This window comes from Delphinapterus leucas, chromosome 19, assembly GCF_059928025.1.
Source record: "Delphinapterus leucas isolate spDelLeu-1000000601 "Yukka" chromosome 19, BTC_Dleu_Yukka2, whole genome shotgun sequence".
NCBI lineage: Eukaryota > Metazoa > Chordata > Mammalia > Artiodactyla > Monodontidae > Delphinapterus > Delphinapterus leucas.
In genome coordinates, this window is record NC_143147.1 from 55,947,652 (window position 1) to 56,232,732 (window position 285,081).

Here is a 285,081-nt window from a genome sequence, read left to right on the forward strand (position 1 = left end):
GCACCCCAATGTTCATTGCAGCACTATTTACAATAGCCAGGTCATGGAAGCAACCTAAATGCCCATCAACAGACAAATGGATAAAGAAGATGTGGTACATATATACAATGGAATATTACTCAGCCATAAAAAGGAACGAAAATGAGTCATTTGTTGAGACGTGGATGGATCTAGAGACTGTCATACAGAGTGAAGTAAGTCAGAAAGAGAAAAATGAATATCATATATTAACACATGTATGTGGAACCTAGAAAAATGGTACAGATGAACCGGCTTGCAGGGCAGAAGTTGAGACACAGATGTAGAGAACAAACGTATGGACACCGAGGGGAGAAAGCCGCAGGGGCGGAGTGGGGGGGTATGGTGGTGTGCTGAATTGGGCAATTGGGATTGACATGTATACAATGATGTGTATAAAATTGGTGACTAATGAGAACCTGCTGTATAAAAAAATAAATAAAATAAAATTCAAAAAAAACCCCTAATACTAAAAAAAAAAAAGAGTCAGAAATCCATGGCAACGACTGAGGGCCATCAAAAGTCATATACACCACTGATACTTCCTTTCTCTTTTTCCATTGTGTTCTCTCTTCCTCTTTTTCTATTCCATTTCCTTTTCCTTCCTCTACTTTCCCGTTTGTTTGTTTGTTTGTTGTTGTTGTTGTTCCCTAAGATTTGGGACTACTAGTAGGAGGACCAATTGTCCCAGTTTGCATTGAGCAGAGAGGTTCCTAAAACATGGGACTTTTGGCACTAAAATTGAGAAAGTCTCATGCAAACTGGCACGAACTGGTCACCCTAATACTGGTATCACTCAAAATGTTTCTCAGCTTTGCCGGGGCCTGAATTAAAGAAGTCACAAAGCCGTATCATTTTTGCTTATCCCAGAAGCCCAGGTCCTATAATTCTGAGGACTTGTGAAGCAAGGGCAAAGTGTAAGTCCTCTCAAATGTGTATAAAAGGACAAAACTCACCATATGTGTTTCAGCAATAATGATGGGAGGAATTCAGACTGATCATTTCAGGTTAAATTTAAAAGATTACATGGCATCAGAAAAACATTATTCCAAGGGGTCTAGGATTACTGGAGCTCTGCCTGTTGAACACTTTCTTCTGCAAATCTCACTAATCTTAACCTTGGGGAAGATTTTTTCACTAGAAAATAATTTTTAAACATTTGAAATTATGCATTCAGATGTAATATACAACATGGTGACTATAGTTAACACTGTACTGCATATTTGAAAGTTGCTAAGAGAATAGATCTTAAAAGTTCTCATCACAAGAAAAAATTTTTTATAACTATGTATGCTGATGGATATTAACTAGACTTACTGTGATGCTCATTTCTCAATATATACAAATATTAAATCATTATGTTGTATACCTGAAACTAATGTTTTATGCCAATTATACCTCAATTTAAAAATTTAAATTGCAGTAAAATATTCGTAACAAAATTTACCACTTTAAATGCACAGTTCAATAATAACTACATTCACATTGTTGTGGGGCTTCCCTGGTGGCACAGTGGTTGAGAGTCCGCCTGCCGATGCAGGGGACACGGGTTCGTGCCCCGTTCCGGAAAGATCCCACATGCCGCGGAGCGGCTGGGCCTGTGAGCCATGGCCACTGGGCCTGCGTGTCCGGAGCCTGTGCTCCGCAAAGGGAGAGGCCACAACAGTGAGAGGCCCGCGTACAGCAAAAAAAAACAAAAAACAAAACTACATTCACATTGTTGTGAATTACACAACAATTGTGTAATTCACAACAGAAACTCATTTTCATTTTGCAAAACTAAAAGTCTACCCGTTAAACAACTCCCCATTCCCCTTCCCCCCAGCCCCTGGTAACCAGCATTCTACTTTCTGTCTCTATGAATTTGACTACTCAAAGTACTTCACATGGGAGGAATCATCCAGTATTTGTCTTTTTGCTACTGGCTTATTAGAATTTTTTAAATTGACTGGTTAGAACTGGAAACAGAAAGTGTCGAAACTGGCCCAGGTCTCTCATCTCCTTTTGCCCCCTTTTACCAATACAATACCTGTGGACACGTGCGTTTCATCTTTGTGGTCCCAACTCAGTGATTCTCAGCCTTCTCACCTGGGGAGTTTTTAAAATGCTCTTGTCCGGATCCCATCCCAGATCCATTAAAGTCAGAATCTCAGGGAGTGAAGGCTACAGCAAACACCCCCGGCATTTCTAATTTACAGCCGAATTTGCCATCCAACGCCTAACTGGAGAGCTGAAAGGGAGATTAACAGTTGGCAAATCAAAGAGTTTAGGGTACATGGTCTTTAAGGTCTTTTTAAATTCAAAACTTTTGCAAAATCCACTAGCGTCTTCGTAATTCTCAACCAGCAGTGGTTGAGTTGATTCAGCTGCGCCCGCCCGGAAGGAGCTGAGTGGAAGCTCTCTGGAGTGTGGCTCCCTCTGCAGTCTACTGCTGGCATGACAACCCCACTTTAGAACCCTCTTATTAGTGGCTATAACACCTCTCTCTGCAGGCACTCCTCTACTGCCACATTCATTCAACACATACTTCTTAAGATGGCTCACTTTTCTTTCTTTTTTTTTTTTTTGCCACACCACACGCATGCGGAATCTTAGTTCCCCGACCAGGGATTGAACCCTTGTCCCCTGCAGTGGAAGCATGGAATCTTAACCGCTGGACCGCCAGGGAAGTCCCCTCACTTTCCTTTTAAAACACTTATTCAAGCCAATAGATAATAATATTTGTGCTTAATACATCAACTTCTAAAAGACCATGAGATATGCAAATAATTCTAAGGTCAAATGAGGGATATTACAGGGACATTGATTTCAGCTGAATGTAAGAAATACTTTGCTGAAATCAAAGGGGTTTAATAGAATAAATTACCTTGGGAAATAGTAATTCCCTTGACACCGGTGCTACACAAGTGAGTACCATCTGTGAGGGAGGCTATAGGGTAAGAATCCTAAATTAGAAGGAATTAGGATGACCTGTGAGGCCCTTCTAACTCCAAAACTCCATGATTTAAAAGTCAGACAAAAATGACCTAAGGCAGAGGAATGGTTTCTGAGTTAAGAAATGGAGCTCCAGGGTTCTGATTATTCCAACTTTCAACCACTCCCCAAGTTTACATTTACATTAGTTACTTGACGTAAAATATCCAAAATGAATACACGTGAGTCCCATTTTGAAGAAAATTCATTATGGCATGTAAAACTTTGGGCTTTTCAGGAAGATTTATTGATTATTCGCATTGTGAAAGAATTATTGACTTTGTAAAATCATGTTTGGATGATAGAGTTACTTTAAGCTTCTAACTATTAATTTACAGATCACTAGTTACTTAGCCAAGGTGCTTGGGTGACTAAAAACTTAACTCTAAAGCTGCCCTTTTAAGTTCGTTTGGAAATAAAAAAGAAAGAAACATCTGAGGTGCCATTAGGAAAACAGAATGTGATTCAATAACAAGTACTTAAACATTCCCTTGGAAAACACAGAGCACCCCACAATTCACTGCAAAACCAGCTGCAACTTCTTGAGTGCTGTGCTGTGTCAATCACTTCAGAAACCTCATTTCATTTAATCCTCACATACGCCTTGTAAGGCAATACACTATTATCTCCATTTTATCGGTGAGGAAACTGGGTCTCAGGGAGGTTAAGTAATTTCTTCCCGAACATAAGTTTAAGTCCAAGTCTTTCTGATTCTTTCCCTTATACCAAGTTATCCCAATCCACTCCTCTAAGAACAAATTGTCCACTGACAGCTTGAAGACCACGTGTTTGGGTTAACTTTTGCCCTTAAAGTGTTTTCAATAAGAACTAGTTGCCAATGTTTAAACATTAGATTTTACGTGAAAGGCTGGATGTCCTGTCTGTCTCGAAGAATCAAAAGGTCTGGCAACACTGCTCCTGCAGTCTTGACAAGGCCAATGGGCCCCATCCTTAGCTGGGGCCTGAGTTCTTTAGGTTGCTCTGGCCCTCACCCCTCTGTGCTGTATCCCTCACAAGCAGGCTGAGAGCTAGTTGCTATTTCTACCTTTACATGCAGCCCTTATTACTTATGTATGTACCTACCTGGCACCTGTTGGCGCTGAATTTGCAACCCTCAATTTAGAATCTCTCTTCCACATCCCTTGCCCCAATTCAGATCCCAAATGTTCTGGTTCTGTTTGTCCCAAAGCCATTTTTGCATTGTTCGCATTTCCCAAGGGTAGTTGGGCTGAACGTGTATTCACCTTAAAATTTCTGCACAAAGGTAGTTCTATGATTTCCTCACATGTTGGAGGCGTTTTCTGGACTTCCGTACTTAATAGCCTGTCTTGCTTTTATTTCTTCCCACCCTTGGGGGCTAGGTTTGGTCTTGTGGTTCTGGTGGCGGAGAGAGAAACGTCTCCAAGTACTTTGGGGGTGGGGTGAGGGGAGTGGTCCTGACCTATGAGTCCCCAGCAAACTGGGACTACTGACCTGGGGAATGGACTAGGTGTGTCACAGAGAGAAGGGGATGTGTCTGCTTCTTTCTAGCCCAGGAAGAACTGGGTCAATTATCGTTCAGCATCTGGGTTCCCATAGGGCCCAGAGGATCCCTGCAGTTTGTCTTCCCAACCCTCCCCTTGCTGTACTGCCCCGCTCCACCCCATAACAGAATGACACCTACTCAGACAATGTGATGCAACCTCGTTTTATTAGGAAAGGACGGTGGGCACTGGAGTGGCACTTTCCAGGGTCCGGGGAGGCACTGGGGAGGGGTAACAGAGATGCCCGGCAACTAGAAGGCACAGCTGCTCTCCACGAAGCGGCGACACTTCATGACCCGCAGGTACGTCTCAGCCTTGTGCAGGTCCTTCTTGAAGCAGGAGAGCAGCCCGTAGTTCTTGAGCAGCGCGTCATCACTGCGCATGTTTGTGTCAAATTTGTCGTAGGTCTGCTTGAGGATCTGCCCAGCCCGGGGGCTGCCATCTTCCAGCTCCTGCAAAAGGGAGGGAGAGACAGACAGGGAGCCCTTGGGAGCGGCTGCCTCCCGTCCCCTCCATTTGCCACCCTCCCCTCCAGGCTTGGAGAAGGGTGTGGAGGGAGGACTCACAAGGGGAAACAGGGAGAAGATTTCTCCTGGGTCAAGGCTGGACTGCCACAGAGAGAGCAGGCACCTCTCTCCCCCAGCCCACGGGAGCCCCCCATCCCTCGGCTAAGCCAGGAGAGGGCGGGCATGGGCCCAGCCTGGGGGACCCACTACGCCATCCCCACCTGCATCAGGGCCTGGATGCCCTCCTCCAGGTCCTTCAGCTTCTCATAGACGCGGTCCGAGGTGCCAAACACCAGGCTATTGGTGAAGACCCTGCTGAGGAACTGCACGGGCCCGAGCCACGACTGGATGAGCAGCAGCGAGAAGCGGAGCAGCTCCACGTCCTGCGGGCAGATGGGTGGGTGGTGGGCGGTGGGCGCCGTGAAGTCGGTGGCGGGGGCGGGGGAGGGGGGCAGCCGCGGGCCTCCCTCCGCCATCCGTCACCTTCCGCCACCAGCCACCACCCTGCAGCTCCTCGGGGAGAAGACAGCCCAAGGCCCGATGCCGAGAGATGGAGCAGCCTTCTTAGGATGAGGGAGGCCCCTGCTCCTCGGTCCGCGATGGCCACTCACCGATCTCTGCTGGGCCTCGTCCTTGCCTGTGGGGGCCGGGATGGTCTCCGAGAAGCAGAAGGCAGCCTGGGTGTTCTGGATGGAGTATCTCTGTCCCTCCGGGATGTAGGCGCGCTCCTGGGAGAAGGAACACACGCCCGGGTCTAGGCTGCTGCGCGGTTCTCCTCACTGCTTTATTAGGAACCCCCCTCCGTTTATGACAGCATCTTCACTCGGATAAAATACCTCTGAACTCCTTAGTTTCCTCCCACTACGTGGAGGGGGCACGGATTCAGCCCTTCCTGCCGCCCGCCACTAGTACGCGTCCCTGGGGAGCTTACAAACTCTTTGTAGGTGTCAGCCGCCAGTTGGTGCAGGTGCTGGGCCCGGAGCACAGCGTTGGCAAACAGGCTGGACAAGGGCATGGCTGGGAAGGCGCCCACCTCCTGAGTCCAGGGCAGGCAGAGCAGGGCGAAAGCCAGGAGCATGGAGGTCCGAGGGCCTAGAGAGAGACAAGGAGGGCCGGAGAGGGAGGGGTCCAGAGAACTCGAGGCCTGGTTCCCCTGCCAGTCCTCCACCGCCCCTCCCCACCGGGGTATGAGAACATTTCAAACCTGGTCACATGTCTGGGGGTAGATATCTGTGCTCACATCCAGAAGCCCCAAAGCCTGAGGTTAGTGCCCCCGTCCATCTGCAGGGCCCTCCCATCACCCTTCAGTACACACCGAGCCCGAGGGGATTTTAGGGGTGCTTACCTGCAGCCATCACAGCTGGTGAGCTGTCCACAGGACCCTGAGCTGTCTGGGGAGATGGGTCCTGGGGTCCTGGAATTGGTCCCTTGTGGGCCGTTTTTATACGCTGGCCTCTTCCCTCTCTCTGCCCCCACCTATTTTCTTTATACATTTATGCACGGGCCACCGGCAGGCCTGGGCTAATGGATAATTTAGAACCCCCACCCACTCATCCTGTTACCGCTCCTCCTCTGGGGTCATGTCCCCCAGGCTTGTCATCTTCCCCTCTCCACTGTCACCTGTCCCGAGGGCTGTACGCACAGAGTCTCAGCTTGAGAGACCACCCAATCCGTCCTCTTTTTAAGGGAGAGGTAGCAGAAGGGAGTAGCCCGAGTCCAGGCACACTGTGGCAGGGTGTCATTGTGGGGTTGTCCTCCAGGGTGAGGAGGGTCCAAGCTGGTCCCCTAAAGGGGGGCTATGTCAGGATGGATGTACCCTGAGAGCTATGTGGATGCTTCCTCACTCTCCACCTCTTTCCTCCTCCCTGAACAGCTCCCCTCCATCCACCAGAGAGAATGTGTGTTTGGGAGAAGGGGGCCAAGGATAGCAATAGATTCTGGGGTTCCTGGGCACAGATTCCTCCTTTGCCCCATCACCATCCTCCTGCCGCCTGATCCAGCCTGAGGTAGCTGGATGCAGGGCTAACCCTGACCGCTAGAGGGCTCCAGCCCCACACATTGCCCTCCCCTTTGCCGGAGCATAGGGACTCCCCCAGGTGGATAGGGCAAAGGACCAAAACTTGAGGCATTGTCCCTGCTCCTTGGATGTGCCACAGAGATCCCGGGAACAGACACTGCTTACAACTGCTTCCTCCCATAGCCCTGTCACCGTCAGTGAATCTCAAATTTGGAAGAGCCCTTGAGGACTTGAGTCCCACCCCCAGCACTGGAGCTCTGGGCACAGCACACAGAAAGATGCCCTCTCCAGTCATTGCAGCCTCCTCCCCGTCTTTCTTCTCCTCCTTTTAATATTTGTATAGAGCTTATCAGGTTGTGAAGAGCAAGCCCATGCAACCTCACATTAGACCCTCAGGACCATCTTGTGAAGGAAGTATTATCACCCCATTTTACAGAGGAGGAGACCAAGGCTCAGAGAGGCTTACTTACATGAGCTACCTCAGCCAAGGCAGCAGATCTCCAAATCCTTGCTCTTCCCACGTTGCATCATCCCAAGCCCTTTCTTCAAAGCGGACTGGGTGGGCGCCACTCTGTTTTTTAACTTTTAAATCCCTCTGATCACAAGCGTCCTGCCCCTAATCACAAGAGTCCCTTTGCCTCATTTTGTCCTCCCTTAAGAGTCAGCTTTTTGTCCGTCATTTTCCAGGTGAGACTGGCCCAGAGACATGGGGTGCATGGCGGAGACCTCATAGCAGGGCAAGGCCAGGGTCAGGAAGGCTAGGGCTGCAGGCTTGCCACCTCCTGGTGCCCAGAGTTGGGGCTATTTCAGCATCTGGAGGTCACCAGCGTCAAATAGTCCCCCAAGATAAGAGCAGGAAAGAACATATTGCCCTCCGTTTAAACCTTCCATCCCTTGAGTCTAAGAACATTTAGCACTTGACCCTGTGGGGAAACGAACGAATGAGCAAAACTTTCTAGAGGTGGTTGGTTATAGTGTTGCCAACCAATGCTGAAAAGTCACACCCCCATGGTCCAGAACCTGAGTGCTTGTGCCTTGCCATCTCCCCCTTTAAGACCAGAAGATAGAGCTCTCTTTTCTCTCATCGCTCCTGAACCATTGCCCGACCATGCCCCTGATTCTTTATCTGCTACGGAGGGCACAGGGACCTGTGGGAATTGTCCCCAGGCATGACCATAGGAGGACTAGAAGGGAGTGTCATTAAAGAAACAGGCTCTGAGGAAGATGGGGCCACAGGAAAGATGAGGACACCCCTTTCCTCTCCTTCCAGAGCCACCAAAGGGGAGGAGCCGGGCAGGAAGTGGAGGAGGGTCTCTAAGCCCCACACAGCCTCCTGTGTCCTCCGCCACTTCTTCCTTCTAGGTCACCTGGGGGAAGGGACACTGAAGTGGAACCTCTCATGACAGACTTCTAGCTAATACTGGGGGGACTAGTATGTGAACTGTGGACCACAGGAGAAGCTCAGGCCTCCCCTATGACTGAGGGTACAAGAGCCCTACTTGGGGACCACTCGAGATCCACACAAGGTGGGCACAGGTGAGGTGTGGCTGAGGCTCCCTGCCAGGCAGGTTACTGCCAAGAACAGGTGGGACCAGCCAGAGCAGGGGAGAGTCTCCTCTCACCAACCCACTTCCGGTTGGCCCACAGGATTCTGGGGACCCCCGGGATACACCTTTATTAAAGGTGACCACGGTGGCAGCCATCGGACCCAAAGAGGGAAGAACTGGAGGGTGGGGGGTGGATACTGGTGACCCTTCTCTCTAGTATAGAAAAGGTCTTTTTCAGGGTCTTTAGTGATGGAGACACATACATAATTCATTGCTAGTAAAAGATAAACTTTGAATTAGACTTGGGATTTTCATGCTCTTGCTAGGGAGTCACTCACCCCTTCTTGGGGCACGACCTGGGACCAGACCCTTGGCTTCTCCAGATTCAGAGGCTGCCCCACAATGGCCTCTGCACGGTGGCCAGTGAGGAGAGGCTGTGATCAGCATCTCCGGGGTCATCCTCAAAGGGTTCGGGATGAATCCCCCCATTATCTTGGAATCCATGAATTTCAGTGTGTTTGGAAGCCCTTCGTATTTTCAGATTTGACCATCTCTGGGGTTCTCTGTGCCTATTGTGGAAATTCAAAGATCTACTCTTGATCCGAAAGTGGCCTCTTTCAGGCTTCAGGAGCACTTCTGAAGTTCAAGTCCACGCGGCTCGGGGCCATCTCATTGTTTAGAGTCATGATTGCCCTGGTCTTAGGGAGAGCCACAGAGGGACTGGAGGCAGCTCTTTCCATTCTCCTCTGGTCACTTGAGGTCCATGCTTCCTACCTCTAGCTCTGTCCTGCTTTCCTTGAGGCCAGAGGTTGGGATTGCCCCCAGGATATGCTCCACTTTGTCTTTGATTCCAGCATGAGTCTGATGACCGCGTTGATCACAGCTCATTGGGTCAATGTTTTTAGAGAATATTATGTGGGGATTCCCAAGGGCTTCTCCAGGGGGAGGTGGAAAAGGAGACCAACATTTCTGAGTGCCTTCCATGTGCCAGGCACTGTATTGTGTGATGCGGAGAGGGTGAGGTGCATTCATACAAGGACATTCAGGCTCAAAGAGATAAGTAGTTTGCCAGGTGTCTCTCAGCTCCTAAAAGATGGCAGCCCAAGGCCCCAGTCTTCCCACCACAACGAGCTCTTTAGAAGCCTCATCTAGGAAAGACAGTGGCGCCGCTGGGCGTGGAAGCACTATCCTTACTGCAAAGCTAGCAGGGCCGGATCAAGTCCCAGCTCAGAGGATGTTCAATGAAGCTTGGGGGGAATTGAATGCAAGGAGCTTCAGCCCAGAGTGAGGTCCACAGACACCAAGAAAAGAGGCAGTAAAAAAACAACTCGATGGAGCCCGATTTAATGAACCAAGTCGCATCATCCTTCCCATTTGTGTTGCACATTTCAGTGTACATCACGTTTTCACTTCCTTTATCTCATCGGACCCTTGAGTTTGCCAGAGGGCTCAAGCATGGAGGAAGGGCCTTGGAGGGCTCTGGGGTGGGGGGGCAGGATGGGGGCAGGCACTCCTGTGGGTTGATGGGGATGTTGTTTACCGTAGGTGAGGATCTCTGAACAATCTAGAAGAGCAAAACAATCTACATCATGGGACCTACTAAGCAATTTCCACTTGGGGGCTTATTCCCCAGGGAGACAAGCCCATTGAAAAAGAAATATAATAATACCGGGGTGTGTCCAGCAGCTGTGGGAAGCCTGAGGTGCTTTCCTGATTGGTGCTGTCAGCTGGAAATAACTTCTGCCTCCTCCTACCTTATTCTGTGGTTGTTTGTGAACATCTTTTTCCCCTTAAGGGAATGTAAGCTCTTTGAGGCTGGGTTCATGCCTTTCGTCTCTTCACTCATTCACTCATTCTCTTTTTCCTGTATTAACTGATTCAGTAAGCAGTTGTTGTACCTTCCATGTGCCAGGTATTGTACCAGTTCATTATACCTACATGAACAAAGGACACAATCTTTTCTCTGCTGGAGTTTACAGTCTGCAGGAGAGACAACAGCGAACAAATAAATACAGAATGATAAAATTTATACAGAAATTTCACATTGTGAAAACTACCATGAAAGAAATAGCTAAGATATAGAGGTGAGAGCGTAGCTCTAGGGAGTGGGGGGACCTGGCAGCTGGCACCATCCCAGGCCTAGCAACTCACCAAGCGTCTGCTAAGTGGGTTGAATGGATGCAAGGGCAGTGCCAAGGAAAGAACTCAAATATTCCCCGCCCCTGGCCAGAAATGGCAAGGCAGCCCATTACTTGTCTTGATGTTCTCCTCGTAGCAGAATGAATTTAACATAACAAGTACAGAAAAAATGATAATACGGGATCTTGCCATGCACAGCAATACATACCTGAAGAAATTTAAATGCAAAAAGGAGACAGGGCGGCATGCGTATGCTGAGGGTGAGCACTCACAGATGTTCACACAGACCCACAACCTGCAGAACCTGAGCCCCAAACAGGACCTCACGAGGCATCTGGCCCGCCCACTCCTGCCATGTGAGAAAGTGGTCTTAGGGCCGAGAGAACGATGTCTTTTTTTTTTTTTTAATTAATTTGATCTGTGCATTAGGATCTGTCTAAATGTGTTTAAACAAACTACACTCTGAATTCAGGGTTTCAGTTTTGTTAAGTTTTGTTTTCTGTGGAGTCACCTAAGTTTCCTAGTAAAGGCTTTGGGGTGGGAGATGGCTGCTGAGGTGTCGCCAAGTGGCAGGTTTGTTGGTTTTGGGTTTTGTTTGTTCCTGAGTCAATAGCAGTTCCCGAGGACACCAACTAGGTCCAGCCTGGAGAGCAGATACAAATCCAGAAATCTCACAGGTGTGGGCTCTGAATCCAGCTGCTGAGGTTGCCTGCAGAGAGCAGAGCATGCGCGGACCAGAGTCCCTGGTCCCCCGGCTGGATGGCCTTTGAGGCCCTTTGCAGAAGATCCGGCCAGGCTGCACACCTGCTGGGGGTCCAGTGACACCCAAACAGCAGCAGCTTTCCGAGTTTTGTTTTGTTTTTCTCTAATCTCCAATTCTGCTGGAAAAACACCCAAACCCTTGGGTCAGAGCACCCCCGGCCTAGCAACACCTGCAGCCAGGGGGCCGGAAGTCAAGCTAGAACGGAGGAGGAACCAGCCTGTGCTTACCCCAGGCCCCGGGGGACAGGGCTGGATTCCCCCAGTGGGCAGCAGGGCATGTGCCCACCGAGGGCCCTCGGGGCTGCATTCTAAAGGAAGAGGGGCCCAGAGCCGGACTCCTGGAAGGATGGCCCAGTGACTCAATATCCTGGCCTATCAGGAAGGAGTGGGGCCTTCAGGGCTTTGCGACTTGTGAACAAGGGAGATGGCAGAGCTGTCCCAGGATTCTCTCCCTATGGCTCTCCTCCTGCTCTGGCTCAGGGTCCTTCGAGGGAGGCAGCTGTGATGTAGTAGAAAGAATGCTGAGTTTGGAGTCAGAAGATCTGTGTGTGTCTTTTGGCCAATTATGGTAATCATCTCCCTGGGCCTCGATTTCCACATTTTTAAAGTTGGGATGCAGATGTCCCCCTTCCAGGGTCACGGTGAGACAAGCTCACGTAAATGAATATGGAGGTGTTCAAGAAAATCTTACTGGCAGTTAAGAGATTCTCAATATATAAATATTTGGGGGACCCAGCAAAAGAGTCTGATTCATGTTCTGTAACTTGGTTGTGGTGGTGGTGGTGGTTATACAAAGCTGTAAATCTAAAATTCATGAAAGGAAAACGAAGTCAATTTTACTGTAGGGTAATTTTCTAAAAACCAGCATCTGGTTCAGCTCCTTTGGATAAGATTTATGATTCCCGTTTTGTAGATAAAGCAACCGAGATCTGAGACGTTCATCGCCCCCCACCAGCATCACCCAGCTTTGTTTCCGCTGCCTGTCAGTTCTGGGGGCCAGGGACCCATAAGTTGGACATGGGGACACCCGTAGTGTAAGCCTCTAAGACAGAAGAACGGACCAGGGAGTGCTTCTACATCATAACCATGAAGGCAGTGCCCTTGCGGGGTGGGTGTCTGGTGGTCGAGGCAGGCCTCCCTGCTCAGATGATTCTCTGCCAACAGTACTTCAAAGCATTAGAGAAACTCAGTTATTCAAAGATATTAAGTTGTCTTTCAAAAAAGCCAAGGCCTCCCCAGATTCAGGGCAGCCCCAAGCAGGGGGAAGACCCTGCTGTGCGGGGGGAGAAGTGAAGGCTCCGTCCCACCCCCAGCCGGCTGCCCAGGGTCCCTGGTGGAGGTCGAGGCCAGAATTAGCGCCACTATGCAAAGCAGCAGGAGAGGAAGGGCTGCAGCTCAGTGGAGACAGATGCCAAAACAAGCCAGTTTCCTCTGGCAGCCCGGACACCAGGGAGGGAGGAGGCCCTCCCCGGCTTGGCCCTGCCTGGCTCTGAGTGGACACCACTGAGCGACGCAGAGATGGACCTGAAACCCCAGGCTTGGGGGCCTTGGCCACCTGCCCCACCTGGAATGCCAGGGGGAGCTGCTCTCACTGGTCCCCCCATGCTGGCCTTGGTTCTCCAGTTAAACTGGCAGCTCCCTGAGGGCAGGGATTTCTCCCATCTGAATCCAGAGCATGCATGGCAAAGAGGTATTCTGGGCTCCCCCCCAGGTCAACAGGAAGTGGAGCTCAGCCTGGCTCTGCACACAGAGGTTAATTTCACTTCAGCTCCCAGCCCTGAGCTGCTCTCTGTCGCTCCCGCAGCTGGCAGGTTGGGGACCATTTTGCCTCTGATTTTGTGCTGGGAAAGCCTGAAGGGGTTACCTAAGGATGCCCAGATTTCACCACCACAGAGCTTCCCACTTTAGGAATCTCTCTTGCATAGCTCTGGGTCAAATTTAAAAAAGTATCCAGGCTTCGTAGGGGACAAGGGGGTGTGTGATGGAGTCAGGGGAAACCCTGCCCTCAGGGAGCTTCTAATTTAACGAGAACAAGGCCGGTATGGGCAGCACAAGGTAGTAGCTACGCCAGAGCTGGAGAGGCCAGGGTCCAAACAGGGATTAGGCAGGGACTGGGCACTCTGGGAGGGCTTCCTGTAGGTGGAGGGCCTTAAAGGACAAGAGGATTGGGGTGGGTGGGGGAGGGCAAACTCTTCTAGGGCTAAGACCTCTGCCCTACAGAGCAGGACTCAAGTGCTGCTTGTCGGCTGAAGGGAATGCAGGGTGAGGGTATCCCCGCCGAGAAGAAGGGCCAGTCCATTCAGCCCTTCTCCACTGCTCGGGGCCCCACTAGGGTCAGAGAGCAGGGGAAGAACGGGAGACAAGGCCACAGGTCCCAACTGGGCCGTCAGAGAGAAGCAGTGTGTGAGAACCAGAGAGGGCTCTGAGCCCCATGGCAGCCGTCCCTCCTCACACCCCATGGGTCCATGGGTGCCCAAATATTTGCGCCCAAACAGGTACTCTCATCCACCCCATAACCATAGATGTCACAAGCCTGTGTGTCATTTCTCAAGACACATTGTTTATTCCGTGGGAGAAAGGGCTCAAGGCCAGCAGCCCCCTGGCGTGGGGGAGGGCAGGAGAGAGCAGGAGAGGATGGGAGAGGGATGAAGCTCTCGGTGGCCCAGCTGCAGCCACGTGCGGGTGGGCCAGGGCCCTTCCCGGGCTCTACAGGAAGCCGGGCTGTTCTGAGTCCATTTGCAGGTTCCAGACAAGTCTCTGCCTTCCCCGTCCTGAATAGGGGATGGATCCCCGCATAGCACCCCCAGAAGGCTGGGTCCAGCCTAGCCCCAGAGAACTCCCTGCTCCAAATCACTGCCCTGTGGCCCTTCCGCTCCAGTCCCTTTGGCAAGAGATGGGGACCAAGGGCTGGAGGGGCAGGCGGACCTGGTGGGCCAGCTTTGGAGGCGGACAGGGGGTTCAGGGTAAAGGGGATGGGCTGGGAGCCGGGCGGCTCTGAAGCAGTCAGTGAGGGCCCAGCGGGCTATGCCCAGGGGCTTGGGGAGGGCCGGCCTCTCACTCCTGGCCTGGGTGTTCACCCACCGACCACTTCACCTCTCCTGTCCGCAGCGTCACTATATCCTCGTAAGTGGCTGTCTGGTCAATGTCCAGGCCCTGGGGACACGGAGCGGAGCTCAGGCCTTGGCCACTCCCTGAGCGCACACAGATGGGGCCTCTGAGCGCCCCCCCTGCCCCCCACGGCCCCGGGAGCTGCGGGGTCCACCCCACTCCTTACCTCATAGGTGTGATCTTCCTCCATCCCGGCCTTGCTGTCATCCTGGCGGGTGAGGGACGGAGAGAAGACTGTTAGCTTCCCCCACCCCATCCACTGCTGGGCCAGGCTGGGGAGGGCCAGGGAGATTGGCCCGGGGCGAGGGGTCAGGGGTCAGGGGTCAGGGGTGAGGCGCACTCTGCGAGAGCAGCTGTTGCATAAAGGAGTGATTGAATCGGTAAATCGATGGGCAGGCTCTGGGGCTGGGGAGATGGAGACCCTGCCCGTGCCCGGCCCGCCCCGTGGCTGCTTCCCCGGCCCCCAGGGTCACCTTGTCCAGCAGCAGGAAGATGGGCACGATGATGAACAGGATTATGAGCAGGGTCTGGATCAGGATGATGCCATCTTTCAGCGTGTTCCGCCGCTTCAGCTGCGCCAAGGTGCTGAACCCTGGGGGAAGGTGGGGCGGGGGCGGTGAGGCTGGGGCCCCCCCTTCGGGCCTGCGCCCCTCAGGACCTGCTTCTCAGTGGCTCTCCCAGGTGCTCGAGGGCCACAGTCACCGCCACGCTGTGGCCCCCCTACTGGTCCGGGCTGGGGTGGGGTGGGTGTGGACCGCTCCACGAGCACACCCGCTCTCCTCCCTGGCTGGGGGGCGGGCCCCGCACGCACCCATGACCCGAAGCTCGGTGCCACAGCCGCGCTCTGTCCTCGGGGGACTCTGCGAGCACTCCTGCTTGCAGAAGTAGATGCCGTTGTCCGGAAACTGGACGTCTTGGATGATGAGTGTGGCCTCGGTGCTGTTGTGGGTCTGGAGGATGCGGCCCTTTTCGGGGAGAAATAGCTTGGCCTCCGAGTCCGTCTCCTGCTTCCGGAGCCAGCTCACGTTGCCGGAGTCCCCCAGGTGGCACTTGATTTCCACCATGGAGCCCCGTTTCTTGGCCACGAAACGTGGGTGCTGCCAGATCCGGGAACACGAGCTTCCTGTGGGCGCCAAGGCTGGGCTTAAAATCCCGCTCCTTCTTCTTGACCGTCGGCCCGAACTCAGGCCCTCAGCCGTGGGCCCCCGTCCTGGGCAGCACTGACCCCCGGCTCAGCCCCCTTGTCTGTCCTTGCTTCTTGGGATGTGGGTCAGACATGAGGCAGAGGTGTGGGAGAGCCAGAGCCACGTGAGAAGCCACAGGCCAAGCCGCCGGACCCCGCCCCTTCCTGATGGCCCACACTTCCCGCCTGATTTTCCTTAAGAAGGGCCTGGAACCTTCTGATTCCTTTCCACGTCCATTACAGTAGCCCGATGCCGGCCTCACCCCATGAGGCCAGAAGGCCCATAGCACAGCCTCCGGCCTGGCCTGGTGCTCTCACCTCTCCCTGCCCTGGGCTACCCACACCAGCCCAAAATCCTCAGGGGCACCCCGCAAATCCTTAGCCTGGCAGTCAAGGCCTCCCACATCAATCCCCTGGCTGTCTCTCCTCCATCTCCTCCCTCCCCCCTTCCGTGTGGACCTGCTTCTCTTTTTATTCCTAAGCCTTCTTTCTTCAGTTTGCCATGATGTCCCCGCCCACCTGCTCCAAGAAGCCTCCCTCCTGCCTGGTTCCCAGTCAGTGGTCCCCTAGGAACCCCTGCGACCTGTCGGGGTCCCTGAGGTTACGGTCTCCTGCCGGGGCTAAGCCCAACTCCCCAGCCAGGGAGAACGGGCCTGAGTCCTCAGTGGGGTTCCCACTGGCCCCCACTCCAGCCCTGGGCTTGGCACTGCCCCAGATCGCTGGGACTGGAGCACTGATGTTTAATGAGGATGACAGTGGAGGAGGGGGGACTGGAGGTACTTCAGAGCCAGGTCTTACAGAGGGAGGCCGACCCTAAGGAGACCTGGGGATGGGAGTCCTGGGTGGGGAGACCCAGGGGGCACAAGGGCACAAGGACAACCATGAGACAGCACACAGGACAGTGACCGGCTTTGGACACAGACATACTTGTCCCCAGAATGGGCGGGGGAAGTTGCTGACCTTTGGGATCCCGGTAGAGCGCCTCTGTTTTGGCCTCCAGCACCGTCTCACCTGCTGGGTGGGAGGAAGTGGGCGGGCCGGTCACTGGGACTTGGTTGTCCCACCCCTGCGTTCCCAGACCCACTTCCTCCCCGCCCAGGACATCAGCATCAAGACCCCTCAACTCTCCCCCAGCCCTGCTCTCGAGAGACTAGAGCGGGGTGGGGTCACCAGAAGATCCGACTCCCAGCCCCCCTTCTGCCCTTGACCTTGAGCTGTGCCTGGATGAGACGGGAGGGAAGTTACAGCTGGAGGGCTCCACCGCCTTCCAGACCAGGGCACCACTTCTGGAACATGCTTGTCCCAGGTCTGCTTGGGGGCAGCTCTCCACTGCCCGCCCCCCACGCAGTGCCCTCCAAGGCCTGGGGGTGAACCACACTCTTCTTTCTCTCTCCTGGGCCTAGGTCTTCTGCGGTCAGAGCCTCAGGCCCAGCTCAGCCTGACACCCTCCGGGCGGGAGAGGGGCTGGGGCCGCGGAGCCCTGAGCCATCAGCATGGCTGATACCCACAGACCTGGTCCCCAGGGCTGTCAGAGGGAGACAGGAGGCAGAAAAGTGTGAGAGACAGAAGGAGGAGGACGAGAGAGCAGGAGACAGAACCAGTGGAAACAGCGGAACCAGCAGGCCTCTCGGCTCGGGCCGTACCTGAAAGGAGCAGCAGCAGAGGCACCAACCAGCTGCTGAGCCCGGGACACAGCGCCGGCCCCGCCATGCTCACCCCTCCGTCTCCTGCCCCAAGCCCGTGACAGCGGAGGCTCCTGGGGGGAAAACGTGTAACTGCCCAGGCTGCAGCCTGTCTCCTCCCCGCCTCTTCCCCACCAGGCCCCTTCCTGCCATGCAAATTGGGACCCAGGGGAGGCACCAGTTCTCCGGGGACCCTGGGGGAGGGCAGGCTCTTTTGTCAGCTGTGCTGCTAAGGCTCAAGGGTCACCCCAGCTCGGACACTACAGCGGTGGACGCCCCGGGTGGCGGCGGCCTCTGTGTCCCCACCCCATCCCCGTGCCCTGGGGCCCCCTAGCCTCCCACCTCACACTTAGCTGAATACACATGGGTCCTATGGATGAATGCGAGCGTGGCCTCTCCACCCTGGACCAGCCTACACCCTGTGGGAAGAGGGGCACCCAGGAAGGATGAGGCAGGGGTGCTGGCGGGCAGCTATGGGCCCAGAGCACAGCCTCTTGGCTGGAGTGCAGGTGGCCATGTTGGGGGTTGATGGAGATTTGACCCTGGGGAGGAAAGGAACCACAGTGGTTCTTGAGCAAAAACAGGCCAAGAGTAACAGCCGCTTGGGAGATTTGGTCCAGGACCTGGCGAGAGGGCCCCTCCCTCACTTGGTGGGAGAGTTTTCTGGGAGCTGCCAGAGAAGGTGGACTTAGATGTTGACAGCTTAGAGAAAACCCACCACTCAGCAGTCAGGGGACTCTCAGGGCACTGAAGTGTTATCCACAGCTCCAGGGGTCTCGGGCAGAGGACAGGAGGCTAGTATGGGGGAGTCTTCAGGTTCTGAAACAAAAAGGATCTCTGGCTTTGTCTCGCCAGTCAGCAGAGTGGTGGATGGAACCATAAGCCTAGGAGCTTGTCTAAGTTCAACTTTGTGCCCCTGCCCCTGGATCAGACACAACCCTCATCCCTTGGGGGCTCGGGGTGGGGGAGGTGCCCTTGTGCAGTGCACAACCTGCACAGCTGCACATGGCAGGCTTGCATCCCTCAGCCCCACAGCTGAGCCCACTCTTGAATTTTATGTTTTATGGAAGCTTCTTTACTCTCTCTTGGCCCCTCACTCTCTGTCTTCTTCCAACTGCCAGGAGGGGAAGGAAGATGCAAATCCTGTGTCCTCTGCCTACATATTCTCCTTACCACCTGCCAGTTTTCAAGCGGCCTGTGCTGCTGGCAGGTCTGTTTGGGTTCAGGGAGACATGGACCCACCTCCTAGGCCAGGGTTGGTGGTGAGGAAGACAGAGGTCTGAGTGCTGCCCCCTCAGTCCTGAGCATAAGCCTCACCTGGGATGGTGGGGTCCACCCCCCCACCCCCACCCCCGAGGAGTACGGGCCAGGACTGGAGCTGTGGAAAGCGGGGACAGGAGGGTTAATTTTCCCTCCAAGGAACAGCTCGTTCCTGGCAGTCCCAGATGTTCTTGTTGTTTCCAGATGTTCCAAATGAAAAAAAACAAAACAAAACACATTTCTCTGAAAAGGTGTCAGATGTTCAGTTCACAGAACAAACAGCCCAGGAATATAAACATCACCTGAGGTCAGCTTGGGGACCATGGGCCCCTGGTGGGGGAGGTTCGAGACTCCCCCAGAGGAATGGGGGAAAATCCAGGGGTCTCTTCCTTTAGCAAAGTACCCCCTGGTGATGGAAGCCTTGGTTAGCTTTGGGGCTAGCGTCCCCCAAAGTTGGGAGGAAGATGGAGAAGGCTTGGGATACACACGTGTGTGTGTGTGCATGTAGCTGCTGACACGGGTGTGCTCCCGGGCTGTGTGGTGTGGGACTGCTCAGGAGCTGGTCCTGCGGCCCAGGGTGACTCTAGGGGGCATGGAGGTTGGGGGCGCAGTAGGTGTCCTCCAAGCACACACCCATCTGCCTCTCCCGTGGGCAGGGATGCAGATGTGTCCTTTGGACTTCATTCCCATTCATGCCAGGAGTGGGTGGGGGCAATGGGGGCCCCACCGCCTGCAGGGTTATTTGTCACAGTTGGGGCCATGCTGTTCCCTCCCCAGTGACAACAGTACTGAGCTCTGTTCGGGGCTTGTGACGCCTTTTCTTTCCTGGAACAGGAGGCCTCGTAAGTCCACTCCTGCCTCTGCCCCCGGCTGCCCTGGGCTGTGCACCCCGACATCAGGCAGCCCTCACCCCACCTTTCCAGGAAGGCAGCATCAAAATAAGAGATGGGGGTGTAGGGAGAAGGGACATGGAGCTTGGGGGTTTGGGGAACAAGAGGACGGGGACCCCCAGTAACCCTGGGAGGGTGGTGGGAGAGGACAGAACCTCAGTTTGGAAAGAAGGGCTCTGACCTCTGCCGCTCCCCCCAGCCCTCGCCTACCGACTCTACTTGGCTTGTTGTTACCAGGGGAGACCTGCAGGCTCAGAAGGATTCGGATGTGAATCCTGACCCTGCAGGAGACCGGGAAGCCGCCTCAAGTCACCTGGGGCTTCTCAATGAAGGGTGGTCCTGCCCCACAAATGCTCCAGGGCCATTGCCAAGGTCAAATGACCAATGGACACCTCTGGCATTCATGGGCCAGGGGGCAGTGAAGACCCTGCCGTGGGAGGGGCAGCCTCCCACACAGCAGAATTTCCTTGTCTCACATGTCAACTGCACCCCTGTTAAGCAACACCCGTGCTTAACCTTTCAGAGACCAAGTTTCCTCATTTAGGTAAAACAGAAATAATTGTAATAATATCTTCTTCGTAGGGCGGTCGTGAGCCTTGAAGGGACTCAGATTCACCCTCAGGCAGGTGGTGCGTAGGACTGATAACTGGGGGAGGGTCTTGATTCCGAAATAGGAACTTTGGTTATCTATGTTTCTCACCCAGGATTTTGTCTTTTTTCTTTTACCATTCAAGGCTCAGGGGAAGGGTGGGTCAGGGCACCCTCAAGCTCTCCTGTCCTTGGGGCCAGAGAGGGACCTGGGCGAGGTTTGGAGAACTTTCATGTGAGAAGGAGCCCCTCTCCCACCTCTGGGAGGGAGGTCAGCACCCTGGTGGGGGGCTCAGGGAGCCCTGCGGGGATGTCAGACCCCTCCCCTGCAGGCAAAGACAACCACACTGTGGGAAGGGGCTCAAGGACATGGCTGAGGGATGTCGGGGTGGCCTGGGGGTTCCCCTCCCCAGCCCCCAAGGGTGCCATGTAACCTCAGGACCCAGGAAAAGGGGATACAGAAATCCTGAAAGGGACTAATACTCACTAGTTTGGAGGAATACAGTCTTGGCTATCAGAAAACAAAATTAAATCTGAAATTACATTTCACCCACTGGGATTGTGGCCTGAGCTCACTACATAACATTACTCTTTGTCGTAGGTCCATGGGACCCTGGGTTTTCTGGGGTCAGGGGTCAGAGGCAGCATCCTGGGGGAATTGTACCTCTGGGGAGAGGGAGGGGCCACACCGTGTACCCATAGGCACCTTAGGGCCTCTGAGGGGCAGAGAAGTTATGGGGGCTTCTGGAGAGGAGGGGCTGGGGACACGGGTCCCAACACCCGTTTCCTGGATGCTGTCGTGGGCAGGGAGACGCAGTGTGGTGCTGTCTGTTAGGGGAGTGAAGGGAGCAGGGCACGACTCGACCTCATCTGGCCTCTGGGATTCCAGCTGTGAGGCTGGAGTCCCAGTCTCCTTCTGGAGGGGGCAGGAGACGGCCAGACGGAGCCAGAGGAGGGAGCTGGGGCTTCCCCAATCCCTGGCAGCTCCCCAAGTCTTCCCCACTTGGCTCAATCCCCACCAGCCCTTCTTGCTGCCCTCAGCTCCCGTCGATGTCCGCACGCAGAAGCACAGAAGGAGAGAGCCCACATGTCAGAGGCACCGGGGAGGTTTATTATAAGAACTGTACAAAGGGGCCTGTCTACTGGCCTGGCTTGGGCCTGTTCCCACCCGGACAAGGTGCAATGGGTGTGGGTCTGCAGGGGAGGAGGCTGCAGGCAGGGGGAGGCCTGGACCCCGCTCAGCCACGCTGGCTCTGCAATCTGCACACGGTCCCGTGGAGAGTTCAGTCCAGCAGGGGCCGAGGCTCTTGGGGCCTCACTAGTCAGAGCCCCAACGAGGAGGGAAAGGCAGTGGGCGGAGTGCTGGTCAGAGAGGAGGCTGACCCCTACAGGATGAACTTCTGAAGAAAGAGCCAGAACTGCTGCAGGAAGAGATGGAAGGAGCAGGGGCCTCATTCCAGAGAGGACCCAGGCGGGGCCGGGAAGCGGGGCTGGGCGGTGGGTGTGAGGAAGAGAAGTGGAAGAGGGCAGAAGAGTGGACTCACGGGGCTGAGAAGGATGCCCAGGCAGGGTGGTGAGGGGGCCGGCGAGCGCGGCAGACGGAAGGGAAGGCTCCGGCCTCCGGGCGAGCACAGACGTAAACACACACGCACACACGGACACACGCACACGCGTGCATGCACACACATGCACACACGCACACTCACACACGCACACTCACACAGAGGTTGTTTTGGAGGTTTTGCTGCTTCCTGAGTTTTAATCAAACTGTTCGCGAGAAACAAGAAAAAGAAGAGGAACTAAGGGCAACGGGGGACTCGATGTGCAAACCTTACCACCTGTGTTCACACACACATACACACAGCACAGGGACACTCACACAGACAGGCCTACAGAGAAGACACACACACACACACACACACACCAGCCAGACACTGCGGGGCACACTGACACACATGTACACAAATATACCCATACACACATGCGTATGCAGGCTCTGAGGGACACGGTGGTTCACACACACACACACACACACACACAAACAGAGCTATACACAGAGGTATAACGCTGGCACACAGGCACACACACACCGATGAGCAAATCCAGTGACCCCTAAGCCTGCGTCTCACCCCCTCCTCCGAGCTCAGCCTCTGTCTGTTCTCGGCAGCCGGCGGAGGACCGGCACCGCCATGCCCAGGCCAGCAGTGCCAGCAGAAGTGCCGCCTGGCTTTCCGGACGGCAGGAAGTTGCAAGGTTGGGTCTGAGCCAGGTGAGCAGTGCCTGCCCCAGTGTGGAAATCTCGAACGTGGGCTCAGCTAGAACATTCTTAGGATCACTTTGAGGCGGGGAAAAGGATGAGGTGTGGTGGAGGATGGGGAGGAAACCTCTGGGGTTGGGGCGGCTGCCAGGAGCCCCAGTGGTGCTGATGCAGGAGGGAGGGAAGGGGGGAGGGAAGGGAACCTTCTTCCTGAGCACCAGGGTCCCCGACACCACCCGAGATCTGGGTGCTCCGGCCAAGAAAGCCCCCAGTGCAGCGATATGCTGGTGGGATCCAACCTGTGCTACCCATCCGTGCTTTCCAGAAAAAGACGATTCCCAAATGGAATCCTCCCTTCTGCTCTTCCCCCAGGGGCCAGCCAGGGAGCCAGGGGCCTGGGCAATGGACAAATCTGGAAAAGGTGTCAGGGGTCACACCGGCCCAATGAGTCAGGATCCAGTGGCCCATCAGGTTTGTGGAGCCATTTCTGGACCAGTGATGCTTTCCTTTTCCAGAGAATTCCTAAGCTGGCAGGGTGATGCTGCACCCAGAGTCAGGGGAGGGCTGGCGGGCCCTGGGGTCAGGTGTCTGCTCTCACTGAAGTTAAGACTTCCTTGTCCTGGAGGGAGCTGGGGGGGCCTGAGCCACTTCCTGGGGAGAGGTCAGTGGCCCTTAAGACTCTGGTGGCAGGAGGGCGGCCAATCCTTCCATCACAGGCCGGCTCCTCCCCAAGAGGGGAGCAGAGATTCTGATGTTCCAACCTCCCCCGGGGCCATGAGGAGGGCAGCAGGGCCCCCGAGGAGGTGAGAGCAACTTGAAGGTGAAATCACGGAGGCAGCAGCCTCGGGCTCAGAGTGGAGACTTCAGGTACAATTCCCGTTTGCCATGGCCTGGGTGACAGCCCACCACGGCCAAATCCTGTCCCCGACAGGGAGCTGGATCAGTCCCAGACGCAAAGCTCTAGCTCCCTCAGGGGCAGGCGCCACGGGGGAGCTTTGGGGCTGTGCCACCTCACCGCCACCTGCTAGACAAGAGACTCTTTGACCCCTGGGCACACCATCTGCCCCGGGGGTGGGGCGGGAGGGAGGGCTGTGTCTGTGGGTCTGATGGACAGGAGCCCCAGGGCAGGTCTGGGGTCCCATGTCGAGCCCCTCCACTCCCCCTTGCTCTGCAAACCGCTGTTCCCGTTCTCAGGGCCATACATCTTGCTCATGGTGTCAGCAATCAGCCCCTCCTTCTCGGGTGCTGCGTCCCCGCTGCTGTCCTGACTGTGGCGGTACATGTAGGAAGCCTGCTTCACGGAGCGCTGCAGCAGGTGCCGGCGGTAGGCCCTCTGGATCTTGACGGCGCACACTTCCTCGTGCTTCCTCTTGAGGGTGGTTGTGATGGGCTCGTAGGAGACCTTGGATGGGTTGGCAGCCATGAACTTCTCCTCCATGGTCTCCTTGAGGGCATCCATCTCCCCAGAGTCTCCCAGGACCTCTTTGGTCAGGGCAAAGAGGATGTCCAGGCAGTGGATCTTGTCCCCTGGCACCATGGGCAGGTCCAGTGTGATGAGCTTGATCTTGTTGGGCTTGGCGAGCCTCAGCGGCTCCTGCAGGGTGTCCACGAAGTCAGAGAGGCGGCTGTAGTCGATGAACTGCGTGGCGTCGGGGTCAAACTTCTCCCACGTCTCGTAGAACATCTCGAAGTCATCCTCCCCGAGAGGCTCGCTGCTCTCCTCCGTGGCCACGTTGAAGTTCTCCAGGATGATGGCGATGTACATGTTGACCACGATGAGGAAGGAGATGATGATGTAGCTGCAGAAGAAGCAGATGCCGATGGAGGGGTTGCCGCAGTCGCCCCTGATGCTGGTGCCCGGGTTCTCCAGCGTGGGGTCGCAGTCGGGGGGCCCGCTGTTGAGGATGGGGCTGAGAAGCCCGTCCCAGCCGGCTGACGTGCTGATCTCGAAGAGGCAAATGATACTGTTGCCGAAGGTCTCGAAGTTAAACATGTCGTCGATGCCCGACTCCTTCTTGACGTAAGCGAAGTTGGACATGCCGAAGATGGAGTAGATGAACATGACCAGGAAGAGGAGGAGGCCGATGTTGAAGAGGGCGGGCAGTGACATCATGAGAGCAAAGAGCAGCGTCCTGATGCCCTTGGCCCCTCGGATCAGCCGTAGGACGCGCCCGATCCGCGCCAGGCGGATGACACGGAACAGCGTGGGTGACACGAAGTATTTCTGGATCAGGTCAGAGAGTGCGAGGCCTGCAGGGAGGAAGCGGTGAGGACTGCTTTCCCCCTCAGGGTGGGCGGCTGGGTCGGGGAGCAGGGGGCATGCGCGGCTCAGGGGGGCCCAGCCCGCTGGGCTCTTCCCCAGAAAGGAGCAGTAGAAGCTCACCGCTCAGAGCGCAGCCCGAATGGCCTGACCCATTAGGCTCTCCCAGGGGTCTTGGGGCCTGGGCTCCATCTTTGCCCTGACACAGCTGCATGGAGGTGGGACGTGTCAAAGCGAATGGTGGTAGGCCTATCGCTAAGGCTGTTTGCAGATGCCATGGATGAGAGGGCGGGGGAGGACAGCTCTGGGTGTGTGACTTCAGGCATGTCACCTAATTGGTTTGTGACTCAGTTTCCTCGTCTGTAAAATGGAGGTGACAACAGTACCAGCCTCAGGCCATTTGCTGGGAACAATAGGTGAGCTAATGCCTGTGACGTGCGTAGCACAGTGTCAGGCAAATAGTATATGATTGATAAACGCTAGCTAGTTACTATCACAATGACACACAGCTCTCCTGTGTGAAGGACACTGGAACCCTCTTATGTTTTTCTCGAAGCACACGGGCACCACTGGACAAGTAAATGTTTCTCAGGTGTGGTCATGCATGTGAAGGCGACAGGTTGCCTGGGAGCCCACTGTACGTGCTTTTGCGCATTAAGCGTAGACACCAGGTGCACACGCGTGTGTGTATGTGTGAGTGTGAGCACGGCAGGTGCGTGAGCAGGTCTGTGTGTGGACACGAGGATGGGAGCGCCCGGCCTCCCTGAATGACTCAGACCAGCCCGGCCCTGCTCACCCACAATGGACAGGATGACGACCACAAAGTCGAAGATGTTCCAGCCGACGGTGAAGTAGTACTGGCGCAGGGCCAACAACTTGAGCGCGCACTCGCCAGTGAAGATGATGACGAAGACCGTGTTGGCACTGTAGAGGACGTCCACCTTGAGCTGGCTCTGGTCATCCGTCTCCACCATCATGGTGACCATGTTGAGGCAGATGAGGGTCATAATCGTGATGTCGAACGCCTGCTGCGTCACCAAGTCGTACACCGTGCCCTGGATCTTGTTCTGCAGCAGGGATGCGAGCGCGGGGATGCACGCCGAGGGGTGTGGGGGGCAGTGGTCAGGGCAGGACGTGGACCGGCAGAAGATGCAGGAGGACATGACAGCATGACAGGGAGAGAGACAGACAGAGAGGAGGTGTCAGGTCTTGTGGCAGAGTCGGCCAGGGCGGGGGCGGCGAGACCCTCCCATCAGAACAGGCCAATCTGTGGGGTCCGCGGGCATCTTTCCTCACTCTGGGACCTTTCCTCCCGTCAAGGTCCCCCAGCAGCCCCTCATCCTTCTCCTGAAGTCATTGCTCACTGGGGGGCTTTCTGGACATCCTCTTCCTCCCCGTTCCAGGGGCCCTTGCCCCAGAGGCCACCAGCTGAAGAGCTGACTGGACACTGGGGAGCTGAGCAGGCCCAGGCAAAGGGTAAACCAATGACCGGAGTTCATCAGGCAGCTGCTGGCGCCCCTCCCGGCAGGTGGACCCAGCCTCATGCCAGGGACATAGCCTGGTGGGCAGAGCGCAGGCTGCATTTTGCCCCCTGCCCGCCGTGGCCCCCTTAGGCAGGAGCCTCATACAGGCTGCAGGGGGAGGGGCCCGGAAGGCTGGTACCTGGGGCCGGGGAATTGGCTTCTGAGGCTTCTTGGAGCCAAGCTTCTTCATGGCGTTATAGTATTTCTTCTGTTCCTCCGTCATGAAGAGGTCTTTCCCTCCAAAGTATAGTGGGATGGGGCCCGTGAGGTTGCGGTGGGGGGTGTCCTCCTTCTCACTTTCCAGGACCTCCCCCTTCTCACCTTCTCAGGCACCACCCTTAAAGCCACCCGCACCCCAGCAGGGGAGCCGGTGGGACCTGCCTGGAGCAGCCAGAGATGGGGGTCGAGGGAGGCAGGGGAAGGGGGACTCAGGGGCCCAGAGAAGGGAGGGGAGGGGACTGGGCGACCGACAGAGGCAAGGGGTCAGCGCAGCCTCACTGCCCGCTTTGTGCCACCTTCCATCAATGTCTCATTGGGTCCTCAGAATGAGCCGGCATGGCAGGCGGCACGAACCTCATTCTGTACATAAGGAAACCAAGGTTCGAGGTGGCCACATCTCACTTGTCCAAGGTCGTCTGGTGGGATGTGAACCCAGCCTTGCTGAATCATGCCGCCAGCCAGCAAGAGCACAGCAGGTGCAGAGGCAGCATTTGTGAACATATGAAGGAAGGAGTGGACGGAGGGAGGGAGGAGGGAGCCCGGGGAGGGGAGGCCCCGGGGAAGGTCGGGCTGGATACTTATCTTCTTCTTCTGCTGGTTGAAGTTGTCGATGATGACGCCAATGAAGAGGTTGAGGGTGAAGAAGGAGCCGAAGATGATGAAGATGACGAAATAGAGGTACATGTAGATGTTCACCTCGTACTGGGGCTGTTCCTCCTTCTGCAGGGGCCACAGGATGGAATGGGCTGGGCTGGGTGGGCTGGGGGCACATGCTGCCTGCTCCCTGTTCCCCATCTCACTGTGGGCCCATCCACCCCCAGGCTGTGGGGTCTCGGGGGCTCCTGAGGAGGCAGCATGGGGTGGGGATGGATCTGAGTCCTCTCCCCTGGCTCACTCACCAGCTACGTCTCGAGGACCCCCACTCACCTCCCGGGAGTCCACAGCTGCATACATGATGTCCATCCAGCCCTTGAAGGTGGCCTGAGAGAGTGTGGTTGGGTGTGAGGGGAGGGGGCTGCCCCCTGCTTCCATCATCCTTGAGTTTCCCTCCCTGCCCCCGCCTGGTCCTCCCCAGAGGCTGCCTGCCCTGAGCTCCCCTGGGGAGGCATCCAATAGAGACCGGAGAGGTATAGACACTACCTCTGGGTCCCACAGCCCTAGAAGCAGGGTGGGCGGCCCCCTAACAAGGAGCGGCAGGGCGCTCAGGTACAATGAGAATGCGGGGGCACCTCCATCCCAGCCTTGGGCAGGGGCAGCGGGTCACACTCACCACCTGCAGGAGGGAGAGGTAGCCCAGACCCACGTTGTCGTAGTTGACCTTGACGTTGAGCCAGCGGACCTGGCCCGTGTGCATCAGGCTCTCGCACTCGGACTTGTTGTTGACCTCGGAGATGGCGAACCTCCCGGAGGTGGTGGTGTTCACGCAGTAGTAGAACTTGCCGGCAAACAGGTTGACTCCCATGATGCTGAAGATGAGCCAGAAGATCAGGCAGACGAGCAGCACATTCATGATGGAGGGGATGGCGCCCAGGAGGGCATTCACCACCACCTGGGGGCCAGGGAGGGGGTCACTTCCAGATCCTCTCCCAGGCAGGCGGGGACACCCAGTCTCTTCTGGGAGAGGGTTCCCACCCACAGTAACCAGGGGACCAGGCACAGTTGGGCCTTGTTGCGCAGGGAAGGCTTCCTGGAGGAGGGCCCATCTGAGCCAGGCCTGGGGGAGAAGTCTGCTGGGCTTTACTTGGGGGCGGGGGGATGGTAAGCAAGGAGTAGGGGTAGTGGGTTGCCGGCCTGGTGGCTGAAGAGGGCTCTCCGCTTGGCTGGAGCCATCAGCCCAGAGTGGAGGCTGGGCTTCTCTGGAAGCAGCCCGGCCACGGGTCACCGGGCAGGAGACAAACACTCTTTCCTTGGCCCCCATAGGAAACTCAGTCCCCGTGACCTGTTCCCCTGCTCATCTTCTCACAGGATTAGAGACACAGACCCAGAAAAGAAGCCAACAGAGTCTTTGAAGCAGCAGGACCCTTGGGAATGGCCTCCTGTGCACTGCCAGCGGTGGCCACCCAGGCCACCCTCATTATTTCAGGCTGAACTGAATCTGAGAACTATCTGTTTTCAGGGAGAAACTGTTCCATGACCTCCAGACAAAGTGGGTGGCGCAAGCCCGGTGATGCCCAGGGGAGCTCTACTCCTGGCTGGGGCACCAACCAGCTGCCAGGTCACTTTCTCTCTGGTGGGGAGGGGTCCCGGCTCCAGGGGTGGGACGGCCCAGTGCTGGCTGGCCTCTTGCATGACCAGGAGGGAGCCACCAGGCTCTGTGCACTGCTGACCTGCAACCAGCTGCTTCATGGAAGTTCGTCCCTCTAGCGTGGGTTTTGCTCCTAACAGACACCCCAACCCCCCACCCCCGCCCCTTGCCTGGGGAAGTCCCATTGGTCTTGCCCAAACCCTGTATTTACCTGTCACTTCCGCCCTCAAGGGCCTGAGGGAAGGGTGGGCAGGCTTGGAGTCCTGGGGGGCCCCAGTCTGAGGCTGGGGAGGGACACCTATAAACCCACAGACCTGCTTTCCTTCCTCTCCTCCTGCCTCGGTGCCCTCAGGCCCCTCCTGGGAGCTGCTACAGCCTCTGCTGCCCCCAGTGGTGGAAGAGATGAGCGAAGGAGGGGGCTGAGGGCGGGAATGGGCACTTGGGCTGGTGTGGGAGGATGCCTGGGGACCTCCGGACCTGGACCCCTGGTGGTGGCTGGAGTACAGACACCCGCAGCCCCCTTCCAAGCTGTGGCTGCTCCCCCAGTCCTTAGCCCTACTCAGAGTCCCCCTCGGCACCCACCCTCATGCCCTGGAATCTAGACAGTGCCCTCAGGGGACGCAGAGCCCTGAGTGTCCGCAGGGATTTGATGGGTCCCAGCTCCGAGTAGCCCAGCCAGTTGGCCACCAGGCTGATGATGGAGACCTGTAATGGGAGGGGAGGGTGGTCAGGGAGAGCAGGGCCTCAGCCACAAGGACCGCCTGGGATCTGACTGCGGGGCCGGGGGTGGGGCAGACTCACATCCACGATGAGGAAGTCGAGCCAGCACCAGGCGTTGGTGAAGTACACCTTGAAGCCATAGGCCACCCACTTGAGCAGCATCTCCATGATGAAGACGTAGGTGAAGACCTTGTCTGCGTATTCCAGGATGGTCCGGATGACTCGCCGCTGCTCGATGTAGATGTCCTCGAAGGCCTGGGGGCACCAGCAGGGCAGGGTGGTCAGGGCCCAAAGGAGGCCAGGGCAGCAGCCACGTCCCTACCTGCCTAAGGCTGCTGGTTCCCAGGGTTCTGGCACCGGGGCCAGGCGGGGGCAGACTCCCCGTGCCCATCATGCGGGTGAGCCAGTGAGTTCCCGGTGGGGAGAAGCCCCTCAGCTCCCCTTCCCCAGGCCTAATAATAGTAACCCTCACTGGTCTGTCAGGGGGGTTCACCTTGACACATCCTGCCCTCCCAACCCCCAATTCCCAAGGCCTTCCCCACCTGATCCCCGGCTGGGACCTGTCAGCTAAGGATGCACAGGGATTCAGAGCCCATCTGTCTCTTTAAGAAAATTAACACAGTCTATAACACATCCTGGAAGCACTGGTGAGTTCTTTAGGATTCTCTGGGTTCGGGGCTGCCCAGGTCTGGCCCCTGCCTCTGCCCAGTGCCCGGTCCCCAGGGCAGCGCCTACCAAGGCTCCACTGCTGAGCAGGATCATGAAGACGATGAAGGTCTCAAACCAGTTGTGCTCAACGATCTTGAAGCAGCCCCTGCGCAGGGTCCACCACATCTTCCCTCGGCCCTGGGAGATGTCCACGTAGAGGCAGGGAAAGCGCTGCACACAGGCTGGGGAGGGACGGCGGCAGGGGCACCGGTCACGGGCCTGGGGGCCACCTTAGGAGGCACAGTCCCGCCACCTTCCCAGGATCCGCCCCCACCCCCTACACACACACAACCACATGCAGAGACATTCCAGAGCACAGGGGTGCAGGCAGCCAGCACAGGTTGTACAGCCGTCAGGCTGTCCCCATCCTCCCCCACCTCGCCCAGGCAGCCTTCACTCTGCCACAGCCCAGGCCCTCCGGGCAAAAATGTTCCCGAGGGGCGAGGCAGGCCTCTCTCTGGCGGACGAAGCTGAGGAGGACAGTCTTAGAGCAGCCACAGCTGAGCGCCTGCTTCGTGCGGTGCCGGCCACACTCGGGGCTCCGTGGGGATTCTGCACAGCAGCCCTCGGGCTGATGCTACTGTCACCTACCGTCGACACTGCAGGGGTCAGAGGCTCAGGGACTGGGAGGCATCCCCAGCTCTGACACCCCTTCCCAGCATTCTATTCTCCTGGGGTGCCGCAGGGCAGGGCAGGAGAGCATCAGAGGAAGAAGGCCCTGCCTGCTTTTGGTGATGCGTGTGTCCCCGAGATGTCCCCAAGGGGGCAATGGGCTGGGGCTGCTGCCGGCCTCGGGCCCCTTACGGGGTCTGCCGGGCTGGGGGAGGCACCCAGGAGAGGTGGGGTCACACACGCGGGCTGGCCCTCACCCTCGGTGAAGCACTCCTCAGGCTGCTCCCCCTCAGGGCTCTCCTCGGCCTGTTCCTTGGGGTCCTCCTCGGGGGGCTTGTAGTCGGCAGTGCTGCAGACGGAGGAGTTCCCGTCGAGGGGCTGCAGCGGCTTCTGCAGAGGCCACAGGGTCACGTGACCCCGGGCCCTCCCACAAGGTGGGGCCGGGGAGGTCAAGATGGGAGACCAGAAGGGAGAAGGGAAAGAGAGGGTGGAGCAGACTCATTCATTCATTCATTCATTCAGCCCTGGATTATGCAGCCACCACTGGGGCCTATGCAGAAGAACGACAGGCCTTGGTCCTGCCCTTGGAGTGGGACAGGGATGAGGCCTGGGGAAGGAAGGGGATGAGCATGGAGCAAAGTCCGAGCCTTCCTATCCTCAGGGTCTGTTTGGCTGAGAAATCCAAAAAGGATGGAAATTTTTCTGCAGCCAAAGCTCCAGCCTGGGGCCAAGGGAACCTAACTGGGAGTGGGTCGGGTGGGACGGCTGGTGCTCCAGCCTGGCCAGGCCTCTCCCACCTCCTCCCGGTGCTGCATCTAGGCCGGCCTCCTGCCCCCAGCCTCCACTCCTCAAGGGGCCCCCTTCATGGCTGGGGGTGAGGCCCCTGAAGAGGAAGATGGAGAGGGTAACCTGGAGGGGCAGGGGGCGGCTGTCAGGACAGTGGCCAGAAAACCAGGGAGGGCCTTGTGCCCAGTCGACAGAAAGGGAAACCGAGGCACCAGGCGTTAGGTTGGGCACGACACCCAATGAGCCACTTGCCCTGCCCGTGCACCCCAACTCTCACAGCCCCCCGGGAGCCGTACTTGTTTCCCCGTGAGAGTCCCCAGAGCCTTGGCCCCGGCTGCTGTCCAGCCCTCCTCCACCCGCTCTCCTCATAGCGAAGTTACTGCCACATTTCCCTGGGTATTTATAGCTTGGCAGGCGCTCAGCTCCCTGGTAAGTCAGTGTGCCACGTATTTGGGGGAAACAAGGAGTCAAGAGCTTTCAGGGCAAAGTTTATTCAGGCTCCGGTGCCAGCGGGGCCCTCGCCGATAGGGTTGGGACGGGCAGGGGGCCCCGCCCGAGCTGCAGGGTGGGCGAGGGGGCTCAGCCTGAGCTTCTGGGGGCGACCACCAGGGCCTCCCCCACCCTCGCAGGGGAGGGGAACCTCAACCCAGCAGCAGGCCCCCTGCATGGGGGAGAGGGGGGGTAGCGGCTCCAGCTCCCGGCTCTCTGTTCCCCTTGAACCCAACCCTACTGGGCCCCTGACCCCTCTCCTCAGCCCAGACCTGGCACTTTGGCCCACACTCGGAGGTTGGGACCAGCCCTCCAGGTGGGGTCTAAACAGAAACAGATGATAATGGCAAGGACTTGGCAGGAGCTTCAAACCCAGAGGGGGTTTAAGAGAGGCCTCTTGGATTCCGGCCCTGGAGCTAGGGTGCCTCAGGTGAGAACATGCTGTCTCAGAGCGCCACCTGCTGGGGAGAGGGGACCCAGGTGGAGTTGTGGGGCAGGGGTGAAGGGAATGGCCTAGGGTATTAGGACAGGCAGGGCATGCCATAATAATTGTATTAATAGTAATAACAGTCACCGTTCACAGAGAGCTGACTGTGCTTTGCACACAGCATCTCATCTAATGCTCACAGTAATACCACAAGGTAGGTACCATTACCCCATTTTATAGATGGAGAAACTGAGGCTTGGAGAGGATTTGTGCCATGTTCAGGGTCACACAAAAATGTAGAGTCATGTCTGTCTGACTCCCGATCCCTCGATCCAGGCTCTGCGACAGGCTCACCTTGCCATCCTCAGGCTCCGAGAAGGTGTCCGTTTCCTCCTCTGTGGGCATCTCCAGGTCAGACTCCTCGGAGGCGATGGGCACGTGGATGGTCAGGTACGGGTTGTTGATGAAGTTGAGGTGGTCCAGCTCAATGCTGGGGGGAGGGCCGTCAGCCAGGCCCATGTGGTTCAGGATATGATTGTCCTTCTTGAGGTCCTTGTTTTCATCCTCCTCGGACGGTAGCTCCTTCTTCTCATCTTCTGAGACACTTTCCCCAGCCTCGCCGGCCTCGCCAGCCTCCCCAGTCCCCCCGAGGCTGAGCATGACAACCTTGGGGCTCAGGATCTTGCCATGCAGCAGCCCCACGAGGAAGGCTTTGGCGAAGCCGACACCCCACTTGATGCGCGTGATGGCGATCTGCAGGTTGTTCATCTCGCCATCCTCGTCCGAGGCCGCCAGGCTGTCGGCGCTGAAGGAGCTGAGCAGCAGGGCCAAGAAGAGGTTCAGGACCTGGGAAGCAGGGGGTGGGGGGAGCCTGAGCTCAGCCTCTAGGCCCCTGAGGGTGCCACCTTCAGCCAGCACGAGGGGCCTCGGGTCTCCAGATCAGACCCACCTCATGGTGGGCTGTTAAGAGGACGTCACCTTACGGAACCCTCACAACTGCTTGTGAAGGTGAGAAGTGCTACTGTCACGCCCCCTTTACAGATAGGGAAACTGAGTCTTACGCACATGATAGGACTCTGCTGACCAAGGCAGAGGCAGGTTTCGGGGAGGCCCACTGAGTGACAGGGACTCTTTCTATGACTCTGTCCTCCACCTCCACTGCCAGGGGATGTGGAACAAAAAACAGGACTCATGTCTCCAAGCTTCCAGGACTTCTTGGTAGGCTGAATCTTTTGAGCCTTCTTCTCTTGTCTGATAAATGGGACTTTTTTTTTTTTTTTTGCGGTACGTGGGCCTCTCACTGTTGTGGCCTCTCCCGTTGCGGAGCACAGGCTCCGGACGCGCAGGCTCAGCGGCCGTGGCTCACGGGCCCAGCCGCTCCACGGCATGTGGGATCTTCCTGGACCAGGGCACGAACCTGTGTCCCCTGCATCGGCAGGCGGACTCTCAACCACTGCGCCACCAGGGAAGCCCTAATTGGGACTTTTAATAGACACTGTGCTCCCGATACCCAGATGCATGTCCCCTGTTGCTGTAGAAGGGGCATCTCACCTACCACTGCTCACTGCCTTTTCTTCCTTTGGGGTTCCCTGCTCCACCTGGTTCTCTTCTCTTAGCCCCACTGAAAGGGACTTCAGAGGCTACTGGTCCACCCCCGTCAACTTTATTTTCCAGTGGACAGACATTTACTGAGCCCCTCCCACTGTGTGTAGAAGCAAGAGGTCTCAGTTTGCCCTCCGCCTAGAGACAGACATTTGATCAGACAAATACAATGCAGTGGGTATGCACAAAGCAGAGACTGGGGTGCACGGGTTTTGAAACCACGCTGCTTGGCTTTGAACCCCAGTTTCCTAGCCGTGTGTCCTGAGGCAAGTCCTATCACTGCTCTGTACCTCAGTTTCCTCATCTGTACAATGGCGATGGCTCCAATACCTACCTCCTCCCATTGTTGCGAGGATTAAAAGGTCAATACAAGTAGAGCACACAGTAGGCACTCAAAACTTGTTGGCTGTTATGTGTGTGATAATAGAAGACTCTGCAAGGTACAGGGAGGAGTGTGATTAACTCTGAGGCCAGCTAAGCATTTTATGACTGAGGAAACTGAGTCCCAGAGAGGTGGAGTGACTTGCCTGAGGACAAACAGCACAGTCAGAACTAGAACCCCGGTTTCCAATCATTGTACAACTTCAGAGGACATCATTTATTTGGACTACAGTGTGAATGGATACCCCAGAGGCTACACAATGCAGTGGCCCTGACTTCCACCAGCTTACTCCCACCCCAGGGCAGTGAGGAGGAAGGTACAGCCTGGCTGGGGTGGGGGTCCTGTCTCCTGTCAGCCAGAGGCAGGTATTACTCTGGGGGTCTCAGGGTGGGGCTGTATGAGTGGACATGTGGAAGTAGGGCCAACTGTACTACACCATTTTCTACAGGACTTGAGTATCCTCAGATTTTGGAATCTGCAGGGTGTCCTAGAACCGATCCCCTGAGATACCAAGGGAGGACTGTAATGTGAATCTCCCACCCTTGGCCATCTTCTCCATGCATCTCACTGTCTGGCCTTCACCAGTGTCCTCCAAAGTCTTTTTGTCATTGTCTTAACTATCATGTTGACATAATATCTTTAAAATATAGGGGCTTCCCTGGTGGCGCAGTGGTTGGGAGTCCGCCTGCCGATACAGGGGCGCGGGTTCGTGCCCCGGTCCGGGAAGATCCCACGTGCCGTGGAGCAACTAAACCCGTGCGCCACAACTACCGAGCCTGTGCTCTAGAGCCCACGAGCCACAACTACCAAAGCCCACGTGCCTAGAGCCCGTGCTCCACGACAAGAGAAGTCACTGCAATGAGAAGCCCACGCACCGCAATGAAGAGTAGCTCCTGCTCGCCGCAACCTCTCTCTGGGAGAATGTGCTGGGGGTATTTGTCTCCACTGCCATGCCTTCTAGCTACTTTTCTGCCTTTGCCCCCCACCCAAATTTACTGGTTTTTCTTTCCCTCTTTGGCGGGAGGTGTCCAGTTGCCAGAAGCACATCTGAGATGGGAATTAGCTGCTCTCTGGGTCAGCAGGGTTTGCACACGGCTCCTGCCTGGGACAGAAATAGCTACCTCAGGCAAGGCATGGGGGGTGGGTTGGAGGGAAGGGGGACTGACAGCAAGTTCCCCTGGGGGGCTCTGAGGGGGGGTTCCCCATGCCCTGGTCATTTCCTCTTCTTCACAGTAGCCCCGAGGAAGTGCCTGAGTGCCATGGACGCAGGGGACCTGGGTCCCCACACACCCTGGTGGGGTGCTCCGGTGCCCTCTGGCAGACACTTGCTTCCATGAGGCCTGGGAGGGTGGTGGGCAGGGACAGTGCCCAAGGAGCTGGCAGTGCCGCCCCCCTTGGTCACTCCGCTTCCTCTGAGCAAAGTGGGAGAGCCACAGAGCTGGGCCGGAGAAGGGCATCAGGGTGGGTAGGTGTGTGTGTCTGTGTGTGTGTGCACGCGTGTGCATGTGTGTGTGATGGGAGGGTGCGTGTGGCACACACACAGAGGCAGTGCATTGCAGTGGTTCCAGACTCTGGGGCAAGACTGCTTGGGTTCCAATCCTGCACAGGTTACTAATCAACCTCCCTGAGACTTTGCTCGATAAAACAGCACGGCCCTCATAGGGGGTGGTGAGCATTAAGAGATCAATACCAGGAAAGTGCTCAGAATGCTGAAGAAATATGAGTAGCCGTCAAGCTGTCATTGCTGGTACTGCTGACGCTAACCTCATCATTGGTACCATTGCTGCTGGTATTGACGCTATTGCTATTGGAGTTACACAGACCCAGGTTCTAGTCCAGGCTCCGTTTCACACTAGCTGTGTGGTTCTGGGCTGTGCCTCCTGGATGCACAGAGCCAACATTACCTGCCGTGCAGGGTCGTCAAGAGCATTAGGGATAATACACGTAAAGCCCCTGGCACAGGAACCGGCACGTGGCAGAGCCCAACACCAGGAGTGTGATGCTGGTTGGTGATAGGTACTGTACCCGCCACTGCTCCCCCGACGCCTGTAACATTTGGACTCCCCTGGCCTCTTGGGCCAAGTGCTTTGCTAAGCACTTGACATGTGTCATGTAATCCTTACGACCACCCAGTGGAGTAGGTCACCACTCCCATCATCCCCATTTTCCAGTTGAGAAAAACTGAGCCCAGAGAGAAATAACTTGCTCAAGGTTTCCCAGTCATCAGGTGGCAAAGTAGGGGCCTGAAATGTTTTTGAGTTTACACACACACAGACAGAAACCCCCTGCAGACCCTTTTAGTCACCTGCAGGCCCTTAAACTCGCCCTCACAAACTTCTACTGAGAGCCTGCTCCCACGCACCCATCCCGAATCCGGCCCCAAAGTTCTGCTGGGACATCTGCCCTCACTCTCCCCACTCCCTAAGACCCCCCTCCCAGGAGCCACCAGCCTGGGTTCTGCTGTCTGGCTGTCCCTGGGGGCTTGGGACCCCCTCCCACGGTCCCCTCCTCAGTCAAGGTGACATCCCCCACCGCCAGTCCGTCCCTGCCCCCAGCCGGAGCTCAGCCGTATCTGAGAAGCGCTGACCCAGCAGCTCAAGGATTCCACAGGCCTTTGCGGAACATGGGGACGTGTGTCTTCCCACCCCCTGTTGCCCGGGGCAGAGTTGGCCACCACAGGGGGCAGCTGGGCACAGCTCTCCTCGCAGGAGTGACCCCACCCCAAGAAGGGGAGGAGCAGAGTCGGCAGGGTGAGAGGAGATGCCTCCCCCGGCCCCAGCCACAGAAATTCTGGTTAGCTGGGCCATGGCCTCACACCCCGTTTCTCATGGGCCCCTGCACCTCCTTCCCTGCACCAGCCCCGCATACAGAAAGTGGCAGGATGGATGCAGCCCATGCCATCTCCAGATCCTCCCAATGCCCATGGCCTAGTTCCTGGTAACAGAGGGTGAGAGGGTAGGAGGACAAAAGGGCCAGGAGTTCCTGGTACCAACCCCACACTGTGCCTTCTTCGGTCACAGTCAATCCTCCCGGCCACCCCCTGAGGGGCCTACCATTTTTCTTCCACGTGAAGTTAGAGAACTCAGCCAACCAGAGAGCAGTGATTCGTTCAAGGTCACATAGACAGCGGAGGAGCCGGGACTGCAACATGGGTCAGTCTGACTCCAGTTATCATGTTACTTTACCCAAAACACTAGGTCTCAACAGTACTACTCTCAGTGTGGTCCCTGTACCAGAGGCAGTGACATCACCCAGAGCTCATTAGAGATGCCGGTTCCTGGGCCACGGCTCAGAGCTGCTGCGTCTGACTCTGGGGCATGGGGCCAGGAATCTACGTTTTGAGAAACTCCCAGGTGATTCCTAAGCAGGTTAAAATTTGAGAGCCACTGAGTTAAACCATACAAAACTGCCATTTGGGGCTGGGGTTAGGTAGAAAACAAGCATCGGCGGTGTCACACAGTGTAACCTCATGGGAAGAGGGCCCTTCAGCAACAGCCTGATTTAAAGGAAATAAAGGCATGGACACATGTTGGACACTTGGATGTCCTGGGCGAGGGTGGGGGAGCCACCCAGCCGACCTCACTCACCACCAGGTTGCCGATGACCATGACCATGAGGAAGACGGTGAGGCACATGGCCTGGCCGGCCACCTCCATGCAGTCCCACATGGTCTCGATCCACTCCCCGCACAGGATGCGGAAGACGATGAGGAAGGAGTGGAAGAAGTCGTGCATGTGCCACCGGGGCAGGCTGCAGTCCGCGGCGATCTTGCACACGCACTCCTTGTAGCTCTTGCCGAACAGCTGCATGCCCACCACGGCGAAGATGAACACGATGATGGCCAGCACCAGCGTCAGGTTGCCCAGCGCCCCCACCGAGTTGCCGATGATCTTGATGAGCATGTTCAACGTTGGCCACGACTTGGCCAGCTTGAAGACCCGCAGCTGCCGGGCAGGGGGAGGGCAGGGGCCGGTGAGGCCCGGGGACCCCTGGCCCAGCCCCAAGAAAGCCCCATCCTTATAGGAGAAAGAGTAGTTCCCTGACCAGGGATTGAACCCAGGCCCTCCGCAGCGAGAGTGTAGAGTCCTAACCACTGGACCACCAGGGAATTCCCAGAAAGAACTCTTTTGAACAGCTCAACTCCCACCCACTGAGGGATGCAAGGCCTCAGTTTACCTCTCTGTGAAATGGGAATGCTCACATCCTACCACCTAATCCTCTTCGAGTGATCAAAAGAAAGAGTCCTTATCTCTTAAATATACAGGTTAAAGTATTTGCAAGTGAAATGAAATCTCGGGATTTGCTTTAAGATACTCCCCACAGAAAAATTGGGGGGACAGATAAAACAAGAACTATAGAATGTTGACAGCTGTTGGAGCTGGGTGAAAGGTACACAGAGGTGTAGCTCACCTTCTCTATACTTCTGTGGATGCATGAGAGGTCCCTATGGGGTAGTGGAAAGGATGCTAAGTCGGAGTCCCAATTCCACTACTGATGTACTTCCTGAGCCTCAGCTTCCAGCTCTGCAATATGGGTTGAAGTCCCCACCCCACTGCCACCCAAGGTCACTTAGGAGTCAAGCCCAAATGTCAGCTCCTGGGCTGTCATTTTGGTCCCCCAGCAGCTCTGTGTGATAAGGGGGAGGGCGCCTTTCTCCTTTTTTCCAGTAAGAAAGGTTCTAAGAGGCAGAGTGGTGACCAAAGGGCAGAGGGGGCCTTACTTCCAGCCCTCTGGCTTCTTGGCGGCTTCTCCTCCTTTCCCCCAGGCATCCTCACCACACCCTTCCCCCGCCCGGGTGCCAGGGCCTCACGCACCAGACGGAAGGAGCGGAGCACCGACAGCCCCTGCACGTTGGCCAGGCCCAGTTCCACCAGGCTGAGGGTGACGATGATACTGTCGAAGATGTTCCAGCCCTGCTGGAAGTACTCATAGGGGTCCATGGCGATGAGCTTCAGCACCATCTCTGCTGTGAAGATGCCCGTGAAGACCTGCAGGGTGGGGTGCAGCCCCCGTCACAGAGCCTCAGGGGCACAGAACCTCGGGAGTCTCCAACCCCACTCCCACCTCCAGGGCTCGAGGGGAGGGCGACAGAGCCCTGGGGGCGCAGGCAGTGGTACCCACGGCCCACAGGTGTGTGTACGTGAGTGAGTGAGGAGCGGAACGACCATGCCACAGGGCAGAGTGGGAACCACTCAGACACCGGGGCCCGTCCATTCCTGGCCTTGTGACGGTTGGCCTGTCACGTGACTTCCTGGGGCCTCAGCCCAATCATAATAATATTCGACACTCATACAGCACGCTGTCGTTCACATTATGACCTTATCGGTATCCCAACCTCTGTGAGGTTTTGAGGAATGATCGTGCTCATCCCAGAGATGAGAAATTGAGGCTCAGAGAGGTCAGCAGTAAGCGGTCGGTCACACTGCCCACATAGAAGCACGTCTCAAACCAGGTCTTGGGGTCCCTACGCCCCACAGCCTCTCTACCCTGGTTGGCTGGGGTCCCTACGCCCCACAGCCTCTCTACCCTGGTTGGCTGGGGTCCCTACGCCCCACAGCCTCTCTACCCCGGTTGGCTGGGGTTCCCTACGCCCTACAGCCTCTCTACCCTGGTTGGCTGGGGTCCCAGGACCCAGAAAATCTTGGTGGCTTTGGAAGTCTAAGGCAGGGCCCCAAAGAGGATGACGCAGAGGATCAGTGAGAAGCCAGAGCTGAGCCCCCAGAGCCCTGGACTTGTCTGAGAGCTGCAGAACCTCTAAAAGCTCCCTGGGCACGGTCCCCCTCCTGCCAGGCACCAGCTGCCCCGGGTCCATAGCCTGCCCGGGCACACGCTGAGCCCCGCCCAGGAGCTGTCCCTGCCCGTAGCAGGTGCCCAGACAGCAGCAGAGCGTGGGCAGGGGGTGGGCAGGCGGCGGGCCGGGCCCATCACACACACCCCAGCAGCTGCACCGCGGGTCCAGAGCACACCCTTGCTCCTCCAGTCCGGCCTGGCCATGGCCGCCTCGGGCATCTCCGTGGGGTGGACGTGCCTGCCTCGCGGGCTGGGGAGTCCAGGGTCTGATTCCTGTGCCGCCCACCCAGTCCTCGTCCTGCCCCAGGCCCCAAATCTGACTCTTCCTGGGCTCCCCACGCCTCAGGAGAGGGGGAGCATCTTGCCCATTCGCCATCCTGGAAATGTTGCAAAGGCAATTGGGAAGGGTGGGGCTGGACTGGAGAAGGAGGCAGCTTTTTCCCTTTGTCAGGCTCCACAGGGGCTGGCAACAAGGTGATAATGCTCCTAATGGGCAGGGATAAGCAGGCGGATCAGTGTGTGTCAACAATAGCAGAGCAGAAAGGGCTGGAGAGGGGAGCTGGCCTGGCCATGCCGGAGAAATGGCAGCGGGCAGGGGGGCTCAGGGCTGGGGGACTATGCCCTGGGGTCTCCAGAGTGAGCTGGGGCCTCTTGAGCCTGGGTGCCCATGGCTCTATACCCCCACTTCCAGGTCCCTTGGTCCCTCTTAGGCCCACAACAACCTCTGAAAGTGGAGAGACTTGCCATCCAGCCACCCCCATACCTCTGTGCTCTCACTCCCCCATCTCTGCCTCCAGGGCATGGCCTGGACCCCAAAGCCCCCAAAATCCTGATCATAAGAAGTCAAGCACCTCATCCCCGGTCTATCTGCCCCCAAGTACCCTAAAACCCAAATTCCACGTTCCATGGATCACCCCATGTACATCCCTGGTACATCAACTCATGCCCCCATATACCCATATGCTGGGAAAATAACCCCAGCCTGTCCCCTTATGCCCCCTAGTCGTGCTCCATATTTCCACACAGCCCGTCGGGCCCTGTGGCCCCTCTCCTGTCCTGCACAGGAAGGACAGCCTCTCCCTCGTCCGCTCCCTACCAGGTTGCCCACGTTGAGCACTCTGTCAAATTGCTCCGTCATGGGGTAATGCTCCATGGCCATGAAGAGGGTGTTGAGCACAATGCAGATGGTGATGCCCAGGTCCACGAAGGGGTCCATGACAATCAAGTGGACGATGTTCTTGAACTTCATCCACGGGGTGCAGCAGTTCCATATGAGCACTTTCTGGGAACACTTGTACCACCATGGTGGGCACTTCTGGTGGGCCTCTTCCAGCTCTGGGAGTAGGGTGGAAACAGATACCTGATGAGGATCCCCCCTCACGTGCTCCTTCCTCCACCTAGGTCTTTGGTCCCACCTTCCAAGCCCCACCCCCTGGAGCATCACACCTCAAGCCCCGCCCCCTCAGGGAGGCCTACTCCAAGCCCCGCCTCTCAGTGGGTCACCCTCAAGATCCATCCCTCTAGACGCCGCCCACATGGCCCCACCCCTCAGTGCCCCGCCCCCCAACACGCTGTCCCTTAGCTGACCCTCAAAAAGCCACACCCTCAGCAGCCTTACCCCAAGCTCCTCTCTCCCAGTGTTCTACTTCAGCTCCGCCTTCCTGGAGCTCCCCACCCCCCAACGCGATGGGGTGACTCCCATCCTCTGCCTATGGCCCAGGGCTGCGATCTCGGCTGGGGAGGGGCCCGAGGGCCCCCAGGGAGAGGCGGGAGGCCACTGCAGGGGGTTGGGTCCCAGTTCCACCTGCTGCTGGCCAGCACCACTCAGGAGCAAACCATGGTTCCCCCCAAGGGCTCACCCTCTCACTGCCAGTATGCCGGCCCCTCCAGACTGTCCCCAGCCAGTCCTTCCTTTCCCACCAGGGTAGCTTTCTGGAAACATCCCCTGTTCTTGCCACTCCAGCTCTAAACCCCTGGGGCTCCATAAGGCCCATGGGTGACGCTGCTTCTCCTCCTGGTCTTCCAGGCCTCTGCTGCCCATGGGGCTTCTCAGCCTGGGCGTGCTCTCATTTAATTACCACCGGAAATAGATGAGGTAAGTATATTAGTGCCCCCACGTCATAGATGAGGAAAGAGGACTCCCAGGGCAGCCCCATAGACACCTGGGTTTGAGTGCGTGATTGGGACACCCCAGAGTTTGGGGGCGGCTGAGCCGCACCCCCACCCAAGAATTAGTAAACCAGGCTGCAGATTCTGCTCTGGCAGCAACACCCTTACCCCCAACCCGGGTGCTACTGAAGGCGCCCCAAACTGTGTCTGAGGCCCCAAACTTCCCACCACAGTCCCAGCAAGGACGGCGTTGAGTGACCTCCTCGGCCAGCCCTGCCCAGCGTTCCCTGGGGCATTCTCTGGCAGGGCACACAGACACCTGGATGCCCGTCACACAAGGTCAGCTGGGATGGGGCCCTCTAGAGGTTTGCAAAGTCCTCCAAGTCCTTCCTGGCACAAGGCGAGACACCTGGGGAGGGGCCCGATCCCTTCTATGTCAGATTTCCTTGCATCTCCCTCCCTTGCTTCCCCCTTTCCTCCTCCTCCCTCCCTCCCTCTCATCCATCCACACACCCATGCCTCTTCCCATTCATTAATCTTTCAGCCCACCCACCCAACCATCCATCCGTCTGTATGTCTATCCACCCTCTCCTCGTTACCTAATCCTAGTGTCCCACTGAGGCCTGGGGGGCAGCACAGGGATTTGGGGGAGTCTGTGACTCTATCTGGGCAGAGGGACCTTTGATGTTTAACTTTTACCCAGAAGATATTTGAGGAACAGGATCTCCAGTTTCCGGAACATTGGGCCTTCCTGGTTCGTATTATTATCCTGTCCTTCCCCATTGCCTTGGCAGCCCCCAAGGCCTCCCGGAAGCCCCCAGTTCCCGCCACAGCCTGGCCTTGCAGCCAGAATTGGGCCAGGGTAAGCCAGGACTATATTTATCACAGCCATTTCTTCGATGCCAATATTAAGTTACTGTCCTGAAGCTGGGCCCAGCCAGGCCCTCCCGGCCCCCACCCCGGGAGCGCAAGTGGCCTGATGGGCAGGACAGGTAGAGTAGGATGGGTATGGGGATGCCAGGCACTCACCTTCCATAGCATCTGAGATGCCGCTGTCTGCGCTGCAGCTGGGTCTTGGGGGCCCCTTCTCCCCCGCCGATGTGTCCAGGCTGCCGTTGCAGTCTTTGCCGTGGGCTGGGTCCTCGTCTGCCTCCCTACCTTCCATCGCCTGAGCGGCCTTGGCCTGTGGACCAGAAAGGGTGATGGACATAAAGTCCATTGCTGAGCCATGGGGATGGACTAATGGACGCTCAGAGCTTCTTCCTGAGTCTTTCAGGCTGGGGGCCCCTCTTTTTGGCCTGCACCCAGCTTACTGTGGGCAGGGGCGGCAACCTCGGTGGTGGTGGGGTGACAGGGTAGGGACCAAAGTGACTGAGGACACACATCCTGAAGACCCTTCACTCTCTGAAGCCTTGACTGACCCTGCACTTCATGAGATGATGGGTAAATGTACAGCTGCTCCCTGGGGCCTCATCAGGACCCACCTCTCCCTCAGCCTGGACCCGTACGCTGCCCATAAAGAATCATAAAACCGTAGGAATTTGAGCTGGAAGCCTACGTCAGGTTTAACTACTCCAGATTCCTTGTTATATACGGGGAAACTGAGGCACTGAACTGAGAAATACTCTTTCTACTGCTTGCATGCCTCCCACCCCACCAAAGCTCTAGCCTGAGCCTTCTGTTCCCCATCCTCTGCCTCGCAGGCCCTACCCCATGCCTCCCCCGACCCCCCTCAGCCTGCCCAGGAGCACCCAGGCTGAGGGGCAGGGAGATCCCTGGGTCCTCGGCCTCCTCTCCCTGAGTCCAGACCTTCCCCAGCTCTTCCTGCTGCTTTTTGAATTTCTCCAGCATCTGCTGAAACTCTTCTTCTTTCTCCTGATTCTCGGCCAAGGTGGCCTCGTTCTGCTCAGCGTATGCCATGGCCACCACCGCCAGGATCAGGTTGATGAGGTAGAAGGAGCCCAGGAAAATGATGACCACGAAGAAGATCATGTAGGTCTTGCCGGCTGCTCGAAGGGTCTGGGAGTGGGGGAGGGAGAGAAAGCGTCACATGGCACCCCCCTGCTTTCACCCACACCCATCTCCATACATCCATCACCCAGATAGGTAAACAGAGAGGGTCCTTCACAGAGCCAGGCAGTTTGAGGGCTTTTGAGGCAAGGTATAGCCACCCTTGGCAGGCTAAGCCACATTCTGGGGTGCTTCAAAATACATACTCAGGACCCAGACCTTCCTGGTCTCCTGGCTCAGAAAGCCCAGAGGACCTCAGCCAGACATCTTGAGATCAGAGAACCAGGATAAAAATTGGTGAACATGGGCTTTGGGATCAGCTTGAGTCCTAGCTTTCCCATAGCGCTTGGCATCTAGTAAGAGCTCAGCAAATAGTAGCTATTATTATTATTATTATTACTAAATATTATTATTAACATCATCATGTTAGAAACATCACCAGGAACCAGCAGGCACTGTTGCTCCAGACCCAACCTGCCCACCTGCAAACAGTGGAAGGTAAATAATTGTGTATGGGCAGAGTTGGAGTCTAAGCTGCCCTACCAGTTACTGTGAGGCCTGGGAGTCTGTGCCCAGCTCAGATCTCAGCTCTTAAGGCAAATGAGGAAAAGGAAGAAGGGGCTGAGGCTCCGATCTGGGCACGTACCTAGCGTCAGAGGGCTCTGAGAACCCGTATGTAGGGGCATTTAGGGGGTACCACAGAGGGGACAGCCTTGTTAGGGGCCCCACCAAGCCCAGAGGAGGCCGTGGAGATGGAGGGAGGTAGCCATGGGGCTGAGGGGCAGGGCGGGGGGCCGCTGTACCAGCTGGAAGAGGTTCTCCCAATAGTCCTGTGTCATGAGGCGGAACAGAGCCAGGAAGGCCCAGCTGAAGGTGTCATAGCTGGTGTAGCCATAGTTGGGGTTCCGCCCGGCCTTGATGCACTCGTAACCTTCAGGGCAGCGCCTGGGGATAGGATGGGGGCTGGCTTTAGGGAGAAAGGAGAGCTCCAGCCGGGAGATAGATGGGAGGATCCCAAGAGAAAACTATCCTTCCGTCTTGTCTGCATCCCCCAAAATGGAAAGTGTTCCCCCCATGCCCATGAATTTTCTTTAGGTTTCCATCCACCCCAGGTTCTCATCCCTAATCATCCCCCATCTTCTGACAACCCTGGGACATCTGCCCTCCACCACCCCCCACCACCCCCGCCAGTGTCACTCACCCAGCGTCGCTGCTGTTCCCACAGAGCAGGGCGTCATTGGAGCCTTCCAGGAAATAGAAGTTCCCTTTGGGAGTCAGAGGCCACAAAGGAAACATGTCACCACATGGACACTGTGGGCACAGTACCCACTGTGCACCTGTGGACACATCTGTGTGGACCACACGCTCTCTGGGTGCCCCTTCCCTCTCCTTTAAGGGCAGCTCCAAGTTCCAAGGTCTCTGGGTAGATACATTTTGCTGTCAGCTCAGTGCCTAGTGTGGGGTGCCGCAGGGGCACAGAAGGATACGGGGTGGGGGACATGCATGTGTGTGGATGGGGCTACCATGTGCCTGTGCAGGACCCTCAACTGAAGGGGGGGATGCGGCTAGAATCCAGGATGCCAGGTTGAAGAAGGGGTACCATTTTCTCAGCTGCCAGGAGGCACAGTGTGAAGTAATAGTGGCTTTGTGAGAATGTTGCCTCGTGCGTGTGAGGCTATGAAGTCTGGGTATGTGAATAGGATGCGGGGGCCTGGTGGTGGCCCAGCCAGGGTGCGAGCATGTGGTGTGATGGAGAACAAGGAGTACGTAGGTTAGGGACTATGCACTGCTGCTTTTTATAGCCAAAGTTTTAGGATTTTCAAAGCAATTTGGCATTTGTTGTCGCACAAACCCTTTGAGAAAGGTATTGTTGTCTCCATCTTATAGGTAAAGATTCTGAGGGAGGGGGAGATGAAGTGACTTGTCAGAGGTTACCCCAGCTGGTAAGTGATGGATTCACACTCAGGTCTTCTCCATGCTCTTTGTCTCACAAGGGGCTGCGACCGGGGCTGGGAAAGACCCCACTGGCCCCCCGACCCTCCGTTCTTACCTTCGTCATTGATGTAGGCATCCCAGTCAAAGGTAGAGTTGCTGGCCCAGCTCTCCTGGCCGTCCCAGGAGTCATTGCCGTACCACGTGGTGTCGGTGTCATTGAAGGGCGGGGGCCAGCGCACACACTTCTGCCGCAGGTTTCCCATGAAGAGCTGCAGCCCCACCAGGGCAAAGACACTCAGGCAGAAGACGGTGAGTATCATCACATCTGACAGCTTTTTCACCGACTGGATCAGGGCTCCCACGATGGTCTTCAGCCCTGATCACAGGGAGGGTGAGAGTTGGGGCTGGGCAGGGCAGGGGGTAACTCACCCACTCAGCCCCTCCGAGCCTCTGCCTACTCCACCTCCTTCAAGCCCTGATTTACTTGGGGCACTGCTTGCCCGAAGCCTTCCCAAATTAGCCCCATCCTTCTCTGGTTACAACCCCCATCTGGAGCCTTGAATGGCCACCGAATCTCAGCCACTAGACAAGGGACTACGAAGACTTCACAGTGTGTTGCCCTAACTCGGAGAGCAACACCCAGTCACACAGTGGAGCTTAATACATGTCGCTAAGTCAGCACTCCTGAGGTGTGTTCCTTAGAACGCTCATCTCGCAAGCTGTGCCCTTAACAAAAGGGGTTCAATCACGTTTGGGGAAGGCTGAGCTCTGGAGCGCCCTCTTGGAGGGTCCTTGTGTAGATTAGCCTATCAAAGGCTCGGAAAAGTCCTACAGAAACAAAAACTTTAATGCCAGGTTTCACATTATTTGACACAGAACCCTTTCTCTCTCTCTTTTTTTTTCTTTAATAAATTTATTTATTTTTGGCTCCATTGGGTCTTCGTTGCTACGCGCGGGCTTGCGGCCTTCTCACGGCGGCAGCTTCTCTTGTTGCGGAGCACAGGCTCTAGGCGCACTGGCTTCAGTAGTTGTGGCTCGCAGACTGTAGAGCGCAGGCTCAGTAGTTGTGGCGCACGGGCTTAGTTGCTCCGCGGCATGTGGGATCTTCCCGGACCAGGGCTCAAATCCATGTCCCCTGCATTGGCAGGTGGATTCTCAACCACTGCGCCACCAGGGAAGCCCCCTTTCTCTTTTAGTGACTGTTAACACCCAAGGAACAGCAGGGTTCACTCTGAGAAGCTCTAGGCTGACTTTGCAATATCGCATTCCACTCCTCTGGACTGTCAAAGGCATAGCCAAATCGTATGGAATTCCACGCTCAGATTCCATCGTTTATAGGAGAACCATAACTTCTTCCTTGGGCCTAATCAGTGTGTCTCTTGCTTCAGTATGAGTTTATTTCTTTTTCTTATCCTGGTATGAAAACAGATGCTCAGCAGCCTCCTTATAAAAGCCCTCTGAGCTCTGAGGATGCTGGAAGCATGGCACCGAGGGAAGGTATTGTGGCCTTGACTCAGGGGCCAATGTGCCGTGTGGCCTTCAGTAAGCTCTTCCCTCCCGGGGTCCTCCTTCCTCAACTGCAATTCACGAGGGCTTTGGACTAGAGGAGAACTAACGTATTTTCTAGCACTATGACTTCACAATTTCCCCTCCTCCCAGAGTCTGTTCTCCATGCCTTTTCAGATCATCTTTCTCTCCTTTAATGAACCTTCTCCAGTTTCTCCACATGCTTTTTTGAGGGTCCGGATGATCCAGATTCTAGTTATTTCATGCTTCTTGATGCATTACTTTGGAATTGCCCTGGCCTGATTGCTCAGTGGGTATGTGGCGTGTTCATTATTGAGCCCACAGGGCTGGGACTTTCTATCACTGATTCTCTGTGTCTCTCTCAGGTGGAGGTCTCTGCTCTGCCCAGTCTGTTTATTTTATTGAATACACATACCCTTTGTTAGGCATTGTTCTAAGCACCTTATTGCTATCAAGGCTTTGAATTCTCATAACAACCAGATGAGTGGTACTGTTATTATCCACATTTCACAGATACGGAAATTGAGGCAGACAGGGAAGGCACTTACCCAAGGTCAAAATTAGGAAGTGGTGGAGGTGGGAATTGAACCCAGGCTCCAGAATCTGTGCTCTAACCACCTTGCTATGCTGCCTCTTAAAACTCATCCTCCCACCTGGGGCCCCTTCTCCTCTCTGGCCACAGGGGCCCCTCTGTGTCCAGGCTTTGGTGTAGGTCCTACACCACCTGGGAGGGCTGTGACCCTGAGTCACAGAACTTGAGTGCCTGGTTCCAGGCCTGGGGGAGGGGGGAGGCCTGATGGCCTGGGCAGAGGGTCCCTGCTCCTCCCCAGTACCTGGGATGACTGTGATGGTTTTCAGGGCCCGCAGCACCCGGAAGGTTCTCAGGGCTGAGATGTTGCCCAAGTCCACAAACTCCGTCAGGTACCTGGGTGGGGAGGTTGGGGCGAGGGCTGTGTCAGAGCCGAGGGTGGGCGGTAGGGCAGAAGTCACAGGTTCTCCAGGCCCAGAAGGAGGATTCCCAAGGAATCCTTGTAGTTGGGGTTACCGTGGAGTTGCGGGGGGACAGGTCAGGCACAGCAAGTTTCCTGTCGGGGCCTGAGAGGTGGGGAAGACAGCGCAGCAGCTTTGCTGAGGAGTGGGGTTAGCAAGGGTAGCCCAGCTCTCCCGGGTGGGGACCCGTGGGACTAGGGCTCAGGGCTGCTGTGTGTGGTCATATGTGCTATGTGTAGGGGCACCAGGACAGACTCCCAGCCAGACCCCGGGAATGGCAGCTCCTAGAACTGTGCAGCCCGCTATCTGCAAGCTGGACCCACAGCCCTGCGGTCCACCCTCTGAGGCCTGGCCCCCTCCCCTCCCCCTCATCAGCCTCAGGACGCCCTCGGGGCCCTGCTCACGCCATCATGATGACGCTGAAGTCCAGCCAGTTCCAGGGGTCCCGGAGGAATGTGAAGTCTTCGATGCAAAAGCCTCGGGCCAGGATCTTGATGAGGGACTCAAAGGTGTAGATCCCTGTGAAGGTGTACCTGGCAGGGAGAGGGCCGGCCAGGGCCAGCCATGTCACGCCGGGGCCGGGGTGTGGGTGGCAGTGATGGGCCTCCTGGGAAGGAGGGCACAGAAGTGACATATGCCACCCAGGGGCTGAGGACATTGGTGAGAGTGACAGTGTGTGCCATTCCGGGGACTTAAGGTGTTTGTTGATGGGGGTGGAAGTGACAGTGTTTGTCTCCCTGGAAGACAAGAGCAGTTTCACTCTGGGCATCCTCGGAGTGCACACCTGGGACCGGCAGACACCTGGGACCGGGGGACCGGGGGAGGGGGAGACTTACTCCACATGCTTAGACCAGGAAGGCGGGTCGCTCATGGTCATGAACACGCAGTTGGTCAAGATGGTGATCATGATGAACATACTGAACAGCGTTGGGGGGAGAGTCAAGGAAAGTGAGGGAGCAGGTGGGAGGGGAGGTGGAAAGAGGGCCTCCTGCCCACCCCCGAGCCCTCCCTGCCTTTCCCCGCCCCTGCGCTCGCCCCACTCGGGCAGGATATGAGTGGATGAGCACCTTGATGGCGCAGCGTCTGAGGGTGCTAAAGGGGCTCAGCACGTAGAGAGCAGGTGTGGCAGAGAAGCGGAAGATGGCCTTGCCCTTGTTGAGCACGATGAAGGTCTGCGGCGGGGAGAGAGCTGTGAGGCCTGGGACAGGCAGACAGCTTGACAATGGACAGACGGGTGGAGGGAAGCCTCCCAGGCCCGGACCTTCTTGTCACTGTAGTAGGGATCCAGTTCCTCCAGGGGGATGCCAATGACCTCCGGTGGGGGGTCCCCATAGATAAGGGGCAGGCTCTTGCCAGCCTCCAGGTCACTGCACGGCTTCTGTTCGGGCTCCTCAATCCCCGTCTGCTTGTTCCGCTGCTGCCGGGCCTCCTCCTCCATCACCCGCTGTTCTATGGCTGCCTGGGACTCCCGGGTGAAGGGGCGCAGGCTCTCAGGGCCCAGAGGCACCACCGTGGGCAGAGATGAGGTGGCCATCCTCGCATCCTGGGCTCAGGGGCCAGCAGGGCGGCAGGCAGCTGGGACGGCTGCAGCGTGCAGCCCCCGGGGTGCTGGGCGGCCACCCCGCCCTGGGCCTGCTGTCCGCTACTCACCTCCTGCCTGACCAGGGGCCAGGGCGGGGAGGTCGGCGTACAGGCCCTTTTGGGGCTGGGAGGTGTGCCTGCCGGGCCCAGGTCCTGCTGCACAGGTGCTGGACACAAGAGCATCCCCCCCAAGCCCCGCACCACACTCTCCCCAGCAAGGGCTTGGCTGCACTCTGGACTGACAGCAAACCAACCAGATCCTCTTCCGCCTTCGAGACTTGGGGCCAATGCCCCAGTGCCTTCAACCGCCTCCTGGTCCCAAGTTCTGGGGACTGTGTGGCTTCAGCCTATGGGGACAGAGAAAACCACAGCTGGCTATGCCCATGTGACCTCTATCCAGCAGTGAGGCAGAAAGGAATCAGATGTGAAATGTGAGGGTGGGTTGAGGATGGGCCGAGGTGAGAGGCCTGATGGGGTCAGCCTAAAGCAGGAATGGCAAATGGATTACATCCTGAGGGCTGACTTGGATCAGCTGCTATTGGCTGCATTGGAGATGTGGGCAGACTATCAAGATTGCAGCCTGAAAAAAAAAAAAAAAAGATTGCAGCCAGACTCAGTGCAAAAAGACTGCTGTGATTGATTAGTGATGTCTGCCAGGGGCATGAGAAAGGAGAATGTGGTACACCTGCCTGTACTCACCGTATCTGGCCTGGAGGGAAGAGAAAAGGAAGATGTGGGAATGTGGAGTGCCCTGTCCTGAGCTTTGGGGAGGTGTGATGTTGGTCGGGGAGAGGGAAGAAGGAAGGTTCCCGGGCACTGCCAAGGATCCCACCAGCTCCCTCCCCCAGGACCCATGGGACCTAACCCATGGGCAGGCAGGGGGAGCTGGAGTGGGAAAATGCAGGGTGTGTGTGTCGGGGGGGTCATGTCAGGAGAGCCTGAGGATGCTAACGTGGAAGAGAAGGACACACAGGAAAGGTCCTGGAGACAAGGAGACGGAGAGTTTCAATGGTGGGGGCAGGGCTAGAGCTCCCAGGGACTGCTTTTGGCTGGTGGTCCCTGTATGAACTGGGCTGATAGAGGGGTCCCCACCAGGAGCTGCAGAGGCCTGTGAGAGCTGCGCAGCCCTCCTGAGCCTGTTCCCTGTGGAAGCAAGGTGGTAGGTCACTTATGGCAAAGGCCCTGGGGAATGACCCGCAGCAGCAGGTGGGCACAGGGACACCACAGCAGCCTGGTCACACACACAGCCATCACTAGGCCCGCACGGACAGATGCCCCGGAGCCACCCCTCCACCAAAGGGCCTCAGACAGAGCCCCCAGAGACATCCAGGGCTACACCGGAGGGTAGCCCTGTCACAGCGGGCCCAGAAGCCTGAGCAGTGCCCCTGCCCTGGCCAGTGCAGGCACTTGCTCAGACTTGGTCAACAGGTGGGGAGGGCGGCCCAGGGAGTGGCCGGAGCCATTGGGCAGAGCTGGCCACGCCCCCTGCCTGGCTGCCCAGCTGCTCCCTCCCTGGGAGTCGTGTTTCCACGGGGATGACTCTGCTCATTCCTGCTGACCCCGTCCCTCAGCTGCTCATTGGCCCCATCGTGTGCGTGGGAGTGTGTGTGCACGAACACACACGTGTACACACGAGCGCAGACACACGAGAGCGCACGCCCAGCCTGAAACCACCCCTCACGCTGACCTCACAGTTGCACCTACCACTTGCCACATATCTTTGCTCCTTCTTCCCCATCACTGGCCTCACGTACATGCCCAAACAGAAGACACTGACGTGCCAGGAGGCCCTGGCGGGACCACGGCCACTCGGCGGCCTCCCAGTTCACTTGCCCCGCTTGGCAACAATCCTCTGGCCTGATGCTGCCCCCTCTCTCCCTTGCAGGCGCCCAAGTGGAACCACAGATAACCAGGGATGAACAGTCTGGCTCGGGCCCCAGCACCCATGGAAACTGCGCTCACCAGAGGCACCAGAGGCCCCGATCAGTCAGACCCAGTGGTTTCTGTGCAGCCGACCCTCCCTCGCACATCTCACGGCCACGGCCTCTCTTCTCAGGAGGAAAGCGTGGCCTCCCCGTCCGGCCACTCTCTCTACATCTGCTCTGTGAGCCCCTCCTTCCTGCCCCTGGAAGACGCTGCTTCTCCAGGGCCTGGTCTGCAGCCCTGTTTGCCTTTCACAGCAGGCACCTCTCCCGTGCCCTTCTCTGCCACGGGAATAACCACCATCCACCTCCTTTCCGTGGTTTCTGTTCCCACTTCCCTGACGGCCCCAGACCCGTCAAGTCACGGGTCCCCTTCATGTGCAGCCACAACATTGGCAGCTCTCAGGTCAATGGTGATTCACGCCCTCCTTGTGCGATTATCTGTGGTCTGTCTCCCCCCACCAGACTCCTCACAGGCCTGGGCTTGGGGTCACCCCTGAACCAGTGCCTGGCACATTGGCATGGGAGCACCAGATGGCACAGCCAGCCTGGCACCTCCTCCTGCTGGCCCCCAGCGGGCCTCCAATGGAGTCCTCATCTCTCCCTTTGAAATCTGCACTTCACTGTAAATTCCTCTCCTCCTACCCTCTTCACCAGCCCTGAAGCCACTTCACATCTGGATGTCTTGTTATGTGAGTGGGTAAATGCCCTCCTTGGCTAGGCCAGTTGAGGCAATGGTTTTGGTTGCTGGTGGCTGAAAGCACCCTGGTGGCACATCTGGTCAGTTCCCAAGCCATGCTGAGGCTCCTTCCCAGCACCCACATGTCTCTCCATCCTCCAGGCTACTGCTGCTTCGTCACCCCTCACCTGCTCTATTCAAATAGCCTCCCACCTGCATCCCTACCTCCTGCCTGGCTCCCCTCCAAGCCACCATCCCCATTTCTAAAATCACAAATCTGATCATGTCACCTTCTGCTTAATCCTTCGGTGGCTTCCCACTGCTTAATAATGTGTCCACACTCCTCCACGTGGGTCCCAAGGCCCTGCACGATCCGATCCCTGCCTCATGGCCCATCACTTCACCACACACACCCATCCTCTGGCCATGCTACCTCCATTTTCACAAAAGGGCCAAACTGTTTTCCACCGAAGCCCGTGCCTTTGCTTATGGTCTGCTTGCCTCCTGGAGCACTCCTTCTTTTTGGCATCCCGGAGAGCTTTAATTCGTCCTTCCAGACTCAACCTACACAAGAACCACCACCTCCAGGAAGCCCTCCCTGGGCACCCTGGCTGAGCGGATTGCTCCTTTGTACCACCAGTGTGCCTAACAGTGGATAAAAGGTTATCAAATGAATGAATGGATGAGAGGACCCTTCCACCTTAGCCCATTTCTCCTTTGAGCCCACCCTGAACTTAAATCATAACCAGAAACTGGATCTCTGATATCGCCACTCACACATTCCCCTCCCCCACCTCCTACTGCTTAGCTCAAGGGCCCTGTTGTGTAATCCTTGGGCTTCTTCTTACACTCAGTCCTTGACCCTGAGATTTCTCCCTCTCCGTCAGCCCCTCAGACTTCACCTCCCTCCTCTTCCAGCCTCCGTTACAAGATCCATCATCGTAATCCCTCCCTCGAAAATACGCTTAACTGCAGCCTTCTCTCTCCTTCCACCCGCCTCACCTGGGGAAACCTCAGCCTGCCTGGCCTGGCTGTGCTCTTCCTGAGGCAGCCCTGAGGTGCTGGATGCTGTTGCAGCCAAGGCAGGACTTCGCTGGGTTCACGCTGTCTCTGTGGTTATAAACTCCGGGTTTGCCCTCAGTGTCGCCCTCTAAGTGTAGGTTTCTCTGTGAGTCTCGCTTTTCCACTTTTTGAGATCAACTACTTCGTGCCTTCTCTTCTTTCCTCAACACCCCCATAGTCTTCCCCATGATGCTCCCAGCTGGTGACTCTGTCTCAGTCTTCACTGAGAAAACAGGATCCGTCACACACAAACCAACAGAACTATTCTCATTGCCCGCCCCTTCCTCCTCTGTCCTGATAACAAAAGAAGACTCAAGACCAGGACTTCCACTTGGTCTCAAGCCCCTGACCCCGCCTGCCTTCCTGAGGGCCTCCTTCTCTACTTACCTTCTCCCTCTCCCACCACCAGCCCCGCCCCTTCTATGACCAGGTGCTGCCATCTTCAGAATTATGGCAGTGGTGACAAAAACCACCCTCCCGGCCCCATGCCTCCCTTCACGCTTACTCTAATTTTCTGTTCCTCTTCATGGACACACTTCTTGGAAAGTGTCTACACCAGCTGTTTTTCCTTACCTTTGCTCCCTCTCCAACCCATTCCAACCTGGCGTACATTCCCCCCACTCCACGGAAGTGGCTTTTGTCAAGTCACTAGCACCCTCCCTGCTGCCAAGTCTGCTGAACACGTTTCTGTCTTCACTTCCCTCAACCTCATAGAAACATTCAATCCAGTTGGCTGCAGTCCCCTTCTGGACAGGATCTCTCCTCTCAGCCTCCACGACAGCTCACCCATAGTTTACCTCCTGCCTCTCCGGCTGTTCCTTCTCAATCTCAGGGCTCTGTCTGGGTCTGGGTGGCATCATTCCTATGACTGTAAGTAGTGTTATAGGAGTATGTTAAACCCCTCCTCTGAACTCCAGACCGATATATTTAACTGGCTATTGGACCCCACCATGTGGATAGCTAACAGGCATCCAGTCGACAGCATCTGGAATGAAACATTTGTCAAGGACCTATCATATAGCACAGGAAACTGTGCTCAATATTATGTAACAACCTAAATAGGAAAAGAATTTGAAAAAGAATAGATGCATGTATATGTATAACTGAATCACTTTGCTGTACACCTGAAATTAACACAACATTGTTAATCAACTATACTCCAATATAAAATAAAAAGTAAAAAAAAAAGAAATATATTCTCAAAAAGCAAACAACCCAATCAAAAAATGGGCAGAAGATCTAAACAGACATTTCTCCAAAGAAGACACACAGATGGCCAACAGGTACATGAAAAAGTGCGCCACATCGCTAATTATTAGAGAAATGCAAATCAAAATGACAAAGAAGTCTCACCTTACTCTGGTCAGAATGGCCATCATCAAAAAGTCTACAGATAATAAATGCTGGAGAGAGTGTGAAGAAAAAGGAACCCTCCTACACTGTTGGTGGGAATGTAAATTGGTACAACTATTATGGAGAACAGGCTGTGCTCCCATAAAGGGTTACAGCCAACTATGAAGCTTGAGGACACAGTCCACCCAAGACCGGTCTCATTTCTGATATCAGTTGCAAGGTCAGGGGTCCTCAATACCACTGTTTAACCAACGTCTTCCTCAATCCAGGAAATGGTACCACCATCCAGCCAAGTCCAAATTTGCTCAAGTCAAAAACGGAGGTGTCGGGCTTCCCTGGTGGCCCAGTGGTTAAGAATCCGCCTGCCCGTGCAGGGGACACGGGTTCGAGCCCTGATCCAGGAAGATCCCACAGGCCACGGAGCAACTACGCCAGTGCGCCACAACTACTGAGTCTGCGCTCTAGAGGCCGCGAGCCACAACTACTGAGCCCACGTGCCACAACTACTGAAGCCCTCGTGCCTAGAGCCTGTGCTCTGCAACAAGAGAAGCCATCATAATGAGAAGCCTGCGCACCGCAACGAAGAGTAGTCCCTGCTCGCCACAACTAGAGAAAGCCCGCTCGCAGCAACGAAGACCCAACGCAGCGAAAAATAAAATAAATAAAATAAATTTATTTTTAAAAAGGAGGTGTCTTTGTGAATTCTCCTTTTCCCTCACCTCTACATTCAGCCTGTCCAAAGTTCTGTTAATACCATCTCCAAAACATACCTAACCTCTCCTTTTTCCCCTGGTCCATTTCACAACAATTTCTTACAATAGCTACCTGCTTTTGCCCCTGGCCTCTCCAAACCAGTCCGAGGAAGCAGCAGGTGCTGTTTTAAAAACAAGAAACTAGGGGCTTCCCTGGTGGCACACTGGTTAAGAATCCACCTGCCAATGCAGGAGACACGGGTTCCAGCCCTGATCAGGGAAGATCCCACATGCCGTGGAGCAACTAAGCCCGTGTGCCACAACTACTGAAGCCTGTGCGCTTAGAGCCCGTGCTCCGCAGCAAGAAAAGCCCCCGTTTGACATAACTAGAGAAAACCCACGCACGGCAATGAAGACCCAATGCAGCCATAAATAAATAAATAAATAAATAAAATAAAAATAAAAACAAGAAACTAATCATGTTGTTTCTCCTGCTTAAATTTCTCTAGTCACATCCTGTTGCGCTTAGAATAAAACCTAAGGCCCTGGTGATCCAGTCCCGATCTACCTCTTCGCCTCTGTCTGCTGATCTGGCCTCCTGGCCTCCTTCCAGCTCCTTGACCACCAGACTCATGCCTGCCTTTGGGCCTTTGCTCTCCCTGGAGCTCTTGTCTCCCCGCTCTTCACATGGTCTAGGCTCTAATGTCCTAGACATTACTCCCCGGTCTAGGCTCTAATGTCCCTTCTCCAAGAGGATTTCTCCTCCTCAACTCTCTATTACAGTCCCTTGTATTTTCCTTGACATCATTTATCATAGTTTGTAATCGCTTGTCTATTGGCCTAATTCATTCTTCTGTCTCCTCCACCAGACGTTAAATGCCAAGAGAGCAGGAACCATGTCTTGTCTAGGTCACCATGGCCAATCCCAGTGCTGAGCACACAGCAGACACTCAGTGAGTGGATGAGGCCTTGGATACAGATCTTTCTGGGAATAGAATGGATTCTGATACATTTCACCCATTCATTCATTCATTCATTCATCCATCCATCCACCCATCCATTCATTCTGTTCATAAGTCAGAACCTGAGCTAGCCCTGAGTAGGTAACAAAGATGCATCTGCTGGGCATCCTGCCTTCCAACAGCTGATAGCTGGGGAGAGGGTGGACATGGGCACACGAAGCTATGGTACAAGGAAAAAGAATTGCCCTCCCTAAAGAAGGGAGTTGATTGTGCTGTGGGAGTTCAGGTGGATGAGTGGTGACTTCCAGGCTGGGGGCAGGAAAGATGTGTCTTTTCAGTTGGGTCTCAAAGGATGAGTAAGTTGTGAGCACAGGGAAATGGAGAGGAAGGACACTCCAGGGAAAGGGAACAGCCCGAGCAAAGGCAGATTCAGGACACAGGGAACTACACTGTGTCAGTCTTTGGGGGGCATGGAATCTGTTTAGGGTTTTGGGGGAGGTGGGTTGGGCAGCTAGGCCAGAGCCTTGAAGACCATGTCTGGGGGGTCTGGATTTCATCCTGCAGCTTTGGAGAGCCCCTCCCAGGGGTGGTGGGCCTGGGTGGGGCCACACTGGCCAGCATGTATATGCTTCCTGCTCACCCTTACGATGTGTCTAGGATAGAGGGACAAGCTGTGTTGTTTGCAGTGGTGCCAGTGGAAAATGAAAGGACATCTGGGGTGTACGCATGGTGACTTTCTGGCAGAGACAAGCGCTGATAATGCCCCATGTAACTGGCTGGGTGACTTGCTGGCAGATCTCCACGTGGCCCCTCAAGTTACAACCCAGAGTAAAGAGAGCCACATGACAGCTTGACCCCTCCTTCCACCAGCCACAGATCAGTCTCTGGCCTCCACCCCAGCCTGTTCCTGAGATGTGGTGGCTGAGGGCCTGAGGGAACCTCTTCCCACTGAATTTAAGAATGTTAGATACAAATAACAAATGCTGGAGAGGGTGTGGAGAAAAGGGAACCCTCCTACACTGTTGGTGGGAATGTAAGTTGGTGTAGTCACTATGGAAAACAGTATGGAGGTTCCTCAGAAAACTAAAAATAGAACTACCATATGATCCAGCAATCCCACTCCTGGGCATATACCCTGACAAAACTATAATTCAAAAAGATATTGATACATGCACCGTTACGTTCATTGCAGCACTATTCACAATAGCCAAGACATGGAAACAACTTAAATGTCCATCGACAGATGAATGGATAAAGAAGATGTGGTATATATATATAATGGAATACTATTCAGCCATAAAAAAGAATGAAATGATGCCATTTGCAGCAACATGGATGCAACTAGAGATTATCACACTAATTGAAGTAAGTCAGAAAGAGAAAGACAAATATGATATGATATCACTTATATGTGGACTCTAAAATATGGCACAAATGAACCTATCTACAAAATAAAAAAAGACTCACGGTCATAGAGAACAGACTTGTGGTTGCCAAGAGGGAGGGGAGGAGGGAGAGGGATGGACTGGGAGTCTGGGGTTAGTAGATGCAAACTATTACATCTATTTTTATTTTATTTTATTTTATTTATTTAGGCTGCACCGGGTCTTTGTTGCTGCATGCGGGATCTTTAGTTGTGGCATGCAGTCTTCTTAGTTGCGGCATGTGGGCTTCTTAGTTGCAGCACGTTTGCGGGATCTAGTTCCCCGACCAGGGATCGAACCTGGGCCTCCTGCATTGGGAGCGTGGAGTCTTACTCACTGGACCACCAGGGAAGTCCCCAAACTATTACATTTAGGATGGATAAACAACAAGGTCCTACTGCATAGCACAGGGAACTATGTCCAGTCTCCTGGGATAAACCGGAAAAGAACATAAAAAAAGAATGTATATATGTGTATAACTGAGTCACTTTGCTGTACAGCAGAGATTGCCCAACATTGTAAATCAACTACACTTCAATAAAAAAACAGAGAATAGGGCTTCCCTGGTGGCGCGGTGGTTGAGAGTCCGCTTGCCAATGCAGGGGATACGGGTTCGTGTCCCGGTCCGGGAGGATCCCGCGTGCCGCGGAGCGGCTGGGCTTGTGAGCCGTGGCCGCTGAGCCTGTGCGTCCGGAGCCTGTGCTCCGCAACGGGAGAGGCCACAACAGTGAGAGGCCCGCGTACAGCAAAAAAAAAAAAAAAACAGAGAGTAAAAGAATGTTAGCGTTGCAAGGACCCAAGAGATCGAGTCCAACTCCCTCATTTTATAGATGAGGAAACTAAGGCCCAGAGAAGAGTAGTGACTCCCCCAGATCACACATTTATTCATTCAACAAACATCTCCTGAGCATCTGTTCTATGCCGGGCTCTGTTTTGGGAGCCAGGGATACAGGAGTGGCAAAGGCCCTGTCCTCACTGAGCTTGCATTCCCGAGAGAGGAGGCAGATAATAAATAGGGAAGCAAATAAGATAATTTTAGAGAATGATAAATGAAAAGTTGAGCCAGGACTAAAACACTGCTCCTTGGGTGCCAGGGCCCATTTAGTAAGTGAGAAGCTCCATCGGAAACTGCGTCAAAATGGAAGTTTGGGCAGAAGTGGTGGGTAAAGTCTTGGGGGCCTAGAGGCAAGGGGTGGGAAAGGAAGCGTCTGGAGTCAGGGAGCCAGGCTGGGGCCAGCTGTCCACAGGCAGGGAGCCGAGGGGGAGGACACTGGAGGGTGAGGCAGCTCTTCTCTGGAGCAGGTCCAGCCCTGCATTGTCTCCCTCTGTGAGGCTGCCAGATCGGAACACCCAATTCCAGATATAGTCTGACCACAGAGAGAGGCGTTTTTTCCTTGGCCTAGATGCCCATTGAATTCATTGATCCCAAGATGGCATTTACTTTTTCAGCAGCCCACTTACAAGGTGACTTTACAGTCACCCCTGGAGCTTTTCGTCATGAGCTATGGCCATGTTAGATCTTCCCTGTCCTATAATTGTGCAGTTGATTTTTCCCTTTTAAATACAGGTGGACCTCAACAAAATATTAGCAAATCAAACCCAACAGTATATGAAAAGAACTATACAACCAAATGGGATTTATGCCAGGTATGCAAGGCAGGTTCAATATTAGAAATCACTTAATGTTAATCTGTCACATCAACAGGCTGAAGAAAAATCATCTGATCATATCAATGAATGCAGAAAAAGGATTTGACAAAATCCAACCCATTCATGATAAAAACTCTCAGCAAACTAGGAATAGAGGGGAACTTCCTCAACCTGATAGAGAACATTTAAAAAGATCCTATAGCTAACATAGTACTTGATGGTGAGAAACTAGAAGTTTTCCCACTAAGTTCAGAAAAAAGGCAAGGATGTTGCCTCTCTCCACTCCTTTTCAATATCATACTGGAAGTCCTAGCTAATGCAATAAGACAATAAAAGAAAAGAAAACGTATACAGATTGGGAAGGAAAAAACAAAATTGTCTTCGTTCACAGATGACATGATTGTCTTTGTACAAAGTCCAAAAGAGTCAACCAAAAAACCCCCTCCTGGAACTAATAATGATCATAGCTAGGATGCAAGGTTAATATAAATCCAGGTGTAGGATTTTCCATCTACTTCTACTTAAATTCCCCTCCTTCATTGCACCTCTTCACCTGCAGTCTTTTGTGAAGGTTTGTTGAATCTTGATTCTGCCTCTCCGTTCAAGGCCAGTCCCTCACAGCTGAGTGTCTGTGATCCAGATTGTCCCAAATTATTGGCCAAACAAGGCTCAGGACAGACACCCCACCACCACCACCTCTTGCCACTATATGCTTCTAGAACCTTCTCTCCCTGGGACACCAAGCTTTCAGGGAAGGTCCTTCAACCCACCTAGCTGCACTTCATTGGCTTGAAACCCTCCCCTGCCTTCCCCTCCCACTACCCCCGACCCCCAGGAGCCTCAGCCATGCCCCGCCAGCCTGAGATATAAAAGCTGCTGTGAGAAACTCCCAGAAGATTGAGAATGGATGTGACCTTCCCCTCACAGCCTTCCCGTTCACTCTAGGGCACATGCCCCAGGATGCAGAGATGGTGGATAGCTTGCTGGCCTTGCTCAGGCTCCAGTCACCATCCCTCTTGCCAACCAAGCATACCCTTCCTCTCCGGTAAAGCTGCAGTCCAGGCTCAGGCTGTTTTTCTCTGTGGATTAGGAGCAAAATTACCCAGAGCTGCAGCCAGCCAGTGGCGGCCCCTCCTCAAGCTTCACCTGCAGTGAGGGCTCAGACTCAGAACTTTCTGAGAGACCGAAACAGATCAAACTTTTTCTGTCCTGGCCAAGGATAGCACCGTACATCCTGGTGGCCTACTTCCCAACTTCCTGCATTTCCACTGTGGCCCAGCTCCAAGAATGCAAAATGGAGCCCTATGTCTCCCTAGTTGTAAATCTCAAGTCACAGCTTTTTCTAAGCTGGGGCAGGCTGAAGGGTAGGCATGGGAAGGGGGTAGCTGTGTTGTTTCTCTCCCAGTACTTAGGACCCCGGCCTTGGCAGGCCAGGGGCCTGGAGGAGGTCACCCCAGGTGGCCCTCCCCTCCTGGTCTAACTCTCTCTGCAGAGGAAATCTGCTCCAAGAGGTCTTGGAGGGCAGCCTGGAGCCCAGTGCAGAAACCTCCGGACACTCAGGAACTCTGAGAGTTCCGGAGACCATCAGGGTCACACGGCGGGGGTGGGGGTGGGGTACCCTGGGCAAGGGCTGGGCTGGTGCTGACTGCATTTTCCAGGTGGGGTTCACTGGGTCAAAACAAGCCTCCCTTTTTCAGGCACCTGATTCAACCAGCCTGATGATCTGTCCTCCCTATGGGGAAAGAATGCGTGATTGTAGAGGCCACATTTATTTTGCCCTTACTGTATGGAAAAGTTGGCTTCCTGTTCAGGGTATTTTGTCTGCCCCTCTCCCCTCAATCATCTCTGGCTCTGCCAATCCCCAAAGGCTCTCTAAGAACATCCTCTAGTTTTTCCCCAGCCTGCCTCCTCCGCCCAAAGCTGACTCTTTTCCTCCACCCAGAGCGCTTCTGGTCAGCTAGGGGCCTGATGAAATAAAAACCCCAAAATGGGCTGTGTTGGGTTTTGTGAACCGCGCCCCTTCCCGCTAAACCCTCCCAGCTCATCAGTCGGCCCTGGAAGCCTTTTCTCCCCAGAAGCAAAGGCCAGAGAGTGGGTTTCTCCTCCCAAGACTGAGCCTTAAATCAAAGGAGTTTATCTCATCTCAAGATGTAGAATTCCAGGCCTCGGTCAGCGTCAGCTCAGGAAAGAGTCTATTTGGAGCGGGGGGGTGTTGGTTCCTCTGTTCCCCAAACCTCAGTGCATTCGCCTGTCATCCCGATGTGTGTGGGCCCGAGAGGTGAAGGCGTAAGAATTATTTCTTGATGCCGAGCAGTCGTCTGTATGTTCATTGGGTGTTTATCGCGTGCCAGGCACCGCTCCAACTGCTTCACATTCATCATCCCAGCTAACAAGTGGCAGAGCCAGGATTCGAATGCAGCTCTCTGATGCCAAATCCACATGCCTCTTACTACGGCCTCCCTCTCGCCCGCCCAGTGGGGAACAGGGCTGGGCATGGCTGCCCTCCCCCAGCACGGGGCACGCCCAGGTTGAGGTCCCATCCAGTTGCCCCCTGGGCTGGCCTGATCCTCACCTGTCTGTCCTCTTCAAAGGACAGACCAGAGTCCTTGGGCCAAGTCCCTGAAAGGCATGGGCTGTGGTGGGCGTCTGGCAGGCCTTGGCAGGCCCAGGGCTCAGGCTTCCTGGGGCCTCGTGTTGGGAGTTGTGAGTGGTGGGGACTAGAGGTCCCCACCTGCAGTTTGGTAAAGAGCCTTTGTTGAGGTTTGGTTTTTCACTTGCACCGATCGACCCTCATATACCCCCCAACCCCTCTGCAGCTCACTCCTACACACACACACACACACACACACACACACACTCCCTCACTCTTGCTTCTATGAGTCATTTCCCAGCTGCTCCAAGGGGTGGGGAGGCTGATTAGTTCCACCCAAGCCTGGGGCTTCCTGCCCTCCGCTGGCTCGGCTCTTTCGAAGGTACCTCAAACATGGTGACCAGGGCTCCATGGATGCCCCCCTCCAACTTGTGTACATACCCCCTCGTATACACACATTTCTAGGCCCACTTCACCCACCCTCAGGCAGACCCACCCCCTGCCCGCAGGGCTGCTTCCCCTCACCCTGCCTGCTTCTACGTACGATCTCCCCCTGGAGCTGCCGGCCTCTGTTGGCTTCTCTCTACCACGCACCCTCCCCACTCCCAGACCATGGCTGACAGGCCTTTTTCCTGCCTGAGGTCCACCCAGAGGGCAAGAAGAGGACCGTTCAAAACTGATCCTGAGCCTGGAGAATTCCAAGGCCGACCTCGCTCCCCATTCCCTCCATCAATCTCTAACCATTTGGGGAGGGTGAGTTTTGAGCCCTTCCCACTCGGGCCTCAGGCCCCTGTGGGGCCCTGGGAGTTGCACAAGGCAGTAGGATGAGCGGGCTGCAGGACCCAAGCCTATAACCTGAAACCCCCAAAGGGGGTTGATGAAAGGCTGATGGACTCTCCCGCCTCGCAGCCAGCTTGGCTTTGCCACTCGCTCCGAGAACTTTGTTCAACCCCAGAAACTGCTCCAGTGATGTTTTCTCACCAACTACCCTGGTGGAAGATCCTTCTCCAAAATTAGGCCAATCAAGAACTTAAAAAGCCTCAAAAAAGACGAGTCACTTGCAGCTCTTACTAAAATGTGAGCCCGGGGTGGGGGGCTCTGCTTAGTGCTTTCACAGCCCTTAAGGCAACATTTGCAAACCACAGACCCTCATAAAATGGGCTCTGCTGTCCATATGATAAAAGGATCTCCCGATAGGAAAACCACGCCCTCCTCCCAGCTATGCAGGGTACCCAGAGCTGGATAGGGTTGTCCTACCTTCTGTCCTGCTTCCCCACCTTATAGCTCCTTCTCCCCTTCTGTCACCGCCCCCCCCTCAAGGAGACATTTATTTCAGAGTCACAGCCTGCTAACAAGCATAAAAATGAATTACTAGTTAACACTTAAGTGCTTACCAAGCACTGTCCTGGGCACCTCACATGTCAAGAGCTCATGTAATCCTTACCGTGACCCTATTGTTATCACTCCATTTGACAGATGAGGAAACGGAGGCACAGAGAAGGTAAGGAAGTTGCCAAGTGTTATTTATGTAGTAAACTGAGGCTGGAAGCCCTGCTCTCGAAAGAGACCTTGGCTCTTAACCACTAAGGTATCATCACCCCAGTCTAAACTGGACGGTGACCTTGTAGCACCTGTGGGGCAGGGGAGGGGTAGACAGGCACCTGGTTTCACAAACCAGTTCAGAAGCAGTGGGGTCTGGTAGCTCTTGTGGTTTTGCACTGTCCGTTTATGCTAGGGCTCCTGGCAGAGGACAGGGAGGCCTTGGTGGGGGGCAGCCCGTCCTTTGAGGGGCACAGCGGCTCCCCTGCCACCCTCGCTTCCTGTGGGCTCCTCGAGCCCCTCCCATTCCTCCTGCCGCCCCATCTCCCCCCCCCCCCGCCACAAGGGCTGTTGACTGAAAACTGCAGGGACTAAAAATAGCCACTGCTGATGGGGCAGAATGGGGGCCAGGGCACACGGAAGGCCCGGGTAGGGGCGGTGGAGGTGGACGGACCCTGCGATTCCCCAGCCCCATGAGCACCTTCTGATGGAGCCCTGGGGAGCCCAGGCCTGTTTCTGCCACTGCAGAGCTGGAGACCCCTAGGGCTGCCCGCGGGAACCCACTGCTCCCTGTGTCCCAGGAGCGAACTCTGCCCCACGACCCAGCCCTGCACCGGCGTGAGTTCCTTCCCAGCGAGCGGGGGCCTTGGCCGCTGTGGACAGAGCCCTGGCCCCTCATCAGCCGTGTGACCTGGGTGACAGGACCCGCTGAGCCTGAGCCTTCCCTGTAAAAGGAGTCAAGGGACAGAAGGTTTGTGTAACCTGGACTGGGGTTGTTGACGTCCTTCCCCTTCCCTGCTCTCTGAGGCCCCTGGGCTCAGATATTTTATTTCTCTTCCATGCATCTCTCTCCTGTCACCTGGAGAGAGAGAGCCTTCCCACTCCTCTCTGTAAGGTCCAATCCCTTCTCTCCTCTCTAGCTCTGCCTCTCCCAGGAGCCTTCTCTAAACCCCACCCGTCCCTGCCATTACACTTTTCTCTGTTCTGGTGGCCAGAGTTGCCCCCAAAGGCAGGGACTTTGTCAGGACTACCCCCAACATCTGGCCAGGAGTTCAATGCCTTTGGCTTCAACCTCAGGGCTTCCCCTTGGTCTGGGTCTGGGGTCGGGGCAGGGAAACCGGCTGGGCAGACCTTGACACTCAGGCCAGCTTAGAGCTGGAGGTGACCTTGAGTCCTGAGCTCCCACCCTGTGCAGGTGCCAACCAGAAATGTCAAGGAAGGCCAGGCTGGGATGGGACCACCTAGGAAGGACCCCTAAGTACCTTTCCCAAACCCTGAGAAAATCCCAGCCAATCCCTTGAGAGATGCCTGGGATGGAGATGCGGGTGGACCCTTGGGTTATGTCTGGGCCCCTGCATCGTCCTGCACAGGTGACAAGCCTCCAAATACTAGTGCAATGGCCACAGCTGTCCACACCGCTGGCCACGGGCAGGGCACTGGGGATGACCCCGGGAGAATCTGGAGGGTCCTGAGAGAACCAGCCCTCTGTGCCCCCAACCCCAGCCCTGCACACCTGGGTTCAGTCAATGCCACCCGTGGGGTCACAGATGAGTGACAACAATGCTCACCCGTGGCTCCGCCCCACTTGTCTGTCAGCCCCCTCCCCTCTCCAGACACCCCTAGCCAGACACCCAAAACTTGTCTCTAGCTACTCTCCCCCAGCTGGCTCATGCTCAGGGGCTGAATTAAATGGCCTTCAAGGATCCCTTGGGCTCTAACCTTCGGGGCTCTGGGGTGACTGATTTCTGGGCAGGCCCCCGCGGCAGGCGGTGTGGATGGGAGGGGGACCTGTCTAGTCTCTACCTGGAGGGCTGCCTCCCCACAGTGGGGTGCCACGAGCTCTCATCATGACCTGGCCCCCTGCCCTGACCCCATGCACTGAGCAGGGTGAGGGGCAGCAGGACACAGTACTTAACTGGGTGGAGTGGGAAGGGGCTCAGGCCCTCCCTCCCCCATCAGTGCATTCTTGGAAAGCCTCGAGCAGACCCACCGGCCCCCGTCCGAGCCTTCTAGACGGGGCATCCCAAATCTTTTGAACAAATTCCCCTCACACACACACACACACACACACACACACACACACAGCCCTGAAAGCACACCTCCCTCCAGCCCCACACGCCGCCAAAATACCTTCTCTGTCTCTGCTGGGCCCATTTGGCCTTCTCCGCTAGCCACTGCCCGCCCTCCCTCCCAGTGTCCTGGGCTCCCTGCTCTGCCTGCAGGGAGCGGGCAGGGGGCTGCACTCTGCCCTGGCACCACACCCCTGCCCCCTCACCCCGGCCCTGAGGCTCCTTCTGAGTCCCCCAGAGCCCCCTCGGCGCGGTGGCCCCCCTCACACCAGACTGTCTGGCTCCCTGTTCCCACACCCCCTCCACCACGAGGGGCTTCTCCAGGAAACGAGCCTGAGGGCGCCCCGGGCGGGGAGAGGCCGGGGCGGGGGGCGGAGGGCAGAGTCCGGCTGGCCTCGCAGCCTGAGATGTGTCCTCTGCTGGCATCTCGCAGATTCCTGTCTCAGCAGAGCAAAGGAGCCGCCCGCCCGCCCCGGCCTCCTGCTCCCCTCCCCCCGCACCCCTGCCTTCTAGGCCACCGCACCCGGGCCCACCAAGTCGCTGTTCTGGCTCTTTCACCCTCCTCTCCTGAAGACACCAGCCCAGTCTCTGTCCCTCGGGTCACTCCAAGGAGTCGAGCCTTAACCCCTGGGCCACTGGTGACCAGGGTGAGGACCCCTGCTGAGGGCAGGGACGGCACCCGGGCAGGGGCACAGGGAGCAGGTGACGGGGCAGCGAGAGGCAAGCGTGGGGACTGAGGGTCACGGCCCGAGGAGCTTGGGCAGGGACAGCCTCGGAGCAGGGCCCGGTGTGGGCAGGAGGACAGCGGTGCCCGGAGCAAAGTGGTGACTTCCTCGGAGCCAGGCCGGGCTGGGGGCCAGGGTGCCCGGCCCCTCCGGGTGGCCTGCCCTCGGGGCGCCCGGCCCGGGCGGGGCGTGGAGGGGCGCAGTACTCACTGTTGGACGGGAGCGGAGTGCTCGCTGCCGAGCGCGGAGCGGCGTGCCCACCTCGGGCTGGGGCTGGGACTCTGGGGGACTTGGCCGGGGGGCCGGGCCGGCGGGGACAGCTGCTGCCGCTGATGTCACAGGGTCATGAGTGAAACCTGAGGACTGGGCCAATCTTCAGGTGGGAGCCTGGGCCGCGCTTCCCTCACGGGGGTGTGCTGGGCCCGGCCGGGACCGCCTGGGCCGGGGGCCCCGCTGACCCGGAGTGGGACGCACGTGGCACGCTCGCCCACCCACACGCACACGCACGCGCACGCTCACTGGGGCACGCGTCTGAGCCCGCACACGCGGTTCTCTCCCTCCCTTGACGTACTAACGCAGGCTCATTCTCACACGTGAATCTCCTTTCACGCTCGTTCCCAGAAGCACTCCCGGGAGACAGGCTGGCTAGCACACTCACACACTCTGTGCACACTCATGGCTGTGCTCCCCCGTCACACTCACACACGCTCAGCCATACACGTAAACCACCACCACCCTTCATACAGTCACACAAACGCTTCCACTGCGTGTCACACCCATTCACACACAGGCCTGCGGCTCACACGTACAGACTCGCTCCCACGCTCACGTCAGGCTCGTGCACATATGTGTATTATTACACGCATATAGCCATACGCGCTCTCCTGCCCAGATGAGCACAGATGCCGCGTATCACAGACATTATACTTGTATCAAGTGTGTACACACACCACAGTCACGCCCATGCATTCTTGCATTTCATGCTTGTTACTTGCATCCATGCGGTTGTCTGTGCCCATGTAACATGCTCCCATTCACATGTACACAGGGCCACCTATATGTACCTATGGTCACTAGATTTTTATCAAGTAGATGCCTACCTATATACCCACACCCACATCTCACACACACACACCCATCCCCCCCCCCACAGCTGTTCAGCTGTACCACACAGCAGTCTTAAGGGTCATTTCTCCACCACCACTCCCCCACCCCTCTGGCTAGACATCTGTCCCTCAGAGGCTGGGGAAGGGGGTGTGGTAGGGGGAGGGATGAGGTTATTTAGCCCCCTCCCCCACCTTCCACTCTGGGACTGGGGTGACCCCTAGTGGAGGTGTTGAGAAATGACGCATCTCTGCTCGCTCACCAGCGCCTGCCCCGGCAGACGAGAGAATCCCTGGGTGAATCCAGAGTAACTGTCCCCCAAAGATTCCCCCAGTCTCCCATACCCATCACTGTCACCATCTTTTCTGGCAGCCAGAGCTCTGTCTGAGCCGAGCCCAGCCCGGAGTGACCTCTGAGAGGGGCACAGGGAAGCCCTGGGGAGTGGTCACCCTCCATCCTGGGAGTGGGCCCGATGGCGCCTCTCCTCCCAGTAGCTCTCTGTGGATCCAGCCTCAGCATTGTCGAGCCCTTCCTTGTGGGCCAGGCCTGGCTGTGGTCTGAGAAGTTCCTGCTGTGCCCGGACTTCGCCCACCTCCACCCAGTGAATCACTCACACCCTCAGAGGCATGTCTTCTAGACCAACGTGGGAGCCTTGGTGTTTTCTCTGCAAGGTTGTTTATCCTGCTTTGCTCACTGACCTGACAGACATTTTCCACGTAGTTGTATTGCTAATGTAATCCAGTGTCTGCTGGCCCCTGTCTCTTCTTTGCTTCTTCTGGCATTCAGAGAAAAGCAAACCTTTTATCTCATATCCTTCCCAAGTTGTCTCCCTAAAGCTGTTCCCCAGGGTCCCTCTCATCACTCCCAGCCCTGCTGCAGCTCCAGTTTGCTTTGCTGCTGGCTGTAAGGTCGGATCTTAACAAACGGCACCGCGAAACAGAGGAAAGCTTCAAGTGAGCTTTATTAGGGAGCGCTCCCGGGCGAGGTTCACTGGTCCGAGAGAAAGGGGCCAGAGAAGTCGCACCCGGGCGAGGGTTGGGCAAGATTTTATAGGGGAAGAAGGGAAACGGGTGTGGTGAATCTGGGAGGGCGCAGGGTATTCCTTATTTGGTGGTCTTTTCGGGTATCCTGGGGGACCGTTAGTCCCGCCCCTCGAAAGGCGGGAAGGCTGGGCTGGGTTCAAAGTCCCCAGGTCAGTTCCTGGAACTGGGTGGTCCGGAATGTCTCCAGGGCAGTTTCTGGAACTGGGTGGTCCGGAGAATTTCGGTCTGATGCAACCTGTGAATCTGATTGTGTTCCCCTGCCTCGGGCCAGTTGGCCTTACACTGGCCACTGTCTGGAATTCCTGGTCAGTGTTCCCTGGATAGCACACGGCTCCCTGTCTGTGGGCACTGGAGGGGAGACGGTGGGATGCAGCTGTCATTCCCAATTATGGCTCTGCCCTTTCAGTCACTGCCTTGCCCCTGCCCAAAGCTCTATGGAGTAAGACTTTCTTTAATGAGGAATTGAAGTTATTGAAGGGAATTATAGTATATGAGGGGGCAGGGCTGCTGCATTTGGTTGTATGAGTTGTGCACTGCACAATTCTGGGCACCAATCCCATTTGTAGTCATTGTAGATTAGTATATTTAAGATGATAATTTTCTAGCAGATGGTAGCAAATTATCTAGAGGAAGGGGCTAATTTTTCTAATTTGCACAAGGTGCCATTTGGATTAAGGATGGGGATGATGGGAAAACAAAAGCTGTGTGTTAAATACGACTTTTAACCACAACCCGAGTGGAATGAATATCTCTCTCTTGATAACGATATTCCTCCTTGCTTTGGGGAACTGCTTCCCTACTCCAAATATGTGATTCTGGTGGGGCTCCTGATTACAGGACAGCCACCTTGCCCCAGCCACGGAGATGGACATTGTCACCTAGGTGTGGCCAATCCTCTTGGCCACAGTGGTTGGTCCAAAAGCTGGATATGTGACTCAAGTGGGGCCAATCACAGTCCTTCCTGGGGATTTCTATGTATTGATTCAAAAGAAAGATCATCTCTCTCTCTGTGGGATTCTCTAAGTTTGTCTAGAGTAACTGAAGTACATCTGAAGGTGCCTGCGGTGTGTCTCCCATGAGTGGAAAAGTCTGTCTGTAGGAAGAGGGAACACCATGCAGAAAGGGGGAGATGAAGGAGAGGGAGAGAAGGATGGAGAGAGAGAGACCTGAAGACACCTGAGTCAGTTAAACTATAAACCAACTCCATCACTGTCCTCCCTTCCCCCAAAAGTCCCTTTTCTTTAAGCTGGTTTAGGTTGAATTTTGGTCACCCACAAGCCAAAGAATCCTGCAAAATAAAATCACATTTCAGAAAATCTCATCCTGACCCACAGGAATTGGCCTGTCCCAGCCCCACCCGCTGGCCTGAGCAGTCAGTTTCTTCCCTGAGTCATTCAGTCCAGCGTGACTTTCTGGGAGCTTCAGCCAGGAGGGGAGGGTTCTGGACTCCATCCCATAGCTCCATTCTGATGGGGTGGGACCTTGAAACTGGGTCCCCACCACACGGCATCCCATTGGTGTGATCTATGTGTTTATAAGTCCCCAAAGTACCACCAGGGACCTTTTGGATAAAACTCCACACACACATCTCACAAGGATAACCATGATTTGTAGAAACAGTATAGTCAGAGCCTCCAAGCAGAAAAATGGAATTTCTTTATTGTTATAATTTCAAGGATTCTCCCCACAAATCCAGTTAGTCATGAAATTCTGCAAAGCAGTATTTAGCGCCTCTCTTTCAACCCTCATATTCTAACTCCTTCCAATTTGTGCCTTTTTAGGAAATGGGTCAAAAAAAAAGAGACTGCTACTGGGTCAGTCTCTCTCCGCTCAGCACTTCCTCATCTGTACCACACAGACATTTCCCCTGAATTCTTTTTTTTTTTTTTTTTAACTACTTATTTATTTGGCTGTGCTGGCTCTTAGTTGCAGCAAGCAGGATCTTCGTTGTGGCATGTGGGATCTTTTAGTTGAATCTTTAGTTGTGGCATGCAGGCTCTTAGTTGTGGCATGCGGGCTCTAGTTCCCTGACCAGGGATTGAACCCAGGCTCCCTGCACTGGGAGCGTGGAGTCTTAACCGCTGGACCACCAGGGAAGTCCCTCCCCTTGAATTCTTAGAAGGACTCTTTTCTCTGCATTTCCATCTAAGGAGGAGAGGAGGGAGCCCTTTTTCCCCTTCCATGGTTTTTAATGCCTGCAAACTCTTCCTTGGAGTGAATTACCTCCATTTACATAACCATTTCCCTATTATGGGACATTGGGTAACGTTCAGCTTTCAACTCTTAAAAGTAACACTGGAACGAACACATACGAGTAGAAATCTTTTCCCATGTCTAGTTTATTTCCAGGAATAGATTTACCAAGGCAACAGGGAGGATTTTCGGTACATATTGTTTTGGGACATTAAAACAAACAAACAAAAAACCCAAAACAAAAAATTGAAGATGCAAATGAGTCCCCACTGAGAAGAATGGAAAGAGATTAGGTGGAGTGTTCAACACCCCAAAGAAAATAATAGTAGGCAGGACAAGTAGCCAGAAAGGCACCTCCTCCACTGTTGGACTGAAGCTAGATCTGTAAGCAAAATAGCGCTGCCAGATAATTGTGTGGTTTTCCCATTATTCAAAGGACAAATGCTTCAATTTCCTTTGGCACCTCTAATTGGGTACCAGAAGGCAGGTAGTTTTTATCTCAACCCTGTCTTCCAAAATACAAGTAAGTCTCATGTAAGGTTAACATGCAATCTTATATCTGAGGTATTGAAATGATCACCTCTTCCTGCCTCTTTCCTACAGCCACCTCCAGCCTGCTCTGAGCTTCCTTTACAGGGAAGGAAGGTGGCCTCTTTGCTGGCCTCCCTGCCTCCAGCTTTGCCTCAGTTCAATCCATGGACCATTATACTCCCAGGCGAATGTACTTCAGTGTCGACTTTGGTATTTCATGTCATTGAACACAAATTTATCAGAGAGCTGCTAGAATAGCTTTTCCCAGGAGTTAGCAGCAGCCTGGGCAGCAGAAATGGTGAAAGTGGGAGACTCGTGTCTTAAGTTTGGATTCCCCCAAAAGTAGAGCCTGAGACAAGGATTTGGCAGCAAGAAGTTTATTTGGCAGGAGATCCCAGGAAGCACTGTGAAGGTGTGGAGAAGAAGTGGGGAGGCTGGCGGGTATGGGCAGCCCTGACAGCTTCTCTATAATTGCCCCTCTCTCTCCCTCCCTCCCTCCCTCCTTCCCTCTCTTTCTCCCCCGCCCCCCAGAGATGCACATAAATACATATAATTTTTAAGACAAAAATAAGATGTTACTATGCTTTCTGATTGTTTTGCTTGGCTCTCTTGGACATCATTCCACATCAGATTTGTTCTATACCAAAATTGTCAATGGTGGAATAGTATTCCATTGGGAGGACACATCCCATCAGACATTTGTTCTTTCTAATTCTGGTTGACATAAACAAAGATATGACAACCAAGATAAATCTTTCCAAAATGTGGCTGTGCACACATTGTCCCCTTATTTCTCTCCTGCTCAAAACCCACCAAGAGCTTCCCAGTACCCACATGGCAAAGCCTCACTTCTATAACTTGGCCTTTGAGTCTGTCCTGTGTCTGCCTGGAACTTCCCTCGGCCCAGATCCCCTACCCTAGCCAGGCAGTTTGAGCCACTGGATCTCTACAGGCCCTGTCCATTCCCGCATCTGCACCTTTGCTCTGGCTGTGTTCCCAGCCTGGGCTCCCCTCTCCCTCTCACACTGCTTGGCCCCATCCCAAGGATCTCTACCTCCTTCAGAACTCCACCCTTCAGTGACCGAGTTTTCTCTTTTTCATGATCCCTTCTTGTATGGTTCACTCAGAGGGCACTTTGCACAGTCTTGCATCTTTGCTCTCCTTTCAGGGGAGTTTTTCACTTCCCCAACAACGCTGGAACCAGCGAGGATACACTATTGTGTCTACAGTGCTCAGAAGGGCACCTCGCACACACAGGCACCTCCTGGGTCAAAGTTTGCTGATGGTGAGCATAAGGGTTGGTTTCATCTTTCTCCCTGGAATGAGGGTGGAGATGGAAAGACGCGCCTGTGTCCTTCCCACTCACTGCGGGCCTGTGACCACAGTGCCCGATCTCAGCTTGATGACGGCTGTCAAGGCCATAAGACCCACGGGGACAGCTAATGCCCACAGTCCCCATCTCCTGGAGACAGGGGTGAAGGTACAAAGGAGGAGGTGGGAATGGTCTTTATGGCTCTAGACACCAGGGCTTCTGGGAAGGGGAGCTGAACAGGAGTGGAGGGTGGGGGAAGGCAACTCTGGGGTGCTAATCCCAGCTTCCTGTCTGGATTTTCTTCGACGGCTGCTCAGGGCCTATCTTAGGATGGTCACAGCTGCCGAAATAGATCTCTCCCTTCACCTGTTCTTAAGCAAAGAAGACCTCGATAACTTCCTGTTGAAAGAACGCAAGCGTTGGTCATTTTTCCGGGATGAAGGGCACTGATGTTAAACTCCCCAGACTTTGCCACCTCTTTGGAGCAGTGGCTCCCCTTGACCAGGAACCAGGGAGCAAACAGGGGCCAGCCTTTTCCGTGAACTTGGTTGGTGTTTCCTTCCTTGGTGGCCTCCAGAAACCACTCTTGGCCCGCAGGACAGCCCACTGATTCAGAGCGACAGGGAGCAAATCCTTTGCCCTCCTCACTCACCAGCCCCTTGCCCCCAAGCCTGTTCCAACAGAATTCTCTACTCCTAACTCATCACCCTAGTCAGTTGGGCACTGGGCCCCAAAAACCAAGTGTCCGAGTTGGGGCGGGCCTCCCCAGCCACTCACGCATTCACTCAACAAACTCGGCCCCCCAGGCTCCGTGCCGGGGATGCCCAAGGGTGCGAGGTACAGCGAGGGATGAGCCGCGATGCCCAGGCAGCCACGGCGCGGGGGTTTGGATGTGGACATCTGGGAGAGAGTTGGGCCTCCGGGGGTGGGGATGAGGGTCCTCGGGACCCGTCGTCCCTAGAGGTGGAGAGAGAAGAGCAGGAGGCGGCGACAAAGGGCGAACGCCCCAGGCACCGGAACGCTGGCGGGACCTGCGCATGCGTAGGAGGAGACTTTGGCGTCGCCCAGCGTCGTCAAGGTAACCCTGATCCGCAGCAGCTGGCCATGGCCTCGGGGACTGGAGGGAGCTGGGGTCATCACCCAGCACAGACTGCAGCCCCGACGGTGAAGGCTGAGTCGGGGACCAGAGCCTGCCTTTACCTGGAAGGCCTTGGGGGCGGGGTGGAGGGGTGGGCTGACTTGGGGAGCTGTCCCTGGAGGGTCCGAACCCTGGAGGAGTGGGGGTGGGTGAGGAGAGCGACCCCAGCCAGAGAGGAAGAGACTTGACAGGGAGGCCATGGGGACGCGGAGGGGAGAAGCTCCTGCGAGGTTAGGGAAGCGACTCAACGGCGTGGGGAGCGATGAGGGGGTCCCCATCCCTTCCCCACCTAGTCTGACTGAGTCTCCCCCTCCCCCCAGCCCTGGGTGACCATTCCGCAGCCCCTCCTGTGGGCCATCCCACCTCCGTCCCCACGGCCGGGCCGCGTGAAGGAAGGTGAGACTCCGGGATCTCCCCACTTTGTACCCCCCTCTGCCCGGCACATTCTCTGGGCGTCCTTGCTGCACCCATCCTTCCCCCGCCCTCCCCCCCGAAGCTGGAGTTGGGGAAAAGGCCCTGGGGTCGGGGCAAGAGCAGGGGGGGTTCCGGCGCGGGCCTGCTGAACTCCCGTCCCCTAGACCTGCTGGAACTGATGCTGCTGCAGAACGCGCAGATGCACCAGCTGCTTCTGAGTGGCCAGGTGGCCGCGGTGCTCAACCAGGGGCTTGCCTGGTCCGGCCCGCAGGTGCGTGGGCTGGAAGTGGGGGAGTGGGGGTGGGCTACCAGGGCTGCCCACCTGCAGGGCCAGAGGCGGGCATCCATTTAGGGTTCCCCCCACCTTGAGAAAAAGGATCAGGTAACAGGGGAGCCAGAAGCCAGCCCTCATCTATCTGGCTAGGTCTGTTTGGCATCTGTTATGTGCCAGGCCCCCGTGTCAGCCTCCATGGAGTGGAGGTAGCGGGTCCCCAAATCCAGACCACTCAGGTCTTGTTTTCAAGGTTTCCCTGCAGTGACTCCCCCACTGGACTGCAGACCCAGGAGGGCAGGCACCATCGTACCCTGGGCCTGCAGTGTGCCTGATACTTATTAGGGGTTCAATGGCTATTTGTTGAACAAGTGAATGAATAAATGAATGACTATGAATACAAGGCAACTTTGGCTGTGACTGCCACAAAGTGTGAGGGCCACCTGGTTGGGGCATGAGGAGCATCTCCTTGGAGGAGCAAGTGGCCTTAGAACCAGCCCTTGAAAGCTAGGCAGGATTCTGATGTTTGGAGGAGGTGAGGGGTGTGTCCACCATCTAGGTGGGCAGGGGCAGAATCAGGAGACAGAATGGAGGAAACCCTGTGTATATGTGGGGGGAGGGGGGGAGGGGGGAGGGGATGGGTGCATGGGAGGGGAGGACCTCTAAGGCTGAGCCTTATTCAGCCAGCAGTGGGCAGCCTGAGAGGTCTGGAGGGGTGACAGCCGGGTGGTGAGAGGATGCCTGTCAGCTTGGAGGGAGCGGACAGAGATTCACGGAGGGGCCGGTCAGAGGAGTCGAGGCAGAGGGAGACCCTGAGGAGCTGCTGCCACCCCTTCACCCCCAAGCCCTCAGGGGGCCCTTGGGAGGAGCGCCCTACCTCAACAAGTGGGGCACAAGTGGGTCCAGGGACTGGGGCTTGAGACAGGCTGGGACCTGGGACCCTTTGCTGCAGTGCTGCAGTGCTTGCACCTGGACAAACGTCTCTTCAAGCCGCAGAATACAAAGGAAATGAGACTAAAAATAATGGCACGCATGCGCAGGTGGGGCAATTATGAACAATAAGATACAAAAAGGCCACCAATCAGCTGCCATTTCTGAGGTGCAAAAGTAGGGTACTGAGCATGATTCCTGCACACAGCACCACCAAGAGGGTGGGCGGACCACCTAAGCCTCCCCTCCAGCCCAGCCCACCAATCAGTCCCTCCCCTCTCCCCATTTAAGGAACCAGCCCACTCTCCTTGGGGAGCGAGCGGGGGCACCTCTCTCTTGTTCTCACTGCCTCCTGCAGCATGAGTCCCAGTGAATTCCCAGCCTGAATTCCTTGGCTGGCTTCTTATCAATTTCTATTGATGAAAGAGTCCAAGAACCCTGTCCGTAACCCTGTATCCTGAGGCAAGGGGCAGCTTGCTGGACTCCTGGCCCCAGCTCTGGAGTCATACCTGGATTCCTCCAGTCCCTGCTTGGCCTTATTAGCTGGGTGACCTTAGAAAAGTTACTTAACCTCCAAGCCTCAGTTTTTCCCATCCGCAAAATAAGGAATAAATGTCTCCAAAGAGCCTTGCTTGTGTGTAGTAAATGCCCAATAAACAGTAGCTATTTTGTGCTGGGTATCTGGAGAAATAATTTAGAGGAATGGAGGAGTGGTGGCAGGGAGAGCGTGATCCTGTATCATCTCCCCTCCCCTCTTGTACAATCCCCAGGTCTACCTGGAGGGTCAACAGGAGGCAGCGTATGAAGAGGAGGAGGAGACCGAAGCCCAGGAGGAGGGGCCTTTGGTGTTCCACCACCACTACCTGCCCTGCCTGATGCCTGCTCTGGGCCCCCTGCTCTCCTGGCCGGCCCCTCTCCTTTCCCCTCCCCTACCTCAGCCCTGCTTGCAGCACTTGGCCAGGGTTCAGCACTACCCTTCTACCTCTGGGAAAAGGGGGACGTAAGTGAGGCCAGGGGGCTGGGTGCTGCCTGGGCCCTGCTCTGGGGCTGGGCTGGAAGAGCTGGCCAGGGGTCAGGCTGGAGTGGGGAAACTTGTGGGTGAAATTCCAGAGGCTAGCCTGGGGCCTCTGACGGGGCTCTTTCTTTTCTCTCCCTGTCCCAGGAGAGCCGTGCCCCCGCCTCCACCCCCCAGCGCCACAGGGACTGTGGGTGTGGATGTACCCCCAGCTTCAGGTAGGGACCAGGTGGGTGGGCAGTGGGGCCCAGGCCTGGTGGTGGATCAGAAGGCCAGGAAGGCCATGCGCCCTGTGGGGCTGAGGGCCCCTACTGTCATGGCCGCAGACAACCGGCCTATCCCGTTCCAGTTTCCTCCTTGGGCTCCACTGAGGCAGGAGGGAGTCACGATGAGGGTGCTGTCTCCCCCCAGATTACTATGATGCCGAGAGCCTACCGTGAGGACAGACATCAGCCCCAGGACCCATGCCAGCTTCATTGCAGAGCTGGAAATAGCCCTGGAGCCCCTGTGTGCCCCGCTAGTGCTTTTCTAACCCTGAACCTATGCCTGGCAGCCCTTCTTACCCCCTCAGCCCCAACTAGGCCCTCTCCCCGAGGTCAGTCAGTCCCTTCTCTACCCCACGGAGACCTTGCACCAGCCTGATCTCTGCTTCAGGGTGAGAGCCCCTTAGAGCAGTGTCCAGGCCCTGGCGGTCACATAACAGCCCAACCCTGTCCCAGTGATTGCTGCCTGGGCTGGCAGAGGCCTGGGAACCAGAGCCCTCCCTCGACCTCCACTCCCTCACCCCCCACCCCAGGGATGGCCAGCGCTGCGGCGTCTCGGGTTGGCCCAATAACCGAGCAGGAGGTAAGAGGCGAGGACAGCTTTTGTTGTCCGTGGCTCTCTGCAGGCCCAGAGTGATGGGGGAGGCCTGGCTGAGGAGATCCTGAAGCTGAGCCCTTGGGGCCCCCATGCTTACCCCTGGAAGCTGGCTCTGTTGACAGAAAGTAAAGGTCAGAGCCATGCCCTGCTCTGACACAGAGGGCCTGCAGTCCCAGAGGGCCACGTGGGAACAGAGTGTCTCTCTGCCCCTCTGGGTGCATCTCCCCACCCACCCTCAGTAGGAATGAGTCGCTCAGTGTCCGATGAGGGTGGGCGTCTGGTGCCTGGGCTGGTCAGCATGGGGGTGCCCCAGGGCCTGGGCTCCCCGGGACTCTGGAAGTCCCCCGTGAAGGAGAGGGTGGAGGGAGGCTGAGGGGACATTTGGAGACCGAAGTCCAGCCGGGCCTGGTGGCTCCCCTTCCTGACCATTCCCAGGAGGAGACACTGAGGCACAGGGTTAAGTCCAGGTGTTTGTATTCAGACTAGGAAAGGGAGGGTCCCTGACGTCCTCTGCTGCTTGTCGTGGTCCTTCAGCCAGGGCTGAACCACAGCCCTAAGGAGCCATGCTGAGTCCCAGTGGCCGCCGTGCTGGTGGCCACGCCGCTCACGTAGGCTATGCCCGGTAGACCCACCTCAGCCTCCTCCAAGCAGCTTGCACCCCATAGGTACCTGTCCGCCTCTGGTGCCACTGCTGCCCAAAGACAAAGCACAGCAGGACAGATGTCACAAACAAGAAGAGTAGCACTGACACGACCGTGATGATGGCCACCACCTGGTTGTCTTGTGCGGGCTCTGGGGAGGGAGAGGGCAGTGGTCTTAGAAGTCCTCTGGCCCCAGGTCCACCCATCACCCACCCACCCACCCCTCGTCATTCTGCAGTCACCCTGTGTTGCAGAGGTGAGTGGCAACTGGTATATCAACTAGAGGGAAGGGGGGCCGGGGTCCAGGCCACCAGCTGGGCCTCTGTGAGACCGTGAGGGCGGATGTCCCCCTGCCGCCAGCTCCTGGCACCAGCACGTGGTTGCTGGACACCACAGCCTGGACAGTGGCGTGGTCCAGGCCGAGCCCCTCCTTGGGCAGAGCTGAGGGAGCTTCTACCAAACTCTCAGAAGACAGAGAACATCTAGGTCATCTAGAGCCACAGAACAGCAGGGCTCCAGGGGATCCTAAGGGTCAGTCAGGCTACATTTGTCATTGCAGAGAGGGGCCAAGGCCAGAGAGAGGAGCTTGACTTGGTTAAGGTCACCCAGCTTGTTAATGGCCAAGCAGCTAGCTGGGGTCCAAGCTGGCAACTTGGAGAGAGCTCCAGGGAACTCCTGGGATCAAGCTCCTGGGTGCCTCCCCCTGAGCTGGCAGAGAGTGGGGCAGAGGCGTTTTCCTCCCACGAGGGGCTGAAAGTGAATGCCCTCTCCTTCCCTCCTCCTCCGGGGGCTCCCCCTCACCATAGACGTCGAGCGCCTGGGGATCTGAGACGCTGTGAACGAGGTCCCCGCCGCGAGAGCGCAGGTCCATCTCGGCCCGGCAGGAGAAGTTGTGGCGGTCGTCTTCCCTGTGAGCCGTGGTGTTGTGGGTGACCATGGCCTCTTGGGGGGAAAGTGTTGTCCCCACAAAGGTCTGGCTGTATACGATCTCACTGCCATGGAGCAGGGTGACAGTGAGACCTTCGAGGGGTGCCACAGAGGGCACCCTGCACTGGATGGTGAATGATCTCCCTACAGCCACTAAAGTGGGCCATAACTTCAGCAGCACTTGCTTTGGAGGGTCTGAAGGAAAGAAGGAAGCAAGGTCTGGTCAGGATGGGGGTGCAGTTCCAGCAGGCTCCACCCAGCCAGGACCATCCCCATCACCACAGTGTTCTCAGGAAGTGGGCTGGGGCCTGGCTGCTCTAAAGTGTAAAAAGAGGAAGGAGGAAGCAGTTCAGGGTGAAGGATGTACTGGGTGGTTGTTTTATGGACATGAATTCTAGAATGGACAAGAATGGAGGTAGCCTGGTGTCTACAAAGAAAAGGTCCAGAATCTGTATAGTCAACTAGAAAGATATAAAAGTTTTGGACCTGTCTCCTTCCTCTCCAAAAATTAAATACAAATTTCAAAAATTAAATGGTTGGATAATTATGCTGAGAGAGACTTAGAAGGGAGTACTCATTGGAACTGGATCATGAGTTGTGAGATTCTTCACTTCAGAGGTGGAGGCCAGAGTCAGACCTGCCTTGGTTCTTCTTCTGAGCTACCTCTAGCCCTTAGCTATTAAACTCGGTGGTACCCTGGGTTCCTTTTTGAACTAGAATGCCTTGCCCCCATTACCCCAGGATAATATGTTAGATATAGGACATCTTTCTATTCATCTGATCCACTGATGACAGTTTCGAGCGGTACCCTTGGTGCCAAGCTGTTGAGAGAATCCCAGTCTATCCAAGGTCTCCATGGCCTGTGGGCAGGTATGTGGGTGATGGTCACACATTTGCCAAGGGCCCTCAGGGGGAGATAAAACCACGCCTCAGCCTTCTCTCTGGGAGGCCAGTGGGCTACTGCAGAGTGTGCCAGCCCACCTGATGGGGGCCCCACTGCTTGTCATGGGGTGCAGGGTGTTCTGGTGATGGGGTGCTACCAAGCTAGGAGGAGACTGTAGCACGGCATGGGAAACAGCTTTTAGATTTGTCTAAACCTTGCTTGAATTGTCCTCCTCTGAGCAAACCTCAAAACCAGGGTTGCCAACAGGCTCAAGGAGGCCAGGGGAGGGTGTGAGAAGATTCTGAGCCCATGGACTGGGTCCAGGAGCCCAGGGAAGTGGGAGCCATAACGAGAGCACCCAGCAGCAGTAACAGAGCAGCTCTGCGTGCGTTCGGTAGACGCAGGCTCTGGCCTAGGGGAGCAGGGCCCTGCGGTGCCGCACTCACGGAACACACTGATGTTCAGACTCTTGGACTCCTGCTTCCCGGAGCAGGTGAAATGGCAAATGACATCTGTGTCCTGGGAGATGTTGAAGACCTCATACAGCTTCCACTGATCCTGTTCCTCCAGGAGAGTCTTGTGTAGGGTGGTCTCCAGACCACCGGTGTTGGGCTGGGTACAGGTGGTACTACAGTTAATCACCCGAGACTCCCCGGACTCCACCATCAGCTGCCCTGGCCACATGCGTACCTCGAACGCCTCCTCACCAGACCCTGGAAGACCAGAAACACTAGGCAGGAGAAGTCCCTGCTGCCCTGCCCAGTGGAGCTGCCCGCAGCGGGCAGTCTGATAAGGGGTAGAGGTCCCCTCTGCTCCTCTCCCCTTGTTCAGACCTTATCGCCTTGGGTCTAGACCACAGAGACTGTGACCCCCCTGCAGCTGTCTCCCTGCCTCTGGTTGCTGTTCCTCCAGCTCATCGCCTCCAGGTTAGTCTTTCTCATGCACGTCTTCTATCTCCATGGAGAGGGATCTTATTCGACCTACGAGGCCCAGCCCAAATGTCCCCTCCTTCACGAAGGCCTCTCTGAAATGGAGGTGGACTGTGTCCTCTGAGCCCCCATGGCCATGGGTTCAACTCTTCCCTCCCTCCTTTCCTCTCTTCTTTGCAAATCCTTTTTGAACACCAGCTGTGTGCCAGGCACTGTTCTAGGCTCTGGGGATCCAGCAGGGACCAAAGCAGACCAAACCCTGCCCTTGCGGCGCTCACATTGCAGCGAAGGAGACAGACAATAATAAAAAGTGAACTAGCCAGCTTGTCAGTTGGTGGTAAATGCCTAGGAAAGGACAGAGGGAGTGGGGCGGGGTTGCTGTGTTAAACAGTGCAGTCAGCACAGGCCTCACGGAAACACCGACATTTGAGCAAAGAATGAAGGAGGTCGGGGTGGTGGTGGTGGGGAGCCCGGCAGGCAGGCATCTGTGGGGGGAGGGAACCACCAGCGCAGAGACCCTGGGTGGGGAGGAGACCAGATGGCTGGAGCTCAGCGAGGAGGAAGGAGGGGGAGGCGAGGTCAGGAAGGTAATGGGACCACCTTGCAAATGACTCATATTCATGCTGACTCTCCCTTGGACATTTTGGAGCTCCTAGAAGGCAAGGCCCAGATTTCGCATGTTTCCCTTTGTGCTCAGCACAATACCCTGTGTGTGGCGCAGAGCCAAGAAGTGTTTCAGGCACGAAGCATTTCAGGCCTTCGGCGCTCACCTCCCACTCGGTGAAGACCAGAAGGTCCTTGATCCCAGCCAGCTGGGCCCGTCCTGTGTCCTGTGCTCCTGCCACACCCATAGACCCCCCCACTTAGCCCTCAGCTAGTGGCATATAATGAAGGGGCAAAAGAGGGGCTTTGCAGGGAGAGAGAGCTGGATTTGAAACCTGAGTTTGCCAGGTACCAGCTGTGTGGCCTTGGGCAAAGCGCTTTCTCTCTCTGAGCCCCAGTTTCTCCATCTGTCAAATGGGCTAGTAATCCCTTTCCTGCAAGGTTGTCGTGAAAGCACCTGGCAGGTTGTCCAAAACAGAGTGCTCAGCACACGGAGGCATTTCCCTTCACGGTCCCCTGGACCTCCTGGAAGGGGCTTCGTTTTCACTTTCATGGTCGCCACAAGGTGATGCCCTCTGCTGCCCTCTGCTGACCCCTGGGCCACCTCTGAAGACTAGCTGGGGCGTGTCCTCACCTGCCCTTGAATCCCAGCCTCCCTTCACCTCTCCATCTAGTCTCCACAGGCTGCCACATCCATACACCATGAAGTTATGGGGTCTGGTTCCCAAAAGGCCAGGACCCCTAACCGCTGCCCAGGGTCATGGGGAAGCCAGGCTGGCACAGCATCCTGTACCCATGGCGGACGGCCTCTGTTTTCAAAGCCTCAGCGACTTCAGGACCGGGACCCCGTTCCCTGTCTGAAGGGGAGGGGGTCCTGGCTGGCACGTGCCCCGTCAGGAACCCCAGGCTCACCTGTGCAGCAGAGCAGGGCGAGGAAGGCCGAGAGCAGTCCCCAGCCATCAAAAGGGGACATCTCGAGTGGCGTCCACGGGCTCACAGGGAGCAGCCGAGAACCGCCTGGAGAGAGATGGAGGGAGCAGGTCAGGGAGTGGTGGCCTGGAGCCGCAGCCGGAACCCCCAGCCTTCTGTGAGCTGATGACCACATTTCCTCTCGTTATCTGAGTGGTCTTGGGGAGGCCACGTGGAAGGCCGGCTCCCAGGGTCCCAGGTCTATAAGAAGTCAAGCAGAGGAAGCTGGGAAGCAGCTGATAAGCCAGGCAGATGGGGGGAGCGCCGGGGGCACACGTGTGTGTGAGTGATGTGTGTGCACACGGGATTCCCGTGCGCTGTGTGTACACATAGGACAGCGCTGCCTACAAGCCTCAGATCTGGGGAGCCCCAAATCCCACAGGACACACTGTGGGAGTCCCCTCTGCGTAGGGATTTTCCAAGTTGGAAATAGGGTTTGGGAGGCAATAGCTGGATGTTCACCTCCTTCCTCTGCCCCCTACCCTCCCCTGTCCCTGGGCACTTTCTTCTCTTTTTTTTCTCAGCTAAACGTGATTTCAGATTACTAAGAGAAGGAGGAAGGAAAAGGAAACTAGCATTTAATTGACACCTATTCTTTTCTAGGGACTAAGTTAAGGCTTTAAGACACTATCTCATTTAATTATCACACCAAATCTACAAATTTTGATTGTGCATCTGAGGAAATTGGGGCTCAGGTGAATTAGGTGATAGAACTGAGGTGAGGATTTAGGAATGATGAGTATTTGGTTGGATGATCAGTGGTTGTCAGGGATTAAAGGGAGGGAGGGATGAACAAGCAGAGCACAGAGGATCTTTAGGACAGGGAAACTACTCTGTATGATACTACAGTGGTGCATGTGTGTCATTATACATTTGTCCAAACCCATAGAGTGTACAACACCAAGAGTGAACCCTAATGTAAACTATGGACTGTGGGCGATAGTGATGTGTCCATACAGGTTCATCAGTCATAACAAATGTCCCACTCTGGTGGGGGGGTGGGGGGGCGTTGGTCATGGGGGAGGCTGTGTGTGCGTGGGGACAGGAGGTTTGTGGGAAATCTCTACCTTCCCCTAAGTTTTGCTGTGAACCTAAAACTGCTCTTAGGAAAAACAAAGTCTACCAAAAAAAAAAAAAAAAGGCAGCTCAAACACACTACCTTGAAGGCAACCTTCTGGGTTAGAGTTCTTACCGACTATGCATTGTTGTTCAAAATGCAGGCTCTTAAACTCAGTTCTTAGCAGGGTTTAGTGGAAGTCATATACTCAGTCATTCCTAAATTCTCATCTCAGATTCAATTTTAAAGCTATTTAAACAGAAAACCCAGTTCCACATTGTTTACAAGACACATGTAATGATTAAGAGTATGGAATGGTTGAAAGTCAAAGAATGGAAAAAGATATACCAGGCAAAAGCTAACCAAAAGAAAGCCAGAAAAGGTCTATTCATATCAGACAAAGAGGACTTTTAAGACAAAAATATTGATATTTATTAGGGATAGAGTGAGTACCTAGATTAAAGGGTCAATTCATCAGGAAATTACAATAGTTCTAAACTTGTAAGCACTTAGTTTGAAGGAACTACAAAGAGATAAAACCATCATCACAGCAAGAAATTTTAATACAATGTCTCTCAATTATGAATAATGAAGCAGACAAAAAAATCAATAAATGAATGGAAAAGCTGAAACATACAATGTAAAAGCCTGATCTGCACCTATAGAGAATACAAATTCATCAAAAAGATAAGTTTTAAGACCCCTATATATTTGGTAATTTAAAAACATACTCATCCATGGGTCAAAGAAAAAATCATAAATGACACATTTTAAAATTCTTAGATTTGAGTGATAATGAAAATAGATTGCAATTTGTTGGATGCATCAAAAGTGGTACTTAAAGGGAAATTTATAGTCTTGAATGCTTGTATTAGAAAAGTGTATGAAATAAGTATCCAATTTAAGTAAGAAGTCAAGAAGCTGTAAAAAGAACAACAAAGTAAACCCAAAAGTAAACTCAGAAGAGAATAATAAAGAACAGAAATCAATAAAATAGAAAACAAAGATATGGTAGACAGGATCAATAAAACCAAAAGTTAGTTCCTTGAAAAAAACAGTAGAACAGGCAAATCTCTGCTGAAATTTACTTATAAACAAAGGAAAGCACAAATAAACATTATTAGGAATAAAAATAACTACATAACTACAAGATTAAAAAGAAGACTATACAAATGAACAATCTAACCTTACACCTAAAGGAACTAGAAAAAGAAGAACAAAACCCAAAGTTAGTAGAAGGTAAGAAATAATAAAGATCAGAGTAGAAATAAATGAAATAGAGACTAAAAGCAAACAAACAAAAAACAATAGGAAAGATCAGTGAAACTAAGAGCTGGTTCTTCAAAAAGATAAACAAAATTGATAAACCTTTAGCCAAACTCATCAGAACCAAAAGAGAAGTTACAAAAACACCACAGACATAAAAAGGGTCATAAAAGATTACTGTGAACAATTATAAACCAATACAATGGACAACCTAGAAGAAATGGATAAATTCCTAGAAACGTTCAATCTCCCAAGACTGAATCAGGAAGAAATAGAAAATATGAACAGACTTATTACCAGTAATGTAACTGAACCAGTAATAATAATTTTTAAAATCCCAATAAACAAAACCATAAAATTCCTAGAAGAAAACATAGGTGGCATGCTCTTTGGCATCGGTCTTAGCAATAATTTCTGGATATGTCTCCTCAGGCAAGGGAAGCAAAAATAAACAAATACATCAAACTAAAAAGCTTTTTGCACAATGAAGGAAACTATCAACAAAACAAAAAGGCAGCCTGCTAAATGGGAGAAGATACTTGCAGATGTTATATCCAATTAGGGGTTAATAGCCAAAATATACAAAGAATCATACAACTCAACATAAAAAAAAAAACCTTATTAAAAAATGGGCAGAGGGGACTTCCCTGGTGGTCCAGTGGTTGAGACTCCACACTCCCAATGCAGGGGGCCCAGGTTCAATCCCTGATCAGGGAACTAGATCCCACATGCCGCAACTAAAGATCCTGCATGCTGCAACTGTGACCTGGCGCAACCAAATAAATAAATTAATTTTTTAAAAAAATGGGCAGAGAACCTGAAGAGACATTTTTCCAAAGAAGATATACAGATGGCCAACAGACATGAAAAGATGCTCAACATCACTAATCATCAGGGAAATGCAAATCAAAAACACAATGAGATATCACCTCACACCTGTCAGAATGGCTGTCATCAAAAAGACAACAAATAAAAAGCATTGGCAAGGATATGGAGAAAAGAGAACTCTTGTGTACTGTTGGTGGTGTTCACTGATAGATGCATGGATAAAGATGTGGTTGGTATATCTATACAATGGAGTATTATTCAGCCATAAAAAATGAAACCTTGCCATTAGCAACAACATGGATGGATCTAGAGGGTATTATGCTAAATGAAGTGAGTCAGACAGAGAAAGACAAATACTGTATGATCTCACTTATATGTGGAATCTAAAAAAAAACCAAATGGAAATTCCCTGGCAGTCCAGTGGTTAGGGTTCTGAGCTTTCACTGCCGAGGGTGTGGGTTCAGTCCCTGGTTGGGGAACTAAGATCCTGCAAGCTGCGTGGCATGGCAAATAAAAAACAAAAATTACATCAACATAATAAAGGCCATATATGACAAACCCACAGCAAGCATCATACTCAATGGTGAAAAACTGAAAGCATTTCCACTAGGATCAGGAACAAGACAAGGACGTCCACTCTTGCAACTCTTATTCAACATAGTTTTGGAAGTCCTAGCCACAGCAATCAGAGAAGAAAAGAAATAAAAGGAATACAAATTGGAAAAGAAGTAAAACTGTCACTCTTTGCAGATGACATGATACTATACATAGAAAATCCTAAAGATGCCACCAGAACACTACTAGAACTAATCAATGAGTTTGGTAAGGTTGCAGGATACAAAATTAATGAACAGAAATCTCTGGCATTCCTATACACCAACAACGAAATATCAGAAAGAGAAATTAGGGAAACACTCCCATTTACCACTGCAACAAAAAGAATAAAATACCTAGGAATAAACTTGCCTAAGGAGGCAAAACACTTATACTCAGAAAACTATAAAACACTGATGAAAGAAATCAAAGATGACATAAACAGATGAAGAAATATACCATGTTCTTGGATTGGAAGAATCAATATTGTGAAAATGACTATACTACACAAAGCAATCTACAGATTCAATGCAATCCCTTTCAAACTACCAATGGCATTCTTCACAGAATTAGAACAAAAAATCTTAAAATTTGTATGGAAACACAAAAGACCCTGAATAGCCAAAACAATCTTGAGAAAGAAAAACGGAGTTGGAGGAATCAGACTCTCTGACTACAAACTATACCACAAAGCTACAGTAATCAAGACAGTATGGTACTGGCACAAAAACAGAAATATAGATCAATGGTACAGGATAGAATGCCCAGAGATAAACCCACACACCTATGGGCACCTAATTTACGACAAAGGAGGCAAGAACATACAATGGAGAAAAGACAGCCTCTTCAATAAGTGGTGCTGGGAAAACTGGACAGCTACATGTAAAAGAATGAAATTAGAACACTACTTAACACTCTACACAAAAATAAACTCCAAATGGATTAAAGACTTAAATGTAAGACCAGACACTGTAAAACTTTGAAAGGAAAACATAGGAAAGACACTCTTTGACATAAACCACAAGATCTTTTTTGACCGACCTCCTAGAGGAACAGAAATAAAAACAAAAATAAACAAATGGGACTTAATTAAACTTAAAAAGTTTTGCTTTTAAGCAAAAAGCAAAGGAAACCATAAACAAGACAAAAAGACAACTCTCAGAATGGGAGAAAATATTTGCAAATGAAACAACAGACAAAGGATTAATCTCCAAAATATACAAACAGCTCATAGAGCTCAATATCAAAAGCACAAACAATCCAGTTAAAAAATGGGCAGAAGACCTAAATAGACATTTCACTGAGGAAGACATACAGATGGCCAAGAGGCACATGAAAATATGCTCTACATCACTAATTATTAGAGCAATGCAAATCAAAACTACAATGAGGTATCACCTCACGCCGGTCAGAATGGCCATTATCAAAAAAGCTAAAAACAATAAGTACTGGAAAGGGTGGGGTGAAAAGGGAACCCTCCTACACTGTTGGTGGGAATGTAAATTGATACAACCACTATGCAAAACAGTATGGAGGTTCCTTAAAAAACTTAAAATAGAACTACCATATGACCCAGCAATCCCACTACTGGGCATATACCCTGAGAAAACCATAATTCAGAAAGAGACATGCACCACAGTGTTCATTGCAGCATTATTTACAGTAGCCAGGACATGGAACCAACCTAGATGTCCATCAACAGATGAATGGATGAAGAAGATGTGGCACATATATACAATGGAATATTACTCAGCCATATAAAGAAACGAAATTGAGTTATTTGTAGTGAGGTGGATGGACCTAGAGTCTGTCATACAGAGTGAAGTAAGTCAGAAGGAGAAAAACAAATACCGTATGCTAACACATATATATGGAATCTAAAAAAATGGTACTGATGAACCTAGTTGCAGGGCAGGAATAAAGAGGTAGACATAGAGAATGGACTTGATGACATGGGGTGGGAGGGCGAAGCTGGGGTGAAGTGAGAGTAGCATCGACATATATACGCTACCGAATATAAAATAGTTGGCTGGTGGGAAGCAGCAGCATAGCACAAGGAGATCAGCTTGGTGCTCTGCGACCACCTGGAGGGGTGGGATAGGGAGGATGGGAGGGAGGCTCAAGAGGGAGGGGATATGGGGACATGTGTATGCATACGGCTGATTCACTTCGTTGTGCAACAGAAACTAACACGGTATTGTGAAGCGATTATACTCCAATAAAGATCTATTAAAAAATTAAAAAATAAAATAAAAAACAGAACAAATAAAACCAAACAAAAAACAGGCTCATAGATACAGAGAACAAATGGGTGGTTAGCAGAGAGAAAGGGGTGGAGAGGGGTACAAAATAGGTGAATGGGATTAAGAGGTACAAAACTCCAGTTATAAAATGAGCCACAGGGATATAACACACACTATAAGGAACACGGCCAATAATGTTGTAATAACTCCATATGGGGACACATGATTAACAGATTTATCGTGATTATTTCATAATGTATGCAAATGCCAAACCACTACGTAGAACACCCGAAGCTTACATAATACTGTACATTATACTTCAATTTAAAAAATTAAAATAATGTTATCTTATAATTCAAAAAAGAAGAAGCCTATACAAATTCATAGAAACAGGGCTTCCCTGGTGGCGCAGTGGTTGAGAGTCCGCCTGCCGATGCAGGGGACACGGGTTCGTGCCCTGGTCCGGGAAGATCCCACATGCCGTGGAGCGGCTGGGCCCGTGAGCCATGGCCCCTGAGCCTGCGCGTCCAGAGCCTGTGCTCCGCAACGGGAGAGGCCCCCGAACCACAAAAAAAAAAAAAAAAAAAAAAATTCATAGAAACGAAGTAGGACTGTGGTTGCCAGGGCCTGGGGGCAGGAGGAAATGGTGAGTTGTTTGTTTAATGGGTATAGAGTTTCAGTTTTGCAAGATAAAAAGTTTTCGAGATTTGTTGCAAAACAGTGTAAATGTAACACAACCATCTTTAAAACAGTACATTTAAAACCAGTTAAATGGTGAATTTTATGTTATGTGTATTTTACCATAATTGAAAATTTTATTAATACAACATTATAAATCAACTATACTTCAATAAAGTTAAAATTAAAAAGACTATAAATCAAAAAAAAAGACTATAAATCATTTATGTCAAGAAATATGAAACAAAGTAGACCAAATCTTAGAAAAAATAGAACTTACCTAACTTGATTTAAGAAGAAATAAAAAGCCTGAATGGTTCTACAGCTATTAAAGAAATCAAATCCATGCCACAGCTAGAGGAAGCCCGCACACCACAAAGTAGAGCCCGCGAGCCACAACGAAAGATCCCACGTGCCGCAACGCATGCTGCAACGCATGCCGCAACTAAGCCCCGATGCAGCCAAATAAATAAATAAATAAATATTTTTTAAAAAAAAGATGAAATCTTGCCATTTTTGACAACATGGATGGACCTTGGGGGCATTACGCTAAGTGAAATAAGTCAGATGGAAAAAGACAAATACCATATGATTTAATTTATATGTAGAATATTAAAAACAAACTAAAAACAAAATTAAATCCATAATTTGAAATCTTCCCACAAAGGAAATACCAAGTCTAGATAGTGTTCCAGAAGTTTAAGTAGAGATAATTCTAATTTTATAAAAACTCTTTCTGAGAATGCAAATCGCAGGAACACACTCTTAACTCTTTCTATGAGGCCAGTGTAACCTTAATACCAAAATGAGACAAGAATAGGATGAAAAAGGAAAATTAGAAGCCAGTCTCACTCATGAATATAAATGCAACAGTAAGAAAAATACAAACAAACCAAATCTAGCAGTATATTAAAAATACTAGACATCATATCCAAGTTGGGCTTATCTCAGCTATGCAAAGGTAGTCTAACAACAGAAGAGAAATCTACATATGTCATTTATTATTGTTGGTAATAGTAAGCTTCGGTGCTCTATGTCACATTACTTCTGCCCTCCTCTGACATCCACTGTATTTACAGCACATAATTTCCTGCAAGCTTAGACTCACCTTATGCTCTAGTGTCTCACCTCAAGCTTATATCATGTTGCTTTTTGCGTTTTGCCTCAGGGTCTTCTTCAACGGCTTTAGGAGTCACTTATTTGCCTGCTAGTGTTTCCCAGAAGCATAGGAGAGTTAAGTTCTCTAAGATTAAACCCTTTCATCCCTAAGATGAAACAGGAGCTGGTGGATACATGCTCCAGTCTCCTTCTTTTGGGGAAGGCAATTCTGGGCAGCATCCTGTAGACTTATCAGAGGTCCCCACAGATTTGAACTTCCTTTGCCTACAGCTGCAACAGCAGTTATGCATCGTTAATTGGCTTTTTCTCCTTCCCTGTTTCAGTCTCTTTGCTCCTTCGCTCCCTGCTTCCTGGCATCACCTCTCAAATAATCTACCCGAACTGAGGTCCTTGTTCCAGGCTGTATTTTTGAAGGAGCCCAAACTAAAAACTTACATTAATAGATTTAAGAAGAAAAAAAAACTATGATCATCTTAGTAGATCTAGAAAAAAAAATGATGATATTCAACATCTTTCATGACAAAAGCTCTTAGCAAACTAGAAGGAAACTTCCTGGATGGCCTGGGCCCACGTGGCCCATGGCAGGGAGGCAGCCCCATACCTCTAAGTTGGTTGTGTGGTTGACAGAGCAGGGGAGGGAAGAGAAAGGACAAAAACAGGAAACAACCGCGAAAACCATAGGCCAACAATGGACCGAGAGAGACACAGACGTGAGCTCCTCAGAGCAGGGACCGTCTGGCCGCAGGGAGCTCTGTGCGTCTCCAGCCCCTGGGCTTGAGGGAGGCCGGGGAGGGGTGGGGAGGCCCAGGGAGGGGAAAGGACAAGAACTCAAGTCTTGATTGACAGTCCATCCCAAGCCCTTTCCACTCTGCCACAAGGGAAACGAGGAGGAGCAAGGAATGTGAACTTACCTGTCATCTGCTAAAGGGCGTGGCTGCGATGGGGAAGGAGGGTGGCCAGGGGTCCAGCTTCCAGATGCCGCTTGTGGCAGGGCTGCAACCCGTTCAGCAAGTATAATCAGGCTTTGGCCCAAACTCCCCTCTCAGGAGTCACGTGCTTCCTGTCCCAGCTGTGACTCCAGACTAACCTCACTTTCAGTCCGTTACCTCTTGTTTTAAACTCTGTTAAAATATACACCCTGTAAAATTGACCATTTTAACCATCTTTAGTGTCCAGCTCTGTGGCATTAAGTCCACTCACACTGCTGTGTAGCTATCACCACCACCACCCCTCTCCAGAACCGCCGTCCCTCACCTTCATCCCAAACTGAAACCCCTCTCTTTTCAGCACTGACTCCCCCTCCCCCCAGCCCCTGGCAGCCACTGTTCTACTTTCTGTTTCTCAGCTGGACTGCTCTAGGGACCTGACACGAGTGGAATCACACGGTATTTGTCTTTTTGTGACTGGCTTATTTCGCTGGGCATGATGTCCTCAAGGCTCATCCATGTCATAGCATGTGTTAGAATTTCCTTCTCGGGGCTTCCCTGGTGGCGCAGTGGTTAAGAATCTGCCTGCCAGTGCAGGGGACACGGGTTCGAGCCCTGGTCCGGGAAGATCCCACATGCCGCGGAGCAGCTAAGCCCGTGCACCACAACTACTGAGCTTGCGCTCTAGAGCCCGCGAGCCACAACTACTGACGCCTGTGTGCCTAGAGCCCGTGCTCCGCAACGAGAGAAGCCACTGCAATGAGAAACCCGCACACCACAACGAACGGTAGCCCCCGCTCATCGCAACTAGAGAAAGCCCGCGTGCAGCAACGAAGACCCAACGCATCCAAAAATAAATAAATAAATTTATGAAAAAAAATTTCCTTCCTTTTTAAGGCTGAATAACACCACCTTGTACGAATACACTCCATTTTGTTTATCCAGTTATCAGTCAACAGACACGTGGGATGCTTCCTCCTTTTGGCTCTTGTGAATAATTCTGCTGTGATCATGGGTGTACAAACATGCCTTTGAGTCCCTGCTTTGAGGCAACTCAAACTCTTGGAGGCAAATATCCAGAATTGGAATTGCTGGATCATATGGTAGTTCTACGTTGAATTTTTTTTTTTTTTTCTTTTGGCTTGCAGGATCTTAGTTCCCCGACCAGGGATTGAACCTGGGCCACGGCAGTGCAAGTGCCAAGCCCTAACCACGGGACCACCAGGGAAGTCCCTCTCCAGTCTCTCTTCTGATGTGTGGTTTCTGCACTCCTGGGAGCCTTTGATGAATGAGACAGTTCCAGGATGAGTTGCCCTCTGAACCCCTGCAGGAGGCTTGTCAACATCACAGAGCTGGGTCTTCCTTGTATTTGACGTGCCCTGCCACCAAAAACATCTTCTTAACAACCAAGAACTATCGTGTTCTCAGATCTTTTCACACCGGCCGCCTCGCCTAGCAATTTACAAACCTACCCTGGCAGAGTAGCTTCGTACCAATAGGCAAAAAGTATCAAAGCTGGGAGCACAGGTGGGTGCTGGGCTCACCCACAAGCAGAGGTTTTGCTCCCACAGCTCCACCCCTCATAACTACCACTGAAACTCCCGGCTCAGCAAAAACACAAATTAGATCACGTCAGGGACCAACAGGACAGTCGAGGCCACGAACGCTGAAGGTCTGCTGGCTTTGAAGCGACCCCTCTTGGTACGTTTGTGCCTTGATTTCTTCATGGAAGTTCTTTTGAAATATTCCTGTCATACTGCTGGTCAAACAAAGCCAACGTAGAATGCTGGGTGGGGACGTCATGGCAAGGCTTTGAGGGGCCCTTGTGACTTTACAGTTTGGATAGCATCTGTCGTAGACACAAATTAGGGTGCGTGTCTCATTCATCTTTTCCCCAGGAGTTATGTCTGGACTTATCTTTTTTTCAGGGGAAGCCCTCCTTTCTCTATTTTTGACAGGTTTTCTGGGGCACTTCTGTCTTCCTACTTCATCCCACCTTCCTGGTCAAATGATTTCCGAGGTTGGCATAATGGTACCCAACCTTCAGGTCTTCCCTTGATTTTGTTTTGTTTTTTTTTTTTTTTTGTGGTACACGGGCCTCTCACTGTTGTGGCCTCTCCCGTTGCGGAGCACAGGCTCCGGACGCGCAGGCTCAACGGCCATGGCTCACGGGCCCAGCCTCTCCGCGGCATGTGGGATCTTCCCGGACCGGGGCACGAACCCGCGTCCCCTGCATCGGCAGGCGGACTGTCAACCACTGCGCCACCAGGGAAGGCCCGACAACAGCATTTTAATTCTTAGTTGTTGAAAGCCAAACTGCAGAGCAATGAGGAAAATATGAATACAAATGTGTACGTAGTTCACCGCAGATTGCTGTGCCTGATGCATTGCTCCTTCACAATTCAGACTTCGGGGTTTTTTAAATAAAGAAATGAATACATTTTATTAGAACTTGTTATAAATATTTTTTATTCTCAGAGCTGAAATGCTAAGCCATTAAATTTTATCTCCATTTTTTAATTAGTTATCTATTCTATACGTATTAGTGTATATATGTCAATCCCAATCTCAGACTTTGTTTTGTCAGAGATAGCATCTCGCTGCACTTGGGCACTCCTCGGTCCAGGGGAGTAGAGAGAGAACCGCCCGGAAAGAGATTGTGGGTGCTTGAGGCCACGTGGCAGGAGCCCCAACAGAGCCTCCCAGCAGCTCACTTGGCATCAGGTCCCATAACCACTAATCAGAGCTGGGTCTGTAATAAACTGGAGAGGGGGGTGGGGGGGAGGCCCGTGAGACCTCCCTGCTGGCTAAGCACATCCTGCCTTTGGAGATGGGGGCACAAAGAGCGAAAGGGCCCAGGAAGTGGGCTTGAGCCTGGACTCCCAGTGGATCTCACTGACCAGTCCCCTGTCCGAGGGCTCTAGACCCAGTAGTCACCATCACCATTTCTGACTCTGCTAAAATACAGGGCACCCAGTTAAATAAAAAATTTCAGATAAGTAATTTTTAGTATGTCTCAAATATTGTACATTGCAAGGGTTACATACTGCGTGTGTACAGACGTACACATGTATACGTATGTATGTGTATATGTTGGTTTCTTAAGCTCTCCAGGTGATTCCAATGTGCACAGTGCTGAGAACCAGCAGTTAGGGTGGAAGAGCAGACAGCTGGGTGAGATCTCACACAGGAACCTGGGGGCCGGCACAGAGGTGTGGACAACTTTGGTGTTGGGGATGACAGGGGTTAGAGGGCAGAGGGCACAGAGGGCACACGAGGGGCAGTAGACACCTGCAAACCCCCGACACTCAGTGTGCGGGAGGGAAACACTGGCGGGGGGGGGGGTCCATCTTCAGAAGGGAAGGTGTTGTCTTTCATGTTACAAACAGTGTTATGCTCCCCCTGGACGCCGAAGCCTGATAGAAGCTGGGCTGTGAAGCCCCCGAAGCTCTTTCCACTAGGGCAGGGTTCCCATTCTTGACAGCAAAGCAGAACCACCTATGCAGCTTTTCGCAGTGCAGCTTCTGGGTCCACCCCAGAACCGTCCAACTATAACCCCATGTGCCCGCTTTAAAAGCTATACAGGGACTTCCCTCGTGGTCCAGTGGTTAAGGCTCTGCGTTTCCAATGCAGGGGGACTGAGATCCCACATGCTGCGTGGTGTAGCAAAAGAAAAAAAAAAAGCTACAGGCAGTTCTGCTGCATCATTTGGGCCAGTACCCCCTCCTCAACTCCCCTCTCCTCCTCTACCCATTTTGTGGCTTCTGAGCAAATCACTTTTCACGTCTGTTTATATCCTTCCCTTCTCTGCTAAGTTTCTGGTGCCTTCCCCTTTGAACCACCAAGAACAGGTACAATAAATGTTAATTAGACTTAAGCTAGTGGCTTGGTTTTATGAGAGACATGTTTCACAGCAAATGTTCTCAAACTTTAGCTTATATCAGCATCACTGCAGGGCCCCAGCCCCAGAGATTTTCTTCGGGGTGAGGCTTGAGAATTTGCATTCCTGACAAGTTCCCAGGTGATGCTGCTGGTTCTGGTCCTGGGACCACACTGTTTTTGTAAGAATGAAAAGGTGTTCTCAATTTAAATAAAGTCAAGGTAATCACAACTACAAGTAGAAACTAGAGATTTGGAGTAGAAATGCTGGCCAGGGCCATGTAAGGCCAGTGCTTCCTAGAGCAGGCTGTAGGCTCACTGGCCTGTAGACTGAATGACGGAGATTGCGGGGTCAGTCTAGCAGAGTGGAGTTACAAGGAACCGTGTATGAATCTCTGCTCAGCCCATGCTGGCTGTGTGACCTTGGGCAAGTTGCTTAACTTCTCTGAGCTTCAGTTTGCTCATCTGTAAAATGGGGTCGTGCTTCTTATGTATGCATATACGCATGGTAATTGAGTAGGCATTCAGCAGCAAGAGATTCAAGTCCAGGCCATTGGGATCTCACAACCAAGCTCTAAGGCCATTTCGCCCACCTCACAGCCCCCTTCAAAGGCTTTTATAATGATTTACAAAACATTGGGTCAGAGCCTGGCACACGGTGAGCACTCAACCAAGATTGTGGTGGTTGTTACAGCTCGTGCCTGGACACGTACTTTTCTCTGTCCTTATAGGCTATGCTCAAGGACAGCCTAGTACGTGGCTTGACTACTGCATGGGTCTACAGAGTGTCAGATCCCAAGATCACCCCCATACAGGGAGGGGCCCGACATATGATGTTATGTTATACAGGTTACGTTTAGTCCTCGAGTGAGAAAAGTTTGTGAATATGTATTACTTAGAAACCTACTGGCTCATGAAGGACTTGAGTTGTTTCTAAAGCCAGGCCCTCTGGTCTTCTTTTTGGAGCCCAGCCCCCTCTCATGGGAAGCCACCCTGCAGAGTGGGAAGGAGGAGCCAGTAGCCGTGGCAGGTGACCTGCTGAACTAAGATGCTGGGGTGCCAGGAGGAACAGTGACTGCATATGACGCCATCTAGTGCCCACAGTGAGCAAGTGTCCTGCCACCCAGTCTAAAATGTCTGACCATTAGATCAGCTGTAGGTGATATTCCTCTACAATCACAGGGAGGTCTGAAATGAGCTGGGATCCTGAGAGAATATTTTTAAAGGGGGTGATCTATGTAGATGCAGCAAGTTTACCCATAAACATCAAACAGCCAAAGAGCTGAGGGAGGGCAAGCCTGAGAGGGTCTCTCATAGAAGGGAGAGAACCTTCTCTCTGGAAAGCATGGATGTCAGGGTAGCCAGCTGCCCTTTTCTTCCTTTAACCGTAACTACAAGGGGGAGAATAAACTGAGATGCTTTACTAGGAACTCAGATGGGAAACTGAATGCTTTCCTTAGGAAATATGCCCAAGACAGCTCCTTGGCTTGTTAGAGAGAGCAAAGGCAAAAATTCAAGAAACATACTCTTGTTTTTTTACTGTGAGGCTGTTTTCTTTTGGGGACTGAGTATTAGCTTAAAAAATATTTGAGTATAGTCAAAGATCACTTTTAAAAAATCAATTAGAGGGCTTCCCTGGTGGCGCAGTGGTTGAGAGTCTGCCTGCCCATGCAGGGGACACAGGTTCGTGCCCTGGTCCGGGAAGATCCCACATGACGCGGAGCGGCTGGGCCCGTGAGCCATGGCTGCTGAGCCTGCGCGTCCGGAGCCTGTGCTCCGCAACGGGAGAGGCCACAGCAGTGAGAGGCCCGCGTACCGCAAAAAAAACAAAAAAAAAAGAAAGAAAAATCAATTAGAGCACAGGGAACTATATTCAATATTTTGTAATAACCTATTAGGGAAAAGAATCTGATAAAGAATATATATATGTATATATACATAAATATGTATATATACAAATATATACATATATATATATAACTGAATCACTGTGATGTACACCTGAAACAAAAAAGATATTGTAAATCAACTACACTTCAATTAAAAAATTTTTAGTTAAAAAAATCAATTAGATATTACCAGGTGTTTATGGTTTTTAACCATTAGAGTATGTGTCCAGGGTCAGGGGTGACAGCCATGGGGTCTGGGCCCAGTGGCAGCAATGGGACCTTGTTGGGCTAGTTCAGGGGCTTGAACCTGGCCTCCCTTTCCCCCAGCTCTGGGTAAGCTCTGCAGCCGTAATGAGGCCACCCAGCCACAGTCAGGTGCTGTCACAACAACAGAGAACCACCTCGGTTCCTCTTGTAAATAAAAGGGCTTCAGGCATTGGTGAGGTCAAGGGCCCAGCAACCTCCTGGGGCTTCTGAGCCACTTCCCATAATGATCCAATCAGAACTGGAGGGTGAGTTAATCCACCCACGTGCAGAGTCCTGGGCCTCCTCAGGTATAAGCTGCTGGGTTCCCACCAGCTCCTGAACTTTCACCCATTTCCAGATCAGTGCTCCCCTTCCCTCAAAGTCTCCCCGTTTGCCCCCTGAAATGTGTTTTACTGGAGAGAAATTTGCCCACATCCCACCCCTGCACAGACCCTCCCTTTGTTTTCTTGCCCTGACTGGAGCCGGGCCCCCTGTGAGGATGCCTCTTCCCCCATTCCTCGTATCTCGGGGCTGGGCGGGCATTGGGTACTGGCTGGCCCCACATGGCTTCAGCGTTCTGGAAGCAAGCCCTCCCTCATGTGCCAGTTCTGCATCTCAAGGCCATTTCCCCTACCTGGAGTTCATAGCCGTTCCTCCTACCTGGGGTTCATGGAGGACGTTGGCTCTTCCTGTTTCCCCCTACCTCCCCCACCCCTGACTCCTGCTGTCACCCTGGGCAACCACTGTGTCTACCAGAAGGCCCACCTGAGCGCCAACATCTGCTTCGTTCCTCAACTACAAGTCTTTACCTCCATCCTACCACCCACCCCTTCAGTCACATCTTACTTTGTCACCATGCAATACTGCTTCCCTCCATATTCTTCATCTCCAGAATCTTCTCCGACCACATCCCTGTCTTCCTCCATCAGTCTGGACCCCAAGGCCAACCACTCTCCCATCCATGCCCCCAGTGTCCCCTCTTTGCTCCTGCTGTGCCCATATGGTATCCCCCATCCCCAAACAGACAAGGTTTCCTCTGCAGGCTGCAGCTCTAGCCAAGGTTGCCTCCACCTACAGTTATGCATGAGTGAGATGTAGCTAAGGAGGGCAGATTTACCCAATGGAACCAGAGAGAGGCTTCAACTTGGAGACTCAGGGAAGGAGGGTGGAGGTTGGGAGTGACATGTGGGAACTGGATTTAACCAGAAGTTGGTTCATAGAACATTTGACCCTTCCTCCCTACCCCTGATGTAGAGGGGCAGACAGCAGTAGCCAATCCCGAGGCCAACGATCAGAAGACTCTTCTCCAAAGACACTTAAGAACCCCAGAGCAAAGACCTCTGCAAGCTGGCATTTAAGGGTTCCCATACGGTTACCTAAAAACAGAGCTCATCAGTTGACAAGGTCTACCCACCAACATGGGGCCTCAATCACATTTTCATGGCCTCATTTTTAAGTGTGTGTAACCTATCAAGGATCACCAGACCTTTAAGAAAATCTGCAACTTGGGAAAGATCAAGATAAACAAAAATGATCTCAAAGGATACAGAGATAATACAGGGAACTGAAAAACACACACAAAAAGTCTATTTGTTTTACTCAAATACTAATTTCCCTGTAAGAAAGGGACAGGGATCAAGAACCCTTGGAGATTAAAAATGATTGCTGAGGGACTTCCCCGGTGGTTAAGAATCCACCTGCCAATGCAGGGGACACGGGTTCGAGCCCTGGTTGGGGAAGATCCCACATGCCGCAGAGCACCTAAGCCCGCATGCCACAACTACTGAGCCCGCATGCCACAACTACTGAGCCCGTGCTCTAGAGCCCACGAGGCACAACTACTGAGCCTGCATGCCACAACTACTGAAGCCCGTGTGCCTAGATCCCGTGCTCTGTAACGAGAAGCCACCGCAATGAGAAGCCCTTGCACTGCAACAAAGAGTAGCCCCCGCTTGCCGCAACTAGAGAAGGCCCGCACACAGCAACAAAGACCCAACGCAGCCAAAAATAAATAAATAAATAGATTAAAACTCTTATTAAAAAAAAAAGATGGCTGAGGGATTTCCCTGGTGGTCCAGTGGTTAGGACTCGGTGCTGTCACTGCCGTGGCCCTGGGTTCAATCCCTGGTCGGGGAACGAAGATCCCGCAATCTGGGGGGTCATTAAAAAAAAAAAAAAAAAAAGGATTGTTGAAACTAACAAAAGCGTCACAGAAAACTTGGAAAATTTCCAAGAGGCACAAAAATCAACAAATGGAATATAAGAAATAAAAGATAAGTGACATGGAGGGTTAAACCCAGAGTCCCAACATTCTACTGTTAAAAGTTCCAGAAAATAAAAACAGAGAAAACGGAGGGGAGACAACTGTTTAAAAAATACAGAAGCACATTTTTCTTAGGGGAAGCACACAAGCCTTTAGGTTAAAAGGGCTCCCCCCTGTGCCCCGCACCCAGACTTCAGTGCAAACAAGCATCAGGAGACCGTCGCAAAGGTTTCCACGGATCACACCCTGCTGACACGGCAGGGGGCTGGGGGAGGGTCCTGGGGGGTCCCTGACTGAGGCCTTGGCCTCATTCTTTCAAACCAGATGAGCCGGCACTCCGCCCCTGCTTCAGTAAGACAACTCACCCCGCTGTGGAACTGGATGACCAGCTACCTCTCAGTCCCTGGCACTGGCTTGTGGAAACCAGGATTTTTTTAAAAAGTATATCCAGTATCATTCAAATTGGAACTTTAAAACTGATATATATTCATTTTTAACAGGTGAAAGTCACACCACAGCATTCAAGATGATCATCTTGTGAAACTTCTTTCTATAATAAGCATCACCGGGAGGTTAAAGAATGCAGAGGCCCTGGCTTGTTGAAGCAGGATAGGGCCTGGGCATGTGTATGTTTACCAAGTTCCTCAGACCATGGCTCTGATACCGTCAAAGTTTGAAAACCACCGGCTTAGCTAAAAACGTTTGAACAGTTGAAAAACGGCACTGGGCTTTGTCAAGGTCTGGTTACAGCAAATCCGACATAAGAGGGCTTCCTTTTCAACCAACACTTTCTCCACTCTCTGCCTGCCCTCCCGGCCCCTGTGACAGCCACCAGCCACCTGGAGTGACACACCATGGCTCACAGGCTGCCAGGGGAAGAGCAGCTTTGCTAAGCAACAGCTGTGGTTTTATTGTGTTTTTCAGCATTGTGGTTTTATTGTGCTTTTCCTGTTTCTTCCTTCTGCAGCACGAGAGAAAGAAGGTGGGCTTCTGAGCCTCCCAGAACGGAAGTCAGACCTCAACTCCACACTTCGTGGGGCCGAGGGTAAGTTACCCACCTTCTGACCCTTTGTCCCCCCTTCGCTCCCCCTAAAATTGTTCTGGGTGCTGAGGAGAATGTATCTCCTCTCCATCTTCACCCTCCACCCCCTCGCTTCCAACCTGGCCATCCCAGCCCCTGGGAAAAGACCACAACAAACCCTGCAGCCTTGTGCCAAGGAAGGGCAGTGGGGGATGCGCTATTCCCTGCCCCACCCACCTCCCCTAGTTGCGTTCAGCCTACATCGCATCAGGTGTTGCCCCAGCACGGTAACCATCCAGGTAAGCCAGTCCAGGTAACCATCAGGGCCAAACATGTTATTTGTTGGTGGGGAAAGTCAGAGCAGCAGGTAGAGAATCCCTCTTCTCCGCGCCCTTGCGTCATCTGAGAGCACCCGCTTTCGATCCTGCTAAAGGCAGACAGTCCAGCATCGGCCTCACAGTTCCTGGGCATATGTAGTGGCCTTTTCCCTGGACCTGTACCAACTGTCTGAGTCAGGAGGGCTCAGCTCAGCCGCGGTGATGAACCCAGACATTTCTGTGGCCGAGCGCAAGGGTTTCTTGTTTCGCTGATGAGAAGTCTGTTCTGAGTCAGGCGACTCTGTGATTCACGTGGCTTCCGTTTTGTGCCTCCATGATGGCCCATCACTGAGTCGAACGGAGAGCCCTGGAGTGTCGAGCTGGCTCTTAAATGGACCAGTGGCCGGAATTAGTCACATGTCCTAAGCTAACTTCAAGGGAGTCTGGGACTGCTGTCTTCCTGGGTATCCGGAAAGAGGAAAATAAGATCTGATGAAAATATAGCATTATTTCTGTCACTCCAAACACCCGTCCTTCTTTTCTTTTTTTTTTTTTAATTAAAGGCAAAAATTGGAGATAAGGGTATATTCCCTCTAGGAGAATATCCCGTTATCATGTAAAAGGCCTCTGAATGGTATTACAGTGAATAGGGAATCTATTTAATTCAGCATTTCCTGAACTTATTTGGTCATTGAGCCCTTTTTTTCTAAGTTTAATCTCCGTTGGAACTAGTATTCTAAGCTACAAACTTTGGGAAATTGTCCTCGATGCGTCAGCTGTGGCCCTTGGTTCTCTCACCTGGTACCAGCCACCTCTCAGTGCACCTCATCTGGAGCAGGGGACGCCCCTGGAGAATCCTGGAGCATGGCTACCCCACCCCACCCCATCGTGCACAGTTCTTTCTGGGTGCCTCCCCTCCCCACTTCCTGTGATTCACATCCACTGTGCAGCCCTTTTCCAGGAACTCATAAAAGGGAGGGGTGGGCCTCAGGCACAGATGCTTATTTGGAAGGGACCCGAGTTCAACCTCTGACCCAAAGAAGAATTCCCCTCGTCTGTTCAGGGTGAGGCCCTTCCCCTCTGTTGGATTCCTCCACTCGCTCACTTGCAACCCTCCTTTGGCCCTGCTGGGCGGCTCAAGCTGTTAGGCAGCTCTCTCTCCGGGAGCCGGGATCTGCTGTCGGGGACCCTGCTCCCCCTCTTCCAGCTCAGACTCCCTGGAGCAAGACAACAAAGCCTGCTCATCACACGACAGACATTTGAGCGCCCACCAGCTGCCCCCACGTCTCTCTCGGCCAAACTCCTGTGTCTTCAAATGTCTGTGACAGGGACTTCCCTGTCAGTCCAGAGGTTAAGACTTTGCCTTCCAATGCAGGGGGTGCGGGTTCGATTCCTGGTAGGGGAACTAAGATCCCACATGCCTCGGGGCCAAAAAACGAAAACATTAAAAAAAACAAACAGAAGCAATACTCTTAGCAAATTCAATAAAGACTTGAAAAATGGTCCACGTCAAAAAAAATCTTTAAAAAAAAAAAAGTCTGCAACAGTTTCCAGGCCCCTCATGGCCTGCCCTCCACCCCCAGCCCCATCATCAATGGCAAGGTCTGACGCATTTCCCATCACCTTTCTTTGGGCTCAGCATTCCGGTTTCCCGATATCTTCTGGACTCCTAACTGGGTCATGTATCGTCTTGGTGATTAGTTACTCTTTCTAGCTTTGTGTTGCCTGCTAGCAAACTTGCTGTGGCTTCTGTAGCTCTGAGGCGGGCTGGGCAGGGGAAGGTGGATTTGGAGAGGCTCAGGGAGGAGGGGGCAGGGAAGAGTACTTATTGGGCTCACCTGCCAGCCCTCTCAGAGGCCAAGTTTATTTACACAGTTGCTCTCTTGCCTGCCCTGCCCCTCCTGTTTCAGGAAACTTCCCCCGGGAACCTCTGCTGTCTTCCAACATGGTTTCCCAGGGGCTGCCATGGTCTCACCAGCCCTGCTCCTCTGCCCACAATTCATTGGCCCAGACACGGGCTCATGACCTGATTTATGGCCTTGGCGAAGGGTCTAGGCAGCCTCTCACCAAAGTGAAGGATGTTAAATGTTCTTTGTTTTGATGATATTAAGCCGCATGAGCCGTTTGTAAATTTTGGAGACTAATCCCTTGTCGGTCGCATCATTTTCAAGTATTTTCTCCCAATCTGTGGGTTGTCTTTTCGTTTTGTTTATGGTTTCCTTTGCTGTGCAAAAGCTTTTCAGTTTCATTAGGTCCCATCTGTTTATTTTTGTTTTTATCTAGTATCTCCCAGAGTAATGGACTGAAAAAGATCTTGCTGTGATTTATGTCAGGGAGTGTTCTGCCCATGTTTTCCTCTGTGAGTTTTACAGTATCTGGCCTTACATTTAGGTCTTCAATCCATTTTGAGCTTGTTTTTTGTGTATGGTGTTAAAGAATGCTCTAATTTCATTTAAATGTTCTTGATCTTGGGGAAATACTGGTCTGCAGGGAGAAGAGAATGAGGCCCACCAGCCACTGGGGCACAGACGCCCCAGTGCAGTGCCCAGCCCTGCGGGAAGCGCAAGCAGGCTGGGCTGTGATGTTGGCTTTTACGGTCTCGTGAAGCTATGGCATGGGTCTAGCACACACGAGAGAGATGGGACAAACATAGAAAGATAGTCAAATAGGTGCATTCACTGATGGAATACAGTTGGGTATATCTGCACATATATTTAATAACAAAAACACTCAGAAAAAAAATCCTCTTCCCAGCCCTACCCTGACTCAGCATGAAAGCGACACACCCTACCTCAGTGCCCTGAGACTGTGGCCCTGGCCTGACCACCTGCTGGCCTCCCTCCTGAGGGCCCACACCTCTCCCTGTCCTCAGCGGCAGCTGAGGGTGCTACCAGCCAGTCCAGGACACGATCCCAGCCCTGGCTTAACAGCTCTGCGGGGAACCCAAGCAACAGGAAGCAGCCAGCAGGTGCCAACAGGGTCTTGAAGCCCCGCGTGCTCCCTTGGATTTGGCTGCATCCAAGGACCAGTGCTTCGGACAGAGGGTGTGTCCATGGCTCTCAGGTGCACTCCTGGTGCCCACTGGGTGGGGGTGGGGAATGGGGGGATGGGACGCTGGTTGGCAGACCAGAGGGAGCCAGCCTCCACGCAAAGCCTCTGCTACGCTGTCCTGGGGCCGGTGGGCCCTCGGGGTCCTCCTGTGAGCAGCTCCTTCCTGGTGGTGCAAGAGAAAGCAGAGCCTCCTCTGATTTCACCAGAGCGGATGGGGTAAGAGAAGGTGAACGCAGGTTGCCAGGATCCTAAAATCCAACAGACCGGCTGCTGAGCTCATTCCTTGGCGTCTGGGCAGATGTCTTATGTGCTTCTGACACGCACAGGTCGTGGCTTTCCCGTAGCTGTGCTGGCTGAGTTACCTCCCTGGTGTTTTTCCCCTTGTGGATTTCCTGGTCCTATAACCTATTTACACCTGCCCCAAACCCTGCCTCATCAGGAGGCATGTCTGTCCCAACACGGCCACCTTCCTGGAATTCAGCCCAAATCAATACTTTGGGGGACTTCCTGCAGTGTTTCAAGGAAGCTTTGCCCACAGAAACTAAGGAGGACTCTCCAGCCCCCAGACCCCGCCATGAACACCAGCAAGTAAACAAACACACCTCTCCCGTCCATCCTCCCACCCGCTAAGCCCACTGCTCCGGCTCCACCAGCCAGACTCCTACCCAGGAAGACAGCCAAGAACGACCCCTGGTCTGAGAGTGGTGGTCAAGTCTCTAAGGAGATGGAGCTGGCTTCCAAATCTAAAACTACTTTTATTTGTGGTTGGTTCAACATAACGTGCCATTATCAATCAGCAGAATTATAAAACTGTACAGGAGGTACAAAAATAGGCCGTTTAACTTAGATACCCTCACGTCATCAAGCTTTAAAAATACACATAAAAACTGTACAACCTGGCAGTTTATAAAATACAAAGCTAAAAAGAGGATTTTAGGTTCCACAGAGGATTGTATCACACAATTAACACAGACCCATCCAACAATTAACTGTCCACAGAGAAGACACAATGGCACAGAATTTAAAAAAAAAAAAAAAATCACTTAAAAATTAACATCTTTACCCCAACCAAATTATTTATCCTTTAATGACAAAACTACTATAAGGCGTCCATCCTGTGGAAGGATACAGTATAACTTTTCCGATTCCAGTTTTAAAATGGTCAGGGGTGTTGTCCAAAGCAAATCTGATGTGCTTTACGCAAGTGCAATTGTCACTGGATACACTTCAGAGTAAAAATTAAATAAATATAAATAGGTTAAATAAATAGGTCATTGCAAAAAGAACACTACCTAAGGTTTGCATCTGAGAATGCTGCGGAGTTGACTGGTAATGCTTTCTAGGTAAGCGGGGACTCCCCCGTCACAGCTTCTGGGACACTGAAAAGGAATACGGTACCCGCCAGACACTCAAGAGCACGGGGTGAGGCGGGTGGGGTGGGGACTTTGGCTGGAAGTGTTGGTTAAGGCTGCTCTAGGGGGGAGGCTCATCGCAGATACTGTCTTTGTGGTTTTCCAATGAATACAGAGAGGATTTAAGTGCCGATAAAAAAATCAGAACCTGTTACTCGTGGAAATCACTGTTTCATAAAGAAAACCAAGTACAAGGAAGAGTAGACACTTTGGTTTAAAGGATACCGGGTCCAACACCGGAAGGCGGAATTCTGGCTCATCCGTACAGGACACCTGGCAACTTTCTTCCAGGCAAGGCCAATGCGCCAGAGCACAGTTAACTGAAACAACTACTCCGGGATGGTGAAGGGTGGCCAAGGAAAAGAAACACTGGAAAATACGAGGAAGAGGGATTTCAGAAGCTAAATGAGCAGAGAGAAAGCTAAAGAGAATTTAAAGAGGCTCCTTACAGGCGTGCTGTGCTCTGTCTTCCAGCACAGAAGGCTGTGAAAACGGAACCAGCCACCTTCCTGGAGGACTTCAAGGCTGAGGATCCGATGAACAGAGATGCACAATGAGAACAGTCCCGGGAAATCCAAGCCTGGCCACAGTCTAACTTCAGAGAAGAAAGTGGCCAAGAGGACAAAGCCCTGCAACCCAAAGGCCCCCCCACACCTTCGAGGTCAGATCAACCACCAGTTCATCTCTTTCACTGCGGTGATAAATGAATCGCGTTCACACAAAACCTCCCCCAAAGCATCAGGGCGAGCTCTGATAAGGACCCTTCTTCTCCAGTTGGTGGGAAGGAAGCACTTTGCTGGACCCACTAACCTGTGGCTCTTCCACTGAAATATACGTAATGGGTCGGAATAACGTCTCCCTGGGAAGAGCCTATGATGACTCTTGCACTGAGTGAGGGGGAGATGGGAGGGGACCTTTGCATCTGGGATTTTATACATCAGCCACCAGGTGGTTTAGTGACTTATCATGTAACACCAATGATTCCCAAGAGTGCAGACGCTCTGGTGCCCAGTGACAGGTGGAGCTCTCTAAAAATTGAAGTTAAAAGGACTCAATAAGCAACATGAGAATTCTGGCAGGTGTGCCAAAGACAGATTCGATACAAGGGTCAACACAAGATTTAAATAGATTATGGTGTCCTTGGGATCCCTAACAGATGCAAATAAATTCTGTCTTAAAGATGAAGATGGTGTACTTGTAAAAAGTCAAACAGCCTTCAAAGAATCATACTAAAGATCAAACAGCTCAGCAGTGACAGGACACGCGGCAGGTGCAGAACCCTCTTTTCGAGAAAGGAAGACACCTTCCCGCTGCGCCGAGCACAACAGGAAACCAGAATTCTAGAGACCAGGATGGGATAAACCAGATGGTGCCCACAAGAGACCTTTTCGAGCGGCCTGGAGGACTGACGGGTGACTGGGTTCCCAAAGGTGATGGAGAGAAGATGGACAGAAGGCAATCTGACCCCGGATCTGATGGGTGAAAACCCCAAACGCACGCCCTTCCCCACGTCCGCATCTTCTTGGCAGCACTGATATTTACTCACTGCCGTCTATCACTGGCTCATATGAAAGCCAAGGTTTTGCCTATTTTGTTCACCTGTGTCCCTAGCATGCGATATCCTGCCCAGCTCATACAGTAAGTGCTCAAATAAAATACACTGAATAAATGAGTTTGAGAAAGTTGGGTAGTTAAAAACTAGTATTGCAAGCAGAAAAGGAATTTTAAAAAAAGCTGTCCTGGAGGCAAGCTGGGCCAAAATAGAGAGATGACATAAACCCTGGGCTGCTGAGAATGACCTGGCTACTCCCCAGAGAGAACATTCAGCAGCGACCACGAGGCAAGGCAGCTGCCTCGCCAACAGCCCCCCCCGCCACTGCCCCCAACACAGGAAGCTGACGGTCCTTTAAATTGCTCATGGCACCTTCTCCACTTCGTACTGTCTCACCATCAGGCCCGGAGGCAAAGCGACCTGCAGAGCTGCCACAGAACAGCGCGGGAGGGCGCTGGCTCAGGAGCATCAGAGCGGGGAGAAGAAAACCGTCCGGCTGTGTTCCTGAAAAACGGACAGCGTGGTACAAGACACCACGATGCTGACCAAGGATGCCGGGGTTCCCAGGTCTAAATGAGGTAACTGATGAGGTTTAAAGATGTAGGATAATATTAAAAGGAGAAAAGAAAAAAAAGTGACATTAGGCATTAGGAAAGGAAGGGAACTGAATTCTCTGAAGGCAGAATGAGCGCTTTTGACGAGTGGCCCTCATTCAAATTCACCACCAGAAAACGTCTTACAAGGAGAAGAAACAGCGATTTCTCTGTTAGTTAGTAAAACTAGACAGTAACATTCTTCCTGCTGAGAGGAGTCTCTGGGTTCACTAGGACCGAACTGCAACGATCCATTCCCCTGGCTGGAGAAAGTACATGCAAAACGCTTCCTTACGTGGTACCCTGACTGCATTTAACCTCTAAGGCTCTCGGTAGAGAAAAGACAGAGGAGTTTTTGACTAAAACTAAAGTTAAAAATTATATTAATTTTAGGGGGAAAAAACCCCATGGTATTGACATAATTTAGAGAATATTACTTTCATACATGTATATAGTGTTGCTATAACGTTTTACTCTTCAGCATTAGAGAATGTTCAACATATGAACACTCTTTCTGGAGGGGATGGGACTTTGGGTACCTTACAAAATAGAAGATGTATTCTATATTTTGCATTACTTCCTCACAAGCTTCAAGTTAAGTTCAGCTCACGCTAATGTAGCATTCTACAGTATGATCAAAATATAAAGTTATTAAAATCTGCCAAGAGAAACATAAAAGCCTGCCCGAAAGTGTGCGGTGACCCTGGCCTTGGCCCTCTAACCCCTGGCCCGTCCTGCCGGCCCCAGGGACAGAGCAGCCTCATCGCCTACCTGCTGGCCAGGGCTCTCCCCGGGTGGCCATGAGTGTCCCATTTGGCCTGCTCCCCTCTGGTCCCAAAGGCCTGTCCCTGCCTGGGTTGGAGCTGCTTTCCTTCATAGCCAGGGGACTTATCACCTCCTGCCCCCAAATGCTCCTAAACATCCCCAAGCACCCCAGGGCACGACTCCACCAAAGCCCACCATTCAGGCCACCGGTGCCCTGGGCCACAGCTGTCTCAGAACGCAGCATCCTCTTTGTTTCTGAGAGACCCGTAGACACAGACTCACCTTCCAGAGTTCCAGGCTGGCCTCTCCCCACACCGCGTCCCCACCCTCAAGGCTCTCGCCACCCCCGAGGAAACACTGGTTACAATGACCTGGGAACCTGTGGGCGCGTCTGTGATCAGTGAGGCATCTCCGATCCCTGGGGGTGGCGCCCTCTGAAGGTCCTCCTCCTCCTGGGCACCCTCTCCTCCGGAGCCCTGCTTCTAGGGGAGGCTGCACTTAGTGCACCTCGGCCCGGCTGGTCCAAGAGAGAGATGCTCCCGGTCCCAGCACGTAGGCACCACTGAGGGTTCCCTCAGCTCTCTTCCTTAAGGGCCCACACAGTGGCATCTCACAGGAAGTTTTAAAAGAAACGGAAGTCTGAAGCGAGTTTATCCAGGAGAAGGCAGAGGGTGCTCCCCTCTGCCTCTGGGAATGGCCCTCCTTCGCAGCCGTCCCCCGATGGTCAAGCTTTCACGGCCAATGTCTTCCCAGCTCCCTCGTGGGTCGGGAGGGGGGGCGGGGTCACGCCTCCCACTTCCCGGGGTCAGCATCCTCCCCTGCTGGCTGCAGAGCAGGCAGCTCGAGGCACTTGGCTTTGCAGCCTGGTCTCCCTGCTCGGCAGGAGACGCCAGGCTGTGGCTTGTAGAGACCAGGCCCTTGGTCCCAGCGGGGCCGCCGGCACGGAGGCCGCCTGGCTCAGAGGGCGTCTGGAGTCACTGGGGGCCGGGGCTCGGGGGGCTCGTGGTAGTAGGGCTGGAAGGGCCTCTCGCGGCGGCACAGCTCCATGGCACGGTAGGTGTGGGAGAGGAGGTGAGGGAAGCGCGAGGTGAAGTAGCGCACGAAGCCGTCGGGAAGGGGGCCTAGCGTCTCCCGCACCTCCTCGGGCAGCTCCCGGTAGTGGTGCTTCTGTAGACGGGAGGGGGGGCGACACAGACCCACGGTCAGCAGAGAGGAGCCCGCGGGACCCGGCAAGACCCTCGCTCAAGAAACACCGACCGTTAGGCCGCGTAAAGGAACCACCCACCAGCTCCTGGCGCCGCTTCCCCTCCTTCCGGGGAGGCCTCGGAGCCGAGCGAGGCCTGCGCGGGGAGGGCGGGGCGAGGCCGGTGAGGGGAGGGCGGGGCCCGCCCCGGGGCGGGAAGGGCCCCCGTCAGAAGGAGTTTATTTGTGCACATCCAGGCACCGAACAAGTCAGCAAAGGATGTAGCACCCGGGAGCCCGCTTCTAGCAGAGGCTGCACTGTGACCTGTATCCCCGCCTCAACATCCCTGGAGAGAAAGTTCATTCAGGGGAAGAAACAGCCTCTAGTGTTTCCTGTGCAGCCAAGGCCTCCCAGCCTCTGTGAGGTCCTCATCCAGAGGGGCTGGAGGACCCCCAGAGAAGGGATATGAGCAGGGGGGGCTGCGCTGCGGCCCCGCCCGGACCGCCGTGTGCTCATAGCCCTCACCTTATTTCTCATGGCCCGGAGGAGATCTCGGACAGAGCCGCCTTTATAGGTTCTGAATTTACGCAGATCTAGGAAAAAAACAAGGAAGGCAATGTAACAGACAAACAGATTTCGAAAGAAAACAATTCCTGGGGCTCCTGGGGATCAAGCAATCGGACCAAATCATGACCTAACTCCATTCTTGTCACTGACAGGCGCACTTCCCCAGACTGAACCCCAGGGCGGCAGTGTTAGTCTGAATTCCACCTCCCTTTCTCACCTGCGATCAGAAATGACCGCTGAGGGCATGACACCTGTCACTGACCTGTCACTCTGAGAGACAACTGGGACACACGTCAGAGCAATGGTGTGACCTGTATCCAAACCACAGGAAGCCTCAATCCCAGAAGCGGTATTTGGAGCCCCAAACGGCCTGGAGTTGCCGTTTCCACGTCTGCTTCTCAGAAACAGCTGCTGTTTTTGCACCGCTTCCACCAACACTGACCCCGGGGGCACCGCGAGGTCACCTGTCTGGAGGGGGACAGTGATGTTCTCCCTCCAGTCCATCTTCACGACAGCCCGCCCGCCGCGCTCCAGCTGCTTCACTATCGGGCCGTCTAGGGACTCCTTCTCTATCCGGTCACTCACGTCCTGGGAGGGGGACAGGGCAACAGGTAACAGTCAGTGTGCAGAGGCTCTGAGAGCCAGAGGACGGACACTCTGAGTGCCGGGACGGCCACCCCTGCCTGAGCCTCAGCCCAGAGCCGGGCAGCAAGCGTCCTGCCTTCTCCCCTGTCCATCACCTCTTCCCTGGGAGCAGCCCCGTCTGCCACTCGCTGAGGAGAGGCCGACACGGACCATCTCCACCTCAGACCTACAGTGCCTCGCCCGTGTTTCGCACATACAGGGTCACGTGTGCAATCCATATTCATCGATGAACCAAAAAAAAAAAAAAAGGTCCATTTTGATTCGCATCCTGTGACTTTTGTGTACCCACTGGAACAGGACATGCTCAGAGCCATGACTGATGCAGGGTTGTCACTCCTCATTCAAACAATTAGGAAAGACAGACGAAGCCAAGACTTCTTTCAGAGGAGAAAAGCTGGTGACAAGAGTGTGGGCTCTGGAGGCCCCGGCCCTGGATCTAAATCCTGCTCGGGGTCCGAGGTATGCACCTGAGCACGGACCTCTCTGAGCCCCGGCCAGTGAGACAGGTCCACCAAGCAGCCTCATGGGGCTCACGGGCCCAGCCACTCCACAGCACATGGGGTCTTCCCGGACCAGGGCACGAACCCGCATCCCCCGCATCGGCAGGCGGACTCTCAACCACTGCGCCACCAGGGAAGCCCTGGCTTTTCTTTCTTTGATGAAGATGAAGTCAGACTGGCTGACCGTCTAACTTGCAGTTGCAGGAAGAAAGCCTTGGTGGGGGGGGATTGATGGTCAACTCGGGTACACGGGGGGCACATGGTGCTGAGCCGCAAAGTCGGTACAGCTAGTGACGTGGATGGAAGCTGGGGGTGTTCGCAAGACACGTGACTTGGAGATACTGAGAGTTTACATCCTAACCCTGGTGGGGTGAAGGTCCCTTTGTGTGAGCTTCATTCCTGCTCTATATCTTGTGATCATCAAAGTGACCTGGATAGGGACCTCCCTGGTGGTCCAGTGGCTAAGACTCTGCGCTCCCAATGCAGGAGGCCCGGGTTCGATCCCTGGTCGGGGAACTAGATCCCACATGTATGCCGGAACTAAGAGTTCACATGCCGCAACTAAAGAACCCACATGCTAAGACTAGGGAACCCGCGTGCCAAACTAAGCCCTGGTGCAGCCAAATAAATAAATAAATAAATAAAAAGAAGGACATTAATCAAAAAATGTTAATAATATTTAAAAAAAACACACATACAACAAAGTGACCTGGCTAGTGTGAAGGTCCCTGGAAGACACCTGACCTCAGACGTAATGTTATCGCACACTTAGAGTACAGTATAGTGTAAACATGAACTCTTATATGCACCGGGAAACCAAAACGTTCATGTGGCTCACGTTATTGCGATATTTGCTTTATCAGGGTGGTCTGGAGCCAAACCCGGTCTGCCCGTATGGAGAAAATATATTAAAATGTCAACTGTGGTTATCTCTCGGTTATGGAATTACGGGGTCATTTGTTTTATTCTTTGTCCTTTGCTGTAGTTTCTGGAAAAAAAACTGGAAAGGTTACATGAAAATTTTTGATAAAGGAAACAAATGTCTCCACCTGGAAGAACTGGAGCTGCTTTTCTAGGCTCCAGAAGAACGGGTGTTTCAGCACATGCTTCGCTGACGGGCGCTTCTGAGGATCCATTGCAATCATCTTCTCTATTAACTCCCGGGCAATAACGTCTTCTACAAAGGAGGAAAATAAACATGCAACTTGTTATTACCAGCCTATTACCTACCTGTGCTTATTACCACAAGCAAATACCCAAAACCCTGACAGTCTGCATGCCCTGTGACTCAAGGTTCTACGGACAGGAACTCAATCCAATAACATAAGAGCTTGCACAAGACTTCAGCTAAGGAGTCCTCACTGCGCGGTTAGTGAAAAAGAGTGATTGGAAATACTCGATACCAGAGGCTCGGGTGACACCATTGTGCCTCCACGCGCTGGACTGTGGGCCACCAGGATGACGTGCTGGCTGAATGCGGACGGACGCAGAGAGAGTCAAGATGAAGTTTAAAAACGAGCGTGCTGCAAAATACTATGCACTATTTAACCCCATTTTTATAAAAATATGCATGCATGTCTAGATAGATGATCAGAATAATAGATACAAAGGTATTAGTAGCAGTCATTCATCACTGTATAATGGGATTCTAGCCTTTATGCTAATCTGTTTTGTCTCCAGGGAATAAGGAAAATTAATCCATGGGCAAAACAGTAAGATGGTTTAAATTTTTTCAAAAGGCAACAGTGGGGTGTCACGGGCCAATTATAATGCGGGAAACCCTGAAGTCAGGCAGAAAGACTTGCCACCTGCGTGCCTGGAGAGCGAGGACCCAGCCCGTCTGTCCTCAGCCCAGGCCGCATGCGCTGACCACTGGCCCACACATGAGAGCCCAGTGTATGCAGCATGGCCTTTCCGTCTCCCCAAACGTCAGGGCAGGAAGGGACCTCAGATTATTTAACCCTCAAGAGTCACAAGCTGGAAAACAGAGGTCCCCCAAGGGGGCCTTACCCAGGTCACACAGGTCATCGTGTGACCTGAAGGAACCTGGGAGCTGCTTGGCTTTAGAAGGTGGCACTTCGAGGACACCCTACCCAGCCCTCCACCAGCTCTGGACCCAGTCGTCAGTTCACTGAGGCCCACAGGGCGAGCAGCTGGAAAGAAGGGCCTCCGGGGAGTCAGAGCCGGCCCCACCCCCGCCCACAGGGGCCGCTCCCGAGGCCCCCCAGCCCTGCTGCCCGCTTACCATGCTTCTCAGGGTGCAGGCAGTCCAGGCTGCAGGCGCCCAGGAGGATGTTGGCCTGCCGCTGCAGGGACTTGCCAAAAGGGTGGCTGCCCTCAGATATCACGTAGTAAAAGACACAGCCCGCAGAGAAGATGTCCACCGTGTAGGTCTGAAAAGAAACTCGGGGCATCAGAGGGCTTCAGGGGAGAATTCTCATTCTAAGTCAGCAGCAGAGGAGGGGGTGTTGCTGCTGATTCTTCCACCTAGAAGGTGCCTTAGGAGAGCCGGCTGAAAGTTCTGACGGCCTCAGAGCGGTGCTGGGTGCCCCGCAGGTCCCACACGAGTGCTGGAGGTCCCAGTGGAGAACTGGGCTCTGGACCCAATGCCTGCGATGCCTGCTGGCTCTGCCACTGGCCCTCGGAAGCCCCTTGGTCACTCTGCACCTCAGCATCCATGACCATGAAACGAGGAGGACCCCATGGGGCTGTTGTGAAGATCAGACGCACACGTTTAGTGTGGAAACGGTGGCTCAAACCAGTGCTTGGCCCACAGGACGCTCTCTCCCTGCGGGTAGTTATTCCTCACCCAACCAGCATGCAACTCCTCGTGGGCAGGAATTTCTGTGCGTTTGCTTCCCTGTTGTACCCCCAGGGACTTCCAAGGTGCCCACATATGACAGGTCTTAACACTGGGTTAATAAACGAAATAAAACCAGTTTTTGGTGGGAATACCTTGGTGGTCCAGTGGTTAGGACTTCGCACTTTCACTGCCGAGGGCGCGGGTTTGATCCCTGGTCAGGGAACTAAGATCCCGCAAGCCACGTGGCGTGGCCAAAAAAAAAGAGTTTTTGGTTCAAAAACAGTCCCAGAGAACATATGTATATGTATAACTGATTCACTTTGTTATACAGCAGAAACTAACACACCATTGTAAAGCAATTATACCCCAATAAAGATGTTAAAAAATAAATAAATAAAATAAAATAGACAAAAAAAACCCAAAACAGTCCCAGAAAAAGATTAGTTAACAAATTTCCAGTGAGCTCACTTTGATGTTATCTAATAACACGTCTCACTTATCCCGTGAAACCATTCCATGCCTACAGATGAAATGTGTGTGTATGACGCCTAGCATGTCTACATGGGGTGTTACACTGGGATGGCTCCCGAGCACGGCGTGGGTCCCTCACGTCAGGCCCCACCACTCGGATTCTCCACCAGACAACGTGAGGCTCTAGCGAGAGAAAGCCAGGAGCTCATCACCTTCCTCACTGGAGAAAACACACCCTTCACAAGAGCCCTGTGAGGTGAGCAGAGCAAATGTCACCATCCCCAGATGAAGACACGGACAGAAAGGCTCAATGACAAGCCCAGGGTCACTGCTGGATAGCGACAAACCAGGACAAGATGCAGGTCTTATTCCTGAGCCCAGTCATCTTTGTTCTACTTCACCAGAATGTTCCTTAGGTGGGTGACAGATTCAGGACAGGAGGAACAAGTCCACCACCACTGAAGCGCTCACCTGGTGGCCACTTCTCACCTACTGACTGTGTCGTTAATGCTCTCCGTGTTCCGTTTTCTGCAGCTCAGGCTGCCTGACTCTCCAGCATCCTTACCACTCATGCTGCCCCCTGGGGGCTTGCGTCCCACATGCTGGGTCCCTCTGCCCCCAACTCTATGGGCTCATCTCTAGGCTCAGTTATGTTCTTTCCCAAACTCATTTCTGCCACTTATCCTTGTAGTTTAAATACTCCATAAGCTGAAAAAATACACGGGCCGCCAAGTTTGAGGTAAGCTGAATCTTTGGAAAGACTCAATGCGAGGGAGTTGCTACAAAAACTGCTGTGGAATTAGGTGTGGGAGACTCAACTGTAAGCGACAGGACATAAATAGCTGAAAGCTGGGATTCTGCTTCCAAATCGCTTAGGAGGCGTCTGAAATGTCTAAGTCTCGATCGAGAAGTCACCGAAGGCATGTGAGTGTGCTGCACGCAAGCGAGGAAACGAACAAGTCCATTCAGTTGGACCCAAGTCAAAAAAAAGATCTTGTCTTACATCAAAGACTTCCTTAAAGAGTCACATTACTTACTTTAAGTTAAAATAAAATGTTTAAGGTGTGTATGTATTTCCTTATGCTTTTTCATCGTAACTGACCTTTTTGATTAACTGACCAGCTGCAGTCCCCAGTGAGTAGGATAAGAGGCTCCACTGAATCTAATCTATTTTAGGATGGCTGATCCCATCCAGATCTGGTCGGGGAGCGTCAGATAATCCTCCAATGTCTTGCTGGGCTAGAAAGCAAGGTGCTCAAACACGACTGGGCTCTCAGCAAAAGGATGCAGGAGCCAGCGCGAAGGGGCTCCTGTTGGCCAAACTGGAACAATTTGAGTACCAAAAGGAATAGGAACAAAAACAAACAAAAATGAATAAGGACTACAATGGACTATACTGCTATTTTTTTTAAAATCCATGAGTCCACAGAGAGAGAGAGAGAAAAGGAATATAAATAAAGTTCTTCTTTACAGAAAAATGTCAGCTAATAAATGTAGACTTTCTACTGAATGCAGTGATTCAGGCAAGGATTGCCCATGGATGCTGAACCATCAGGTGAGTGACTGTTGGTAATGCGATATTCACGCTCTGCCAGAGTATCGCCCCACACAGTCCTAACAAAGGGGAGATGCCAGTGTCACCGCCCGCACCAGCTGCTTCAACTCGGCATCACCATTAGGGATGCAGTAATGGTACAACCCGACTGGGACTGTTCTTACCAAAAACACTTAACTTGAATCTAGTCAAGCCCTTAGACCTATGTCTAGTTCACAGGAATACAAGGAACAGGCAAGTTAAATACCACCAAGAGGAAATGAGTGAGCGAATCCCGAGTGAGGCATGCTACAGAGAAGTGCCCCGACTCTGCAAAGAGCCACCGTCGTGGGACAAGAAAGCTGGGAGAACTGTGTTGAGGAAAGGAGATAGTTGAAGCGTCATGTAACATACACACCTAATTGGGTCCTGCTTTACAGAAACCAGCTCTATAAGAGACATTTGGTGAACAACTGGGGAAACTTGAATATGCATTGAACACTAGGTATCAATGGAAACAGTATTAATGGCTGAGGTGTGAGCATGGGTAGGTGGTCAGGAGGTAGAATGTACCTGTCCTTGGGAGACGTGTGCTGAGTTGTTTAAGGTAAAGGGCTGGGAGGCCTGCCACTCGTATTCGAATGGTTGCAGGAACAGACAGAAAGTGAAAAATACGGACGAATGTTGAATCTGGGTACAGGTACAGAGGTATTCACTGCTCTCAATTTTCTGTATGTCTAAAAATTCTCAAAATAGAAAGCTGGAAAAACAAAAACAAATTAAAAACAGAATGAAAACTGGAAGTTTGCTCACCTTACGCAAGTCCTGATTTTCCAGTTGCCCAAAATAGGGGGGGAAAGGATTGGAAGAGTACGGGGGAAAAAAACAGACAACTGCCTACATTCACCCCTTTCATTCCTCTGGACAGAAGACAGTGTTAGAGTGCCGGCAGAGTGCTGCTGGGGGAGAAGCTCTCCGCTACAGAAACGTCCCTCTCTGGCAGTGAGCGCTCCAGCCCACCCCCCTGGGCCTGGAGGCTCTGAATCCCCCGGGAACAAGAGGCTGCTTCTGCAGTTTTCACAGAGCCACGCCTACACTCACGGGGTTCTCCTTGCAGTCTTCGCTCAGCATCTCCGGGGCGATCCAGCCTTCTGTGCCGGGCACCCCTGAGCGGCGGCTGAAGCTGTGTCTGCCCACTGCCAGCTTCTTACAGAGGCCGAAGTCGGAGATCATGGCCTTGATCCTGCCGTGTGCGCTGGGCATGGAGAGGAGGATGTTGTGTGGCTTCAGGTCTCTGTGAACTAACACAAAACTCCAGGTTAGTCCTGTGCTTGGACTCCTTCTGCGATGGGGATGGGCCCTCCTCAGATTCTCAACAGACCCGCTGCTGCCTGTAAAGGTTCTGGCTCTCAAATGTGTTAAGTCCTCTCTTTCTTCAACAACAGGGACCCGGTGAGGCAGCAAAGAGCTTCGACAGAGGCAAGGCCCACCTGAGCAAGTTGTCCCCCCGCCTGATAAGGGGAGGCTTCTCACCGATGTTGAGGGAGTGCAGGTGGGCCAGGCCCGAGGTGGTCTGCTGCAGCAAGGTGATGGGCTCCAGGCCGAGGTGGGCAAAGTCTTTCTGCTCCACGTACTGCAAGAGACACGAAGGCTGGGTCACGGCACAGGGCCCTCAGGACTTCGCTCCTCAGCATACCTTCTCTCTCTCTTTTTTTTTTTTTTGCGGTACGCGGGCCTCTCACTGTTGTGGCCTCTCCCGTTGCAGAGCACAGGCTCCGGACGCGCAGGCCCAGTGGCGATGGCCCACGGGCCATGGCCCACGGGCCTAGCCACTGCGCAGCATGTGGGATCCTCCTGGACCGGGGCACGAACCCGTGCCCCCTGCATCGGCAGGCGGACTCTCAACCACTGCGCCAGCAGGGAAGCCCTCTCTCTCTTTTTTTAAGTGATTCAATTTTATTTAGAAAAATTCGGCCCGAAGGTTTTTGCTTTAATAAACATTTGGTATTGGGTCAGCTCGTTTTCTTTGATCATATTTTAACAAACAAATGGGAAGTTTTATTGACAATATTCTCCGTTCAAATCCGTATTTTCCAGCAGACTTTCTTTTCCCCTGAAAGACTGACTTAAAACAAGCAAACAAACAAAGCTCCAGCTTACTAGTTTATAATGAGATGACGAGAGGGTAAGAAACCCAAGTTCATTGCCTCCTACAGGTAAGCCTGCAATGAAGCCAAATGATACTGAAATATCACAGTTGCACAGCCTGGAAACTGCGCAAAAGGGGTTCAATGGATTATCTTAATGACTCAAGTCATCAACTAGCATCCCCCTAGCCCACACCAGCCCTGACCGGCGATGGGAGGAAGGATCAACCAGGTTTCCTGGAGGCCAAGAGGGAGAGAGGTACCAACTGCAAAAGCACAGACTGCCCCGGGCAGCCAAGGGGACCACACAACTAAATCTGGGGAGAGGGAAGTGCTCTACATTTCCACTGTTGGCGGTTAAAATGGGTACATACCCTTGTCAGCATGCATCAAACCGTACATTGAAAACGAATACCTTGTATTGTAACCTCAATAAAGTTACTAAAAAGAAATTTAAAAAATAAGTAAACTGGCAGTCCCTAAAACTGCACCCGAGCTGCCGGGAGAAGGGAGCCGACGGTGGCGCTGGCAGAGCCGTCGGTGACCTGGGGCCACCCACCTCCTGCAGGGTGGCCGCGCACAGCTCGATGGCGATGTACTGGAACTGCCGGTCCCTCTCGGTGCAGAAGTAACGGATCACGTTTGGGTGCTCGTCTGACTCTCGCAGCAGCTGGACCTCACGGTCTGCGAAACTAAAACACTCGGGGAGGATCCTCTTGACGGCCACGTCGCGGTTGTCAAACATGCCACTGCAGGACGAGGAGCGGGGTTGGCTGTGGAAACGCCAGGAGAACCCTGGGCCTGCGGGACTCCTTCCACCTGATGCAGCGTCTGCCTCGAAGGCCTCACAGCCTGGGGGTCCCTGACCAACCGCCCAGCGGCCCCGTGGCCATCACTTCCCTCTGTGGGGAACTCTTCCATCTGGTCACTGTGATGACCCCACTGTGCCCCTGGAGCCGATGGGAGCTTGCACGTGAGGTGGTGAAGGCTCAGGGCTCTCCAGGCCACTCACCGGTACACAATTGTGCCCTCGGCTCCGTGGCCCAGGACGTCCTTCGGACAGAATGAGATTTTCCCAACTATCACCATGCTGGTTTCCTCATCTGGGACAGAACAGAAAAAAGGACAAACATAACCTAACAACCTTGAGGCTAGAGTGGCTACAAGCTTCCTGAGCTCAGACTGAGGGGCCCTGGAGAGCAGGAGCTGCTGGGCCCCCTCCCCAGTCACGCCCAGGGCCGACTCCTCGCCTGCCCCTGCCCTCTGTTCCAGCTTTTACTTTCACTACTGTGAGGACAGAAGCCTGAAGACAGGGCTTCTCTACAGATCCACCCAAAGGTCTGCACCGGAAACATGCAGGTAGTGCCGGGGGATGCGTGAGATGGAGAGACCAGTAGCAGTGTCCAGCCTGAGACTCAGGACTCTGAGGTCTTCTGCACTGGTTCCACATCAATCCCCTCAGACTATCGGCCCTGACCACCGGCCTGAGCCTCCCCTCCCGCATGAAAGCAGACCAACAGCTGCACCTTTGCACGTGGCCACCGGCCGGCCTCAGGGGTGCTCTCGAACCAGAGGGCCAGTGCACCTCTGGTCAGCAGCGACTCTCAGCCCTCTGTGCAGCAAGATGGAGGGAGGGCCACGGTGGCTCCCTCTGCGGGTCAGAGGCCTCGGGATGGGGCAGAAGCCCCGCCCCCGGAGTGGGGGGGGGGAGGGGAGGTGAGACCTCGGTGAACCCTTGGGAACAGCACTTCGTAATCCCGTGGAGACCCCCAGGAAGGGCATGGGGCTTTACGGTCCTCAGGTCGTGCTCCCGCGAAAGAGAAGGCGGCACCAAAATGGCAACTCGCTTTACCCTCGTCATCCTGCTCCGGGAAGGGGCTGGTGGCGGCCCTGGAGGTGGAGCCGCTGGAGTGGAGCGAGTGGTTGGAGACTCTGGGGGACGTGCTGGGGCTGCTGGTGGCCGAGCTCTCCGAGTACTGTCCGCACGAGTCCAGGAGGTCGGTGTCCTGGGCTGCGACGTCTCCAGGTGGGTGGAAGGGCAGTTGCTGCTGTTGCAGGAGCTGGATCTTCTCCAGTTCCTTCTGAAACCGCTGGTGCTGGAGCTGCCGCTGCTGACGTCTGCTCTGGGAAGAGAAACCCACACCCCGGCCAGTGCAGCCCGGCGCCCAGCGCGCAAGCGGGCGGGGACGGGGCAGGCTCCTGCGGCGGAGGAAGAGGGGACGCTTGAGGTGACCCCACGGGGCAGCACGAGACCAGTGAGAAGGCCGCGGGGGGCAGAGCGATCAGAGCTCTTCCTGCCAGTTAGACTTCCCAGTACAGCCTATCCCCCAACTGGAGGGGCCCTTCAGGGGCAGCAGAGGAGGGATTCCACTGGAGGTGGAGGGCTGGGCCAGATGGAGGGGGTTCCAGTCAACTCTACAATTCTGGGACTTTTCTGAAAGTCTGGGGGACTTCCCTGGCGGTCAAGTGGTTAGGACTCCACACTTTCACTGCCAAGGGTGCGGGTTCAACCCCTGGTCGGGGAGCTAAGACCCTGCCTGCCCCAACGTGCGGCCAAAAAAAAAAAAAAAATCCACAAAGTCTGGGAATTGTTGCAAGAGCGAAACCAAACAGGAAGAATGGGTACCAGGTGGCTGAGAGTGTGGTGGACACAGGGAAGACCCAGGCTTGCTGTCTACCATTGCCGTGCACATTACAGAGGTTGGTGCACAGATCACCAGCAGTGCAGAGGCGGGGACGCCACTGGGACTCAGGGCCACCTGGCCATCTGCCCACAGCTGCACAGCCAGGATGTGGCAGAGCGGGGCTGAAACACAGGGAGCCTGGCCGAGGTCCCACTCCCATTTCATCATGCTGCCTTCCCCACACCCCACACTCTTCTCATTTAGTCTGTACAGTTCATTCCATCATACTTTGAAGTGGCAGCGACCTGTGATTATTAATTACTACCCCATGCGTGGGAAGGTGGCTGCAGGGATGGGTGTGTAGCCAACACCCGCCTGGGAGTTTTCTAGAGATCTCGCTCTCTTTCTTTCAACTTGGGTTGTAATCCTGGAAATTCCATCTACTAGCTGAGTTACCTTGGGAAAGTTATTTAACTTCCCAGAGTCAAGTTTCTTTATTTGTGGGTAGGGGATAGGTAAGAATAAGAACTGGGTGAGGCTAAAAAAAAAAAAACAATGCAGGTGGACACATTTTGACAAATGGAAAATGCCACAAAGGGCTTGTCATCCTCATTCCTCCACGGGGATGTGAGCTTTTGGAGCACTTGTGTTCTGAGGTGGTAAGGTTTCAATGCTCCAAGCATCTTGATGAAAGAATGTTTCTCCAGGGAATTCCCTGGTGGTGCGGTGGCTAGGACTCTGTGCTCTCACTGCCGAAGACCCAGGTTCAATCCCTGGTCGGGGAACTAAGATACTGTTAGCTTTAGCTGTGTGGTGAGGCAAAAAAAGAAAGAAAGAAAGAAAGAATATTCCTCCAGAATATTTTATCCAACCCACAACCTACTCAACTATGTAATTTTAGCCACTTATTTCCAACTAGAAAGTTGAAGGAATAACCGTGCCGCCTTTCTCACTCTATCTGATATCTCTAACAGGCAGGTTTCTCTTTTTTTTTAAGATTTTTAAAATTTTTAATGTGGACCATTTTTAAAGTCTTTATTGAATTTGTTACTATATTGCTTTTGTTTTTATGTTTCGGTTTTTTTGGCTGTGAGGCATGTGGGATCTTAGCTCCCTGACCATGGATCAAACCCTCACCCCCTGCACTGGAAGGCAAAGTCTTAACCACTGGACCGCCAGGGAAGTCCCTAAACAGACAGTTTTTAAGGGAGGAAAGTTTAATAACAGATTTTCATGTATTATGTGTAGTCTTAAAAAAAGAAAATACAGTTTTTAAAATGATTTGCAAGCAAGGTTTCCAAATCAGTTTTTACAGTCAAACTATAAGATGTAGGTACAAAATTGTCCTTTCCTGAGAAGTGAGTGTCTCTTTAATTACAATGTTTTTGAAGATAAGCCAATATTGACTTTTAAGTGGGAAAAGAAATGTATTTGCTTCTTTGCCGCCTTTGTCTGGACCTCACTAACATCGGGTGATGGGCAAAGGTTCAGAAACACGTGGGAGGGGAAAGGGAAGGAGTGGAGCTTTACCAGGGGGTAGGTGATGATGAAGGCCACCCAGCCAATGAGCAGGAAGGTGCTCAGGATGATGGTGGCCATGTCCTTGAGCATGGAGTCCACGGGGGCCTCGGGCCTGGGTGGGGCATGAGCGAACTTCTCTTCCACATCTGGAGAAACTGCGGTGGGTGCGTTTTCTGAAGTCTGGTCAACCAGGTCGATAACCTTGCATGGGAGAGAGTGGCGACATCACTGCAAAATTTCTAGTCAGATATAAATGAGCCAAACAACAAAGAGAGGCAATGACTATTTACGAGTCATTTACAATGACTATTTACGAGGAATGACTATGCTGTGAAACATGTTGGATTTTTTTAAAGCCCACCCAAAGACCACAAAACCAGATAATTGTTGCCTTTTTCAAAGCAACTGCCTTGGGAGGCTATGCACTCTTGCAGTGATAGTATCATTACTCAAAAACGGTTTTTAGAGAAACACTTTTGAAAGTGCCTTCAGATACTATATTCTTTTGAAAATCCTTATTAAAGGCAAAAACATCCTTTCATGGTAGATCTGATGTTTGGGGGAACTCTGAAATCATAGGTAACAAGTCTGGCGGAAGGTTGGTAGTCAATTTGGTAACAGCATTTCACATTAAAAAGGAAAACCGCACACACACACACGCACATGCGCGCACACACAGCTATAAAGTAATAAAGCAGCTTTCTTATGTTGTTTGTAAACTTTCAGTGCAACTCCAAACACAAAATCACATATTCAAACAGTCCACTATTTTTCAAAGTTTTTAAAAAGCATCAGAACCCTCTGTTAGAGCCCAAAATTAACTCAGGTAAAGTGGAGCTTCTGCCGAAGCACCTCAGAATCTCTAGGACTTCAAGAAAAATGCATTGATTTGTTCTCAAACATCTACTGTTCCAGGTGTGCCATTATCACTTGCCTGGTGAAATGGACACACAGCCTCCTTGGCATCCCACACGCTCACAATTCTCACCGCCCAGACTAACGCAGTGCCCTGCCTCCCTCTCCTGCAGCCCCTCCCACAGGGCGTTGCGGGGGGGGGGGGGGGGGGGGGGAGGGGGGGCGTGGCTGGTGGCAGCTGAGGAATGTTTGCTGAGCACGTGACCAGAGACAACACTCATTTAGTTACATTTGCTCACGTGTGTTTGTTTTAAAAAGTTAGTCTTATTACCAGATAAATGCACCTCAGAGTATTTTCACGGACTTTTAAAGGACTCTGTTCAAAATTAAACGATTAAACAGGAAAATCTCAACTACAGCCATCTCTGGGTGTTCGGTTACGGGTATTGTTTAATTTTCTTCTTTAAACTTTTATTACTTTCTAAGTGTTCAATAACAAATATGCTTGGCTTTAATCAGATCAAAATCAGATCAAGATTTTAGGGCGCCAGTGCTATCTCCAACCTGGCTCCCTCCAGAGATGAGGGACAACTCAGCGCACCCGGGAATCTTAAACATCCATGTGATCTTCTTCTCCTTTCTCTCTGGATAAAATCTAAGTCTCTAATGCGAATCTGACGCCATCACAGCCCTCACATCAGCCAGCCGCTCCCCTGCTCCTCTGACCCTGCCCACGGCCCCTTCTCAGGTCGGGACCACACAGCAGGGCTGCAGGAGCCGCCAAGCCCGAATGGTCGGACCCCCAACCCGGCTCCCACAGCCACCCTCCAGCCTCCCCACCTGCTCCGTGCCCCAGAAGGCTGCCCACCTGGGCAAAGCGATGGGCTCCCTGCCCCCAGTTTCCGGCAAGGACACCAGCAGATGAGACAGAGCTGGAGTTCTGTGGGGCTGCCGCGCGTCTCATTTGAAGCTCCAGGCTCCTGGTCTGGGGCCCGATCCACTCCCTCCCCACACGCTTCAGGCCCAAGTACGCTCAGAGAACCCCAGAACTGCCCACAGTGTGAACGAAAACTCCCCTCAAATCATGCTAGCCTGGCTGGCCGTCTGCCTCCAGCTGAGACCCTGACAGCAGGCTGTCTCCCGGGGCTCAGGAGGGCGGCCTGGGCCAGGGCCTCCCCGCTACTCCACACCCATTCTGTGGGTGCCCTGGGTCCCCGCCAAGCAGGCCACTTTCAACAGGCCATGCCTGGCTTCAGAAAACCTCAGTCTCCCCACCTGCTCTCTTCGTCAGCTCTTCGCTTGCTGCCCGGCTTGGAATACGGTTCCTCTGTAGCCGTGTGATCCCATCCCCTGCCCCCTGTTCCCCACTGGACATCCTTGGATGCAGTCAGGCTGTCTCCTCAGCCCCAGAGCTGGACATGCAGGGTTAGCCCCCCTCCAGGCCTTTACCTCTGCATGCTCCCCTCCAGTGCCCCCTGCCTCTCCCACAGCCTCCGGGAAACCCCCTTCCTCCCCGTCAGTCCTCAGCACTTTGTTTGCTGTAGATTCCCGTGTACCACTCTCCCCTCCTGAGTGGACTGCAGGCTCTAAAGGCAGGACAGGGCTTCCCTGGTGGTCAGTGGTTAAGAATCCACCTGCCAATGCAGGGGACACAGGTTCGAGCCCTGGTCCGGGAAGATCCCACGTGCCACGGAGCAATGAAGCCTGTGCGCCACAACTACTGAGCCTGCGCTCTAGAGCCCGCGAGCCACAACTACTGAAGCCTGCATGCCTAGAGCCCGTGCTCCACAACAAGAGAAGCCACCGCGATGAGAAGCCCGCACACCGCAACGAAGAGTAGCCCCTACTCGCCGCAACTAGAGAAAGCCCGCACGCAGCAACAAAGACCCAACGCAGCCAAAAATAAATAAATAATAAATAAATTTATAAAGGCAGGACAAATGCCTTATCCCCCAGCACCTGACACGAGGGGCCACCAATTGACTGTCCACTTCCCCACTCACCTCCTCAAAGCTCTTCTTCTCTGAGTCAGCAGGAATCACATTTTCCCGGTGTTTGGGCAGATTGTTGGGGAATCGCTCCAGCATCTTGGTAGATGCAGACAGTGGGGTCTCGTGGTGTCCTGTGAGAGGAAGCACAACCTCTCATGAGAACAGTTTCTCCACACAGTGGTTGCGCTTGACCCACTAAGCTTAAGCAAACATCACTCCCCAGTGAGGGGCCCACGATGCAGACGCTCACATTTGTAAAGTGAGAGAGAGCGGGAGGCAGTGACAAGAGAAATTCCGTCAAGACAGAACTTTTATTCCTCAATGGCATTAGTGCAGTATTCTGAATCTCACAACAAGGAGCAAAGAAGTGTCCTTGTCGCGAGAGGGATCGGGATGTCCAGGACACGTTCAGAGCAAGGCTCGTGTGGATAATCCCTAATCAAGGCCGTACACTGTGAGGCACTATGAAGCTTCATCAAAAGCTCAAGGAGGGGCTTCCCTGGTGGCACAGTGGTTAAGAATCCGCCTGCCAATGCAGGGGACACGGGTTCAAGCCCTGGTCCGGCAAGATCCCACATGCCGCGGGGAAACTAAGCCTGTGTGCCACAACTACTGAGTCCTCATGCCACAACTACTGAAGTCCATGTGCCTAGAGCCTGTGCTCCACAAGAGAAGCCACCGCAGTGAGAAACCCGTGCACCGCAACGAAGAGTAGCCCGCGCTCACTGCAACTAGAGAAAGCCTGCATGCAGCAACAACGACCCAACGCAGCCAAAAATAAATAAATAAATAAATAAAATAAATTTATCAAAAAACATATTGCCCCAAAAAAAAAAAAAAAAAAGCTCAAGGAGTTCTCCCTTCAACGCTGACCCCTGTCACATCACTCCACTAAGGGTACCAAGTCCCCATCTTGGTGTTTAAATCGCACAGGTGGAGTTCTATTCCCACTACCTAAACACGAGCTTCCCTCCTGGGAAGTGAATTATTCAGAAGACAGCACGTTTGCTGGATGGATTGGGGATCCCGGGTCCCTGTTTGTTCCTTCACTGTTCCCCACACAACTATTTCAAGGCTGCCTAGCAGTCATTCATTACACGTTTATTGAGCATCTACTGTGTGCGAGGGACAGAGCTAAATAAAATAAAAGCAACGACATTTGATATGGCTGGACGATCTCTTCAGTTCTGAAGTTAAACGACTCCACACACCGCCCAGAAGAGCCAGTCACTCTCTCAAGCTGGGCTCTCAGCACCCTGACTGCTTTCTTCTCTGTTCTCTCACAGCAATCAGATCTCACCTCAATTCCAGTCTCACCTCTGTCCTCTGTTCTCCCAAACCTATCAAAGATCGTATGGTATGTATTTCCAAGACAAAAACAAACAAGAACTAGTCCAAGCTACATACATTTCTCATCTGGAGAAAGCCCCTTGAACTCTCTCTCTTTGGGTCAGTTCTCTATCTGTACCATAACACTGTTCGCTAACGCAAGCCTAAATTTGTTTTGAGCCACCACCAAGTTCCCCTTGTCTTCCAAGGAATGCTGAGACGGCGGGATATCCTGAACTGGTTGCCCGCTTCAGACCTCTGAATCGCACTTGCTGGTGGGGCCCAGGGATCTGACCAGGAGTCTCTCCAGGTACCTCTGAGGCTCACTAACAGGAGACCGTCTCGCTAAGAGCAATGAGGGGTCCCCTCCACACACCACCTTGCACTGCAGCGCCTGCTGCTCTAAGAGCTCCAAGTCCCACCCCTTGGCAGGGCACCTCCCAACACACTGCACCAGAAGGGGTTAGCCCGAATCCCCTCTTCGTCCTGTAGTCTTTGTAAGCAGGCCTCCCCTGTAGTGGGGCCTTTAGCAATATCTTGGAGCGCACCCTGAACCGGCTGTGCTATAAATGTAATCGTGAGCTCCTGAAACACTTCTGTACAAACAGAACCTGGTCTTAGTGATGTATCTATCACCATCCAATAATGTCCAGGCTCCAGAGCTGAAAGCACAGGCCCTGCCCTGAACCTCCTGGATCAGGAGCTCCAGGGGTCATGCGTGTCTATCTGACGTACGTCCCAGGTGGAGCCGAGAGCACCCCAGGTTAGGGCCACTGCTCTGGGGTAACCCACAGACCACACCACTCAAGCCTGGAGAACTCGTCTTATTTTCAAGATTAAGGCGAATGTGAGGATCCTTAATGTCGTCCACAATCACCAAATCAGAGGACATATTTGGACATAAACGAGCATATCCTTTTACCCGTGGCCCTCAGTCTACACAAAATTATCACTCAGTCCCACTACCTTATTTAGAAATGACCAGCTTTGAAGTTTCTCAAAAGGGCTTTCCGAACTGTGGGGTACATCCCTAATTACTTTTTTATACCTTGTCGGGTTTCTCAGTTTTCTTACTTGGAAAACCTTTCCATTTTAAAAGGATTTCATTTCGGGACTTCCCTGGCAAATGAGTGGTTAAGACTCTGCGCTTCCACTGCAGGGGGCACAGGTTCAATTCCTGGTTGGGGAACGAAAGATCCTGCATGCCGCAAGGTGCAGCCAAAATAAATAAATAAAATAAAAGGATATCATTTTGCAACTGAGCCATGAAGACTTTTTCTGGATTTTTTTTGGTCTCACACATTTCCTTAGTTTCCAAAATTTTTTCACTTCTTAATCACTGGTAGACAATGTATCCCTTAGCTGCTTTGTAAAACTAAGCGGCCCTGTGATTTTAATGGCCTCTGCCCATCAGTTCTTTTTTTCTCCACTTTGGGCCCATTCACCCACACTTTCCGAACTAATTCTGTTCAAAAAAGGGTAGAAGTATTTTGTTACCTCCTCTGCCCATTATTTGGTAAAAATAATAACCAGAAAAAAAACAGCTGTAAGGAGTCAGGATGAACAAAAGACAACAAGGCCTGGACGACTACAAAGCAACCGATCGGGGCTCCAGGACATCCAGTTTCCTTCCTCCCTGTGATGCCCAGTTACACACCCCCATCCAGATGCCACCGCCTGGCTGCCTCCTGGCCCTGCAGTCTCCCAGGCGGCTCCACACCCCTTTCCCGGCGCCCCCAGGCCTGACCTCTCTCTGCCCTGGTCCCAGTGGTTGCGCCGAGCAACCACCAAGCACCACGGAACACCACCGAGCACCACCGCACCGGGAGAGAATGGGGAGGACAAAGCTCATTAGCGCCTGCGTGCTTCAGCAACACCTCGGGGCTGCATCCCCACCTCTCCCCACCTCTGGCGCTGGGAGACGGCAGAATTGGGGAGGGGGCTGCCATACTGGAAAGGCAAATCCGGTCAAGAAAACTCCGTCCTGCTCTAATTACTGGGGACACTTGCCAGACACACAGCTCCTGTCACCTCTGCCTGCATCGGTCACACTCGCTGCCTTCCGGTGTCATCTCAACTTATCACTGATGGTGGCAGAAACGGAAGAGAAGGAAAAAGGGACCACCCCAGGGGACTTCCCTGCTGGTCCAGTGGATAAGACTCCACACACCCAACGCAGGGGGCACAGGTTCAATCCCTGGTCAGGGAACCAGATCCCACATGCATGCCGCAACTAAGAGTTCACATGCCGCAACTAAGATCCCACGTGCTGAAACTAAGACCCAGCACAGCCAAATAAATATTTTTTAAAAAAAAGGGACCACCCCACACACCCGGGACTTCTGCACCCAAGTCCAGCCTCCAACCCTTCACCACCCTCAATCCGTCCCGGGTCTTCCACCCTTTCCTTCCCCAGCCCCTCCTGCCCACGCCCACACCAACTCCCAAGTGACTCCTTCCACAGAAACTGCCTGTTTTCTTAACTCTACGTGGATATACCAAGGGTGCTGACCTTGCACAGGGTCACTGTGAGAAATAAGGAAATATCCTAGAATGCTGACTGCCAGTGCCCGGCACGCCCCAGACATCCAACATGTGTCAGGTCACTGCACAAAGTTTACACTATTTAGTACTGGAGTTTTGGAACATTAGACAAATGATTTTTGAGAACTGACTTGGTAACACAGCTAGCCTGTTTATTTTCCTTGGGGGTGAAATATTCCAAGGTCTGAAAGACCAACTTGGACATGAACTGAGCACAGAGCTGAGGACTGTTAACTAGCAATGTCGGCTCTTGGCCACCAGGAGGCAGCACGGCGGCACCACGGCCACGAGGAGCCAGCTCTTACCGATGAGCAGCCAGTAGTTGTGCAGGTAGTTGAGCTTGCTCTTCCCCTTGAGCCCAGGGTCGAACTTCAGGTCCGTGCTGGGTGTGATCACACACTCCCCTTTGTCCCCGATGGTGACACCGTCGGTCTGGGGTCCTTCCAGCAAAGGAAGGGTGCTGCCTCGGGGCTGGGAAGACAGACTGGAGTGAGGCTGGGGGTGCCCATGTGGACAGCAGTGTGCCTGCAACTGTCCTAAGCACGCGGTCCTATTGTGGGGCTGGTCAGGAAGGCAGAGCAGGACTCCAAGGCCCCAAGACTGGGCAGGAGCAGCCCCTCCCTCAGGACGTGACAACGCTGAACTGAAAATTCGGGGTACTTCCCTGGTGGTCCAGTGGTTAAGACTCCGAGCTCCCAATGCAGGGGGCTTAGGTTCGATCCCTGGTCAGGGAACTAGATCTCGCATGCTGCAACTAAAACCTGGCACAGCCAAATAAATAAATAAATATTTTAAAAAATAAATACATAAATAAAATAAAATTCCGATGTCTTTTATTTATGTATTTATTTTGGCCACACCGCGCAGCACGCAGGATCTTAGTTTCCCGACCAGGGATTGAACCTGTGCCCCTTGCAGTGGAAGTGCGGAGTCCTAACCACTGGACAACCAGGGAAGTCCCTCGGACGTCTTTTTAAACGTGGACATCTCTTTAAATGTGGGAACTGGGAATCAGGAAGGGTGTGTGTGGAATTCCAAGAGGCTACTGTGAGAAGCAGATATAAGTGAAGGAGTTACACGATACAAGTGACCAGGGTGGGAAAGCTCCAGCCACGAGCCCGGTGCTGGCTCGGGCACCGCTGGACCCAGGCAGGTGCTGCCCTGACACGGGAGCAGAGGACTGACTCACTGTGAAGACAGGAGATGCCAACCAAACAGTTCAAACGTCATAAGGACCAAAATGGCGGCCGGGACTGTGATGCCTCAGACACTCAGAGACTGAGCGCCTGAGGCAACCTGGCGAGGTCCCAGGAGGCTGGACCAGTCACGAAAGGATGGACAGGATTTGAAGAGGAAAAAAGGAACACGGGAGAGCATCTGAGGTGTGAGGCGCAGCCGGAACAAGGGAACTCTTGGAACTCAGGGAGAGGATGGACGGTGCAGCCCCACAGAGACACTAGCCGTGTGGCAGTGGATGGGTGTCCGGGGCTGGCCTGAGGGGAGCGTGAGCCCCAGCTGGGGAGTCTAGACTTGAACCTGAAAAGCCAAGGGGAGTAACCGGGGCTTCCTAGGCTTAGGAGGCTGCTTTAGTCAGGTGCATCTCTTCTCATGAGGTCCTGACAGACATGGTACACGTAGGAACTGTTTCTGAGGGTGTTAAGATCTGCGTCCTGCATCGTCAGCTAACAGGATGTTCATATGTAATTCATTCGTTCGTTGCTAAAATGGCACAGGACTGTTTCGGAGGCTGCATTTATGAGCCCCCCGCCCCACACAGTGGACTCACCACAACGGCGACCCCCTCGTGTACCATTGAGGGGGAGGCGTAGAGGCTGGTAGAGTATTTCCCCACATACAGGGTGGGCCTAGGAGACAAACAGATACATGCATTCCACTGTCATTTAATTTCTGGACCCCACAAAAGGGGGCTCTTTGGAGAGAAGAATCACAGCCCCAAATCCCACTCCTAGTAGGAAGCACATTAACCCCCGAGGCTCTCTGGGCCATGGGGGTGTAAAGACAGGGTACTGCCCTGGGAACCAGGAAAGCGGGACTGCGGGGCCCGCTGGCACTGATGCCTTCGAAGCGTGCACAGGCCACCTGCCTGCCAGCCGGGGTTTCCTCATTTGCAAATGGCGGGGCTGCGCTAGCTCACTCCCGCGACAGCCTGAGGAAAGGACCACGAGCAACGATCACCCGGGAGAGACTGGAGGCTTGTAACCATGGCACAGCCTCCAAGACGGCCCGACCAGGGTGCTTTGACAACTGAGCTGCCACCAGAATCCCCACTGTAGTGTCTTGTGGTTCCTAAAGATTCTAGAGGTTTTACAGAAGCCCTGAGAGAGTCAACTGCTCTTATCCAGGGGACGCACAGGAAATCCCAAACCCGGCGAGACTTCCAGCGGGTCCCTGTTAGGGGCATCGAGGAGGGGAGGGGATCTGGCTTTGTCCGTGGTTGTCATCAGCGTGACAACGCGAGGCTGCACATCCAGACCCTGCTGGTTACTATCAGTAGCCAGTCTGGGCTGGGTCACCTGCTGAATTCTCTAAACCTCTCTCTGCAAACCACCTTACATTTGAACGGTGCCGTAAATTCAGAGAACATTTCACACTCACCCGATCTCCTCCACGGCTCGGCAAAGTGGGCAGCTGAGGCCCAGCAAGGCTAAGTGACCGAGTTACAGGCTATTCACAGGTGGGGATGGAGAACACGAGCCTGCTGAGTCTTAGACACACCCCCTAACACTTTGGTCTTGATTTTTAAAGCAAACACGACTTACAGTAAAATTTTAGAAAATAACAGAAAGTTAAAAAATAAATACGTCTCTCATATTCCCACCACCTGAGATAGATCCAGATTGTACTACAGGTAGACAAGGCAGTCTCTCTCCTATTCCCACCCATAATTTTAATTTATTTACTATTGGAGAATCTGAAGCATCCAGGGGTGTCCAGTTCTTAGATTCTGAGGTTTCAGAACAAGCCGTTCTTGCCTCTTTATGTTCCTCACAGCTTCAGGGACGCCGGCCCCGAGCCCTGGTCCTCAGGTCATGGTACGGCTCACTGCTGCTACAGCACCAGAACACCAGGGCCACAGCCGCCCCCTTCTGCCCTGAGTCCCCGACTCACATCAGCTTGCTCTTGGCCTCCGTCTCCTTGGGGAACGGGTACTTCCACTTGGTGATGCGCCCCACCTCCCCCGACATGAAGGTCAGGTAGCGCAGGGTCTCCACAGCGACGTTGATGTGCATCACCTTCCGCAGGCCCTCCCGCTGCCAGATGTAAAAAGCCACCACGGGGGAAGCGTAGTTTTGGATCCACAGGACGTCCCCAGATTCACTGTCCACGGTCACCACCAGCCCATCGCCATTGGACACAAAGTGGGACATTTCTGTACAGATCAGATAAACATAGCGTGTCGAGTCTCACCCAGCTTGCGACCACATCCTCTACTCCCCTGGCAAGCTGCAGCCACTCAGCTAGAGGAAACAAGCCTTCTGGAGTGTTCTCAGATCGCCTCCAGACAGCTCCGCTGGCTTCCAGCGAACTCTCTCAGGCCCTACGATAGCAAGACACTGAGAGCTGCCGGGTTTATAAATATAAGACAGGGTCACTCTCTCACGTGGTAATGTTCTTTCTTCACTTGGTAATAGCATTCGATTCAATTAGTGGGATTCAACTGCTGAGAAGAAAGGAAGCAATGGAGAGCCTATGAATCTGGCATCTGACAGCAATCATTTCAAACTACCGAGCAAGCTGAAAGTCCGGGCTGACCACTGCCACTGCCCACGTGTGACCGCAGAGGAGGTCTGTCAGACTTTCGGGTACCAGTGTTAAGATGGGAAAACTGGCTTTTATGTCACAAGCTGATGTTTAATTCTGCTTCTGCTTCCCATGGGCTTGTAGTTACTTCCTTCTGGGACACGGAGGGACTCAACAAAGTGTGCCCTCCCTCCTCTCGGGCTAAACTCGCCATCATTTTACCTGGGTTCCCTCCACACTTCTCGCCCAGGCCCCTGCCTTCAACACTGACTACTGAAGTATTTACTACGAGTCCATGGAAGTCCAGAACCTGGTGACCAAGAGTGTCTAAAAAGAAAATGCAGCTTTCTGGAGCCCTCGTTTCCCCACAGGTCACAAATACCCACCCGACCTCACCAAGCCACCGAGGTGCTGGGGGAACTTACTATATTCCACGTCGTCCTCGGGCAGCGCAGCTGCGTAGTCGAAGTAGGTGGCGTTCCACCGGAGCTCGCGGGTTTTGGTGTCATACATGGTGATGGTGTACTCTGGGGAACACACACCAGCCTGTTACCTGGAGGGGCCACGGCACCTGCGGAGGTGCTGACCTCATCTAAATTATAACAGACGAATCCTCCCTAAATGGTGTGTAAGAAAACCCAGGCCATCCACGTGGAGAGAGACGGGCCACGTGGAGGAAGACTGGAGTCCCAGACGCAGGAGCGAACCTGGCCGACAGCAGGTGGAGCACAGACAGGCCGCCCACGCTGTGCCCTTGAACTCGAGACTCACAGGGTCATGAGCGATGTCTTGGTGTTGTCTTAAGCCACTTAAGTTTCCGGGTGGTTTATTATACAGTATAGCAACAGACAGCTGAGGTTCGAAATCGTTACCCAGATGTGCGATGGTGCCCTAACAAAAACCTGTAACGTGTAGCATTGACCTTGGGACCGGGTGGCAGATGGAGGCTAGAAGAGCAGTAAGGAAACTGCTGCTGGAAGCTGAAAACGATGGTCCAGGTTAGGTAGTGGCGACACAATTAGTAGAACTACTTCTTGCAGTAACTTGGAAAACAGAAGGAAAGTACCTAATAAACTCGTGGATCTGTCTAAGGAGATTTCCAGGCGGAATGCAGAACACACCAAGTGGTTTCTCTTAACTGCGTATGGTACGACGCAAGGCAGATAAGCTAAAGAAGAAACCATTCAGTTTTCAAGCTGGATCTAGAGGAACAATACAGGGTCCAGGACTGATGCCCTAGCTGGAAAAGATTCTCAATGTGAAAAATGGCCTTAGGGCAAAGATCAGGTTCAGGTGCTACCAATAAAAAATGGCTCTGGGGTCAAGATCAAATCAAAGATGAGGCTGTAAGGCCCTCCTTTGAGGCCTCAGAAAGATTTAAGGTGGTCCTACATAGACCCTCTGCTAGGTAAGAGGGTTCTAAGAACCGTAAGAGTGCTGTCCCATACCTCAAAGTAGAGAGATTTGTGGGTATGGCTTTATATCTAATGGAGTAGACTATAATTTGACACATGGGAAGCCCACGAAGATTTTTAAGGGAGTGATACCAGCATGGACCCAAAAAAACAGACAGTCAAAAATGGGGGGAAAAAAAAAGTCCTCTTTATCCCCAACTTTCAATGGACAAGGAACAGATTGAGAAAGCTACAAAACCCTCACTGTTTCTTAAGGAAAAGAAAGGACTTCTCAGAGGGAAGGACCAGGCTGCTGAAAACAATGTATTGGGGAACCAATTCCAGAGGGCAAGACTGGGCCCTAATCAAGGAATCTTCCCTGCCTTCAGAGTAGGGGAACCTGAAAACATGTGCCTGGCTGGATTCCAGAGTCACTAAGCACCAGTGACGGCTGTGTGTCCATCCTTCCCTCCCTTGTTGAAGGGGAGTATCCAGTGCAACTCTCCTATCTGTGTCTATGTTGGAGGGGAGATAATGTGTCTCCTTTGATTCACAGGTCTCCAGATCAGAAGCCTCGCCCACTTCCAAACCAGATACAGATCACAAGCTGCTGGATTTTGAGCCCCATGCTGTGGCTGGACTTGGGGAGTCTTGGGAAGGGGTGAGTATATTCTGCATGTAGGAGGGTTGTGAATTATTGCAACCAGAGGGGAGCCTGTGGTGGAAGGTCTGAAAAGATCACCACCATCAATACTCCCCCATCCCTGTACCTTACGTGACAGTCTTCCCACTATGAGGCTGAGTCTATTTCCCTACCCCTTGGTTCTGGGCTGGCCCCGTGACTTGCTTTGACCAACAGGCTGCAGTGGAAGTGAAATTCCAGGACTTCTGAGCCCAGACCTTAGAGGCATTGTAACGTCCACTTTTTTTTTTTTTTTGGCCGTCCCTCACCGCTTATGGGATCTTAGTTCCCAGACCAGGGATTGAACCCAGGCCCTCAGCAGTGAAAGCGCAGAGTCCTAGCCACTGGACCGCCAGGGAATTCCCGCAACGTCCACGTTTACTCAAGAGGAGAACCCAGCTGCCATGTAAAGAAGTCCAGGCTATCTGCATGGAGCTGAACCAAGGTCCCAGACATCTGAGTGAGCCCAGCCAGTAGCCTGTGGAGTGGAGGCCATCCATCCCTGCTGAGCCCATGGACTTGTGAGCAGTAAAATGTTGGTGTTGGAAGCCACTAAGTTAGGGCGGTCTGTTATGCAGAGACAGATAATGGAAACAACAGATAGCATTACACGCCCACACACACACACACCCACACACACACGCCACCGGACGCCAGAGAATAGCCCGATTCCCTCAGACACCGCAATTCTACCTGAGAACCAAGCAATGTTTATTCCTGGGTGAAGGCGGGACCACTGTAAGGCTTTACTTGATGGACACAGTAAACCAACCAACAAACCCTAAGTGGCCACTACAGTTGGAATACTTGATAGTTATGGGGGTTGGGGGTGAGTGGAGAGTCCTGCAGTTTCACAGAGACCCTCCCTTGTGATTACAGGAGAGCTCAGCCAGCCTCTAGGGCCCAAGATTATTAGTCTCACTCATTTTTAGAAAAGCACTGTTTTCCACAGCACCTGAAGGAAGGTTCTCTCTTTTTTTTAAGGCCTTGGCTACCTGAATGCTTAGACCTAAGTTTAGTGCTCAGTTGTAATGACTGCATCTTAGGTTTTGGGTATAATCTTTCCATTCCAAATGTTTTCTGGCTCGCTTCCCCTTTTAGCTCTATTTTAGCCGTCCATGCCACAGTTTTTATGGAGTAGTGGTATAGGTCAGGGGCTGCACACGTGAAATGAGTAAGGCAGATCCCTGGAGGAAAAGGCCCCCACCCATTCACTCGCTGCAGCCTCTGAACACCTGCTACGTGCCAGCAACACGCCAGGTGTGGAGACTCGGCAGGCGAACAAAACCAAGTCCTGCCCTCAGGAAGCCGACAGTCTAGCAGGGGAGGCAGAAAATACGCACATATGATTTAGAAACACGTAGTGATGAGTGCTGAGAAGGAAGGGGCTCTGCAGGGAGGAGGTGGGAAATGGTGCCGAGGAGGAGGGCGCTGCCGATGCCTGGAAAGGGCCGCCGATGGGCGGTGTGAACGGCTGTGCGTGCCGGACACGGAGAGCTGTGGTCCCCGGGCAGTGGGGGAGCTGCGAGGCGGGGAAAGGCTTCACGGAGAGGGAGCCTTCTGAGCAGCGCTGGGAAGGAAGAATGGACGCCGGCCACACAGGCAAGAACGTGTGTACCTGGTAGAGACGGACCCCACTACTCCAAGTTTAAAAAAAATAGCGCCGCTTATTCTGGGACCTGATTGGAAATGTTTAAGTGAGGGAAATGCAGCGGGGGAAGAGGCAAAAGAGGTCGCGGAGGCATCAAGGGGGCTTTGCGGGCTACGGTGCAGTTTAGACTGGAACCCTCAGGGCTGGGGGGCGGCCCTTATAAAGGGGAATGACATGGTAAATCTGTGTGTGGACTAGACAGTTCTGGCCCGCTTCTAGAGAATGAAGCCCGGAGGCAGAGACCCACGGGGAGGCTACTTCAGGTCCTTTTTTTGCAGACAGGCAGGTTGTACATGATAAAAGGTTCCTTCTTACCTGTTCGCCCAAGATACAGAAGAGAGGCTGAGGGGCAGAGACTATCCGCAAAGGCCGATGACAAAGTCTGCTGTTTCTCCCCGGTCAGGAGGTCAATGACATACCAGATGTCCTGCTTTTTACCTGCAAGGTCACAAGGACACGCTGTGATTTACACTCGCCCAATGTGGAAAAAACACATCCCTGCCAAACTAGCAGCCCAAGATGTTCTCTGCACTGACAGACAGGCCTGAAATTCTTACGATGTCAAACACATTTCTCTGTTGCTCCAAGGGTGACAAGGTTAATGGTAATGTGGAGATAATAAAACTTCTTGGACCACTGGGTCTTATAACAACTTAATAACCTAGTCATGGTATAAAAATTTCTCCAAGCCTAATAATGTAATAACTCACAGATTTTATTGCTCTGATGAGTGGCTTTAAATATGAAAAATCTGGCCTGTAAAGGCAATCCTTTTCCCATAGACTAGGATCTATATAAATCCAGAAATGTACCCAGGGGTTTGTCTCCCTGGTAACCATCATTCATATATCTCAATGTCCCTACTAATGAGCCCTCATGTAAAGAGGATCTACAGTTACTGTTTATAACTCTAATTAGCTGGTACCTGTGACCGGGCAGTAGAGTTGGTGGCAACCTGGTGCTAATGAGGCCAAAGTTATCTCGACCGTGACCCCAGCCAGTAAGTGACTCCCCAGCCACACGCTATACTCCTCCCCTCATTCAGCTGATTAAAAGTTATAAACAGGTGGACAGCATAACCAAACAACACGATGAGGAAAGCTCAAAGCATATGTATCAATACTTATGGTTATATACACCAGACCATCCTAGTAAGTTCCTGAGAAAGCTGCTTTATAAATACAGGATACTATTACCACGGCGATTTCAAGATAAATACAGCTCCCACCTGAAGGTCAATGCCTTCACCGTGATGCGCACGTCTCTGTTTTGTAAGGCTTGCTTTGTAAGACAAGCCTTGTCTCTTGTGTCTTCCTACCTTATTAGCCAAGTTTCCTATTTCAAGGGACTCTTGGAAGCACAGTACCAAGATGCCAGGAAGATCACAGGGCATCAGAATTTGCTAAAGCTACACTTAGTTCTAACAGAGGTAGCACACGTCTGAAACTTGTCTGTGGATCGCAACTTCCCGTTCTCAAAGACAAATCTTAATATGAAAAAGATCTGAAGACAGAGAGAAAACATCACCAAACAGCTGTGACCAGGATCCCTTTCCATCTGGCTTGGCACCCTTCGGGTTACTTCAAGGACCATCACAGCCTGCATAACTCAGCTACCACTTGAGTGGACGGATCGGCCAACTGCCACAACTTTAAATGCACCCTAAGTGATGAACTGCTGGTCAGAGCTGGAAGACCAGGCAGAAAACAGTGACACAGAGGGTGAGAAGATGTTCAGAGGGGCCCGGGGCATGGCCCAGAAGACAGAGGAAGCCTGTGCCGATCACTTCCTCTGAATCCCCAGGCTGGGGGCTTCCTCATTCTGAAGGTGTGCAAGGAAGCAAGAGCCCCGGTCTCCTTAGGCAAAAACTTAAAATCCAGCTTGGGCCTGCGCTCGAGGCCCACAAACACACATAAAGCTCCCGAGGCATGAATAGGCAATAAGCACTTTAAGTTCCTCAGAAAGAAAGCTGCTTTATAAATACAGGATATTATTACTACTACGCTTTCAAGACAAACACAGCTCTCATTTGTGTTACAAATGCATTTTTATTGACATTTTGGCAGTAACATGGTAAAAGGAAAGCAGCTGATCTGATGCTTTGAAGATGTGACCCCTGTAGGTATGAAGGCAGCTTATCTAAGCAAGCTGTTATGTGCTGTTTTTAATCCAATATCCTGATAGCAGGAAATACTAAGAAAGCCCTATAATTAATAGGCAGAGCCTGGCTTCCCTTTCTTGGCTCAGACGATGGTATTCACTTTAAATTTCATCCAGTTGCTTCTGGGTACGTTGCAAGTTGCAATCTGTAAATCGCAAGGGTAGGTCAACACAGCAGCTAAAAGCTTGTTAAATGAGTAACCTAATGGTGTCAAGTCTGCTCCCAAGTGGGGGGAACCCTTTCTTAATAGGTCAGCTGATCCTGGCGTGAACCAGCACAACCGAGGCAAGAAAGACCTTTCCCAGAAGGGCCAGTGGGGGAGCGACTCTACACCTCTCTCTCAGACACGCCACTTTCCCAGATTCTGGGGTTCATTTCCAAAAGGGATCAAAGTTTCAGGAACCCTTACCCATGTAGAGAATTCCATCCGAACTTCGGCACGGGGATGCCTGCACCAACTCTGGGATCGTAAAGGGAAGTTTCTTTAAAAAAAAAAAAAAAAAAAAAGGAAAAGATAACCAAGTCTTGTGCAATTATTACAATTTCACTGCACAGTTTCTGTTACCCAATTCTGCTAAAAGGGAGGAGCACTGTTGATGGTAGATGGGAGTTTTCCTAACTGGAAACCAGGGAGAAGGGGCACCCCAGGCTCCCCTATCCACTTTGGACAAGCCCTCAGCTCCCAGGTTCTGGGCATTATAAACAAGAATTCTTTTACTTGACAAGCCCCTCAAAGTCTCTTGTCCAGAGCGCTCCTGGGGATGACACAAACCTTCTCCGAAAAGACATACAAATATGGAGGGTTATACAATCTTTGAAATTCTAAGGGGGCGGGCAGGAAGAATTGTCCTGTCTTGGAAAATTGTCCCAGAGCCGGCTTGACTGAATAGAAAATGCTCCTCAGAGAGGGAGTGAGCCATGAGACTATTCTGAAGAGAAGCAGCCTCGGTGCCCAGCTGAAGCCTTGAGGGAAAGGAGAAGTCATCACTCATGGGCAACACAGGGGTTTGAGGCAGGAAAAGAAGTTTTGGTGTTTTCTCTAGCAAATAATTCTCTACTGAAAAACAGAAGAGAATTGGGTCTTTTGGTATTAAAAGGAAGTTATGGTAGGTGCCAGGAAAAGAAACTCAGAGCAATCCACATGTTTCAACTGCATTTCATCATAAAACCGATTCTTCTGAGTCTACAGCTGACATCTGACAAGTTCTTTTGGTTAACGTTTGTTTCAGAATACTTTATTTTTGGAACATTCTGTGTTCTTGAAACCGTTCCACAGATACCTGCTTCTACGATGCTGTCACCTTTCTCTCCAAGAAAGCAAAGATTTCTCTTGAGCTTTAGTAAACAGAACTTTAAATAACCAATAATGTGGATTTCCCCATCATCCCGGTGTTTAAACTAAGCCTTAGCAAAGGAAAAATGCCACGGAGAGGCAGTAACGACTAGGTTTCCCCCAGATGTTTCTGAGGATCAGAAAGTCGTTGCAAGGTTTCCAGTCTGGAGCCTGGCGGTGTCTGCTGAGCACCTCCTGAGTGCTGGCTGAGCCATGAGAACCTGCTGGTCCAGATCAACGTTTCTGAACTCTGAGCTGTACATTTAAAAGCTCACTGAGGAAGCTGTGAAAAGATACTGATGCCCAGGCCCCAATCCAGACCACCTGATTCAGAATCCCCAGAAATTTTTTTTTTTAAGCTCTCAGGTGATCTCAACGCACAGCTAAATTGAAGGTCAGTGGTCTAGAGCCTCCGGAGTAGAAAGCAGCTAAATACACTCACCGTCAGGCCTTCATTATTCTTGCCCCCAAGCGTATACAGGCTGCCATCGTTGGGATCTGGGAGGAATGCAGGCCTAGAAGTTAAGCAATAAGTATCAGTGAAAGATTATAGCCCAGGGCACAGAGTAAAATACCAAAGCCATGATTGGTGAGGTGGGGGGAGTGGGGTGTGTGTGTGTGTGTGTGTGTGTGTGTAAAACAATTCCATCCACTGCTCTTTCATTTTACCCACAGATAATTTTACCCGCAGATAATAAAATATCCTTCTGGTGCTCTATACTATACTAGAGTGAAAAAAAAGCAACCTACAAAGGAAAACCAGTACAAAACCACAGAAGACTAAATCATCATTCCGTCAAAGCGTCCTGGATGAAGGTAAAGTAAGTGAAAAGGACCCAGCAAGTCTGCTTTTCAGTTTCCCAGTCAGCTGCATATAGAACTTCAACAATTAATATTTAATAGCATGGCATGGTACGTAAACAGGGAGAACAAATCTGCCTTTGGTGTTCCACAAACATTCATTTTTAGGAGGCAGTAAAAGCAGACTCTGAAAGCTTGACATGAGAAAGAACCTGCCAAGGGGATGGGTCAAGGTTTCATCAGTAGCTTGCCAGGAAGCAGGTTCAAGGTGCTCTTTTGTAAAGTTAACCTGCTAACGACTGAACTACGACGCAGTCACTCAGAAACCCCTTGCTGAATCTTTCCTCTAATGTGTTTATAGCATCATTTGAGGCTCTTGGAGGTGCTATCCAACTTTTACTCCAAAACACACACTCTAGTAGCAGGTCACGTTCCTGTCTCCTCTCCACAGTTAAGCACAGTGAAGAGGGAGAGATCTAAAGACCCCTGGGCCCTCCTGAGGACTTGGGAAGCTTAAGATCAAAACTTGACTTAAGTTACATCTCAAATAAGCCTTTTTAATACCATTGCCTTCCCACCCCGCCTCCCAGGGAACTGACCATCCTCTCCCCAACACAGACTTCTTTCTTTCAAAGCACCTGTAAGACTTCCTATGTCTCAGTCACTCTCATTCTACCTTAAATTTATGCATACGTGTACTCCCAGCAACTAGCTTCGTAAACACTGATTGAATAAAATAGAAAATGAATTAAAGGGAAGTGCTGCAGCAAATCAGAAAACTTACTCTTCCACGTGTGTTGGAACCTGCAGGACTGGATCTGTGCAAAAGAACAACAACAAAGGCACCGTCAGACAGACTCTAAAATATCAAGATTCCTAGAGTTCCCAGGACTAGCTCACAAGAAGGACCGATAAATTTATCTACATAACGTATGTGAAGGCACTTTAGAAAACTCACACACAGAAACACAAATGTAAGCTCTTACAACTGTCGCCGAGATTGGAGAGAGGCCTGAGAGCAGAAGGGAACTGCTGTCAGGAAACGTGCCTCTAACTTGGGGGACGGGCATAGAAGGAAACACTGGTGACAACCCGCAGTGGACAGTGGGTCACAATGTCACTATCTGACACGTCAAGGACTTCTAAAACCTAAATCATCCCTTGGTCAGATGCCTGTCCTGCTGCTAGATACTCCCACTGGGAAAAGCAAAACTGTGACTTAAGAAGCAATTTGGCTGTTGATGAGAATTTGACTGGATGGTAAATGGTAAGTACACGCCTTTGGGGCAGGAATATGACAATTATAGAGCCTTGAGTGTCCATTCTTCTTGATTCCCTTCGATCCATTAATTCCATTTCTAGAAAATCTAGTTTTAAAACAACACAAAATGTGGAAAATGCTTTCAGTACAAAGATCCTCACAGCAGCATCACAAATGACCTAACTATTTAGTGATATGGTTAAATTATGGACTGTCCACTTGGTAGAAAATTAAGGCTTCTGAAAGGGCTTATAAAGTTTAAAAAACTGTATAAATCTTTATACTGTTATGTTCAGGAGAAAAGATAACATTGTACCTAGAGTATTAATGTAGCTGAGGATAAAAACCTTCAATATGCATTAAAAAAAAAAAAACTACATGGAAAGGCCAAAAAAAAGAGTGGGAACTGTAAGTTATCTTTGTTGGAAATAGAAATGACTCCCCCACCCTTTCTATATTGCCCCAAATTTCTACTAAAGTAGGCATTACTTTTGAAATCAGAAAAAAAGTTTTTTCTCCAAGTCAGTTTTAATATTTGCAATAGTCTAAGTGGCAGAATTTCTCCCTCCCTAGATTCTCCTGGGCACAAATCAAGAGGATGCTCCCGATTCCATGGGGTGGATGGAGGTGGGAGAGAGAGGCCACTGACACTGCTGTAACAGAGCTAAATCCCCAGGCACAAGACCGCACAGCAATGAGGCATTTCCAGCCATCAAGACCCCACAGGCTATAGGCCACGCTGCCCACAAGTACAAAGCTGGGGGCGAGGACGGCAAATACTGTGATATGATTTTGGACACCGGCTCTGCTGATGGTGACAGGCAGCTGTCTAATTCCCTGGGTCAGCCTGGATTCTCAGATGAAGGAAAACTCTTTCAAGCCTTATCAGCTGTTGATTTTGCTTTACAAGCCCGGCTCTGACACAAAGGCATATGGGTGTTCACAACAACAGAAGCGCAGGCACCACGTGTGGTCTGTGGGCAGCGAACAAACAATTCATTAAAACCAAAAGCATTTCGGGAAACAGCAGGAACTTTCAGTCAGAAAGCACATGTTTATTGTTCCCACTAATCACCTCTCGGTATACTCTCACAAACAGACTGATGCAAGAGACAGGAAACGAGGGCACACAGCACTCACCCTACTGAAACAGTCAGGGAGCCATTATAACCCAGCTCCTCCAGCGCAGCCCAGAAGCCGTGCACGCCAGGGACAGCAAGAAGGCATATTCCAAAGCAAACACAGCAGGCAAGAGGGCATCGGTTTTGCTCACTTCAGCCACTTAAAGGTATCGCAGATCAACCCAGATGAGGAGGACACTACCGAATCCCAGCCATTCACCAGAAACAAGCCGTGGAGACCAACGGGATTTCGACTCCTGTTCCTGAGCTTATCTTTGCTGGACAGTGTTTGCTCACTCTCAGGGTCTCGTCCTCTGGTGCAGACTTTCCTGGTTTTCTAGAGCTTATTCACTGCTCACCTGACACGGAGGCCTCAGGTCCCAAAGTGTGCCCTGCACCAGAAAGGTTCCAGTTAAGACACAGGCCACCAGCAGAAGCCAGAGAAGGATGGGTAGACACCTACGTGGGTGTTGAAGAGCCATGCTTCCTCCTAGGCTTGAGGGGACATGAACTCCAGCAGGGGTACCTTCTCATCCATTCATAATATAGGGCCCCTGGAATAAACTTCAGCAGAGCTGCAGGCCACGTCACAGCATGACTGCTAACACAGCTCCGATACACGCAAGCAAATGCGTAACTGTGACCTATTCCACTCATGTTTTTCCCTTAAAGAATCATTTGAACCTGAGCTTTGCTTTAAACTACTACAGGAAAAAAGAAACATCATATGGGAAGGGGGCAGATAAGACAAAAAACGGCAGCCTGTTGACAAATGTTCAAAGATAGAATTGACAACACTGGCCTGTCCTTTTACTCTTCTCTCTACATATGCTTGAAATTTTCCATAACAGAAAAGGTTAAAAGATAAAAATATTTGAAAAGCCAGCAAAAGGCACCATCTGAAAACGTGCACTGAAAGCCTAACACGAAAAAGGAGTTGTTTTGGATTTAATAATGAGAACTGGTATCAGGCAAGATTCTTGCTCTTAAAAAAAAAAAAAAAAAATCACCCATGTGAAAAGGAACGGTGGCCTAACCCTAAGGCTATAAACAAACACTGGTACAAAATAAGCCTCTCTACCTATAGGGGACTGATAAGGATAAAAGCCATCTCACAAAGCTGCTTTACTTTCAGAAGGAATAAAAAAAAAAAAAGGGTTACTTTACAAGTATAAAAATGGGTGTTATTCAAGGTAAAGGTAAAGATATCAGAAGAGGAAAATAAAGCTGAAATCAGTATTTGGTCTCCAAGATTAAGACAGAAACAGATCTGCCCACTGCTCCCCTGGGAGCAGCTACTGTACTCGGTTCCCCTCCAGGGTCCATCCAGCTCAGACCTGAAACGGCACAACCTTTACTCTTGGAGAAACCTGGGTGAGGTCAGGTGACACTCAGGGCTCCTGTTTTGTGCGGATCGAATCCTCCTTTTCAATCTGAGGCAGAAATGACTTAAAATAAATGTAAACATCCTGTATCTACAAAAGAAGTGAGTTTTCGTCTTTCCAAGAATACCTTTCTCGCCTTCATCCTCAATCCCATCCTCTCTCAAACCTCACACCTTCTCCCTCTGCGCTGGACCCCAACCGTACTCTTCACCCTGCTCCCTTCTTGAGCTCTCAGTCCATCAGCAACAGCAGCTCTGCCCTTCACCCCGCGGGCTATCCCACGTGCCTGCTGCCCCAGCCCACGGGCTTCATCCCTCCCCTCCTTGAGACTCTCCACCTCCTGGCCTCTGTGGCCCTTGCACTGCACTGATTTTTCACTCACCTCTCCCTCTCTCTCTCTCCCACCCACTCCTCTCCCCTCTCCTCCCCACTCCCTACTCCAACAGGGAGGAACTTTTCTAGGTTCTCCCCTCAGTTCTCTCCGAGAGCACATCCACCTCTGTAGCTTCAACCATAACCACAGTGGGGAAATTCTAGGTCCCCATCTCTCGAGCTCTTCTTTCTGGACTGACTGGACATTTCCACTATCTCCTGCCAGCACCTTGACCACCACTTGTCCAAATCACACCCTCCATCTTTCTCTCCAGACTGGTCTGACTACCCGATTTTGTTAACGCCATTCTCCTAGAAGGCGGGCAAGCCTCAAACCGTTCTGTTGACGCTCATTTCTCCGCCAGCACCTGCCATCAGAAGCCAAACTCCGTGGTCTATTCCATTATCCTGTTTCCTACTCACAGCATCCCTTCAACATCATTGGAACCCCTTGTCTTTCAAGCGCTCCCTTTTCTCCTAGTCTGTGTGCCCTCTGGGATCAGAAAGACCTATGCTTAAATCTTACTCTGCCAAATCTCTCTGAGCCTCAACTTCCTCATCAGTGAAGAGAAAAAAAGAAATAGAGATAATAACACCAAACTCATGCAGCATCTCCGTGTGGATTAAAGAAGGTTAAATATGTGTTAAGACTGTAAGTCAGTGCCTTGAGAGAGAAGAGTGATCCTTCTAAAGACGCAAATCAGATTATGCTTCCCTGCCACTCACAATCCTTTGATGGGTCCCATCTCACTCAGTAGAGGCCAATGTTCACACAGTGGCCTACAAATCCCACACAATCCCACCCTGCCACACCCACCCTGGCACTCTCCGATTATCTCCTCCTCACTCTGTTCTGGTGAGGAGGAATGCTGGAATGCCATGCTGGAATACAGGGTATTCCTCCGAGTACTGCCAAGCCTGCCCCTGCCTCGGGGCCTTTGCATTTACTGTTCCCTGTGCTGAGGTCTTCGATCAGATGTCACCATCTCAGAGAGGTCTTCCACGACCATCTCCTACCCCCCAGGATTCCCTACCCCTCTTCCCTGCTTAATTTTTCTCCATGACACTGACCACCTCCAAAGTACTGTGTATTTTGCTTATTTTTTTAACGTCTGACTCGGGCCACTGGAAGATCCAAGGGGGCTGGGATTTATCTTTCGCTGCCTGCTATACCCTCAACACCTAAAACAGTGCCTGGCGCACAGGAGCTGCTCGGTATATTTACTGAATGGGGCAATCGATAAATGTTAGTTTCCTTCCCACTTCCACTCCTGCCCTGCCTGGATATCCATTGCTGATCACTTCTGCAATCCAGCAGCTATGCTCTATCAACCCTCAACCCAGAATCCACCTAGCAATCCCCTTTCCTCTGCCCAGGCTTCTGAGCACTGCCGAAGAAAACACTATAATCACGTGTGTGATACCAAAATACATGTATGGCCAGCTGGGCCCCATGTCATAGGAGATATGTTTATCTACTTCCTGGTTGGCCTCTGTTCCCCGTTCCTCACAGCTGGTGTTTCAGACCTTCACCCCTTGCCTCAAGGCTCTTTCCTCTCCGCACATGACTCCCCTCTGTGGCACAGGGGAAGTGAGGGGGGCAGAGCGGGTTCTCAGAAACTTCCTACCCCTCACCCTCCAGGTTTGCCCAACCCCACCCTTCCCTTCACATCTCTATAAAAGGACGTTTTCACCTTCATGTTCACAGATATTTCACACTCACACATCTAAAGCCCCCAGACGGTATCCTGTCTCCAAGGATCTTCAAATCCTTCTGGCTAACTCCTTCCCCTCTGCCTACAAACACGCCAAACCTCTGGGGTCCCCTTGCCTCCTTTGTACATGCTCCCCGTTCTCTCCTAAATGCATCCACTTTAAGTGTACAGTTTGATGAGTCTTTTTTTGGCCATGCTGCACGGCTTGTGGGATTTTAGTTCCCCGACCAGTAATCGAACCTGGGCCCTCGGCAGTGAGGGCACAGAGTCCTAACTACTGGACCACCAGGGAATTCCCTCGATGAGTCTTGAAAAACATGCACATCCACGTAGCTACCCTCACGATTAAGATACAGGATATTTCCATCACCCTGAAACATCTTCCCTAATCCCCTTAGATTCAATACCCTAACCCCCACCCCAGACACCACTGACAGATCTGTTATGTTTGTTCTAAAATTTCACAAATGGAATTCATACAGGAGGTTCTCTTTTCTGTCTGGCTTCTTTCTCTCTGCATCATGTTTCTGAAATTCACCCATAATGCTGAGTCTATCAGTTTGTTCTTTTTTGGTGCTGAAAAGTACTCCACTGTATGGGCGTACCATCAATTGTTTATCTGTGGATGAATGTTTGGGTTATTTCCAATTTGGGGCTGGAAAAACGTGAATAAAGCTGCTAGGAACATTTGCGTACACGTCTTTGGACCTATATTTTCATCTCTCTTGGGAAAATACCTGGGAGTAGAATGACTGAGCCATACTGTTTACATCTGACTTGACAAGAAACAGTCCTCCAAAGGGGCCGTACGATTTTGCATTCCCGCCAGCAATGTGTACGTTGTCTAGAGTTTTTTATCTTAAAAAAAAATTTTTAACACACAAAAATCAATTGATAAACACGTTGACATCAAAATTAAAAACACAGTATCATATACAGTTCTTAAAAAAATACTTAGATGTAAATCAAACAAAAGAGAGACAAGACTTATATGTTGAAAACTTCAAAATGCTGATGAGAGAAATAAAAGATCTAAAATGCAGAGACATACCATGTTCATAGTATAGAAGATTCAACATAGAAAAGATACCAATTCTTCCCAAACTGATATACAAGTATAATGCAATTCCTACCAAAATTCCAGAAAGTTTTTTTTTAAACATCTTTATTGGAGTATGATCGCTTTACAATGGTGTATTAGTTTCTGCTGTGTAACAAAGTGAATCAGCTATACATATACATATATCCCCATATCTCCTCCCTCTTACCCTCCCTAACCCACCCCCCTAGGTGGTCACAAAGCACCGAGCTGATCTCCCTGTGCTATGCGGCTGCTTCCCACTAGCTATCTGTTTTACATTTGGTAGTGTATATGTGTCCATGACACTCTCTTCGTCCATCCCAGCTTACCCTTCCCAGTCCCCGTGTCCTCAAGTCCATTCTCTACATCTGCGTCTTTATTTCCGTCCCGCCCCTAGGTTCTTCAGAACCACTTTTTTTGCCTATAGTTTTAAAAATGTTGATTCCTAGGTCTTTCCCCCAGGAAGTTGATTCTGTAGGTAGAGCCAGGGAATGTGAATTTTTAACACATGTGAGGTAATTCTGACGCTGAGCCATACTGGGAAACTAATGCTCCGGATCCTCTGTTTCACCCTCTCACTTTCCATACCTTTCTCAAGGCACTGCTCTCTGGCCCCTACCCTCAGGATAAGGTCAAAACTGCCAGTGTCAAGTTCCAGTGGCTGAGTCTAATAAACACTGACAAATCCTTCTCCCACGTGACATCTGGCAACATTCTCCAGTAGAGCCCCTGACCCAGTCCCACTTCCAACTGCTTATGGAGTCTCTCAGCCCCAGAACCCGTCATCCATCCTGAACCTGCTCCTCCTTTTGCATACCCCAGATCGGTTCGTTGACCCCACTTCCACCCGGTCACACAATCTGGAACCTCTGAGTTCTCCTGACTCCCCCCACCTTCTCTTAATTCTAACCCTCTCCCATTTAATTAGATCCTGAGTTTTATAAGATTAGACCTACCAAACATTTCTCAAAAATCTATGTCCTCCTTTTCCTCTCCTTCACCAAAATGTGGCAGTCACCACTTCCCACTGGCTCTACAGCAGCCTCCTAACCGAGCTCCCTGTCTCGGATCTCTGCCCTTCAGACATGCACTCCACCCACCGCCCGAGGGCTGACAAAGGCAAATCTGTTCTTGTCTTTCCTCCACATAAAATCCTACAATGGCTCCCCTCTGCCGACTGAATACCTTCCATCTCTGTGGCTCAGGTCAGAGGTTCCCAAACTTTCTGGGTTCACAGCACCCTTAGTGTCTCGGTAATTTCTTCACAAGGTCCGAGGCCAAAAGAAATATCTAATGGTTCCATTTATTCAGTGGTTAGGTCCAAACGACTTAAGTATTTAGGGCCTCGCAACTTAGAGGCCACGTGGAAAAAAATACTACTACACGTAAACTGAAAGAGAAATGCTTATTTCATTCTTAACTATAATTACTCACTAGTGGGGTGTGTGTACCTGTTGGGCGCTGCACATATTCCAAATCTTATACTCTTGTTAGACACAGCCACTCTCATTACCATGCCATGTTGATTTTCATGTGGTATTTGAATTGTATCACAGCGACAGCCCAAAACTGAGCTGTGCAAAGACACATCCTTGAAAGGCAAGTAGCGCGATCTAATACTGAAAGTACTAACTACCTCAGGCGTGGTGTTTGACACTGTGGAGTGCTGCTGTATTTCTCTTAAAAGTTTAAAACTAGCTGCAGTGCCTCGAGAGCTTGCTGGGGCTCCCAGGGCCCCTCAGCACACAAAGGAACCACAGGCCTTAGGCATTCAAGGCTCTGTAAAACCTGGGCCCAATTCTTCTTCATCACATCTCTTCCCCAAACTCAGCCCATGCTGTCATGTCAGTCTCTGTGCTCACCATGACCTGCCACAACTCCATCCATCTACCTCTGCTTGTCCTTCAAATGCCCCTTTCTCCAGGAAATCAGAAACTGAACGCCTACTGCACTTGGTATGTTCTTTTTTCCTTTTGGCTGCCACGCCGCTTTGTGGGATCTCAGTTCCCCGACCAGGGATCAAACCTGGGCCTCCTGCAGGGGAAGTGCGGAGTCCTAACTACTGGACCGCCAGGGGATTAATTCCCTTGGTAAGTTCTTATGATGCACTTACCACATTTCTCAGGTGACAGGCACTTAATTGCATGTGGCCTCTCTGGTTCTCAAAAATCTGGGGGCTGGATTGAATTTTAAGCACTCTGTAGGGCAGGGACTATCTATTTTGTTTCTTGTGAAATACACACAGGCAACTGCCTGGGGCTTATGACAGTTCAGTGAATAATCACAGCGTGAACTCCTGTGTAACTGCTGCCCGGGTCTTTGCTCCCCTCATACTTAGCAGGTAATCCTGTCTGCAGAATGAAAGGAAGTCGATAATTTAAGATATCCAATACTGCACGTGGGATATAATCATTCTGATAAGTTTATCCTAACGAGAAGGACTTTTCCACACAGAAACCTACATGATAAAAGCTAAAAAGAACTGCCCAGGTGTAGCTCTGTTTGTTCACTCACATTTAAAAATTACTTAAATTTATGGGAAAAAATGATACGGCATTTGCTTCAAAATGATGGAGGAGGGGGAGGGGGACGTCATGTGTGGACCATCACTGAAGCTGGGTGGCTGGGTGCATGCGGCTTTCTTCCTATTCTCCTTACTTTTGTGTGTGTTGAAGTTTTTCTAAAATGAAAAAAAATTTTTAAGAAGAGAAGCTAAAAAAAAAAAAGAAGCTATTTAAGGAATACCTTTGCAGGGGGTTGAAAAGAAAGGCCTGTTCTTCCTGCCCGCCCTCAGCTGTAGTATAAATCTTGAGAGCCTGATCCTACAATGTCACAGGGTTGGAAGAGAGAAGAGAAACCCAGGGAACGAGCAAGAAGGACCCGGTCAGCACTGTTTCAGGCTTCCCTAAACACAGAAAAATGCCTCTGATGAAGTCAACCACAATTTAAATAATTGTCTCAAAGCGCAATTTGGGACCGACAGCCCCTCTCTGGAGGAGACTCTGGGCAGACTTACTTTCACGTAGGAAGGGGTAAGATCGCTTTGATTACAGAAGCTGCCAGAACAGGCTGCCCATCTGACTGGAGCTCAAGGAGCCCTACGAGATCATTCTCTTCCCTTCCCTAGATGAGCATCGATATTTCTGGAACACACTGCTCCTCCGGAGGAATCTAGATGGGCACTGGCTTTACCGCCCTGCTCCTCCTAACCTCTTCTTTCTAAAGCGCGACCGCCCAGCTGGCCCCGACACACCTGGCATTTAAAACCAGCTCCCTCTCTGACTGGGAGGCCTCTCCAGGTACGAGTAAGATGTCGTGACACAGCTAGAAACTCTGCAAACCAGATCCTTCTAAGTGCACCTCCAGCAGTGACCAGAAATGTTTTGGGTTGGCCCTCCTGAAAGGTATTTAAGGACCAAAAGACCACAAATGAAGTCCCAACTGCTTTTATGCTCCCTTTAAGCATCCCCGTAGGCCAAATATTTGAGAGGCTCGTTCCTTCTCCGAGCAAAACAAGAAAGGTGGTTGCATGGTAGGGGGTGAGACCTTGGAGAAGAAAGGGGTGGAAACTTTGGGAGGTGGTGTGGTGGGCACTAAGGAGGGAGCAGCTGGAGGCTTCTGAGAAGAAGAGAAACGTGGTACAAGTCTCTGAAGGAAGGTGAGACAGGCAGGCACCAGGGGACACAGTAGATGAGACAGAGAAGAAGAAGCAATCACAAAGGGTAGTGAGGAAAGCAATGCCATAACCCCAGTAAGAAGGTCTGAGCCAGTGGGGGCAGGGGAGGGTGGGCAGGGAGGGTGGTGGTCAGGAACCAAACAGGAGGGGAAGAAGAATGTCAACAGGACTTTGTCCTGATCAGAAAAATGAAGTGCAGGAAAGGAATGAGTTAACGAGGACATGGAGATTTTGACCCTAGCTGATGGTGAAACTAGATCGGTTAGTCTGAAGGCAAAAGCTGCCACTTCCTCAAGAAAATGCTTAAGGGTTGAATACTGTTTTCTTATAAAATTTATTGGTAGAAACAAGGCCATTCACACACACACACACACACACACACACACACACACACACCCTTAACTCAAAACTTAAGTCTCCCCAATATGGTTCATGCACTCAAGTGAACCAATCAGGGAATCCTCATTTCCTCCCTCCAGAGGGAAGGAACTTTGGTTACCTGCGCCTTGAACTCCCCTTAAAGTTGTTAGGTCCAAGTTGAAAGGTGGCAAGTCTCAAATGTTCCTCGAAGTTCAGCTTTCTTGAGGACAGCATTTTAAAATAAGACATCTAGCTCTCTGGGCTTGGACCTAGGTTATGGCGACATGGCTAAATGCACCAAGAAGGTCGGAATCGTGGGTAAATATGGGACCCCTTACGGTGCCTCCCCCAGGAAAATGGTGAAGAAAATTGAAATCAGCCAGCACGCCAAGTACACTTGTTCCTTCCGTGGCAAAACCAAGATGAAGAGACGAGCTATGGGCATTTGGCACTGTGGTTCCTGCATGAAAACGGTAGCTGGCAGTGCCTGGACCTACAATACCACCTGCCATCACAGTAAGGTCTGTCATCAGAAGACTGAAGGAATTGAAGGACCAGTAGAAGCGCCACCATTTGAAATGCTGCTAGCCTATGATGCATAGGTTAATTTATGTAACAAAAATAAATAAAATAAAATGGACATCTAATCAGAAGCTCCTAAAATCCACAGTGAAATTCCAAATCTCATCAGAACTGGGGCAAGATACTATGAGTTTTCTTGCAGGGTAATCTCTGTAAGTCACCAAATGTCATGTGTGACAAAGACGATCCTGTAGAAGTACCAACGTCATCTGAAAAACCACCCTTACCAAAGGCTGTCGAACTCTATGGTCTTACTCATCCTCACCTCAGCAGAAGTAACTCAGACCTGAAAAAGCACACTGCATGCTATAACCAGCTGTGAAGGAATTACAACTATAACCAAGCGTGAAGGAGGATAAGACAATTTAATGCTTGGGACTAGGCCCCAGTGCCTCTCAGGGTGTCACTAACTTCAAAGAGTTCATTCCTAAGCCATGGGAGTGTTCATCCAATAGAGGAGCGAGAGAACAGTAACTAAGTCACAGCCCACACTGGCCTTTTATTGTGTGCTTCAACATTCACAGCCGTATTCCGATGCACTGCAAGCAACACTGCAGAGGACATCCGCTGGGGCGGAAACCTATGCTACTGTGCGCGATGACTGCTATTTATAAGGCCCTCCGGACGGTGAGACGTATTGTTCTGAAGCAAATCCCAGGTGTGTGGGAGGGACGTGAATGGGGGTACAGAGAAACGAGACTGGGTACCAGCTGGTGCTTACTGAAGCTGAGTAATGGGCACAAGAGGTTTCATTATATAATTATCTCGATGTTTGTATATGTTTAGAATCGTTTGTCATAAAATATGAAACACAAAAAAGAGAAAGAGAGAAAATACTTTTTCAAGAGACTCAAACGCAGAAACAGGCCTCCCTCACAGCCCCTCTCGAAAACTTAATTTTCAGTCCTCTGAAACAATGGAGAACAAATAAACACCTTTTTTGTGCTTAAGCAATGAGGGAGAAAGGTAGTGATGCGTATCTTAAGCCTAGAAAATTCCTTAAGAGAAAACAGATGAGAACTACTAATGAAAAGTCATCCCTTTCACAACCTCCCCTTCTCATGTTTCCCTCACACCTCTGAGGGCACATCTTGGACTCTTCAGGGGAACGTGCGCACCGCCTGAAGGACAGGACAGAAAACCAACTGCAGAAAGTCACAACAAGCCATGTGCAACTCAAGATCAGGAACTGGAACCTTCCATGACAGTACATCCTGAGGAGGCAAAGCCCAGCTTCACCTGTTTCTCCGGGTTACCTGGGACCTGAGTCAGTGCTGGGTGTCTCAGAAGTTTACTAGAGCATCCCTCGCTGTCCAGAGACCCCACCCTCAAGGAATTAGAAGTCCAGTTGGAAGACAAATGTAAAAAAAATTCACAGCAAACAGGAAGTGTCATAAGAGAGGCTTCAATGAAGTGCCCCCGGAGCTCGATGAGGGAGGCTCTCACCCCGCAGGAGTCCAGGAGGTAAGATGTGAAGGGGGTCTTAATGGATAAACAGCGGCCTGCCCAACACTGCAGGCTGCTGGCAGGGAAGGGACATAAGCAAAGGCCCGATGTCTCCGAGACCTGGAGAGGATATCGTGGCTGCAACAAGCAGCTGAGGCTGGAGAGGGGGGTGAGAGCCCGACTGGGAAGGGCCTTGCACATGTGCTAAGGAGCTCAGACTCCACCCCGGGGTCCAGTGCTTCGCAAACTAACTGTGGTGAAGGGCCAGCTGTTGAAAATTCCAACCCACCATGGATGAGGCTAACGCTCCCTTTTTGTACTTCTCGTGGCCAAGGAACAGGGGTGGGAAGACCACACACGGAGTAGCACTGCTCCAGACAACACCAAGCGCATTTCAGCAGGGGGTGCAGCACGGTCCAAGTAATCTTTCTAGAGGGTATGTCCAAGGGCTGCGTGCTGGGTGAATGGGAGCATAAGGCAGGCAGCAGGGATGGCGGTCAGGAAACTGTTACGTGGATCCAGGAGGTGGATGTCGAGAGCGGGGCTGAGACACTGGCAAGGGGGACAGGGAGAAGTAGTCAGATCTGGGAGACCCTTCATGAGTCCAGGGGACAGGACATGGTGACCAAGGGGCAGAGCATCACTCTTTTCTAGCCTGGGTGCACCATGACTGTCAGCACAAGTAGGAATTATGAAAAGAGGCACATGGTTTTAGAAAGTCATGCGGGAAGATTTTCTTCAAGTTTCAAATAACTAATTTTGTTTTAATCCTTCCCTCATAAGAAATCTCCAATATTAACCATTCAGGGGACATCTCAGGAGTCTAGACCTGTCTGGCTGGGAGAGCAGCATATTTTTATAGTTAGTAAAGAATGGTTCTAAATTAGACCCAGTCCGAGACTTCCCTGGCCGTCCAGTGGTTAAGATTCCGGTTTCCAATGCAGGGGTCACGGGTTTGATCCCTGGTCGGGGAACTGAGATCCCACATGCCACGCGACGCAGCCAAAAAAATAAGTAAGTAAATAACTAACTAAATAAATTAGGCCCAGTCCTCCATACCTACCATTACTGGAAAGGAGATTGAAGGAAATGGGAGTGGGGTTGCTACAGAATAAGCCGCAATTTGATGAAGATTTGAGAGTCAAACTTAGCATTAACTGGTATTCCAAGGGGAGTGTAAGAAGCCCTAAACTGGCCGTGGCAATACCGAAGAAAGTCCTTTAACTCCACCAAGCCAAGGCAAGCTTTGTAAAATGAATCTAACACAAAACATGACAGCAACATTCTCAGTTTGTATTTGGGCTGGGAGTGCAGCAATGAAACACACTCAGCCATGTTCACTGGTGACATTTCAGAGACAGACAGTGGTGCTGCTACAGTTACAAAATCACAGCTTACAAGGATCACACCTAAGGTAAAATGCCAGGACTCAAATTAGTTTCTGAAAACAAATAAAACTCATTTTCTGTACTAAGTGTAGTCTGCTGCTGTGGTGTGAGAAATCTCCATTTCTGGGAACAGCGACACATGTTTGGTTGAGGAACAAAAGCACCTGCCAAAAACACTCCCAGTCTGTTGGCCCCTGAAAAAAGTAAACAGTTAGGAAACCACGAAGTGGAGTAACAGGTATATATTCTACAGAACCCCAGTTTGATGACTTAAAGGGGTCTGTTAGCATCGGCAAGTTTCTTCCATTTGACTCCCCACTGCCACTCAGGGCCAAGCCCACGTCCTCCCTTGCCTGGACCAGTGCAGTAGCCTCCACCTGGCCCTGTCAGTTCAGCCTCAACACAGCACCTGCTGATCCTGTAAAGTAGAGGCCAGGTGTCTTAGCCCAGGCTGCCATAACAAAATACCATGGCCTGGGTGGCTTCAACAACAGACATTTATTTCTCACAGCTCTGGAGGCTACAGGTCCAAGATCAGGGTGTCGGCATGGCTGAGTTATGGTGAGAGCCCTCTTCCTGGCTTGCAGACAGCTGTCTTCTCACTGTGTCCTCATGTGGTGGAGGGAGAGTGAGCTCTGGTCTCTTCTTCTTCTTATAAGGGCACTGATCTCATTATGGGGGCACCACCCTCATGACCTCATCTAAACTCAATCACCTCCCAAAGGCTCCACCTCCAAATACCATCACACTGAGGGGGGTTAAGGCTTCAACATATGAATGTGGGGAGGACACAAACACTCAGTCCATAACACCAGGGTATATCACTCTTCTGCTCAGATTCCTCCAATGGCTTTGAAAAAAACAACATCCTTAACACCCGTTACCAGGCCCTATACCTGTGGTCTCCTTGGGGAGGGCACTGCTCGACAGGCACTGCTCAGGAAATCTGTGAGGGCATTTCTTGGTGGTCTCAGAGACTGGGCCCTCCTGGTGGGGACCAGGAATCCTAGGTAGCCCTGCAGAGCTGAAAACTGCCCCATATCTGCAGGCTGTTCTTATGTCCTGCCAGACACTCACGTGGGCCAAAAACCTTTAATAATTATCTGGGTGTACAACCTACACTGCTTTATATAGGAGCACAAAAGCACTTTTTGCACAAGTTTACACAATGAATCTTCTCAAAATGTGACTACTGTATAAATCAAGTAGGGAGGTACTTCTTTTGTTTGGAATATTATGAGAATTGTTCACCATCTTGGTAATCCAGCCACCATCCTAGTCTGCATTTTTCTTAGTCGGTATTAACAGGCACAGCATTCAATCACAGGGGGAGTGTCGGTATGTATCAGTATGTGTCTGAGCCTTTACATGTTAAATTACATACATGTAATTAAAAACTACTTTCTTATTATTTCAGATTACCAGTTGGGTAATATATTTCTTTTTAAAACTGTGTGCATATGTAGGTTATTGTCTATAAATTGTGGTCCAGGCAGTGGTGGGGACAATAAATATTCTGAGGGGACAGGTAGGCCGGGGGAGGGACAAATTAGGAGTATGGGATTAATAGATACAAACTACTATACATAAAATAGATAAGCAACAAGGATATACTGTATAGCACAGGGAATTACACCCAGTATCTTATAATAACCTATAGTGGAATATAATCTGCAAAAAAAACTGAATCACTATGTTGTACACCTGAAACTAACACAACACTGTAAGTCAACTGTACTTCACACACACACACACACACACACACACACATATTAAGGGAGCACTGCACCCCTAACATGACTGGCCTCCCAGTTCCTCTCTTACTTCTCTCCTTCCTCTCCTCACTGTATTCCAGCCACTCCTACTTCTCTGCCCTTCTTCTCCCTGCCAACCGCACCCACCTTTGCCCCCCGAAACCCATGCCTTCTGCCTAAAGACTCCCCTGCCCCCTAGGGTTCTTGCTCAATGGCACCTTCTCAGTGCGGGTACCAGTTTTAAACTGCATCCCCGCCCACCCCACCTCAGCCCAGCTACCTGGCACTCCCTGTTCCACTTCCCTGCTTTCCTTTCCTCCACAGCTCTTATCACCACTATGTACTTTTGTTTTAAAACATCTTTACTGGAGTATAATTGCTTTACAATGGTGTGTTAGCTTCTGCTTTATAACAAAGTGAATCAGCTGTACATATACATATATCCCCATATCCCCTCCCTCTTGCTTTGTCTCCCTCCCACCCTCCCTATCCCACCCCTCTAGGTGGTCACAAAGCACCGAGCTGATCTCCCTGTGCTATGCGGCTGCTTCCCACTAGCTATCTGACATTTGGTAGTGTATATATGTCCATGCCACTCTCTCACTTCGTCCCAGCTTACTCTTCCCCCTCCCCTTGTCCTCAAGTCCATTCTCTGTCTGCGTCTTTACTCCTGTCCTGCCCCTAGGTTCTTCAGAACCTTTTTTTTTTAAGATTCCATATGTATGTGTTAGCGTACAGTATCTGTTTGTCTCTTTCTGACTTACTTCACTCTGTATGACAGACTCTAGGTCCATCCACCTCACTACAAATAACTCAATTTCGTTCCTTTTTACAGCTGAGTAATATTCCATTGTATATATGTGCCACATCTTCTTTATCCATTCATCTGTCCATGCACACTTAGGTTGCTTCCATGTCCTGGCTATTGTAAATAGTGCTGCAATGAACATTGTGGTACATGACTCTTTTTGAATTATGATTTTCTCGGGGTATATGCCCAGTAGTGGGATTGCTGGGTCATATGGTAGTTCTATATTTAGTTTTATAAGGAACCTCCATACTGTTCTCCATAGTGGCTGCATCAATTTACATTCCCACCAACAGTGCAAGAGGGTTCCCTTTTGTCCACACCCTCCCCAGCATTTATTGTTTGTAGATCTCTTGATGATGGCCATTCTGACCAGTGTGAGGTGATACCTCATTGTAGTTTTGATTTGCATTTCTCTAATGATTAGTGATGTTGAGCATCCTTTCATGTGTTTATTGGCAATCTGTATATCTTCTTTGGAAAAATGTCTATTTAGGTCTTCTGCCCATTTTTGGATTGGGTCGTTTGTTTTCTTTATATTGAGCTGCATGAGCTGCTTGTATATTTTGGAGATTAATCCTTTGTCAGTTACCACTATGTACTTTATCTCTGTATCTGTTCGCCCCATAGAATGAAGGCTCTATGAGGGCAAGTATTTTGCTGTATCCTCAGGGTCTACAACAGTATCTGGATATCTTAATAATCTACTTACGTATTAATGGTTTAGAAATACCAATTTTGAAATCTTCAGTTATAATTGCAAGATTAAAATTAAATTGAAAACTCAGGGTCTCTATATATGTTACCATCTTTAATCTTTGTATAGAAACAGAGACAGAGCGGCTACCCGGGGCTGAATTTAGCTAAAATAAGCCAATTTATTCTCAGAAAAACAGTGAGACTTAGAACATATTGAAATTTCACTGAATTGAATTTCATTACTTGAAATTACTAGGCCTTAATCGGTTTTCTCTAATTCTGCCTTTAAGCGTCTTTTATCTCCTCCTTGCTCTGCCTACCTAACCAGTTGCTGGATTCTCCTGATTCTATTGCTGGCACGCCTCTCATCCTCCCCACCTCTTCCCTTCCCGCTGCCCCTCTTTCTCAGGTCTGTCTCACGTCTCTAGTCACCCCATGCACTGCTGCTGGATTAATCTGGAAGCAGAGCACCTGCTGAGTCACTCACCTGCTCAGCCGCTTCAATGGCTCCCAACTTCCTGTTCACTCAAGTACAAATGGCTCAGAGCTACCACAGGGCTCAATATTCCCCCTGCCTCCCTCCCTCCACCTCCATCCCTAAGCTCCTCCCAAACCGGACCAGTGCCCACACCCCAGACCTGGTGCCTCCTTTGCCCCTTGCCAGGCCTCACTCCCGACTGAAAGTCAATGTATCCACCAAGGCTCAGCTCCAATGCTTGGAGCCTTTCCTGCCCCCGCAGCTGGACACGGGCTCACAGCAGTTCCTAGCACTCTCTTTGGCGGTTACAAGGCTGCTCCCGGTTGAAGTTCTATGTACTTGTCATCTCTCCCTCCCGACTATGGGCTCCCTGAGGGCAGGGGCTGTCTTTTTCTTTTTTGTGCCCCATACAGTATCTTTCACAGACTAAGTTCTCTAAACATTAAAAGGAGGCAAATTCTTTAAGCTCTAAGTTACAGAACAGAACAGATTGATTTTTAAAAACAATTTTTTAAATTTATTTGGTTGCATTAGGTCTTAGCTGAGGCAGGAGGGCTCCTTAGTTGTGGCAGGCGAACTCTTAGTTGTGGCATGCATGTGGGATCTAGTTCCCAGATCAGGAATCGAACCCGGGCTCCCTGCACTGGGAGCAAGCAGTCTTAACCACTACGCCACCAGGGAAGTCCCCAGATTAATTCTTATGTTTGGCTAAGTAACAAACGAGGCAGGACACAGTTTTGCTGGACAGAGCAGAGGCTACTTGCAGAAATTAAGACTTGGAGATCAATTTAAAACAATACATGTAGGGGAAAGCAAAACAGAAGAATGAAGTGGCTTGGGGGCAAAAATGCCCTGCCTGGGAATACTGAAACTGAGGGAACAGCCCTACCATTTAACAGTGAAAATGTTTATCTCAATCCTTTTGTGACTTGTTGATTTTCATCTCTGGACAAAGTCAGAAATTCTGAAATATAAAGAACTCTGCATAAACACGAGGAGAAAGAGCACAGATAATATTCTGGGAGACTGTAAGGCACTGCCAAAACTGGGCTCTCCCATCTTCTTGTGGCCCCTCACTTCTGAGAGACCTGGTCCTTTCCATCACTTAAAGTCCTTGCTGATCCAAGCAGGCCCAGCAGGTGAGGGAGGGCAGTCTGTGGTACCCCAGCTGCCAGCATCTATGGATGGTAATGTTTGCTGCTGAATTGACAAGATGATGTGTGACCTTCTGATATACACCAATATTTTTCCATGTAAAATACTGTTTTGGAACATTTTATTAATGAAGGGAAAACACTTGTTGTGCTCATGAGAATAATGAGTCACAGATTAGTGACGAAAGAGAACATACCGGTCAGACCTGAATTTAGGGACAAAGGAGAATTATGACAGGACTGAATAATAGAGATGACTCTGAAGCCCCCAATCCTGGGATTTGCCTGGCTTTTATCAGGGAGGATTAGTTTGGGAATTGAATATAATTTCCCAGCTGTTGGGACTCCACGCTGCCAACCATCACCAGGAAGACAAGATCATAAAATGGAAGCACGGTAGATTAAATGAGAGACAAGCTTAGTCCTCTACTTCCCCTGATGTAAAGAGCCAATAAAGTGACTAACTTGGATGAATGTCAACTCTCACAGCCCTCAGTTATTTCAGCCTCTATAAAAACAAATCAGTAATTTGAGGTTAGAGAAGATACCTTCTTGTAATTATGATTACAAGATTCTAATCATTAGAACTCAAAAAAAAATTTAAAGCAGCATGTCTTCCTAAAGACCAACTAGCCAGAACTATTAATAGAAAAGCCTAGAGCCATTTAGACATGAAATCCAGACAGAAGCAAAATAATAATAATAAGAAGAAAGATATAGCTTGTCTCAACTGATACACTTAGCAGATAATCACAACTCAAGCTGTAAACATACCCTTTGAGTGCAACCCCTCTCTTCTCCTTGACTCCATTATCCTTTTTAATTTTATTAAATAATGTATAACTGTTTTTCTCTTTTTCTGGAATGTTTCCTTGGAAGCAGCTGAGCAAATGTCCATGTTACCCAAGGACTAAATCTAAATTACCTTCTTTCAAAGTCCATTTGATTGAGCCTGTCCTCTTGCTGACGGCATGCAAACTTCCGTCCAGGGTTGATACAAACAACAAGGTTTCAGGAAGTGTCACAGTGCTGGGACTTCCAAAAATCTGCAATGAGAGGTAGAAGAATCTACGTGGTCAATATGAGTCCTCACCTTGGGCATGTACAATCACAGACAGGCCCCTCCCTTACCCCAAAAGTTATCCTTCTAAAATCCACCACCTTACAGATGAAGAAACCGAGGCTGGCGAGCCTAAGTTCCCATCAAGGTTTGCTGCTGAACTGACAAGACGGACAACATCTTGGACAACAGCTGGGTCAGGACTAGAACCAGGTTGCCTTATTCTATCTGAGCAGCAATCCTTCCTGCACACGGGCTTATGACCTAACACGTCAGGGATGGGGATTCTGAAAGAATCCAAGGCCAGCCTCCATTGAAACAGAGAAAGTATGCTCAGCTTTCAAACTGACTTCCTTCTCTTGGTTATACTTTACCTTCTAAAACCTGGTTATCTTGCAAGACTCCATCTTGCAAGAACGCCAGCACACCTACACACACCCACACGCACTTAACGAAATTTTAAAAGGCAGGGAATTGGGGGGAAACATTTAAAGCAAAATAGGAAAAACAGTTCTCATAAACTCATAAAGAGTTTATATAATAATAAAACACCAAGATTTTGAGAGAGACATGTTATAAAAGAAAATGTATAAAAAACATAATCCAAATTATTCTTTACTTATAATCAAAATATAATTTAAATCAAAATGTTCTTATGCTTAATGAATTAAAAAAAATATTTTACAGAAAATAGCCAAAGGTAGTGAAATTCACTTTCTCATCCATCGTTGACTGGCAATGAAAATGATAAGTTAGCGCAACCTTTCTGGAAAGCATAAAAGTACTCATATTTCTCATCCTGTAGTTCCACTTCTACATCCTAAAGAAATAACTCTGGATGTGGAAAAAGCTCTTTGCACAACGTTACTCATTATAGCCCATTTAAAAACACAAAAAACAGGAAAGACCTCAATTTTTTTTTTTTAAGACCTGAACTTCTAAATGGTTGAAACAAATTATGGCAAAGTCAATGGAATATTATGTAATTATTAAAATAGCACTTGAAGGAATCTATAATATAGAAAAATGCTTGCATATGTTATCATGTGAAAAATATAGAATCCAAAATTTAATGTGCACTGTGGTTATAATTATACTGGACAGATATTTTTTTTTTGCCTGCCCGTCCTCTAGCTTTGCTAGGAACAGTACACTCATCCACATGGTTTCCATGGGAGCAGCTGTGGGTGTGTGTGTGTGTGTGCGTGTACACACACATGAGCAGGTGATAGCTGGTACAGTTTCCTAGGACAACACCCTTTTGAGGTCTGGGCCCACTCAGCAATGCTACCTTGTAATGAGATTTTTCTCTTTCTTTGTCACTATACTGTCCCACCAATCAGCTGGTTCCTGTAGGTCTTGAATTAAAAATAGGTCAAGGTGGGGCTTCCCTGGTGGCGCAGTGGTTGAGAGTCCGCCTGCCCATGCAAGGGACACGGGTTCGTGCCCCGGTCCGGGAAGATCCCACATGCCGCGGAGTGGCTGGGCCCGTGAGCCATGGCCGCTGAGCCTGCGCGTCTGGAGCCTGTGCTCTGCAACGGGAGAGGCCACAACAGTGAGAGGCCTGCGTACCACAAAAAAAAAAAATAATAATAATAGGTCAATGCAACTTGCTTACACTGCGACAGTTTGAATTTTGTTACAAATGCTATTTTTAAAATATAGGAGTATGGCTGGCTTTTAGCACAGAACATAGAGACTGGAGGGTTACTTCTGCATGGAAGCCTGATCCCAAAATACCTGGTCACTCTTGGTAAAAGCCAGGATGACACTAGTTAATCCTTCAAAAGGGAAAGTTCAATTAATGGCTCTCTCCAGGGCAGCCTGAGGTGGCAGGACAAACACTCCAGTCCTTGCATTCCTTTTCCAAAGTGGAAACCCCCTGACAAGGGGGCGAAGCGGCTGCCAGAACTTCCTCTCACCTCTTGCACGTGTCTGGCCTAGAGGGGAAGAAGCTCCGCCCTCCACTTTGCCCAGGGCCAGGGCTCCTCACCTGGAATGAGGGAAACAACAGCAAGCCTTACCCCTACCCGCTGAGTCTACTCTCCATGTAAAGCCTTAAGGATGAAGAAGAAGAGTCTGCTTTTAACGTCACCTTTGCAACGAGGAAATCAGTCTCAGTGCAACCTGGCTAGGAAAACGGAAGCCCCAAGGGTAGCATCTGCCCTAGGCAGAATCCAAAGGTCTTATACACCAACTATTTTGGGGGTTTTAAAATTATTTTAGTTCACAGGGTATTGATGGTGACAAGCCTCATCTGGACCTGCTCATACCTGAACCAGAGGAACACACATCACCCGGAGCACCTGGCCTGGAGAACAGTGACCCTATGACGATCACTGAGGACTGGAGCCAAATGGGACTTGGAGGGGTGGGCAGGCTGCCTCTCACTGAGAAAGGAGAATGGTCTGCAGCTTGATGTGGGGTGCCGCATGAAGTCAGGTGGGGGCAGTGGAAGACTGAATAAATGAAAAGGGAAGATATATGCATATCTGGGTGCCAACAGGTAGAAATCTCCTCCACCTGTCACATAGTTACCCTAGGAACAACCTTTTTTTTTTTTTTTTTTTTTGCAGTACGCGGGCCTCTCACTGCTGTGGCCTCTCCCGTTGCGGAGCACAGGCTCCGGACGCGCAGGCTCAGCAGCCATGGCTCACGGGCCCAGCCGCTCCGCGGCATGTGGGATCTTCCTGGATCGGGGCACGAACCCGTGTCTCCTGCATCCGCAGGCGGACTCTCAACCACTGCGCCACCAGGGAAGCCCGGAACAACCATTTTTAAGGTCTTGGGAATCACACCAGAGTTGGGTTGAACAATCTGGGTGGCTGAAGTACTAAGCAATTAAACTTGGGAGATTTCTGCGGATACGTTTTCCGCCATGTGGAAAAAGCTGGATGAGAGGGAGGAAGGGAGGAAGGAAGGGAAAGAAAGAAAGGGGGGAGGGAGGGAAGAAAGAGAGAGAAAGAAAGGAAGGAAGGAAGAAAGAAAGAGAGAGAGAGAGAAGGAGGGAGGGAGGGAGGAAGGAAGGAAGAGGCCTGAGAAGAAACATGGCTGAAAGGCTGGGAGAGGGGCCCTGGCCTCCACTGCTCCTCAGGCCTGGCCAAGCTCCTGTCCTTGGGCCCATGGACACCTAATCCTTGCAATCAATTCCCCTCTTAAACTCATTGGAACTAGGTTTCTGTCCCTTGAGACTGAAACAGTCCTAACCACCCCCACCACCACACACACACACACACACACAGCTATTTTTTAATATATCTATAGAAAAAAAAAAGATGAAGAAAATATTGTAAAATTAAAGCCATAGTTTTTCTCCTCTATTTTCAAAATTTTCTATAATATGATCATGTAATATGCAATGAAGTTTTCATAAAATATAAAGGAGATGGACAAGTTAGCAGGTGGAAGACAAACTGGGATTTAAAGGAGCTTCAGCGAGCCCCTAAGTTCCAGAAGCACTTTCCACCTCAGGATATTAGGCAACCTGATCACCTTTGATCATTGATATCCACCAAACAAGGGACAAAAGTTTAGAAACACAGAGGTCTCCCAGTCAGAGAGTGTGTGTCCAGAATAGAAAAGTTTTGCTGTTATTAAAGCCTACAGTACAACTATAATTAACTAAATGCCTCCAATACATCTTATCACAGTACTGATATTATTAAAAGGGGCCAATAGTTACTAAAACATATCAGCGCTGCTCCACTACCAGTGTGGAAACAAAAGCCACCTGCCTTGTTTGAGCATCTTGGAAACCACAGGAAGAGCAATTGTCTATGGTTGGTTGGTGACTCGAAATAAAACACTAATCACATAACTAATACAGTCTTCTAAAAAATCTCAAAAAGACCAGGTTTGGCTAGGAGTTGAATTTAGCAACTGAGAGCGCTGAATGAATCACAATGTCCGCAGTCACGTCACAAACCCTATCAACCCGACAGATTTTTCTCTTCTTTGAAGGTCTTGACATTTTCAAATTAGAACGAGCCACTCTGAACAGCGTTATTCTCTCATCAGGCAAATTAATATTACAAAATTTCTGCCTTTTTCCCCCAGCGTTTTTTAAAGCATGAAAATGTTTGCTTTCAGATATAGCTGCTATAACTCACGTGACTTCAATAAGCTTCTAGATGCAATGTGCGATATTGAGCACAGCTGAGAACTATTTGTACCTAAACATCTAAAAACACTGCTTCACAATAATGACCTTGCATATCACCTTCACCCTGTCGGTGCTCCCTTTTCCCTGCAATGGATGAATTAGCAGCAGGCCCTAGGGTTATGCAAACTAGTTTCCAGAGAGCCTGAAAGCAGAAAGAAAAGGCTGATCCTGCAGATCTGTTTCAAGTTGATTACCTGGAATCTGACTCATTTTTCAAACAAGTGGGTTATACACTCCTGGCTTCGACAGTGACTTCTAAAAAAGTAATTGCAGTGACATTGTAGAGGTAAGTGGCAGGGAATCTAGTCCAGCCTAAAACGAGACATCCATTAGCTAATTGGTCCTCATGGAAGTCTGGCCACATACGTCCTCTCACACGAGGTGACCCTGACATAACAATTCTGGAAATGCCCCATCTGAGGACCATGGAGCCTGGCAATTCGGACCAGATGATGCCAGGGAAGTGGGTGTCTGTAAAACCAGCTTATTTCACTTATGTTGATTCCGTGGTAAAAACAGTCCTCACTGCCGCCCTGCTCAGCCAGAACTCCCTCCCGTGAAAACATAATTCCGGGGCTGGATCCTCATGTTCAATGTTCTGATTATGAAGCAAGGTTTCCCAAAGTCCAGCAGATACACCACTGCATAAAATGCACCACTTGCTCTGCATTTCCCACAAAGACATGAAAGCAGCTACCAACTGCTCATACAGAGACGATTAAAAGGTAGTAGTCGCTGACAATTTCATTCTCTAATATTCTAAACTCAGCTAATTGTCAGTTGCTCCTGCATTAATGACCTCAACTGCTTGTATTTCAGGTAAGAAAAAAAGCCTTCTAAAACAAGTTCTGAGATAACTTTGTTTAGAAAAAAGTCTTCAGTAAAGAGCACTATGGACACAAGGGACAGATATGTGTTTAGGTAGCACAAAAACAAATGAAACAAGCCTCTAACACAAACCCACCAATTTCTGAACTAGTACTTGGGGTGGGTCAGGCCAGAGGTGGCTCACCACCAGCAGCTGGAGGAGAAGAGTCAGCAAGGCCGGGGCTCGGTTCCAGCTGCCAGGCTATCACTGAAGTGGCTGCTCCCTTGCACCCACCCTCTGGCACCTGAGGAAGAACAGCAGGAAGCAGGCTGCATGCTGCTCTAAGAGTCAGAACACAGGGCAGCCCTGTGCTCCCCATCAAGGTTTCTCAAAAGGCTGCATTTTCCAAAGAAACATTGGAATTCTTAAATTTCAGATAGGTATTTCAAGAACCAGCCCACAGGTTAACGGACTACCTAATAACAAGGGTCAGAAATAAGATTAATAAACTTTGCACAGACCTTTCATCTCAGAGGCAGGGGGAAAAAGTGGGCCACGCACACACATGTCTCATATCCAGCTTTCCAAAGTGATCTACACTTGATGAGTACCGCAGTATCGTTTCTATTTCCCAAACTAGTGTGTTCTACCCCCACACAAAAGTTGTGCACACACAGAGAAGACCCACACTGTGAACAAGAGAGCCATGCACTTCTCAGGTGGTGTGCAAACTGATCAGGTCTAACCCAAGTGTCCATCTCCAAAAGCTCAATTTATATGGCAGCACTAGCAGAGTAGACATAAAAACAGTAAAAATGATTAGAATAAAAATCTTTCCCGGGAAACTTCTCCCTTTCTTACCTCCATTCCAACAGACCAAAACATTTATAATAATTCTAGAATACGATAATCTGGCTAACAACAAAATAACATATATATTTTTTCTTTTAGGAGTACCACACTGATTTCCAGGATTAGCTGAGAGGCTGGGGGTTTTGGGGTTGTTGGTATTTTGTTTTATTTTTTTTAACTAATCTTTCTTCAGTGTTCATTGGATTATGCAATGTTATATTGCATAAGCCTCACTTTAGTTTTATTTACTTAAGGTTAAGAAAACCATTCCTCCAAACTATAAATACCCTACTTGTGTAAGTCTAGCATGGATATTAGCATGTTTCCAATAGAATATCCTTACACAACGTAGGGTGCACCTAAATCCCTGGAACCTACAACCTGCCACCAACAACCAGTCTGCCTTGTGCAGTGCGGGGCTCCCTGCCACAGCTCAAAGCCACCGGACAGCGGGCCACAGAGGTAAAGCGAAAGTAAGGGGACTTCTGGTTGGTTGATGAATACACATGATGGTATCATAGGTAAGACTTAAAACAGGTACGCAAGTGAGGGAAGGATTATATCAGAAAGATTTCCAAGCTATTTTGTTTTGCTACTTAGGACACGCAAAATCTTGAAAACAATTAAAATTGCATGTCACGAAATGTAGAGTAATAAATTGCAAATGGATTAGAATGTGCTAGGGAATCAGAGCTTATAATTATTAACCTTAGCAATAATGCTCAGAGGTGAGAAGGGCATTCACTGCCGGGGGACGTACCAATGGCAAAGGACCTTAAAGGGGGAGAGAAAGTAAGACTGCACGTGTGCGTGTGTGCACGTGGTGAGGGAGGTTTCTGATGGATACGAAAGCAGAGGTGAGGGCTAATGGCAAATAGACTGGATCCTTCTGCTGGCTATAATCAGCTGAAAGCCTCAGGATGGGTGAGCTGATTTTGAGAGGTATGGGTAAGACACTTCCTGGCGTGCCATAACGGATGCCAGTCCTAAAGGGCTTCTCTCCAAAAATAAAAAAAAGGAAACCTGTGCAATTCAGCACGAAGTTCCTCAAAATAGTATTATGTAACACAGTCCCTCGGTAGGCACTAAACGACATTCAGAAAACGGACATCTGTGTCTACAATTCTATTTGCAGCCATATCATCTACTTCAGGCTATAAACTCCAGCAAAACCTGGCCATTTGCAATTCTGGTTGCATCACAAAACTACCAAGCATTCTAATGCCACGTGGCCACATGGTAGAAGACTGCGCTCAGTGATGGCCAAAAAACTACCAAGAATTCACCAAAGCAGCGTCAGATTGAAATCCGTACCCAGTAAATGCCAGCACACACCCATTACATAATGGTCCCTTGTTGAAAAATACAGCCTACATGAGTATACGCCTCTTAATGACCAGGACAGCAGGCTAAACTAGCAGCTCCCAAAGGCCTTCCTTTGAAGGTATCTTAGGTAAAGGCCTGATTAGACAAAGATTTTTATTCTAATCAAACCCTGCTCCCCACTCCCCGTCTCATTTACACACCTGATCCAAGAGTAAAGCACTCCGCTCCAAACGTGGAGATTTCTGTATAGTCATCTGTACAGAGTGACACAGAAACCTCATTGGGTTTATCCCAATTCAGTGGACTAAAGATTAAGAACAGAATTAAAACACTGGTGCTATTAAGAGACTTAATTGTGTCTACGTCTTAACGATTTCAATCTATTACAAAATCATTCCAAATCCTGTTACACTTTGTTTACCTGTGTGTAGGTCAGCAATAATCTATCAACCATATAGTTCCTTTTAATCAGCCCATCGGCTGCTGTGTTTCCTGATACTAGGTCAATAAAGGTAACCATGACATTTGCTTTGGATGGGAGTCAGGTATCTGGTTGGGATGCAGTAAAGGTCAGGGCCTAACTGAACAGCACTGTGTGGTTTCCAAACTAAGCAGCTGAGAGAGTTAAACTAGTATTTGTGGCAATTCTCGCATGTGGTGTAATCCACCACCACCCAAGACAGCTAACAATTCTTCAGTGGTTCAGGCTACTCCTTTAATGGGTCTGATAAAAGGTTCCTCAGACAGTCCACTCTATTCCTGAGAGCAAAGGTATGCTAATTTCACAACAGGTGAAGATACTTTCCCCAACTGGTTCTGGGGCCCCAGGCTAAGAGTCTAAGTTCAAGCAGCTGGCAGTTCCATTTGTCTTCACGGTCTCTCTGCCATCAACTTATATCGACACCAAGGGAGGAGGAAATACACTTGGGCATGAAAGGCGCTACAGGAGACCTTTCACCACAAGGAACCAAGCCCTCGTTCTTAGGGTGGCATCAAATCCCTAAGGTCCTCAAGCATTTTATTTTATTATTATTTTTTTAATTTTTAAAATTATTTATTTATTTATTTATTTATGGCTGTGTTGGGTCTTCGTTTCTGCACGAGGGCTTTCTCCATTTGCGGCAAGTGGGGGCCACTCTTCATTGCGGTGTGCGGGCCTCTCACTATCGCGGCCTCTCTTGTCGCGGAGCACAGGCTCCAGACGCACAGGCTCAGTAATCGTGGCTCACGGGCCTAGTTGCTCCGTGGCATGTGGGATCTTCCCGGACCAGGGCTCGAACCCGTGTCCCCTGCATTGGCAGGCAGACTCTCAACCACTGCGCCACCAGGGAAGCCCCCTCAAGCATTTTATAATATTAAAACTAAAACCCAGGGACTTCCCTAGTGGCACAGTGGTTGAGAGTCTGCCTGCCAATGCATGGGACACGGGTTCGAGCCCTGGTCCGGGAAGATCCCACATGCCGCGGAGCAGCTAAGCCCGTGAGTCACAACTACTGAGCCTGCACTCTAGAACCCATGAGGCACAACTACTGAACCTGTATGTCACAACTACTGAAGCCCATGGGTCTAGAGCCTGTGCTCCACAACAAGAGAAGCCACCGCAATAAGAAGCCCGTGCACAGCAACGAGGGGTAGCCCCTGCTCACCACAACTAGAGAAAGCCTGTGTGCAGCAATGAAGATCCAACACAGCCAAAAATAAAATTAATTAATTAATTAATTAATAATTTAAAAAAAACTAAACCCCAAGGTTTCACCATCATTTAGTGGTTGAATTTTTTTTTTTTTTTTTTTGGCCATGCCATGCAGCAAGTGGGATCTTAGTTCCCTGACCAGGGATTGAACCTGTGACCCCTGCAATGGAGGCATGGAGTCTTAACCACTGGACCACCAGGGAAGCCCTGAGGTTGCGATTTAGAATGCACGTCTTGCCACTATTATTTTGTTGTCTTCATTGCAGGGAAACAGCAGCAATTCAGGCCTTGTAAAAACTGAGAAACCTATTAGGCTCACTTACCTTAATGGAGTAGCATCGTAAACAAACTAAACTAATAAAGGTCTAACTTAGACGGTAAATTCATAAAGGGACTACCTGCCTTACAAAAAGCCAGATTTGATACATTTGAGCATGTATATTCAACTGCAGTTAAACCTATTATCAGGAAGTCTTCATACAAAAACCCCAAGGGGAAGAAAAAAAGACTCAATTAGATACCAAATTTTTCAGTCCTGATAATAGCAACTAATGTGAAACTGTCAATTTTGCTCTTTACACTTGGTGAGAGATTTCTTTTGGGGGGATGGGGAATGGAAGGGGTTGAGTAGAAAGTGGATAAATGCTCTAGTTAAATAAAAATTATCTACAAACAACTGTATTTGTGACATAATTGCCACCTATGCTTGCCAGATGCTGCCGAGCTTTATAATGGGAGTCAAACACTATGAAATATGGCTGAAGTTGAGCTACCTGGCCAGACTGACTCGCCCTAGCCAGAATCCCCACTGTCTGAAGTACATCTGAAGATTACCCACTGCCCTGCTGGCCCAGTCCACCATGCCACCTGCCCCAGATCAAACAGGAAGGGCTGTTTACAGCTTCGGGGATACGTAACTTCAGAGATGAAAATAACTGAAGATCACCTTACCCAAACCTCTCAGTTCACAGAGGAGGAAGTCAAGGTCCAGAGAGGTGAAGTGACTATCCCAAGGCACCACGGACACTTAACTTTAGACACAGGACTGGAGCCACGGTCTCCGCTTCCCCTTCTGGACCTCTGCCCACTACACCACACTATAATTTCACTGTTTTAAATCATGGTTCTCTGAGAAACATAAGCTTCAATTACTTGAGGCCTGGAGCTCAACCCTGCTGAGCTGTCCTGCGGGGGCAGATGGAGATCACACTCTCCTCTGATATGGGGGTAGGATCTTTTGGATGAGACACCAAATTGGTAATTTGTAGATTCTACATAGACACCCAATATGCCAAAAGGCACTGAGAATTATACAGGGTGGGGTCTTTAAAAAAATGCTCTGGATAAAAATTCCTGAGATCTCACTGTAGATCTAAGTGGGCGGGGATAACATCACAGAGAGTCAAAGGTCACAGACTTAGCCACCATAAAAAAAAATTCCTGCAATACATTTATCCAGCCCAGTTCTAGAGGCTTAAAAAAAGTGCTCTTTGATGATAATGATGATACAGTGGCCACTGCCCACTCCTTTGATGAAGCTCTCTAGTTGCAGCGAGCAGGGTCTACTCTTTGCTGCAGTCTTCTCATTGCGGTGGCTTCTCTCGTTGCGGAGCACGGGCTCTAGCCACGCAGGCTTCAGCAGTTGTGATGCACGTGCTTATAATTGCTCTGCAGCATGTGGGATCTTCCCGGACCAGGGCTCGAACCCGTGTCCCCCGCATTGGCAGGCGGATTCTTAACCACTGCACCACCAGGGAAGTCCCTCAGCATAGGTTTCTATTTTCCAAGCTCCTCTGAGAGGCAAATGTAAACATCTCAATGCAACTTTCACACACTTGGACAGAGACAGGAAAGCGTCAGAAACTGCTTGGAAGACTGTTGGCACAACCAAACCTATGGAGTTGTGGTGTGAAAACTGAGGACTGAGAAACTGGCTGAGATGGAAGGATGCTGCTTCCTCCAGCTCACCAAGGGTAGGAAGGAAACAGGAGCAGGAAAGAATTACCAGCAAGGAGATACCACGCCTTTGGGTTCAAGGAAGAATCCCTTCCAGACACCAAGGAGGACAGAACTCCCTCTGGAGAAAGGAAAAAAGGCTGTCCAGGGCCAGGAGAGGGGAGGGGACAGGCTTCAACAGGACATGCCCTACCGCCAACAGGCTCCATTCGCCCAGGGACCTCTCTTCGTAAAGTCGCCGTCCCTGTCAGTCTTCTGCCTCATCTGGAGGTCACCCAATCTCAATGCCAACTTCTCCAGGTCAGAAGACTGGCTTCCGTGGGTATCTGAACTGTGGGGCAAGGTGGCTAAGCTTCCAAATCTTTTTTTTTTTTTTTTTGAAAACTAAGGAACAGCAATATCCCTTTGAATGCTTGGAAAGAAAAATAAATATTAAGAATGTCAAAGACAAGAGTTATGTAAATATTAGGGAAGATCATTTCATTAAAAAAATTGGTGCTGGCCAAAGATACCATCAGAAAGTAAACAAAACTCAAAACCTGATTAACCACTCTGCCCCAGACCTCAATTGTTCCCCATCTCTTACTCTGGTGGGCAGACAGGGATAGTGTAAGAGCTGGTGCTGACAATCTAGAATAATTAAGACAAGGTTAAAATAGGTTTGGCTTGTGGTGCTTAAGAAGGAAGAAGAGTGTAACTGCTGAAAGGGTTTTCACCAAATGGTACTACGTTACAAGTTCTAGGACTGTATTTGAATTACCTGGAAACTCACTTACGTAGTAGCCCTCATTTTCTGAAGATGCTGAACAATTCAACATATATTTGTTAAGCTTCATTTTTAGTGCCTGGGCAATATAATGTGGCTGCTAGAAGGGCAGTCACTTACCTCCCTGTGCCTTGGTTTTCTCACCTGTAAAATGGGGGACAACAATAATACCGACTTCAAAGGAGTGTTGAGTTAATATGCGTAATGAGTTAATATATGTAAAGCTCTTAGTGTACAGTGAGCATCACATAAGTGTCAGTTCTTGTGATGCTGATTAATCAAGAGCTGTGTAAGACCCTAGGATCTAATCACAACAGTGATCTGATTCTTGCCCTCATGGAGCTTATACTCTAATAAGGGATCACAGCAGTAAAAATGTCACACAAACAGAATAGCAAATTGCAGTAAGTGCTATGAAAGAGACCATAAGAGAATAAAAGGAGAAGCCAATCTGGTCTCATATGAGGGGGTGTGGATCACAGTGTCAACGGTTTTTCTGAAGGAGTGACATCTGAGTTAAGATCTACAGGAACGGGAGAAGGAAGGGAAGAATTTCCTGGGCAGAGGAAACAGCCTATGTGAAAGCCCTGAGACTGAAAATAATTTGCTGTGTTCGAGGACCTATCAGACCAGTGCTGCTGGAGAGAGAAAGCAGAGCGGGGAATGGGACAAGGAGGGGCTGGGGAAGCAGACAGAAGGCCGAGTGTGTGTGGAATTCCCTGGCGGTCCAGTGGTTAGGACTTCATGCTTCCACTACAGGGGACACAGGTTCGCTCCCCGGTCAGGGAACTAAGATACTGAAAGCCGCACCATGTGGCAAAAAAAAAAAAAAAGAAGGCCGAGTGTGTACTTGTATGGAGTGGGCCACGAAATCCATGTTTTATTTGTTTCCTATGCAGCTCACAGAAAGAGCAGGAGGGCATGCTGTTCATACAGGTGTAAAAGCAGATCCAGAGGGAAAAACGCTCCTCAAAGCCGAAGTGTTAGATATACCAGTCTGTGTTCACACCCCAGGTGAGTCTTTTCTGGTGTTTTCATTGATACTAACGTCAGACTAGTGTTGCTTAGCCGGTTTACAGCTGAACAGGAGCATAACACGCTGAAACTTTGTGGGGGAGTTTAACAATGCTGGGTGTTTTTTTTTTGCGGTACACGGGCCTCTCACTGTTGTGGCCTCTCCTGTTGCGGAGCACAGGCTCCGGACGCACAGGCTCAGTGGCCATGGCTCACGGGCCTAACCGCTCCACGGCATGTGGGATCTTCCTGGACCGGGGCACGAACCCGTGTCCCCTGCGTCTCAACCACTGTGCCACCAGGGAGGCCCAACAATGCTGGTTTTGTGGTGAAATGTGGCCTACAGAACAACCTCCAACGCAAGGTCTCTTGCTTTCGAGACCCCTCCTCTGAGCGACTTCTCTGTCCAGACACCATGCACGGGATCACAAAGTCCCCTCGGAAGGAGTGAAGCAGGCCCCCTCCTCTCTTTTTCCTCTCCGGGGGGCTCCCTCTCTGCAGTACCTGCAGTCACTTCCAGGGCTAGTTTTGCTACAGGCGGCAGAAATCCAGTGGGCACTAACCTCAGGGATCAATGTTTAGTCCCGGATCACAGGCTCACGTTCCTCAGGCAGGTTGGCAAGGACATGCAGTATTTATCAGTCTCTTCCAGGCACTCCCTGGTTCACACTTCTTCCTGTTGACTGACTCTTCTACATCCAACTAACTTGCTGGTTCACCTATTTCAACCCCACCCCACACTGGACTCTTTTCTCCTACAGATACACAGAAAGAAGGGTCCCGTTTTGCATGAGGTGCTGGAGCCTCAAGGCCTATAAGACTCCTGCCTTCAAGGAGTTTACCATCTAGCAGAGAAACAGCGTAATACCAGGGGAGAGACGGCAGGTTCCATGACTGTGCCTTCCAGAAGCTGACCTGGCAGCAAGCCCGGGCCGTGCCCAGAGCAGTTCCTTAAGATTCTGAGCCCACGCTTCCCTGCTCAGGCCTTCTGCTCACTCCTTGGCCTATCCTATGTTCATGCAACCCCAAAACCTGCTAATCATCCTTTAAACTCCAAGTTAAGGGAATTCTCTGGAGGTCCAGTGGTTAGGACTCTGCGCTTTCACCGTTGAGGGCGCGGGTTTGTTCCCTGGTTGGTGAACTAAAAATCCCACATGCTGCGTGGCACAGCCAAAAAAAAACAAAAAAACTTAAACTCCAAGTAAAAAAACCCCAAGGTATCCCCACGAGCCTGGCACATGCTCAACAGATGTTTTTTGGACCAGGGAAGCTGAAAGACAATGAGACAGGCCACAGGAATATGTGTCCTGGTTTGGGCTCTGAGCAAGTCATTAAACTTCTCTGGGCATCAGCTTCTGATTCTATAAAGTAAGAAGACTGGGTTAGGGACTTCCCTGGTGGCGCAGTGGTTAAGAATCCGCCTGCCAATGCAGGGGACACGGGTTCGAGCCCTGGTCCAGGAAGATCCCACATGCTGCGGAGCAACTAAGCCCGTGCGCCACAACTACTGAGCCTGCACTCTAGAGCCCGTGAGCCACAACTACTGAGCCCACGTGCCACAACTACTGAAGCCCGTGCGCCTAGAAGCCCGTGCTCTACAACAAGAGAAGCCACCGCGATGAGAAGCCCGTGCACCGCAACGAAGAGTAGCCCACGCTCGCCGCAACTAGAGAACGCTGGCGTGTAGCAATGAAGACCCAATGCAGCCAAAAATAAATAAATAAATAAATTTATTAAAAAAAAAAAAAAGAAGACTGGGTTGGATGTGCCCTGTAGCTCAGAGGCATGACGATCCATGGCTTAGCAGGCCCTCACCTCTCCTCACGCTTTACTGTAGATTCTTCCGGCCCCCAACCAATCAAAACATGCTCAAAACCCACATGAGAATGAGAGTTTAGAAGTCTTGATGCCTTTGAACACAGTCATGCCTGATCCTGGTCTTTCAACATCCCAGTGTCCCAACTTATCTTTAACTATTGCAACACTGGAAATTAGTCATAATCTGATTCACTTTAAGGTTCAGGGTGGGGGAAAAGAAACACCATAGAAATCGACTAATGTTATTCAGGAGGACGTGGGTGACTCTCAAGTACATGTACTTGCCATAGACTCTAAAGCCAACCACCTCCTAAACCAAAAGGGAGATCTCTGTTCTTCTCCAAACCACAAATCGGGTAAGTGATTGAACTCCCCCCACCCCACCCCCCTCACCAGAAGCCCCAGAGACTTCCAAATACTGAACCATCAGATAAGCATGACATAGGGTTGGTTTTAGAAGCAGCTGTGGTTTGGTCCCCCGTTCGAGTACCAAAACTACAGATAAACTTGTTCTTAATCTCTCTGTGTAAAGAAAACCGTTTTCTTCTTCGCAAAACCAGACCACAGCAAGTGGAAAATGAACTCTAACAGAATGACTGGATGAGGTCACTGGATTGTTCAGAGGGAGGTGGTGCCTTCGAGGTCAGATTCCCTAAACCTGGCTTTATGCCTTTCTTGCAGTATTTGAATTTATCTGGAGATCTTATAAATACTTCCACAATAGAAAAAAAACTATTTAATTTTGTTTGTAAAAATTTTATATATATATATATATATATATATATATATATATATGTATATAAGTACTTCCCTGGTAGTCCAGTGGTTAAGAATCTGCCTTGCAATACAGGGGACGCGGGTTTGATCCCTGGTCGGGGAACTAAGATCCCACAAGCCGTGTGGGGCGGCCAAAGAAAGAGGCTGACTTCAAAGGGTGACCTTCCAATTCTACGGACCTTTGTCAACATGGTTCCAGCAGAGTTTAGATCTGGTCCAGCCCAGTCCACATAAGTTTTAGAAGTGAGTTTCCTCTTTTTTGTAAACCAGCTCTTAGGATTCTTTTGAGTCATAACCGAGGTGCAGCGGCTGAGACGGGGACCGGCCGTCTCCTGCAGGGCCTTCTGCGGTGCGGCCTTCCAACGGTGCACCTGCAGTAAAAACCCTTCAGGCTGTGAGGCCGGTGACCGTCCAGATACCCAGGTCTCACACAGAAAGGGGAAGGAGAGCATCACAAGCTGGACCCTCCGGTGACCTGCTTCCAACGTACATATTCTCATCCTGATAAGAAATCCCCTTTTTGTTTATATGCTTCGTTCTTGTACTTTAACTGTCCAACTTACTCCTTCCACAAATTTCTCCCATACCCACTCCCCTTAGCTACTTCACTCTGGCTAGAGAAGGCTCCTTGCAAACTTGAAGGATGATTTGACCCACCAGGGTATGTGAAGGAAACTGGAAAAAGTATTGCTTGGATTCCTTAGGCCTCCTAATGCATGGAGAAGGCAAAAATAATAAATAAGCGTAAGTGGAACTTTAAATAATTCCAAACATCTTATAATTCAGTAACTAAGTGTATTTGAATTTAAGGTCAGTTATCAGTTAAGGCTGATTTTTTTAAAAAGCAAATTCAGTAGTTAGTACTCAAAAACACATACATATCCATCTGTCTGGAATTACTTGTTCTTTAAAAGTTGGGCAACATAGTATACTAGAAGACACATAATGCTAGGTTCTCTATTTCTAGTTCTGCCACTAACTAGAAGAATGTATCCGTCCTAACTTCTCCAGAAAAAAAGCCAAAGGCTGGCTCTGGTTTCGTCTAGGGCTCTGTGACATCACAGGGCACAGGTGGACACAATGGCTGTGTCCAGGACAAAGGAATAGGACTTACTTGATGGCCTCAACCTGGCTGCATGTTAGAAACACCTGGCGTTTAAAAAAATTTTTTTCTCTTTTAAAGAAAGGATGCCGACCTCCACTCCTAGAGATTCTGATTTCATTCAGCTGAGGTGGGACCTTGGCATAGGGTATTTTAAAAGGTCCCAGGTGACTCAGTCAGCCGGGGTGGAGAAGCACCGCCTCAAGTAACACATTCCCAGTTGCAGCTGTGGCCTCCCAGACAGGTGTTTCTCTCTCTCCTGGAGGCCCCTCAGGAATCACGGGTCATTTGCTTTAAGAGGAAGGAGATCTGACTTAGTTTGGTCAACAAAGTCCTCTGACCCAACCGGAGATCAATGACAATGTCAGGTTCGAGGGATCTGACGGCACTATTTGTTCAGATAATGTACGAAAAAAATCCGGTTTCCATGACAAACATTGCCGCAGCCTGGACAAAAACAATGATTCCCTCATCTGAAATAGAGAGGGAAAATAATCCACTGAGGGAAGGGGTGGTTTTGAATGATAATTATAAATTAGTCTACTAACTAGGGAAATCATGTTTAATACAGAAGAGGACAACCCTGGATCAAGGTTCATTTTTTAATAGTGAAACATCATGCTGAGTAAAAAATGAAGCTGACTTGGAATAATCACAGACCATTTATCTCCTGGGGTTTGGCGGTGGGAAAATTAATCTCATGACTGATATGAGGAGCCTATCAAGAGAGCACCACACACCGGGGGTCATGTCCACCCAAGCAAGTATCTTGGAAACCCTCTCATTGTGTAGAAAGAAACGCTGTTGATAAGATCTCACTAAAGAATACAGATTGCAGCTAAAGCAACATTTTCCTTATCCCCCCGCAAATCCACAGCCCACATCGCCTGATGGTAAAAGAGCTCCTTGTCTTATTGGTCTTCAAGAGCCTCAAAGAGAAATTCAATCAATACTTGCTGAGTGCCCACTACAGGGGGTATGACCGACTCACCGTGCTAAATGCCAGAGAGGATGCAAAGGTAAGCAAAACACAGTCCCTGCCCTCTAGGACAAACCAGCAAGAAAAGTGCACCATCCCCATGCAGGGCACTTTCCTGGCCTCCTTCTCTCTCCCTCACTACCCTCTCCTGAGACCCACCTGAGCTAACTGAGGTCCCTCTATTGTGGCCCAAGGGCCAAGGCTACTCTCTCTCCTGTCATCATATACCCACTTCCTGGTGCCAGCACTTGGTGGGAGGTGGGGCCTCTGCAAAGGCGAACACCCCAAACCCGGCCTGATCATTAAAGAGTTCTACCTTTTCAGGATCCCTTGCCGAAGGCTGTTGACTGCAGTATAGAAAAGAAACTTTGGTTAAAGGCTTCGAAGACATGAACTTTCGGTTTTACTATTCCAGAAACATTTCGGGGCAAGATCTTACTGAAAAACATGCACCTGCTTGGATATTATTAGACCTCAAGCAAAGAAAAGAGCTTAAACTGAGAACTTGGTGTAAGGGCCTCTTAACCTGCATTCTCCCCGTGACTGCCGGATTCAGTTGATATCCCTGATGGAGATGCTCAGGGTAAAGCAGTATTTCCATCCCAAATCTGCATCTTTCTCTGACTGGAACAAAGGGTAAGAGGCTGCGACTCTCCTGGAAGGAACAATGCTCGTCTGAGCATTTCCCCAAGCTTACAGGAAAGCCTACTTTCTTCTCTTCTGGTCCTCCTCTAGATCCCATCTCTCCCTGTAACATGGCTTGGCCACCGCCTCAGGTGTGACTGGGGTATCTGGACTTATTCGTTCTAACAGATGTACCAGGACATAAGCACTGCAGGGGCTGCTCTTCAAAGGGAAGCGGAAGGATCAGATTCAGGGCTCAGTTCTGCCACTGGTGCGTGACCATGGACAGGTCACCGGCCCTGTCTGGCCTCAGCTTCCTCATCTGTGTGCTCTGGGAACACAGCAGAGCAGTGACTGTTCAACTTGGGAGGGCAGGGTGATGCCTGAGTGAGGGTGGTACGTGCTCCAAAATACCACCTTTGAAGGTTCTAACCTGCTCGCACTGTGGTCACGCATCCCATTCCTTACGTGGGGGTGGGGTGGGGAAAATATTAAGACTTATTGGTCTAAACCAGCAAGATCCCTTCTAAAAGTCTAACGTACTCTGACGGGAAGCTAAACATTTATCCATACATGTTCCCACTGCTCACAATACATCTGGAATGTTTTGGAAATTACCTTCAAAGAACATACTTTTGAATCCTCTAAGTGGTAGAAAGTCTCTCACTGGTTTTTAGAAACAACCAAGAATCCAAGTGTCCTCGATAAATTGTGCAATCAAGCTGGGTAATAACAGTATTGATCAAAACTTCAGTGTGGACCACGTCAAAGTTATATTCAAGCAGCGGCCAGAAGGAATTGTGTAAGGATAATAGGCTTAATAGTAAATATTTGCCTTTTTAGGGCTCTTTTTTTCATTTTAAAGTTGAATTATTAAATGAAGTTTAAAAAAAAGTTAAAAAAAAAAAAGACTAATTTGTCTGACATGAACATTGACCCTGAAGGGGTTATTATTTTGAAAGAGACAACATTCTTTTGGATGAGTAAGTCCAGGTACGTTTGTGGGAAAAACAAAACAAGATGCCAACAAATATTTTACTTTATTGTCAAGTGGTATGTTCATTTTGCTAGGAAAAACAGCTGTATGGACAAGCTATATGTTTTAAGAACTATGGCTTCCAAAAGAGACAAACAATGCATCAACTTTTGATTTATGAACAGTCTTGAGTCAAAATTTTAAATGGCCTCATAACCAACTATCAAAAGAATCTTGGGAATTCCCTGGCAGTCCAGTGGTCAGGACTCAGTGCTTTCACTGCCGTGGTCCAGGTTCAGCCCCTCGTCAGGGAACTAAGATCCTGCAACCTGCGTGGCACGGCCAAAATAATAATAATAATAATAATCTTTTCTGCAGGGGGTGGGCTACCCTTAAAACCAAACACAGAATTATCCCAAGGTATTTCGGAGTGCTCATGGGAGCCACATCTGCTAGAAAGCTGATCTGAAACCACTGCAGACCAAAGGACCCTGCATGCAAACAAGCTATTAACAAATCAGAATAAAACATTTTCTCAATAGCTTTTAGGTACATAGGGTGTCATAAAGAAACTGCTGTGGTTATTCAGGTCTTCAAAATATAAGCAAAATAAAACCTAAACATTCCATTTTCAGACTTAAAATCCACCCTGCTAAAAGAAAACAGCTTACTTTAAAGTGGCTATCATGAAACCAATTTAAGGTTAGTTCTGTGCTTTTTAAAACATCTAATATTGCTTGGGGGCTGGAGGAGGGGACTGTAAAAGAGTACATATGACAAGCAAATTCCAGTTCTAGGAATTTATCCCAAGGAAATAATTAAGCAGTTAAGATGGGCTCAAGAGTTTAGCAGTAAGGTTTATCACAATTGTTTATAGTAATGAAAATTAAAAACAGCCTCAATATTTAAATGGTTGAATGGTCAAATTACAGTATACTCTTTCACGGAAGTATCACACAGCCAGTGAGAATAATGTTGTAGAATTAAATTTACTGACACAGAAAGATCCATGTTATATTCCAGTTTGGGGAAGAAAAACATTATCTCTGCAAATATGTGCACATAAAAATTGTCTAGAAGGACATATATCAAGATATGAGGGCTTCCCTGGTGGCTCAGCGGTTAAGAATCCGCCTGCCAATGCAGGGGACGCGGGTTTGAGCCCTGGTCGGGGAAGATCCCACATGCCGCAGAGCAACTAAGCCCTTGTGCCACAACTACTGAGCCTGTGCTCTAGCGCCCGTGTTCTGCAACAAGAGAAGCCACCGCAATAAGAAGCCCGCTCGCCGCAATGAAGAGTAGCCCTCCCTGGCCACAACTAGAGAAAGCCCGCGCGCAGCAACGAAGACCCAACGCAGCCAAGAATAAAAAAAAAAAAAAAAGATACGAGTAGACTAGTCATCAGAGAAATGCAAACCAAAACTAAGGAGTTACAACTTCACCACCACTAGGATAACTATAATAAAAAAGACAGATAATATCAAGCGCTGGGCATCTTTATGTCAGAGCTAAGATTTATATGTTAGACTGTTACAAGACAATAAAACTAACTTGACTTAAAAAATATATATATCAAGTGTTGGGGAGGATGCAGAGAAATTGGAACCCTCCTACACTGCAGGTGGGAATGTAAAATAGTGCAGCTGCTTTGGAAAACAGTTTGCTAGTTCCTCAAAAGGTTAGGCAGAGGGTTACTGCATGACCCAGAAATCCCACTCTTGGGTATATACCCAAGAAAAATGAAAATCCATGGCCATTCAAAAATCTGTACCCAAATGTTCACAGCAGCATTATTCATAACAGCCAAAAAGGGGAAACTCTAATGTCCATCAAATGAAGAACGGATGAACAAAATGTGGTATATCCACATAAGGGAATATTTATTCATCAATAAAAAGGAACAAAGCACCGATACAGGCTACAACATGGATGAACCTTGAAAACATTACGCTAAGTGAAAGAAGCCAGACACGGAAGACCACATGTAGCACGATTCCATTTATATGTAATGTCCAGAACAGGCAAATCTACAGAGACAAATGTAGATCAGTGGTTACCAGGGGCTGGGAGGTTTGTGGGAAATGGGGAGTGACAGCTAATGGGTATGGAGCTTCTTTTGGGGATGACGAAAATATCATAAAATTGATAGTGGTGGTGGTTGCACAATTCTGTGAATATACTAAAAGTCATTGAACTGTGTATTTTAAATGGGTGAATTGTATGCTATGTGAATTATAGCTCAATAAAGCTGTTAAAATGTTAATAGAGGTAATGTTTGGGTAACAGAATTATAGATATGTTGTGCGTTTTAAAAAAATTTAGACTATCTATGCTTTCTTTTTTCTTTATTACGACAAATATGATAATACTCTGAGAGATTTATTTTCAAATCTTCCCACGTTATCATACAGAAAGCATCAAACACACAAAAGATTGGAAGAAAAGGAAATCACCTTTCTTAGAATAGTGGAAAAATTGGAAAGAACCCATATGACCCCAGTAGGGTGATCACCAGGCAAAGCATGGCTTATTACCACATCAACCCTGCTCAGCTAGGACCCCAGTCCCTAACCTGGGGCTGGGCACAGAAGGCTCAAATGCTTTCTGAGTGGATGATGGTTTACTAAGGTGCTACTGAAAGTGACAAATGCAATGGTGCACTCAGAACATTTCCTAACAGGTCACAGGAGACATTCTGTGAAAAAAAAAAAACTGAACAAAAATACAGAACACAGGGACTTCCCTAGTGGCGCAGTGGTTAAGAATCTGCCTGCCAATGCAGGGGACATGGGTTCGAGCCCTAGCCCGGGAAGATCCCATGTGCCACGCAGCAACTAAGCCCCCGTGCGCCACAACTACTGAGCCTGTGCTCTAGAGCCCGTGAGCCACAGCTACTGAGCCCGCGAGCCACAGCTACTGAGCCCACGTGCCACAACTACTGAAGCCCGTGTGCCACAACTACTGAAGCCCACCGCGCCTAGAGCCCGGGCTCCACAACAAGAGAAGCCACCGCAGTGAGAAGCCTGCGTGCAGCAACAAAGAGTAGCCCCCGCTCCCCGCAACTAGAGAAAGCCCGCACACAGCAACGAAGACCCAACACAGACAAAAAATTTTTTTAAATAAATAAATAAATAAATAAAATATATACAGAACACATTTTTACACTGTTCGACTTGCTGTGTCTTTGTACATGAAGATCATAAGATAATCAGAAGTGATGCAGAGACTGTGTAAAAGGAACTTAAAATTTTTAAAAGTCATGTAAGCAAGGACCTTGGGATTTTTTGTTTGTTTTTGTATGGTATCTAGTGGGGGGGGGGCGCATTTTAAGTTCTACTTTTCGCAGTCCGTATGTGGTCTGGTGCACTCACTCATTTAAATATCTCTGAGCATGTGTTGCTCTGAGGCAGCAAAGTCTGAAACCAAACATGGGAAATAGGTAAAGATAAAGATAGGAAAAAAAAAATCCCCAGCCCCTGGGAAATATAGCCAACCAGCATGTTTATTATTCACAGACTATGATTCACTGTCCCTATTTTTTAAGCCAGCCTCATACTCTAATCATATTGCTAGGTTACAGGCCCCGAGTTATGCGTGCATAATGAAAACAGAATCCATCAAAATGATACATTAGGCTTTTCTCCCCTATATCATCTCTTTAGGGAGAACATCTGATCATTATAAAACATACACAATATTAAGCCTAAGGATTACTGTGGATTCCCCAAACCAAAGAGGTTTCCAATGAAAATGAAATAGTTATCCAATGATTCTTCAACCTGAAGACTGGAGACGCCATTGGAGGCATGCAAATAACTATAACCCCCAGGCCCATGCAGATGGCACTGCTCTGTTCAGACGTGAAGAAACCTTTACATAGCTCACTGGCTTTATATTCGGGAATATGGTCTACCGTCGAACGTTCTCAAGAATCACTCTCATACACATTTTCTCTTGTGCTCTTAGAAGCCACATGACTGCGGAGAGCCTCCTGGGCAGGCAAGTTAATGAAACAAAACAAACACACGTGCACAACTACAGTCTAATTTCAGGATCAGCAGTCCTGAGAACATGAGCTTCATGAATCACCCTCCTCACTCTCCTCGTGGCAGCAGTATTAATACTCGATACCTCCTATGAGGACAATTCATGCAGGTGATAACTATCAGAATAAATGATAAGCAAGGCCATTTCTAGTTAAGACTCATGTCTCCGTGTGTTTTTGTGCACATGTGATCTGCAATTCTCCGTGAAGTTGTTTATCCCCCTCTAAAACCAAAACATCGGCTGAATAAAAGAAATGGCATATCCTCTCGCTGAAGAAAGTACCCTGCCTCACGTGCCACAGATCTCTTTGGTACTTGAGAGAAGTGACACCCAAACACTGTACAATGAGGACCACAGGGCAGCAATGATGCAACACAAACCAACATCAGGCACAAGATCCAGGTCTAGGAAGGAGGCGAAAAACTCACTGACTGAATAAGCACCTTCTGGATTAAAAAAAGACACAGCCCTGAGTGCTTAGTAACACCGTTATAACTGCATTTTGGATCCGGTAGCCTGGAGTCTCAGCTCGCAGGTGAGTCAATGTCTGGCTCAGACACACACTGAAGGAAAATCACAATACTGCCTCCTCTGCACTAGTTACTTCATCAATCAAAAAGAAACAGCATCAAAAAATATTCCTTGCTCAGGCATAGTATAACATTGAAAAATGATGACTTAGAGTAAAAAACACCTTTGGGGGGTGGCAAGGAGGATTTTACATTACCTATGATGAGCCAGATCCCTTCACACCTGTTAGTGTGTTAGCTGTCCCCATTTCACAGATCAGGAAACAGAGTCTCTAAGACTCTGAGGACACAGCTACCAAGGGACCAGAAAGAACTCAGGTTTGTCTGATTTTACAGCCAGTACATTCTGCACAACATCACTGCTGCCTAGTTTAACTGCAAACTCGGCAATGCATTTCATTTAGAATTTTAAAATAATACTTCCCACTATGTTTGGGGATCGAAGTTTCTACTGGTAGGTAATTCTGGGAATGAAATTCTGACCTTTGCCCTTAAAAGCAGTTACACTAAAACATAACCTTTTGATAAGGGTTGGACTCTTTTACCATGAACTCTGAAAAGTTTGGATTTCTAAATACAATTTGGAAATATTTACATGAACCGAAACTATAGTCCCAACTAAGGCTAAATAGTTATTTTTGGTTCTTTAGCCAAAGTTGTTCAATAACTAAAACACTAGACTCCAGTGACAGAATAGCACACGAAGAGATGTGGCAAAGAAAACAATATGCACAAGGCTCTGATGATATGAAATGACTGATTTCCATTTCATACATTTTGGTCACTCTCTTTACACTCTTATTTGTGGACAGATGCCAGGCAGCAGTTAACCAATCCAAGATGAAATGTTCAAGTTCAAAACCTGACCCCAGTTTTGAAAGTGGATTTTTAAAAAATTCAATCACAAGGAAAACTTAACTGACATGAGTTTTATTGTGAAGTGTGTACAAATTTTCCTTTTAAAAAAACCCCGGGATTTCCCTGGTGGCACAGTGGTTAAGAATCCGCCTGCCAATGGAGGGGACACGGGTTCGAGCCCTGGTCCAGGAAAATCCCACATGCCGCGGAGTGACTAAGCCCATGCGCCACAACTACCGAGCTTGCACTCTAGAGCCCACGAGCCAAAACTACTGAGCCCACGTGCCACAACTACTGAAGCCCAGGCGCCTAGAGCCCGTGCTCTGCAATAAAGAGAAGCCACCCCAATGAGAAGCCTGTGCACTGCAACAAGGAGCAGCCCCCGCTCGCTGCAACTAGAGAGAGCCCGGGCGCAGGAGCAAAGACCCAAAGCAGCCAAAAATAAATTAATAAATTAATTTAAATAAATAAATAAATAACCCTGAATTTGAAAAAGGTGGCCTCATATTACTTCAGCTGTTTCCAAATTCTTGTTACCCCAAGAGCACGGATTATTATTTACCTAAAATGCATAACCTCCAAAGAGTTCATGCTGTGGCACTCAGGTATACACATGTCAATTCTCCACCTGGACACCTGGTACCTGATACACCATATTAAAAAGTACACAGTGGAGGTCATTAAACAGAACCTGCTCCAATGCACCATACCCACATCCTGAACAATACGTTTTTTTTCCTTTTTTTTTTTTTAAAAAAAAAAACCACTCACTAATTTAGGTTCTTCCAACCAGAAGGGGAAAAAAAGCCAAGTCTGTCCACAAAATGTCCTCCCAGCCACGGTGCCCGAATCCACAGCCTGAGTGAAGGCCTGAAAGTTAAATAAATGTAAACCAGGCTCTTCTCTCCAGAAAAAGATGAAAAGACTTTTTGGACAGCCCCACGGTGTTCTCCCGTGAGGAGACAGTCTTTCGTTTAAAGTTTCGAAGCGGCTTCACTGCTGTCCCATATGGGGTCTTGAAAACCAGAGTACCATTCCCACCGCTTAACCTGCTTAACGATGTCTTGCTGCCCGAAAGGAAGCCCGCTGTCTCCAATGCCAAGAAACCTGCAAGGCAGGTAAGCGGAATCAAGCTCTAGGGTAAGAACGCTTACCCACTTCCAGTGGCATTCGTTTCCCAAAGTTCTCGCATTTTGAAAAGTTCAAGCTAAGATTACAAACGCAAGACATTCCCTTCCCCTTGGTTACAGGGCCCTTTCTGCCCTTCCTCCACGGCCACCGCCAGGCCGAGTTGGCGCCCACCGGCGGGAAGGGTCCGGCAGGTGGGGCGGCCTCCCAAGGGCCCGGGGCCTTCTGGAGACCCCAAGGTGCCGCTAGGACGACACAAAGTTGCGCCGGAGAGCACACGGCCGGGTAGGCGCTGCTCGTGACAGCCGCGCTGGCCCGCGAGGCCCCTGGGTGGCGGACGCCTCGGCGGGGCCGGCCGTGGCCGCCACTCCGGCCGGTCAGGAGGCCGCCACTCCCCGACAGGCGCCGTCTCCGCCCGGGCGCACGGAGCCTGGGGCCGCCGCCGCCGCGTTGCCGGCTCGGACCCCGGCCCGTCCCGCGCCGTTCCCCACCCCAACCTTCCCGGTCACTCACCCGGGGGCTGGGCAGCAGCAACGCCAGCAGCAGCAGCTGCAGTCGGGCAGGCATGGCGAGGACTCGGCCCTGGCTCCTGACCGGTCCGGCCGGCTCCAGGGGGGCGGTGCGGGCGTGCAGAGGACGGGGCGGGGGCGCCGCGACAACAGTGCGGCGTCGGCCGGGACTCCGCAGACGCAGAGCTATCTAGGCGGTGGTGGCACCCCCATTCCCGGCCCTATAAGTGCCGGGCGCCGGCGCTTCTTCCGGTCGGGGCGGGGCAGGAGGCGGGGCCGGCCTAGGGGCGGGTCTGGGATTGGGCGGGGCCCAGGCGTGGGGGCGGGCTGGGGTTGGCCTGGGCGGGGCTGTCGCTGGAGGGGCGGGGTTATAGGCGGTGCCAAAGGCAGCTTGGGCCTCCGGCTGGCCTTAAGTGCCCCGGCCGCGGCGGCAGGAGAAGAGTACCAGGCTTCTGCGTCGGGCATCTAGGGACGCTGAGTGATCGAGGCAAAGAGCTTGCCTGAGGGCAAGGGGAGACCGGCAACCCCGCCACACGGGCGCATTCCCTGCCCCAGGCGGTCCCAGTGATCCCGCTGAGAGATCCGCTGCGTCAGACTTGATCAGGAAAGGCCAGGAGACAGCCGGTGCCGAGTGTCCAGAGTCCCCGCTCCGTCTTCCCGCCGTGGTGGGATCGTCAGCGACCTCCGGAGTGAGGGTCGGCAGCTGGCAGGGGATTCCTGCAACCCGGCGCTTCTGCCCTGCGCGCGGCTATTGCCGAGTTCGCAGCCCTGGGGTCCTCAAGCTGCGCCTCAGTTAGTCCAAACGTCCCTTTCTTTGTCCTCAGGAATTCCCCTCAAATCATGTCCACAGCCAACAGTTCCCTTTGGAATAACCACGGCCAAATCATTCGCCAAAAATTACGAGCAAAGAAGGAAACCATTTCAGCTGCTGGTGTCATGTGTGTTTATGTGGCATTTGTAGATGTGACCTCGTGAAGCTTGACATGTGTCCCAACTCACTGGAGGGAGTGGGTTTGTTGAGGACTCATACAAGGTCCTTTTGAAGGTTGTGGGCTATTAACCCGATGTAAAGAGCCCCGGAGCTGTTTGGTCACTGTCTCATGCTGCCCTCCACTTTGATGGAAGCCTCTCTCCAGAGGACATTTGTAACAAGACAGAATAAACTAAGGTTCAGAGCACAACATTTCCATATTCTAGGAGAAAAGGAAAAAAAGGATGGCAGCTTCTCTAATTTTTTTTAAATTAATTAATTTTATTTTTGGCTGCCTTGGGTCTTTGTCGCTGCCTGCATGCTTTCTCTAGTTGTGGCGAGCAGGGGCTACCCTTCGTTGCAGTGCGCGGGCTTCTCATTGCAGTGGCTTCTCTTGCTGCGGGAGCACGGACTCTAGGCACATGGGCTTCAGTAGTTGTGGCTCGCAGGCTCTAAAGCACAGGCTCAGTGGTTGTGGCCCACGGGCTTAGTTGCTCCGCGCAATGTAGGATCTTCCTGGCCCAGGGCTCCAACCCGGTGCCCTGCATTGACAGGCAGATTCTTAACCACTGCACCACCAGGGAAGCCCTCTAATTTTTCTTGACTTGCTCGTATGACAGCCTAAGATTTTTCAGGGTTTGGGGGAAAGGAGTAAGCAATGCTAGAGAAATAAAGAAGTAGGGACTGTATTCAATATCTTGTAATCACCTATAAGGGAAAAGAATCTGAAAAAGAATATATATATATATATATATATGAATCACTTTCTGTACACCTGAAACTAACACAACATTGTAAAATCAACTATTCTTCAATAAAAAATAATATAATTAAAAAAAAAAAAGTAGTGGGAGACTGACCAGATGTCTGACCTGGGTGCATGTGAGTCAATCCTATCCCACTAGAGCAGACAGAAATGCTCATGGTAAACCAAATCCCATCAACAAAGTTCCCCATTCCCAACCTCATATGCCTGAATCACAGTCAAGGGACTAAACCCTTGCTGGAGAATCCAACACACCAGTTTAAGAGTAGGACAAATCTTGGCAACTGTGAAAGCAGTAGACACATTTTGAAAAGTGTTATCTGCATGTATAAATGCAAACGGAGAGGTTTGAGATTGGCGAGGGATGTGCAGAAACACAAGCTCCATCACTCCTGACCAGTGTGGCCAGGTGTCCAGGGAGGCGCCCACAGAAAGTGGGAGGAGCTCTTTAATGATTATCTGTCCGGCATGCAAGCTGACAACAGGATCTGTAAGACCACAGGGTTGAATTAAAAGAGAAGCCTGATCAGAAAATGCTTTCACATGCCTTCTCTGGTGCTTTTTCTCCGACAGAGTGACTCTAGGAGGGGAACTTTCTGTGCTGGAACTCTGGCAGCCCTTTTACAATTCAAAATGTCACTGTGACCCTGTAAGCACAGCAGATAAAACACAAAGGGGAATGCTTACCTCAATCTGACTCATAAATCAATTTTAAAGATCCAATAAAGAAAAAAAAAATCCGTTCCAAGGAGACTGGACCAGGTATATTTATCTTGTACTCATCTGGACCAAATCTCCAGGCCATAACTGCACTGTTACAGGTTCTCAGAATTTCTTATGCACCAGTTAGGTTACTCTTATGCTTAATCAGACAGGCACATGTCTTGTGCCTGTCTCCATTTGATTGGCAGCTCACACTGATAAGTTCTGGTTTTATTTACGGCAGCATTGCCCACAATCTTGTTCCATAGTCAAGTATTGTTTTAGACAGCTTTTTGCTTTTGATAAAGCAAAAGCTGGCATTGCTGATAAATACAGACAGAAATGGAAATATTTTTGCCAGGTGCCTTTGAAGTGGACCTGCCCATAGAAAAGGCCTGAAAATGACCTTTCTGGAAGTTGTTTTAAATAACATCCACTAAACAAGGCAAAGGTCATGGTTTTAGTGTAAAGATAAGCCCTCTTTTTCCACCAAGGTTAAAATATATGTTCAGCAAAGACTGGACCAGGCAGGACCTGACTATGTCAGTAGAGGGGAGGGAGTGGTGGGAGAAAGTGAGCTAAAATCTTATTTTCACTTCTCTCTAAATCAGTGGCTCCCAAACTTGAAGAGTTTTTTTTTTTAAAATAGATTCCCAACACCTTTTTCTGCCCTCTTCCCCCTACTGATTCTGAATCTCCTGGGGGTGGAGACTGTGTGTTTTCCAGTTCCCGCAGGTGATAGGGGCAGCCAAGGTCCTGGAATCCGGCTCACTCATAATGTCCAGTGTTAATCCCTGTGGCCCTTAATCCCTTTTCTTTATTTTAGCAAATGTCGCCCTCTAGTGGAAGTTATGATCCAGCCTTCAAATGTTGGTGCCTGTCTCAATTCTGTTTGAAACCCTTCAAAATTTCACTTAAAAATGATTATGAAGTTGGTTTGCAGATAGCTATTTAGCGAGAGAGTAGTTTCCTTTGAAGGAGACTTGAAAGGAAAAGCTGGTAAAACCAGAAAGGGAGGTCATGGTTGAAAGCTTCAGTACCATCTCAAAGGAACAGTGTCTTTACCAGGCTAAATCCACTTTGACTATTTTGAGTTATCTCCACGCTGCCGCTGCTCCCAAACAGACTTGAACTTACAGCACATGTTGAGGGGTAGTTAAGGGATAAATAAAACGATGAAGCAAGAGTTTCTGGTAGCAAGCTAAATGTTTATCTCCTTCATGTCCTAATTTTTTAAGGGAAATTCTTTAAAAGTCACTGTCACTGTGAGCAGTTTGGTTCTTAGGTAAATAGAACCTTGGTTCTTCCTGTTCCAGGATGACTGGATTTGAAGAGATTGTGCCACTCACTCCGGAGAACTTCTCTTTACCACAGAATCCAATCTACTGTACACTTTTTTGCTACTGCAAAGATGATTCTTATCACAGTTAACATTGGTTGGCTGTGGGTTATTGTCTGGAAATGTGCAAACACATGTTTTATAGGACCAGCTCATGCTATCTGCACAGCAGTTCTATGAGGTAGTGTTCTTAGCCCCATTTTACAGATGATACATTGGAATCTTAAAAGATTAACAGCCAGGTGGGTAACACATAGCTAGTAAGCAGCACAACACGGATTTTTTTTTTTTTTTTTTTGGCTGTACCGCACATCACATGGGATCTTAGTTCCCCGAGCAGGGATTGAACCTGGGTCCACGGCAGTGAAAGTGCTGAGTCCTAACCACTGGACCACCAGGGAATTCCCAGCACAACCTGGATTAGAACTCAGCTGTCTACATGACCTCGGAGTTCACTGAGGCAACCACAGATGCTGCAGCCTGTTCCACCATTGCTGGTTGTTATCCTTGCCCCTCCCCCAGCGTAGTGACAAGGTACCATTCTGTGGCCCGTAAATGTGGTTAGGCAGGAGCCCAGACTGCCTTGTCCCTGGAATACTATTAACAAACAGAAGTTTGTACAAATATTTGGTGATAAGGGGCATTGCCTCAAATAACATGTAAGTCTCCTGATCTCACCTGGGGGTTGATTGTGCAAAAGCACAACTCACAAAAGGCACCGACCAGCCACCTGGGAGAGAAGAGTGAGCTTTCCCCTGGGGTTTCTGCCCTGGGAGGGAGCTCAGTCTAATCCTGATTATTTGTTCACTTGCCTCTGAGCTGTTGTATTTTACACCCATTTGTGCTGAGTCTATATGCCACCATGGTGAAGTGTCCATAGTGGTACCAGTGTATCGTATATTAATATTCTCAAAGGGCCAGCTCAGTGCCAACGTGGAAACGGCCATCCTCTCAGAGTGCCTCTTCTTCCTCACTGGTCAGTCCCTCCTAATCCCCTGGGATCCAGCTTATTTCAACAGAACTCTCTGGAAACTTCTCTCAAGCAGCTCATGTTCTTCCTCCTGCAAAATCCCAGTGGTCTTGCTTTATCTTTTTTACCCTGGGCCTCTCTTCAGTTCACGTATGTTTTTGTTTGGTTGGTTTTTGGGTTGTTTTGGCCGTGCCGTCTGACTTGTGGGATCTTAGTTCCCGGACCAGGAATTGAACCCGAGGCCTCGGCAGTGAGAGTGCAGAGTCCTAACCACTGGACTGCCAGGGAATTCCCTCAGGTATGTTAACAGTTCTTTTTTCTTGAACTTTTCCTCCTTGGATAGTACCATTTTCTGGCTTTCCTCCTGTCTCTCTGCTCTTTTTCCCCCTTGCAGACTGTGTTTCTTAAGGTTCAAGATATATACCTTACCTGTTCTCTCTCTCTCCTTTCTACAAGAGCTCATTCACAGACATAACCAAATTTTATTTTTTTTAATTTTTTAAAAAATATTTTTTCGTTTTAAAAAAATTTTATTTATTTATATTTTGGCTGTGTTGGGTCTTCATTGATGAGCGCTGGCTTTCTCTAGTTGCGGTGAGCAGGGGCTACTCTTCGTTGTGGTGCATGGGCTTCTCATTGCGGTGGCTTCTCTTGTTGTGGAGCACAGGCTCTAGGCGTGCGGGCTTCAGTAGTTGCGGCTTGCAGGCTCAGTAGTTGTAGTGCACGGGCTTAGTTGCTCCATGGCATGTGGGATCTTCCCAGGGATCGAACCTGTGTCCCCTGCATTGGCAGGCAGATTCTTAACCACTGCGTCACCAGGGAAGTCCATAACCAAATTTTAGAGTAGAAAGAAACTTTAGCTATAATTTTGTCACCTTCATTTTGCAGATGACCTCATCTTTGTCCTCGGACGGTTACCACTCATTCATTCATTTATTCATTCACTCTTTTAACAAATACCATCAAGGGCTTCTAAGTTCAAAGGATTGGTACCATGAAGGAATATCACAGTTTGCAAGTTGGTAAAGGTGATAGGACTTGCACAACGTACAAGGCCAACTGTGAAAAGTGCAAGAAGGTGAGAATAAACTCAGAAACAGAACTATGGTGTTCAAGAGAGAGATGGGTCTGGTGGAAGAAGGTGGTGGGATGGACAGAGCAGGGAGGGCTTCATGGAAGAAGTGGTATCTGGGCTAGGCCTTTTGTCAGATTTGATAGGGGAAAGGAACAGTCTAGGGGGACAGGAGGACCCGAACAAAAGCCTGGAGAAGGGAAAGGACTGTGTGGCTTCATGGAAGCCCCAGCTGCCTCATTAGTGAGCTCGTGTGCTTGCTTCGACAGCACATACACTAAAAACAAGTGAGCTCGTGCTCGACTTCTACCCAGAGGAGCAGTGGGAGATGAGGCAGGGCAGGCAGGATGGGCTGGTGGGTGGGGGCGTTAGTGTCAGGCTGGGCTTTCTTAGCAAGCCAGCAGAGTGAGATGGGACTGAAGGTACGCTTCGGGGGGAGAGTTCGGGCAAAAGATAGGCATTTGAGAGACATCAGGAGCCGGTTAACAAGGGTTATTTGGGCCTTAATCTAGAGCAAGAAAAGGAAGGGGGGACCAGGGCTGACACAAGAGACCTTGCCAAAGCAGGATGGAAAATATTTGACTGGTGCAGTTAAACAAACAAGAAGATTCAGAAGAAGGAATTCAACAACAGTTATCAAGTGTTTACCATGTTCAAGGGACCGTATTACCAAACTGAACTTGGGTCCACTTGCCTGCCTCAAAGCAAAGCCAATTCACTGACACCAGGTTGTGATGAAGGAAAGCATAGTGTTTATTTGCAGCTCGCCAAACAAGGAGTATGGGAGTGGCTCATGCTCAAAACTCCCTGTTATTGGCTTTCAGGGATGGGTTTTTAAGGCAACACTTGGGGTGAGGGCTTCAGGGTGCATGACTTTCTTCTGATTGGTTGGTGGTGAGGTAATAGGGTGCTGTTTCAGGAATCTTAATCATCAACCTTCTGATTTCAACCAGTTTGGGGTCTATCTGCTTTTGCTCAGCTTATAGTCACCATCCTCCACTTGGGTGGGCGGTCTAATTTCCTGCAGAACTCAAAGATATGTGTGTCAGATCATTACATACCTCCCCTGAGGAGGAACTAGGACTCTGTTTTATTGCTCAACTGTTGTCATTACTTTTCCTGTTTAACTGATTTTCCTTTGTTTCTGCATTCCTTCACTTCCCTAATTCCCAGGTCCTGCTCAGTTTCAGCTGTTCTCACCATGGAGGGAGCAAGTGAACAGGAATTAGGGCCCGCCTTGGAAAAAGGGCAGATATGCTAGGTGGTACTGGCTCTGCCCTAGTGGGCACCTACCCTGGTGAGGCCAATCATTCTACTCTACTGTGGTAGCTAAGTTTCCAAAGATGGCCCCAAACAATACTTTCCCTCCTTATAAGCCATGCTGCTCTTCCCATCAAAAGTAAGAGCTATTTCCCTTCCCTTTGAATCTGGACTGTCCCCGTGACTGGTTTTGACCGTAAGTGACATTCTGAGACCTCCCAGCCCAAGTTTAAAAGGGAAGGCAACTTCCATTTCCTTCCTCTTGGAATCTAGCTGCCATCTTGGGAGACGCCCAAGCCACACTCAGGCCACATGGAGGAGAATGGAGTTGCTTTAATCAACAGCTCCCAGCTGCCAGCCATCTAGGTGAGCCATTTTGGATGTTTCAGCCCAATCAGGCCCCAGGGTGACCACATGGAACAGAAGTCCCTCTCGGCTGAGACGGTAAGCAGAGAGGGGAGGGGGTCTCCAGAGAAAGAGAACCAGGCATGGCTTTCTTGACATAAGAGAAGCCATTACTGGTCTAAGCTATTTTGTGATCTTCTAAGCCTGGCCACAATGCTTGCCCTTGAACAGGTCTCAGTAATTAAAGATCTTGAGGCAAGTGAGGGAATGCAGGAGCAAAGGAAACGCAGTCAAGAAAAAATAGTTCAGTGATAAAACAGAGTCCTAGTTCCTCCTCAATGGATATACATAACAATCTGGTACGGTCTTTTGAGTTGTTCTACAGGAATTTAGGCCCCCACCCAGGTGGAGGATGCTAAGACCCCAGACTGGTCTGAACCTAAGGAATGATATTAACTTTTTCTGACCTTCGTGCCTTCAGTCAACTAAAGCTTGGACTCTGTTTAACTTTGCCCCAATTCTGTGCTGAATTCTCCTCTACTCAAGGCCCTTCATGAATATGCACACACTGCCCCAGCCTCTTCATGAATATGCATATACCCTTAGCTTAAAATTTCCCCAGTTTTGCTGCTTGGGGAGACACTGCTTTGCGAAATTTCCCCGGCGTTCTCCTTACTTGCTGCAAGTAATAAATCCTTCCTTCTCCCAGTCTTTGGCTTGGTTGTGTCTTTCGGCTTGACACCTACCAAGAGGCAAACCCTGTTTTCAGTTAACAAGGCTAGTTAACTCACAGATCTGTGAGAGATAATAAAAATGGCTGTTGTCCTAAACCACTAAGTTATGTAGTGGTTTGTTGTGCAGTAGTAGTTAACCAAAACAGCTGCCCGTCTGACCAACTTTACTTAACCCATGGGTAGGCTTGTATCCAATCTGGCCCCAACTAGAGGCACGAAAAGAGACTCGTTTCCTTTTTACCGGCAAGGCCGGGAGGTGTGAGGCCCAGGAGCTGCCTCCATCGTGTAAAGAAAGCCAACACAAAAGAAAAAAGTTGACAAGTAAAGAGAAGCACAGATGCAGTCAAGGAGCCCTGGACAAGCTTAAGTTCTGATTCTAGTTGGCTTGACATCAGCCTGCACAGCTCTTCTTCCCCTATTTAAACAAACCTTCCCCTATTTATCCCAGCTAGTTTGAGTTGGGTTTCCATCACTTACAACCAATAATCCCTGATTAAAGTGCTAGCTCAACATTTCTAAGAGGACTAAATCAACAATATACATGACTACACCTGGCCCATGACCTACACTAAAGACATCATTTTACACTCACCATATTGGCAAACGTATAAAAAGTGTGACAATATCAAGAGCTGGTGAGGTGGAGGCCAATGTGGTAGTGCAGATTAGAGCCTCCACTTTGGAAAATAAGTTGCTATTATCTGGAAAGTCGGAAACATGCTTACCTAGCAGTTGTGCTTCTGTGTGCATACCCCAAAGGATCTTTTGCACACACACGAGAATATTCAGAGCAGCTTTGTTTGTCATACTAAAAACTGGAAGATATTTTAAACATCTAACCCAAAGAGGAGAGATGTATAAACTGCAGTGTAATTGTGTACTGGGATGCTACACAGTAGTGAAACGGGTTGCATTCCTACAATTCCTGGTTGCATTACATACAACATGAAGGTCACCAATATTAAGCAATAAAAAGAGCAATTCACAGAAGAATATATACAGTATATTCTATTTCTATAAAGCTCAAAGTCAGGCAAAACTAAATAATAAACAAATATATGAAGCGGGGCTTCCCTGCTGGCACAGTGGTTGAGAGTCCGCCTGCCGATGCAGGGGACACGGGTTCGTGCCCCGGTCCGGGAAGATCCCACATGCTGCGGAGCGGCTGGGCCCGTGAGCCATGGTCGCTGAGCCTGCGCGTCCGAAGCCTGTGCTCCACAACGGAAGAGGCCACGACAGTGAGAGGCCCACGTACTGAAAAAAAAATAAATAAAAATAAATGTATATATATATATATATATATGAAGCAAAAGTCTAAAAAAAACCAAAAACCAGACAAACTCAAAATTCAGGACAGTGGTTTTCTCTGAGAGGGAGAAGTAGTCAGAAGGGGCCGAAAGTGAGCTTCAAAGTTACTGATGATGTCATTTCTCTTAAACTAAGTGGTAACTGAATGTTCAATTTATTAATATCTCCAAATCACACATATACTTTTATGTACTCTCTGTATTCAGAGATACTTCAAAATCAAAATTTAAATGAATTTTTAAAAATTGAAGTATAGTTGATTGATGATGTTGTGTTGGCTTCAGTATACAGCATAATGATTTGGGATATTTTTTGCAGATTATATTCCATTATGGGTTATTACAAGATACTAGGTATAATTCCTTGTGATAGGCAGTAAATTCTTTTTTTTTTTTAAGCACACTTCTTTACATTCATGTATTCATTTTTTTAAATTTTGGATATAATTTTATAGCAGTAAACTCAGTAAAGACATTTTCAGAGGTCAGTGAAAAAAGGTAAAATCTTTCATATAGGAGGCATAAAATCACGTGTTAATGTAAATTGACACAATGTGTGGTAGTGTAACAATAGAGAGGACTGTGAAATAGAATAAAATTAAAAGTAGAGCCCGGGGCTTCCCTGGCGGCGCAGTGGTTGAGTCTGCCTGCCGATGCAGGGGACGCGGGTTCGTGACCCGGTCCGCGAGGATCCCACATGCCGCGGAGCGTCTGGGCCCGTGAGCCATGGCCGCTGAGCCTGCGCGTCCGGAGCCTGTGCTCCCCAACGGGAGAGGCTGCGACAGTGAGAGGCCCGCATACTGGAAAAAAAAAAAGTAGAGCCCGAATAATGTGGAACCCTAGTACATGATAAAAGTGGCATCTCAAACCACTGTTTCAAAAATGGGCTTTTAAAAAATTAATTAAATTAATTTTTGGATGTGTTGCTGCACCTGGGCTTGCTTTAGTTGAGGCGAGCAGGGGCTGCTCTTCATTGTAGTGTGCTGGCTTCTCTTGTTGCAGAGCACGGGCTGTAGGTGCGCAGGCTTCAGTAGTTGTGGCATGCAGGCTCAGTAGTTGTGGCTCACTGGCTCTAGAGCACAGGCTCAGTAGCTGTGGCGTACAGGTTTAGTTGCTCCGCGGCATGTGGGATCTTCCCGGACCAGGGCTTGAACTCGTGTCCCCTGCATTGGCAGGCAGATTCTCAGCCACTCCAAACTCCGGAGGCCCTCCTTTCCACATGCTGCCTCTCCCCTTCCCTCATTCATTTATTTTTATTTATTTATTTTTTGGCTGTGTTGGGTCTTCATTGCTGCACACAGGCTCTTCTCTACTTGTGGCGAGCAGGGGCTACTCTGTTGTGGTTTGCGGGCTTCTCATTGTGGTGGCTTCTCTTGTCCCCAAGCACAGGTTCTAGGTGCACGGGCTTCAGTAGTTGCAGCACGCGGGCTCAGTAGCTGTGGCGCAGGGGCTTGGTTGCTCCACACCGTGTGGGATCTTCCTGGATCAGGGATCAAACCCATGTCCCCTGCATTGGCAGGCGGATTCTTAACCACTGCGCCACCAGGGAAGTCCCTAGGCAGTAAATTCTTGTTGCTTTTCTATTTTATGTATACTAAGTTTGTATCTGTTAATTCCATACTCCTAATTTGTCTCTCTCCCCTTTGATAACCATAAATTTATCTTCTGTGTCTTTGAGTCTGTTTCTGTATATACACTCATTTGTATTATTTTTTAGAGTCCACATATAAGTGATATCATATAGTCTTTGTCTTTCTCTGACTTATTTCACTAAGCATAATATTCTTTAGGTCCATCCACACTGCCACAAATGGCAATATTTCATTCCTTTTTATGGCTGAGTAATATTCCACTGTGTGTATGTATATATATATATATACACCACAGCTTCCTAAACCATCTGTCTGTTGATGGGCACTTGGGTTGTTTCCATGTCTTGGCTATTGTAAATTGTGCTGCTATGAACAATGGGGTGCATGTATCTTTAAATAAGTTTTTTAAAGGCAAATATTGTCACATTGGGATAAACACTATCATCCAACCATATGCCTCATACAAAGGACACAGTAAGAATAAAATAACATGGAAAGGTTAGAAATAAACGGATGGGCAAACTTATATTAGAAAAACAAACCAAAAAAAGACAAGTAATAATGCTAATGTGAGATAAATTAGAACTCAAGGCAAAAGACATAAATAACCTAGTTATTTTATACAGATATGTGTAATCCACAATGGAAATATTATCAGCCACAAACCATAATGAGAATAAATAGCATAGCCTCAAAATGTACAAACAAATAACAATAGAAATAATCATGGAAAATGATGGAAGCATATTTTTTAATTTTTTGTTTAAAATTTTTATACAATAAAATTAAATCTTTTGGGTGAACAGTTCTGAGTTTTGACAAATGCATAAAGTCCTGTAACCACCAACACAATCAAGATACAGAAAAAATCTATCACCCTCAAAAATGCCTTTGTGCTGCCTTTGTAGCCAAATGCTCCACACATCCCCAATCTTTTGGGAGTTCTTTGATCTGTTCTCCATCCTTATCGTTTTGTCTTTTCTATAATGTCATATAAATGGAATTATAGCATCTTTTGAGTCTGGCTCCTTTCCCACTGCATAACACCTCTGAGATTCTTCCATGTGTGACATGTGTTGATAGTTCATTCTATTTTTGGCAATATTTTACGGCCAAGTAACATTTAGTTGTAAGGATGTACCTCAGTTGCTTACCACTTACCCACTGAAGTGCTTTTGAGTGATTGCAGTTTTAGGGGATTATGAAAATGGTTGTACTATTTTGCATTCCCACACAGTAATGAAGAAAAGTTCTTGCTGCTTTGCATCCTTGCCTGCATTTGGTATTTGAAGCATGATCTTAACACTTCACTATTAATCAATGAGAATACATACACTCCCAATCAAGTATAAAATACAGAGAGAGATTTGGACAACATAATTACAGCTAAGATTGAATTAATAATTTTTTTAAATTAATTAATTAATTAATTTTTGGCTGCATTGGGTCTTTGTTACTGTGCGTGGGCTTTCTTTTTTCTAGTTGCGGCGGGCGGGGGCTACTCCTCCTTGCGGTGCGCAGGCCTCTCATTGCGGTGGCTTCTCTTGTTGCGGAGCACAGGCTCTAGGGGCGCAGGCTTCATTAGTTGTGGCACGTGGGCTCAGTAGCTGTGGCTCACGGATTCTAGAGCGCAGGCTCAGTAGTTGTGGGCCACGGGCTTAGTTGCTCTGCGGCATGTGGGAACTTCCTGGACTAGGGCTCGAACCCGTGTCCCCTGCATTGGCAGGCAGATTCTTAACCACTGCGCCACCAGGGAAGCCCCAAATTAATCAATATTTCATGTCATTATCTGTACATGATAGTGAAAACATCTCTACTTCAAGAATCTGTGGAACATTTATAAAAGGAGATCATATTCTAGGCTACAAAGAACACTTTAATTCATTTCCCAATGTAGAAACCGTATGACAGTGTAATAAATGTTGACTTAAAAACAAATGTTTGGGACTTCCCTGGTGGTCCAGTGGTTAAGAATCCACCTTCCAATGCAGGGGTGATGGGATCGATCCCTGGTCGGGGAAGTAAGATCCCACATGCCGTGGGGCAACTGAGCCCGCGTGCGCCACGACTAGAGAGAAGCCCTCGTGCTGCAACGAAGATCTGGCATGCCGCAACTAATACCCAACACAGCCAAATAAATAAATAAATATTTTAAGAAAATGTTTCAACAGCAATAGAAATAATCATTGTAGGTACTTCACTGGTGGTCCAGTGGTTAAGACTCTGTGCTCCCAATGCAGGGGGCCCGGGTTCAATCCCTGGCCAGGGAACTAGATCCCACGTGCCACAGCTAAAAGAGCCTGCACGCTACAACTGAAAGATCCCACGTGCTGCAACTGAGACCCGGTGCAGCCAAATAAATAAATAAATATTTTTTTTAAAATCGTAAAGAAAAAAAATGTTGTCTGCCACTCCAGTTCTACAAGGAAATCAAGCCATTAGTCACTAAAGTCACCCACTGAGAGTGGGCCTATGGGGATTTCAGGATGGAGAAAAACAGGAAGCATTCTGTGCTTTGGATACTGCCCCTAGATAGTTAAGATACATATCTAAGGAAAATTTTCCACATCTCCTAGATTCTTGCATCTTCCCATACGTAGAAAAGCACTAAAATCATTAACTTGAGATGTCTGTTCTTTGTGATTAGCAGTAATCTTTGATGTTCGACTAGATGTTTTTTCGCCAGCAAAAAAATTCATATATAGCCTGGCTCCTCCCTTACCTCTTGGGAACACTTTCTCATAGCTCTCCTACTGTCTCCTGGGCTACAGTCCTCAGTAAGACACTGAATAAACTCAACTCACAGCTCTTACATTGTGTGTTTTGGTTTTTCTTAAAGTCAACATCACATAGACGTTACAAAACACTTGCCAAAATAACTACTGTTTTGGATCAAAGAGGAATTTTAAAATTTAACTAAAGACTATGTAGCAAATAATGAAAATAAGAGTCCTATTCAACTACAAACTCAGGCTGAAATGCTTTCATTATTACCAAAAAACAATAAACTTTCCTTATTAAGTTAGGAGGAAAAAAGGAAAAGAATTCCCAAGGAAAACATATAAAGGAAGTAAAGAAAACCAGATATTGTGCCCGTGTGTCTTCTGTTCCCTCTTCCAGTAAATCAAACCCAGAGAGCAGGGACATATTGACCACTTGTGAATATGCCTGGCTCACAGTATGAGCTCAATACCTAGAAGTACTTTCAGCTTTCCCAATGTTAGATCTTCTCTCTTTTGGGCTTCCAGTGTAGGCTGTTTATAGCTCTATTTTAGCATTTATTAAAGTGTTGCAATCCATAAGTCTTCCACATCACACCAGTCCTTTAAAAACATATTTGTTTACCACACAGAATGTGCCAGGTGACTGACATTAACTTATTTAAGCCTCGTACAACACTTTTTTTTTTTCCTATTTTTCAGAAATTGAGGCTCAGAAAAGCTAAGTGATCAAGGTCACAGGGCTAATTCATCACAAAGTCAGGATTTGGTTGCACATCAGTCTACTTTCAAACACAAGGTCTTTCTACCGTAACAGGTTACTTTAAATTCAGGAACAAGACTAGTTTGTCACCTCAGCTCCTAGCCTAGCTCCTGGCACAGAATATTAAACAGGTTAGGCATTACTTGCGCCCTGCCGTTTGTAAGGTTTCGTTTTGTGTAGTATGGAGAAACGCACACTACTCACAGGCTGACGACCTACGCCGCGCAAAAAATCAGAATTTAGGACACCGCGCGACTCTTAGTCTTTCGTTGACGCTCATCTTTACGGCTGGCGTGTAACCGCTCTATACTCTGGAGGACTCAGTGAGCAGGGCCAATCATTAGGCCACTTTACAGGCACGTGGCTGGAAGTTTGACTTGCTATTGGTTAATGGCGGTAAAGCCCGCCCAACCACCTCCGGTCTGCTTCTTTAAGTAGAAGCCCGGTTAGTTCTCTTTCCTTTCAGCGACTGTGAAGTGGTGAAGGTGAGGTGGGGTGTGGTGTGTCCTGGGCTGGGGCAGGTCTGTCCTCTTTTTCGAGGCCTGGGAACCGGGTGGAGGGTGGGCGGCTGGCGGTGATGACATGCGAATTAAAGCACGTGTTAGACTGCTGACGCGGGTGATGCGAACTGGAGTCTGAGCCGGGCCGCTGAGGCGTGGGGGTGGGAAACGGGTTTGCGGGTATACCACCTCCTCACCTACCGCTCTCGTTCTTGCAGGTCCCGGCTAGGAGAAGGACGTCGGATCTCACTGTCCTCCTAGCTTTTCGACCCTCCCCCGAAGCCCCTCAATAAAATGGCTTGATTTCAGCGACGGTGTCCGTTTTGTTTGTCGCGATGCGCTGCCTTTGAGCCCCCGCCGCGCCTGCGCGTGGCGCCGGGGGTCAGGCTGCAGCGCCAGAGCAGTACGCGCTTGCGCATAACTGGGGCCGTCTTGCCCCCGCGGCGGCGGCCCTTTTAACCGCGAGCTACACTGCGGCACTGGGCTGCCGGGGTGGGGGGCTGGGGAAGGCGTCGGAGGTCCTGCAGTCTCTGCTTATTCCTGTGCCTTTCCTGTGAGTCCGAGTGGTCTCTCCGTGGAAATCAGTGAGACGGGCAGGTTCATGTAATCGCGGCGGGGAGGGCGTCTGTAGGGAGGGGAGATGAGAATCCGGCTGTGGCCTTGAACCGTTTGAGTGAAGGCTGTAGTGCACTTGACACGAACTGGTTACCGGTCCTGAGCTGAACTCGTCTGGCTGAGGTGTGTTCGCGGACCACGTAGAAAAACCGCCGTTTAGGGTCAACTGCTTATGCCCCAGATAGCTTGAACAGCTCACCATGACGGTGTTGTGCATTGCGGGGCACAACATAGGCACCTAAATAAATGCACAATCACTCCTTCGTATTCCACATTCTAGGTGAAAACGATCCCTCCTGGATTTAGGTGTAACGTGCATCATTTCTGAGTAAAAGGCAGCACGTGTTGAAGGGCAGGTATGCACAAGTGCCATGTCTAGCCCAAAAGGGGGCCCCAAGTTAGCAGGATTAGTAAGCAGTTGGTGTAAATTCTAGCTCAGAAGCAGGGTTTGTTTTGTTTTTTTTTTTTTTTTTGCGCGGTACATGGGCCTCTCACTGTTGTGGCCTCTCCCGTCGCGGAGCGCAGGTTCAGCGGCCATGGCTCACGGGCCTACCCGCTCCGCGGCATGTGGGATCCTCCCGGACCGGGGCACAAACCTGTGTCCCCTGCATCGGCAGGCGGACTCTCAACCACTGCGCCATCAGGGAAGCCCCAGAAGCAGGACTTTGAATTGAGGATAATTAGCGCCTTCCTTGTATCAGGGTGTGGTCTACTTTGGATCCTCCAACAGGACGGGTCCAGTGATGGCCCAAGAAACAAGCTGCTACTGGCAGCTGAGGGCCCAGGTTTATTCTGTACCACAGTTTATTCTGTTCCTATTATCTAAGCAGGATCAAGTAGAAATGACTTAGATGCTTATCTAGTATTTGACATGAGACATTTATTTTGTGAAACAATGCAAGCGATTGTAAATCCCCACATACTATTTGATTAAGTGCAATAGGGTACAGTCATGTGTAATCTCTACACAGTAGTGCATCTAGTCCTTTGCCTTTAATTATTGCACAAAAATTATAAGACCAGCGAACGAGACATGCGCACTGACAGGCAAACTGGCCTACACAATGAGGAATCAGAACAGTACACTGACTGGAATGGTCCGATAATTTAAGTCAAATGTTTTAATGGTATAATTAAAGTAATCAAATAAGGGTTCAAATATGTTTTTTTCAATATATTAATTTCTTTAAAGTCCCGTTCAGGCAAGGTGCTGTTGCTGTTTAAAAAACCACTATTAGCTTTGTCCACAGATGTAAGTTGTCAAAAGTTAACCCAAGGTAAGTTTGATGTTGAATGCAGCTTTAAACAATTAAAAAATTGTATTGAGTGTACTTCTCAAAGCAAATTACACAGTTTGAGAGAGCCCCGAAACCTGTAAACTAAATGTTCTGACACAAATGCACAAAATAAAGTTGGCAACGTTAAATGTCACGGTAATTTTGAGATCTGTAGTGTTTGATGCTGAGCAAACATCAGCATCATCTTGACTCGAGATGATAGAGAGCAGTCTCCGGTTTTGGCCATCAGAAAAGGAAACTGCCCACAAAACATCCCAAACCAATCAGGTTAACAAAGCATTTAAGATCCCTATTTAAAGCTTCCCAGAGCTCACAGCAAGTGCCAGGTGGAAGGACGGTGGCTCTGGCTTTCTGGCCCCACCCCAGTCCAGTCATTAGGTTTGTTTGATATTTCCACATATGCTCAAGTCTCAGGAAAACATTTGGGATTAGTCAGAAACCAGGTGATTGTACCTCCTTGGTAAAAGGTGTGGGATGGTTTGATCTCATGGCTTTGCCTAATGGTCACATAAATCCCACGGTTCCCGCCCCAGCTGATAGTGTGTTAGAGTGTATGTTCTATGGCTACTTGCTTCCAAAACGCACAACTGATAAGAAGAGTAAGTTGCTATGCATATCTTTTTATCACCAAAGAAATAGTTGACAAAATTCCACTCCCCACCCTCCACGTGTGTAACCACACTGATGTTCTTTGGTGTGGAGGGCTGCGCCACACAAACTGTAAAAGTGAGAAAACATTCCACTGCACTGGCTGCCTGAGAAAAAGCTTTGGAGGCATCGAGGAGGCAAGGGGAAGCCTTCCAGCTGTGCAGCTTCGCTCTTAATGTGCTCTTCTGCTGCCACAAAAACTGGTAGACTTAGAAAAGCCATGGTGGGGGTCACCTGTAATCTCTGGATCCACCGTGACGATCCTTCCAGTTTTCCTTTGCTGAGTCAAAGCTTTGCAGGAGGCAATCTGGACCCCATTCACTGGACACCTCCCAGTGGGATGGGCACCGGCAGGCAGAGGGCAGAAGCTGTGGCACGAGGAAAGGCCAGTGCTACAGCCCAGATGGCAGCCGAGAACCCCACACCTTGAGCTTCATCTCATAATACTGGGAACACCAGGTCTGCACCCATCACAATTGATCAGCAGCCTCCACCAGTGGGTCTTTCAGGAGGCTGCAAGTGGAGCGAGGATCCATGGCTGAGTGCATGATAGGGATATAAACGTCGTCCATGTTTGGCATGACAAAAACTTTCTGTAGAAAGAAGGAACAGGCATGTGGAAGAATGCTCTTTTCTCAGAGTTGCCCTAGTGTGTTCCGATAATTTTAGGCTTTAGACTAGTTTTTAAAATACATATGAAACAACTTTTCCTACACATTCCAAACTAATTCCTCTATGATACTGAGAAAGCGTTGAGGTATCACACCAGTGCACGAACACGAGAACCCAGTAAGTTCTGAGGAAGAAGCAGCCTTTGATTTCATGTACATATAATAAAATGACTCATGAATTGATAAATAACATTAAGAGAATTAAGAGCGTAAGCTGCTCATAGTATTTCCAAATTACTATATCCAGAACACATATTCCAACACACATAAGCCAACTTATCCATTTAAATCCTAGCAACAAAAATGTAAGCTAATTTTTTGTTTTTTCAAACCAGAACCAGTTAAAGCTACGTATGAAAGAAATCCTACTATAGTGAACACCCAAAGGATAATGAGTGATTGACAGTAATGGTGCTTTGCCTATCTGTTTATAAACTTATTTTATGTAAGTGAATTTTGGCAATGTATTCAACTTCAGCAATGCTTTCTTCCAAAGCAAAAACAAAAACAGGTGGCCATGGGAGAATGCAAGCAGTTACCCTTCAACTTCCCAACTTGCCTCAAAAATACCATGCACCAAAGTTTGCCCCCAAAAGAGATGACCCTAATATCCCAATACCCCTAAAAGAGATGACCACCCAAATTCCTAATGCAGGATCTAGGGAGATAAGAAAAAGGAAAAGAACTGAAGGCATGAGATTGTCTTTCCCCTAATTAGGTTCAAAGTACTTTTCCTTTTGGAGATAAAATTAAGCTTTCCATAGACTGGTTTTTAGTTATATTTAACCTATAGCTTTTAAATAATAAAAAATATATAATTTTAAAGGCAATAACTCAAAATATACTACTGCAAAAATAATACCGGTATTCTTCAAAAGCTGAAATTTACTATAAAGTAAATAGCCTGTTAATCCGTAAAACCTTAATAGACAACTATGCCTCAAAAACCTGATAAAAATTTGATAGAAACAGCTCATTCCAGGGCCTCAGCTACACTGCTATTTCCCTTGGTGGCAGAATGCAGAAGACAGGCTTAGAGAATGAGCTCTGGCTTAGTCAACTCCAGAAGATCTCTAGACTACCCTAGAAGATCCACAGGGGAGGGACAGGCCTGATTCATCTTTGGACTTCCAGGGTAGGTGGTAGCTACACGCGGAATGTTTGTTGCAACAAACAAACAATTTGTTTGTTGAAAACAAACCAAGCAAGATGGGTACCACACAAGGGCAGGAACCACCACAGCCCGGGTGCTACTAGCTGGCCAGTTCCAGGCCCCACCCGGGGAAAAGTCCAAAGATAGCCCCAGCAGATGGACGGCTCGCCAGGCCTACTGGTACAAGACAGTCATTTTGCTCTTTGACCCCTACCTTTTGAGTTTCCTCTAAAGACTACTTCATAGGCTTCTGTGGATGAGTTTCAGAGTTTTTGAAACTGAACCTGAAACTTTATGCCTATTTGATCATATGTGTACTTTCCTGGGGTCCATAGCTTTCACCAGATTTTCCAAGGAGGATCCTGACCCACATGAAGTTCAGAACCTCTGTTCTACCCAGAGCTTTTAGAGCCTCAGCATGAAACACTAGATGACACTGCAGGTGTACCTGAAACTCTTGCTCCAGTTTCTTCTCTATCCAGTCTGTCACATGAACTAAAGTCACTTCTCTCTCTCCAAGTTTTGGCCGAGCTTTCAGCTCGATATGTGGTGGCTTCCGGAAACCATACCTTTTAAAGACGAGTAATAACCACATTTAGAATCAAAGAAAAGAAGCGGACAGTACCAAGAACAAACATTCCTCATTTACACAAGGCTTTATCACTACTTAAATGTTCTCTTCCGAAAATCCCTTCTAAAAAACACTTCAGTGCAGCAAGTAGAATTGTGAACTCCCTGTGTCCCTGGACCCAGGGCCGTGATGATCTGAGAACAGTTGTGACAAACTAAGGAAGCCAGGAAATGCCACTGGAAAAGTCCATGACCTGGGCATTGTTTCTTGTTTTTGTTTTTCCTAAAATGGAAAGGATCTTCTTTGTTTCCATTTTTATGAAAGTAGGATATGTCTGTTACAAAATCCAAAATATACAAGTGTATAAAGCAGAAAATAAAAGACATTCTCTCTCTGAGTCTCATAACCAAGATAGGACCACTGAGAGAAGTGGGATCAATTTTCCCCACACTCCTAATATGCATACGTAAATAGAAACGTTCTATAACCTGCTTTTTCATTCCACACTCCACACCATAATTATGGCTTCTCAGTGGAGCAGACTGGCACTCAGAATTGTTGGTAAGGTATCCAGTCAAGAGACTGTGTGCTATCAAACTAAAAACTTCAACCCATCATGGACCAATGTTTTAAAGAATCCAGGCACACCTTGGAGATACCGTGGGCTCAGTTCCAGACTACCACAATAAAGCTAATTACTGCAATAAGGTGAGTCACGTGAATTTCTGGTTTCCCAGTGCATATAAAAGTCATATTTACACTATTCTGTAGTCAATTAGGTGTGCAAAACAATGTACGTATCTCAACTGAAAAACACTTTATTGCTAAAAAAATGCTAGCCATCATCTGACAATGCAGGGTTGCCACTAACCTCCAATTTGTAAAAAACACAATATCAGCAAGTACAAGAAAGCAAAGCATAGTAAGATGAGGTCTGCCTGTACAATAAAAATAGCAAATTGCTATAAATGTTTCTAAACACTCTCAATATCTATACGTATCTTTGTGGATTAATACCAAACAGTTCAGCACTCGAGTAGGCACTGCATGGCACTAGCCTAGAGGTCTCTAATTTTAACTCCCATTGAGCAGTGGCATTTGTAACTCCTAAGTCAAAGCTTGGAAGAGGAAGAAACGTATCAACTCTTACTATTTAAAAAAAATTTGTTATTAGGCTTGGAAAAATGTACAGTAAGTTACTTATTAACTGGTTATTTTTGGAAGGTAAGGTTACAGGCTTTTTTTTTTCTGTTTTCTTCATGTTCTTCCAGTGAAAACATTACTTTTTAAAAATAAAATCTAAAATGGTATTTTAAAGTTTTTACTGGGAAACACCAATATCATCATTAAATGATCAGTCAATTAAAAAATCCTTTTGTGATCATTCCTACAAGTCCTTCTGAACACTAAGGCTGTGTGCCAGCATGCTGGTTTCACTCTATAACAGAACAGAGCTATCTTTTTCACACAACTGTAGCTTACGGTACAAAGAGGTCTTTTATGCAATCCCTGTATACCCTTATGCACATGTGAATGTCAATTTAAAATTGAGATTTATAGATAGTGATTTTCTTCTGCTGGGCCCTTGAAAAATTTATTTCAGTGATTCTCAATCCTAGCTTAGTCCCCCCAACCGCTGAATCCTGGGGGCTGGGCTGGGCATAGCTTTAACAAGTCACCCAGGTGACTGTGATATGCAGGTGGAGTTAAGACCCACTGGTTCAGTCAAATGACAACTCTCTGGATAGACCTTCTACCACAGTTACCAAGCACACGTGCTCCTGCCTCCTTAACATCCAAATCTGACCTGGGGAAGTCTTCCCTAACCGCCCAGGACTCTGCTGGATGTGTGATCCCCATCTGTAAGGTGGGCATAACGATGGCCCTGTCTCCGCCGGATGCTGTGAGGACTGGCCAGGTGAAGCAGTTACACCCCAGGCTAGGCAGAGAATAAGAGGTCTACAAATGATAGCTGTTCTCACTGGTGGAAAGGGTTGGCTTGAGAGAGGAGGAAGACCAAGAATAGAAACAGCTCATCCCATAAACTTCACCAATAACCTTAACTCTTCCTACCGTGTGAAGATGAGTCTTTATATGTGAATTAACCACTCACAGTAGAAGACAGAATCAGATTTACAACTAATGTTAAGGTTCCATGAAAAACGTGTGAAAGTGCTTCTTCCCAGGAGAAGGTACTTTCCATAATTTCAAGGATCAGCAATTTTTATGGGATTTTTATGGTCATGCAAGAAGGGGAATCACTGGCTGACCCCGAGGGGCCCTCTACGCACCATATTCGGTCGGTCGGGGGAGGTGGAATGTTGACCGCCAAGGTTCCTCTACATTCTTGTACTTCTACAGTTAGCAGCAGTGGTGTATTGGAGACTTCTTCAATCTTCTTTTTAATGAACTCTGTCTCCGTTGCTTTTTGGAAATATTTTGACTTGGTAATTTTATCAACAAACCTCATAATCTTACTTGTTCGGTGACCTCCAACATACCTTTAAATGAGGGACACAGACGGGTGTTAGTATAGATTTTGTTCCTTCACAAACAACTTGGTGGCTCCGTGTTCACCTGACTTTAGACCTGAGTTTCTCAACTGCAGCACCACTGACACGGTGGACTGGGCGATTCTTTGTTGTGGATGTTGCCAGATGTTTAACAGCATCCCTGGCCTCAGCCTACTGGATGTCAATAGCACGTTCCCCCACATATATGACAATAAAAAATGTCTTTGGACATGGCTAAATGTCCCTGGGGGGGGGAACAAAATAACCCCCAGGTGAGAACTACTACTTTATTTATTTTTAAATTTAATTTAATTTATTTATTTTTGGCTGCGCTGCATGGCATGCAGGATCTTAGTTCCCCGACCAGGGATCGAACCTGTGCCCCTGCAGTGGAAGCGCAGGGTCCTAACCCCTGGACCACCAGGGAAGTCCAGAGAACTACAACTTTAGACAAGGTGCAGACATCAGATAGAGCCTGAGTCTTGACAATGGCGAGTCAGACCAAGTTCTCACAGTGCAAGCAGGGAAGGCATCTCACCCGCTCTCCTTTATAACCTTCAAATACTGAATATAAATCCAGTGTCCTCTGAGCAAAATCTCACCATCTCTACATAGCAAATAAGAAATCAGGCTGCATTAACAGGGCCACAAAACACAGTAAAACATCTGCCTTTTAGATGGTGTCACAGCAACTCTGAGCAGCAACGACTTGTCAAAGGGCTCAGAAGCATCTAAAGAAAAAAGCTGCATCCAGCTGATACGCTAGCAGCCCAGGAAAGCAAGCTTTCCTGTATCAGGTCATATCTACCTAAGACTGCCCTAAGAAGAGAGGATATTTGCTCTTAAAATCCTCCACAGTTCCAGAGTGTCAGGAATAGTATGGGTACATGTGTAGGCAAAAGCAATTATTCTTAAGAAGGTCAGGTGGGGAGAGTTTAAATAATGCACACAAACTTTAGTCCCAATTCCTCAAACATCTAGATTCCCTTTTCATCTTCTGTAGGATTTCAAAAGTGAACAGGTTGATATTTTCTTACAAATACTTCTGAATCACCTGGTTTCTTTATCATTTTAGTTTCTTCACTCACTTTAAATAATTAAAAGATCCTTACAGAGAGGCAGCCTAGGCACTTTGATCATTCAGCAGTCCAAGTAACAGGCAAAGGGAGCCACCAAAATGTAGTTCATGATCCAAAAGATCAGCTAAGTGACCCACGTTTTCAAAATTCACCGAAGAAATCACCTGAATGTTTCAACATTGTAGAAACTAAAAGCTCAACAGCAAGTGTGACCCGTCAGAAGGGAAGTAATGTTCCCTATCCACACCAGGGGGAGCTGTTGTGTAATCTGTGCTCCTTGTGATAAACACGCCCTTCAATTCTCTGTTATTTATTCCAACGGCCCAAGAGAATCATTTTCTTCTGGACCCTCTTAATTAGGGAAAGCTATTCAGGTCTTTTGCTTTGGGGCATGAAATTTTATCCCACTGGCTTTTAGTTATTAATGCAAAAATCATTCACTCAAAGCGAAGGAGGAAGGAATATCAGAGAGGAAAAGACCATAAAAGCTCACTCCCAACTTGCAGCCCTGACCCCTGAAGACCCCAGAAGCTGGATCCACTCACCCTTCAGCCCCTGGGAGAAGCGGTTTGTCTCCTGCGCCAGGCTCTGGTGCGTCGTCTTCGTCAGAGGAGCCAGCACTGGAGGACTCCTCGTCGCTGTCGGCCAGACAGAAGGCCCTGGGCCTGCAACTGATCAGGGCAGAGTCACCACGGCAGCTGGCCCAGCGCCAGGCTCCACCGCCACCACTGCTACAGCGTCATCACTCTCCCCCACCCAGCCCAGACAGAAGAGGCCCAATCCAAGAGTCCTCGGATTGGCCTGGTCCCCCGGGAGACCCTTCAGTGCCAAGTCCCTGGCAGGACCGCAGAGGACTTGGGCCTGAAGGGCTGGATTCTGCGCATGCGTCAGAAAGACAGGTGATGGGAGTGTGATGCAGTCCACACAAAATGCAGTGATCTCGTCAACAGTGCAGCGTAGCCAATGGGAGGGTGAGTGGAAAGAACGATGGTTGCACGGGGGAGGGGACAGCTCATGTTGGCGCCATGACCACCTCACAGATGAGATGGGATGTTCAGGCAAGTCCCCTGACTCTGGCTGAGTTCAACAACTATGCTTTTTGGCTTAGTTTCCTCCTGTTAGTTTTGGCTCAAGACTCCTTCCTAGTGAAATTACGTATCCTAGCCCACACCTGCCCCAGCTCCTGAAGGTCACAGAAAAAGCCGCCAACCAACAAATCTCAAGGGACTCTAGGAAGCAACTGACATGAGAACCCAGGAACTTTTCAAGAAAAGTACTAATTTAAAACCGTATTTTAGGGCTTCCCTGGTGACGCAGTGGTTAAGAATCCACCTACCAATGCAGGGGACACAGGTTTGAGCCCTGGTCCGGGAAGATCCCACATGCCACAGAGCAGCTAAGCCCGTACGCCACAACTACTGAGCCTGTGCTCTAGAGCCCGCAAGCCACAACTACTGAAGCCCGCCCACCTAGAGCCTATGCTCTGCAACAAGAGAAGCCACCGCAATGAGAAGCCCGCGCCCCGCAAAGAAGAGTAGCCCCTGCTCGCCACAACTAGGGAAAGTCCATGCACAGCAACAAAGACCCAGTGCAGCCAAAAATAAATAAATTTATATTTAAAAAACCACGTTTTTTAAATGAAGTAATAAAAAACTTCACCAAAGAGCAATGTCCCTCGTTAATCTTTCCAGGGTAGAGCCTCAGCTTCCACTGGGTCACTGGCAGCAGCCAGTGATCAAGGTTCCCCTGTGAGGGCCCTGGGGGTTCCTGGCCAAGCTTGGGCCCCAAAGAAGGCAGCTCCCTCCCTGGATGGTGGCTTTGCTTCAGAGAGGCAGAAAGCAGGGCCCATCCCGGAGGCTCAGAGACTTAATGGGGACAGAATGAACACAATTAAGCTACCAAATGGTCACTAAGCAGAGCGTGGGCCTCGTATTTTTTTTTTTTTTTTTTTTTTTGGTTGCATTGGGTCTCAGTTGCGGCTCACAGGCTTCTTAGTTGTGGCACGTGGGGGCCTTGTATCTTTGATAAGGAGAAAAATCACCAGGACAGGGGAAGGCAGCGCAGCTTAGGTCCCATCTTCCTGCGGGTGTAACCCTTTGGGGTTTTCCTTGGGCCACCAGAAGCCCACGGGGGCAGTCATCTCCTGGCCAACAAGGGCCAAGGGCACCCAAGGGCAGAGCACACCCACCAGTGTGGACTTAAAGGCCCAGCAGAGGCCCCAGCACTGGGAAGAGGGCACTGAAATCTCCGCCCTGAAACAGGAGCCCAGCTGTAAGAGGACCGAGCACAAATGTCCTCCCTGGCAGGACACCCGGATCCTCCTTGATCCTGGCCCTGAAACATTAGAGCCAGCGCTCTAGCCAACAGGCTTGAGTACAGCGTTAAAGGGAAACTCCCTCTGCAGACACAAAGGCCTCTTGTCCCTGGCCACGGGGACAGCACCCGACTCCTCCTCCTTCCATCAGAAGCCGGGCTAGTCCAGGAAATGCTCACGTGTGTGTGCTGGTCACAAAAACATCTCAGTGCTTTCCAGGGTTAGGCAGCCCTCACAGAGCTCTGCTTTTATACAAAAGTAAAATAAGATTCCCAAGAAAGCCTGCACTGGGTCTTGGGATGAAGAAAGTCAGGGAGCTAAGTCCCCAAAGATAACATGACCATCTCAGAAACCTATCTTACTTCTCCATCAGTAAAACGACTGTGCCCCCTGGCTCAGACCTCGTGCTGCCAGGTAAGGAAGGTACAGAGCACAAAAGGCTGCCTCAGCATCCTGGACCACAGTGAGACCTGCAGAACCACTGTCCCCTTCTGTCCCCACTGGTATTTGTCATCTGGCAGCCTCCAGGCCTGGGGCAGAAGATGCCAAAGGCTGAGCACTGCAGTGAGCTCTCGGGTTCCTGAATTAATCCTCCACAGGACAGAGAACAGGACAAATTTTGTGGCTTGAAGTTAATCATTTAGACAATGCTCTGTCAGTTAAAACAGATCAGATGACGTGAAATTCTGACTGTGACCAGATGGTACCTCTCCTCTCAGCATAGGGGGCCGTACTATGCAGCACCTAATACTTACTAACTAAAAGTGTAATTAAATATTTGGCAGATATTCAAGTTTTATAACCGAACATGCATTTTGTGATCTCAACCTTATGATGAATTTCAGAGAAAGACACCCTGCACATTCTTATATAAGATGTGCTAGAATGCAATAAGCCTACTTTTTTAAACACACCTTAGAATTCGAGATAAGTGTAATATCCTTTCAAGAGTCACCTTAAAGGGCTTATTCCAGTTTTGCTGTCTCTGCTAAAAATCTTTTTGGAAATGCGCTTGCAGTCGGACACATAAGAAAAAGTGCGTTATTTTATCACTGATACTCTCTGTCTTGAACCAAACATTTAATTTCTTAGTCTCATAATCACCATCACCTCTGAACGACGTCTAGCAATTTCTCAAAGATCCAATCCATCTAGAAAGTAGGAAGATTTGCTGTCACTCAGAATACTTAAAGGAATGTCACAGACTCCGAAGGCAACTCTAAAAAGCAGCTCCAAAAAATGCTTTAAGTGAAGGGTGCATAATTAGATTAAACAGCCCAGTGAGGACTGCTTGGAGGGGGACCACGCTCACGAGAGTGCATTTGTTTCCTTTAACAGAAGTCGGGCCCATGTATCTGCCACACACATGTGCACGTACACCCACAGAGCTAGACTGAGTCACGGCGTGGGTGACAAGCACTGGGCTCCCAGAATATCAGGGCCTCGGGGCGGGGTGGTGGACCCGGGTACGCCGGGGACTAGCGGCCCAATACAGGGGTCGGGGTGGGGGGGCCCATGCAGGGACTTGCACGCCAGCCCAGGCTGCCGTGGTAGAGCACGGACGGGCCAAGGGCCTTCCAGGAAACGCCCGCCCCGATGTGCATTTAAAAAGCAGCCAACGAGCAGCACATTCCCCTTCCTGACTCGCTTAGGTCCCCTTCAGGCCAATTCCTAAAGTTCAGACTGCCCAGCTCACCACCTGAATTCCATTTTGAGTGTCTATCGCCCCAAAGTCACTGTAACTACAATGTGTAACAAGAAGACTATTCGGGAAATACAAAGACTCAAGGAAAAATGTCTGCAAATATAAAGGGTACCCACATTTCAAAGGGAAAGGCCTTCACTAGAGTGAAGCGACACAGACTTCAGTTTCTTACCACCAGCCTCAGGGTCCTTATAAACTTTCTACAGTAAGCAGGACTTCCCACAGGCTGAGCAGCACCTCCTCAGGTACTCCCCACGGCACAGTCATTTGCACACTTGAAGGGGGACAGACAAAAGCAGCGAGACAAAGCAGAGGCCCTGCCAGAGCAAGGGGACAAGCCCTTGCCCAGAAGTGAGGCCCTGGACAGGCGGCCACGGGCTAAAGGGAGGGCCTGGAGGAAAGGGCTGCTGCGGACCCACCACTCACACACGCTGCTCTAGGAGAGGCTTCCTCAAGGAAACCAAAGATCACACGCTCAGTAACAGCCACAGGTGCAGGGACTCTGCCTCTCCTCCGGCATTCAGCCTCAGGGCGATTCCATAGCTCCTGACTGAGGAGGAGAAGTGATGCTAGAATCACTTCTGGGATCAGGCTCTTAGCTATGGATGGGCTTTTGAGAGGCTCGAGAAGGTCCCAGAAATTGTGAGCCAAATGGTGCATGTGTAGGCATTCTCTGGGGGAAGGATCCAGAGCTCTCAGATTCCCAAGAGGGTCCTTTATGCAAAAAAGGGTTAAGGGTTCATTTATCCAGGCGTTTTCCTCCCAAGTGCTTTGAGATTGTATTTTTCCTTGCTTTTAAAATTAAATGACAGCCAATTACACATCAACATAAAATTTAACACCCTCACAGGAAGAAGCAAAACATTTTATACCAGACTCTACTGGAAAAAAAATGGTGCTTTAGATATATATTATAAATTAAATATAATACCATTATATTCCTAACGCAGAGGACTTTTTTCATGCAGTCTAGAGAAGCACTGCTTGCTCAGAAACGTGTCTGTCCTGCAATCAGCTGAGTTTATGAACTTGAAATTGTGCCAAGAGAGCTGCATGAATAACAGTGAACATGGAATGCCTCAGTGGCAAGGATCTCAGGGACCTGGCTATGGTGGGGCCCTACCTGCTCCCAAGACCCCTCTTTCCAATGGAGTCCCAGCAGCCCTGGGCCAGCAAGGGCTGTTTCCAGAAAGGGCTCCCTGCACAAATGCTCCTGACCAAAGTCTGCTCTGTCCCGCTCCCGGTTAGTTAGAGCTCATTTTCAAGACTGCTTCTGCCTAAGGTGCTTGGTTTTACTGGCAGCTGGTTCTGCAACTTTGCTGTCCCAAGGCTGGCCTGATGGCGCTCAGCTGGGCATGGTGTCAGGGTCGGGGCAGCTGGGGACAGAAGCTGAGTCTGACTAGAGGGCTAGATCAGGACCCCGGCAATACGAATCAAGGAAGTCTGTACGACTCTCCCCCCAGGAAAGCCTCTTAAATGCTCCTGATCTCAATCCACTCAGGTCTACAAACGGTGCCTTTATGTTGGGGAACATGATGAAAGGACAAGCTTCCTCGCGGTGTCACATGGGTCCGAATGAGACTCAGCACTGATGGGGTATGAAATGCTACACGGAGGGCTGATCAATACCACTCACCAGAAAACACAATCCACAGATTGCCGAATCCAAACACATTTTAACAAAACAGTAGAAAAGTGAAAGGAAAATAGCACAGATACAGGTTAGACTGCATACAGCAGGTGAAATTCTCCAAAAATTAAAATATGAACATTTTCATTAAGTCACCTGGACAACTCGGAATCACCTTAGTGAAAGAACGTTCTCAAATGTATGATCCAACTCCCCATCTACTGTGCTTTCACCACAAGTTTGAATACAAGCATCAGGTCAGCATCATAATAAAGCAAACATCTAAGAGCCTGTGTCTTATATTTATATTTAGATGCTGAGAAGGTGGCTCCTTGTGGCATTTTCCGATCATTGTACTGCTAATTCCATGCAAAGGGGCTGAAGATGTGAGAAGCAGACTCCAATCAGCATTTTTAGTTTGGTAAAAACAATAATATCATTTAAATATGTAGTCTGAAGCAGTCATTTTTAAGGTGTGTGGGAATGTGAAAGTTCCAGCTTATCCATTCTAGGCATCTAAGAAAAAGAATCAGCTTCATTAACTATCTCACAAATTGGAAATATTTACTAAATTAGACAAACTCGGCAACAGATGCAGTATCCTCTACAAAGAGAGGAGTTTACTAAGAAAATAGATATTGTATTATTTAGGGGAAAGGCGTCTCCAAACACTTTAGGAGCACCCTCTTGGCTACAAGATCAATCGTCTAATTATAAATAACTCTGACGCTGTGATTAAAGCAGGCAGCCGCCTGAAGCGCCTCAGCCTGGCCCACACAGTGCTGTGTGTGGCTGCAAAGCTGAAGGAGGCACCTGCCGGGTGATGCTTCTCTTCACAAAGCATCTCATTGTGCAGCCTGCCCGGCTGGTCTGAGTCAGGGATGCTTTCCAGGTAATCGACACTGTACGCTCCGCTGGCAGCACCAAGGCCTACGGCACTGAGTCTGCAGGGGGTGAAACCAGGAAACTATTCCCTGAAATCCTCCGGGGCCAGGAAGCACTTACATGAAGCTCGCGCTCAACATTGGGGCTATACACATTAAAGCTGCTTCTCAAGGGCTCGAGGAAGGAGGTGGTTCCCCAGGGTTGGGTTAGTAAATTCATATAGCCCCTTACCCTTCTTTGCCAATTTCTCCAACCTTCAGGGCTTCAACAAGAGGCTCTTTACCTAGTTTGGTCAAATTCATTTTGGTCTCAAGAGTCATCAGAAAGGACCCGTTGTAGGACATTTCCAAATCGATCCAGAGTCCTGGAGAAATGGTGAAAAAACAGAAGGTTTTTTCCCCGCCCCGGAAAAACATGACTATAAGTGACAGATTAAAATTTATATTTTAAAGTATCTAAGTAGGTATCACATTAAAAGTCTATATATATTGCCTGTACTACCAATGCATGCAAGAAGAGACTGTGAAAAGTTTCTGGAAACAGTTCAAGCATCTGGCAAATTGCCAGTATTTCAACATCCGTTAAAATGGTCACAGTGAGCTCAGGGTCCTGTCCTCTGGGTTCTTCTCACTTTGGGTAAGAAACACTCCCAGCAGGAGGACATGGCTTGTGCCAGGGCAAAGCCAGGACGAGGTCTGCGTTGTCCCAGCTGGTTAGAGGCAGAAGAGAGGTGCAGAGACTTCACAGCAAGCTGGGCTCTTTAAAGACACAAGTGAGAACCACTGTCTTTCTTAAAATTATCTATTGTTTGGGGGTGGGGGAGGGGAGGGGCACAGAAAATGGTTCAGGTTTAGCTTGGTATGATAAGGATGGTGACAAAACCTTTTAGAACCCTCTTCTTTCTGGAAATTGCGTAGGAATGGAATCAAAAGAATTCGTGTTCAAGCCCCAGGATTATCTAGATAAAGCTGGGTAACCACTTTGTACCTTAGTTGAAAAACCTGTTCCTTAATGACGCAGATGTAGAGAATGGACTTGAGGACACGGGGAGGGGGAAGGGTAAGCTGGGGCGAAGTGAGAGAGTGGCATGGACATATACACATGACCAAATGTAAAACAGATAGCTAGTGGGAAGCAGCCGCATAGCACAGGGAGATCAGCTCGGTGCTTTGTGACCCCCTAGATGGGTGGGATAGGGAGGGAGGGAGGGAGATGCAAGAGGGAGATGCAAGAGGGAGGAGATATGGGGATATATGTATATGTATAGCTGATTCACTTTTTTATAAAGCAGAAACTAACACACCATTGTAAAGCAATTATACTCCAATAAAGATGTTAAAAAAGAAAACAAAAAACCACCTGTTCCTTAGAAAAGACACTCATGTCAATGAGAGCACAGAGCATATCTTAGAGGCTTTTGGCTTTGCGGAATTTCACTGGGAAGGTCCACCAAGCAGAAGTGGCCACTGACCATAAGTCTAAAATGCAAATAGGGGTCAGTCATCTCACAACCTTTTCTACCCCAGGGTCCTATGATTCAGCAGGTGGGACAGACTATGCTGTGATTTTACCGAGTCCAAGCTCTGTAACACCTCATGGACTTCCCATCAAAACATGGTCCTCACATGCACCCCAGTGTTCACTGCAGCACTATTTACAATAGCCAGGTCATGGAAGCAACCTAAATGCCCATCAACAGACGAATGGATAAAGAAGATGTGGTACATATATACAATGGAATATTACTCAGCCATAAAAAGGAATGAAATTGGGTCATTTGTTGAGATGTGGATGGATCTAGAGACTGTCATAGAGTGAAGTAAGTCAGAAAGAGAAAAACGAGTATCGTATATTAACACATGTATGTGGAACCTAGAAAAATGGTACAGATGAACCGGTTTGCAGGCCAGAAGTTGAGACACAGATGCAGAGAACAAACGTATGGACACCAAGGGGGGAAAGCGCAGGGGTGTGTGTGTGATGAATTGGGAGATTGGGATTGACATGTATAGACTGATGTGTATAAAATTGATGACTAATAAGAACCTGCTATATAAAAAAAAATTAATTAAAAAAAAACCAGATCTGCTAGCTGGCTTGTGGGTACTAACAGTATATTCAACAAGTGTAACTTTTTTAAAATGCAAAAAGAATAAATCAATAATACAGTAAAAAAAAAAACACATGGTCCTTCAAGTGGGTGTTTAAATGTAAATAAAGTTTTATAGATCCTCATAAGACAAATGACAATATCTAAAAGGAAGCAGGAAATTAATCTAAAACCACTGTTCACACACAGCCGCATTTTCAAGCAATTACAGTAAATAACTTATCCCCTGTTTGGCCACCACCTCAGATAATTGCTTTCTTAACTTCAGTAAGCGCTATTGGTGTAACTCCTCACTAAAGGCAGAATAATTTCCATTTTGCTTTCACCAAATTCTTTTTATCATAATTGAAGATAATTATTTTCTGTGAATGACCTGGTTTAATTAAGTGATATGCAGATCAGTTGTGAATGTCTTCTTTGCAGCAACACACAAAACTGCTTTATTTCTTGCTTACATTAAACATTTAAAAATCATTAATTAGCTTGCTCTTCAGAGGCAGTGTTACTGGAAATAAAGGGCACATCTGCTTTAATAAAGACATTTAGTCATTAATCACTTCCAGTAGAAAGGGAATTAGGGCAAAAGGCTTGATATTAGTAGATTTTAAACTCAATATAAATGGAACATCAATAAAGAAGATATTTCTTCTTGTATATCGCCAGCTTTATTTATTTAACTTGAGAATCAATAGACTCAAACTACCTGGTTGCGGTATGTATTCAGACATAATCATTTCCTTTGAAAATCCCAGTCAGGTTTCCAATAAATATTACTAGTAAGTATTTGCCTTCGAAGGTTGTCATATTAAAGGCACCAGAATTTTACTTGTTATAATAAAGTGGAAGGTTCTGTTTGTCTGTTTTTTAAATGAGGGGATATGGACACAGGCTTGGTAAACAGCTGGCCCACACCCCAGTCATCGGGACATTCTACTCAATGACGTGTGGTCCAGCCCCCCTGCCGGGAGCTGAGGCTGGGAAGAGGGAAAAGCACTGGAGTCCAGTCACGTGGACCGGGGCTTGAATTCCCCTGGAAGTTTCTCAATGTCTAGGCACCGGCCTCCTCATCTGTACAGGGGAGGCCACACGGCTTGTACAGCCTGGCTCTTGGTGCATCCTGGCAGGGCTCTCCCCTTTCACATCCATCACCAGCCACTTCCTTCTTCTAACCACTCTGGGCTACAGCCTAGCTTGCTGCTGTTGCCATAGCAGATGGGGACCAGACCAGAGGAGGACACGGGGCCAGAGGGAAGAGGCTGCACTGGGCAGCCGGAGAGCCCTGTCCAGGCTGGGGAGCAGGCAAGGCGAGGACATCTGACCAAGCTCCTGCGTAGGGGATGAAGCCTGTTTCTTGTTTCATTGTAGATGTTCCATGAGGCCCACACACGGGGCCTTGCTCAGCCCCCATTCTCAGTGTAGATATGAAGGAGTCAAGAATGGTTTGAGAATCTTTAAATACAGATATAAACTGCAAACATTCAAACAAGTTATCTTAATATGACGTGCTTGCATTCAGATGAGGGTAAGATGACAATTTTAACATTAGGTGCAAAGAAAAACACGCTTCTGTGACAATGAATCAGTGGCAAAAAGCTCCCTGAAAACCTTGGAGTGCACGTAACGAGAGCCGAAACCACGTGGTTACATAAAGGGTGAGTCAGGAGCTCCCACCTTGCAGGACTGAAAGATGAAATCAGCAGTTACTAGAAAGGCTGTCTTCTCAATGAGGACAAATGTAGCAACACTGTGAAGTGGGGACAGACACTGTGCTCTGAGTGGCACCCTAACCCTAACGAGCTGCATGTTCCTCACCTGGGTGAGTGCGGGAACAGAGCTTTTTCTTCTGGGCTCTTGACAAAGGTTAAGACTTGCTTGTGAGGCATTTCATTTAAAATGTTGCTTCCTGTAACCATCTGGTCTTGGTAGTGATCAAGGACAAAACCCAGAAGTTAAGGAGCAAGGCAATTTTTTAAATCTTTAAATATGCGTAAGGCAGCCAGTCCTGAGAGGTTCTCTGGAAAGGGCATGAACACAAAGGGTCTTGTCTTAGTCTTCTTAGGCTGCTGTAACAAAATACCACAAACTGCGCGGCTGAAACACGGACATTTATTTGGCACAGTTCTGCAGGTTGCAAGTCCAAGATCAAGGTGCTGGCCGATTCACTCTTGGTGAGGGCTCTGTTCCTGGCCTGCAGACGACCGCCTTCTCCCGTGTCCTCATGTGGCACAGCGAGCGAGCTATCTCTCTGGTCTCTCTTCTCATGAGGGCACTAATCCCACCATGACCTCATCTAAACTTAATCACCCCAAAGGCCCCGTCTCTAAATACCACCACATTGCAGGTTAGTGACTCAACATATGAATTTGGGGGGAACACATTCAGTCCGTAACAATCTCCACCACATGAGGGGTCTTCACATTGTGAGGCTGTCCAGTGGCGAAGGGTGGCACCTGATTACCAACAAGTCCCTAAAAAACCGGCCCTTCCCTGGCTACAAGGGAAACACAACTAACAATGAACATGACAAACTTCAGTCAGTCTTCACACAAGGACTTGAGGAGCTCGGAGGGCTGTTTTTCTGTTTCTCTTCAGCCTCGTGAGGGAAGGATCAGTTACCACCACCGCTACTCAGACTGTGGCAAAAGCTACTGCTCGCTCTACCTCAAAATGTTTATTTAGTTCTTAACGCAAGCTATCAGAGCTCAAGACACTGAAGTGAATCCCTGTCCTCTGGAAGTTTATGCCTGAAGAAGAGTAACGATGGCCTGGACCACCTGGTGCAGAGCAGACCTAGATGCCAGCAGAGATAGTACACATGTCCTGGTATGTGTCACCAGAGACGAGTAGAACAGAGGTTCTTCCGCCTTCTCCCTGGTAGTTGATTTAATAGACTCCATGGCCTCAGGAGCAGTCCTACTGTGCTCGAATAAATCTAGTACTTTCACTCAGCAGTTCACTGTCGTATTTACTATTAAAATAGCTAAAAGGCCTCAGTCTCACTGGAACAGGTTTAATGGGGCAGGGGTTGCTCAGGAGGAGGTAAGAGGCCCTAAAGCCTTGCTCACAGGGTCTGGCTCATGTTACCTGCTCCTCCACTATCCCTGTACCCATAACTGATGGCTGATTTTCACTCTGAAAGCCAACATTTGGCATCCAAAAAACAAAAGCTCTTAAAATGGAAGATTTAATAATATACTGATTTTACCAAGAACAGATGTTTGAGTTATTCAGCTCTTAGACGACCACATTAGTGACCGTTTCGTTCCTGGCAAACAGACTGGTGCCATATTGCTCACTCAGATACTGCAGAAAACTAGTATTCCTTGTAATTGGATGTGTCCTTTAGGACAGATGTCATTTTTGGTTTTGTCTACCTGTATCCGTTCTTGGAAACAGCTCCGCCTTTCAAGGTCAACACAGTCCCAAATCAGAGTCTCTCCTCCCCGCCCCAACCCAAGTTCCACAAATGAGTATTTTTTTTCCCTTTCCCACAAAAGGTATATTTTCCTTGTGCAACACAGATCTGGTCAGAGAGTATATGTGCCATTCTTCTCAGTGCTGAGCCCCACAGTCTGGCCCTGTCACCGTGACCGACCTCAGGCAGCTGCCCTCTTGATGAGGGTGTAGCCAGAGGAACAGGCAGCTCGCAGACTGCCCCTGGTTCCACTTTTCTGCAATACTCCGCTGGCAGAGTAGCTTCAGTCCCAGCACTGAACAAAGGCACCAGGCACCACAGATCAAGGTCTGGAAGACAAATGTAGATGATGGACCTGCCAGACACAACTACAGGCATCTCTGAAGACAGACCAGCTTCCTCTTCCTGTGGGACATGGTCATCTTTCCACAGAATCCAAGCCCTTTGGTGGAAACTCGGGTTGTTAATCGGGTATCTTGAAACAGGGCAAAAACGGTGCCACGTGGCACTCTGTCCACGTGGACACTCAATGACGATCTGCAGACAAACTCCGCGTAGCAAAAGCCCTGAAGACTAAATTAATTAACCTGAACCTGAGAGGTCACAGTCCACAGCCTTGGCTCATTCTGACACTGCTGACACCCCTGCAGGCACTGCTCTGAGGTCACTGGTCCCAGGCATGGAAGAGAAAAACCTGGCTGACAGACGAGGGTCCCCACAAAACCCCTTCGGGAAGATTTTACTAATCAAGCTTGGCAGCAGCAGCAGCAGCAACGAAGACCGATGGCTTCCCGCGTGTCACGTGTGCTCTCTGAGTGCTGACATGAAGCGTTTAATCTCCTCCACAAGCAACAGGGGAGAGGCTACTGCCATCATCACTCTGTGGATGAGAAGCTCAAGGTGCTGAGTGCTTAGAAACCTCCCCAAGGCCTTGCTGCTGGATAATAAAGGAGCAGGAGCCAAACGCGGGTGGCCTGGCCCAGAGCTGGTACGCACGGCAAGCCTCTGGCTCTGGCCTAGAAGCTGCAGAGCAGCATGGAAAAGCGAGGCTGCTGAGTGATCTCTGGCACATCACACCCTGTCTGGGCTTGGGCTTATGCATCTAAACACAGCAGGGTCCTGCTAGGGAACCTCTGATTGCCTTCCCAAGTCTAAACAGTCAATCTGCCCAATTCTTTAAGGGTTTGAAAAAGGAGCTATACATTTGTAATTAATTTTTATCCATAAGAAAAACGATTAGGAGAGAATGTACCAAGAATGTACCAAATGTAGCAGAATGGTCATCCTGGCTATCTCTGAATGGTGGAACAATGGGTAATGTTTCTCTTTTTCCTTTTCTAAATATTCGAGTTTTCCCCACAATGAGTATTTGTTGAATGAACGAAGGAGCAAACATTACCCTAACAGAGTTAATAAAACAACTGGAAAGGGCTTGGCCTGGTGGCCCCCCAAGGACAGGCCCCGGGGACAGCAGCCTGGGGTGGGGATGAGGAGTGGGGGGGAGGCCCTGCTCTGTAGGGAAGGAAGGAGACCACCCCCCACCCCACGGTGAGGTGTGTGTGGAGCGGGCAGGGGTCAGAGACAGGAGGTGCACAGCCAGTTTCCGAGGTTCAGATCCTCTCCACCTTCTGGCCACGGTTCCGGTCCCGGGAACGGTGGTCCTTTCCCCTTATCCACTGCACTAGAACCTGGCTGTGTGTCTGGAAGCAGGAATGGCCTTTTCCCTTCATCTGTTCTGGGAGGACCTGCTGGCCTCAAGCTGTAGGATGGGTCAACTGAACACCTCAGCCACTCACATTCTAAACTCTCCAAGAGCGGCAGCAGCGAAGGCAGCGATAATGTTGGTGAAAATAACAATAGTAACACTTAGAGCTTGTTTGGCACCTGATGTTTTCCGAGTGCCTTTCATGTATTAACTCACTTAAGCCACCAAGTGGGTGCCATCAGTCTCCCCCCCTGAGAGAGGAGTTAGTGACGAGGTTAAGGATTTGCCCAAGGACAAGGAGCTGTGAGCCCGGCGGTGCGGCCCCAGAGCTGGAGCTCAGAACCGCCGCTCTGGGATGCCTCAAGAAGAGCATCCTGAGGCTGGAGCGATCCAGCAGCTCTGGCCCAAATATCCCTCCCAAGCCATGTGCCTTCAACAAACAAGCACAAGTTAGGAAATATTACCAAAAATAAGGGTGTGGGGTGTGTAGGGGGATCCCCTGGGAGGCGCCCCCTCCTGAAAGCAGTCAAAGCCCCCTTCACCCTAGGGGGCAGCTCCCTGAAAGGTGAACTCTGCTTTTCAGAGTCAGTTTTAACACGTCACTCCTGATTTTCATTCCCCCCAAAGGAAAGGTTTCTCTTAGAGCAATGGAATCCAAGATGCATTGTCCCTTCATGTTCATTTCTGTTATACCATCACATGTAGCCTTGGCAGGCTCGGAAAAACCTAATTTGATCAAACTTTTAAAACCCACAGGCTTTATGTCTTTATCATTCCTTTCTTTAGTAACATTTCTTCCCTTGTTACATAAAGCAGGCAGATCTCTAGAACTTGCCCTGAAAGGAGTTAAGTAAGCCTCAAATGGATTAAAAACTGGCAAAAGCTTTGATCTATATAATAAAACGTCTTGATGCAGCTCTGGCTCCAGAGGAACGGGAAAGAGACTTGAGACTTAGGCATTTAGTGAATTTCACTCAAAGCCTTACAAAGCTGCCCTGGGAGGCTGCAGAGTTCACAGCCACAGGGACACTTCTTAGATGCTGCAAAGCCCAGCTATGGCCCTGCTCCCCTCTCATTGGAAATTTCTACTAGTTCAACAAAGGACAGTTCTGAGATAAGAGGCTGCTAATGCATTAGAAAATAAAGCATGCACACGTATTATTTACCTTCTTTAAGCCTGACTCTCAGGAGGCTTATGTTACCTGATCATTTACCAGCTCGTTACAAGTCAGTTCCTAAAGAGGCAAAGAGCAAAGGGCAACCTAGAGCCCCCCAGAGCCAGAGGGAGCCAGGCAGCCCTGGAATGCTGTCGGGGCGAAGATCCTAGCTCTGCACCTTACACATAGATAATGCAGCTGTTTAAATTTCACATGTGGTTGAAAGAACTCTAGCTAGACCATTCGCAAAGAATCTTTTCTAGTTTTACTCTTAGTGAACCAGAAATTCACTAAACCTAGGAGCACTCAGATTCATCAAAGTGTAGACACAATTGAGTGGTCACAGGTGATTTCGACGTGCTATTAGGTGGACTTCTGGGTTTGCAAATAATTCTCTGGTCTATCTTTCTCTGAAATCGATGGGATGCTAAAGACCTGGAAATATGGACTTCACTGTTAGCTGAAATAGTGCTAGAGAGATTTGTTAGAGCTGCTAGTTGTAGCGCTAAAAAAAAACAAAACTCTCTGTATTTACATCAAATGTATACAACACAGAACTTGATTTCACTAAATATGTTCAAGAGCCACCTGATATAGCCATACAGAGACAAAAGTAGATGCTACAGTCTATCAATCTTACAAAATATTTACTTCAAAACAAATATCACTCTCTTGAAAAGCTGTAATTATTTTCTCCCTTACTTTGTTCCTGAGCCTTTTGAGGAAGAATGTAAATCCAGTTTAAGTGGAAAGAGGCTCACTTGGAGAGGGATATTCTAGAAAAAAAGTTGAATGCTTCCATGACAGGGAGGTTTTTCCCTTTCTGCTCATGGAGTATTCTTGCCTACCTAATTCATTCTTCTTTTCACCAGACTCCTGGGTACTAAATCTTCTGTCAAGGTGCCACAAAATACACATAAATCTTTACATCATAATTGTATTTAAACTCTCCACACATTTTAATCACCTTCTCACATGCACACATACACAAGTAGGCATAAATAATGTGTCTGTAACATGTCTTAAAAACCAAATCAGAGAACTTCCCTCCAGCAGAGAGCCTTTACTCTCAAAATACTGCCCAACAATATAAGTCTTCATTTTTCAAACACTTACTGAGTGCCTACTTGGAGTGGAAAGGAACAGAAAGAATAAAACATGAAGCTCAAAGAATCTGCATCCTAGAGGTTAAGGCAAGGCAAAGATGTCACTACTTATGAGGAGGGGCAGCTCCCAGTAAGAATCCAGGGAGGGGCACATGCAGACGAGAAGCCACGAGGGGTAAGTGGGCCTGAAATGCAGCCACTGCCTCTCACCGTGGCAAGGGCTGTGACAATGCGGGGCCGGGCCCCCATTAACTGGCATGTGGGCATCTTTGGGCTGGAGGAGGACCTGTAAGGATCCAGAAGACCAGAAGGGCTTGGAGCGGGAGTCCTGATCTACTCCCCACCGGTTTCAGGCTGTGACCGTTAAGAACAGGAGACACGCAACATCAAATATGGTTAAAATGCCCCCAACTCCCTCCAAACACAAAGCCTTGGTATTCAATCTGCAGTGACGGCAACATTCTAACGCTCATATAAATGCTCCACTCCTTTCTGGAGTCAGTTAAGAGTTACCTTGGTGATCAACGTAAGGCTTGAAGGCCTGAAGGATTTTTGGCACGGCTACTCCCATGTCGAGCTCCGTCAGAGTTAGCTCATTCATGAAGTAGGGGAGCTGGAGGACAGAAGGAAACAACCAAGGAGACTCGTTAGGAACCTGGTAAATGCTAGAAGTCAACATACTCTCAAAGGGAACAATGGTCAAGGTTTTGGGGACACGTTCATTCAACCAGAATTTATTGAGCAGACACCACATACTAGGCAGCGTGCTACAGACAGAGCCGCGGACGAGAGAGGCAAGGTCCTTGCTCTCGCGGGGCTTATAATGAAGAGGCAGGAACAGACAGATAAGCAGACAAATAACCTATAACTGCAGAGCGTGACCGGTGCTACAGAGAAGATAAGGTGGGTAACGGGGCACAGGGAGGCTGAACCGTCTTGGATAAGGAGGTCAGCGAAGGCTTCCCTGAGGGTGGCGTGTGGCCAGAGACCAGACTGTGGAGAAGGAACGAGCCATGCTGGTCAGGTTAATAATGCCCAGAGTTGGCTGAAGGCTGGGAAAATTGGCCTCTTTTAGACTACTAGTGAGGAGTTAGGAAATCACTACAACATTTCCTGTAGGCCAACTCATAACATGTACTAAAATCCTTGGGAAAAAAAAAAAATCACATCCCTTGACCCTGTGCTGGATATTTTCCCTTTGCCCCTCTGGGATCGAGTTCCTCACTACATCCCAAGAGGCTGGTCTGCGGGAACCGCATCGATGGACTCTTGCCCTCTCCTCTGGCTTCTGGTCGGGCTTGGCCAGTGGAACACACCAGTGGGCAGGGGGCGGGGAGGTACACGGAGAGGAGAACTGTCAGGCATTTGTCCCCTCCCTCTACTGAAGGCCACAGCTCCTGTCAGACAGGCAGCCCCCTCCACCTAGACACCTGCCCGAGTCTGGGTTAACCGCTCCCCACCGCTCCAGCCCTGGGGTGCGGCACTATGCCTTGCGGTTTCTCTACATTGGCCCACACCTTCATAAATCCTTCCCCAGCTTGCTGCACTGAATGTGCCATATGTTTTCCGCTGGGACCCCAACTAACACAGCTGTCAGTAGGAATTTACTCTAAATGAATTAACGTAAGAGTGCTGGTATCATGCTTAGAAATTCCTACTTCACCTCAAGAGCAGAGAATTAATTAACCTGTGTTTCCTTGACCTGGATTTATGTATATACATTAAAAACAATCTTTAGTCCAGTCCTAATTTTAATGTAAGATGTAAACTAGGAATCCACCTTAATTTTTTTCCCAGTGGCTAGTCAGGTGTCTTAACCTATTTTTTTTAAAAAAACCAAATCTTTCCCTACTGACCTGCAAAGCCACCTTTCATTATGGGATTCCCATTGCACTGGAATCTGTACTGAGCACTGTTTCCTACTGGTATCAAAGTGGTTTTGTTACTGTAGCTTTAAAATACATTTTTAAATCTGGCAAGTCCCTCTCTTTTCTTTTCCCCCAGAATTTTCTTATTCTCATAAGGACTGCTCCAGTTGAACATTAGAATAATTTTGTAAAATTTAGAATGTAAGAGTTAAAAAAAATTGAACATATGCTGAACATTTCCCATAAAATGAGAAGCATCTATAGCCAGACATGAATTTAGTGCCTATTTTGGCTGGACCTCTTCAGCTGTCTCTCTGTGGAGAAACTTAAGACACTTTTAGGATTCACCAGTCAGGGAATTTCATCTCTGATTTTCTGTGGGGAATGGAGGTGTTAATTTAAAGAGGATATGATGTCTGAGATGGACAAAATGTGACTAGAGACAGTATTCAAATGTGCCTTTTGAATTGGTGGTTGCTTTATTTGGAAAACCTTTTTCCAAAGCATTAATGTTATGTGGTGGTTGGCCTCCCAATCAGCCTACAGAATGATACTTGGTCAAAAATGTAGCCAAAATCTTGCACCCTTGCCCCCGTCCTTTTTGTCTATTGTTGTCATCCTAATGCCCAGTGCTTCTGAGGCACGCCAGGTTTCTATGGGAACAGGAGTGGACACTGAGCCAGGGAAGTGCACGCAGAGAACATGGGGCCCCTCCTGGCGCCCCGTCCAGCCTCCCTCCCCACCCCATCCCCAAGAGGGCAGAGGCAGGGCCTGAGATGGAGGAGGGAACTGAAGGAAGCGGGGATGAGAAACACTTGGCAGGGGTGGGATGGGCACTAATCACCAGGAAGCAGGATGGGGAGGGGAGGTCAGCAGGGCGTTTCCTACTTATTCACCTGAGCACCCAACTCCAAGATTCCGCAACATTTCTAACCAACCCCCTCACTCCCTCCTTGCTCAGATTTCTGATGTGAATCAAAACTCAGGACCAGGCCCTAGAGCTGCTTCCTTCCTGCCCTGTCGGGTGCGGGGGAGGCAAGGAAAGGTCACTCCCCCTCCTGCTCTTTTCAACCAGAGACTCTCTTCTTCCCACCCTAAGGGCACCACAGTGAGACAGGAACCCACTGTGTGTTCTTTACCCTCCTGGGTAAACCCAGCTGGGGACTGGGCGTTCTCCAGGTTGGTGGGGGTTGAGTTAGAAGCCGTTGCAATAAGAGCAGCATTTGCTGACATGGGCAGAGGCCATAACTACTGAGAGCTCCAAGGTGGTGCCGGAGCAGCCGGCCAAGGCCCAGGGTGTACTTGCTGTGGAGGCAGAAACTCAGCTTATTTTAAACCTATCACCGGGCACCAGATACACACATGGGGCTGCTCTTCCACAACGTGAGTTATTTATCACAGGTGAGGGTGACAATCACTGCAGCCAGCAAAGCGCCCTCCATATGTCAGGCCCTCAAGGAGACCAGGAGACAGGGGGGACCTTTGTCACAGGGGCAGCTCAGGCTCCTCCAGCCATTCTGGTTCTTGACTGGCCGTTAACCAATACTCACTACTGTATTTCTACTGTATTTAAGGAACAGCCCTTCCAGGGATACCTGGATATTTGGTGATAGTACGTGTTCTCTTGGCAGGGGTGATGGCAGGTTCAGAATGGGGGTAATCTCCCACTGCCCTCCCGTTTATTCCATCACCAGGGTCCCCTCTGGTCTGCAGGGCCCCTCCCAGGACAGCAGCTCAGGTCGGGGTGGAGGGTGGGAGGCGCTGAGGCTGCCAGTGGGGGGAGTACAGCCCCCGCCTCTGAACCGCTGGCGCTGCTGGATGGGGACCACTTTCCCCACCCTAACCCCCTAGCACTTCTGACCTCAAAACACAGACGAGAGTTTATCTCTGTACCCTGCAGAAGCCCACAGGGTCAGCGAAGGGAGAAGATGAAAAGGAAAGACCTTCGTCAACCTCCTCTGGGTTGACGGAGCCCACGGTTCTCAATCCGGGGTGGAGGTTGGCCCCGAGGACTCCCAGCGCCAGAGAGAAGCCCTCCGACACCCGCTCTGAGTCAGTACTGGAACGTGTGTAGCCGCGAGAGCGGTGTCCCTCTGCAGCTCAGGCGCGCCCTGTTTTGTCGCCAGGACCCAGAGCCCTCCTGCTCAGGGAAGCACCCATAACAGTCTCTGGGAAGACAGCAGCACCAGCCCTACCCGTGCGCCTCAACCCGGGAGCTCGAGCCCTCCGTCATTTCCCAAAAAGAGGAGGAGGTTGAGCGAGCTCCAGGGTGGCTGCTGGCCTCTCCTCTCCAAACACTGCTTCCTGCTCCCGCTGCAGAGCGCTCAACCCGCACTCGCCTGAAGAACACAAACACGCTGACCCTTGTCAACAGAGCCCTCCCAACACCTGCCGTTCCAGCTGAGGAGGCCCCGCCTCTTCATCAGGGCCTGGGGAAGGGGTGACAGCGGCCTGACTGTGCCAGGAAAGGCTCTGTTCATGACCCAAAGGCACGACAGGAATCAAATCGAAGCTCCTCCATGCCCACATTTTCTTCCAACATAATTTTATCGTGACTCACCGTCTCCTAACCTGGAGTCCTTGAACTCTCTGAAATCATGGGCAAAATTTTGTGTCACAGGGCATTTTTCTAGGGGAAGGGTCCATTTGTTTCTGCTTCTCAAAGGTATCTATGACCCAAAAGATCCACTGACTTAAGCTGCTGACTGTGTAAGCTCTCCGTGAAGATCTGGGGACCAAAGTGACTCTTCCTTGGTTGGGTCTTCAATGGATCAAAAACTTACTTCTAAGTAACCTAAATAAGGTCTCTTAGCTGGCAAAGGTGGTACTAAATGAGTCACTTAGTGGCAATTGTGAAGAATACTTATGCAAGTTTAAACTCACTTCCAAGTGGGCCTACATCAGCACCGGGACTGTTTCTTCAGCAAAGAGAGAGCCCAAAATAAAATGCCATCTGGCCAGAAGTAAAGGTCAAATGCAGACACATTTAGAGTGCAATGGTAGCTTTCCCAGCTTTGAGAGGGAGTTGGGAAAGAGGTCTTAAGTAGTCTGGCATTTTCCTCAGAGCACATGCTGTGTGGCCAAGATTGTGGGCTGTCGGCCATACAATTTAAGTTTATTACTAACTTAAAGATAACACAATTCTATATAACCAACCAGCTGCAACAGCTCCCATTTTCCCAAACCAAATTCTGGATTCTCACCCAGAGTGAATGACAATGAGGGCAACAGAAGGGGAAAAAATAAACAGGAACATTCACTACATCCCCAGAGGCAGTTAGTCGTATGGTCAAGGTCACAGCCCAGATGTGTTATTTGATAAGAACTTACTACTCCCATTTGTTATACGTTTTAAACCAAATGATTTTTCACTTAGGATATAATGTACAAAACTTCTAGAAATTAAGACGTGATGAATCGGAAGCCTCTTGGGTGGAAAACAATACCTTTATTTTGCTGAGTTTCATTTGGATTTTCTTAGACACCAGATCAGACCAGTACTTCTCTCCTAAGAAGTCCCAAAACATTCTTCCAAGCAAGGCATTCACCCAGGCTTCCTGTTCTTCCTCCTCAGAGGGTGGAACCTCTGGCAACTGGTAAAAGAAAAAGGACCAGAATTAACTAGAAAGCAACTGGAGAGCAAGCCAGGGGCTTATTTTTATAAAGTCACTGAAGGTCCCTCCCTCTAGAGAAGGGGGACCGGCCACATGAGTCGTATTTCTTCCCTATAAATGACAAGTCCCACGTTGTATCAGTGAATAGAAAAGGAGAAACAAAAGCCACCATCACAGATAAAAACTCTTTGTCTATATTCTTCTTCTACCAGTCTTCTTGTGAACCAGCTAATATTTCATACAATTAGCTCAGCCGTATTACTCTACCCCTCCCCTCCCCTCAAATTAGCTTGGTACCAACATTCTAAGTCAATGACACATCTGATCAAACGTCTGCCTCTCTTTCTTCCAGCTAAGGCTCCCAGGACATGTAACCGTCGAGCCGGTCTCACCAGGCAGCCCCAGAGTTTCTCAATGCCCAGGACTCTCACATTCAGCCTGACTCTTGGGAGCTCATGATTCTCCTGGGCGAGGGGCAGAGAGTGCTTAGAAATACTGGTGTCTGGGTCTTGTATCCAGCGATACTGATTTAAGTGGGTATGAGGATTTTTAGAAACTCTCTCACTGATGTAATGAACAGGTGAGGTTGAGACCCACAGCCCTGGATTAGAGAGAGGAATTCTGTGAAACTCCTACAGCTGTTCTCACCCATCTCAGCCCCGTGAAACACCCTGGGCTTCAGCTCCACTTGATACAATCCACCTGAAACATCTGTTGGGGCCAGTGTGCAAGGTGGGAAAAGAGCAAACCCTGTTAGCCTCCAATTTCCAAGGCTAAGAATTGGACCATGGATTCTTGCCTGGAGAGGGCCAGGGTCGGGGTGAAGCAGAAGGGAGAAGCAGCCGTGACACCCACGGACGGTGCGGTAGTGCAGGCAATGCTTGGTGGTGTCCACTGACCCCACGCCAGGCTCTATGATAAGATTCCTTCTCAGGTTTCCTCATTTACATCTCACAATACCCCGGAAAGACAGAACTTTTACTTCTATTTTAGGCAGGAGCAAACAGACTGGGAACTGTTCAGCACCCTGCCCGAGGCCCCTGATTCATCAGCACAGCCTGACTCACAGCCTCCTCCCTGTCTCCCACCTGCTGTGTCCGGTGGGAGGAAGGGGGCGTGACGGCCCGGGGGGGGGGGGGTGACAGACATATCCTTGTGCCGAGGTCTCTAATTAGGTGATAGCCTTATAGAAACAATTCGCCTTGGAAAGCAAAGACTAAAAGAACGAGAAATGCAGGAATCTGTGGATTGCTCACCCTTTCTCTTCCCTCTACGGTTTGTACAAATGCATCTGCCCTGCCCTCACGGCTGCCTGCAGCCATCACCTACACCAGACGCCTCACGTCTCTGTGCTCCAGCGTGGGCTCACACCGGTGATGTCTGTCTTGCGCAGCCGTGACCACGCCCCCACACAGCTGTGTCCTAAGCCGGGGGCAGAGTACACGGGTGGCCTGGTGCTTGTGGATTTGACACTTAGAGATCTGATGACCTGTGAGTGTCCTAAAGGCCTGTGGCAGGGACTTATGTGTGATTTTTCTGAAGCCTGGGGTCCTTGGGGTCTGACTCAGTTGAACTGGTCACTGAGCTTGTGCAGGGCCTGGAGGGCTGCCCAGCACCCACCTGTCCTCCGCTCGCATCAGGGCTTGTGCCGTCTCTCGCTTTGGGGGCCTGGGGGTTCACCTGCATTTCTCAGTCTAATGTTACTGCATATAAGCAGGGATATCCTATGTTCTAGGAGTCCTTCAAATTGGGGTATTTTCAAAGTTCTCCCTTATAAATGTCGGCGAGTCTCATTAAAAAAAAAAAAGTTAAACTCTGGTTTAAAAAATAATACATGTTGGTCACTGCATTTCAGAAGACATGGCTCTAGCTGCCTTGTGTGAATGGCTGTAAGGGTCCCCTCTCTGTGCTCTTCTGGTGCTGTAAAGGCTTCTGATATTAACCGAGGCATCTCTACCACCAGGTTCTGGATGGTCGAGTGGAAGCCTGTGCCCAGCGGGCACTTAGTCATGCCTCAGGCTGTACATGGTTTTTGGAATCGCTTTTCTCTCTGCCTGAACATCTGCACCCCACCCCGAGGGGATCTGGTCTAGCTTTTCTGAGGTTACCGTCTTTGAGTCACATCAGATTATCTATGCAGACTTCTGAGTAAACACTCACCCAGGGACAATACCCTCCTCCCCCAGGGATCCAGGCAGTGCCAAGAGGCTGCCCACGCAGGGCAGTGCACATCTCACTCAGATCTGTAGCCTGCACAAGAGAAGAGGTTACTTTTTCCCTTCTCACGTGGGAGAGTTGACTCTACTAACCTTTCCTTACAAACCTAGTTATTCACAGGAAACAGGTTTAACAACACAAAATAGCATGAAACAAAGGCTATTTCACAACTTTTGTCCAAGCCAAAGGCATATGATGTGGAAACAAATTTCTGAAATAACTGACAAGGAGGTTGTTTTTTCTTTTCAACTGTTCCCTTTTCTAATGCAGGCTTCTCTCCACAGACTCACTGGGAACAAAGAAAAATCCATGAGCAGCAGAACACTGACAATGCATCAAAGCAGCTTTATGAACAAAATCTGGATTCAACAGGCTGCTAGGAAGAACTCATTTCCAATGGAAGTCATACAAATTTAAGACCATCAACAATAAATGTGCACACATATCCTAATGCTGCTGTTTGGCTGCAGGAAGGAATGTGAGAAGCAGATTCACTTTACCATTTCAATTAAAGATGTACATTTAGAAAGGGTACGTTTCTAAAAATGGCTTCCAAAATAAAGTTTAGAGAGTTCAATGGCCCGAAGCTAAAGCAAGACTATTGTAACTGTCTGAGTAGCTCTTGGGAGATATTTTATTAAAAACCAACCTGTAAAAAGAAAATAGTACAGATTTACTTTTTGTGGTGTAACTTTTCCTATTACAAATAGCCAGGCGATCAGCCCAGCTTTTTAAGGGCAAAGGCAGCTTGGTGGCTTTGCTGCTAAGGTCTGGTCGCACACTATCTGATGTCATGAGGGCTTCACAAAGGGCTGCCTGGCCCAGGAGAGGGCACAGCGGAAGACCCTCCCGGTTAGCTGTTTCCCCGATTACAAAAACAAGCATGTTTACTAGAGAAAACACCCATAATCTCATTATCCAGATATACTTATTTAAAACATTTTAACTATATTTCAGTCTGTTTTCAATGTGTGTATATATATATATATATATTTTTTGTTTAAGAATACATAACTTTAAAAAATAAGCATAACTAACATGGTTTTGTATCCTTTTTAAAAAACAGATTTATTGAGATATAATTCACATACCATACAATTCACCCATTTAAAAAGCATCATCAGTGGTACTGGTATATTCAGAGTGTGAGGGCATCACCACAATCAATTTTAGAATATCTTCATCACCCCCAAAGAAACCCTGTATCCACGAGTGGTCATTCCCCATTCCTCCCAGCTCCATCCCCACCAGCCCAAGGCAACTAACGACATATCTGTCGTAGTGAATCTGCCTATTCTGGACATTTCACAAAATGGAATCACACAATATGTGTTCCTTTGTGGCTGACTTCTTGCACAAAGCATAATGTTTTCAAGGTCATCCATGCTGTAGCATGTATCAGTACATCATTCCTTTTTATTATGGAATAATATTCTATTATGTGTATATACCACACTTTGTCCATTCTTCAACTGAGGGATATTTGAGTTGTTTTCCACTTCTTGCTATTGTGAATAACACTGCTATGAACAGTTGTGTACAAGTTTTTGTGTGGACCTAGATTTTCATTCATTTCTCTTGGATATACACACAGGAGTGGAACTGCTGGATCATAAACCTCTATGTTTAACTTTCTGAGGAACCACCAACTGCTTTCCACAGCAGCTGCATCATTTTACATTCCCACTGTTACAAGGGTTCCGGTTTCTCCACATCCTCGTGAATCATTGTTATTATCTGTCTTTTTTATTCTAGCCATCCTAGTGGTTTGGACGTGGCATTGCATTATGGTTTTGATTTGCATTTCCCTGATGGCTAATGACTGAATATCTTTTCATACACTTGCTGGCCAGTTGTATATCTTCTTTGCAGAAATATCTATCCAGATCCTTTGCCCATTTCTTAATTGGGTTATTTACCTTTTATTATTGAATTACAGGAGTCCTTTATATATTCTGGGTACAAAACCCTTAGACATATGATTTGCAAGCTCTGTGGGTTGTCTTTTCATGTTCTTGATAGTACTGTTTGCACACAAAAGTTTGTAATTTTGATGAAGTCCAATTTACCTATTTTTTCTTTGGTTGTGTGTATTTTTGGTATCCTATCTTAGAAGTCTTTACACCTAGCCCCAATTCACAGAGATTTACTCCTATATTTTATTTGAAGAGTTTCATAGTTTTAGCTCTTGCCTTAAGGTCCATGATCCATTTTGAGTTAATTTTTGTATACGGTGTGAGGGAGGGGTCTGACCTCATTCTTTTGCATGTGGATGTCCAGTTGCCCCAGCACTATTTGTTGAAAAGACTATTCTTTCCCCCACTGAACTGTCTTGGCACTCTTGTCTGTAGTCTTCCTAGAATTTATTTTTAAATTGGATATATGGCTTTATATTTTTTACTTATTGTATGATAAACACTTTGCAATTCTACTTTTAAATGTTTAAAAAGCTGACTCTGAGCTTGGAAAGGGGAAGCCTTGGGAAACCATTCTGCCAATTAAGATTTCCTGGTTTCTGTTTGATTCCTGTTTGCTTTGTTGAGTTCTTATCTCCTGATAACACCAAACAGGATGTAGTATCTTATGATCCAGTTTGTAGGTAACAAGATAATTAGTGGAACTAGCAATAATGGAGACAGGACTCTCCAAACCTGGGGCAGCCTACATGACCTTTAAGTATTTCTGAAAACCTTGCATTGAAAAGGAGCGTGGCAGTGCCTGATGTGATCTGAACACCAGAGCCTCACACTTGGTGAACAAGCACAGCACTGCCTCACCAATGGTCCTCCCTCCCAGGCAGGCTGCTTCAGGGCATAAAGAACTAGTAGCCTCCCTGGCCTCACACCTTTGAGTAAATCCACAGGCTGCCCGTGGGGTCTCCCTTCCTGAGGCACCAACACTAGGGGTAATACTATCCCACCTTTAGACATTTCTTAAAAGAGTTTCTTCATTTTCTTAATTGCTGTTTATATCTTCTCCACCTCAGCAAGATGATCAGGCTCTGGGTCTCCTCAGCCAGCCTCATGGTCTCACTATTCTAGAGGTGAAGCTGCCTGAGAAGAGAGAAAATGGCGCCAAGATCACAGGGGTTTGGAGACTTCAGAGGCTGGTACAGTCTGTGTTTGTGAGATAAAGCGGAGTCACAAGGGCAAGTCAGGGCTCAGCGACCGATCACTAATCACTAAACATCTGGAGAACCAGGCCCTTCCTCCAAAAGAGCAGTATTTTATAATTCAAATGTTGAGCTCCAAAGTGATTTCAGAATCCCCCGAACTTGTTTTTAATTATTATGGGTAAGAATAACTACCAGAAGTGTTCTAGCATTGTTTAATACAAACCTAGTCTACATCTACTAATTATCACTGGCTGTTTTTAACATTGGTTTGGCTCCTGAGCACCAGTGGCCCTACTCACCTCCTGACCCAGTTCAGCACTGGGCCATGTGTGAGAAAGGAGGCTGAGTGTGTGGAAGGCGCCGTTAGACCTGGAGCCCTCAGGGTGAGAGATGCTTTGAACGTGGCCTGTAAGAAGCAGCAGCAGGGTGGGGCAAAGGCTGGTGCTGTGTCCCAAGCTCCTTGTATAGAAGAGGAGGGGGCATGCTACCCTGGGTAAGCGTCTGGGTGGTGCCGACACTGATGAAGTGACAGTGTAACTTGAAGAGGTGTCAAATCCTTTGTGTCTCTGAGCCCTTTCAGTTCCTCTTGGACTCATGACAGCAGAGGCAATATGAACCCAAAGAAATAACCTGGTCGTCTTTGGCAGGAAGGATGAGCACTAATGACCACGTCCAAAAGGTTCACATTTGGCAAAATTGTGGGGAAACAGGCATTCTTATTACCAGTGGGAATGAACACTGGTGCAACCCTTATGGAGAGGCATTTGGCAATATCTAACAAAACTACATGTGAGTTTACATTCTGACATTCTCGTAAGATATCACCTTGAAGATATACCCGCAACAACACAAAAATACACATATACAAGGTTGTTCATTGCAGCACTGTTTGTAATTGCAAAATATTACAAACCACACATACGCCCATATAAGAGAATGAATATACTATGGAACATTCACACAATGGAGTCAGTCTTTGCAGTTGCTGAAAAACAAGAGGAAGGGGAGATATCTAAGAACTGATGTGGAGTGATTTCCAGAATGTACTGGCAAGTGAAAAAAGCGTGCAAAAGAGTATCCATGGCGTGCCACCCTTTGAGGTAAGACAGGAGGGGAAATGAACCCAGAGAGGATGAGCCAGAGACTAATGAGACCGGTTCACTACTGGGGTGGGGGTGGGGTGATGGCATGGATGAATAGAAGGAAAAGGGCGGGGGAGACGGCACTTTTCTGAATATGTCTTTGTACAGTTTTGGTTTTGGGAACCATGTTAATGCTTCACAGGAACAGAAAAGAAAAGAAAATTAAAGAGGGGGTGGGGGAAGGTCCTCATTTGCTCGAATTACAGAATTAAAGAGAAATAAAACTAGTAAAGAACTATCTCCACTGAAAAGGAAAGCATGAAAAGTAATAAAAAGAGCATAGGAATAAATACTGTAGCAGACCTTATTTCTCAAAAATGGTGCAATGATACTTCCCATCCCAGATGCTCTTCTAAGAATTTGCTACTCCTTCAGCTCAGCAGAGGTGGAATCTATGCCCCTCTCCTTGAAGCTGGGAGGGCTTTTTGACTACTTTGACTAATGGAGCAGGAAGGAAGTGACATTACTTTACTTCTGAGATTAGGTCATAAAAAGCCCACCTGGCTCTTTCTCTAGGGACGCTTGTGCTTGAAACCCAGTCACCACACTGAAGGAAGCCCAGGCCACATGGGGAAGAACCGAGGCCCACAGCCCCCAGCCCTAGCTGAGCTCCCAGCCACCACCCAGCAACTACTTGCCAGCCATGCAAGTGCCATCTTGGAAGCAGGTCCTCCAGCCCCCCGTCCAGCCTCCCCAGCTGACACTGCATGGAACAGAGAGAAGGTTTTACTGCTAGGCCCAGTCAAATTACAAATCTGTGAGCAAAATAAATCACTGTTATTGTTTTAAGCCATCCCATTTGGGGCTATTTGTTACACGGCAATAGATAACTAAAACATACATCTATACCTTATTCATGACTGTCTCTACTACCAGACCACTCCTGAGAGCCAAGACGCGGCCCACACATGCTTCAGGCAGGCCAAGTAGACGTGGGAGCCCAGCGCTAAAGCTCACGCACTTGCTTCAAAAGCCCCTCTTTCAAAGACAGTTGCCTGTGTTCACACAATTCTGGCTCTCTGGTTGCCTAGCCCATGCAGATTAGAACCATTAGATTAGGGGTAGGGGTGGGAGATGAGGATAAGCACTCAAGGAAAGGCAACTAGAAGGACACACACTAACACCAGCCAACAGACAAGTGACAGAAAATGCTGCAGAGTCTGTGGTCTGGGATGGTTCAGACGGGGGTGAAAGGCCTGACCTCGATAGCCCTGCAGGACAACAGGCCTGAATTTCCATGTGTTGTATTAAGTCTTTAAATCACCAGGAAAAAGATTAAATCATCCCTGCCTGCTCTGCCTAAGGGGGACAGGAAGCGCAATGTGGTTTTTAAAGACTTTAATCAGACTTAACTTAGAAGATGAAAAGAAGGTTCTGGTGTTTAAAGGGGTTAAGTGCTAAGTACCTGGAAAAAAGGTTTGTACCAGAGACACCCCCACCCCACCCCAGCGACAGCAGCGCAAGGTTGAGGGGTCAGGCTCTGTGCCAGCAGGACCTCCCAGGCCCTCCTGGGGCTTCCACAGACCCCAGTGATTACACGATACAACAGGCACATGTAACACATACTGAGGAAGCGATGTTCTAAAACTTTTGTTTTTTTAATTTACAGAACTCTTTTTTAAAAAGCAAGCATTTATTTATTAGATCCTTTTCTTACATCACACAATTCTCCTCCTGATTTTCCTGAGTCTAATGAGAATCCAGACAGCTGACAGCCCAGGCAGAAAGGGAATTAGGGGGAGTGGGACTCACTGTTGGTAAACAGGACATTTCCAGAGCAGGTTTCTATTACCCCACTCTAGCTTAGAGGGAAGTCTACTTCCCACTCTAGCTGGTAACTTAGGTCAGAGGGGGAGGCGGTGGGTCAGAGGCCAGCAAAGGCATATGGTCTTTTTTGGCCCTGACAAAGTAGGCTGGGTGAAGGTTCTGGGGCCTCTTCCACACTGAAGAGGGTCAACAGAACGACTAAAGCCTGAAAGCACAAACAGGATGGTACCAAATGCTTCCCGTTAACAGAAATACAGTCACTATAAGAGGTTAAACACTTTAGTAACTGAACATGGAAGAAACAGGCTTCGTGCTCCACGGGCGGGAGGCTGTGCCTCAGAACCTGAGGGGGCGTAGCGGCTGGAGGCCTCAGGTCAAGCACAGTCTGAGAATGACCCACCAAGACGGCAGTCCTGGCAGCCAAAGGGCCTCGGAGTCTCAGATCAGGTTTTGTGCACTCCATCACTTAGCAACTGTGACATTAAGCTACTTAACTCCTGTGAAGTTTGGTTTCTCCATCTATAATATGGAGAGAATACCACCTGGTTTGCAAGACTGTTCAAGGGATCTATTACAGTGCCTTACAGACTCTGACATATGGCAGCTTATATTAGTCATCTTATCACAAATGATCTTGAGTCAATGTCCAGCTTGTTACATTTTGCAAATAATGCATATGGTAAACCTTCAAAAGCCCTGGACAGAGCTGAGGAGTCTGAGAATTTGAGTATACAATGGTTATTAAGGAATTAGACCTCTATTGCTAATGATTCTGTGAATTTCCCTACTGATGGCCCAGTTGCTCAGGTCAAAAGCTAGGGGTAATCTCTGACTCCTTTGGTTCTCCCCACCCCACATGGAACTCATCTGCAAATCCAGCCAGCTCCCCTCCAACAGTATCCCCAAGGCCGCCACTTCTCACCACCTGCTATGACCACCTCAGCCTAGCCCCTTCCTCCTGCTGCCCCTTCTCCAGTCTCCACGGAGAGCCACGTGACTTTTTACACTCAAGTCAGATCAACATCAGCCCCTGCTCAAAACCCTCCCAGGGCCTCCCATGACCGATCGGACGAGGAATTGATCTCACGAGGCCCTGCCTCTGTCCCTTGCTCACTGTCACCTACGCTGACCTCACCACAGTTCCTTGAATACTCCAACCACAGGCCTGCTTCAGGGCCTTTGTACTTTCTGGTCCCCGCACCTGGAATGCTCCTCTCACACAGATCGCCAGGGCTCACTCTCTCACTTTGGTCAGGTCTCTGCCCAAATGTCACGTCCTCAAAGAGGCTGTCCTCGACCCCAATCTAAAACAGCAGTTCTGGCCACTTTCCATCCTCCCTTATTTGTCTTTATTTTCATGCTTATTGGCACCTGATGTTTGCTCTTTGCAGCTTGCTGTCTCCCTGACTAGAGTCCAAGCTCCCTAAGAGCACAGCCCTCATCTGTCTGGTTCAGCACTGTGTCCCCAATGCCTAGAACAGGGCCTGGTACAAAAGAGGCGCTCAAAGGGCTTATGTATGAGGAAATGAATCTAAGAGCAAAAAAGCTACCCCCAGGTAGCCAGCTTTACCTTCTTCCCAGCTGTGGGGCTGCTCTCCGCACTCTGCGCTGGGCTCCTTTGGGGGCTTCGGTTTTCTTGGGGGACACACCTGGCCATGTACACACCGTAGTCCAGAAGCATCTTCTGCCGTACACTGCCCGCTAGCTCCTTCTGCTTCGGCTGGGGCATGACCTCCTCCACGCTGCCCTTGCTGCTGCTGCGGCTGTGGGTCAGGTGCCCCGAGGGACTGTTGTGTCTGCTGTGTGACGGCAAAACCCCTGCAGCAAAGAAGTGATGGCTGTTAACACAGATGAGGAAAACGACGGCAAAGGAAATGGAACACAGAGCAAACTCCACTGGGTACAGTTGAAAAGCAGCTAAAATGCTATAAATGACTATTTAAAATATACATATTTATAAGGTTATTTCCCACCCTGAAAGACACCTTCCATTGTAATGATAGATAACTTTTTAGAACAGTTTTTATTCTTCTTCAAGACAATTCAGAGGAATGGGAGCCATGATACATATCTGGTAGGTACCTTTTTCTTTTTTTCTGGTGCTCTCTTGGGGTCAGATGAAGGACTGACACAGCCCAAGGGGCACACAGAAAGTGGGCAGAAAGCTAACTGGAATTGCCATAAGCTGTGGATGGACAAACATCTTTCATTCATTCATTCAACACATTTTTCATCGAGCACTTTCTCTGGGCCAACTCCACATTAAAAAGAATAATAAGACATACACAGTCCCTGCCCTTGAACTTGGGCACCTAGGCAAATAAATCACAATTTTCTGTAATAAGCACTGTACTGAAGCATGACTAAAGGACTTTCAGGGCAGAAGGGACAGGGTGAGTCCCTCTGCCCAAGAGCCAAGAGGCGCTTCCTCCAGCAGTGACTTTCACAGATAGTGACCTCTGGACTGCCCCTTGAAGAAACAGTTGGCATTTTCCCGGCCTAGGTGGGGGAAGAGCATTCCAGGTAGAGGGAACAGCATACGCAAAAAGCAATGACAGGGCACAGTATGTCTGGAGGACGGTGAGAGATTCAGTGCTGTTCCAAGCAAAGTACATGGGACAGAGGGATAGGAAATGAGCAGAGGGGCGGGGTAATCGATGGCAAATGCAGTGAGTCAGGAGGCCAAGGATTCTGTGCTTCGATGGCAATCTCAGGCGTGGAGGTCATGTTGAAGGCCAGGAGCTTGAGAGCATAAGCTGCCTTCTCACTGGCCTTCTTATTATAACTAGGGTTCTCCTTCTGCTGCTTCTCTCAGAGGAGCCACAGTACATAAACATAAATATTGATATAATCTTTAAGGAACCAGCAAAGGCAAAAAAAATACATCTGCAAATGGTTCCATCACTGGTTAAATGATTCAGTACAAAGTATTGCAGTGAGCAGCCTAGAAGGCAAATAATCCATGAATACACCTTAGGCGGCAGACAGTCATCAATTCACGGTGGTCTTCCTCTCTTCCTACCCGGGACTCTCTCTTGATTCTCCCACGGGCCCTTTAAAAATACATAAGCATTTAGCACACATGTCATTACCTGGTTTACTTCCAGAGACACCAGGTGGCTTCCTGGTTTCCAACTTCAGCTTAGATGCCAGAATAAATCTCCTAAACCACTCCTCTTTTTCTCGGCCAGTTCTCCCAAAGAGATAGAGTATTTGATCTCGCTGGCCAGATCGTGTTCCCTCCTGAGGGTGGGTTGGCTTCTTAGGGTCCTCGCCTCCCAACTCCCTCTCAGCTGGTGGCTTTTCTTCAGAAGTCTCTTTATCAGTCTGGGCCTTAGACATAAAGTCATCTTGTCGACCAAGCTCGATACAAATGGGGTACTTTTTATTCCAGATTCGCTTTCGAGCCAAACTTTTAGGCACAAGATAAATCTACAGAGAAAGGGAAAGGATTTACACTCTAAATTAAGAATTGGCTACGTTGTGCATTACTACTGTGCAGAGCACAAATGCAAACTTCATAGTATTTTTGACTAAAATGATGAACGTGAAAGAATTACAACCTGTCCATAACGTGACTTTAGAAACTAGAATTTTTAGAAATGACTTATCTTTCAAAATAATTCCAGAAAGTAGATATTCAAGAATTTCGCACGAGTTACAAATATCTACGATTTTCAGGTAACAGTAGCAGAATAATTATTTAATGGATTATCATCAACTAAGTTTGGATATCAACTGAGTTTAATGACCCTGGGCCAAACCTAAGCTGGGGGGAAAAAGATGAATTTATCAAATTAGATCTTGATGGGAAGCTCAAGTTTATCAACCACAAGTTAAGAATAAATTTGTCAAAAAACTATTTTAAATAATTCTGCCATTTTGGAGAAACTCAAAGATCACTCACAAGATTTACAAGCAAAGAGAACCTATAGCTTTTTGGAATAACAAATAATTTACATTTCTCAAAAGCAGAAGTATACTTTATCAAAATGTGGTTATTTTGCATAATTTTCCATAGTTTTCACATTTACAGAGCTTGCGTTAGTTATTAGCCTAGCACCACCACACGTGGCTTTTGTTTGACCAAAAAAATTAACTCTCAAAGTCAGAAGAGTGTATGATGCCTTTGCTTCTCAGAGTGTGGTCTGTGGACCAGCAGCATGGATATCACCTGGGAGCTCATAAAAATGCAGACTCTCAGGCCCTACTCATAGTTGCTGAATCAGATTCTGTACTTTGAAAGATGCTCAGGTGATTCATATGCACGTTAATGTTTGAGAGGCACTGCTCTAAATTACACTAATACTTTAAACACACAACCTTTTAAGGGGAAAAATTACAGTAAAGCGTCCAAGATTCCAAATGCTTTTCATTCATCTAAGCTTCCAAATTAGTTGGGCTCACCTTGCTGTCGGACAGGTCGTAGATTTTCTGGCTGACGTAGGTCACCTCTGGCTTTGTTTCATTGTAGCTTGCCCTCCTGGATATATTTTTATTGGGCTTTGAAAGCCTTACGGTCCCACCCTCAAGTCGAACAAAGACTGAATGTGTCAAAGTCGCATGGTAAGTTTCTGGATCATAGTTGTAAATCTCATTCATCCATCCCTGATGGAGAAAAACTTCCTTTAGTAAAATCAGAATAAGCAGACACCTGATTCAGTATGAAAATGATGACCACTCTGGTATTCAGGGCACTGAAACCAAACTTGACTACGATGCAAGTATTAACTTACTGACGACAAGAGGTTGCTGAGACAAGTCTCTGAGCTTGAAGGATAATTGTGCTGAGGGGTGATCTGGTATGTTTTTGTTAACTAAAAACCTGGATTTAGGGGGAGAATGACAATGTCCATTTTCCTAAATAATTAAAGCTTTTCTTTCTTTTCTTGAAAGCTGAAAGGCAAATCAGGAAACTCAAAAGTTTAGTTCATGTAAATAGAAGAAGTTGTCTCGGCCTGACCTCCTCTGGGGACAAGTAATCCCAGTCTGGCCTTCTTAATTAAGCAGACACAGCCCACCTGCAAACAATCTTTGACATTTCACAGACCATATTAACTCATGTTACCTTACCACTCCCCATCTCTAGCTCAGCGAAATCACACAGTAAAGCAGATGATCGAGACTTAGGCATTAAATAAATCACAGGTATGATCAATGGTATGTCAAAATTCAAAGATATGTAGTAACTTAAATGAATAAAGTCGTGTTCCAGGTTCCCCCCCACCCATTAATATGTTTAAGAATCAACGTATGAGTACTGAGAGCAAACATGTTGAAGGTATGAACAACACTCAAAACCCTTACACACAACAAAACAGTGCTAAAGCTAGTCTCAGAGCTGTAATCAGTATTCATCATTTAACACTCTGCCAGCCCCACGGTACTTTTCCAGATGACATGCGTGGTCCAGATCTCTTTGAAAGAAGTTCTCTAGGGAATTTTAATTACTGTGTTCCCACTCCCCTCACTTTATGTCTTTGAAATGAGCAGAGAAATGCTGAAGATCACTACAGTAGAGTTGGGATTGTCATTCTTCTCAAGGAATAGCCATTTCCACGGTGAGTATTTGAGTCTCACACTAAAATCTTGAATTAAGAGCCTCGGCAAGTGAGGGGTGCTCAAAATTCTCTTTTATTCATTCATCCATTCATCCAAACATGCAGTGAATCTTTCTATGTGCCAAGCAGTGTGTCAGGAGTTGATACAAAGATTTTAAAAAGAATAGCATTTTCTCCACACCCTCTCCAGCATTCATTGTTTGTAGATTTTTTTGATGATGGCCATTCAGACCGGTGTGAGGTGATACCTCACTGTAGTTTTGATTTGCGTTTCTCTAATGATTACTGATGTTGAGTATGGAGGTTCCTTAAAAAACTAAAAATAGAACTACCATATGACCCAGCAATCCCACTACTGGGCATATATCCTGAGAAAACCATAATTCAAAAAGAGACATGTACCACAACGTTCACTGCAGCACTATTAACAATAGCCAGGACATGGAAGTAACCTAAGTGTCCATCAACAGATGAATGGATAAAGATGTGGCACATATATACAATGGAATATTACTCAACCATAAAAAGAAACGAAATTGAGTTATTTGTAGTGTGGTAGATGGATCTTGAGTCTGTCATATAGAGTGAAGTAAGTCAGAAAGAGAAAAACAAATACCGTATGCTAACATATATAGAATCTAAAAAAAAAAAAAAAGGTTCTGATGAACCTAGGGGCAGGACAGGAATAAAGACTCAGATGTAGAGGATGGACCTGAGGTCATGGGGAGGGGGAAGGATAAGCTGGGATGAAGTTAAGAGAGTGGCATGGACATATATACACTATCAAATGTAAAACAGGTAGCTAGTGGGAAGCAGCTGCATAGCACAGGGAGGTCAGCTCGGTGCTCTGTGACCACCTAGAGGGGTGGGATAGGGAGGGTGGGAGGGAGATGCAAGAGGGAGGGAATATGTATACATATAGCTGATACACTTTGTTATATAGCAGAAACTAACACAACATTGTAAAGCAATTATACTCCAATAAAGACGTTTAAAAACAACAACAACAACAACATTCTTGACCCAAGGGTACTCCCAGAACAGTAGAGAAGAACTGGTCTTCACTTCACCATCCTATGACCCCACTAGAGTAACTATTAAAAAAAAGTCCTCACAAAGAATATCCTGAGTGTGTTATTGGAAATAAAAACAGACAAACATGCTTCTTTATCATTGGGGGTATGTGTTTGTGTGTGTGTGCGTGTGTGTGTGTGTGTGTGTGAAATTTATGAGCCAATTATATGGATTTATACACCTCAGTAGATCTTTTGCATGAGCTAGGAATATCTCACCCTCTTCCCAACGAGTCATTGCATCTATTAAAAAATGTTGGATGAGTAAGCAGTGGCCATGGGAAGAGAGTGTAATCTAGGTGTTTGTAAAGAAACAGCAATGATCAAAGCAATGAAGCAAAAAAGGGGACAAGCGATACAGAACACAGTGAGGCCTGAAGTGGACTGAACTGTTGGAGCATCAGTTTGGGTGGGCTTATTTTGCTAAGTATAGAACTAAGCATGATTTTTGGTTCACAGTTTTTTGTCTTTTTCTTTAGTCTGTTATTATGGTGAAGTACGTTCATTGATTTTTGAATGTTGAACAGTTCGCATTCTTGGGAAGATTATGCATGGGTCATGACGTGCTGAAGCTGGACTATACCAGCTCATGAGAGCTGATTCTACACATCTTTTCCCAACTCCACATTCAGTGACCTTATGTTGGTAACTTGCAACTGGCCACGGTGGGAGATTTACACCATGGAAATCAGTACAAAGAGGGCTCCCCCCACCAACCGGAGAGCCAGTTTACCAGCACAACACTATTATTATCCTTTATATACACTGCTGAATTTGGTTCGCTAGTGGTTTGTTCATTTGTCCAAGTGCATGAAGGAAGTTGGTCTATAGTCTTTTTGCAGTATCTTTTGGTATTATTATCTAGCCTCATAAAATGAGCTGGGAAGTGTTCCTCCTATTTTCTGGAGGAGTTTGTGTAGAATTAATATTTCTTCCTTAAAGGTTTGGTAAATTTGCCATGGAAGCCATGTCGATCCGGAGTTTTCTTTGTAGAAAGGTTTTAAACTATGAATTCAATTTCTTTAGTTACTCTTGGACTATTCAGGTTATCTATTTCTTCTTGAGTGGGCTTTGATAGTTTATCTTATAAGGAAATTTGTCTGTTTCATCTAAGTTATCCAGCTTCTGGGCATAATGTTGTTTGTAATATTTCCCTATTATTCTTTCAATGTCTGTAGAGTCTGTAGTGATGTCCTCTCTTTCAGTCCTGATGTTGGTAACATTTCTTTTCTAATATAATCATTTATTGCTATTAATTTATCTCTAAGCACTGCATCAGCTGCAATTTTTGATTTGCTGTATTTTCAATTTTACTCAATTGAAAATATTTTCTACTTTCCCTTGTGACTATCTTTGGACCCATGGCTAATCAGAAGTATGTTTAATTTCCAAATATTTGCGAATTTTCCAGACATCTTTCGGTTATTGTTTTCTAGTTTACTTCCATTATAGTCAGAGAACTTGCTTTGTATAATTTCAGTTCTTTCCAACTTGCTAAGGTTTGTTTTATGGCCCAGAATATCATCTATCTGGGGAATGTTCCACGTACACTAAAAAAAATATGCATTCTGCTGTTGTTGGGTAGAGTTTTCTATAAATGTATTTATTTGTCTTTTTAAACACAAACATTTTTCGTTAAACATCTCCTGACATATAATCCACAGTTCTCTTTTTATCCAATTTGGTTGCAGAAAATACATTCTTACATATAACAGGTTTACTAGGCTTAAAGTTCTAAAGGCAACTAGATTAATAGAGAAGTTGCAGCAGATCTGATTTTTCTAGGCTGCTTCAGAGCCATGCTCAAGGCCAGGTTGAGTTTACATGCAGTGCTACTAAAACCAAGAAGAATCCATGGAGGGAGGGAAGGAGGGACTGGTGCTTAAGAAGTTCTAATGGTCAAGGAACAACTATGAAATTAAAATAGCAACTTGCCATCAGTGTCCTTTATAAGCCATTTGGCCATATGGTCCCCACCTGGGATTGCTCTTTTGAGTCATTTCACTCTGAATGTATACCTCCTGGCTAAAGCAGAGGCTACTTGAGGATACAGAATATGTGTGATACATTTGTGGGTCCATCACAACATCTTAGCTGAGATGCTCACCCTTTATTTAATGACTTTTGAATTATGACAATCATAATTTGATATGACAAACATTTCTGCAATAATATCTCCATATAAAATATTTTTCATTAGTTCCCAGCTATGTTAGATTATAGTAGACATATAAAAAAGGCAATAGAACTAACATGGTTCTGGAATTTTCGACAAAATTCCCAACATTACAGTTATCATCCAGTCACCATCAGACTAGAAAGGCTGAAGGGAAAAAAAGACAAGCTTTATACTATGAAGTTACTCTTAAATAATAAGACAGCCTCTGAGAAACAGAGTAATTTTTAGAGAATTTCCCCTTTTCGAAACTCCTGCGACTGGACAGATTATTTGATTTATGAATTAAGAGAAATTTAGGAATAAAAGATTGTTTCTATCCAATTGCTTTCATTTTTTCTTTCCTAAGTCAGAAAATGCAGAATTATTCAGGGAAGCACTCACTATCCAATGGAAATACAACATGAGCCATAAATGTGCATCATGAAAATATGTAGTTTTAAATTGTCTAGTAGCCACACTAAAAAAGAAAAAAGCAGGTGAAATTAATTTTAACAATGTATTTTATTTAACCCAATATATCCAAATTATCATTTCAACATGTAATAAATATTAAAAATTATTAATAAGATTTTACATTCTTTGTTTTGTACTGTCTTCAAAATCCATTATGTATTTTACACTTAGAGCACATCTCAGTTCAAACTAGCTACACTTCACTGCTCAATGGCCAAATGTGGCTGGTGCTACTCTACTAGACAGCCCATGCCCAATTCTTGGGTTCCAGCTTTTCAGACCTAGACACTGGGCTCAACCAGGATGGTCAAAACCCTCCTCTTTCCTTACTGACACTTCCATACATGCAGGTTTATGCAGTGTTAGTAGGTGCTTTACCTAATTGAATGAGAAGATAATCTAAACCTGTCTCCAGGTGAAACATTCCATTTTAGAAATTCAAAACCCCTTTAAAAAGCTAACATCAAATATTAAAAACTCAGGAATAAGAACAAAAGTAATCTAGGTAAAAGGCTAAAGTTTTTAAAACTCTTATAGTTCTATAAGATCATTAAAAGATACTCAACTTGTGAACAAACTTACATAACACTTTTAGCTTATTCCTTTGATTTTTAGTAGAAAAAGGACAAGACACAGGCACGCGTGTTGGGACACAACCCCTGCATCAGCTCATCCGTTTACAGGCTTGCTCAGGTGAAGAGCCATCACTCTGCACTAGTCTAACAAACAGCTGCTCAGTTTTTGTTCCTCATCAAATTCTTACATCTGGTTAACAAGAGCAACTGTTTCCAAGTGCTTCAGGGACTGGTTTTTAGCCACAAAGCCAGGCTCTTGACCCAGCAGCCTGAGCTACCACCTGAGCCCTCTACAGAGTTCTCACTGGGCCACAGCCTGTGTCCGCCCACGTGGCCACAGTTCTGAGATGAGATGTGGCTGTCCTTCTTTGCCGACAGCTCTGACAGGGACAGGTCACCCTCTACCACGGGCCAAGCTGCAAGAACACTAGAACACTAGCCTGATTCCCAGGAATATGGAGAAGAGTTTCAAGTCCTCCACAGCTCAAAACCACAGGACCCTGCCTGCCCCACTGGAGGAGACAGTGGTGAGAGGCAGGGGCAGGCCTAGGAAGAGAATCCAGGAGCTGCTTTTCCTTGGGAAAGCCCGAGCGGCGGCAAACTCCCTTCTTCCAGCTGGGATTGGAGCTGGCTTGACCCTCCTCCTCCCAACCCCCATCCTTTCACAATCACCTGTGGCTGAGCTCTAAACACAAAGGCACCTGTGGGTTCTCCTTCCCTTTTATCTTCACATTTCCTCCTTCCTGCGGTACCGTGTTAAAAATCTATCAGAGGCTAAAGTCCACAGCTGCCAAAACCAAATAAATACAACTCACAAATCAGGATTTGAACTGCACATCTATTGTGAACAATCATTTGTTAGCTTCAGTGAGACTGGATCCTTGATCTTACTTGATTACATGAAAGGCTGCTGGTCCAAACACAGGCACTGAAGCCAACCCACATCCATTAGCAGAACAGCAAAGAGTCTGAAACAATTGGGTTCCAATCCTGGCTTGACCACTTACCGCCTAGTTGGATGATGCTTAGCCTGAGACCCTTGGTTTTCTCACCTGTAAAAGGGTCCTGCACACCTTACTTCCCAACTTCATGCCTCCCTGGTCCCCACCTCCCACTCTGCTCAAGCCATAATGACTTTCTCCACGATAACAGTACCTTGTTGAGGTACAGTCTGCATATAGAAAAGGAACAAATCTTATGCATATGATTTTTTAAATACTGATATTAATATTCGTTATAATAGCTGGCATTTAAGCTCACATTATGATCCTGGCTCTCACATGCATTATCTCCTTTACTTCTGCCAATTCCCTAAGAATTTGCAGGTGAGGAAAGCGGTGAGCGAGGTTAAGAGATTTGCTTAGACAGGGGTTAAAAAAAAAAAAAGTGGTCTGTGGAGTGGCAAATCTGGGACTTAAACCAAGTCCGCCTGACTACGAGGTCCAGGCTCCTACCCCACTTCCACAGCACAGCCCCACCTTTAGTCTGGCTAACTCCTGGTCATCCCTCAGGTCATGGCAAAGATGACGCTTCTCCTCGGAAGCTTCCCTGATTACCTAGGCTCAGTTCTCTGTTACCTTCCTCCTATCACTGTATTCATTAACTGCCTGGTTTACTTAACTACAAACTCCACAAGACAATCACAGTTGTAACAAATGTTTGTCAACTGAATACATAAAGGTAGCCTAATTCAGAGGGTGGCTGTGAGGATTAAATAAAATCTGTAAAGCACAAGTAAGTAGGACAGACTGGTGTGCTCATCACAGCCTGTAGGTATAGTTGTGACTGCACAGGTGGAGAGAAGCAAAGGAATGAGCTGAGATCCTACTAAGCACAGGGAACTGTAGGGCTTATTTGAAATAGAAGACTTGGTCCCTGTTCCTGAAGAGAAACACCAAATTATTATCGCACCAAAGAGCACAGAACAGGGACTGCCCTGGTGGTGCAGTGGTTAAGAATCTGCCTGCCAACACAGGGGACACAGGTTCGAGCCCTGGTCCTGGAAGATCCCACATGCCGCGGAGCAACTAAGCCCATGTGCCACAACTACTGAGACTGCGCTCTAGAGCTCGCGAGCCACAATGACTGAGACTGGGCTCTAGAGCCCCCAAGCCACAACTACTGCGCCTGCATGCTACAACTACTGAGCCTGCGCACCACAACTACTGAAGCCTGCAAGCCTAGAGCCCGTGCTCTGCAGCAAAGAGAAGCCACTGCAATGAGAAGCCCGCGCACCGCAACGAAGAGTAGCCCCCGCTCGCCGCAACTAGAGAAAGCCCTAACGCAGCCAAAAATAAATAAAATTTTTTTAAAAAAAGGAGCACAGAACAAGAAAAGAAGTAACCTCAGAAAGACAACGAAGAGTAAAAATTGTTAAAGCTTTTCAGGACAGAAACTGAATTAGCCACTTCTTATCTATAGAGGAGAGGGCAGTGTTGTGACTAGAGCCCAGGTGTCCTGACTCCCACGTAGGGTTCTTTCTGGAACATTACAAGCTCTGATAGGAAACCCGGAGAGAATCACAAGAGCTGCTGCTTAACCCACATTGTCAGGCATCCAGGGTGCAGACTGGCCACTGGGAGGCTCAGGCCAACAGGTGGCCAGGCACGACTGCTCTCCGAGTTCCCTGTTCTGCCCCCTAATGCACCCCTACTGACTCAAATCCAGGTTGCCCTTGCAGGAAGCAATTACCCAGTGCAAGCCCTGATTGCCTTTTTTTTTTTTGTGGCCCATGCAGCATGTGGGATCATAGTCCCCCGACCAGGGATCCAACCTGCAGCCCCTGCAGCAGAAGCATGGAATCTTAACCACTGGACCACCAGGGAAGTCCCCTGACTGCCTTTGGATACTACCAATCAGCTAAATTTTACCTGGGGCTTGATCTACTCCCTGGGTTAAGCTGCACATGGAATTTCCACACCTAAGCGACCAAATATCCAATCTTGTGAGCAGTGCAGCAACTCCAAGGTCTTCATCGTGTTCCCCAAATAGTGACCAACTGTCCACTGCGCAGCTGTTCTAAAAGTCTTCACCCTGAATTCCTTACCAAGTAAGATCTTTCTCCAACTTTGTTTCGTTATGTGGGTGGGTCTAAAGAGGTACAGATACAGTTAGCAACTCATTCCATTTCAACAACTCAACTAAAGAACTCAGAGGTGCTCTCAACCCACACTAGAGCGTCTCAGACAAGCCTTGTTTCTTTCTGACGCTGGAACTGTCAAAACAGAGACAGTGCCCGCCGCTGGGGGACAATGACCGCAGTCAGCTGCGCTGCAGCTGTCTGGCCCACAGACTGGTCCTGTGATCCCAGTTGTAAAAGGTCAGGGGTTTCTCTTCAATTCTCCACTAGATTTAGAAGCCATGTCTGGCTGAAAGTACAAACCACAATCTATAAAGGGACTCGTTTAATACTTGGAAAGATTAAAAGCTACAATTAACCTTTTGCAAAATAATAAAGTCTGGAAGAAGTATTATTGTGCTCACTTTCAGTTACAGTGCCAATCCGGAGGTCAAGGCCAATGCTCTCTTCGTCAGCTTGACGCTGAGGTGACCAGAGAAACGCGCCATCCCTCTGGCCTGAGGACGCAATGGGGATTTCTCTATCTTCAGTGCGTGGGGTGCCTGGGCTGACACCCTCCTGTCACGTGGTTGTGCTGGCCTCAAGGCCCCTGCCACTCAGATCCCCTGCATCATTCCTTCATCTACTCTATCAGGGAAGGAGCAAATCCTAAACATAAGAACAGAGCCAGGACCCAAGGTCCCTTGCCGCTGAAAAACATCTCTGAAAAATCACACAAAAGTGTGATTATTTTTCTTTTGTCTCCCAAACTAAAACATAAGCAGGGCTTTCTCTTTGCCAGGCTCAAACCCTTTTTGATGTGTTAATGGTTTAGAACTGGAGTCATCAGTCAAAACATAATATCACAGATCATGGACTTAGAGAATACGGCAGGAACAGTCTACTAAACTTTACAGAACTTTAGATGCTAATTTGACTTTACCCATGAAAGACAGACCTACAGACAGAACTCACACTATGAATGATAGCCTCAAGCAAATAGTCAACATTCAAAATAAATGCTGATTGAAGACAGTATCTTAAAAAAAAAAGTCCATTAAAGGAGGGAAGCGCCAGCATCAATACTATCCACATCCTCCAACCGCCTGCTTCAAGGTCACCTTCACAGTAGTGTCACCAGACACACTGGAGTCAGGGCTTAAGCCACAGTCTCTGCCTGGGAAAATGGCCTTTATCCTAGTTTTTCCTATCCTTTAGGGCAGCACCTTGTAAATTCAGGTATGTGACTTGGCAGACAGTGGTAGAGGTAGGAGATAACAAGCATGTAAATTAGACAGAAAACCAACATCATATCAGATGAACCAATAAAATAATCAAGGTCTGAGTTATGTGAATACACGATAAACATTAAATCACATTAACAAGTGTTGAAATTATAAAATAGATCAGCAAGCAAATAAATTAGTAGATCAGCTTTAGATCACATATCCTGTCAGTTAAATTTTTTTGAGTATATACTCAGAATGTAGACATTTACTTATAAATTATATACATGTTCTAACATAATACAGCTTTTATAAAAATTAAAAAATAGAAATACAGAGCAAAAAATGAATTAATTAGCCTTTTCACTAACTTTTAGTTTTGGCTTTCTGACAGCTTTGTACTATCTTCAGCTGACACATCAAGGCTCAATATATATACTTAGGGTGAGGCTCACTGTTAATGATAATGGATGTAAATCCGTATTTCAAACAGTCTTCTTGATAATTTCCAAGGATTTTGACCAAAGGTCAACATATGGTCATCTGTATGTTAAATATTAGCAAGGCTTTTTTACGTTCTTATAGATAAAAAGAGTAAAAATATATACAAAAAGAAACTTTAATATTTTCTTCTTGGATCGTGCCTTCAGCAACCCATTTTGGAGACCACTGAAAGGAGAAACAGAATGAATCAGAGAGTTCACAAGAGCCTCTGGGGCATCAACATGACAACATTGTCATGCCCTGGGGCCATCTTGCTTACAATCTCCTTGTCTTTGGGGGGATGGCAAACGAAAGGCTAATTATTGCACAATAAGAACAATCTTCGATGGATTTTGTATCTTCTTTATACATTACATATAAAATTTAGAAGTGAAATGGTATATAGCATTGATATTTTTTCATGATTAATACTTTACTTTTCAAAAAAAACATGATTTGAGAAATCTCAGACCCACAATGCTCACAGCCTCTCTCTTCACTCCACAGATGACACCTGGAACAAAACCAGAAAGGATGGTCCTCCAATAGCTAGCTGGAATTCAGGATGCATTTTCCCAAGGAAATGATGCTACAAACTGCAGTTACCTATAGGTGGACCAGAATTACGGTTCAGCCATGCCATAAGTTAATAGGTTAAGAGGAAAACTGGCAAAATGTTGATAACTGTTGAAGCTGAGTATTGGATACATGGGGATTCATTATACTCTTCTCTCTACTTTTGTGTATACTTGAAATCCCCTACAATAAAACATTAAAAAATAAAAGATGAAAAAAATCATGCTGGGGCCACCTGACATCCTTACCATTGCTCCTGTGTAATTCAGGAAGCATTTTCCCCACAGTTGCTTCTCCAACCAACTCAAAACATGGGGTACCTGCTTGCAAGTGAGAGTGTCTGCAATGAAACACCTCACCCGACAAACTCCCCTAAGCAACAAGGGGCACTGGGAAATAGCCATGATTATAAATGCCAAACACAGAAACTTAAGTGACCCATTAGAGGGCCAGGATATTTTCAGTTAAGTACAACATGGAAAGAAATACTTTTTTTTATTTCTTGTACTCATTGTATTAGGGATTATAAGACACCAAAAAAGAGCAACCTTTTTTGGCTGTATGCAGTGAGTCTCTTTTGGCTGTATGTAATGAGGCTGTTTTTGCCTTAAAGTTTGCTCACTCTAATTTCTGAAAAGAAAGAATTGCATGAAATTGAGATTAAACTTACAAGTTAGAATTTCTTCTCAAAACTGATAATGTTCTCCCTAAAAAGTATTCTTTTATATGTCAAAACCACAGCCTGTATTTAGGGAATGCAATTATTATAAAAACCTATCCCTCTTATTAAATATCTAAATATGACATGACCTAAGGAAAAAAGGTTCTCCAAAATTAATTTGTTAGTTTTGCAATGGTGTAAATGTAATATTAGTCAACCTTCTAGGCCATATCTTTCAAAAAGAGACACATCATCACTCCTGAAACCAACACCCTACTGCTGTGTTCTGCAGGTGGTTTATAAGTCTGAGATAAAGAATTTACTCATGAATGTAATTCACAACTACATGTCATACACTCAAACATAAACCCAAGAACCTTTTGAAATCTTCAGGAAGTTTCTCATTATAGACATGTGGAAACTTAGTGTGCAAGAACGGCACTGAATTAAATACAATCGTGCCTCAGCATCCAAGGGGGCCTGGTTCCAAGACCCCCGCAGATACCAAAATCCACAGATGCTCAAGTCCCTCATATAAAATGGTGTAGTATTTGCATAAAAACTATGCACAGCCCTCCCCCATATACTTTATTATTTTTTAAATATTTATTTATTTAGGCTGCGCCAGGCCTTAGTTGCAGCACGTGGGATCTTCGTTGCAGCATGCGGGCTCTTACTTTCAGCATGCGTGCAGGATCTAGTTCCCCAACTAGGGAGCAAACCCGGGCCCCCTGCATTGACAGCATGCAGTCTGCCCACTGGACCAGCGAAGTGCCCCCACCCCATATACTTTAAATCATCTCTAGATTACTTATAACACCTAAGACAGGGTAAATGCTATGTAAATGGTTGTAAATACAATGTAAACGCTATGCAAATAGTTGCCAGCAAATTCAAGTTTTGCTTTTTGAAACTTTCTGGAATTTTTTTCCAAATATTTTTGATCTGCAGTTGGTTGAGTATGGGGACAGGGAACCTGAGGATATGGAGACTGACTGTATACTCCTGGTCATGTGACAAGTACATTCTTGGAAAAGAAAGAGCATCCAACTTGCTTAAGAACACTCAGCAAGGCAAACATCCCAAGTGCAATATGCTGACTCTAAATGCCTCATTCTCCCATTCTTTCCCAGGGCCCCTAGTTCAGGGTATCTAGCTAGTCACCCAAAGTAAAACCCCCGGAAGGTTACCACCTAGGGGTGTTGCTCACAATGCCGCCCCTGGACTCAGTGGCACAAACAAGGCCCCGCCAGGAGCTAACTTACCCAGACCCCCATGCTGTAAGTCCCATTAGCTTCTCCTAACATTTTGGTCTTCCCCCGGCTTTCATGCATTCACATGTCACTTTATTATGAATGCAGGTGGCGACATCGTTCTCCTAACTGCTGCTTCGTATTAGCTATGCATTCCCATCATTAAGAACAAGCAGGCTTTGGAGAAGGTTCTGAGAGTTATTCTGTGGACTTTGTGACAGCTCTTTGGCCTCACAGAGGCTTCGACAGCTTCTATTCCAGACAGTAGAGCTGCTGATTGGTGGGGTTACTGGGGAGGTGGTAGGGTACCATGAGGCCTAACCAACCCCACAGCAGTCTTTGAGAAGAGTTACTACTTGGCTGCAAAGTAGTCTTTTTGGCTCACCAGTCCACACACTCATCACTGCTGCAGTGTCATTTGTAAACACAAATGTCTGCAGTATGGATGGAATAATAAAATCACCTGGATAAAGTACAGAAAAGCTTTACTTTTCTCCTCCCGTTTCCTTGTCATGTGAAGGCACATCAAAAAAACAAAACAAAACTGCAATGCTCCTTGAATTGTTTATGAAGCCAATAAAGGAACCAGACTCTCAGTCCAGGCTGCAAGGACTGCCTAGGCCCACCGATGAGAACTTATATGGTTCAGAGGTTTAAAATCACATGGTCTCCTAAAACAGTCCCGAGTACCAAGCTCCCCGCCTGACTGGTTCATGGGCTTCCAGATGTAGTCTACTTAGGGCAGGAAGTATGCAGGATCAAGGGGCTAGGCCTCTGTACTAGAGAGTTTTATCACAGAGTGAGGTTTTATAGCCTCCTATAGCAGTGAATGTTTAAAAATTTTTTCCATACCTGCCCTCAAGAATTGCATCATATCCTTTATAAAAAACCAACTAAATAGCATCAGATGCACAGAAAATAACTCAAACCAGCTGACGAATCCCTGGAATCAAGCCATATTCAAAAAATGACTCTTTCAACTCCCCCCAGAAACAGGTTCACAGAACCGTTTTATAAAGAAACCAAGGCCCGGGACTTCCCTGGTGGTGCAGTGGTTTAAGAATCCGCCTGCCAATGCAGGAGACATAGGTTCGAGCCCTGGTCTGGGAAGATCCCACATGCCGTGGAGCAACAAAGCCCATGCGCCACAACTACTGAACCTGTGCTCTAGAGCCTGTGAGCCACAACTACTGAGCCCGCATGCCACAACTACTGAAGCCCATGAGCCTAGACCCCATGCTCCACAACAAGAGAAGCCACTGCAATGAGAAGCCTGCGTACCACAATGAAGAGCAGCCCCCTGCTCGCCGTGACTAGAGAAAAGCCCACGTGCAGCAACGAAGACCCAATGCAGCCAAAGATAAATACATTTATTAAAAAAAGAAACAAAAACCCACATTTATCCCAGGCATCAAGGGCGAAACACCTTCCTTAAAAAAAAGAAAGAAAGAAAGAAAGAAAGGAAAGAGTCAGTCCTGCATGGCTCCCCTACTCACTAGCTATGTGACCTTGGGCAAGTAACTTCCCTCTCTGTGCCTTCATGTCCTCATGAGCACACAACTTAACTGAAAAGGGTTGTGATGAGGATTAAATGAGATAATATGCCCAACACTCAGCCCTCTGTCGGTGCTCAGCATCGTAGTGCTGCCTTTACTGTTTCAATGATCAAATCAAAACAACCACACTGTGCTATAACTTTGCCATCCTCTGTGTAGGTAGTAAGTTCCTGATTAATCAGTAGACTACTTAGTAAATTGGACTCAGCATTAAAGATTGACTGGATTAAAAGTAAAATCTTCCCAAGATAATTATGAGCTCAAACCAGTTTAAACTGAATACTGCAGTCAGTCATTAGGCACTGGAGTTAATGTAAGTACCATTTTTCTTTGCTAAAGTTAGCGCTAACTTCCTTAGAGGGCATGTAATTCAGGTAGTCACTGCACTACCCTATCAAAAAAGTTTAGCAACCATGCGTAATGAGTCACTTTTGCTCCACTTCTTATATTAATGCTAAGCTTAAGTGTGCCATAGCCTCAAGATTCAGCACCAGCTTCTCTTAAAAAAGAAACAGTCTCATAACATATTGCCATGTGAAAGGGAAAAAAAAAAAAGACTAAACTGCAAAACACAGGCATATCTCATTTTATTGCGTTTCCCTTTACTAAGCTTCATTGATGTTGTATTTCTTGCAAATTGAACGTTTGTGGCAACCCGGAATTGTCAGGTGATGGTTAACATTGTTTAGCAATAACTTTAAAAAAAAATTTATTTTATTGAAGTATAGTTTATTTACAATATTGTGTAGCAATGAAGTATTTTTAAATTAAGATATATACACTGTTTTTTTTAGACTGAATGCTACTGCACACTTAACAGAGGACAGTATAGTGTAAACATAACTTTTATATGCACTGGGAAACCAAAAATTCGTGTGACTCCCTTACTGCAATATTTTGCTTTATTGTGGTGCTCTGGAACCAAACCTGCAATATCTCTGAGATATGCCTGTATATATGATCCTATTAAATCAAAACAAAAAGAGTGCATGAGTGTGAATGTGTGTGATATATGTACTCATACATGCAGAAATGTAGGAAAAAACAAGGATATATACCAAATATATATTTACATATATGTATATATTATATATTAACTATAATTCCTTCCCACTAGTGTGATAAAGAATATCTTTTTCCTTTGGGCTTTCTGTGGTTTTTTAAACATTGATAGTGCATTTTTTTTAAATAAGGAAAAAAGGTTATGAAATTAAAAAACAAAACAAGACAAACAGTATTTTGGACCCTGAGAGTTCTTCCCCTTGTTTTGTTGTGGGGTTTTTGTTTTCGTTTTTGTGTTGTAATAAATAGAGATCATGGTGCCATTTTTTGAGCACTCATTTAAACAGAGAGGAGGACAAACCTATTAACAGAGAAACCAAACAAGCTTTGAATTATAAAAAAATTATCAAAATAACAAGTGTTGGCAAAGATGTGGAGAAACTGGAATCCTTGTACACTACTGGTGGGAATGTAAAATGGTACAGCCACTGTGGAAAATAGTATGGCAGTTCCTCAAAATATCAAAATTAGAATTACCATATGATCCAGCAATTTCACTTTTGGGTACATACCCCAAAGAATTGAAAGCAGGGTCTTGAAAACCTGTTTATACACCCACATTCATAGCAGCATTACTCACAATAGCAAAAATGTGGAAACAACCCAGTGTCCACCAACAGATGAATGGATAAGCAAAATGTAGTAAGTACAGACATACAATGGAATATTATTCAGCCTTAAAAAAGGAACAAAATTCTGCAATATGCTACAACAGGTAAGAACCTTGTGGACATTATTCCAAGCGAAACAAGCCAGTCACAAAAAGACAAATACTGTGTGATTCCACTAATATGACATACTTAGAGTATTCAAAATAAAAAAAACAGAAAGTAAAACGGTGGTTACCAGGAGCTAGGCAGAGCGGAAAATAGGGAGTTATTGTTTAATGGGTTTAGAGTTTCAGTTTTACAAGCTGGATGGTAGTGATGGCTGTACAACAATGTGAATGAATATTAAATACAATACCGCTGAACTGTACACTTAAAAATGGTTAAGATGGTAAATTCTGTTAGGTGTATTTTACCAAAATTAAAAAATATATATACAAAGAAGTGTGTATGTGCCTATGACTTATGACCTATACAAGCTACAGCTGTACTTCTATATGGTGTATACTGTGAAACACACAACAACCAGAAACTTTTTAAATATGCAGAAATAAACACAAATGGAAGTTCTAGTAGTTTCTTTCTGCACCCTAGTGGTTTGCCTCGGCCGCCCCTCAGGAGGCCCAAATCCTGAGATCTGACGTGCACGGGAAAGTGATGCCTCCTTCTAGAGCCCAGACCCCGCTGTGCGCAGGGCAAAGAGTAGTGCCAGCAGTGGCCCACCCCTGACGTTAAGTCTGCCTTCTCTTCCTCTGTCCCTTCTCTTGCATTCCAGGAGTATTTAACCCTGCTCCGAGGTCTCAAGAATATTTAATCCTAACAGACTCAGCTATAACGAATCCTGAGCAAGTAGCAAATCCCTGGCAAATTCAGAGAGAGACTGGAATGGAAACTGGATGGAAATGCTACTCTCCAGAGCCATGGAGAGCCTTGAAAAACCACATGGTGAACTGGCAAAACCTGAACTAGAATGAGGTTTACCAAACAAGTCTCTTGGGTGCCTGGAGAATGAACAGATCCCAAAGTCTTAAAAATACTGCTTGGGCAAAAACCTGTGACAATGAACTAAAAGAATAAAGTCAGATCTAAAATGAGGCTAGATGCCAGCCAGCTACTGTGGAGAGGCTTACCTTCAGTATCTCAGGTTCTTTGATATCCAGAGACCTTGGGTTCCAGTGTTGTAGATTTTTATGTAATCTGTGATATTTATGAGCACTTGGTGGTGTAAAAAACCAAATCATGCAAACTGCAGTCATGAATCCAAGGCCAATGCCCAGAAAGAGTCCACTCACGTACTGGGGGAGGGGGAGGATGAGGTACGCATAGACACACATGACAAAGAAGCCCAGAGTCTTCACGGGCAATTCGGGGTGCTGCATGGCCGAGTCCACCTCGTGGTCACTGTCCAGAGCCGTGCCATCGTCCGCCAGCACCTCTGGCTTGAGAGGGACTTCTGAGAGCCTCTCAGCTTTACTCTCTCCCTCCGTTTCCAAATCAAAGTCCTCAGTGTACAGTTCGCAAAACTCTTCATCCTCTTTGCTCACCAAGGCAGACAGAGAGCACCTCTCAAGAACCAGAGAGCCGGTCTTCAGGCCTACCTCCTTCAGACTGCTCCCCTGAGAACTCTTCGGTTCTGCCTCTCTCACAGGGTCCTCGGAGGACTGGGGATGGTCACTCCTGGGGACGCCAGGGTCGCTCCCCAAGCCCTCCCCCTCGGAGTCATACTCCTCCTCCTTGATGCTGTAGTTGTTATTGCTTTCCAAGTGACCGTTCAGGCTGGACAGATTGGAGAGCTCTGAAGCACTTGAAGATAAGGCTTTGGGCCTATGGCTGCCACTTTCTTCCCCTATAATTTTACTAAAAAGCTGAAAAGGGTCATATATGACTTCGGAAAGGCGTCGCTTAGTGTCTTCGATTTTCGCCTCCATTTCGGGCACTTTAAAAAAGGAGCGTGTATCGGAAGGTGACGTCAGAGGGGAAGAGGGTGCAGTTTTGGAATCTCCACCTGTGTTTCGTGGCTGCGTGAACTGCTTGAACAGGTGTAAATTCAGCTTGGAGTCGGGTGGCTTGTACGACACGTTATCTGACTCTTGCCTGGAGGTGTCGGTGGACAGAGACTTGACTAACGTCTTCATCAAGTGCCGGTGCCGTGGCGGGTGGGGGGATTCTTTTGGCTCCACCTCGGTCGACAGGGACTTCACGAGGCTCATGAAGGGCTTTGCGCTGGAAAGGGTGGAGGACGAGGCACTGGAAGGGAGGATGGGAGACCTGGAAGGCGAGGACAGCGGGGAGGAAGAACTGGTTTTCTGCTCAGAAAGGGACGACACGCTGGGAGAGCTAGCTAAGGGCCCCGACGAAGACAAGCCCGGGGACAGAGCCAATGGCACCGTGCTTAATACTTGTGCTGCTGCAGGAGGGGGCTCCAGCAGCTTTGCAGTGTTCTCGGAGACGGGCAAGATGGCAGGGGACACGGACAGTCCGTCTGCCAGGATGAGCTGGGCGCCAGGGCCAGCGGGGTCATGGCCACCCCGGGGTTCAAAATACAGGTCTTCCTTGGCTTCGAGCCCCGTTACAATGCTTTGGTCGTCCAGCCCCTCCTCCAGGTACTCCCTGAACTCCTCCTCCTCTTCCTCCTCCTCCTCCCCGGATGCCGAGAAGTGGATGGCGATAGTGTCTCGGGACACGGACCTCTGCACGTGCACTCTGGGGGTTGACGGTTTTGGCATGTCAATGGTTTTTTCGGCATGGCGACCATTCAGACTTGTCATCGCCGGCTTCACAAGGGCTCAAGCTCTGTGAAAACAGCGAGAAAACCAGGAGTCAGAAAGCGGTTTCTCCACGGGACACGCTGTCGTGTGTGGACAGGAATGCACGTGAAGCTCACTTCTAAATGGTGATTATGCTTTTACTTGGCAGATGGCCACTGTTTTTACTTGAGCAGGTTTAATGGTTTAATTTTCATCAGATAAATTCCAGTTAGGCATTCTCTTTTATGAGCAAACTACAAACCAGTGTTATAAACCCCGTACAATCTGTTTTCCTTCACAACATCTAACTCATCATTTCCTCCCTCTTAACTGGCTCATTTCTATCAGTAATTCTATATTGCAAGGCTTCAAAGACCTGCACAACAGTTGCTACCAGTATTACTTCAGAAGTCCAACAGGCTAAAATGCAGCATCCTGGCGATTTTGAGGATCTTGGAATAAAAATTTCACCAGTGGTTTTCCAGCTATAAAAAGCTAATCCTGGAGGGTTACTGCTTTCATTGCAATTTTCACAGCAATCCTAACAATTCTTTTGCGTCTCCCGCCAATGCTCATATATCTTGCCACTGCATATAAGGAGCAAAGTATCCAAGGGTGGTAAGGGAAATCTGTAAACTAACTGCTGTGATCTGTCAGCTTCTTTATTCCCCAAATGGTAGGTACCCTAAGGCCAGAGTATTTAGGCAGCCATGAAGACATGGCCATTTTCTAAGGCTTCAAGATAAAGCAAACTTGTATTTTAAACTGAATCCAAGAATCAAAGGGCAGGAAAATGAAGTCTCAATGCTGCAACCCACCACCAACTGAGAACTCTGCTAAGAGCTAGGGCAAGAGACATGGAGGCTATGCTTTCTGCCCTTCAGGAGCTTAGTTGCTGGAGTGAAAACAGACACCTGAAAAGCTGGGCAGAAAAACAAAAGAAGCCAAGCGCACCCTGTGACACCCAGTGCATTACATCTCCCCCTATTCACTTACGGCCCATTTATTGGGAACAAGGCATCATGACAGGTCCTACAAGAGGGAAATGAACACAATCTGGAAAGAAACCCCGTCAAAGCAGCTAAAACGCACTTGAGGAGTGACCTTCAGGCGTTCTGAGGAGGGTGAGAGCAGCGTGGACGGTAGGACACCCGCTCGCTCTTTTAAACTGAGGGGTAAGTTGTGGTTAAATGGGTGTGATTAGAAAGAAGGGACAAAGCCATGAAGATGAGCACAGGCATGGTGTGTCCTGACACATGGGTCTATTCTCCATGTTCAGGATGGAGGGTGGGTGTTGGGGAGCCGGGGGAGACCACCAGTACGAGAGAGGCATCATGCAAGAGAGGAAAGAGCAGCCTTGGGACCAGGAAATAGGGCTTCTGATACTTGCTCCTTTTCCAGCTGATTCTGTGGGACCTTGAACAAGCCAAGACCTCTACGGGTCTCAGAATCTTCATCTGTTAAATGAGGCACCAAGAGTCCTTTCCAAATCTAAAACCCTACGTTTATGTTTACAGGTGATTAGTACACAACCCAATATGATATACTCACACAAGTAATCTGCCATAGACAACCAACATTATGTTGCTTGCTTGTTTCTTTTTTTTCTTTTCTTTTTAAAAATATTTATTTATTTATTTATTTGGCTGTGCTGGGTCTTAGTTGCGGCACGCAGGATCTTCGTAGCAGCATGCGGGATCTTTAGTTGCAGCATGTGGGACCTAGTTCCCTGACCAGGGCTCGAACCCGGGCCCCCTGCATTGGGAGTGCAGAGTCTTAGCCACTGGACCACCAGCAAAGTCCCTTGCTTGTTTCTTTAATTTGAAAAACTCCTATAGTTAAGTCTTCCACCAAATACTCATGTTCAAAATGCTAGCAACTGATACTACCAACAAGAGAAAAGGTAAACCTGTGTGTGTGTTGAGGGGATTGGTGGAGGGGCGGAACCTGGGGCAGGTGGGCAAGAAAAACTATTTCCTAGAAACAGGAAATAACCCAGTGATGACAAGAATTACAGTTCAAGGGCCCAGTCACAACAAGGACACACAAAAGGACACATCTGAAACAACACATTTCAGTATCAATACTTGAGAGAAATTACTTTCATAAAAAATTTTCAACAGAGTTTTGCCCAAGCTCATTCATGACCCTCAGGCTCTCCTATCCCCATTGGATCCAAGAAAAGGGAGTGATCTCTATCAATCAGACAAAGCAATTTAAATCCAGGAGCTGGCAGCAAGCTAGAAAGACACAGCCTTGGGTCCAGGACAATCCTTCCCTGTTATCTCAAAGCCAACAGGTTTGTTGGCTTAGAAGAAAAATACCAAATGCAACACACATTTTTCATTTAACTGTCACCTACTTTTATAAGGGTAATTTTAAAAGAAAATTACAGAGGTAATTTTAAAAGTTTGGAACTTGATAATTCTCAATAGGCTGAAAAATCAGCTTTATTTAAATTGCTTTAATAACGTAAAGGATGATCTGAAAGGCTCTGCTGCTCTGAGGCTGCTTCACTGGTAGCAAAAGTGACTGTAGGCACAGGTGCACATACAGAGAGCATGACTGGGGGGCCGAACAGTGTGAGTCGTCCTCTGAGGAGCAAGGCAAGAGTGCAGAGGCTCTTTTATAGTTGAGGGTGGGATGGCCTGGGAGTCCACAGGCAAAGTCAGGCCCAGTCCAGGGCCACAGGGCCAAACAGCAGTGTGTCCAGGAGCCTGTGCTCTCAGCACCTGCCCAGGAAGGGCCATCAGGGGCCCATCTGCCCAAACCTCCAACACATAGTCGGGCCCCCTAGGCTTGCCGGTTAAAGGGACCTCTGCTGATCTCTGACTAGACTGTCTTAAGGTCTTGCTGGGCTGCACCCTGCAGGCCTACAGCCCTGTGCTCGCCCCGCTTCAAGACAGAAGAAAGACCCTGGAGGCAGCTACGGAGACATCAACGGTTTAACGGATGGGGAAGCTTATATATCTGAAGCAAGGTTCTGAAGCAACACCCCACCTGGGTGGTGGACGGTGGGCAGGACATGGCAGCAGCCTTCACTCACAGGGGGAACGGAAGACGGCCAGTTATAGGGGGAACTTACGTCAGGTTTGCTCATTGGTTACCAGGGAAACTAGCAGTGGGGCGTGCCCCTCACCGCCCTTTTCATAAGAACAATGACTAACTGAGGCCTGGGGCAAGCATGCAGGAAGGTCAGTCATGTAAGTAGAGTGTGGGTGAAGCAGGCGCAGGTCGGGCTGGGGACGTACGGAGAGCAAGAGAACAGCCATCTTGAGTGGCCTGACCGCAGAGGTCTGTGTCAGCCAGTTGGGCCTGAGCTGGGCCCCATAGAGAGCTAGGTGCCAGGCAGCCAGCCAGAGTAGGTAGTCTGGCTCACCATGGCTAATGTCTTTCTCCAGGGCTCAGGCAGTGCCTTCAGAGGTTTAGAATAACCTCCCTCAAATCCATGCTGACCGAAGTCTAGCTCCACCTCACTAGTTTTGTACTAAAACATGCCACGTGAGACTAGAGCAGCACTACTACTTTTTAAATATAAGAAAATCTTAGGGCCCTGTTTGCTTATCTGCAAATGAGGGGGTTAGACCAGATAAACAAAGACTGCTTCTAGGACTCAAACTGCTGGATAACTGTGTGTCCTGGAACTCGAGTCCCTGGTTTGGGTTCTAGATAAACCATCAAGTGGCCACTCCTTCCTCCTCCTGGGGAGTCCTCCAAGCATCCTCCTCTCCATCCTTCAATAGCTGGCGGCTGGGGCCAGTAAAACCGACCCTCCCACAGTCACAGCACTGCAGGACAGCCAAGGTCAAGAGGAAAAGTACCTGACTGTCGTCCAGGAACTTTACGTGGTTGGTCCAAGGACACAGCACTGAATGAGGAGGGGACGGGGAGACGGTTAGACACGGGCTTTTTTTTTTTTTTGCAGTACGCAGGCCTCTCACTGTTGTGGCCTCTCCCGTTGCGGAGCACAGGCTCCGGACGCGCAGGCTCAGCGGCCATGGCTCACAGGCCCAGCTGCTCCGCAGCATGTGGGATCTTCCCAGACCAGGGCACGAACCCGTGTCCCCTGCATCGGCAGGCGGACTCTCAACCACTGCGCCACCAGGGAAGCCCTAGACACAGGCTTTTGACACTCATGTCCTGATGCCTTTGCCACCACAGCAATCTGCCTCCTCAAGCATGTCATGGACACTCATTATGATTGCTTGTCCTGGCCTTGGTACCTGCCTTCCGTGCTCTGGCATGAACAGCTCTACCAGGAACTAAAAGCTGAGTTCTCAACAGCTAGCATGTGATTAGCAGGATTGGGAAATAAGAATTCATTATCCACCTGTCAAGCTAGCATCATAAAAAGTAGCATCCTGCCCTCTGCTATCTCAATTCAATTATAACCAGGCTCAAAAAAAAAAAAAAAAGGGACAATCTTATCTCAAGCCCTCAGGAACTGAAATGTCAAAAAAGGTCATTTCTCACCCAGCAGGTCTCCTTCCAAAGCCACCAGCACAAGACCGTGGGTTTTAACACTGATTTTGAGTCTTGTGAGGGGAGGGCCTATAGCTCACATTGTCATATAGGATGATTTTCTGCCAGAGATATGTTTAAACAAAAGTCTGATTTGGTCATGAGCAAAGTGGTGCTAAAGATTAACCCCGTCCAGCCCCATAATGGATGGGGGTGGCAGAGGCAACATTGACAAACTGAAGCCAGAGGTCTGGTGTCTGGGAAAACAGGCTCCGTCATCAGGTCCACCACTCTACTGAAAACAACTAACAATGAAATCCATATTTTTTAAAAAATCTGAAAAGCACTGAAGCTTCAACAACTGAGTAAGGAACCACCAGGCCAAAAGGAGTTAAGAACCCCAGAGGGATGAGCCCTACAGAAGCCGCTCTTGCCCTCAAAACATTGGATGATTCTGGCAAATTGGAACCTTCATTTTATCGATCTCCTGAGCAGAAATCAAAGTTCAGGGCTGGCTGAGATGGAGCCGTAACTGGAGACTGTTCCACAATGAGCTGGAATGCCAAAGGGCTACATCTATCTACCTGGTAGTAGATGAATCAGAAGCAAAACAGCCCTCACTTAGATCTGAGAGCTTCGAGGACATTAAGCTAAGTGAAGTAAGCCAGTTACAAAAAAAATGAATACCGTATGATTCCACTTATGTGAGCTAGCTAAAGTAGTCAAATTCAAATAAACAGAAAGTAGGATGGCAGTTACCAGGGGCTGGGGGTAGTAGGAAATAGGGAGTTGTTTTTTAATAGAGATAGAGTTAGAGTTTTGTATGATGAAAAAGGTCTGTAGATTGGTTGCAGAACAATGTGAATATACTTAACACTACTGAGTTGCACACTTAAAAACAGAATGGTAAATTTTATGTTATGTATAATTTACCTTAATTAAAAAATTTTTAAAAATTTTCACCATTCAAAACTTTAGAATGAAATAACGTAATATTTTGAACTACTTATCATGCTGACTAAAACAATTTCTATTCAAAAAGCTCATACTGTTCTTTAGTGTTTATAGCACCATGTGGTTATTTTCTAAGACAATACTGTAAATGCAAATGTATTCATTTATGCTCCCATACTTTTGGGGGGTGGGGGGAAGCTATTTGGAGCCAAACGCTCTCCAAACCTTAGCCTTAGTCAGGTATGTTTCAAGGAAGCAGCATATCCCAAACAGTTCTGGCGATGGGTCTTGATGAAAGTCTTCACTATAACTCTCCATTAAAGTTACTATACCTTGTAAAAATGTTCATAGCTCTCATTAAGATTGAGAAAGCCTCTAATAAGGAAGAAGAAATCAAAAAATAGCTAGAAACAAATGACAACGAAAACACAACAACCCAAAACCTATGGGACACAGCAAAAGCAGCTCTAAGGGGGAAGTTTATAGCAATTCAATCTCACCTCAAGAAACAAGAAAAATCTCAAATAAACAATCTAACCTTACACCTAAAGCAACCAGAGAAAGAAGAACAAATAAAACCCAAAGTCAGTAGAAGGGAAAAAAATCATAAAGATCGGAGCAGAAATAAATGAAATAGAAACGAAGAAAACAGTAGCAAAGATCAATAAAATTAAAAGTTGGTTCTTTGAGAAGATAAACAAAATTGATAAACCTTTAGCCACTCATCAAGAAAAAAAGGGAGAAATGAAAAAGGAGAAATCACAACTGACACCGCAGAAATATAAAGGATTATAAGAGACTACTACAAATAACAATATGCCAATAAAATGGACAACCACGAAGAAATGGACAAATTCTTGGAAAGGTACAATTTTCCAAGACTCAACCAGGAAGAATTAGAAAATATAAACAGATCTATCACAAGTAATGAAATTGAAACTAATTAAAAATTTTCCAGCAAACGAAAGTCCAAGACCCGATGGCTTCACAGGGTGAATTCTATCAAACATTTAGAGAAGAGCTAACACCTATCCTTCTCAAACTATTCCAAAAAAATTGCAGAGGGAGGAACATTCCCAAATTCGTTCTATGAGGCCACCATCACTCTGATACCAAAACCAGACAAAGATATCACAAAAAAAGAAAATTACAGACCAACATCACTGATGAACATAGATGCAAAAATCCTCAACAAAATACTAGCAAACAGAATCCAACAACACATTAAAAAGATCATACATGATCAACAAGTGGGATTTATCCCAGGAATGCAAGGATTCTTCAATATACACAAATCAATCAACATAATACACCATATTAACAAATTAAGGAATGAAAACCATATGATCATCTCAGTAGATGCAGAAAAAGCTTTTGACAAAACTCAACACCCATTTATGATAAAAACTCCCCAGTAAATGGGCACGGAGTGAACCTACCTCAACATAATAAAGGCCATATATGACAAACCCACACCAAACATCACTCTCAATGGTGAACAACTGAAAGTACTCCCACTAAGATCAGGAACAAGACACAGATGTCCACTCTCACCACTATTGTTCAATATAGTTTTGGAAGTCCTAGCCATGGCAATCAGAGAAGAAAAAGAAATAAAAGGAATACAAATTGGAAAAGAAGAAGTAAAACTGTCACTGTTTGCAGAAAAACCTAAAGATGCCACCAGAAAACTACTAGAACTAATCAATGAATTTGGTAAGGTTGCAAGATACAAAATTAATGCACAGAAATCTCTGGCATTCCTATATACTAACAATGAAAAATCAGAAAGAGAAATTAAGGAAACAATCAGATTTACTGTCACAACAAAAAGAATAAAATATCTAGGAATAACCCTACCTAAGGAGGCAAAAGGTTTGTACTCAGAAAACTATAAAACACCGATGAAAGAAATCAAAGATGACATAAACAGATGGAGAAATATACCATGTTCTTGGATTGGAAGAATCAATATTGTGAAAATGACTATACTACCCAAAGCAATCTACAGATTCAATGCAATCTCTATCAAACTACCAATGGCGTTCTTCACAGAATTAGAACAAAAAATTTTACAATTTGTATGGAAACACAAAAGACCCCGAATAGCCAAACAAATCTTGAGAAAGAAAAATGGAGCTGGAGGAATCAGGCTCCCCGACTTCAAACTATACTACAAAGCTACAGTAATCAAGACAGTATGGTACTGGCACAATAACAGAAATATAGATCAATGGTACAGGACAGAAAGCCCAGAGATAAACCCACGCACATATGGTCACCTAATTTATGACAAAGGAGGCAAGGATATACAATGGAGAAAGACAGCCTCTTCAATAAGTTGCCTGCTGGGAAAACTGGACAGCTACATGTAAAAGAATGAAGTTAGAACACTATCTAACACCATACACAAAAATAAACTCCAAATGGATTAAAGACCTAAATGTAAGACTGGACACTATAAAACTCTTAGAGGAAAACATAGGAAAAACACACTTTGACGTAAACCACAGCAAGATCTTTTTTGACCCACCTCTTCAGAGTAATGAAAATAAAAACAAACAACTGGGACCTAATTAAACTTAAACGCTTTTGCACAGCAAAGGAAACCATAAAGACGAAAAGACAACCCTCAGAATGGGACAAAATTTTTGTAAACGAAGCAACAAAGGATTAATCTCCAAAATATATGAACAGCTCATGGAGCTCAACATCAAAAAAACAAACAACCCAATTAAAAAACAGGCAGAAGACCTAAACAGACATTTCACCAACAAAGACATACAGATGGCCAAGAGGCACATGAAAAGATGCTCAACATCACTATTAGAGAAATGCAAATCAAAACTACAGTGAGGTATCACCTCACACCAGTCAGAATGGCCATCATCAATAATAATAAATGCTGGAGAGGGTGTGGAGAAAAGGGAACCCTCTTGCACTATTGGTGGGAATGTAAACTGATACAGCCACTATGGAGAACAGTATGGAGGTTCCTTAAAGAACTAAAAATAGAGCTACCATACAACCCAGCAGTCCCACTACTGGGCATATATCCTGAGAAAACCATAATTCAAAAGGAGTCATGTAACACAATGTTCATTGCAGCACTATTTATAACAGCCAGGACGTGGACTAAGTATCCATCGACAGATGAATGGATAAAGAAGATGTGGCACATATATACAATGGAATATTACTCAGCCATAAAATGAAATGAAACTGAGTTATTTGTAGTGAAGTGGATGGACCTAGAGTCTGTCATACAGAGTGAAGTAAGTCAGAAAGAGAAAAACAACTATTGTATATTAATGCATATGTGTGTAATCTAGAAAAATGGTACAGAAGAACCTATTTGCAGGGCAGGAATAGAGACACAGACGTAGAGAACGGACATGTGGACACAGGAGGGGAAGGTGGGACGAACTGGGAGATTAGGTTTGAGATAAATACCCTCCATGTGTAAAATAGATAGCTAGTGGGAACTTGCTGTATAGCACAGGGAGCTCAGCTCGGTGCTCTGTGATGACCTAGATGGGTGGGATGGGGGGGGGTCCAAGAGGGAGGGGATATATGTATACATATAACTGATTCACTTCATTGTACAGCAGAAACTAACACAACATTGTAAAGCAATTACACTCCAATTAAAAAAATTTTTTTAAGAAAATAAATAAACAAAACTCAATCACAGAATATTCCAATAGAAAGGGAAGCTCAGATATCACCTAGTCCTAAGTGAATAAATCAAATAATTTGAAAGTGGAAAAAAAAAGAGAGAAAGTCTCTAATAAGGGTTTCTCTCCCCAGCATTGATGCAGGATTCTATTCTATCCAGTCTAAAAATAAGGAACAAATCAATGGCTCCCATCTAATCTGAACTCATAAAAAACAAAAGGCCTCAACAGGAAGCCAGTAGCCAGCTTCCCTCCCTATCATGAACTCCAGGAACCTATCAACCTCAGTGGAGTCAGGGTTAGAATACCAAACATCCATGAAATTTATTTTATTTCTAGTCACTCAAAAAGGTTATCATCATTAATTAGTCCATGAAAAACCAATCAACAATAAATCAGACTGTACAATGAAAAATGAAGAGCTATCCATACTCGTGCTTCTCTTCATAATCGAATGAATATTTTGCCTTTTACTAAAGATTCACGTAGGGAGGGAAAAAAAAATTAAGAGCTATTTCAAGACTCAATGTTGGCATTTATTAGCTCAGATATAATAACCTCTCTGAATCTGATAGGTTTGTTTTTTGTGAGTTTTTTGGACTAATTTTCTAATAATAACTGCCCTTCCTACCTCTAGCTGTATTTGAAATAATTCAATCTCAGGGTCCTACAGAGACATAAAAAGAGAAAAGAGTTCCTTTCAGGCCACTCATTTATCAGCAACTCCTCTTCTTGGTCCTTCTACATTAGAACAAATAGTAATGTGGCCCTTATCATTATTATTATCAACATTATTATTATTAATTTCTAACTCATATACTAGATTAGAGGAAGTGCTGAAGGAAGGAAAAAGAGGAGGGAAGCAAGCAACTTTGACTGAAAGTTAAACGTGTCTCCAGATGTAGAAAGCACAGTAATACTGCATCTTAAGAGGCAAGCCTGGTTTGGAAGGAACATGTCTCATTTCTCAGGAGCACCCCTACTCCTTCAAAATCAATGTGAAAATTCTTCATCTTTGTAAAATTTGGCCTGTTAGATATTTGCTGTCTCTGAACAAGCTTGCACTTGGACATCTGATGTATGGGCACCATCTGCTAGCATGGGCTGTGTCGGTCAATAGTCTTAATTCAAAAACGTCTCTTGGCAGCGGAAAAGAGTCAAGCTGCATTGTATTGCAGAGGATGTCTTAACATCTCTTATCTGTGCAGTTTTTAATAGCATTTGGTTTCATGAAAAGTAGAGAAGGGCCTCAAGGCTCATTTTTTTCCACCTTGATGCTGCAGAGGAAACGGTGAATCTGGTCGGAAACAACCATAGTAGGAAGTTCTGATTTAGCCTAAAAATCTCAAGTACATCTTAATAGCCATCCCTTGATTCATTTAAAGTCAATGAAGCATATGAGAATTGCCAGCAGCCATTCTAATCTGTTAATACTCCACCTCACAAATAAAAATCAATATTGACATTGTAGATAATGAGCTAGTGCTAGGCTTAGTTTCATTTAAAAAGAGAAAAGAAAAAGAAAGTACTCTACTACCAGCACAGGCAAGCCTCCCAAGGCACTTAGACCTTGACTGGTAGAAACTCAGAACTCCTTTCCCATTAGTTATTAGGTTCCCAGACCCCCATTCAAAGTCTCTTCCAGCCCAGCAAAACAACACAAGGTTTATACTACTAGTACACAAGAGCTTCACCCTCTGCAGCCACTGCATGGACTTTTACCTGCCATGAGGAAGGCCCACCTGGGAAGAGGGCCACATCCCTGAAGGAAAAAGGCGTTCAAAAGCATCAATATGATTAGAATTTTGCTTTATAGATTGCTATAATAATCGATGGTTCCAGTAATGAAATCCAAATACAGTTCACAGTAACTCATTCAAAACCAGGTCATACCTTCAGCACAACCACACGAGGCCTATGGAGGTTTATAAAAGATAACGCCGATGCCATCCACGAGGGGCCAGGGTGGGGGGTCTCAAGGAGACAGCAGATGGATGTCGTATGATGACATCTATATGAAAGTTCAAAACAAAACAAAACAACCCTAAAGTAATGAAAACTCAGGATAGGTATGCCCAAATCAGGTGGTGCTAATAGAGTAAAGAAGTCTGGGAAATTTTTTTAAGCAGAAAAGCCATGTATGTGACTTAACGAGGAAGAAACGTGAACAAAATAATATGGCGGACATGAAATATCAGCACAAGGAAAGGCACCGAGATGGAAATGAGTCAATCAAGACAGAACAAGAGTCGCTAAAGATTAGGTTAGCTGCAGCTGAAGGGCTGTACTGGGGGGGCACGGGAGGAAGATTAATATTGGAGTTTAGAGGCATGGAATCAATTGTTCAAAGACTCTGAAGGCTAAGTGTCTGGATTTATATTTAAATCTTAGGAAACAGAACCACTGTAGGTTCTTGAGAAGTTTGAAACCTGGGTGTAAACAGTTTTGTTCAGGTGAGTGAGTACTTGGAACCTGGGAGACTGTCGTGCTGAAAATCCAGGAGGAGGATGAGCAGAGGGTAGTGGCTGGGGTCACAAAATAGCACATTTCAAAAGCTCGTGGGGTCAAAGGTTAACAAGGGGTGAATCTGAGAAAGAGTAAATGCTGTTCCTTATTCAGTTTTCATTTTTGCAACCATTGATTGACTGACTGATTGACTGATTGCCATGCTGCTCGGCTTGCGGGATTTTACTTCCCTAACCAGGCATTGAACTGAGGCCCTAGTGAAAGCGTGGAGTCCTAACCACTGGACTGCCAGGGAATTCCCATAACCATTTTAAAGTTTGAGATTATTTCCAAATTAAAAACACCATCAACAACAAAGCAGTTTCCTAACCACTATTTGGCTTTGGGTCTGTTGTCATATATTGCCCCCTCCCACCTCCCACCTACCCTTCCAGTCAGAGTTGTCAAACTCAGTTACGGGAGGAAGCCAAAGTTTTACTACTCCTTGAATTAAACTTTATTTTGAAATAATTATAGACTCTCAGGAAGTTGTATAAGAGAGGTCCTGTGTACATTTCACCAATCACTCCTTAAATTTTAAAGTCAAACTTCCTTTTTTTTTTTTATGTTTTTTTGGCCATGCCATGAGGCATTCAGGATGTTAGTTCCCCGACTAGGCATCGGACCCAAGCCCCCTGCAGTGGAAATGCAGTCTTAACCACTGGACTGCCAGGGAAGTCCCTTAAAGTCAAACTTTAAAGTCAAATTCCAAATGGTTAGGAAGTCAAGTTTTAACCACAGACCACCAATTCATCCCTGTAAGAAAAACGTATTCCAATAGGCAGAGTGAAACTTCCACTTACAAGGACTTTCTAATAGTCTTGCTTAAGGTCTTCAATGGTCAACTTTAGGAAGACATCTTCCATAGATACTTCCCAAGTACATGAACAGGCAATTCACCCAAAAGTTCAAATGGCCAATAACAAACGAAAGAGCTCAACTGACTAAATACAACAAAGAATTACGAAACACATCAATGAGACAATATTGGTCATCAAATTCCATCATTAAAGTATAACATATGATGCTGTCAAGGGCATGTGGAAACAAACCCTCTATTGCAGACAAACCCTCTATTATGTTGGCACATAATTAGCAAAAACTTTTCTGAAACCAATTCTGCAGTAACTATTAAGTACCTCAATAATGTTCATACCTATACACACACCAGGCAAAAAGGGCTGGGGGGCATTAATGCTAGTTTTCTCCATATAACAGTCTTATCAGTCATTTTTATTTTCTACTTTTTAGGTATTTCCAAATTCTACGAATTAGGTATTTCCAAATACTTCTGTAATCTGGGGGAAATAATTACATGTAAGTGTTATGTCAATTTTAAAAATAAAATAATTATCTTCAGAATATCAAATTGTACCCACACCTTACCCATGAGAAAACTAAGACACAGAAAGATTCATTTTTATAAAATGAGTCACACCGTATGTATGTTGTAATCTGTTTATATACTCAAGATAACACAGTGAAGTAATCCAACATCTGGGTATCAGCAAGGCCTTTGGCTTTAGTTCTACCAACTTGGTGGGAGTCTGACCCTCAGGCAAATTATTTACCCTAACCAAGCCTCCCTTTCTCCATCTGTAAAATGGGAATGGCAAAAGACGGTTCAGAAGATTAAATAAAACAATTTAGGTAAAGCACTGAGCATGGTCCCTGGTACAGAGCAAGCATTTACTAAATGTTAACTGTACTTGTAAGTACTTCCTCAAGTCAGCAAAGATTCTTTCACACATGAATTTAAATAGCTTTATAAAATGAATATTCTATAATGTAACCATTTCAACACAGGATACTAGGAATTTTTTGCTATTACAAACAATGCTGTAATACATTATGATGCTATACATAACCTTTGACTGTCTCTTTTATTATTTCCTTAATAATTATTTTTAGAAGTGGAATTACAGGGTTGAATAAGCATATATAAATTTTCACTTCAATTAAAAAAAAAACACAATTTCAAGCTCATTGTAAAAAACTTCAAAAACAGATGTATGGAGAGGAAAAGTGAAAATTTCTCCTGCTATGCCCAAAATCAACTGTTTAGGATGTATTCTCTGTCCTTCTGTATGCATTTAGAAATACACACAAACACACAAAACTGTTTTTGTTTTTAGTCTTAAATGTAACCATACTATGCATATTGCTTTGCTGTTTGTTTTTCACTTATTATTTCCTGGACCCCTTCCTATGCCAATACATACAAATCTACAGGCATACACATTTCTTCTACCTAGTACAGATATACCATCATCCACTTAATCATTCTTTTATTGATAGAAATTTGAGTTTTTTCCAGTTTTCACACTAGAAAAAATGCTGCCTTGAAAAGCTCTCTATATAGATCTTGTGTACAGAGCAAGTCTTTTATAAAGTGCCCACCTTGAACCCTTGTCAAGAATAAACATTATTTTTAATTATTGTCCATCTGATGGGTGGGGAAAAGGCATCTCAATGCTTTGATATCATTTCATGTTTTTTCCACCATCTGTTTCTCGTCTATTCACTGGCCATTCATGTTTCTTGCCCAAGGGTTTTTCTTATTCACTTTATGCATCATGAACACTTTGTCTACTGAATGTGCTGAAAATATTTTTCCCCATCTCTGACTTTTTACCATTATGGGTTTTTTTTTTTTAAACATACAAAGTTTTATATTTTTAGGTGTTGAATCTCTCAATCTTTTTCTTTATAGTTGCTGGGTTTTTACTTCCTGAGGAAGCCTTCCTCATTCTATCAGCCTAAAAGCATTACTCTCTGAAATCATTTTAGAAAACACTGACAGTAACATATGTAACACACATAATGTTCTCTGTTCCCTATACAAGAATCAAACATTTAACTTTGGAAAAACTGACTTGATATGGACAATCATATTTTCTAGCTATAATAAATAGTAAAGTATTTGAACTTTTCCCCCTCCAAATCATAATAGTAAACTAGAAAACCTAGTTTACATATCTGAATCCACTCTTATCTATTAACCATTCAGCTTCTCCATGTGCAAAAAGTATTTTGGATTAATTCTTCATAAATTGAAAAAATTCTCTGAGAACTTAAAGAAAAAAGTAGGCTTTCTTTTTCAGTGAGAAACAATACTTTTCATACATGCATCAGTAGACTTAACCTTCATATAGGGCAGTAAAATCTGATTAAATGTATACTTAATGTCAGAATTTTATTTACAGGTAAGGAATCTGAGGCCCAAAGAAGACAATTTTTAAAAAATCAAGTTGGAGAAGTCTATGTGTGTAAGTGTGTGTAGGGCAGAACAGTGGGAGTGAGAGAAAGGAAGTGATGGGGAAGAGGTGAGAGAAGGGGCATGAAGGAGGGCTTCCCAGAGGCGGTGTGTGCGCTGGCCCTTGGAGATTTGACAAGCTGACTGCAGAGACCCAGGGTGGAGAGTACATTCCAAGTGAAGGACAGAGCATGAGTAAAGGGAAGGAGGCAAGAAACCCAAGGCCACGTTCAATACCTGCAAGAAGGCCTAGAGATACCAGGTTCCTGGGAGAGGTCCCAGATGGCCATCTGTCCACACTGTGGTTCCCTCTGAAGAGAACCACTTGCCCACAGGTCCCATGGGTGAGATTTCCCCCATCCCACTCCACCACCACTGAGGATTGTGACAGGGAAGGACCTGGAGAGCAGCCCCGTGATATGACCCAGCCCCAAAGTCCCACCCAAGTGTGAGATTTTGACAACTGTTCAGTTGGTAGTGGAATCAGTCACTAAAACACAAACCAAGGGAAGCCATGAGGCAGCAGGGGCAGGAGCTCCAAGGAGGACCAAGACCCTCAAATGACAGTGACAGGGCTCACCCCCTTCACCTCTCCTAACCTTGGGTTCTTTCATTGTAAAGGGGGAGGGGGTCCTCCATTGTCTTCAAGGAATTTTCCAGAAAGCTCTAAATTCTATAATTCTGTGAGTCCTACTTAGAGTCCTACTTTTCCATTCTGCACCAGAGATATTCTTGGCAAGTGCTCAAGTCAAGCAAAGGAAACAGAGTACACTTGAACTAATGTGCCTAAGGCAATTAAGTCAAAATATTTTTCTAATAATATTGTAACAGTTCATCCCACATTAACAAACACTTCTAGACCTTCTGGACTTGTCTTGCTTAGCCCAGCTGTAGAAACATCCTTTACCTCTAGTTAAAGGTGGAGAGTGGACTGAGTCAGCTAAGAATGAGATGCAAATTATCAGCACTTGCAAGTGCCATGGCAACAGATGACATTTGTCCATCCGACTTCCGCCAGACTCTACAAGAGGGCTGCCTCTGCCCTGGCTGTGATAAGGACAGGCTCTCTACCCCAACGCTTCCTTCGTTCTTACTCTGCATAAACAGCCCTCCAAGCACAACCTCTTGGCTTCACCCTCTCGTGGATTCACACCACACCTGCTCCACATTCCCACCGCCCTCACTTCTACAGTGCCCTGCAGAGCCCCCAGGGACAGAACTCCCTGCCCTCTCACAAAAAAACATCTGCCTCCTACTCTGCCTGGCTTTTTTTTTTTTTTTTTTTTAATGGAGAGGAGATCATGGTAAGAGAAGGGCTGGCCTGTTTTCAAGACCAAACCATCATCTGTACCACCTTCTCTAAGTCATTAGCACTGCTATCTACTGCCTGCGAGATATCCGAGATATCCGAGACATCCGTACATGGGCGTGAGCCACTCCCACTGCCAGGGATCTTCATCCCAGCCAGGGAGGGTATGGGGGGAGAGGGTTGGGTACAGGTTGCTGTAGACCCCAGCCAGGAGGTGGCTGTAGCATGCAGACCTGGTCCATGTCCTTGCTGTTTCCAGGAAATTCCTGAATTAGCATACTGACTTCCTAGTCAGATTCCCCACTGGTGTGATTCTAGGCCTTGTCTCTCATCTAGGCCTCCAATTTTGTCTCCCTCCTTTCTCCCTCTAAGCACATGGCCTTGCCTCTATTCACCAGGAAGGTGGTATGAGTTGCTATCTTGTCTCCCATATCCATCTATATACACCAATCACTATTCCCATTCTTTGGCTAGAAATTCTTCTACCCATTCCTCTCTATTCTCCACCCACACACAGACTCTATCCAGGTCCAAAGAGGTCTACTTCTAAACCCAAGAGACCCATCTCATTCCTGTCCACCCCATCCTGACCCCACTCACTCCCTCTCATCCATCAAGGGACCTCTGCTCTCCCAACCACCAAGGCCCCAACCAAAAGAGTCTTCTGACACTCTCTTCTTGATCCTCCAAACCTCTTTAGTTCTCCAAGCCCTGTTGACTCACACCTCACACCTCAGCATTTCTTTCTGACTTTACCCCTTGCCCTCGTCTCCAGCCCACATGGCATTCTGCTGCCAGACTAGCCTTCTTTAAATACTACTCTCATCATGTCACCATTTTGCTCAAAAACCTACCATGTTCTTGTGTCTCATCTAATCTCCTTGGCCTTCAGGGCCCAATACAACCCAGCCCCTCTATCTACTCACCCTCATTTTCAGTTATGCTAAAGTGTTCCCAATATTCTGGCTGGGTGTGATGAGCTACTGGCTCATGTGAAAAACATCCTCCTTCCCACCTCCCTGTACTGAAAATGCCTTCCCTGCTCTCCTCTGCCTTGTCAAATCCTAGCATCCTCCATGAAGGCAGTGACGCTTGAACTGAACCCCAGGCCTTCCTTCTAGACAACTCCAGCCCCTCGGGTGACCTACAATATTTACACCACACAAATAACCAAAGGAAGTAAATCCTCAACCAGGAGTAGACTGAGTTCCCAAAGTTCATCAGTAAGTCAACTGTCTGAAATTCAAACTCCATTTATTCTGAAGGAAAATAAATGGGAAGTAGGTTCCTAGGCTCACAAAACTTATGCAATCCACAATGTAACAGCTATGGTACAACTGTACTTTTCCAACTACACAGAACCACTCTTTATAACACACTCAAAAGAAAAACACATTCTGATTTCAGTTAATGTCAGGACCCTAGAATGAGGGCCACACTCCAGAAAAAGACAATTCTAGAGACTAGGAAGCCAAAGGCCCAGCGGGTAAATCCAGACACTTTTCACCCATCTGCCCCAATCAGACTTCTAGAGTCTGAACTCCAGTTTCCAATCCAGCCCATGGACGTGAGTCTGCTTTAATTCACGTGTAAAATTTTCTCATTCAACAGAAGCAAGCCCCTGGAAAAGTGCGGAGGAATTGGGTCTGCCTCCTCCCAGACTCACAGGAGCCCAGGTAGCAGTCACAGGAAACACCCCTTCTCGGGACAGTTCCAGGCTGCAGAGAGAATGCTGCAATGACTTCCAAGCATTGCCACAGAGAAAGGCATCAGGGAGAACATGGGAAATTCTTTACTGTGCCCAGAGAATGGAGCAGGGCACACAGGTCTAATTTTAGCAAACATAGGATTTGGTGCCCACTCTCCAGTGGGGACTAGGTTCTAGGGTCAGGGGAAAAAGCTATCTATAGCCAAAATGACCCTTGAGAATCTCCTGAGTCTCCCACAAAGTACTGTACACATGCTTCAGGCGACCTCACGTAGTCACTGTTGTACCCATTCAAGTTTCAGAAACTTCAACGCTGACTAAAGGATGGAACTAAAGGAAAGGCTGAACGTGGGCTGGCCTTTCACATCACTCTGCCCCCACGAAGACTAGCAAATCCCTAAGGTGGATGGGACCTTCTCCGGGGCTCCTGCTTGCTTGCAGCCTTTGCTTTATCTTGTTTTAATATTAAGCCTCTGTGACTCTAGTACACATTAACAAATGTATTTGTTGTGAGGATTAAGGTGGAAGGTGGTTAGTTTTCTGAAGTGAGCTGAGAACTGGACGGGCCCCATGGTGCACAGAAAAACCTGGTTGAGAACTCTGGCACTGAAGAGACCCAGCTTCGGATCACAGGTACACTGCTTACTGGCGTGTGACTGTGGACAAGTCACTGCAAAAAGCCTCTTTTTTCCTCATATATAAGTAAAATGGAGATAATAGTGCCTACCTCACAGGGGCTGCTGGGAAGGTTAAGAAAGAACATTCAGTATATGTAAGCTATTATTCCCAGCATCCACAGCAGGCATGAGCATATCTTTTGTACCCATGCAGACTTGGCCAGAGCTGACCCCACCAGCCATGTTACCAAGGATCAAACAGATAGCTTGTCTCTACCTTCTCGAATCGCTTGAACTAGACTGTCCCGTCTGATCTCAGGTTTAGTTCAGGCAGCTGTGACCATTAAGAATGACAAACATAGGGGCAAAGTAGAAAAATGGGAAGGCCTATACGTTATAATACAAAATGAAAAAGCAGACTTTGGGATTATGTGCATACGTCAAACACAACTACGCAAAAAGTACATACAATCAACAGGATCCCAGGAGGCTACAGAGACTAATAGTTGGTGCTTCACTGTAAATTATCTTTGCTTTTAGTGCAAAGCTTTTAAAAGGATCATTTTTAAAATGAGGGCACTGAATGAGATCTGCAGTTTTACTAACCTTTGTTTCTGTCTCTTCCCCAGGCTGGCAAGAGTCTAACAAACGATGTTTAACAGTAGTTGATTGACTCTGTGTACTATTTTTCCATTTCAATGCTGATCCAAATTTTAGCCAACAATCCACATTTACAAAGGGTTCATAATAACATTATGAAAACAAATCACTGCCACAGGTGTGATAATTATAAGCACAGCTAAGTAAACAAGAAACAATTAGTTGCTCAATTTATCAAAAATATGAGGCACTCATATTCAAGGTCAATCTCATTCTAAAGGAATTAAGCATGCTCAGCTTGGGGAGTGAGACCTGATACCAGCTCTAGTAACAATGTCTAGAGTTAGACCAATCCTGTCTCAGAAATTCCTATTATGTCATCCACAGCCAATCAGAACTTGGAATCCGCAGGAAACCATACAGACTTGCAATTCCCAACAAAAGCAAGGAAACTTGATGTTTTGGGTAGCTTTGGTGTCCTTATCCTGGGTTAAGGTATAGTTTCTGTTAAGCCTTTTGAAATGCCGGAAACAGTCCCCTGGCTCCCGTGGGTTCCTTTGCAGATGCGGTTGGAACCATCAGGCTCAGTCAGCTCCAGGCAGCAGACTGTGGTGGGACAACTGATCGGCCAGCCCTAAGCGCCTGCTTAATCCTAGCTCTCAAAGGGCAGATGCATCTTGGGATTGGGCAGAGGGGAGCTATGCCAGAAAACCTTAAGAAACATCTGCACACAGATGACTCAGCCACCCCTCCCCATCTCGGGGCTCATCATGACTGAGGAGGAGGGATTGGAAGACATATATTGATAATTTGAAAACACTGCCCTATGTATGTGCACGCACCCCCCCACACACACACCCCAATGCCTACCACAGAATTGAGACTCACGGGTCTAAATCAACTTGCAATATCAGGAATGCATTACACTTATTTAAATACACACACACACACACACACACAGAAAAAGGTGATGGATTCACCAGGAGCTCAGTAGGAGACACAGTACCAGCTATTCCCGGGCACCAGTAACTAGTTATTAATTAGAAGGCATCACCTGAGAGGCAAATTGCTTTGTAAGAGGCTACTGCTCTGTACCTACAGGAAAAAAAAGGCCCATCTCCATCAAGGCTAATCAATCAACGACTTCAGATATTTTAAATGAGGAATCAGAGGTGGGCCACTGCTTCCACAGGCACAGGACACAATCGGACTGAGTTCTGCTCCCGATCTTTGATACGCCTGCCTTCACTGTTTGCCCCTTGAGCTGCGGCCTCATCTCCTGCGGCTGGTCCTAACCACCCCCACCCCCACCCCCACCGCTCTGCCAGCCCAGACCCTGTAGTCAGGGCCTCCAGAGCTGCCCATTCCCGAAAGTCTGTTTCATTGCTGTCTCAAGGCCCAAAACAGAACAGAAGGCAGAAATGAAAGGCAAGTAGAATAAAAAAGAAACTTGGATGCACAAAGTAACAAGAGAAAAAGCTGTTTCTCGGACAATCAAGGAAAATAAGCACAAGTAGCATTTCATAACCAGAAATACGTACGAGTGCACAGCATGAAACCAAACTGTCTAATCTCCAAACTGTCTAATCTAATTCTGGAGGCACTATAAACTTGATGGCCGTACGGGGGCTCCATTTGACGTTTCACAGAATCAAAGGTTGTAAAGTTGTGATCTTGATATTTTTCTATTCACAGGTCCAATAACTGCCTAACAGCAGTGTCCTGCCCTTTCCCAGATGATTAGTGCTGAGTTTGTTGTTGGCTTTTCTTCTTCCAGCTTATGTGGGTCCTCAGAGAGTACTCTCTGCTAAAGCAAAATGCCAAAACAGGAGCAGAACTTTCTGGCCATCCGCGTGCAATTAGGATCCCATAAAAATCCCACTCAGATAACTCAACACCTAAAAGTGCACTACCTGGGCCAGCTGAGGCTCACCGGAAAGAGCACCAGTTCAGGAGAAGCCTTGCCGGGTCTGGATTTTCTGATCTGTCAAATGAGGGTCATGATGGTGAAACAACAGCCCTCAGGTTGTTGGGAGGAAGAATAAATAGCACAGCACTTCATAAACTGTAAAGTTTGGGCACCTGACAGCATAGCAGTGTTGTTATAATTAACCACATTGCTCTCTCCCCCTGGATACAATGGAGTAAAGTATGCCAAGGTGCTATCACTACTTGTTCTCAAAAGAACCTATCTGTTTGGCCGATATTCTATGTAAATAAAGATGTATCATGGTTATTTTTTTCTTGAGAAAATATAGGGTTTTTTTTTTCCTCCAGAAACTTTATGATAGCCATTTAAATTTCCGTGGCAAAGAACACCATTT

At 48.7% G+C, this 285,081-nt stretch overlaps 7 protein-coding genes, 4 non-coding genes and 2 pseudogenes across 19 annotated transcripts in view; 6 read left to right on the forward strand and 7 right to left on the reverse strand.

Annotated features, from left to right (window-relative positions):
- Positions 1-4,669: 4,669 nt before the first annotated feature.
- Positions 4,670-6,346, reverse strand: LOC111182618 (somatotropin). Its single transcript, XM_089901418.1, has 4 exons — positions 5,952-6,346; positions 5,632-5,748; positions 5,242-5,403; positions 4,670-4,966 (listed from the first exon to the last, which is right to left on the reverse strand). Exons 1-4 carry the CDS (start codon positions 6,096-6,098, stop codon positions 4,766-4,768), a joined length of 627 nt encoding a protein of 208 aa, XP_089757544.1. The 5' UTR covers positions 6,099-6,346; the 3' UTR covers positions 4,670-4,765.
- A 7,679-nt stretch (positions 6,347-14,025) lies between these two features.
- Positions 14,026-17,542, reverse strand: CD79B (CD79b molecule). Of its 2 annotated transcripts, none has more exons than XM_022589147.2 (6): positions 17,420-17,542; positions 16,737-16,790; positions 15,405-15,716; positions 15,067-15,185; positions 14,760-14,801; positions 14,026-14,638 (listed from the first exon to the last, which is right to left on the reverse strand). In XM_022589147.2, exons 1-6 carry the CDS (start codon positions 17,484-17,486, stop codon positions 14,540-14,542), a joined length of 693 nt encoding a protein of 230 aa, XP_022444855.2. In that variant the 5' UTR covers positions 17,487-17,542; the 3' UTR covers positions 14,026-14,539. The 2 variants fall into 2 exon arrangements, with proteins under 2 accessions (XP_022444855.2, XP_022444856.2); XM_022589148.2 differs by having other exon boundaries at positions 16,737-16,787; positions 17,420-17,526.
- A 3,779-nt stretch (positions 17,543-21,321) lies between these two features.
- SCN4A (sodium voltage-gated channel alpha subunit 4) lies at positions 21,322-50,871 on the reverse strand. The gene is made up of 24 exons (XM_022589149.2): positions 50,049-50,871; positions 49,841-49,959; positions 49,624-49,713; positions 49,192-49,320; positions 48,631-48,722; positions 46,386-46,646; positions 45,537-45,600; positions 45,139-45,280; positions 44,135-44,344; positions 43,355-43,508; positions 41,313-41,551; positions 39,241-39,414; positions 38,014-38,370; positions 32,797-33,288; positions 30,998-31,130; positions 30,156-30,310; positions 29,502-29,675; positions 29,283-29,405; positions 27,726-28,004; positions 27,383-27,436; positions 27,038-27,175; positions 26,376-26,480; positions 25,510-25,780; positions 21,322-24,703 (listed from the first exon to the last, which is right to left on the reverse strand). Exons 1-24 carry the CDS (start codon positions 50,319-50,321, stop codon positions 23,478-23,480), a joined length of 5,454 nt encoding a protein of 1,817 aa, XP_022444857.2. The 5' UTR covers positions 50,322-50,871; the 3' UTR covers positions 21,322-23,477.
- A 20,632-nt stretch (positions 50,872-71,503) lies between these two features.
- Positions 71,504-91,613, reverse strand: ICAM2 (intercellular adhesion molecule 2). Of its 4 annotated transcripts, none has more exons than XM_022589152.3 (5): positions 91,496-91,613; positions 82,743-82,847; positions 80,745-81,011; positions 79,290-79,610; positions 71,504-78,639 (listed from the first exon to the last, which is right to left on the reverse strand). In XM_022589152.3, the coding sequence occupies exons 1-5, from the start codon at positions 91,500-91,502 to the stop codon at positions 78,461-78,463; spliced, it is 879 nt and encodes a 292-aa protein (XP_022444860.1). In that variant the 5' UTR covers positions 91,503-91,613; the 3' UTR covers positions 71,504-78,460. The 4 variants fall into 4 exon arrangements, with proteins under 4 accessions (XP_022444860.1, XP_022444863.1, XP_022444861.1 ...); XM_022589155.2 differs by lacking the exon at positions 91,496-91,613 and adding an exon at positions 90,594-91,460; XM_022589153.2 differs by lacking the exon at positions 91,496-91,613 and adding an exon at positions 90,574-91,460.
- On the forward strand, positions 74,017-77,747 carry PRR29 (proline rich 29). The gene is given in 6 exon segments (XM_089901423.1): positions 74,017-74,382; positions 74,677-74,854; positions 74,857-75,041; positions 76,742-76,971; positions 77,134-77,317; positions 77,320-77,747. Coding segments are annotated over 6 exon segments (1,401 nt in total). The 5' UTR covers positions 74,017-74,067; the 3' UTR covers positions 77,629-77,747.
- A 349-nt stretch (positions 91,614-91,962) lies between the features above and the next one.
- ERN1 (endoplasmic reticulum to nucleus signaling 1) lies at positions 91,963-187,544 on the reverse strand. 3 transcript variants are annotated; one of them, XR_016389019.1, is made up of 23 exons: positions 187,266-187,544; positions 161,202-161,322; positions 141,781-141,814; positions 140,638-140,710; positions 139,272-139,344; positions 137,017-137,139; positions 133,400-133,501; positions 132,342-132,603; positions 130,999-131,077; positions 129,518-129,683; positions 125,352-125,470; positions 122,503-122,694; positions 120,201-120,471; positions 119,361-119,451; positions 118,908-119,097; positions 117,735-117,834; positions 117,303-117,502; positions 113,639-113,786; positions 112,443-112,570; positions 110,713-110,836; positions 110,207-110,274; positions 108,870-109,665; positions 91,963-101,585 (listed from the first exon to the last, which is right to left on the reverse strand). XR_016389019.1 is itself a non-coding variant. In XM_022589151.3 (22 exons), the coding sequence occupies exons 1-22, from the start codon at positions 187,317-187,319 to the stop codon at positions 109,456-109,458; spliced, it is 2,928 nt and encodes a 975-aa protein (XP_022444859.1). In that variant the 5' UTR covers positions 187,320-187,544; the 3' UTR covers positions 104,912-109,455. The 3 variants fall into 3 exon arrangements, 2 of the variants coding, with proteins under 2 accessions (XP_022444859.1, XP_089757547.1); XM_022589151.3 differs by lacking the exon at positions 91,963-101,585 and having other exon boundaries at positions 104,912-109,665; XM_089901421.1 differs by lacking the exons at positions 91,963-101,585; positions 108,870-109,665 and having other exon boundaries at positions 110,511-110,836.
- Positions 92,667-92,738, reverse strand: TRNAA-UGC (transfer RNA alanine (anticodon UGC)). Its single transcript has one exon. It is a non-coding gene; the product is annotated as a tRNA-Ala (tRNA).
- TRNAD-GUC (transfer RNA aspartic acid (anticodon GUC)) lies at positions 99,588-99,660 on the forward strand. Its single transcript has one exon. It is a non-coding gene; the product is annotated as a tRNA-Asp (tRNA).
- On the forward strand, positions 151,380-152,798 carry LOC149746779 (large ribosomal subunit protein eL43 pseudogene; annotated as a pseudogene).
- A 14,828-nt stretch (positions 187,545-202,372) lies between the features above and the next one.
- Positions 202,373-202,442, forward strand: LOC115803075 (small nucleolar RNA SNORD104). Its single transcript, XR_004023699.1, has one exon. It is a non-coding gene; the product is annotated as a small nucleolar RNA SNORD104 (small nucleolar RNA).
- A 196-nt stretch (positions 202,443-202,638) lies between these two features.
- Positions 202,639-202,775, forward strand: LOC115803082 (small nucleolar RNA SNORA76). Its single transcript, XR_004023706.2, has one exon. It is a non-coding gene; the product is annotated as a small nucleolar RNA SNORA76 (small nucleolar RNA).
- Positions 202,776-203,363: 588 nt separating this feature from the next.
- Positions 203,364-285,081, reverse strand: part of TEX2 (testis expressed 2) — a 107,403-nt gene continuing 25,685 nt past the window's right edge. Inside the window, exons 1-12 of one of the 3 annotated variants that reach the window (XM_089901419.1) lie at positions 265,222-265,814; positions 262,054-263,716; positions 245,007-245,207; positions 243,692-244,031; positions 242,170-242,417; positions 232,191-232,337; positions 227,390-227,489; positions 217,615-217,747; positions 211,395-211,520; positions 209,549-209,758; positions 207,135-207,255; positions 203,364-205,455 (exon numbers count right to left, since the gene is read on the reverse strand). In XM_089901419.1, the coding sequence (XP_089757545.1) occupies positions 205,333-205,455; positions 207,135-207,255; positions 209,549-209,758; positions 211,395-211,520; positions 217,615-217,747; positions 227,390-227,489; positions 232,191-232,337; positions 242,170-242,417; positions 243,692-244,031; positions 245,007-245,207; positions 262,054-263,691 (3,387 nt within the window). In that variant the 5' untranslated portion in view covers positions 263,692-263,716; positions 265,222-265,814 and the 3' untranslated portion in view covers positions 203,364-205,332. Of the gene's footprint in view, positions 205,456-207,134; positions 207,256-209,548; positions 209,759-211,394; positions 211,521-217,614; positions 217,748-227,389; positions 227,490-232,190; positions 232,338-242,169; positions 242,418-243,691; positions 244,032-245,006; positions 245,208-262,053; positions 263,717-265,221; positions 265,815-285,081 lie in introns of those variants that run through there. The other 2 variants (XM_022589157.3, XM_022589158.3) reach the window with 2 other exon arrangements.
- Positions 273,193-273,302, forward strand: LOC115803065 (U5 spliceosomal RNA; annotated as a pseudogene).

Excerpts from the sequence above, each read along its gene's own strand:
- ICAM2 (XM_022589152.3), bottom strand. Across the intron at positions 79,611-80,744 it reads TCTGAACATCAGTGTGTTCC|ACCCTCCAAAGCAAGTGCTG; the intron begins GTGAGTGCGGCA and ends TCTTTCCTTCAG. Across the intron at positions 78,640-79,289 it reads CCAGGCGCTCGACGTCTATG|AGCCCGCACAAGACAACCAG; the intron begins GTGAGGGGGAGC and ends CTCCCTCCCCAG.
- SCN4A (XM_022589149.2), bottom strand. The coding sequence starts at position 50,321 with ATGGCCACCTCATCTCTGCCCACGGTGGTGCCTCTGGGCCCTGAGAGC. Across the intron at positions 31,131-32,796 it reads CGGAGCCTGAGGATGGCAAG|AAGCCGCTGCAGCCCCTCGA; the intron begins GTGAGCCTGTCG and ends TGGCCTCTGCAG. Across the intron at positions 30,311-30,997 it reads TGAGGAGTGCTTCACCGAGG|CCTGTGTGCAGCGCTTTCCC; the intron begins GTGAGGGCCAGC and ends GTCCCTCCCCAG.
- CD79B (XM_022589147.2), bottom strand. The coding sequence starts at position 17,486 with ATGGCGGGGCCGGCGCTGTGTCCCGGGCTCAGCAGCTGGTTGGTGCCT. Across the intron at positions 16,791-17,419 it reads TCTGCTGCTGCTCCTTTCAG|CAGGTGAGACGGTGCTGGAG; the intron begins GTACGGCCCGAG and ends CCTCCCACCCAG. Across the intron at positions 15,717-16,736 it reads GCTCTACCGGGATCCCAAAG|GAAGCTCGTGTTCCCGGATC; the intron begins GTCAGCAACTTC and ends TGGCGCCCACAG.
- ERN1 (XM_022589151.3), bottom strand. The coding sequence starts at position 187,319 with ATGCCTGCCCGACTGCAGCTGCTGCTGCTGGCGTTGCTGCTGCCCAGC. Across the intron at positions 161,323-187,265 it reads TGCTGCTGCCCAGCCCCCGG|ATTTTTGGAAGTCCCAGCAC; the intron begins GTGAGTGACCGG and ends CTCTCATTGCAG. Across the intron at positions 119,452-120,200 it reads CCCGGAGCAGGATGACGAGG|ATGAGGAAACCAGCATGGTG; the intron begins GTAAAGCGAGTT and ends GTTCTGTCCCAG.
- LOC111182618 (XM_089901418.1), bottom strand. The coding sequence starts at position 6,098 with ATGCTCCTGGCTTTCGCCCTGCTCTGCCTGCCCTGGACTCAGGAGGTG. Across the intron at positions 5,749-5,951 it reads CTGACACCTACAAAGAGTTT|GAGCGCGCCTACATCCCGGA; the intron begins GTAAGCTCCCCA and ends TCCTTCTCCCAG. Across the intron at positions 4,967-5,241 it reads GCATCCAGGCCCTGATGCAG|GAGCTGGAAGATGGCAGCCC; the intron begins GTGGGGATGGCG and ends TCCCTTTTGCAG.